Genomic DNA, 278,062 nt, shown 5'->3' on the forward strand with positions numbered 1-278,062 from the left:
CTTTTTGCTCACCTGCTGTGCATCCTTGGTCAAGTCTCTTTGTGTCTCTGAGCTTCCTGATTCCTGCCTGGCTGCCTCTTCTGTTGGGAGTAAGGAATAAAATGCTGGATTTGTGACACCTTCAGTATGTGCCAGACCCTCACTTGGTAATTTGTAACTATTAATTAATTTGATTCTCCACATAACCCATAGAATAATTATTTTGCCCATTTTTTAAAAACATGTTTTATTTTTTAAAAATATTTTATTTATTTATTTATTTGACAGAGAGAGAGAGCACAAACAGAGGGAGCAGCAGGCAGAGGGAGAGGGAGAAGTAGGCTCCCCACAGAGTAGGGAGCCTGACACAGGGCTCAATCCCAGGATCCCGGGATCATGACCTGAGCTGAAGGCAGACACTTAACCATCTGAGCCACTCAGGCACCCAAAAGATTTTTTATTTTTAAATAATCTCTGTACCCAATGTGGGGCTTGAACCTACAACCCTGAGATCAAGGGTCACATGCTGTACTGACTGAGCCAGCCAGGCACTTCAATTTTTCCCAATTTTGAGAGGAGAAACCAAAGGCCCAGGGAGGTGGGATGACTAGCCCAGATGCATACAGCTGGAGTGAGTCAGGATATGAATCCAAGTCAGTCTAAAGTTCTTACACTTTCTACCATATGAAGAAGCTACTTTACATCCCAAGGAGAAGCCAGGCCCACCGCCTCCATCTAAGGGGCTGGGTACCCCATAGATGAAACTTTGGGAGAAGTCTCCCTGGGATTAGCCAGGGATGTTATGACATCACGAGGGTGGGGCTATCACCATGATGTATTGTGAGGCAGCAGCCCTGGCCTCTAGTGGAGTCTGCACCCACCAGATTGAGATGCCGAGGGGTGGGGATGGTGACAGCAAAGTCCCCAAACTGGTCCCTGGGCTCCGGCCTCAGTGAACCGCTGAGCACAGTGGCTTAATTATTCCATCCATAAATGATAAGCCTCGTTCATTTCCAGGCCTTCATGACAAATTTATGTCCTTATTTCATGCGCTTGCTGCTGACCTTCCCGGGGATGGCAGGGAAACTGGTGTGGGGGTAGGGGGGCCTTCCTGAAAGGTGCTGTGGGACACTCTTGCTGTCATAGCTGTGGGGCCTCATGTCCTCTCCTGTCACCCGCAGGAGCAATCGTGGCCTCTGGCCTGTTGCAATTTACAAACCCTTTTCTCTGCTTGGCTACTTCTGGGAGGTGCCGGAGTGTGAGATAAGGGCAGAGCCTCTGGAGTTAGAAAGACCCTAGTTCAAGTCCAAGTCTGCTACTTTTGAGCTATGTGATCTTGAGCATGCGTGTTTCTCTGTCTCTGTCTCTGTCTCTGTCTCCTGGAGGAGGTAAAACACCTGCAAGTGTTCTGCGTGTAGTAAATACTCAATATTGGCTAGTGGTTATTGCTACTCTGGGGTTTTCACATCCGATTTGATTTACGGATTTGTCTTTTGGAGGTCCTGCTTGGGGCCTGGTGATCCTGGAATGGGCCATATCTTAAAGCAGAAGGACATCCAGATTTGGCCGCCAGGCCCTGCTTCTCTCTGAGCAGAGGAAGCTACAGAAACCACTGGTGCATGAGCCCAGCCCTGAGTAATCAAGAGCCTGATTCCGGCATTGGTCCCACCTCCCACTCGGAGCGGGCCTTGGGGACTTCCACCCCTTCTTCGGTTTTCTTATTCATCACAGGGCCTACCAGCATGGCACTCCTAGTTGCCATGGGCCAGATGTTCCAGCATAATCGAGGAATGCCAGAATCATCTTTTGGGGGCCAACTTCTGGAACCTACACAAGGCCCCCCAGCCTAGGCTGGGCTGACAGGCTCTGAGTGGCGAATGGGTACCACTCATGGAAACACAGGACCTTTGAGCAGACCGGCAGCTGAGAGCACCTCCTCCAGCCTCACGCTTCACAGACGACAATGCTCAAAACATGATCGCCATATATGAAGTGCTTACTGTATACCAGGCACCCCGGTCATAGCTTGCCCTCCATTTGTCTCATTCATTGCTCACCACAACCAGATGTGGGCCAGGTGTGACTGACTTCATTTATAAAGGAAGAACACAGAGGCCCAGGGAAGAACAGAGACTCAGGGAAGGCCACACGGCACCACCCGCCTCCAGGTCCAGACCCTTCCCACGTGGATGCACCAAGAGCATTTAGTTGCATGTTCTTGCACGGGCGCATCTTCCCATGTCCATGCGTGTTTGCGTGGATGTGCCGATATAAGGAGGTGGGCATGCCCCTTGCGCGCACACGTAGTGCCTGTGCATGCCATTTCTGGAGCACCTGTCCTGACTCCCTGTCCAGTGCTCTTTCCTCTGACCCTGTGCTATTCAACAAAGAGCTGGCTGGAAACGGAGCCTTTCAGCTTGGGGCGTGCCTGGCTTCCTGGGGTCTAAGGGAATGCGTTTCATTTGCATACTTATTTGCATGCCAGGGCAGTCCCCCCACCCCTCAGCAGGGCCCAGCCTGGGCTGGGAAAACGTGTGCAGGTTCCTACACTGCCTGTAAACTCCATCGTCAGCCATCCATCCAAGGCACGGTTTCTACGAGCTGGTTTCTATCATTCCCTCCACTGTGTAGATCACGGAACTGAGGTTTAGGATTTCTGGGCCAAGGTCATGATGCCAGCAAGTGGCAAAGCAGGGTCTGATGCTTGGTCAGAGAAGCCACATCCAGAGGTCTTTTCCCAATCCCACCCTGCCTGCAGCCTTGAGGTGGACGTGGAGGAGTGAGCCATTGGGAGGGGCTTCAGGGAAAAACCACAGAACCCTGGAAGTATCCCTTTATTCGTGTGTGTTACGAGTGCATGGTTGTAGAAGGGTGTGTTTAATCATCTTTCAACAAAATGACTCAGCCTCTTATGTGACAGGTTCATAAACAACAATAATAATAAATGGCATAACAAACACATAGCCAGTGTGCATCGTGCACCAGGCTGGTGAGTTCTATTAATGTATTTAATCCTCATGACAACCCTGGGAGATGGGAACCTTATCGTTCCCCTTTACATATGGGGAAACAGAAGCACAGAGAGGTGAAGTAATTTGCTCGAGGTCACACAGCCAGTAAATGGCAGAGCTGGGATTCAAACCCAAGCCATTCAGGTCCACGGTTCATGGATCCAGCCATACCACTCTCAAGCTGTGCTGCTCCTAGCATGATAGGACACGTGATGGTGTAGGGGCATGTCTTGGCTGGGGCTGCCACAATAAAATACCATAGAATGGGTGGCTTAAACAAAAGAAATTTCTTTTCTCATGGTTTAGAGTCCAAGAAGTTCAAGTTTGAGGTGCTAGCTGATTCAGTTTCTCTTTTTTTTTTTTTTTAAGATTTTATTTATTTGAGAGAGGGAGGGAAGGAGAGAGAGATGCAGGCTCCCTGCTGAGCAGGGAGCCCAACGCGGGGCTCCATCCCAGGACCCCGGGATCATGACCTGAGCCAGAAGCAGATCCTTAACTGACGGAGCCACCCAGGTGCCCCTAGCTGTCAGTTTCTGGTGAGACCTGTCTTCCTGGCTTATAGACAACTGCCTTCTTGCTGTGGACTCCCGTGGTCTTTTCATGGTTTGCATGCATGGAGAGAGGCAGAGCTCTATCTCTGGTGTCTCTTCTAATAAGGGCATAATCTCTTCATGATGGCCACACTGTCATGACCACAGTTAGCCCTTAATGCCTCCCCAAGGCACCATCTCCAAATACCATCATACTTGGGGTTAGAGCTTCAACATATGGAGTGGGGTGGGAAAGCCGCCAACAGTCTATCACAGTATGTATGCTGTACACATGTGCACACGTACATGCATGAAGATGCATGCACACATGAATGTGTTTGTATTTCCATGTGCATGTTCATATGAAAGTACCTGTGGGTATAGAAGGATGTAGACGTATATTCATGTGTGAGTGTGTGCATGTAGGCGCGTGCCAAGCCTGCACATGTGTACATCTGAGGGTATGTACATGGATCTCTAAGAGGCTGGGGAACTTCATCCCAGTTCAGCCTTTCTGCCCATTAGTCCAATAGCCCCAAGAAAACTGGGGTCACACAGAGGGGGCTTGAGGTTGGGGGGCTTTGGGTAGTTAGAGCCTAAAGCTAGTGCTCCCTGCATCAGCGGGGGAGGGAATCCACCTAGCTGCTCATGCCCGTTGTACTGGCCTCCAGGAGACATTAATAATAGATCAGCAAATTCCAAATGTAAATAGGGCAATCAGGCCCGAAAACACAGACATTCATCACCCAGATACAAATTACGCTGCCGGCCTTGATGTAATTACTGGAGTTCGGCTCGCTGCATCGAGCCACCCCACCCTGTGTCCCAGCACGTTCCTTTGTGCTGGTGGTCTCCCCACCGAGGAGGCTCATCCACCTGACCCCAGAGGGTATCTCTGGTCACAGTCAAAACATCTCTAGTTGTCCTAAGCAGGTATGAAAATAGAAAACCCCTGGGATTCTTGGGCTTTGATGACCGAGCTCCAAAGTTCATGGGGCAGACATTAGACAATGAGTCAGATGCCTGCCTCAATGAGTAGATGTCCTACTCCCCAAGGTGGCTCCTTGTTCTGAAATAACTTGTTGTGTGACCTTGGGCAAGTCACTCACCCTTTCTGAGTCTCAATATCCTCTTCTATCCAAAGAAGCTAACAATACAAGAGCTAACAGTATAAAACAAGAAAATACAGTTTAGGGCTTTGCAGTTAGAAGGATCCGGTTTCAATCCCATCCTGTTGCTCTTGAGCTGGCAGATCTTGGGCAAGTTTCTTCCCTACTTTGAGCCTCAGCTCCTTTACCTGTAAAGTGGGTATAAGGGTGCGTATCGCATAGGATTATTTTGAGGAAAGGATAAAATAAGATTTTTCTTTTCATCGGTGAATTTAACTCATTCACATTTATTGTGATTATAATATCACATATAAAATATATATCAATACATCAAAAAATCTGTATCTATATTTAGTGATTATACAATTACATGTTTTATGGCAGACTTCTTTCTTGCCACATTTGTTTATGTTCCCTATTTATTAGTCTTCCTTATGTTTCATTCTTTACCATGGCTGTTATATTAGTCATCCATTATTCCAAAACGTAGTGGCTTACCATAATAACTGTTTAGAATCTCATAGTTTCTGTGGGTCGGGAACCTGGGAGTGGCCTAACATGGTTCTGGTTCAGGGTCTCTGACAAGAAGTTGCAGCCATGATGTCAGCCAAGGTTGCAGTCTCATCGTAAGCCTTGAATGGACTGGAGATCCTACTCCCCAAAGTGGCTCCTTAATCCCTCCCTGTGTGGATCTTCCGGTGGGGCTGCTTGAGTGTCCTGATGACATGGCAACTGGCTGCCCCTAGAGCAAGAGAGGTAAGAGAGCAAAGCAGAGGTTGTAATGTCTTTAATGACTTGACCCTCATAAGTCACGAGCTTCATGTCTGCAGTGTTGGTCACACAGGTCCTAGTCCCTCCATGTGGGAGAGGACTGCACAGCAGGTGGATACCCGAATGCAGGGATCACTTGGGCTAACTTGGAGCTTGGCTACCACACCTGCCTTGTGTTGGATTGAATGATAGTGTATGCAAAGCTCTCAGCCTGGGTACTGGGAGGAATCCATTAATCTCTGTGACCTCAGTGCCCGGCACAGTGCCTGACACAAGACTAGGAACCAACAAATGACAGGATGGCGAGAGAAGGACTGCAGCAGAATCTGGTAACCTCTCTGCAGAGCCGTTTCCTAGAGACCAGCAGGCTACTTGTACCCACATCCCCCTTCCTTGCCACTGCCCAGGCTTTGCCACGGAAGGCTGGGAGCTCCTGCCTTCTGTGAAGCTGAGAGGAGAGTCTAGACCGAAAGCAGTTTCCAGGCCTGTCTCGTCCCAACTTTACATTGATCAGTAATTAAACACAGCCTCCAATTACTATAACGTTTGGCGAGGCACCAAGCTCGCGTGAAACCTTGCAATAAACATCTGCTTTATAAATTGCCTCTCAGTGGAGCGCACCAGCGGGGTTCTTGGGGGTTGGGGAGAGAGAAAAGCAGGGAGCTGGGGAAGGGAGGAGAGGTGAGGGAGGGAGAGGGACAGACGGAGAGGGGAAGGGGGGCCTTCCAAGTGGTGGGAAGTGAGGCCCATCATTCCTCTACAGAATGCTCCCTCACCACCCTGCGAGGTGGGGGCCCTGAATTTAACCTAGAGCTGGGGAATCCTTGTCTCCCGAGATTGTGTCAAGAGCTGCACACATATCTAATGCAAATTACTTTTCTGTTGCTTTTTCTTTTTTCCCAAACCCATAACATCCCACTCACCTGTCATTTACATTTAGAGAGAGAAACATAAAGATTTATTAGCTACACTAGCAGCCTCTGTTGGGGGTGAGAGAGTCTCTAGGCTGCAGAGGAAGAGGAGGGTTCATGGTTTCTTACCACCGTCTTGGAGCTCCACCCCGCTGGACACACTGTCCGCTGAGCCAGAAATGGGCTGGTATACCCCACTCTGTCTCCTTCAGGCTCTTGCTCACAGAGACCACAAGGAGAAGGGAACCCCAGGATCGGAGGTCTGATGGAACTGGGCAGAGGGTTGGCTCAGCTCACTGAGACTTCAGGCAAGTGATTTGACCCTTTGGGCCTCTATTTCTGCACCTGTGAAACGGACATAAAACCCATGGAGGTGGGACACCTGAGGGGCTCAGCAGTTGAGCATCTGCCTTTGGCTCAGGGCGTGGTTCTGGAGTTCCAGGATGGAGTCCCCACAGCATTGGGCTCCCTGCAGGGAGCCTGCTTCTCCCTCTGCCTATGTCTCTGCCTCTCTCTGTGTCTTTCATGAATATATAAATAAAATCTTAAAAAAAACAAACAAACCCATGGAGGTTTGAGAGGATTAAGCGAGCAGTAGAAGCGAGGTAGTACAGTGGGTGGGGCAGGAGCTCTGAAGCCAGGCAGGCCAGCTCCTTGGACACGTCCTCTTTTTCAGCCCCCTCTGAAAATGGGCAGGTAAGAGTGTCAGCTCACAGAGGTGCTACGAGGTCTCAGCTGGGTGTGCTGCATGGTTGGCACTTAAATACCAGGGAGCTAGGACTCTCCAGGGCCTTCTGGGCTCTACCACCCGGTCTTTCCTCCACCATCTCTTCCCACCACTTGGAGACCATGCTTTACCCCTTGCCTGATGTGCGAGACCTGGGCTCTCCAGGGAAGACACTTTGATTGATCTGCTGTCTCTACCACTGTCCGCTCTCCAGCCAGCCTGTTTGCTCCCTTAAGACTGGAGGAGATCGAGGACTTCTGGCAGGTGGGGATGGGGGTGAAAGGGAGGACTGTCTGAGACCAAGCTGCCAGCCTGGGGAACCCCACAACCGCCCAGCACAGCTGAGATGAAATGAGATATCACATATGTTAATGTCATTATGGTCTGAAACCCCACCTGGGGGGTGTGGGGCGTGTCCTTCTCCCTTCCTCCACCCACCTTGTCCAGGTAAGATGCGAGGCAAGGTGAGTGGGGCCACCGCCCATCTCTACATCCAGGTGAGCTGCCAAGGCTTCAGAGTCCACCATTAAGAACCCATTCCTTGGCATTCGCATTGATGCTTGATCTTTTTTTTTTTTATCTTTTTATTTATAAATGAAAACAGCCCCCAGAAGGCTGCCTGAGGGAATCCCTTCTACCTTTAGCAAGAAATCATTTATGAAAGGACCTAATCTGAGAGTTAGTGGAGGACAGTCATCTTAGAGCCAGGGTCGTGGTAAATATTTGATGAATGAATGCACGAGTGAATGAAGCCTAAACTTTGGCACTGGCATCACTCTTGGGATGTTCACTATACGGGAGTCCAGCCTCACTGCAAACCCTTTTTCCTGACACACGAAGCTCACTGCCTAGAGGGCAGCCTGGTCTGTCTCTAGACAACTCCAGGCATTGAAACATATTGCATATGTTGAGCTCAAACTCACTTCTCCGAAGCTTCTCTAGGGATCGTCTTGCTCCTGCAGCAGGGCTCCGAGGTCAACAATCCTAAATCACAGATAAGCAGTTGCCAATAAGTTTTGTAAAAGCTTGCCCTGCCATGTCAGGTGTTTATCAATGAAACCGACATAGCAGGTGAAGTTTTTATTCTGGTGAAGCTGTCAGCCCAACGCAACACACAGGTGCTCCTGTGAGTGGGAAGGTGGCACAATTGTAACAGGAACTCATCCGAGCCAGGTGCCAGGCACTATTTAAATGCTTGCACATCTACTGCTTCCAGCACCCTGGGGAGTTAGGTGCCAGGAAACCGAGACTCAGAGAGGTCAAGCGACTTGCCCGAGATCCCACAGCTGCAGGGTGATCAGGGCAGAGATCTGAACCAGAGTATCTTGCTTCAGAGTCGGGGCACCCAAGCCTTATACAAAACTCCAGTCGTATTTACTTTTTTTTTTTTTTAAGATTTTGTTTTATTTATTCATGAGAGACACGGAGAGGGAGGCAGAGACACAGGCAGAGGGAGAAGCAGGCTCCATGAGCGGAGCCCGATGCGGGACTTGAGCCTGGGACCCTGGAATCACAACCTGAGCTGAGGGCAGATGCTCGACCACTGAGCCACCCAGGCGTCCCCCAGCCATATTTGCTTGTGGATCAGGATTCTTTTGATACTGGACAACCCAAACCAGATGCAGAAATAAATTTGATGGGGGGCTGAGACAAGACAGCGGTTGTCATACCTAACTCCGGATTTCAAATATTTATGTCTGTCAAAGCAGCCTCGTTGTTCTTCCTAACTGGCTTTATGAATAAATATATGTCATTTAGCCCACTTTTGGTTGTGACAGAAAATCCCACTAGCTGGAGCTTAACAGGTCCGGTAACAAGAGCCGCCAGAGGTGGGGCTGGCTTCAGGCACAGTATGATTCGGGGGCTCAACTTTTTGCCATATCTCAGCCTTTCACAGTATTGGCTTTGTTCTGAGACTGACAGTGAGCTCTGGTGGCTCTAGACTTACATTACCCCCATCCCAGGCTCAATACCAGAAGCAAAAAGACCTTCTTTCCCTCTCCAGTCTGCATGGAAGTCACAAGCCTGACTGGCCCACACTAGTCACAGTCTGATACCTGAATCCTTCCTTGTGGCAGAGAGATAGATGCCTTGGGCATCCATGCCCACCTCTGGTGTGGAGGTTTTGTCCCCAAGAGGGGGGACAAAACAATCCACCCCCCCAAAGGGAGATTGCAGTATTGTCACCAAAGGAAGGAGATAGGATGCTACAAACACGCACTGGGTATAAATGTCACATCTGGAATGCCACTAAAATGTTCTAGTTCCTGTTTTATACAGACTGCGTTTCCATTTAAGATTTTATTTGCCAATGAATTACATACCTAAAGACTGTTTGAAGGACCACTGGCCTATAACATTTTAAATAGCTTCATAGGGTTTGTAACAAGGATGGGCATTAATTCACCAACTGGGGTGGCATGCGAGGTTTGCCATTTCTCCCTAGGATAATAACAATAGCATGATAACGTTACCGTTTGCTGCGTACTTGCTCTGTACATACTATTCATACCCAGTACTGCTGCAGGAAGGTGACACTCAGAGAGGCTGAGTGACTTGCCTAATATCGCTTAGCTGGTAAAGGGAAGGTTGAGAACAAAAGCCAAGTCTGCCTGACATCAAAGCCAATATGTTCTTGGTTTAAAAATGAATAGTTTTGTATGTAGAGATGTAATGGTTGGTTGTTGCAGGAAAATAAAAAACCAATTCAAACAATAGGGAGAGATAAAGGAAAACATTAAAACTACCCCCTTAGGGGCACCTGAGTGGCTCAGTGGTTGAGCATCTGCCTTTGGCTCGGGTCGTGATCCCGGGGTCCTGGGACCGAGTCCCACATAGAGCTCCCTACAGGGAACCTGCTTCTCCCTCTGCCTGTGTCTCTACTTCTCTGTTTCTGTGTCTCTCATGAATAAATAAATAAAATCTTAAAAAAAAAAACCTACCTCCTTACATGGAACATTTTAAAGGATTTTAAACTTTCAAAATTGTAAGAGTCATACTGCACACAGTACAAAGTAAATTAAACTAGCACATAAATATATGAAATGAGACCCAAAAACTGTCTCCATCCCACATCCTTTGGTCTCACTTTTTAGAGAGAATCACTGTGAATAGATGCTTGCTTAGCTCTTTCCATATATTTTTCATGCACATTAAACCCATGTATGCTTTCCTTTAGGTAAATAGTAGCACACTGGAAATTTGGTTTTTTTTTTTCGCTCAGTAATAGCTCGTATACTTCCTCCTCTACTGGTCCACAGAGAACTAGCTCATTCTTTTCCCTAGCTGCATAGTACTCCACGTAAATGAATGCATTATAATTTACATTTAACCAGTCCTCTATCAATGGACACTTAGGTTGTTTCCAGTTTTATGCTTTGGTTGCTAGTTTGTTAAAGATCGACATGAATATCCCTATATTTTCTCTTTGCCTGTTTGGTTGCACAGAGTCTGCTTCTAGGCTGTAACCACCTGCTACCTAGCCCTCAGCTACATGGCCACACTCCCTGTGCCAGGTTTGGCATCCCCACCAACCTCTGCTTGGAGGATCCTGCGGTGTCGGGGGGGGCCTCCTCGTGTTCTAGCCAGTCTCTGCTCTGTCTCCTCTGAAGGTTCGGCTCAGAGCTCTCAATGTCTCTATGATGAGATAATTTACATTTTCTGTTATTTTTCTTTTTCAGCAAAAAGGGGGCACTTAAAGTGAAATATCTCTGGACACACTGTTAACAAGGATCCATAAAAGTGAACTGTTCACCTTGTCTGTTGGCAGGCGGTTATGAAAAATCAATAGTACACAGAGGAACCCTGCCTGTCGCATCTGAGCTGGTCTATTTAGTGGTGTGGACAGGGCGGGAGCTGCCTGGCCTCCTCAAACACACTAGAGGGAGGCTGGGACGTTTGCAGGCGTGGGGCTCCTGGACCCGAGTGACAGCTCAGGTCAACAGTCAATGAAGAAAATGCATCATTTGCCCCACAGTCTTACTACTTTCTTCCCCAATATTACCATGAGACCATGGCTCAAATGCCATGTCTTCTAGAAAACCCTTTACTCATTCACTCACCAAACACACACGGAGGCTCCTGCTATGTGGCAGTCCTGTGCTGGGCACACAGAGGTCCTGAGCCCAGAGGCTCAACATATTTCCTGCTTTCTGCATGATGAAGCCAGGCAGGTAAACAGGAACCCACCACAGGGACAGGGTGACATGTGCTTCTGTAGGGAACACTCAGGACTGTGGGGGCCAGAGGAGGCCCCTGTCCCTGCCTAAGGTGTAGGGTGCTCAGTGGAGGCTCCCTACAGGGCCTGTGTCTGTGCTCAGAGCTCAGGGAGCATGAGGGTGAATCAGACGGAGTATAGGAGGAAATTCTTGTTGAGTAGAAGGAATAGCATATACAAAGGCCCAGAGGCGAGAGGAGGGAGGTCAGGTGGGCCTGGGAGCATTAGAGGTTTGATCTGACTGAAGCACACATGCACAGAGAGCAGATGGGATGGGAAGGTGACCAGTGGCCCGCCACCGAGGGTCCTGCAGACCCAGGTGAGGGCTGACATCTCTGATGGCGGTATTTGGGGGTGAGTTTTAATTTCCCCTTGAAACTGCCTCAAATTTCTTAATTTTTCCATAGTGAATCTGTGTTACCTTTATAATAAGAATTTTTAAATAACAATAAAAATTCTGTAGAAGGAAAAAAAGGAAGAATGATAGTGATAGTGGTAGCACTGGTAATAATAATGGTGGCAGAAACAGGAATCGTGGAAGGAATAGTGGCAGTGGTAATAGTAATAGTAGCAATAATGGAAGGAAAAGTAGTAATAGTGGGAGTAATAGTGATGGTAGTAATAGTAATAGTAAACAGTGGTGGTGGTAATAGTAATAGCAGAAATAGTACTGCTAGCAGGGGTGGTGATAGTGGTAGCGTTAGTAATGGCGGTAAAAGCAATAGCAGCTGTAGTGGTAACAGTGCTAGTGACAGTAGTAATGGTGGCAGCAATAGTAGTATTAGTGGTAACAAAAGTAGCAATAGTGGCAGTACTAGTAGCAACTGTGGTAGTACTAGTAGCAGTGGTGATAGTACTAGTAGCAATAGTGGCAATAGTAGTAGTGATGGTGGTAGTAATAGTAGTAGTAGTTCAGACTCACCTTGTAGGCAGAGGAGGCCACTAAAGGGAAGGGAAAGGATGACAGTTTAAGTTCCAGAAGACTCAGAAAGATGACTAGTGTGGAGGTAGGGCTGAGCTAGCCTGTCCTAGCCCTGTGAGGTGCTGGGTCCCTGTTCCTGACCATCTCCTCTTAGATAATTCACTTGAGTGAAGTGGTCCATTTCCAGAATATCCCACCACACCATCAGCAACTACACTTTGCAGTTAGTCAGATTCAGTCATGGCTGCTGTGTGGATGGAGTAAGGGTCTGGAGACACAGGCCTTGCCAATGCCATTTTTCCAGCATCCAGAACCTTAATTTTCTCTGTCTCTTAGAACCCTCAACAGTCAGAATTATTTTCTTCTTTTTTAAGTATATTTTTAAAGATTTTATTTATTCATTATAGACAGAGAGAGAGAGAGAGAGGCAGAGACACAGGCAGAGGGAGAAGCAGGCTCCATGCCAGGAGCCTGACGTGGGATTCGATCCCAGGTCTCCAGGATCACATCTTGGGACAAAGGCAGGTGCTAAACCGCTGAGCCACCCAGGGATCCTGAATTATTTTCTTCTATCTTTTGTTTTCTCCATCTACTCATCTCCTACCCATCACTCATCTATCTCTCCGTCCGTTCATCCATCCACTCATTTATCCAACCAACCATCCATCCATCCATCACTCATGCATGCATCCATCCATCCATCCATCCATCTATCCACCCATCTCTCGCCCATGCATTCATCACTCACCCATCTATCCATCTGTTTATCTACCCATCCACCCATCCCTCTGTCCATCCATCACTCATCCATCCACCCATCCATCTATCCACTCATCCATCTGTCCATCTGTCCATCCATCCATCCATCCATCCATCCATCCATCCATCCATCCATCCTTCTGTTTCTTTTCTGTAGTAGGAAGATCCCTTGATTAAGGTTCACCATATGTTAATTTTTGGGTAGTGGAAATGTGAGTGATTTTCTTCCTCAATCTTTGAACTTTCCCATATTGTTTGAATTTGTACACCACATATGTTTATATAAAAACAATGTATTTGTAAAAACAAACAAGCGTATCAGTATAAAAAACACAAGCCGACATTTCAGAATGCTCACCTTGGTGCCAGCCAGGCACCTCTACGGAAGTCTGACTTCTCAGAGACCGTCATGCTGCCAAGAAGCCCAAGCTAGTTAGGTGGACAGGCTGCACAGAGAAAAGGGAGATGCCCTGCTAGCTCCGGTTGCCCAGTCATCAGGCCCAGGCAGCAGGTAGGGAGTGAAAGACCATCTTAGACAGACATCTCAGCCCCAGCATATGCAACTTGGAGAACAAAGGAACTCATTGGACAGCCAGAACCGAGACCCCAGACACATTTCTAGTCATTCAAAGACCCCAAATTAGGACCAGTCATCAGTGAGCAGATATAAGCTGTCCTACTGTGCCCTGCCTTGATCAACATACACAAAAATTGTTCACACACACGTGTGAGCACACACACACTCACGTGGTTTGTGTATGATCAGTAAAGTCCCTTTACTTTTCTGGTCTCACTTTCTCTATCACCGGAGCAGGAGTCAGATGGCAGTGTGTGATCACACTGCTGGTTTCCCCCAATCTCCAATCTCTTAGCCACCGTATCTGGAAGGCAATGTCCTGGCAAGTGTAACTTGGGCTTTGGAGTCAAGGTCCCAAGTTTAAGCCTTGGCTGTGGCATCTGTGAGCACATGACCTTGGTTCCCCATGCAATGCTTGGCTTTTTTTTTCTTTTCAGTTTTGCTTTTCTATGTTAATGAACAATACGTGATGTTAGATGTCATTGCAAACGGAACTGTGGCTAGCCCTGCACAGTTTATATTGCTGGTACTCTTGATGGTTAGAACATGTTTCGGCAATAGTAAACATTTTTTTCCTTCTGCGAAGTTGTTGGTGGGGAGCAAACGATGCCTTCCTTGCCTGGAGCCTGGATTCCCAAACTACTCCCTGAGAAGCACACAGACAGAGTGGGCTGGTACAGCCTGGGGCAGCCTCGGCGCCGACCATCCAGCCCCGATCAGGATGGAATGAGGATCTTGGCCAGGGCATCCCTCTGCAGCCCATGAACGCCCCCCCACCCACCCACATACACCACAACTACTCACATCCCTGGTCTGATTAGAGTCAAAAGGGCAAGTAGGGGCCAGATTAAATATGTGTTGATTATTCGAGCCTGCGCTCCTGTTTATTTCTCATAAATAAGACATGAGCCCTGTTTTCCACCCCCCAACACACACACACGAGCACACACATATACACACTTCCTGGGGATGATATTTATTGTATGCAAATCAGAAACTGAACTGGGAGGAGAAGTAATCACCTGTTTATCAGATGGCGTGCGGATGGGGCGGAAAATAAGCTGGGATAATGGTGCTGTATCTATTTGTCAGAAGATTACACAGACCTAGGTCTGGATTTGCCGTGCTCTGGACAAGTCAAGGGCTGGCCCTGCGACCCAGTGTCCCCCTACCTGGTCAGGTCCGCCCAGTGGCGTTTGTATCCAGGAAGCACCAGAGTGAGGACCTGATGTCTGAGCTTGGACAGCTGTTTGCAGGAAAGACCTTGGACCTGCAGGAAAGGCTGACCTGGTTCACATGCAAAGTCTGCTGCTCCTTGATATGTGACCTTGAGCGCGCTGCTGCACTCTCTGGTCTCCATTTCTTCAACTGTTAAATGATGATGATGATACTTCCAGTCTTGTAGGGTGTTGGGAGCATGAGAAGGTGCAGGTGTGTCTGGAGTGAGGCACTTGAGGTCACTCTAGATCTTTCTCTCTAACTCACTTCCCATTTCTTTTTTAAAAGATTTTATTTATTTATTCATGGCAGACACAGAGAGAGAGAGAGGCAGAGACACAGGCAGAGGGAGAAGCAGGCTCCATGCAGGGAGCCCGACATGGGACTCGATCCCGGGTCTCCAGGATCACACCCTGGGCTGAAGGCGGCGCTAAACCTCTGGGCCACTGGGGCTGCCCTCACTTCCCATTTCTGCTTCCTAACTGCTTCCTGCATGTGAGCACTGCCTGGCCCCTGGAAGAGCCTGGCCAATGCCGTCCTTGTTCTGCTATTATTCAGGTCTCATCATGTCTTGCAGATGGCCATCTTGTGGGCTTCACTGTCTTTTCTCTGTCCTCTCCAACCCGTTCCTCACCCTCTGGAGCACAGAGGGGTCTTTCTTTTCTTTTAAGATTTTTATTTGAGAGAGAAAGAGTGAAAGAGAGCACAAGTAGGGTCAGGGGCAGAGGGAAAGGGAGAAGCAGGCGCCCCCTGAGCTAGGAGCCCAAGTTGGGCCTCAATCCCAGGACCCTGCGGTTATGACCTGAGCCAAAGGCAGACACTTAACTGACCGAGCCACCCAGGCACCCTGACAGGGCTCTTTCTAATGTGAAAATCCCACTATCACATACTCTCCTGCTCAAAAGCCTGCTATGGCTTCTCAGTGCTCTCAAGACAAAGAAATCCACACTGCCCCCCGCGTGCCCCATGAGGAGCCCAGGCCCAGACCTCAGCAGCCTGGTGACTGTCTCCTTCACCAGGCTTCAGCTTCTCAGATCTTTATTCAGGTCCTTAAACATGCCAAGTGGTTCCTGCCCCAGGGCCTTTGTCCTTGCTGTGCCCTTTGCCTGGAACCTTCTGCCCCTGGCTCCTTTTCCACGATGCTTCTGAAATGTCACCTCCCCAGGGAAGCCGCTCCATCTAAATTAGGTCCCCTGCCAGCTATTCGTCCTCTCTCAGAATCTTGTCAGTTTTCTTCATGACACTGATCACAATTTGTCCTAATGCTATTTATTTGGGTTTACTGGATTCTGGCTGCATCTCTGGCAGTCTGTGAGCTTTGGAGAGCGGGGCTTGTATCTGCTTTGCTCACCACGGTGGTCCTGATCTGGTGCATCACCGGAGCAGCTGCTTCGCGGACGCCCTTTCAAGGACTGTGGATGTGACCAGAGAGGCAGAGGGGTGCTCTGGGCTGGGGCTGCGTGCCCCAGAGGGGAGGGGGCTGGATGCCTGGTGCCCTGCCAACTCCAGGCTCCCCCACCCTGAGAGATGTTTTCTTGCCTCTCCCTAATGGCCTGACATATAGGGTCCCAGTGATAAACCTCCCTCTGATAAAAGATGCAAAACTAACATCTGGCGGTTAATTAATAAAGAGCAGCAGTGTCTGGCTGGGGCACGTGTGTGCTGATGTTGGCATTTTCTTCGCCCGCCCCAAGAGATGCTGACACCGTGTTCGAAAACGGGGTGGGGTGTGTGTGTGTGTGTAGGGAGATCGATTTGGAACAGGCCCTGCTGACGAGGCTCCCGAGGGGCAGGACACCCCCTCGTCTCTCTAGGGAGCTGATGCCCAGTCCTCTACCAAAGGGTTACGGGTGCTGGGAGGATGAACGTCTTGTATTGAAGACCTATTATGTGCCAGGCTCTGTATCTCATTCGTTCTTCCCAGAAGCCTCAAGAGGTGAATGTCTCTGTTCCCATTTCCACACAAGGAACCCAATTTCCATGCAAGGAAATCCAGGCCCAGCTGCCTGCCCCGGAACCTCGACTCCTCTTACCCACTGAGAATCAGGGGTGCCAGGCAGTGCCAGACAGGGAGTCACTGGGGTGCCTGTCACAAATGCAGACTCCAGGGCCCAGTACCCCCTGGAGTAGGGCTCTGGAGTCTGTATTTGTAACAAGAGCCCCATGTGATTCAGGAGTGGGTAGATTAAGTATCTCACCTTGGAAAACACTGGTCTCTTAGATACTGTCAAATGCTTACTGAGCACCTGCTATAGGCCGGGCCCCAGGCTAATCCCAGTAACACTTAGGCAGTTAGGATGGATGCCTCCGTTTGACAGACAGGGCCCAGAGAGGGAAAGTAACTTGATCAAAGCCACACAGTGAGGCAGGCAGGCTCCAACCCAGATCCTCTGACTGCTCCTGGCCTCAGGGCTTCCCAGCTGTCTCCAGCTCGCCCCCTGGGAAGAGAGAGGACCCGGCTTGCAGCTGGAGGAATCACTTGCCAGAACTGGGCCACTGAAATATTAATAAGGCTGTTCCAATTACTACTTGGGACACTTACTTGGGGCACCTTGGCAGGCCTGGTCCCTAACCTCAGTTGAATGTGAGTACCAGGGGGACTTTGAACAAGAAGTGGTTCTTGTAGTTCAAGAAGCGGCTGGTTCCCCAGGCTTCTTGGACTGGGCAACAAGTAGTTGTACGAAGTCCTGTTTGATGTGACGGAGGAAGTGACAGCTGGATAGCTCTCTGCATTAACCAGGAGGCTGGGGTATGGTGGGGTGGGATGGGAAGGAGGGTGGCCAGCAAGGTGGGCTGGAACATGGCTCTGAGGCTCTGGAGAGGGGAAGACAAAAGGCTCCAGAAGGCTGCAAGAGATTCTTTCCCCCACCAAGATCTTATTTATTTGAGAGAGAGAGAGAGAGAATGAGCGGGGATGAGGAGGTACATAGGGCTCAGAGGGAGAGGTACAAGCAGACTCCCCGCTAAGCGGGGAGTCAGATGAGGGGCTTGATCCCAGGACCCCGAGATCATAACCTAAGCCAAAGGCAGATGCTTAACTGACTGAGCCACCCAGGTGCTCCAGGATGTGAGAGATTGAAATTAGAGCAACCTGTGTCTGAGTCCCAGCTCCCTCTCCAGCTCTCTGTGGTGCTGGGCAGGGTCTCACCTAGAAACCAGGCATCTAAGGGGCCTCCCAAGGCCGTGGTGAGGACAGAACAAGGTACTGGCTGTGCACTAGGGCTTGAGTGCAGCCCAGAGTTACTCTGCGAGGCTGGGGTTTCAGGCAGACAGGTTCAAACCTCAGCTGTGTGAACGAGGCACCTCGCTTGGCCAGGCCTCAGTTTCCCCATCATCCCTACTTACAGGGTCCTTATGACTGTTCCATGATATAAAATGCTTAGCATAGGGCCCACCTTTGGCACAGACACTATGGTGCTGACAGGTGTGTGGTTGTCTTCGTTCTACTGTTCCCACTGTGATATTGGGAGCTAAAGGCCCCTGTTGCATGCCTGGTTCAGGTTTTCCTGTCCCAGCTGAGCCCAGTCCGTGCTCCACGTGGCCCTCCCTGCTCCAGGATTCCCATTCGCTTGTGTCTGAGGGCAGCATGGTCACCCGCCATGGGAGGGGGCGCCAGCCAGCCCAGAATCACTCGGCATAATTGAATTGTTACCGACATGCCCTGGTGACTCTGGCCCACATCCAGGATAACGCTCCCAGGGGCTGAACCGGCTCCCCCCTCGGAGACCTCCTGGCACCCTGGAGGGTGGATCCGTCAGGCCAGGAGTTAGGGGGCCTGTGGCGATTATAGGACACGTGAGTATGTGGGGTCCCTGCTGTGCCACCTTGGCCAAGTCCCTTACCCTCTCTGGGGCTGTCTCTGTCCCTCAAGTCAGCTCCTGTGTCTGTGCCCGAGTCTGGGGCTCATTCGAGGCTCTTCTCCCATCTCCGCCAGCTCTGGCCCACTTCCCTCCCCAACCCTGCCTCCCAGGCTCCCACAGCAGCTAATGCTCACTGCCTGTGAAGTACATCTTGGCATTACCCCCATTTTTCAGCTGGGCAAACTGAGGCTCAGAGAGGTAAGGTCAGTCACATGCCCAAGGCCCACAGCCAGGGAGTTATCAGATCCTGCACTTGCCCCGGGGTCTGATCCCCCCCAGCAAGCCCTCCCGCCCCCCTTTCTGCCCCACCTTCCCCTCTCCTGGACCACGGAGCACCACCTTCCCCCTCCCCCGCCCCCTCCCAGGCCTGCCCTGGGCAATCAGGTTCTTCAGATATGATTTGGGATTCTAATGAACGGAATGATTTGGCATTTAAATAATTATCCACTCTCTAACTGTTAGTGCTGCTGAGTCGGGAGAAATTTCCGCATCTTATTTATGAATATGGTTTTTCCCCCTCATCGGGTGGAGGTTTCCCAGCCACCCCCTCCCAGCACCCCCTCTCTTAAATGCCTTTCCAGCGCGCGCGCCTCCAGTGGAGCTTCCCCCACACGAGCCCCTAAGTGCCTATTAACAACGTCTCGCTTCCGCTATCAGCACCCGTTCACGCCCCTTTTTTATCTTTACATTTCAATATCATTACAAATCCTAGTGTTATTCAAATTGCATCAATTATTCAATTTCTCCTCCCGGAGTGGAGGCAGCGGCTTCCCAGTGGCTGAGCAGGAAAAAGCAAAGGCCTTTCAAGGAGGGCTTGAAATTCACGGGGGATTCAGCCGGCTTCCATTAACCTGGGCTTTTTGGCTCCCACAAACCATGGCATTGATTAAAACACACACACACACACAGTTTCAATTTGGTTTGGGGAGAAAGCCTGCTGCCGAGAAGCACTTGAGGAATGGTTTGGGAGACAAAATGCTTTTGCTGCCGTGGCATCTTCATCCATGGAGCATTTATTGAGCTCCTGCTGTAAGAAGAGCTGCCACCACTTCACCACTTATTGAGCACTTACTGTGTGCCAGGCACACTAGGTCTTTTTTAAAATATATATTTTATTTATTTGACAGAGAAAGAGAGAGAGAGAGAGAGCAGGAGCAGTAGGAGCCCCAGGCAGAGGGAGCTGGAGAAGCAGGCTCCCTGCCCAGCAGAAAGCCTGACCATACAACCGCATACATGGGGCTTGATCCCAGGACCCTGAGATCCTGACCTGGGCTGAAGGCAGATGCTTAATGGACTGAGCCACCCAGGCGCCCCCACCACTAGTTCTGTACAGATCCCTCTGTCTTCAGGACAAGCTAGTGAGGCAGTTTGTATAATAAGACACTGAGGCTCAGAGAGGGGAGGTGTCTCGCCCAAGGCTGGACAATGGTAGAGACTGGCTTTGTCTTCAGGACGTGGCCTCTTAACCGTTACGCTATCAGCTATGGTGGTCGGGTTCCGGGTGACCCCAAGGAATAGGCAGCGAAGGGCTGGAGGGAGTGGAAAGAAGAGAGAGTGAATGCTGCTTCCCCCCCAGGGCCCTTTTCTGAAGAATCACATGAGAAATGTTTCACTTCTCATTACTCACCAAAGCCAGGTTTTCCCCTAAGCACCTGGTAGCTTCTCAGCTTATGGACACTGAGTCACATAGTGGTCCCATTTCTCTCTTTGCTTGGGCTGCCAGGAGACTCAGGCCCACCACTCACAACCATACAGGAACTTGTCCCATCGCCACCCTGGTCCGCTCATCTAGGCCTTTCCTGTTTGCACATGGTGGTGTATGTTTGCAAACCACTTCTGAGCCTTTTGGAAATGAGGCCAGCTATAAGCACTTTTTAAGAAAGGCTTTTAAACATCCATCGTGAAGTGTGGACTTTATACATGTTCTCATTTAACCTTGGCGAGGGGTTTATTGCCACTTCACAGATGATGAAACCGAGGCCCAGAGAGGCTATAAGACTTGCCCAAGGACACACGGTACGTGGCAGAACTAGGACAGGAACAGAGTATGCAGCCCCCAGCACCACCTCCTCCCATGACCCCGGGGGAGACGAAGGCCAGGAGTGTGGTCCTGTCCCGGCTCCAATGTCCCTGCTGTGCTCTTGGTCTGGCAGGAAGGTGTCAAGAGAGAGCATTTGATCACGAGTCAGTGGATGCGGACCCCCACCACCTTGCTGTGTGACTATGGCTCCGGGCCTCAGTTTCTCCCCTGAACACTGTTGGGCTACCCTCCAAGGCTCCACGCAGCTCTAACCTCGTGTCACTGTCTGTGCCTGTTTTACCAGTGCATCCATCGGCATCTAAGCCATGGTCGCCACCCCCTGAGGCAGGTGCAGACCCTGGGGAATTGTGTCACCTGGTTCCCAGGCTTTCCTGACGCCACCAAGAGGAGGGAGCAGCCGTGGTGGTGACAGGGCTGTGACGTGCGCCTCCCACACCAGCCACCTGCGCGCTCCATGATCCTGGGTCTCCTGGCAGGCAGCACCTTCCTAACAAGACAGGAGCTCCCAGGATGGGGACAGAGGTGGGGTGAAGCAGGGAGAGGCTGAGATCTGGGTGGGGTTCATCCCTTCGCCAATTCCAGGGCTCTGGGCCTAGGGTTCCAGGCCCCAGCCTGGCCTTGGAAGGTCTGGGCTCCCAGAAGGCAGTAGCATCCTAGATTGACAGGCGCTCGGGACTGGAGGCGGGGAGCTCCCCTGCAGGCGAAAGGTCCGCATTAATGGAGCACCTACTAAGTGCATTACTTTCCACCAGAGGCTGCAAACTAAGGGTCCACCCATCAAATTCAGGCCACAGATGTGGTTTCTCTAGCTCACGCTGTGCTTTTAAAAGGCTCAATTTCATTTTTTTTTTTTCTGGCACTTACAAATAGAGAAATCCTACATAAAATCAGGATTTAGGTTTCTGTAGGGTAGTCAGACCATCGGGCACTGCTGAGCCCTTTCCCCACAAGATTGCTGGGTGTTTAGGTATAGTTTGGCTTTCCCTGGTCCCACCCTCCCCCCACCCGCTGCCAGTTCCCACCCAGCTCCTTCGTCTCCCTTACATCACCTGCCTGGCCACCGTGGGCACCCCGAGTACTCACCCCCTCTTATAACCATGAATACCTTCTGGAGGGGGGTGTTATTATTCTCATTTTATAGATGAAGAAACAGAGCGCCTCCAGGTTATACCCAACACACCAGATCTCACAACGGGTAAGCACTGGGGGCAGAATTTGACCCCAGCCCTCGGCCCTCCAAATCCCTCTTGCTTCCATGGCGCCCCACTCTCCCCCAACCAGCGAGGCGAGTACAGGCAGCCCCAGCAGCTCCCTTTGCACCCCAGGTCCCTAATCCTTGGTGCCCTCGGGTCAAATGAATGGCCTGGCACATCCTTTCTAATTTTTTTTTTAAGATTTTTATTTATTTATTTATTTATTTATTTATTTATTTATTTATTTATTTATTCATGAGACACACACAGAGAGAGAGGCAGAGACACAGGCAGAGGGAGAAGCAGGCTCCATGCAGGGAGCCTGACGTGGGACTCGATCCCGGGACTCCGGGACTCCAGGACTACGCCCTGGGCCGGGCTGAAGGCAGGCACTAAACTTCTGAGCCACCAGGGATCCCCCTCCTTTCTAGCTTTAATGGGAGGTATGGCGATTGGAATTTGGGCTCCCTGGGGTGGGAACCAGGAATCTAGCCAACCACACTGAGCCAGTGGTCGGGCTCTGCGCTGGCAACCTTGAAATACCATCTCTACATCCTCATGGCTCTGCAAGAGATTTAACAGATCCGAAAACTGAGGCTCTTCCACCACCCTCCACAGCCCCCGCACCTCTGCCTTCCTTTTAGCTGTTTGATGTGTTCTGCCCTCTTCGTACTTCAGGGCCTTTGCTCATGCTGCCCTTCCCCGCCCCCTCCACCCGCAGCTGCCCTACCCCACCTCCCCCGCCACCCTGCAGGAAGCATTTATCATCCTTCAGGTCTTCCTGTCTCTCTGAACAAAGTCTGGCTCCACCTTATTATCTCTTAGGGTTTCCTGTATATTTTGTAGTATTAAGAATGACAGTAGGGACGCCTGGGTGGCTCAGTGTTGAGTGTCTGCCTTCAGCTCAGGTCATGATCCCAAAGTCCTGGGAGTGAGTCCCACGTCGGGCTCCCTGCATGGAGCCTCCTTCTCCCTCTGCCTCTCTCTGTGTCTCTTGTGAATAAATAAATAAAATCTTAAAAAAAAAAATGACAGTAAAGCTAAGACTTACTGAGCACTTTCCACGAGCCAGGCACTGTTTTAAGCAGTTGGATCACATTATCTCACCCTCTGAAGTGGCTGTGATCATTGTCCTCATTTTACAGATGAGGCCATGGAGGCACAGAGGTTAAGTAACTTGCTCAAGGTCACACAGCCAGTGTTGAAATTTTTACCTTATGCTGTGTGACTATTTGACGTCTACAGGGACTCTGCCCTGGGGGACCTGCTTTTGACAAATAAATATGCTTTAAATGCATGAACTCACCAGGATTATGGCTCTGAATTCCATGCCCATAACCACAAGGGTATATGACTTTCACTTCCCTCTCCTGCCAGAGTGTCTCACCCCTGGAGCTGCCCCTGGATCCAAGGAAATGCTAAGTTCGCTGGCCTCTCACCCCCTCACCCCCAGTATCACCAGTGAGAAGTGAGCCAGACAGGGTTCAGTACCTCAGGAGGGGGTCACACCCCTCACCCCACACCCCTGCCTTATAACTAACTATTCCCCCTCCCCTAGGCAGGCTGGGGCCATGGACTGGCCTCTAGGAAATTCCCAAGGAGCCCCTCACTCCCCCCTTGTACCTCTCCTTCCTCACCGCCCTCCCCTGCACCAGTTTACTGCCAATGACAGTCAGATAAATGGCTGCTGTCAGCCAGGCCGGTCCCACGGAAAGGCGTGTCGTGTGATGTATGGCACCATCTTCTAGAACCACAGGACTCACTGCTCAGGGGCTCCGAAGGAGTGTTCCCCCACCCCTGTCAGCCTACGACCCTGGGCCACATCTGGGCTTCGGGGTCCCCCTCCTGTTCAGCCCTGGGGATGAGTCTCCCGTCAGACGCAATTACTGGGGTCTTTAATCACACGCTGCTAAGAGCCTGGCCCACTCCCCTACTCTTTGGGCGGCGGTGCAACCCCAAAGCCAGCCTCTGTTCCTGTCTGCTCTAGGTATGCCCTCCTGGATTATTCTGGGGCTCAGGGGGCTGTGTGAGTAGTGGCTATTGGTCGGACTCTCAGCTTCTGGCCCCAGAGGGAGGAGACCCAGCCAGCCCAGCCCCCAGTAGGGCAGCTAATGAAACTCTGGTTTATGATCGTCTATCCCTTCGGTCAACTCAGCTGACGTGGGGAGATCAGGGCATGTAATGAAGCCGCTGCCCCTTGGGCCCTGCCAGCAGCCCCTGGGGAGGGCTGAGGTATCTGAAGCCACCAGTCCTCATATTTCAGGGGGCACCCAAATGCTCTCTCCTGCCCTTGGACTTCTGCCAGCTGCCAGCAGGTTTGTCATCTTTCAAGTGGGATTAGTGATAATAATAGCTAGCACTTCCAGAGTTCTGGGCAAATGTTTTATATGCAGCAAAACCGCTGCCATAATATTGAAATGTGGGGCTAAAGTATTCAATTGCCTACAGTGCAAAGTCACATGCGGTGCTAACCAAATGCCCAGAGCCCGCCAACAGGAAGACTTGGGGTACAGATCCGAGGCTATTCACACTCATACCATGAGCTTTTACATTTGGTCCCCGAAACTACCACCTGAAACTACCACTGTTACCCCATTTCACAGATGAGGTAGATGGAGGCCCAGAGAGTTTCACAAACCTGCCCGAAGATACACAGCCAGTAGATGCAGGACTGGGATTTGAGTCCCGGAGATGGGGCTCCAGAGTCCCTGCTTTGGCTGCCAACCCAGGCTGCCTTCCAGAGCTAGAGGAAAGACCCAGTGAGAACTAGCAGGTGCAGAGGTCCCTCCGCCCACTCTCCTGCTCTGGGCACCAGTATCCCGGGCAAGCGGGTAGGTAAAGACAAATGCTCTCCTAAATGTTCTTTTTTGTAAATGGTGTATTGAGCACCTACTGTGTGCCTGTACAGTGCGGCAGGGAAGGAGGGAATGCAAACAGTCTGGGGGCTCCCAGGAGCGAGCTGACCATGAGTCTTCATCAGTGCAGGCTGCCATAACCAAATGCTATAGACTGGGGGGTGGGTTAGACAACAGATATTCATTTTCTCATGATTCTGGAGGCTAGAAGTCCAGATCAAAGTGCCAGCATGGCCGGCTTCTGGTGAGAGACGGCTGCCTTCTTGCTGTGTCCTCACACGGCAGAGAGAGAGAGAGAAAGAGAGAGAGAACACACAAGTTCTGGTGTGTCTTCTTAGAAGAGCACTAATTCTGGGGCACCTGGGTGGCTCAGTAGCTGAGCGTCTGCCTTTGGCTCAGGGTGTGATCCTGGGGTCCAGGGATCAAGGTCCGCATTGGGCTCCACACAAGGAGCCTGCTTCACCCTCTGCCTGTGTCTCTGCCTCTGTCTTTCTGTCTCTCATGAATAAATAAATGAAATCTTTAAAAACAAACAAACAAACAAACAAACAAACAAAAAAGAGCACTAATCCCACCACAAGTGCCTTACCCTGATGACCTCAGCTTAAATCTTCCTTCCTCCCAAGGAAGCCACCTCCAAATACCATCCCATTGGGAAGTGGGGCTTCAGCATAGGAATTTGGGGATGATGCATGGGGGGCACATTTCGGCCCACAGCACCATGTGTTGAGGAGACAACTTTCACATGGGGAACTGGGTGGCTAGGTTCCATTCCTGGACTCCTGCTGCCTCACTGGAAACTTGCAGAACCCCCCGTTCCCACATATGAATGTGGCACAATTGTGGGCACCGAAGTTATAGCAAAGAACAAGACAGACGAGGTTCATGCCTACTGTGGAGGGAGAAGGCAGCACACAAGCAAATAGAGAGGTGCCAGTGCAGTGCAGGGAAGAAAATAAAACAGGGGGACAGGACAGAGAGTGGTCAAGTGGTCAGGGAGGGTGGCTGCAAGAGCAGGCCAGGGGGCTGAGACATGAGGATGGGAAGCCAGCCCTGGGAAGATCTGGGGGCTCAGCATTGCAGGTGAGGGGGAACAGCAAAGGCAATGATCCAGAGGTGGGATGGAACTAAAGATGCTTGGGGAATCAAGAGAGGGCTCAGGGTCTGGATCAAGAGCAAGGGACACACATCACTCATTGTCCTTTGTTTTTTTTTTTTTTAAGGTTTTATTTATTTATTCACGAGAGACACAGGGAGAGAGAGAGGCAGAGACACAGGCAGAGGGAGAAGCAGGCTCCCTGTAGGAAGCCCGATGCAGAACTTGATCCCAAGATCCAGGGATCACACCCTGAGCCAAAGGCAAACACTCAACCACTGAGCCACCCAGACGTCCCTACCTGTTGTCCTTTGGACTGACCCTGGACTCTTGGCCAGAAAAGAGGGTGAACAGCCAGCCATTCGATGAGGGGGTGGCTGGTGTGGCCTACTCCACAGGGCCTATAGCAGTCAGCTCAGCTGCTGTAACAAAAGAACCACATGCTGAGGGGCTTACACACAGAAATGTATTCTCTTGCAATCCTGGAGGCTAAAAACCCCAGGTGTCAGCAGGCTTGGTTTTTTGGAACCTTTCTCCTTTGCCTGTAGAGATGGCCTGCTTCTCCTCCCCGTGTCTTCACGTGGATTCCCCGGTGTGTGTCTGTGTCCTAGTCACTTCTTATAAGGACACCAGTCATGTTGGAGCAGGTCCAGCCCACATGACCTCATTTTGCCTTAGTTACCTATGGGAAGGGAGTATCTCCAAATAGAGTCACATATTGAGGTCCTGGGGCTTAGGGCTTGAACATATGAATTTGGGCAGGGGGCAGGTGGGGTGGGACACAGTTCAGCCCCTATTGGTGGCCCACTCATGTCCTCTCACCCTTGTCAATGGGGTGCCCATTGGTCCAGCCTCTAGCTAGCAGCACCTACAATTCTCCACCCAAAGGCTTTCTCTGAGGCCTATGTTGTCACCTGTAAGCCAAGCTGGAAGTGCTGGGGAATTCTCGCTCTCAGGGTCACCCCAGTGGTGATGCGGGTCGATTTACAAATATCTGTAAACTATACGCCCGCTCTGAGTCTGAGCTCCTTGAACACGCTCACAGCCTTGGGAGCCCATGCTGAGCTCCAGAGTCCCCAGGGGGCATCATGCACCCTTTCCTGGCGGCCCGCTCCCCTGACTCGCCTCCCCAGGAAGAAATCCTGGGTAAGCTTCATCTCCAAAACAGACTTGCAGTCACACCCTTGTCTCGGGGTCTGGGGAATCAGCAGTCCAAGTGGATGACTTGTCCCCACCCCCCCCACTCCTCCCCCCGGGCCCCAGGAGCTTGGAGATAGTGAGAGCTGTTGAGGACAGTCCTTGGAAAGTGGCAGGCAGAGCAAACGGGGTCCGGGCCATAAAGCAACAGTCGGAGCCACCATTCATAGCACTGTCTCCTCCTCCCCAGGCATGGTGCCTAGTACTCTAACCAGCCTCCGGACCCACCAGTCAGCTCCACATGGTGCAAATTCTACTCTTAGCCCCCTTTTACAGATGGAGAAAATGAGGCTCAGAGAAGCTATCACGTTCCTGACGATGCAGAGCGAGGTTCTCAACCAACACTATCTACTGCCGTGCAAGGTTAGGACCTCAGACGCCCCGTGTCCCAACTTCCCTGGGGTGGCAGCTGCTCAGGGCCCCCTTGGTGCTCACTGGGCCAGTGACAACTCCTCGCCCCGTGTCCTCCCCCCACCCCCACACAGTCGGGACTGTTATCTGTTTTGTGCACGGCCTGCGCCCGTCAGGGTAATGGACTGTGCTTGTCCTAGCGGAGGTGGCCTCTGGCAGGGATGATGTATGAGGCGCTATTGTTTGATATGAATGCATTAGGCGACATTCCCGATAAAGACTTTACCAGCAGAGCCGTAGGCGCTGGCAGCAGCCCCCGTGGAGGGAGGCGGGCAGAAGCAGAGAAGCCGGAGTCCCCATCAAGCAGGGCTCCCGGGGACCTGGAGGCGGGAACCAGCAGCTTGCAGGGAGGCAGAGACCTGGTCACTTTTGCTTTTAAACTTTTGGATCGTGAGCTGCGTGTCTCACATCCTTGCAGGCAGCAGGGTATAGACAGTGGGTCTCAGATTCACTCAGGACGTCAGAATTGCCCTGGGAGCTGGCTAAAAAGGCAGGGTCCTGGGTCCTGGCCTGGATACACTGAAACGGAATCTCCAGGGTGAGGCCTGGTATTCTTCCTTTTCAAACCAGTTCCCCCATGAATCTAATATAGCTGGGCCAGGACCCTAACATGGTCCAAAAAGTGGTATAGGATGAAGAGAATTTATTTATTTATTTTTAAAGATTTTATTTACTTATTCATGGGAGACACACAGAGAGGCAGAGACATAGGCAGATGAGAAGCAGACTCCCTGCGCGGATCCTGATGTGGGACTCGATCCCAGGACCCCTGGATCACAACCTGAGCCAAAGGCAGCCTGCTCAACCCCTGAGCCACCCAGGTGCCCCAATTATATCTCAATTTTTAAAAATGCTTAAAGTCACAGATTAGGATGGGGGAAGCCAGAATCTAAGGGACAGTGAGCAAGGCCAGAGGGTAGATGTGGCCAGGGCCGGAGGCTCTGAGGGCCACTGGATGGACTCCAGCTTTATTGACGGAGATGGGAGCCAAGGTGGGTTTTGAGCAGAAGAGTGGCATGCTCCCTCATCTCTGGGAAGGCTCCATCTGGCAATTGTGCTGACAGTAGAGTAAGGGGGGCAGGTGGGAGCAGGAAGGCCAGTGACCAGGTGCAAAGGGGCAGGGTTTACAGGTGGATTGGCTATGCAGTGTGAGATAAAGAGGGGAGTCAAGGCTGACACTGAGGTTTGGGCCTCAGAGGATGGCTGCTTCTGGGAAGGATGGAACTGCCACTGACAGGCAGAAAACCATGGAGGGAGCAGAGCAGGGCTTCGAGGCATCCAGAGCTCAGTTGGGAATGCAGTAAGTCTGCAATGCCACAGGAGAGGCGGAGAGAGCGGCTGGACACATGGTCCTGGCACTTGGGGGTGACAGGCGCCAAGCACAAAGATGGTGGTTAAAACATGAAACAGGATGAGATGCCAGGGACCCATCAAGGCAGAGAGAGGGATGGAGAGAGCAACAGCCCAGCCCAGGGTCTTCTGTACATAGCAGGTGACATGTCATCTCTGTATCTCTAGAAAGGGGGAACCCTAGCACTTTTAAAAATGAAAATCTGAGAGGCACCTGGGTAGCTCAGTCAGTGGAGCAGCCAACTCTTGGTTTCAGCTCAGGTCATGATCTCAGGGTCATGAGATCAAGCCCCACGTTGACTCTGCATTGGGCAGGGAGTCTGCTTAGGATTCTCTGTCTCCCTCTGCCCTGTCCCTCCCCACATGCATGTACTCTCTCTCTCTCTCTCTCTCAAAAATAAATAAATAAATAAATAAATAAATAAATAAATAAATATAAGTGAAATGTGAAGGTGCCATGTGTATGAGTTTCCTGTTGCTGCTGTAACGAATGACCACAAACTTAGTGACTTGGAACAACACAGGTTTGTTATCTTATAGTTCTGGAGGCCGGAAGCCCAAAGCGAGTTTTATGGGGCAATAATCAAGGTGCAGAACTGTGTTCTTCTTGGTTGCTCTAGGGAACCATCTACTTCTGTGCCTGTTCCAGTTTCTAGAAGCCACCTGATTTCCTTGGCTTGTGGCCCCCAGTCACTCTGACCACTGCGTCTGTTGTTAACACCTTTCTCTGACACTGTCTCTTTTAGGGACCCTTGTGATGACATTGGGTCCAACCGGATAATCCAGGATAATCTCCCCATCTCAAGGCCCTGTACTTTTTTTTTTTTAAGATTTTATTTTTTTATTCATGAGAGACAAAGAGAGAGAGGAGAGAGGCAGAGACACAGGCAGAGGGAAAAGCAGGCTCCATGCAAGGAGCCCGACATGGGACTCGATCCCAGGACTCCAGGATCACACCCCAGGCTGCAGATGGCGCTAAACCGCTGTGCCACCAGGGCTGCCCAAGGCCCTGGACTTAATCCCACCTTTAAAGTCCCATTTGCCATGTAACATAACACCGTCACAAGTTTGGGGTATTGCAACATGGACATCTTTGGGGGGCCATGTTCCCCCCACACCATTCTTCTGCTTAGAACCCTCCAAGGACTTCTGTTGCTCTCAGGATGACACTGAAGCCTCTCATGTGGTCTCCAGAATGGTTTCCCCTGCTGCCTCAGCCCCATTTCTTGCTTCTCCCCACATCCCCATTGCCATGCAGGCAACACCCCACTGACCTTCATCCAGATCCCGGGTCAGCTTTGGCCATCCCTCTTCCTGGAATGTTCTGGAAGAATCAATTAGATTTTAACCCATAGTCACGTCCTCCCAGAGCCTTCCCTTGCTGCACCTGAAGCAGCTGTCTCCCTACACCCCATTGTCACTTTGATCCTAATAACCCGGGAAGGGGTTCTGCTCTGGTTATGTTTTGGTTTTGGGGAGAGGCTGAAAAGGAAAAATATACACAGAAAAACTTCCACAACTCTGAGAATGGAAAATCCTGACTCCCTTTTAGGTACCAACCACATGTCTCCCAAGTAAAATGCAGCCTGGCCTCACTGTTGCTACATTTCATCAATTCCAGGACAGGCATTTCTTCACATGTGACAGTCTCTGACATCAGGGTGCGTCTCGTAGCAGCGGTGGTGGCACCTGCCTCCTCCCCCAGAGCCAGCAGGGGATCTTCACACCAGAATAGCAAAATGTTGGTAAGTGTTGGTAAGTTAACTGATGGGTTCTTGGGAGTTCATCATTCTATTTACACTTTTTCATGTGTTTAAAGGTTTCCATGGGGCACCTGGCTGACTCAGATGGAACAGCATGTGACTCTTGATGTCGGGTTTGTGAGTTCAAGCCCCACATTGGGTATAGAGATTTCTGAAAGAAAATAAAATCTGAAAAAACCCACAACAAGTTTCCAGGGCGCCTGGGTAGCTCAGTTGCTTAGTGTCTGACTCTTAATTTTGGCTCAGGTCATGATCTCAGGGTTGTGAGATCGAGCCCCACGTCAGGCTCTGCTCTCGGCAAGGAATCTGCTTGAAATTTTCTCCCTCTTCCTCTATTCCTCGTTCTGTGCGCGCCCTCTCCAATAAATAAAAAGTTTCCATAATAAAAAGGAAAGATTTCTCAAAACAAACAAAAATTCCTACAGGTCACTCGAGGCTCTACTTTAGAGTAGGAAACACCGAGGATGAGAGAGGTTAGGGGATCCACCTAGATTTACCCAGCGAGCACCTAAGTGCTAGCCCAGGATTCTCCAGGCCTGTCTGATACTCAGGGATATGCTTTTTCTCCTGGCCGAACCTCCCCGTAAAGCTCTTCCTCCAAATATTCAGGGCTTCCTCTACCTCTGTGTCCCTGGGTCCTCAGCTGGGATGATCATCCTCATACCCAACTCTGCATGTTGAGAACTTGCCCATATTTCAATCAATAGTCATTCAACATGGCTAGTGTGAAAAAGACAAGAAATAACAAGTATTGGTGAGGATGTGGAGCAAAGGAACTCTTCTGTACTATTGGTGGGAATATAAACTGGTGCAGTCACTATGGAAAACAGTATGGAGGCTCCTGAAAAATTAAAAACAGAAGTATCATACAATCCAGCCATTCCACTTCTGGGTATTCATCCAAAGGAAATGAAAGTACTGGGATCCCTGGGTGGCGCAGCGGTTTAGCGCCTGCCTTTGGCCCAGGGCGCGATCCTGGAGACGCAGGATCGAATCCCACGTCGGGCTCCCGGTGCATGGAGCCTGCTTCTCCCTCTGCCTGTGTCTCTGCCTATCTCTCTCTCTCTCTCTTTCTCTCTCTGTGACTATCATAAATAAAAAAAAAAAAAAGGAAATGAAAGTACTAACTCAAAAAGATATATGCATTCCTCTGATCATCACTGTGTTATTTACAATGGAAGATATGTAAGCAACCTAGCTGTCTGCCCATAGATGAACAGATAAAGAAGATTTGGTGTATGTCAATGGAATATATTTTTTAGATTTTGTTTATTTGAGAGAGAGAGAGAGAGAGACTGCACACAAGCAGGGGGAGGGGCAGAGGGAGAGGGAGAAGCAAGGAGTCTGATGTGGGGCTTGATCTCAAGACCCTGGGATTATGACCTGAGCCAACGGCAGAACTCAACTGACTGAGTTCTGTAGGTGCCTCTGTATCAATGGAATATTATTCAGCCTTAAAAAGAAAGGAAACCTTGCCATTTGCAACAACATGGATGGACCTGGAGGGTATTATGCCAAGTGAAATAAGTCAGACAGAGAAAGACAAATGCTATAAGATCTCACTCATATGTGGAATCTAAAAACCAGACCAAACAAACAAAACAAATCAGAAACAGGACTCAGAAATACAGGGAACCAACTGGTGGTTGTCCGAGGGGAGGGTGTAGGGGGGAATGGGCAAAATAAATAGGTGATGGGGCTGAAGAGGTACAAACCTCAGTTGTAAGATAAGTCACAGAGATGAAAAGTACCGCGTGGGGAATATAGTCAATAATATCGTAATAACTTTGTGTAGTGACAGATGGTGACTACACTTGTGGTGAGCCTTTCCTAACACATACAAACATCGAATCATTCTAGTGTACACCTGAAGCTAGTGTGGTTTGGTGTGTCTACTTTGATTAGAAAATCGTCATTCGGGCAGCCCGGGTGGCTCAGTGGTTTGGCGCCGCCTTCAGCCCAGGGCGTGATCCTGGAGACCCGGGATCGAGTCCTGCGTCGGGCTCCCTGCATGGAGCCTGCTTCTCCCTCCGCCTGTGTCTCTGCCTCTCTCTCTGTATCTCTTGTGAATAAATAAATAAAATCTTAAAAAAAAAAAAAGAAAGTCGTCATTCAACAAACGTGTATGGCACAACGGTGGTATGCTTGGCCCTGTGTTGGGGGCTGGGGTTCAGCATGAACCAGACAGACATGATCCCGGTGCCCAGGGAGCAAATTCCCAAATGTCACCTCCCAGAAACCTACCCCCTTAATCTCAGGATGCCTACCCTGCAGTCTGCCACTGAGTTCAGCTACTCCACGGCCGCCTCCCCCACCAGAGGGTGAGCACCTCGGTGTCAGGGGTTGTGTCCCACTCGCCCAGAGTCCCCAGCGCCTGGTGCAGGGCCTGTGAAATTGAGTGGGTGTGTGGCTGCGAGGGTGAGGTGCTGGTCCTATATACAGTAGGTGCTTAATATGGGGTGCCACCCATCCATGGTGGCCCTGCTGCTTGGGTCAGGAGGGGAAGAGGAGGTCCTGGTTCCTAACTCTGACCTGGGGTCAGGGAGAGAGGCCGAGCCCACACATAGTCACACATGCACTCACACAATGACACACACACGTACATGTGCCCTTATACACTTATCCATACACATATGCTCACACATGCACAAGCACATACACAGGTGACACCCTTTCTTGGTCAGGTGCGAGGTGAGACAACGAGGCAGAGGAAGAGTCGAAGCTCTTGGTTCGGGTCCTGGCTCATATACCTCTTAACAGGAGGTCTCAGTTTTTTCATCTGTGAAATGGGGATGACACAAACGCCCCTCACAAGGACGTGGTCAAGATTAGGTAAAGTGACAGGGGTTGATTTATGTAAGAGTCTGGCTGGCTCCATGGTGGCTCCTTGCTCCTCACTCCCCTGCTGGCTCCGGGGCTCCCAACTTGCCGTGGGGGACAGAAGAAGTGTGGAAAAGAGTGTGATGGTGACTGTGGCTCTGGCTCTTGCCTGTGCCCCTCCCCACGTGGTCCTCTTAGCCACGTGGTCAGCTGATGCTGTCCTTCATCCCCAGGAGGTGTCCCCTGCCTACTCTTCCACCTTACAGGGCCTGTCCCTTCTAAGCCCACATCTGTCCCTACCTTGATTCCACAACACAGGAAGAGAATCCTGTGTCCCATGCATCACGAGCACAAATGCACTTTACAGAAGCTTCTATTTTTTTTTAAAAAAGATTTATTTATTTATTCACGAGAGACACAAACTGAGAGAGAGAGGCAGAGACACAGGCAGAGGGAGAAGCAGGCTCCTCGCAGGGAGCCCGATGCAGGACTCGATCCTGGGTCCGGGGATCACGACCTGAGCCAAAGGCAGGCGCTCCACCACTGAGCCACCCAGGCGTCCCTAGCAGAAGCTTCTCAACAGAGTGAAGCTAGCAGTGGGGCTTTCAGGTGTGGATGGGACCAGCTCCTGCCCACCCGCCCGCCCCAGGCCCACCCAGGGTTCGGCAGGAAACAGACTGCAGTGTGGCGGCTGCAGATGTGGTTGTTAGAGGTAATTTATGCTCCGTTTACACAGGCTCCAGATGTCACGGGCTCCTCTGTGGGTTTATCCAAATGCCAGGGAAGGAGGGAAGGGCTGGGGGCCGAGGCTGCAGCCCCCTCCCCTGTCTGCCTCCTCTTTCCTGGTCCTGCTCAGAGGACAGCATTCCAACGAGTGCCCCGACCCCCGGGGAGGGGCTGTCACCTGCCCTACGGAGCCCAGCCCTGCTCCCCGAAGCTTCTGCACGGGTTAGGTCATGGGCTGTGAGCTCTGTGAGATCAGAAGCCGCGTGCCTGGGCCACTCGGGGTCAAGGAGGTCCTTAGCAAGTGCCTCCAGTAATGGGGTGACAGACGGTGTGCCAGTGGCTGTAGTGGGAAGAATTGGATCCTCCACAAAAGATATGTTGAGGTCTGAGTCCCCAGTACGTGTGACTGGGACCATTTTTGGAGAAAGGATCTTGGCAGATGTCAAGAAGTTAATTTGAGGTCATGCTGGATGAGGGTGGGCCCTAACCCCAATGACTGGTGTCCTTGTAAGCTGAGGGAGCTTTGGACACAGAGTAGAGAAAGCCGAGTGTTGGCGGAGGCAGAGCCTGGGGTGACACATCTACAAGCCAAGTGACATGGAGGACGAGCCGCAGCCGCCAGAAGCTAGGAGGAAGGTAGGGAACGGTTTTGACCTCAGCGCCTCCAGACGGAACCCACTTTGCTGATAGCTTGATTTCAGACTCTGGCCTCCAGATCCACAAGCGAACACCCTTCTGTTGTCAGAAGGTATGTGGTTGTGAGGCTCTGTTGCCACAGCGCTAGCGAGCTAACCCAGGGGGAATGAGGGGCAGTTGTGTCACCGGCCAGCCCGGCCAAGGCTTCCTCCTCGGGGGCTCCCGAGCCTCTGCCCTGTGTGGGGCCGTCACCAACCCCCACCTGGAGCACTGCATGGGCACCCCCGAGTCTCCCTGACTCAGGCTCGTCCCCTCCATCCGCTCTCCCCCCGGGGCCTCTTTCCAACTCACAACCCGGGGTCTTCCCTCTGCTTCTACCTTCCACCCACTCCCCAACCATCTGCTCTGGCTCCCATCCCCTGCAAGTGCTCCCCTCAATCCTAGACATGCACCAGGCAACACTCAGAGGGCTCTTTGGGGCATCAGATGCGGTTCTAACCCCTTCCTTGCAACTCTCCCTTTCCTTCGAATCCAGGGTGGCCTCTCCCTTGCTTCCCTCCTGTCTGCTCCGCTTTCTGTAGGTGTGGCCTCCTCTTCTGAATGCAGGTGTTCCTCGGGGCCCTGTCCTACTCCCTCTTTTCTTTTTCCTTTCACACGTGGTGGTAGTGATGGTGGTGAAGGTGGTGGTTGTGATGGCGAGGATAGTGGTGGTAATGAGGGGTGGTCATTACGGTGGCGGTGGTGGTGGTGGCAGTGGTGATAGTGGTCATGACGGTTATGACAGTGATGGTGGTAGTGTTGATGGGGACAGCGCTGCTGCTGCTAAGAGATTTCTCAGCACAGGAAGTATGCTAGGCCAGGCTCTGCCAAAGCTTCCGATTTCCTGGGGCTCTATACTGTGTTTTTGCATGTCCACCTCTCTTCTCTCTTGTCTTTCTTTCTCACACACACTTGCACACGTGCTGTATTCACTTGCTAGGGCTGCCGTAACAGAGTACTCCGCACTGGGTGCCTAAAACAATGGAAGGTATTCTCTTGCAGTTCTGGGGATCAGAAGTACAAAAATCAAGATGTCAGCAGAACCATGCTCCCTCTGAGATGCTGGGTGGAATCCTTCCTTGCCTCTTGCTAGCTTCTGGGGGCGGCCACCAATCCACAGCATCCCTCCGGACTCTGCCTCTGTCACCACATGGTGTTTTTCCCATGTGTCTCTGTGTCTTTTCTCCTCTTCTTAAGCCACATTGGATGAGGGTCACCCTAACATCCTCACCTTAACTTGATGACATTGGCAAAGATCTATTCACAGATACTGGGGGTTAGGGCTTCACATATTTTTTGGAGGACACACTTCGACCCAACACACACACACACACACACACACACACACACACACACACACTTCTTTTCACCTTTCTATCAGGCTTCTATCGTCTTCAGACCCCACCCCATGTGCTATCAAATATCTGCCTTTCTGGTTATCTCTTACCTGTCTGTATGTCCCTCTTCTCTTCCTTATTTCATTCCTTCTTCCCCTCAAGCATTCACTGAGCTTCGCTCTCTCCCAGGCTCTATGCCGGAGAGCTGCAGAGACAGAGGTGACAGGCCTGGGCCCAGTCTTCAAGGAGTTCATCATCACCATAGGGAGTGAGGCCTCATGAGCCACTGAGCAAACCCTCACCAGGGCTTTCTGGGGGCTCAGGAGTCTGCAGGCACATTTGATGCAGCCGAGCCAGCCTGTCCCGGGCACCCTGTGCCCCGCTTCTCTGCCCAGGCCGTCCTGTCTCCCACTCACCTCTCGGGCCCCAACTCCTGAGGCCGCCCTGACACCCACCTGCCTCCTGGACGGCCATCCCCTAGGGCCAGCGAAGGCTTCTGGAGGACGCGCCCCCCATCTGGCACACACGTACCTCTCTGCCTCCCACCCTCCTGCTTCCGGAGCACGTCTCTCTTGAAAGAGGCTGCAGATTGCCCAGCCTGTCTCTGGGCTTCGCATTGAAAGGGCTAAATGATATGCTGACACCTTAATTACGGCCCATTGTCACGGAGCTCTGCGGAAATCGCCGGAGTGATCCCTGGAGAATGGGCGCTAACAGGCCCGTCAGAGCCTTTGATTCCCGTGGCAGATTGGAAGATGACACAAATGGTGGCAGCCCCGGTGTGACACGTGCAGGCAACCCCGGTGTGACACGTACAGACCGCCCCTCTCACACGTCTACCTGTGTGGTCGCCGCAGGCCAGGGGTGCTGAGGCCCAGGAGTGCCAGCGATGCCCCCGCCCCCACCCCACCAACCCGCCTTGCCATCGTGGCCTGGCCAGAGGTTAGCCTGCACTTTCATTTCTGCTACCCCGGCTTCAGTCCAGTAGAGCAACCCCCCAAACATCCCTCCACCTGTCACTTCCCCCCAAACGGTCCTCCACCTGTCACTTGCCACCTCCACCACCACCATCATCATCACCATCATGACCCCCACCACCGTCATCATGACCACTATCATCACTGCCACCATCACCATCAGCACCATAATGACCACCCCTCATTACCACCACTATCATCATTTGCTGAGACCTACTAGTCCTCCCCTAAGCTAGACATTGCGCCTGGAACCCCGACAGATCTTCACCACGACCCAGGCAGTGGGGACGACTATGCTCCCATTTTACAGAGGTAATGGAGGCTCTCGTGTCGAAGCCAACTGCGCCAGGCCACCGGCCTGTGAAGGGCTCCCAGCCTGAGCCTTGGCCGCTGCAGGACACGGCCACTGTACAGATAGTGACTCAAGGCTCAGGGTGGTGGTGATGGTGGTGGTGGTGGTGGTGGTGGTGGTGGTGGTGGTGGTGGTGGGATTTGTCAAGGTCATTCGGGCTACTCTTGGCAGATAGGGGCCAGGACCTCACTCCCAGTCTAGGACTCTCTCTCTGCCAGGCAGCATTTTGCAAAGTGCATCTGTGGAGGATGTTGACAATAATAATAACACAATAACAGCAACGACCTGTCATTGAGGTTGACAAAGCATGGGCTCGGAGTCTTCAGCCCCAGGGGATTTCAGCTCCACAGTCGACTATGCTGCCTTTATGAAGATTATGTGAGCTGCTGCAGGGACAGGAAGTCTGGACCCGGGAGACCTGGTGCCCCCTCCTGTCCCCACCAGCTCACAGCCCGCAGAGGCCAGGGGGCTGATTCCCTGGCAGGGATGGGCAGAGAGAAGCCATGGTCCCTTCTAAGGCAGGCCTCCGACCTTGCCCACCCTGTGGACACCCCTCCCTCTGCTACCCTTTCTGGGTGAGTGAGGGGTGGTTCTGGGCACCTGATAATCCAGACTTGTAAAATCTAGCTGTCGGGGCACCTGGCTGGCTCAGTCAGTAGAGCATGTGACTCTTGATCTCTTTAAGCACATAGATTACTTAAAAAAACAAATCTGACTGTCATAATGGAATCACAGGTGAGAGGACCTGCTGACACCACTAACTGGCCCCATCGGCTGGAAAATTGGCAAGGACACCTCTGTGCAGAAGAGACACTCATTCAGCACCCCCAGGACAGGTGGACCTGTGAGGCCAAGACCCCAGGTAGGTATGCAGGAGCTGATTGACAGCACCCATGCTGGGACAGGAGACAGGGCAGCAGGAGATGTGCCAGGTGCCCTCACAAGCTCTGCTAGGGCAGGACCCGCCCTTGATGGTGACTGTATTTCTGTCTTCTCCCAGGAGTCCCAGCCTCAGGTGGGGGCTGGTGTCCCACGCACGCCCCACACCATCCCTGTGGAGGTTTAGGAAGAGGCAAGAACTCCATCTGCAAAGCTCAGGCCATGTGCCCTGTGCCTCACAAGCCAGGGGTGGCCAGATGCCATTACCATTTCGCAGAGGAGGAAACTAAGTCACTAGGTCATGCATCCTTTTGGCAAAATTACCAAGTGCCTGCTTCGTGCCTGGGCATGGGGCCCCATCAGGGGACAAGACAGGCAGAACGCCAGCCCTCAGGGGACTCATAATACCCACAAATGGGACTCGGCTTCTGGTTGCCTCTCACATGCAACCAGGAGGAGGCAGGACCAGGTTGAGAACAGGTTGAGGGAAGGGACTTAATCCAGCAGACTGCAGCCTGGCTCTGTGACTTCAGCAAGTGATTTCGCTTCCCAAGGCCTCAGTTCCCCATCTGCAAAATGGGCACCATAATGACACCTCCCCCACCCAGGGCAATATAGTCAGGGCCTGTCCCACTCCAGCCCCTGCCGGCAGAAGCACCAGCATTTACAGCTGACACAGCATTTCCAGGACCCTTCCCACACCCAGCAAAAGAGAATGGCTCCCAGCGAGGCTTCCCACTCCAGCCTTGCCATTTCACGTGGCCTCTGCCAGCCCTGGGAGGTGCCGCGATCGTCCTGTTTGGCGGATGGGGAGGCCAAGCCTCCGAGATGGAGTGACTTGCCCGGAGGCCATGGCAGATAGCCCAGAATCTATGATCAAGAGTCACATGCTCTACTGACATGCTCTACTGACAAACTCACATGCTCAGCTCTCCCCGCCACCCCGCCAGCCGTCCTCACCACTCTCAGCCCAGGCTCCTCTCTCCCACCACCCAGGAGAGCTGCCAAAAAGCCATCAGCAAACCCAGTAAGTCCCCTCCTCTGTATCTACCCTGAGAAGTGAAAGCATATGTCCCTGCCAAAACTTGTACATGAATATTCATAGCTGCATTATTCATAACAGCCCCAGAAGAGTCAACCTAAACCTCCCGCCCGAGGAACAGATAACACATCTGTACGGTGGAATATTATGCAGCCCCAAAAAGGAATGTAGCATGAGTACGTGCTACAACATGGATAAAGTCTGAAAACATTATGCCGAGTGAAAGAAACCAGACACGAAAGACTACTTAGTGTGTGATTTACGTTCATATGCCTGGAGTAGGCAAGTCCATGAAACGGAAAGATTAGTGGTTGCCAGGAGCTCTGTGTGTGTGTGTGTGTGTGTGTGTGTCTGGATGCTAATGAGAGTTTTCCTTTTATTTATTTATTTACTTTAAAAGATTTTTATATATAAAAAAAGATTTTATCCATTTATTCATGAGAGACACACAGAGAGAGGCAGAGACACAGGCAGAGGGAGGAGCAGGCTCCCCTCAGGGAGCACGATGTGGGACTTGATCCCAGACCCCAGGATCACGACCTGAGCCGAAGGTAGATGCTCAACTGCTGAGCCACCCAGGCATCCCAGAAGTTTTCCTTTTAGGAGAAATAGTGAAATGTTCTAAAATTGTGGTGCTGGTTACAAAACTCAGATACATTTCAAATGTGTGTGAATTGGGGATCCTTGGGTGGCGCAGCGGTTTGGTGCCTGCCTTTGGCCCAGGGCGCGATCCTGGAGTCCGGGGATCGAGTCCCGCGTGGGGCTCCCGGTGCATGGAGCCTGCTTCTCCCTCTGCCTGTGTCTCTGCCTCTCTCTCTGCCTCTCTCTCTCTGTGTGTGTGACTATCATAAATAAATAAAAATAAAAAAATAAAAAAACAAATGTGTGTGAATTATATCTCACTAAAGCTGCTGCAAAAACCAAAAACCAGTATGCATTAGCAAGTGGATCCCTGGCCGGTCTCTGAGATTCACTGGCTGCGCTGTGCTCAGGGGAGAGCCCACCTAGCACAGCCCAGGAAGTCAGCCAGGGGATCTACTGCCAGAGATCAGTCCTGAACCTGGTCCACTATCCAAAACCCATTCCATGTTCCAGGCCCTGTACTGAGGCTGGGGACTCAGTGGGGAGCAAGGGACGTGCCCTCCCTCCAAGAAGCCTGGGGACAGACCGACAGATGGGCAGTGGTGGGGGGGGGTGCTGACCAGGAGGCAGAAGTGACAGCCCAGTGTGACATTGCCAAACTTGGGGCAAGAACAGAGAAGAGAGGCCCCCTGCCTAACTCAGCCCCGGCCCAGGACAGTCTCCCGAGGAACCAACTTGTAGACAGAGACCCAAAGGAGCGAAGAGAACTCAGGAGTGGAAAAGTATTCCAGGCAGAGGGAACAGCAGGTGTGAAAGCCTAGAGGCTCCCAGAGAGTGTGGCATGTTCAGAAAGGGAGGGATGGAGGGAGGGACTCAGGAGGACCCCTGGCTGAGATGAGAAGCCCGATACCGGGATCTACAGATTCCCTTCCCAGGGCTACAGCCAGCTCCCTGCCCTCTGGGCCCTACTTGGGCCAGGGCACCTGCGACCCACAAGGGAGGGTGTCCGGCCCACCTAGCCAGGGTCCCCCTCACCGCCTCCACTGCCTCCAGGGGCCCCTCCCAGCCGCTGCTCCTGTGCCCTGTGAGTGTTAATCACAGCAGAGAAGAGTGAAACTAAATTTTAATAAGACATCTCTGGGATGTCTTAAGCTGCATTTAAAAGCCCCTAAGCCTCCCTCCACGGGGGCGGCGGGGGGCTGGGGGGGGGGGGGAACCCACTTTAGGCAAGGTAAATATTTATGGCTCCACCTGAAAAGCCAGGCCCATCTTTCATGCAGGATTTTAACAATATAGATCACGCTGAGAGAGAGACCCAGAGGAAGATGGAACCTTGGGCAGCCACAGCGCCAGGGCCCTGAATTATGGACACCAACCTGTCCCCAACTTCTTGTTTTTAATTAAAAAGCCCTTTTCAGTAATTCCATTAAGAGGCAGCTGTGGTTCGAGAGTTTCCCTGCTCGTTCTCTTTAAATTATAAAATGTCCCGAAGGCTCCTTCCAGTTTCAGGGGCCGGGCAGCAGGGTTAGGGGAGTGTCAGGATTCAGGAGGCTCTGGGCGCCACCCCCCCCCCCCAGCCCCTCAGCCCCTCACCGCCAGCCGCTTCTCCCCCACCCCCAAGGCACTAGGACTCTCCCAGTGCGGCTCAGCGCCGCTGGGTGCTTCCCTCCCCACCGCCCCTCTCCCTCCCCACAGCTGCAGCGCAGGTCAGAATGCAGAGGCCTTGTTGGAGAGTGGAGGAAACTGAGTCTCAGAGAGGAGAGGGAACAGGCCTAAAGTCACACAGCCAGGACATGGTGGGGCGGGAACTCAGCCCCAGGGCCACCTGACTCCAAGTCCCCTATCTTTGATGCCTCCTCTGAGGATGACAGGGAGGGCTGGGTGAGGGATGGAACACCCCAGGGCCTGGATCAGCACAGATCTGGGTTCCAGGGAGAAGGGCCCTACCTTGGATTGCCGGTAGCACAGCACGCATTAATTCAATAAAGGATCATGCATTAATTCAATAAAGGCCAGGAGCTGGGATTCGGAGCTGAGAGATGAACATTGCCTGTCCTTGAGGGGCATGCAGCACCCTCCCTTCTGCTTATGTGTAGTTTGCCTCCTCCTGGAAGATTTCCCTGACTACCTCAGGTACCATTCCTCCTTCCTCTGGTACTCAGACCTGGACCTCACATTCATTCACCTCCCTGCCTCTGCCATCCATCCTTCCACTCAACTATTCTCCCACCCATCCCATCCATCCTTGCAATCATCTATTCTCTCCTCCATCCAACCATTCACCCTGACATCCACCCCCCACCCTTTCACACTCATCTACTCACCTATCCACTCATCCACCCATCCATCTTTCCACTTATCTATTGTTCCTTCCTTCCTTCCATCCATCTGTCCATCCTTCCATCTGTCCATCCATCCATCCTTCCTTCCATCCATCCTTCTGTCTGTCCATCCATCCATCCATCCATCCACCCACCCATCTATCTACCCACCCACTTATTTACCCATGTATCTACCCACCCCCCTTCCTTCCACCCACCATGTATCCACGATGAAAAGCAACAGGCATGGGATCCCTGGGTGGCGCAGCGGTTTGGCGCCTGCCTTTGGCCCAGGGCGCGATCCTGGAGATCCGGGATCGAATCCCACATCGGGCTCCCGGTGCATGGAGCCTGCTTCTCCCTCTGCCTGTGTCTCTGCGCCTCTCTCTCTCTCTCTCTCTCTCTGTGACTATCATAAATAAATAAAAATTAAAAAAAAAAAAAAGCAACAGGCACCTCTCAAGCCCCCACTATGTATCACCCAATATGTCTCCCTCCTCTGATTCTCACAGCGCCTCTGCCAAATAAAGTCCATCATCTTCATTTTACAGGTGAAATGGAGAAACCGAGGCTCTGAGATATTTATGTTGCTTGTCCGAAGGCAAGGGAATGGAGAGCTGGTTATCTCCTTTTAAGCATGATGACCAGCCACTTACAGTGGGGTGTTTGGTCCAGGAAGAGAGGCCTGCCAAGTCCCAGCAGGTGGGTGGGCTGCCCGGCTCCTCTCTCCCAGCACCACCGCGTGGGTGCCGCTCTGCCTCTCTCCCCTTGCTCCTGGGTGGGGCGCTGGCTGCTAGGGCCATCTCTCATCCCCAGAGTGGTGCAGGGCCCCAAACACAGGGTGCCCATTGTACCCCTCCCGGGAGCACAGGCTCCCCATTGTCTGGAGGAAGCTGCAGGTGGGTTCCAAGCTGCTCCTGAAGCCCAGCGTCTATCATTTGGCTTTGATTGTCACCATTGTGCAGCCACAGCGGCCCTTTGTCTCTGACACAATGTCTCTCTTTGCCTGCCCAACGCCCCCCCACCCCAGCCACGACAATGTGCACCCGGGAGATAGAGAGAGACTGGGGAGGGGTGGGGGAGAACAGAGCCTGGGAGTCCAGAGACCCCAGAATGTAACATCCCCTCTCTGAGACTCAGTTTCCCCCATCTGTAAGACAGTCATTCCTGCCACGCCTCATTCATATGGGAGACAATGGTAGGGGATGGAGGGGCTGGTCTGAGCTCAGATTTGGTCCAACTCTGTTAAGCTCTTGCTGTGTGGCCTTGGGCAAGCCATTTGCCCTCTCTGAGCCTATTTCCATGTCAGCAAAGGGAGAACCGAGAGGACCTTAGTGTGAACAAAGAGGGCCCACTCCTGTGAGACGCAGCCTGCAACTGCTGGCCCAGGGCCAGGGCTGAGGCAGAAGCTGCCATCCCCACCGTTGTCATCAGTGGTGGCAGCGGCAGCCCTCAGACCCTGCAGAGCTCTGTGCCATGCAGGGCATTCTGCTGTTTCTGCCCCACTTCCAAACTGTCAAGCCCTCTCTTAGGCTATCTCATGTCTCAGCACAGAGAAGTTAAGTGATATATCTAACGTCACACAGCGAGAGGTCATCCAGCATCAGTCCGGCTCACAGGTCCTGTCCCGAGCTCCTTTTCCCCCAGTACAGGAGGCCTGAGCCATGCTGTGGGGCAGGGGCCAGGGCTGCAGGGTTCTGCAGCCAAGGATGGCCTGACAGGTGTCTCCCTGGCCTCATCTGGTTGAGTCCCCTGAGGCCTGGAACAGGGGATGGATGGATGGAGGGTCCCGGGAGCCCCACAGAGGCACTAGAAATAGCTAGGCGCAGGGTGCCTGGGTGGCTTAGGGGTTGAGCCTCCGCCTTTGGCTCGGGTCATGATTCTGGGGTCCTGGGATCGAGTCCTGAATCAGTCTCCGAGCAGGGAGCCTGCTTCTCCCTCTGCCTATGTCTCTGTCTCTCTGTGTCTCTCATGAATAAAGAAATAAAATCTTTAAAGAAAAGAAAAGAAATAGCTGGGCTGGGGTCCAGGATGCAGGACCCTGCTGCCCCTGAGGACGAGGAGGTGTTGGGGAGACACGTCCCCCTGTGTGGAGGCATGACAAAGTGACCGGGAGTCAGCCCAGCTCTGTTCTGCGTGGGCAAGGACCGTGGCGTCCTTGGCATCTTGCCTCACGCCGGGGCTCAGGTCTGGGCGCGGCTGGGCAGCTGGGCAGGGTGGCCGGGGCCACAGACGCGGGTCCAGCAGTCCCCCAGCTCTGCCAGCACCCAGTGCCCAGCACGCATCCTCAAGTCTGAGAATGCATAGTCACAGCCCCTCCTGGGGGACAGCCCTGCCTGGACACAACAAGCTCACCCCCATGTCACCAGACACAGATAGAGGGTGTCACACAGGCATGTCCTAGAGGCACGGATAAACGGTGTAACTGCAACCATGTCATCCCTGTCGACGCAGCGCCTGTGACCTCCACTGGCATGATGTGCAGACACAGTAGCATACACAGCGCGGGTCATACCCCATTCGTCACACGAGAACATGTGCAGCTACGACCACACGCACATAGTCACACCGCGTGTCCAGAGCCAGGAGGCCAGGACTTCCCCAGAGGAATGCGGAGGAATGCAGGGTTTAATCCTGGCCCCGTCCCTCCCTTTGTGTGCCCCCATCCCAGTTTGGGTCTCTATCTCCTCCTCTGGAAAAGGGAGAGAGAACACTACCCACCAAGTTACCCTGAAGCTTGAGGGAAAAAATAAAGTGTGCACAGGGTCTGGCAGAGGGCTGGCATACAGCAGGTGCTCAATAAAGGTCTGTACCTCCGGTGTGATGAGAGCTGTGGAAGGCCCAGCCTCAGAGGAGGTGTGCGAGCCATGGTTCTCTGGTTCTCTGCGGCAGGCCACAGACGTGCGGTGCTTCCGTCGTCTCTGCGGGATGGGAGCCCCTCAGGATTTCAGGGGCTGCCTCAGACGGAGGAGGGGCACAGACAGAGGGCCCCTCCACCCCTCCCCCACCACGAGCAAGGCTGGCTGATGGCAGCACCACCTTGGATGGGCTCACGCTCTTAGAGGGGCCGACCACCCCTCCTCCCCCAGGATGAGGCATCTGTGGGCCAAGGGGACATGCCCACCGGGAGCTTATGCCCCTGCTGACCACACTCAGGAGGCTAGGACCCTCCCGAGGGCCTCTTCTCACTGCTCATCTGAGGTCCACACTCCCAAGACAAACCTACCACCAATGTGGGCACCCTCAGGCCCAAAGGGTGGCCTGGGTATGGCCATTTTAGGTGGTCAGCGTGGACACAGCCTGCTGGTGTCTATATGTGTGTGAGTGCGGCCCTTCCAGCTCTGGATGCAGCCCACATTGGGAAGAGCAGGCGGGGGAGCTGGTGCTGGGGCCCCACTTGCACACTTATCCAGACCCCAGCGAGTGTCACAGGCAGGCCTGGTGGGGAGCTGGGCCCAGGACTGGACATGGCAGCTCTCAAGCACTCTGTCTCTCAAAGACAGCAAGCAGCTTGCTTGTTGGGTGCAACCTCCTGCACCCAACAAGTGACATCTGGGCGTGGAACTCTATCCAACCTCAAATCCCATTAGGCTCATGGCATCCCAGTCCTGCCATGGGATCCCCACCCCCACCCCCATGACTAGGGATTCTGAGCCAGAGCCCTGGAGCCTGCTGGCCAACCCAAACATGGGTACACAGAAGATGTGTCCAGGAGCCCTGTGCCATTGCCACATTGAGTAGATGACGCCACCCGGCCCGAGGCTCAAGCTCACAGGATTGAGCTCCCCAGGAACAGCAATATGAGACTCAAATTCTTTTTTTAAAAAAAATATATATTTTATTTATTTATTTGGGGGAGAGAGAGTGTGCGCACAAGCTGGGGTCAGGGAAAGGCAGAGGGAAAAGGAAAAGCAGACTTCCCGCTGAGCAGGGAGCCCTACAAGGGGCTCCATCCCAGAACCCTGGGATCATGACCTTAGCCAAAGGCAGACACTTAACCGACTGAGCCACCCAGGTGCCTCGAGACTTAGAAATTCTGGCAGGACTGGGTTCAAATCCTGACTCCATTCGGTACTGGGTGTGCAGCATCCAGAAATCTAAAATGAACCTCTCTGAGTTCCCAATCTGTCGGTAAACCGGAGATACAACCTGCCTCCCAGGGATATTGTTGGGATCAAATGTAATCATGGCTTTGACTTCTCTCTGTCCCCAAAGCCTGCACAGACGTCCTTGGCCAGTCCGGGGGAAGTGTGTGTTGAATGAATGATTTTGAAAGACAATCTGAAAAGTGGGACAGAAGGAAGCCATGGATCTCCGCCCAGCCCCCAGCCCCCAGCCCCCAGCCCCTGAATCCCTCCCTCTGCACAGCTGCAGCCCCTGCCTGGGGTGGGGGCACCCCCAGCCCCCACTCGGAGCCCCTCCCCAAGCCGCAGGAGGCCCAGACACATGTTCGGAGGGGGCATTATCTGTGCTCAGTTGACTGTAAACGTTTAAGCGGAATTGACTGTGTACTCAGCCACTTTCAAACACAACTAATCTTCATCGGGGCGACGGGAAGTGAAATATGTTATTGTCGGCAGCAGTAAATTACCCGTGCCAGCGCTGGCTCGGGAGGCATTAGGGGCCGTGGCCGGCGCACTCCTTCACCCCGCCGCCGCCCGCCCGCAATCCATTACCGCAAACGGCCCTGGTCACCTCCTCCCGGGCCCCAGGGACGTGGGGCCAGCTGCCAGCTGCCCAGCCTGGTTCCCGCCCACCCGGGGCTGCAGGATGAGAAGCGGGGGCGATGCCCGGCCAGGAGCCCTAGGAAGACCCACCCCAACAGATTCTCCGCAGCTGCCGACCAGAATGGGGGATCCAGGCCCAGACAGGGGAAGGGATTCGGTTCAAGGCCTTCTGAACTCAGTTTCTGCGTCTGTAAAATGGGGATCCATTCGTTGTGTGTAGTTTGTTTTTTTTTTTTTTTTTTTTTCTTCTTCATGTATTTGCAAATGTCTTTAAAGTCTGGCTTTAACAGAAAACAGCTGGATTCTCACATCTGCTTCTGCACTCCATCTGTTGCAACGTGGTGTTCCGGTTGACGCATATGCAGAACATGAGGCCTCACACGGATATGTAGGTTCAAAATCGATCTCAGATAATGAAGGATACTCTTTGGTACGAAAACACAATTCCACCTGAGGTAGTCTGCTGAGGGTTAGGTGGGACACAGTACCTGAAAGCGCCTCCGTGAACCTTCACCCCCTGTAAAATTAAAACCCCTTGGTCTCTTTTGAGCTTCGAACGGATCTTTTGCTCATCTCATAATATCACGTGTCGGCCACTGGGAAAATCGTGGTTTCCTGACTTACGCAGCTTTTCCAAATGTTGACATATTTCATTATACAATAAAAAAAAAAAAAAAGAAAGAAAAGTCGCATTCTCTCCAGGAAAGACTTTAAGTAGGAAAGCTGTCAAACTCGCAGCGGCAGATACAAGTTCTCCAAAAATTCTAATTTTTGCTTGAAAGTCAAATTTTATCCTTGGCAACAAATCAGTTGACAGGCAACTTTGTTCATTTTTGAGAAAATATCTGCCAAAGAGCCAAGCCGGAAAGGCCCTCTCTTTGTCAGTCGGTCATTATTTCACATGACATTGGTGTTCCGTGACAAAAGTGGCCGGGGCAGTACGAGACTCATCTCACAGTGCTTTTCTGGAGCAACTAATAGTATGGCAGAGGGCCTCGATGGGAGTGCTTCCTTTTCTGTCACATTGGATATTTAAAAGATGTATACTCAAAGGTTGAGATTTTGTAAAAAAAAAAAATTAATAACTTTTACTTTTCCTCAGGAGCATGCTTAAGTGAAACGGGTTTTTCAGTTTTTAACTGAAAGACTGGGGATAAAGAACGCAACGATCTCTATTATAGTTTTATATTTGGTGCCAAGGCTATGATTCATGCTTTGAGGCCAGCAGTTTATCCACCCATTATTTTTATGGCATTAGTGCAAATGCTAACACAGTGAAAATGGCTAATAATGTCTTAGTATTATTACAAACATAGTCTTGATCTCATGATCAAGATCCTGTCACTCTGAGAGGGTCTTGGGGACTCCCAGAGGTCTGTGGAGCACACTTTGAGGAGCACTGATCCGGGGTGGTCAGCCCCAAGGCTGCCAACGGTGCTGGAAGATGTGGCTGAAAAGACCTTAATGAAATGCCCTACCTCGTCGGGTACCACCCTTCCTGCCTACCCTCTGGGGCCACCTCCCCATTCTGAGGCAGGTGCCCCCAACCCCATGCCCTAGCTCCTCCTCCCTCAGTCCCAATTCCAAGGCTGCTAGTGAAAACCCATTGGTGAGGTGCCTGGGTGGCTCAATCCGTTGGGCAGCTGCCTTCGACTCAGGTCATGATCCCAGCGTCCTGGGACCGAGCGCCATGTCAGGCTCCCTGCCCAGTGAGGAGTCTTCTTCTCCCTCTCCCTCTGCTGATCACCCTGCTTGTGCTCTCTCTCTCTCTCAAATAAATAAAATCTTAGAAAAAAAAAAAAAAGAAAACAGAAAACGCATTGCTTTTTCAAAACCCTCCTCTAAGTCAAGGTCTTCCTAACGCCTTCCTGAATATAAGCCCTCGGCGAGGATCATGTGTCCTTCCTCTGAACATCACTGAATGTCCACTCAATATCTACCCCCCAGCCTCACTTTGTTCCCTGAATTTTGCCTCAGACATAGTCAGTCCTTGACAGACCCAGGTCGATCCAAAGGAATGAGCTGGAAGGCAGGGCTCTGCCGCAGCCCATTAGTGACTCTGGCAAACAGGGGTTAGCAAGCCAGAGGATTCTGGGAGATCCTGCTATGAACCCCCGAACACAGGCATACCCCGAAGAGCTGAGCACCAGCGACCAACACCCTGGGGGGACCAGGACGGGTACGGCCTAGAGAAGAGGAAGGGGTTATATGTTCTCTGATGACCAGCCTAGACAAAACTGTGACCTTAACGAAAATTACATTTAGGGTGCTTCTTGCTGTGTGACCTTTGGCAAACCACTTAACCTCTCTGGACCTCATTTTGCTCATCTATCAGATGAGGAGCTCCTAAGACTCCTTAGAGCTCCCAAATTTTATAGGTCAATGATATTCATGGGCTAACAGGCTAATGATGTCAATACTTCAACTTTGTTTTTGTTGCTGTTTAAAGATTTATTTATTTATTCATGAGAGACAGAGACAGAGAGAGAGAGAGAGGCAGAGACATAGGCAGAGGGAGAAGCAGGCTCCTTGCAGGAAGCCCGATGTGGGACTTGATCCTAGATCCTGGGATCACACCCTGAGCCAAAGGCAGATGCTTGACCGCTGAGCCACCCAGGCGCCCCAATACTTCAACTGAAGGAGAGAAACATTCAAGATTTCTGGGCCACTGACGTTTGAACATAGCATGATATTAACATTTAGGTGTTCTGTAACATCATCCAATGCTATTGACATCAAATGGTCTCTAACACTAGCATGTGAAAAGGCCCATTACACTAACATCCTATGCTCTACGACAGCAGGATTGAGTGCCAGCTGTATACCGGTCATGCCGACAGCCCTGGACTCCATAAACTGTCCCTTCTCAGAACTTTTCTCTCCAGGGAGCTAGATCCCCATGGCAGAACCAGACGGTGGCTTCCGAAGACTTTACCTGTCCCTGTCCCCCAGAGCCCCACCAGTCTCTTATCTGAAGGACAGAGGTGGTCTCAGCATAAGACAAATGCAACTTTAACACAGGACCTGGGTCCACCCCCAAAAATCCAAAGCCGTCAAAACCGTAGCCCCGGTTCGGCAAGATTTCCCTGCTTCCCCCTCTCCACCCAGGGTTTTGCCAGCTGGAACATGCTGGGAGGGGTGGGAGGGCATCAAGCAGCGATCAAGGCTCAGGGCCGGACCCCCAGGGGGAGGTGAGAGGCGCCCCTGGGACTGCGGCTCGGCTGCCTTGTCCTTCCGCTGAGGCTGAGGCCTGGGCTTGGGGGCCTCCAGGGGCGGGGAGGCAGTCGTCCCGGGACACCCGCTCCACCTGCCCTGGGCGGCAGTGAGACAAAGCCCCGGCCTGGCTTCGCCTCTCCTGCTTCTCTTAAAAAGACAGAGGAAGAGAGAGAAGGAAAGAAAGAAAGAAAAGGAATTCCTGCAAGTTGAACAATCCCTGTGCTGGATTTGGGAGATGTTATTCCGAGTGACAGACAAGGGCAATTATCTGCAATCCGCCAGCAGTTTTAGCCTAATTTCATTACTGCTGTGCGATTCTCCCTGAGATGCTAGTCTATCAATGTCTTGCAGAACGGATTAGCGGGCACTTTCTTCATCTTCAAATGAATTTTAGCTGTCATGCCCTTGATGAATAGAGCAGGGACAGGCGGCTGACCTGGACCAGGGAGTGGCCGGGGCGGCGGGCAGGCGGCCTTGGGGCGGAAGGAGGTGAGGCAGAGGGGGCGGGGGGGGGCACAGACACCTGAGTGAGCCATGCAGCCTTCGGCGGGGGCGGGGGGGGGGCCTCCATGCCCGGCCACCCCCTGGGGCTTTGCTCACTGTGCCCGCCATCCAGGGACAGCTCCCCAGCTCACGGGGTGGGGGCTCTTTCCTAGGTGTGTACTGCGGACCCATGCCAGGGCCCCCACCCCGCAGCCCTCTGGGCCGCCCCCGACACAGCACCCGGACTCCAGAAACTCCAGCGTGGGGGTCTGCCTCCCCGAGACCTCGCAGACCTCACAGGAGCAGAGTCCAGCGCTGTCTTGTCACCGCTGCGTCCCCAGAGCCGAGCGCGTAGGAGATGCTCTGTCAGTTTTCATTGCAGGACAAATGATTCTCAGGTTCTCTGCAGCCCGGGTCGGGGCCTGGCGGAGGCTGGCACGTGGCAGGAGCCCGGGCGCTGTTATGCGAACCCGTGACGCCACAGAGGCTTATTGGAAGGAGGGCGGAGGGGGGGGAAGCAGATGGGCTACGGAGCACCCACTACGCGTCGAGCACTGTGCTTTGTGCTTGGACTCTGCCGACGGGGCCTCTTCGACCTCAGAGAGGCGAAGCTGCTAAGGCCAGGACACGAGTCAGTTGGGAACTGGTGAACCCGAGCCTGTCTGGCCATCCTCTCCAACTCCCTAGGAGCACTGTTTTGGGAGCACTAGATGTGAAGTGAGATTCTTACGGGCAGGGTGAGGCCCTGTGGAGAGGAGGGAGGAGTCCTGGGGGAAGGGCATGTGGGACTCAGTATCAGGACCATGGGGCGAAGACCATGCCCGCTTAGGACTCCCTTGTCCCCACTCCCAAATGGAAGCCTCCAAAACTCTTCCAAATTCCTGGGATGAGGGCTGTGGCAGGTTTTTCCTTTTCCACCTGTCCACCTTCCACCTGTCCGCCACTTTCTTCTCCGCTCCCTGGGAGGCTGACCTCCACGGGCTTCCCCCCGACTCCAGCTTCCAGGAGGGATCACCCCATGGGAGGCTGGGAGAAGCGGGGAAGGATGCTGGGGGCACCTCTGCCCTGCTTGGCAGTGTGGCACTCGTTGGCAGAGGCTGTGTCCCTTGGAGCTCCTGCCTCCTACTTGCAGAGGCACCTCAGCTACTGGGCTCCCATAGCTCCATTTCTGTCCCTTCAGGTCTAGGGGTCCCTGCTGTTCCCAAGCCCCTGAGGGTCTGCACCTTTACTACACAGACCTCACTTTACTTCAGTCTCTTCACCTGTGTCCTCCGAGTGACTTGTCACGTCCTGCCTGGATGCTCACAGATGCGGGAGGCATGAAAATTTGGTCCTGTGTCCCAGGAGCTTGCGTTCACCCCACACCTGCTCTGGGCCGGGCACTGGGCTGGGCTGGGCATCCACTGGCTCACTGGAAACTCTCAACCACTGGATCTCCGAGGAAACTTCCAAGGCCCAGAGAGGCCAGGAGTCTGTGAGGGGCCCTGAATGGGGAGGGTGGCAGTCAGGATCTGAAAGGAGTCCCCCTGACTCAGATCCTGCTCTCCTAACCCCAATGCAGCACATGCTTAGTTTCACCCCAACCAGAAACTGGAACCAGCAGACAGCTCCATGGAGCTGTACCCTCATGGTTCTTCAGAAAGACCAGATGTTCTCTGTCCCCTTCGAAAGGCAGCCTGTGGTGGATCCTTTCTGCTTCCTTGGCCCCCAGTGGGCTGCCATGTCAACAAAGAGAAGTGGAGCCCAAGAGAAGAGGCCGCTCCACTGGCCCCCCCTTCCCAGAATCTACGGGAACAGAAGGAAGATCCTTGGGGCACCTGGGTGGCTCAGCGGTTGAGCATCTGCCTTTGGCCCAGGGTGTGATCCTGGGGTCCCAGGATCGAGTCCCACATCAGGCTCCCTGCATGGAATCTGCTTCTCCCTCTGCCTGTGTCTCTGCCTCTCTCTGTGTGTGTCTCTCATGAATAAATAAATAGAATCTTAAAAAAAAAAAAAAAGAAAAAGAGAAAAAGGAGATCCTTGGCTCAGGGCAACCCAGCACCCATTTTACACATGGAGAAACTGAGGCTCAGAGAGGCAAAGGGACTTATTTGCTTAAAACCAATAGGATGTCAACACAGAGCCAGGCCCCGACCCAGGAAGCTCAGCAGCCTTCCCCAGGGCTGGAAAACAAGGCTCAGCCCTGTCAAAGCCAGGCTTCCCTCCCCACTTTCAAGCCCTGGTCCTCTCTCCAGGCACCTGGGAGACTCTCCCGAGCTTATCGATCGCCAGGACAGCCTCGCGTCAATATGGTACATTTTGCTAATTAATCTTTTCCAGATAATTGCAGAAAATTATTGGTTCGTGTGAAGCGGGAGTAGAGAGGCAGCCGCTGTCCCCCCAACCTGCCCAGAGTGGCTTCTGGCAAAGCCCAGGACGCTGGCCTGAACCCTCTGCCCTGCCTCCTACCCCCACTCGCCTTTCCCTGCCTCGAATCTGGGGCAGGGAGCCCTGTTCCCTCCTGCCTCCCGCCCAGCCCCCTTCCAGAATCTTCACCCCTAGGCCAGCTCTCTCAGCACTGCTCTGGGATGCAGGGGAAAACCCTGGGAGCAGAGATGGTCCTAGGTTCAAATCCCAGCTCCACAATGACTGGCTGTGCAACCTTTGACGAGTTCTTTGACGTCTTTGAGCCTCCGCTGAAAAGCAAAAAAGAATGTATCATTTCTGCATCCCCGGCTGCTTCTAAAGACAAAACAAAAGAAGGCCTTTTAATACTGATCTACCATGACTTCTGCAACCAATAGCAACCCCGACCAGCAACAGCCAATGCTGACCACAGGCTTTGCCACATTCCAAGCAGTGTTCAGAGTGTCTGACAGGTGCTGTCATCATCCCCACTTTATAGAAAGGGAGACTGAGGCCCTAAAGTTGCTCAGACAGTGAGAGGCCAAGACTGAGATCCTGCTCAGTACCTGGGATGCCAATCTCTGCCTTATTCGGTGTCACTAAGCCCGGAAGAGTGCCGGGCATGGAGACGTGTTGCCACGAACAAGCCCTCCACATCATCTCCAATGCCAGGGGATACCAGCCCCGGGTGGGAAGGAGATGGGGTGGGATGCCAAGGGTGGCACAGGCCTCAGAGGCGCCCACGGTTTCCTATTCCAAGCCTCCACGTCCCCAAACCCTGAGCCCACCTCGAAGGGCCCCAGGGAGTCATCAGTGGGCAGGGGTAGACACAGGGCCCTCCCCCTTGCCCCATGGTCCTTGGTCTAAAGCGGACCCCTGGATAAAGTTCCCTATCCCTTTGGGGTTTCTCTCTTTCTCCCAAATATCATTGACTACCTCACCTCGCTCGCTGGGCTGTATATACCTGTTCCTAATAAACCTCTAAGACTTTAATGAACTAAATAGCAAATTACTTTTTTATTCAAGAATGAAATTTCATCATATTCATAATTCATATTTTATTTCAGACATCTGCTGCTGATTACATTACATTTAACTAAAATTAGATGATGCTCAGAATGCAATTAAGGCTTTGCTAAATTCTCCGGCCCACCAATGCCGGCGGAGCTCAGCGGGGGCCGCTAGGAGCCTAATATGTAATTAGGAGCTATTTTCTAGCTGTTTTTAAAGTCTGAAAATTAGCTGCCTTTATTAATCACACAGACAAATATAAAGTGGAACCAACGCTCGCTGAAATTTCTAAAAGGGATTTTTTGTTTAATTATACACCACAGAGCGCTGTGACTCGTTCTGCATGTTGATTTGTTGTGCACTGACATTTTGACAACTGGTTCTCAATTTGTCTGTCGTAGTTAGGCAACAACAAAGCCGACAGTAATACTTTAACTTTCAAAACCTTCAGTGTGCCGGGGAGAGGGATTTTGGCACTCCTGGCTGCGGGCCCCGCGGCTCGGGCTCTGGAAGCAGCGGGAGCCAGGGACCCGGGGAGGAGGGCAGGCCAGGGCCGGGAGGGGCTCCGCTGAGAAGCCGGGGGGCGCTGGGGGGGGAGGTGGACAGGAGTCTGGAGGTCCAGAAGCAAGCCCCAGCTCTGCAGGGTGGCTCAGTGCCCTCCTGTGCACCCGGACCGGCTGGGAGCCTGAGATCCAGAAGGAGTCTCCATGAGCTAAGACTGGGTCTCCTTTCTGCCGTGTGCCAGACCTTGCACTAAGGGGTGCTGTGCATCATCCAGGCCTTGCCCCTCCGAGGGGCGCTTCTGTTATCTCAGCGCACAGGGCATGCAGCTGAGGCTCGGTGACTCGTGGCCGGCCGGCAGCGACCACGCCACAACTCAGCTCCAGTTGGCTCCAGTATCCGTTGTTTTAACTACTGGATTCACCTGCCTGGTCTGGCGCCCCGAGCAGGGGCGGCTCTCTGAGCCTCGCTGCCCATCTGTGTGGCTCAGATACGGTGGAGCAGCTTTGCCAGGCCCGCGTCTGACGCTGTAGCCAGCTGCCCCCTCGGTAGCCGACTGTCCTACCTGCAGCTCTGCTGGGGGCCAAGGAAGGGGTACGCAGTGGGGTACAACTCCTGGATGGGTCCTCAGCCCCAGTGCAACTCCTGAGCACTCTCCATGCCCCGTCCTGGGCCAGCACCACCCAGTGATGTCTGGAGTCCCAGGGACAGAGTGGCTGCCAAGGGGCCAATGCCACCCATGCTAACGCCAACAACAACGGTAGGAATGGCAGACAGCTTTTTCGGGTGTGCTAGCGGCGTGTCACTTTGCTGTCTGTATTCTCCCACAAATCGTATGAGGTGGGATCACAGCTGAGCTGGGCATCTCAAAGCCTGGGTTCAAACCGCTCTTGCCACTTCCCAGCTGGGATGGCCATTGGGCAGGGTGTCTCGCCTCTCTGCATCATTAAAGTGAGGATCCTGATGGCACCCAGCTCTCTGGGTTCTGGTGAGGACCCGAACCGGATATTGGGTACTTGGTGCAGATGAAGCCTCAGCCAATGGAAGCTACCTGTTACTACCCCCATTTAACAGACAGGGCCACTGAGGATCTGTAGGGTGAAGTACTGGCCCTAAAGTACGTATCGTTGAGCTGAGAACGGCACCCAGGTGGTCTGATCCTGCACGCTCTCACCCCAGCACGCGGATGCCTCCCTATTACCCACCAGGGTAGGAGAGGGGCCTAAAGATGGGGGTGCCTGGGTGGCTCAGTCAGTTGAGCATCTGCCTTCAGCTCAGGTCTGATCTCAGGGTCCTGGGATGGAGCCCCACATCGGGCTCCCTGCTCCAAGGGGAATCTGCTTCTACCTCTGCCCCTCCCCCTCTGCTCACACTTGCTCTCTCTCTCTCCTCTTTCTCAAATAAAAAAATAGAACAAAACAAAACAAAACAAAAAAAGACCCACCATGAGGTCTGGGCTGTCCCATCTGGCCACCGTGGCTACTTCTGGGGGCCCCCAGGCTCTCATCTCCTTCCTGTCCCCCAGAGGGGGTACAAGCAGTCTTTGGCTGGAGCCAAGGCAAGGTGGTGCCCACCATGGGGTCTTCTGCCCCTCCTGATCCCAGGCCAGGGGAACCAGCACCCACCACCTGCCAAAACCTGTTTTCAGGAGTCAGCCCCACGTCCTCCTCCTGCCCCCAGAATCACCTGATGAAAATGCCAACGGAGAAAAGGAGGTTTTTTTGGGTGACAATGAAACTGTCAATAAAATCTCAAACGCAGGGATAGGCAATGACTATTTCACTTACTCTGACAGTTGAGATTTTGCTGGGGAAGGAAAGTGACAGGCATCTGCTGACATCAACACCACTTCTTTCGGAGAACAACCCACGGGAAAGGCGGCCCCAGAGACCTGTCTCACCCAGACGCCGGCTGGGCCGGGGCTGCTGCAGTTGTCAGAGGAGCGGGGGTCAGCATGGAGGAGCGGCTGGACGCCCTGACTCCATCAGCTCATTGTTTATCCCATGACCCCCCTTGGAGCGCTGACATGCACCAGGCTCTGTGCTGGGGCTGGCCAGAGACGAAGAGAAGCAGAATTCCTGCCCTTAAGCGTATTATGAATTCTGTTGTGTTTCCCCCCAAAAGACACCGTGAAGCCCTAAACCCTGGTACCTGTGGATGTGACCTTACATGGAAATAGGATCTTAGTAGATGTCATCGAGTTGGGGCCAATAGGGTGGGCCCTAATCCCAAGTGACTGGTGTCCTGATAAGAAGGAGAAAGGCAGGCAGCCCCAGTGGCCCAGCGGTTTAGTGCCGCCTTCAGCCCTGGAGACCCGAGATCGAGTCCCATGTCAGGCTCCCTGCATGGAGCCTACTTCTCCCTCTGCCTGTGTCTCTGCCTTTCTCTCTCTGTGTCTGTCATGAATAAATAATAAAATAAAATAAAATAAAATAAAATAAAATAAAATAAAAAAGAAGGGGAAAGGCCACATGAGATAAAGACACAGAAGAAGCCACATGGAGAAGCCACCATGGGGCTACAGAGGCAGAGAGCAGAGGGATGTGGCTGCGAGCCGAGGGATGCAAGGAATGAGGCCACCACCAGAGCTGGAAGAGGCAGGGAAGGATTCCACCCAGAGTCTTGGAGGGAGCCTGGCCCTACGGACACCTTGCTCTCAGACTTCTGGCCTCCAGAACCATGCAAGAATACATTTGTGTTGTTTCCAGCCTCCCAGTCTGTGGCACTTTGTTGTGACAACCCCAGGGCACTAAGATAAAAGGCACCCCTGCAACTAGGGAATCAGCTGAGGCCTACCCCTGGCAGGAAACCATCAAAAAAGGAGTGTACCTCCTCCCTGAACAGAGGAGAGAAATTGGAGCCCCAAACCAAGGCCCCACCTTGGTTATCTTCCCATTAATCACCTCCTCTCCACTTGTCCCTGATGCCACCTGCCCCTTCTAGACATTGCTGCTGTCTCTCACTCCCCACTCCCCTTCTCCGTCCATCATGCCACAGCCAGAGGACTTTCAAAAGTACAGCTGTGACCTGCCCTCCTAAGCCTAATTCCCACCCTGGCTCCCCAGGGTCTTCAAGGTAAACGTTGCCTCATGTTGGCCCTGGCGCCATCTGAATGCCAAACCACCTGTGGCTTCTCTGCATGCTCCAGCTCAGCTCAACTCAGTGCCTTTGCTGCCAGGAACGCCCTCCCTCACCTTCCAGCTCAGCCAAAATTCTGCCCAGGCATCTCCTCCTCTAGGAAGCTTTCCCTGATCCCCTTCCCACACACCAGGTGGGATGTGTACCCCCCCTTCCTGGGCTCCCATGATAACTCAGAACCTGCTCCTCTTTACTATCATTGCCAGTTTGCTTATCTGGTTCTGCCCTGTGTGCCCTGGAAGGCAGGGATGGGTCTCATTCACCCCAGGGACCCCAGCGCACAGCACATAGTTTGAGGTTAGGTAGGATGTCCACGGGCTTCCTTGACCAAGAAGCTCACTCTGGGAAGCAACACTGGCCCAGCCATTTAGACCTGGGCCAGGTGGCCTCCTGCCTGTGACATCCTGTGAGATTGCCCAGGGTTGAGGGAAAGAAAGTGGCTTTGGGGTCAGAGGATCTGGGCAGGCTGGCTGGGCACAAATAAAATATGATTTTATTTTTTATTCATAGACACACAGAGAGAGAGGCAGAGACACAGACAGAGGGAGAAGCAGGCTCCATGCAGGGAGCCTGATGTGGGACTTGATCCCTGGTCTCCAGGATCACACCCCAGGCTGCAGGCGGCACCAAACCGCTGTGCCACTGGGGCTGCCCGAACCTCAGCATCTTTATCTGTGAAATGAGAACAGTAAGACCTATAACTTGGGGCCTAATTGTGATTATTAATGGTTATTGTCCTTATAATGATGGTTGACTCATTGTCATTCTTAGATATCATGTGGACTTCCATTTCCAAAATCCATTTGCCCTTCAGGATGAGCTTTCCTGACCCATTCCTCAGAATTGTGAATCATACATGCATCATTATGAGAGTGTCCAAAGTTTCTATTTTTCATTTAATTCTTGTAACTCTTTACATATGAATATGTTGCCTTCCCAACTGGATGGCATCTTCCTTACCAGCATGGACTGTGCCATACTTCAGTGGCTCTTGAATGACTCAGCAACTGCTGCTCCATTGATTTGAAACCCTCATTGCCCACTCAGGGCCTAATACAAATCTGAAACAATCTGAGCACCTGATCTGAGGAGGAAAGTGCAGGGCAGAGACTACAAACTGGATTTGGGGTCAGGTGGACCTGTTTCCACCTGGTTCTGCCTGGAACAGGCTGTGTGGCCAAGGACCAGTCTTTTCACCTCTCTGAGCCTTAGTTCTCCCTTTTGCAGAATGGGGGATAGAGTACCCACTCTTCAGTACATCAGGAGTCAGCGTACACAAAGGTGCCTGGTACACTGCGGATGCTACATGGACGAGCAGGTGTCTGGCCTCGGTCTTGGACTCCACCCCAGCTCCCATCCTTCCCAGCTGGGTTGCGGGACATACCCCAACACAACTCGGAACCTCAGCGTTCTGCTCTGGAGAATGGGGACAATGCCCACCCCAGAGAACCGTGTTGAGAATGAAAAGCAGTTGTGCATGTCAAGCCTGACATGGAGACCATGTGCAGGAAGCGGTGGCTGTTATTGTATTGCCATGCATTTTTAAAAATTTATTTATTCATGAGAGACACGGAGAGAGAGAGAGGCAGACACACAGGCAGAGGGAGAAGCAGACGCAGGACTCAATCCCGGGACTCCAGGATCTCGCCCAGAGTCAAAGGCAGATGCTCAACCACCAAGTCATCCAGGTGCCCCTATTGCCCCACATTTGATAAAAGGTCAGACCTGTGCTGCTCTAGGGCCAGGGCCCCCCAGAATCTGGTAAACAGAGTGAGGAAGGGGGTGTAGACAGTGCTGGCAGCATCACGCCCTTCCCCAACAATGAGGACATCTCCTACCCTGGGGCCCATCCAGCCCAGCACTTCAAAGGACTTTAGAAATGCTTTTTGTCTCACCAGTGCCCCGGCAGGGAGAGGGAGGGTCTGTGGAGGCCCTTTTGGCCTCTGAGGGAAGAAAAGATAAGAAAGGAGGTGCCCTAGCCCTCTCCCACCAGGATCCCAACCCCCACCCACTCCCAAATCCAGCAAACCCCTTTGGAGGCCAGGCCAGCCAGGTCCCCTGAGCAGAGGAAGGTATCCACCCATCCTGCAGGCAAGAGGGCCCATTCCCCTCTACTTTCCTTCTCCTCCTCCATTCGTTCATTCATAAGACCTCAAGCTCTCATGTGCCAGGCACTGTGCTAGACTCAGTGAGACGGCAGTGAGCTAGAAGCCGTGCTATCTGCCGCCAGGGAGCTGGCTGTTTACCGGGGTGCCAGGTGAGGTACCAACAAATAACTGCACGGTTAGGAAATAAATCAAAGGCAGAGATGGGAGGGGACAGGGGCATTCCACGCAGAGTAAACAGCAGGGGCAAAGGCCCTGGGGTGGCATTTAATTCTGCCATCATCATCGTTGTTGTCGTCGCCACCTCTGCTGTCATCTGCCCGGCACTCCCCCTGTGAACTCATGCAGCGCCGTGAATCTCCGTATTTCCCATCTCCTACGCTGGAATCTAAGCTTCCTGAGGGTGGGCACGGGGTCCGCTCGGCCCAGTACGGCTTCCCTGGTGACTCAGACCGGCGCGCGGCACAGGGTTGTCCCTCAATCCCGTTTGTTGAGTGAAGTGCAGAGTGAACAGGCACGCCCCGTGCTAAGGGCCCTACACCTGCTACCCGGTTTAATCCCCACAAATCAGCAGATGAGCTGGTTGTCGGTGAAGACACCGCAGCTCAGAGAAGGGTGTTTGCCCAAGGCCACGCAGCCAGCAAGTGACAGAGTGGATTCAGACCCAGTTCTCTCTGGGCTCTTTCTCTCCACTGCCCAGGCCTAGGGTGTGTGTGTGGGGGGGGGGGGGGGGGAAACGGGCAAGGCTGGGGGCGGCGGGCTGTGCAGCAGACAGCAGGGCCCCCAGCCACCTCCCCTTGAAAGGAAGCAGGTCTAAGAGGGATGGTCCGGCGGGCTCCATAAATAACCCAGGTCCCTGGGCCCTGCCGGAGGTTTAGCGGCCGAGAGTGAGTGTGTAATACAAACAGCTCTAATCCCCTGTCAGTTAAACTGGATATCAGAGGAGACAAGCTTCCGAGCGGGGAGGCCTAATTGAATCGAATTGAAAAGGCGGAATGGGCAGCGGGGCCAGGAGGCGGGATGCGGCCGAGCGGGAGCAGGAGCGCAGCTGGCCGGGCCTCCCCGGCTCTGGCGGCGGGACTCCAGCCCCCACTGCAGGGAGGGGGTGGGGGGGGTCCCCAGCCAGGGCACTCCGCCCCCTCCGGCCTCCCCTTTATCTGCTGGCTCTGCCATCTTCTCTGCATTTCTGACCCTTTCTCTGTTCCCTCTGTTATCTCGAATAATGTCACTGCCTCTTTAGAATCTATTCATCAGAGCAGAAAGAAGCCAATGCTGACTCTGATAAAAAAAAAAAAAAATACCATCTGTGCCTCCCGGGGAAGAGCTCTGCACCCAACCTCTGGCGCCCCCGCCCGCCCCCGCCCCCGCCCGCCTGCCATTTCGCGGGGCGCCTGAGGGGTAATCGGATTCCACCGGAGGCAGGGTGCCCTCCCACAGGTGGTGCCCTCACTCCCCTCGCTCGCCCAAGCCAGGGGGAGATGGGCTCTGAAAGAGGTCTCAACCCCGGGTGGCTCTCCGTCTGCACAAGAGCCTGATTTGGCCATTTGAGCTTTTCTTTTAGTTGGTTGGACAGTATTTTAAAAACAGGGTTATTTCATCCCCAAATCTAGATTCTGAATTCTCTTTGAAAACTGGATAGGAAGGTTGGACGACCGTGGGTCCACCTCCCATAGACAACACATGGCTGGAGCTTGGGGTGGGGGCGCGACATCCTTCCCCCAGCCTGATCCCACCAACTGTGTCACCTGCCCAGCCCCTGGAGGTTTGCAGGGGTGAGACCTCCGAGTCCGGTGGGGGCGGGGTTGTCCCTCGGAGTGGTGGTGGTGGTGGTGTTGGGGGGGGGGTGGAAACCTTCAGGGCACTTTTCTTGGGGCTGGAAATATCTTCAGGGATGATAGGAAACCAAGGCCCAGACAGGGGAAGCCATTTGTCATCACACAGCATTTCAGACATCTCCCAACTTAGGGATGCCCGGGTGGCTCAGTGGATGAGCATCTGCCCTCCGCTCAGGTTGTGATCCCGGGGTCCTGGGATCGAGTCCCGCATTGGGCTCCCCGCAGGGAGCCTGCTTGTCCTTCTGCCCATGTCTCTGCCTCTCTCTGTGTCTCTCATGAGTAGATAAATAAAATCTTAGAAAAAAAAAATCTCCCAACTTGTGGACAGTGTGTTCCTCAACCACATGAGGCAGATGGGGCAGAGGCGGTCCTGACCCTGGCCCACCATGCCTCACTCCTTGCTCCCCATCAAAGCCTGGTAGGACTCCCGTATCTGTGCATGCACTGCCAGCCCTCCCGGGAGCAGGCTCCACTAGCAGGGGTGCCAGTGTCTCCCAGGGCAAGCAGGGACACATCGCAGCCCTGGCCACTGGAATGCCCCATCTCAACCCAGAGCCCTGAGATGGTCATGCGGCCTGGGTTCAGATCCCAGCTCTGCCACAAACACACTGCGTGACCATGGGTGGGTCACGGTTCTTCTGTGTCTCCGTTTCCCCATCTACAGGGTTTATAGGTCCTTCAGCTCTATCAGGGAATGCCACCTGTCTCAAATGGTGGATCTGCCTCTCTGGGGCAGGTGGTAGGACCTGGGAATCTGGGGGTGAGAGCCCTTCCAGTCGATGCCCACCCACAAGGCCACCCACATGCACAACGGTGCCAGTGTGGGCCTTAGAGGGCCATTACATGTGCTCCCCTCCCCCAGCCTGGCTGTGGCTAGGAGCCCCCCCCCCCCCATGAAAGTCAAAGGGCATGCAGAGCAGACTGGATGCTATCTTGGTAACAGAAGGCAGGTGCTCAGTCTGAGGGGAGCCTCTTCCCTCAGAGTCACATCCCCAACTCCCAGACCCACGATGCTCACTGGTCTTGGCGACCACAGGTGTGGGGCAGCTCCACCAAAGCCACCTCCTCACCCGGAGTCCCGCCAACCTTCTCCCTCTGGAAGCAGGACGAGTCCAGAAAACCTAGCCTTGCCCAACAAGGACAGTGCGGGGAGCCTGGGCTTTGCAGCCAGATGCTACTGGGCTCCAGTTCCCGCTTGGCCACCTCCGGGCGGTCATGTCACAACTCTGAGGCTCAGTTTCCCCCATCTCAGATGATAAGAGCATCTCCCACTTGCTGGAAGCCCACACCACGCACCAGCTCCAGGCTCTGTGTGATGTGCAATGCTGCCGGCATTTCCACTCTGCGGACAAGGAACCCGGGGCTCAGAGAGGGGATGTGGCCAGCCCCAGTCCCTCAGCTACAGGTGATCGGCCGCAGAACAAGGCCAGACCTGCCTGACCCCAGAGCCACAAAATAGTGATCCCTGGCAAGAGGAAACAGGGACATGAGGTCAAAGCTCCTGACGCAGGAGGGCACTATTATCTCAATGGACGGGGTAACCGAGGCCCAGAGAGGGCGAGATACCGGCATAAGATCCCACAGCAAGCCGCCTTCCGGTTTTCTCCTCACAGCCGGGGGGTCACCCAGAGACCCATCAGGCATAGCTTCTGACCCTGCTGACTTCCTGGCTTGGAGCAGGAGCCCTCTCCCAACCCCAGCCTCAGGTTCCTGTAAAACCCCCACTTTCCTCACAGGCATGCTGTGGGTACAGGTGGAGGGTGCGGGTGTGAAGGCACCCAGAGCCACAGGCCGGCGCACCCAGGGGTCCCCTAGGCAGCCCCACCAGCAGCCTGGCTTCCCCAAAGCTCTGCCCAGTTCCTGGCATACAGTAGGTACACATTTAGTATTTGCTGATTGAGAGCGTCCAGGAGCTCCGACCCGTGGGGGCGGAGGGCAGGGAGGATGCCCAGGGGGCCCGAGAGGCCAGGTTCAAGCCAGGTGCCCCCATCAGCATTCAGGTGATACCACGGCCTCAGCCAGTACATTATGCAAATGCCTCGAAATGGATGTTTTCGTTATCAGATTTAAAACATTGTATGAGAACAGACTCAGTTAATCTCCTGAGCCAGGGAGGGGTTTGGCAGGAGAGCCTGTAAAAAAAAAAAAAAAAAAAAAAAAAAAAAAGTCCAATTCCCGTCTCTTCCCCTGTGTAATTAGGCTGCTCCCCGCTCTGTTAGCCCATGAGGGTGGTGAGCACGGGGGCATTCGGGCCTCCCCTGACTCTCCCCCCTGCTGGGAGGGGGTGGGGATGGCCCAGGAGGACAGGAAGGGCCTTGCTCTCTCCTTCGGGCTGTGGCTCCCCAATTCCTGCCCCACCTCGGTTTATAGGAAGGAGCAGACCCCCCGCCCCGCCGAGCCCCACGCTGGCCCGTTTTCCTGCAGCCTGGTTTGTCACATTACAAACTTTACATGGAAAAAAGTAAAACTGATTGATCTGATTTTTTTTAAAGATTTTATTTATTTATTCATGAGAGACACAGAGAGAGAGAGAGGCAGAGACACAGGCAGAGGGAGAAGCAGGCTCCATGCAGGGGGCCCGACGTGGGACTCGATCCCAGGTCTCCAGGATCATGCCCTGGGCCGAAGGCAGGCGCTAAACCACTGAGCCACCCAGGGATCCCCTCTGATCTGATTTACTAGCTTGAGCCAGTGTACCTGGGGCCCTTGTCTGCCTCTGTTTTGACAAGTCACGGGGTGTGGCGCTTGTTCAACCCACCACCTGGGTTTAAATGGGGTGGCGGCTCCGGGTGGTGCTGAGAGGAGAACCCACTGTGTGCTTCAGCAGCTTGGGCACTTGGCCTGTTGCTGTGTTGGCAGGACTACAGGGGGTCCAGGGTGTGGGCGGCAAGGATGGCCGAGGGGCGGAAGAGGTGAGCTGAGCTGGTGCCTCTGGGGTGGAAGCAACATTTTGGCCATGACGATTAGGCAGGGATTGGAGAGGGGGCTTTGGGACGTCCCTGGTCATCTCCTGGAGAACAGTGCAGAAGAGTGGCCAAGAACAAGGCTCTGAAGTCACACACACCTGGGTTCAAATTCCACTCTGTCGCTTGCTTGCCTTGTGATCCAGGGGCAAGTCACTTCCCTTCCCTGGCCTCGGTTTACTCATCAACAGAATGGGGAGAAGGAGGACACCTATCTCATTGAACTGAGCGGATTCACAGGGTGAGGCATACAGAGCAGTAGGCAGCATGCAGGGTGTGCACAGGTGTTCAGGAGGGTTGGCTGTGAGCAACTCGGGGGCTGACAAAGCCACCAGGAGGGGCTGGACTCTGAACGATGAATGCAGCTGATGGGACGTTCTGCAAGCTAACTGGCCAGGTCTCTTGAGTAAGCTGTGTCATGGAGAAATAAGGTGTGCAAACACGTGTAGGGCTGCTGTGTGGACTAAAAGAGAACTTAGGGCTGTAACAGCCAGATGTGTGGTCCTGGACAGGATTCTGGGTTTTGGGGGGACAACTAGGCAGAGATGTAACTGTGGCCTGGGAATTAAGGGGCAAACATATTCTAGGCATGTTGCTTAACCCCTCTGCCTTACTGCCTGGCACACGGTGGGGCAAAGGCACTGGCCCAAACATACCGGGATGGCAGGGCGGGCCAGACCTTGCGTGCTGACCTGCAGCCAGCTCCCCTAACTCCACAGGCTGCCAGCTGCCAGTCCGTGGGGGGAGCAAACCGTTCCCGACAGAGAGAGCACGGGTGCAAATCACAGTAGCTACTGTCTGCCGTGAGTCACAATATTTGCTGCCTGTCTCCCGACGTGAGACCTCTGCCAGCCTGGAGGAACTGTGAGCTTGAGGCTGTGAGGGTGGGTGTTAAATCTACCATAGGCTGCAGAGGCTGGGAGCGGCTCCAAATGCTGACTTGAGAGATTGTTCTTCTCCAGTTGGCAAAGTGGGCACTGGCTATGTGACCACCTCTTCGGGGAGGGAGCCAGGAGGGAGGTTGGAGAGGCAGTGGGCACTGGCTGTTTCTCTCCAGCAGTGATCCCCGGGGTCTCAACCTAGGGGGCTTGGACAACCAGGGCTGGGTGCTTCTAGCCAACTCTGCACCGCTCTGAAATTCCTGAGCTCTGAGAGACACTCAGTCTCTCAGCACAGGACAGTTACGGTGATGAGCATCCGCGAGCACCTCCTGTGTGCCAGGCACGGTGCCATAGGCTTCGCGTGCACTTTCTCACGCACTCTTCACAAAACCTCTCTCAGGGGGGTATTACTAGTTTTTCCACCTTCCAGAAGAGGAGTCTGTGGCTTCCCGAAGTGGATGGGCTTGCCTGAGGTCATGTAGCCAGTGGGTGGTAGAGGTGAATGGAAGCCCAGGCAGAGCTTAGTTGACCTCTGGGGTCATCTAACTCAGTGTCCTCAGCCTTGACTCTGCATTAGAAGAATCACCTGGGAGCTTCTGAAAACTATCCAGGGCTGTATCTTGGTGAGATTAGTTATATCAGGGATGCCTGGGTGGCTCAGCAGTTTGGAGCCTGCCTTCAGCCCAGTGTGTGATCCTGGAGTCCTGGGATCAAGTCCCGCATCAGGCTCCCTGCATGGAGCCTGCTTCTCCCTCTGCCTGTGTCTCTGCCTCTCTCTCTGTGTCTCTCATGAATAAATAAATAAAATATTAAAAAAAAAAGATTAGTTATATCAGAACACTGGGGGTGAGGCAGGCATTCCAGGGTAGTTTTGATGTGCAGCTGGGAGTGAGAACCCCAGGCAAGAAGGGGGGTGCTCCCTGCAAATGCAAACTATCTACAAATGCAATGGAAGAGATCAGTGGCCAGGAGTAGGCACCACTGAGGCTGGGGGTGATGGCTGGGGTGAGGCGGTACCGGCCAAGGCATGCAGGTGCTGCTTTGCTCAGGCATGAGTAATGGGTTGGCCTCTGCTCCTGGAGAGACACAGGGTCCCCAGGGAGTGAGGAAGAGGGAGGGTCTCAAGGAGGAAGTAGATTCTGGGGGCCTCAGCCTCTCTGGACACCTGGTACGGGCATCTCTGATAAAAATACCCAGACCCTGGGCCCACTCTGACCAAGTACAACAGAATCCAGAAGAAATAAGGAGCCCAAGTGTGGAAAGCAGCAAGAATCGCACCAACCTGTGTCCAGGCGGAAGCACGCAGGGGTTGAGGACAGGTGCTGTAGTCAAGCTACCTGGGCGGGAATCCTACCTCTGATGCGGATTAGCTGTGTGGCCTTGGCTGAATTACTCAACCTCTCTGAGCTTCCGTTTCCCCGATCTTTAAAATGGGGCTGAGACTAGCAATTATGCTCCAAGCCTGAGGTAGATGAAAAGAGATGATGTATCTACAGCGCTTAGAACAGCATCCTGCACATGGTTAAGTGTTCAGTATTAACATTATTGTTTTATGCATTATTTGTGTTTCAAAGGGAACCAGGCAACCCCCATCAGTGATGCCAGGACAGGCAACCTCCGTATTGCCCTCATGTCCCTGGCAGGGAGCCCAGGCGCAGCCCAGGAGGCCTGGCATGGCAGGGAGGGTGGTGGGGGCGGTGGGGCTTAGAGCTCAGATCCGGCTCCGCAGGCCCGCTCCCATTCACCCTCCCTGGGAAAGGCACCCGCTGCCCCCTAGTGGCCAAGGGCAGCAGCGCAGGGCCTTTTTCAGCACGCCCTGAACTCCCTGCCCAGCCCCCACCTCCTTGTGTGCCTCACCAAGGCCCAGGGTGGCTGGAGCTCCCCACGGGAGGGCTTTTTGATGGATTCTCCGGTTTCAGAAGGAGCTTTGAGTAGTAATATCCAGTTCAAATAGGGCCAGGTAGGTGCCAGGCACTGGGCGACTAGCACTTGAATATTTTTTCCCCCACCCAGGCAATTTCAGGAAAAAAAAAAAAAAGATTCCAGAACCTACAGGTTTTTGTTTTCAAGTCTGTGAATGTTTTTTTTTATTTTTTTAAAGATTTTATTTATTTTTTCATGAGAGGCAGAGACAGAGAGAGAGGCAGAGACACAGGCAGAGGGAGAGCAGACTTCATGCAGGGAGCCTGATACGGGATTTGATCCCGGGCATCCAGGATCATGCCTTGAGCAGAAGGCAGGCGCTAAACTGCTGAGCCACCCAGGGATCCCGAAGTCTGTGATTTTGTGAGTGCTCACGACTCCAGGGGCCAGGAAACTTAAAACTCCCCTTCCTGGAAAAGCAGACAGAATTGTGCCAGAGGGCTGATGGCCCCAAGACACACAACAGAGTGACCCAAAGCCCTTCTTCTTCTTCTTTTTTTTTTCAATATTTTATTTATTAGAAACAGAGAGAGAGGCAGAGACACAGGCAGAGGGAGAAACAGACTCCATGCAGAGAGTCTGACATGGGACTTGATCACGGACCTCCAGGATCATGCCCTGGGCTGAAGGCGGCACTAAACCGCTAAGCCATCGGGGCCACCCCACCCAAAGCCCTTCTTTCCTTCAACTCCTTAAGAGCTCTATGGAGACAGTGACCAGAGAAGGGACAGGACAGAGGAGGCAGGCATGGACGTGAAGGAGACGGTACCAGATGGTCATCCTTCTTTCTAGACACTGAGTAAAGCACTGGTTTACTCAAGAGCTTTTTATTTCCTCTCTGCTGTGTTTTCTGCAAATCCCATGGGTACAGACTGGAAGAAACCGGGTACATCCACCATGCCTTTGGCCAGCTCTCAAACGGGAGGGCGGAAGGCAAAGACCACCACCCAGACCACCCCTAGGAAGCCCACAGTCTCGCCGGAGAGCAGACCACACAAAGTGCTGAACGGTTCAAACAGACGGGATGTACAGGAGGAAGGTGGGACTAGGGTCACCTCCCTGCCAGGGGTCAGCGAAAGCTTCCTGGAGGAGGTGGGAGGGGCCAGGCCCTCAAGACAGGTAAAGAGCAGAGGCGCGGGAGGGAGAAGGCACACTGCTCCAGAAGCCAGACAACTGCATCGGAGCCGCCAGCCCAGTGGGCAGAGGGTGTCAGAAGGCGACAGAGGCCCAAAGCAGATGGGTGTGTGGGAGCTTCGGGGAGGATAGGAAGCTCCTCACATCTCACAGGACCCCACATGGTCCCACTGCCCGGTGGCTCAAGAGAAGGCAGATCACAGACGGGGTCTTCCAGGGCACCCCTGCCCACTGTAGGTTCCGCGTTGCACTGCTGGGCCTGGAGGGGTGCGGCTGCTGGGAAGGCCGTCACGCAGGGCTGCGGCCCGTGGCCAGCAGAGGTGGACTCTGGCACCCGGAATACTCCAGGAGGGGCTTCTTGGTGGGGCTGCAGTGGGCGGGCTCATCTCAGAGGCCATCCAGGGCTCGCTGCACCTGCGTGTCCAGGGAGGCAGCCGAGTGGATGGAGATGCCGGGGGCCCCGATCCTGGTCTCCCAGCAGTCAAACCCGCAGCTGGTCAGAGCCTGCTTCATGGCCTCTACCTTCGGCTGCTCCAGATCTGGGCGGAGGGAAAGTGGAAAGCGGCAGGTCACCCCACAATCGTCTGTGCCCTTAGAGACTGTTCAGCCAGGAAGAGGCCTGGGACCAACCAACCAGGTCTTCCTGTGGGAATGTCGAGCTCTGCACCCTCTTGGTGGTGGGGGGCACTGGGGTGTTGGGTACAGAGCAACCGTTAAAATCACGAGTCACATGGACCTGGCCTTGTCATGGATCAGTCCTGGGGCCTCAGACAAGTGACTTCCCTTCTCTGAGCCTCAGTCTCCTCATCTGGGAATGAGGCTAAGAATCTGTACCCCTCACAGGTCCCTGTGAGGCTCACACGGGAGAATGCAGGCAAGCCGCCTGGCACAGCGGACATGCCCCAGGAGCCTTCTCTCTCATCACCGTCAGTGGCCATGAACTAGGAGCCCACGGTCAAGGTCGGCCGCTGGCTGTGCCGACCTCTTGACACCTGGGAGCGCACAGAGAGCCGTGGAAGGGGCTGAGGCCACAGTGGGCTCACTGCAAAGCCACAGTGAAAGGTGGGAATGGGAAGACGAAGGAGGCAAAGGTAAAGAAGGGGAGAGAAAGCCCTTTGTTTTGTATTGTAGCAAGGTCAGTCCCTGTCCTGGCCACATCACGAGGTGACAGCAAGGGAGAGGGGTAAGGTTGACACGAAAGATGACAAAGTCCTGGTTATTTCTCAAGCTCGTGGGAGACTTGGCCAGTAAGGAGGTGGTAGGGACAGCCACCACAATAAGAGCCCCTACCACAGCCCAGCCCTGTGCCAGGCTTTCTACATGTATTTTTCTCCTGGAATCCAGACAGCAATCCCCTAAAGAGAGGTCGGCATCCTCATTTTACCACTGCAGCAACAGAGGCCCAGAGAGGTTAATTAACTTGACCAAGGACACACAGCAGAAGGGGGACTGTCCTCCAGCTTCTTCTTCCTCCCAAGGCAACTGCCCAGGTAGGACCTCTGCATGAGCCCCGGGTGGCGACTGTGCCCCGCCCCCAAGTACCTGGCCTGAGGAGCGTAATGCCACAGCCACCGCCGCCCGCACCAGTGAGCTTGCTGTGCAGTCCATGGGCCATGGTCACCTGGCACAGCTGGTCCAGCGAGGCATGGCCCACGCCGAGGGCATTCAGATGGTGCTGGTTGATGTCGATGAGCTCCTGGAGGAGAAGGTTCAATCTGTTCCCACTTGACATGCCTGAAACCAAGGTCTTGTGCCCACCCCATCCATGTGATAGCCGCTGGTTCGGGACAGCGAATGGCTTACGCAAGCCAGCACTGTGTCCCTCTCCACTGATGAAAGAACCTCTCCTTCCTGCAGGACTCCTGTGGGACTGGGATGGAGCTGGTGGTAAATACATGTTCCAGGCCTGGCCAAAGAAGCCTCTGACCATGGTGATTGGTCAGGGATGGGCCTGTGACCATAGCCCTCCCAGGGTTTTCTCTGCCTCTGCCCTGGAGCTGCTAAAATTGGTTGACTTCAGAGGTAAGCTGCCAGACTTATCTGCCCTGCACATGGTCAGAGATCATATGCAAGATGGAGACTTCGGACTGAGTTGTTTGGCCCCTGGATCCAGCTATGCCTGAAGTTGTTCTTGCCAGTCTTCATAGTTTTGAGCCCATAAATACCTTTTCCGCTAACGCCTGATGGAAATGGATTTCTATCATCTGCAGGAATCTGAAGTAATATGCCATCCTACAGCTGCCTCAGGTGCCCATTTTCAGAATAAGAACTGGTTTTTGGTTCTAACAGGGTCACAAAGTAGGGGAAAGAGCTGTTTTTCAGGTTTCTTTGATCCTGCATAAAATTCCTGTTCTTCTGAGGCTCAAACAAGATGCAGGTTGATGAAATACCAAAACTGACAGTTAACACAGCCCAGGTGCCCCCGACTACATTTATTATACCAGTGTTTGCCAAACACTGTGCTAGATGCTGGGGCTCTAAGAAGAGCATCCAGCTATAGTCCCCGCCAGGCAAGTTAAGAATGTGGGATCTGGAGTCAGGGGGGCCTGGGTTTGAGTCCCAGCTCTGTGACTTCTTGGTCCTGGGGCGAGGTCTTCCATGCTGTGCCTCAGTTTCCCCACCTATAAAACTGGCATTATAAGATGCTCTGTCTCATCACTGTGGGGATGAAATGAGGTGAGTTTTCACATGATGCCTGGCCTGAGATTAGGGCCTCTGGAAAGTCTGCTGCTATCAGTACTCTTATGGTCACATCACCATCATCGCCATTTTAGGGGACGCTAAGGCTCAAGGAGGAAAGTGACTTGCCTAAGGTCACTGAGCTGGTAAGGTCCTGGGCCAGCACCGGCAGCTGGGTCTGCCTGATGCAAAGCTCATGTCTACCCTGCCTCCAGGAGCGCCCTTGGCATTCCGGCTGCCACCTACTTCTCATGGTGTGTGGCTTGACAGCACACAGCTCTGCTCTAGGGAACAAGGAGTGCCGGCGTGCCGCGAGGGTTGCCAATCACCGAGCTGTCTGCTGAGGCCCACCTGGTTCTCCTGCCCCAGGCTGTCGGGCAGGCTCGGGTCAGCCCTCCCCTGCAGCCCGCCTCACACACCCCAGCACTTCTGACAAATGAGCAGACAGGCGTGATGGCCTGGTGGCAGCCCTGGGTGCCTTTCCCCAGCCCCAAGGGCTGGATGGGAGGGAAAACTTCTGGGGGCTGCTCTCTATGCCTGAGCGCCAGGTGTCACGTTGCCGAGGCAGGTTTCAGACACCTGTCACATTCTGATCCAAAATCTGTCAAGGATCAGATGACAGGTTGTGACACAGGAGAACAGCTCGCTGGTTTGAGCACAAAGCTGTCCAGGAGCCGAGCTGCACATTTCAGCGGCTGCCACAGCCAAAAATATACACAATGTATAATCAACGTGCTGTTCTGTGGCATTCTCTAGGGGCTCAACAGGGTATATTTTAGGCAGTACTCTATCATTATTAATTTCCTACTCAGGAGGACTGTGTTCCCTCCTTTGTACATGAAAGGAATTGAAGCCAGCCATGCAAATGCTGGGGGACTGGAGGCAGACAGCTATGGAAATGGGGAGGTAAAGCACAGAAATGAGAGAGGGTCACTGCCCTGGCCCGGGTGGGTGGGTGCTCATTAAAGATCTGTTGGCCTAAGAGACAAGCAAGTCATTCAGTTTGATGCCTGGCATGTCAACCTACTAGTTGGTGAACCTTGGAGAAAGTTGCTCCTTAGGCCTCAGTTTTTATATCTGTAAAATGGGGACAGCATACCTACTTCCCAGGGAGGTAATTATAGAGATTAAGAGAGAAATCACTTGTAAGAAGGCTTAGCCTAGGAGCTGCTCTTTAACGTCGACCCATATTTGCCAGCCACCAGGACTGTGGGGATAAGCCTGCGCCCTCTGGCTTACTGTGCTGGTGGTTCATCAGGAATGATGGCTGCACGTCACCTCCCAGGCCTTGCTGTGTTAAGACGCTCCAGTGAGACCAGCAGGAGTGAGCCTGGGATCAGATCGTGACCTGATCTAAACCCAAGGTCTCAGCCTCTATACGAGAATTATGCAAAGAGTGGTGGCTCAGGGAACAATCAGGAAAGAATTGTGTTAGAGTATATCTGAGCTGCGGTGCCTGGGTGGCTCCGTTGGTGAAATGTCCCGACTCGTGATTTTGGCTCAGGTCGTGATCCCAGGGTCATGGGATCAAACCTCATGTCAGGCTCTGTGCTCAGTGCAGAGTGTGCATGTCCCCCCTTCCTCTGCACCTTCCCCACTCCTAAGATAAATACATAAAATCTTTAAAAAAAAAAAGGGGGGGGGGACAGATGTAGTCAGCAAGGACAGCAGGAAAAGAGGTGGCCATGCAAGAAATTGCCCCTGGGCCAACAGAAGATGGTGTCAGCACTAGCCCGGTGCTCCTTACAGGCATGAACCCAAACCTGGCCCCTAGCACGCGCCAGGCCCTGCCCTCGGTGCTTTGCATGTCCTGGCTCAATGGCTTTGAAACATCTATGAAAAGGCCTAAGAAGGAGGCAGGCTGCTGGCCTTTGTGTGTACAGGAGCCCAGGCTTAGGCCCGGCCTCTGTGCTTCAGCTCGGGGGATCCCAAGGTCAGATGAGCACCCGTCCCAGACAGTGGTGTGGGCGAGACCCTGAATCCTGCAGAAGGGTTCTTACTTCCAGCACGAGGTAGTGCTCTGGGGCTGGGGCCGAAGCCATCTCCTCCAGTGTCCGCTCGCATTCCAGGGAAATAGCGTTTATAGATGTCAGCAGGGGGGCCACGATCTCAGGGAACTGGAGGGAGAGGAAGCAATGGCCAGTGAGGTCTGGGGTTGGGCAGACACCGGACAGCTGCCGGGCACCAGGAGGAGAGAGGTGTCCCCCCAGGCCCCCACTCTGAGGAAACCGCCTCCCCTACCCTCTGGGTATCTGCCTTGCCTGGCCCCCTGACGTAAGTGGGGGATTCTCATTGCCAAGCCAAGGGGTGGGGGGCACACAGCACCTCTCTGCCTGCCAAAACCACCTCCCTCCCCCGGTCCCCATCACCCATCTCGCCCCCCCACGAAGCCCTGGGGCAGAGGGAGAGCTTGAGCTCCCAGACCTGGCTGGCCTGGCCCGGTGAGAACCCCGCCAGTGGTGGCACGGGATGTACCTTAAGTAGCCTGCTCCTGACGCTGGCCACGAGAGCCTTGGTGCTGCGAGGGACTTTGGTGTTGGTCAGCAGGATCTTCAGAGCCGGCAGCCTACAGGGCGAAGCGGGGCCACGGTGCGCTCAGGGCGGAGGCCCGATCCCAAGTGTCACCCCACCCTGACCCTGAGGAGAGAGCGGAGGCCCAGGGAAAGGACATCGGGGGCCAGAGGGATAGTGAGGGGAGCAGGGGGCTCCTGCTGCCAATCGTAGCCGCATCTCCGCTCCAGCCCTCAGGCAGATGGACACTGTTTTCTGGCTCGCCACCCACCCACCTGATTGCAGTTGGGCACCTACTATGCGCTGGGGACACGCGAGGGGGGCCTGGCTTAGCCTGGAGCTGCCAGAAGACGCCAGGTTCACGGGGTTGGAGTTCAAAGGCACGACAGCCAAGAGTATAAGAAGGGGTGGAGGCTCCGTCACATGGACCACCTTGGCGTGCTGGAGTGGAAGGTTCCAGGGATTTAGGAAGAAAAGCGAGCGGGATGTAGGGCAGAATCTGGCAGAGGGGGTGCTCGCAGGGAGGGAGGATACCGCGTTAGTGGGTACCGGGGAGGGCGGGCTCGTGCAGGCGTCGGGATCCCAGCACGTGGAGCCCATCATGCCCTGCCCAGACCAGCTGCCCTGGCACAGCCAGATGTGGTCAGAGGGAGTCGGTCGTCCCTGCTCAGCTGCCCCAGGTAAGCTGGCTCTGCGGCATGACCCTGCTGCCCTCACCAGCCCTCTGAGCTTTCGGATACCTCCTAAGGTCACAATCCCAATTGTCCCATGGCTAGTGGCCTTTGGAGGCTCGGGGCACCGTTTCTGGTCATCCCCAAGCTGCCTGTCAGAGCGCTGTGGGCCGGGGATGGAGGCTGGAGCATCTGGACGAGGTCTGGCCCGAGACAGCTGGAGACAGCAGACCCCCTGATACCTTTATCCGTTTTTCTTTTCACAACCCAAGACTGTAAAATCCAATAGGGCTGAGAAAGGCTGCCAGAAACCTGCTTGATCTCACCGCCCATAAGCCCATGAAATTAATATCGATTCTCAGCCTTGGAGGCTGGCTTTCTTTTTTTTTTTTTTAACTTTACAAAAGATGAACATTCTATTTGGCTTTTCTTTTCCCCTTAAAGACAAGCTGTTCTTCAAAAGGGCAGCGTTCTGGGAGGCCGCATCTTGATCCACTTCGCAAACAATGCATTTTTTTTTAATGGAGAAGCACCATACGTCGTTGGGGGGGGCGGGGGGGAAGGGTTCCTCTTGAAGCCATTGGTGGGATTAATGTGGAGTCTGGCCTCCCGGCTTCTCAGAGAATCTGCCATCTGCTCGCCGTGGCGCCCTGCAGCCAGCACTGAAGGTCGGTCTGCTGTGTTCCCATTCATCCGGGCGGGAGGAGTTGGAATATTGGGTCTTCATCTTCCTTAGATAAGTCCTCTGCGAGCAGGCTTGCTGCCAGCCCCACCGGTCCCACAAACCCCCATGGCTCCTAGGGCATCTAGAGACTACCACCCAGGCTATGCCCTGTTAAGTGCTTGTGCCTGCTAGGCCTGGCTAACTCTCCCATTTTAGGTCCTTTCTGCCCTCCCCGGGTGTTCACTCTGGCCATCCTGGCTTCCTATTTGCTGTTCAACATGCCAGGGACGCCCCTGCCTCAGGGCCTTTGCACTTGCATTTCCTCTGCCAGGGACCTAGCACTGTCCTCAACAGCTCCAGGACTCACTCTAGGGTTTCATCCAGGTCCCTGCTCAGATGTCATTTCATTGGAGGCTTCCCTGGTCATCCATTTGACTGCCTGACAGGCTCTTACAGAGCCATTTGTTGGCTGTCTTCTCCCACAAAATATTAGTTTCATGAAGGCAGGACTTACTCTTCCCTGCTCAGGCCCCAGCACCAAGGATGCGGTATTTGTGGAATTAAATATGGTCAGCAAAGGGCAGAGCACCCTACAGATACTGTTTCTGATTCCATGCGCAGGATTCTCATAATATAAACCAGGAGACATCTGCCTCAGGAAAAGTGACTCACTCAAGAGCACCTGGCTCATGAGTGGCAGAGCTGGGCTCAAAGAAAGGCCAACAGACCCCAGAGCCTCCGTCTATCACACCACCACCAGCTGGCCTTGGGGCCTCTCCTCCTGCCTCCCACCATCTGGAAAAGCCTGTATCACTCATCTCTCTCAATTCCCCTCCAGTAGAATGTACCTATGTGCCCACACCATGTTTTAGCTGGTCTTCTATCCCTGGGGCCTACTGCAGTGCTCAGGATACAACTACCTCTCAGGAAACACTGAACGAGATGCCATTGCCCCCATGAAGGACCCCCACATCTGTCGCTGAACTTCTGACACCTCTCACTGCCATCCACAGCAGCTTCAGTACTTCCTGGATGGCTTCGCTCTGAAGATGAGTGACTGCCTTCTTGGACGGACTGTGAGCCCCGTGGGCAAGCCCAGGTCTGACATCTGAGTCCTGACCTTGACTCCTGATGTCACTGCATGGGGCGTCAGTCTACCTGGCAGAGGTGCCCCCCTGGGCCCCGAGCTCCACTGCCCTGCATGCACAGCAGCCAGAGCAAGCTGGTTCTACTCTCCCCAACAGCTCTGCTTCCTCCTCTGTGCAGAGTGGAGGTTGTCATCCAGGGGAGATCTTGGCCCTTTAGGAGACATGTGGCAATGTCTGGAGACAATTCCGGTTGCCACAACTGGGAGATGGGGGAGGTGCTACTGGCATCTTGTGGGTAGAGATCAGGGATGCTTCTAAATATCCTAAACATGCTGCATAAGGCAGCCGCCCATCATAAGGAACTATCCAGTTCACGATGTCAATGGTACCAAGGTTAAGAAAAAAAAAACCCTAATGTAGAGGCTCAGAAAGGCAGGCTTGGCTCATGGAAGCCAACAGAGCTGAGGCAGGAAGATCTCAGAGGTGCAGGTGGAAGCAAGAGTACAGCACCACTATGTCACGCCAGCTCATAGAGCCACTGACAGAGCAGCCCAGTTGGTGAGGGCAGCGGGCTAGAAGCCCATCCACAGTGAAGAGGACTCTCATCACCATGGAAAGGCCACCAGGGTGGGGCAAAGCGCCCTGGGACAAACACTACCACTCAACTTGATCGAGGGCTCAAGGAACTACCAAAAAACACCCACTCCTGGGATCCCTGGGTGCTCAGTAATTGAGCATCTGCCTTTGGCTCAGGTCATGATCCCGGGGTCCTAGAATTGAGTCCCACACCAGGCTCCCCGCAGGGAGCCTGCTTCTTCCTCTGCCTGTGTCTCTGCCTCTCTCTGTGTGTCTTTCATGAATAAATAAAATCTTAAAAAAACACCTGCTCCTGCTTGCAGAAGCACATGAATATGCTTCATTCCCCACATCCGGCATTTGCACTCCGAGTTCAAAGAGAAATGTTCTATTTTAACATGCACGTTTGTAAGTGCGATTCCTCTGGAGGGAGGGGGTCAAGGAACATGTGAAACAGGCTGAGAGGTCATCACAGGTCGCCCCCGCTTGAGGCTTCTCACAAGCTCTGGAGCCCAGGCTCTGCCCTGAGGGTCTCACTGTGGCAACTCTCATGTTTCCCCACAGGGGCTCTGTGCGAATGTCTGTCGGCCTTCCCCTACTCCACCCCTACTTCCACGTCCCACCCTGCCGAAACTGTGGCTGAGACTCATTTTTATAGCCGTAGACCCTAAGACAGTGTCGTTAGGAACACAGGAAGACATCAGTTCTTGTTTGCTAAATGACTACATGATCAAATGAATTAAATGAATGAGAAACCAGGGGTCTGGTGGGGATAGTCATGCTCTGGAAGGTGAACGGCATGGCCACGCACGACCTCTCCCTCTAAGCTCTTGGCAATTTAAGGGCCATAGCACAGAAGGTAAGAACAGGGTGCCCTCCTGGCCCATGGCCTGTGAGGGCCTCATGGGGGAGAGGATGGAAAGCCTGGGGACACCAGGCCCACACATTCCCTCCCCTAGAGGTACAGCCCCCCGCCCAATGGACGTGTTGATGCAGCCAGGAGCCAGGAGATGCTGCGCCACCCCACAATTACCTCTTTATGGATGAGATCTTTCCTTGTTGGTATCGGAGTGCTCCTCCTAAAGAGAAAAGGCAGTGGGTTGGGGCTATAGAAAAAGCTATGTAACTTTGCCTCCTGATGGAGAAACCAGGCTGGAGGTGGGGTGAAGGTGTTGGCCCATCCAGTGAACAGACTGAACCCCACCACCAGTCATCCCAGTTTCAGTTACAACAAGATCCAGGAAGGTACAAAGGAACTCCATGCTCTGCCAGGGAGCCTGCCCTCCCCCCAGGCTGCCCAGCTTCACCCACAGGCCACGTGGGGAAGGTGAGCCTGGGACTGTGGCCAGGTCCCCTAAGCCAGTGTCCTTACTGGAGGGTGGCCAAGCTCGTGTGGCTACCAAACACTCCAGCAATGAGTGGCTCTGCAACTTTATCCCAGAGATCCTTGTAAGGTCCCTGAAACTGTGGCTTCCCAGACCCTACCCCAACCCCCCAGAAATGCCCCCAGAGATTCGGGGTCAGGAGGGGTGAGGCAGGGCCCTGTAATTTCTCCCACCCCTCGTCCACCCCAAACAAGAAAATATTATGTTCTTCAGAATTTGCTGATTTCATTCACCCAAACCAACAGCCTGAGCATCTACAATGATCCTAAGAATTTCTAAAATAATAAAAATAAAGAAAACAAGCCTGAGGCAGCCCCTACCCCAAGTGCTGATGGTGTTGTCCACTCCAGAGGGGTTCCCATGAATCATTCTCTCCCCTTGGAAGGCCCACTTGTTAATTAATTCCAAATCCTCCATGGTCCACCTAAAGAAGACACAGAAGTTCATCTGGACCTCGGTGGAGAGTAAGGGGCCAGGGCCGCTGGCGGTAGCAGGGGGAAGGATCCACCGGTGGAGATCAAAAAAGTCAAAGGGGCTTGGGCACTTGAACTCAGAAACAGAAAAACACCAGAATCTCTCCACTACCGAATGTGCTGGACCTTCCCTTCCCTCTAAAACCCTCCCACCCGGCACAGTGGAAGGAGACCAGGCTTTGGATGCACACAGTCCTAGCAGCTGAGGGACTCTGGGCCCGTTACCTAAACTAAGCCCCATTGTCCTCATCTGTAGAATGGTCACGCCTGTCGAAGGCTAGTTCCAAGTGTATCCAGGGCCAGCGAGGTGGTCCGCAAGCAGTGGGCAGTGTTACTACTGTAACAGACCCCTACATAAGCTCCTGTTCTGGAACATAGCCTCCTATGAGGAAGAGTGAGCAGAGGCGTGACTTTTCCCAAAGCCCGACTGTTAGGAACGTGGATTCCAGGTGCCCCAGACACTGTTGATGGGTCAAGTGTGCACTGACCACCTCCGGATCTTTCCTGAGCACATGGCCATGCTGCCTTCCTCGGGAGAGGACAGCTTGAGTGAGCAGACCCCAAGCCCATGAGTATCGAACAAGGATACATGGTCAGCCCCTCCCCTGCCCCTGTCTCTCAGCTTTCATTTCCTTTCTGAGGACCGCTTGCCCCCAGGAAACAGGGTGCTGTGGCCCCAAGAATGCCAGGCCCCAGGGCAGAGCTATGCAGCAAGCAGGGACCCAGCCTGCCCCTGACTCTCTGGGCATTCCTGAGCAACGGCGTCACATCCGACCCCATTTTCTGATCTGTAAAACATGGGTAATCATGTCTCCCTCATTGAGGATGTCTGAGATAGTAACACACCAAGTGCTTTGTAAAAACGCAGGGGAAACAGTATGGGCTCTGGAAGAAGGCCACCTGGAATCGCAGCTCCTGGATTCACCCCAAGCCCAGTGCAATGCTCATTTGCTGTGAGGCCTTGGGCACAGCCACCACCCCCTCTGAGCCTCTTTCCTCACTGGGCAAAAGAGAATTTGATGGCCTCGCCACTCAAGTGGTGGCTGAGAGGCTAAACACCATCACCAGGTGCCAAGCACTGTGCTTTTCTCAAATGGCCTGTCTCTGTAATCTGCAAAAAACCCTACAGGGAAGGTACGGTTACTCTCCCTCTCCTACAGAAGAGGAAACTGAGGCTCAGGTGAGTAAAGCAGATCCCAGTGTTATTGACTGCTACATTAGGACCACATCTGTAGGCTGGAGCCCAAGCTCTCAACCACTGAGCTTTATGGTACCAACGAGACTCCCTCAATTGTCCACTATTTACTGAGCATCTACTACATGCCTGTGACTAAGCTCACAGCAGGGAAGGAACCAGACATGGCCCCCAATAGCTTGAGGCTTGGTGTCTTATAGAGAGTGGATGCCTAGAAGCAATCAGCACTTAACGACCAACCTCCAGGAGATGGGTGCGATGCAGGGTGGATGGAGTGCACCCCATCTGGATTGCGGACAGCCTGAGGGACAAAAGGGGGTGGTCAGCAAGGCAAGACATGTGAGGGAGCACTCTAGACTGAGGCAGTACAGCATCTGGAACTGGACAGGAGCTGACCTTCACTGGGAACTGAAAAGTGAATGAGCAGCAGGGCAAAGGGGCAGCTGGACCCAGCCCAGGACCTGGCCTTCTCCAAGGAGAGTCTCCCTCCCCTTCTGTATACTGTTCATCCTTTGGAGGCTCAGATTTCTAACCCTGTCTTCACGGGAGACCAGATTCCAATTCTGTATGATTTGGAAATGCTGGGGCCAGGGAAGGGGCTGGGGCCTGCTCCCATCAAAGGTCAGGGGAAGGAATGACTGACTGGGCCTTCAGGGGAGGCGAGGAACTGGTTATAAGGAAGCAGCGGGGGAAAAACCGCACACACACGTGCACACACACTCACATGTGCACACGTGCACAAGTCACTTGCATCTTCTGAATGGCACAGCTAGTTTTCTGGCCCATATATACAAGTCTATTTGGGGGACCCCAGGCATGCAGGCCTTCACCGATGTAGGTTACAATCAGTGATCCGCACACATTAACAAACACCGTTGTCTCTCAGGATCACTAAGTGTCAAGGTTGGAGGGCCCCCCAAAGGGCCATCAGGTGCAGTCCCTCGTTTCCAGATGAGGAAACAGAGCCCAGAGAGACAAAGGGGTGGCCCAGTGGCTTACAGCGAGTTAACAGACAAACCTCACTGAAATTCCTGAAAACTGTCACCTTGCACTAGCTGCAGGTGCGTCACTCATTACCTTCTGGATTCTTGCCCTGACAGAAGCCGCCTCTACCCTCACCCCTGCTGCTTCCCTCGTGCACAGGAACTATCCAAAGCGAGCCTGAGGAATGCTGACAGACGCATCACACCGAGAACCCTCAGATCCGCTGTGGCCACGAGGATCAAAGGGACCTTCAGGCTTAGTCTGAATTCAACTGTATTTTAACCTCCGTGTCTCAGAAGAGAAATCATTGGTCCTGACAGGGTGCCCAGAAGGGCCTGGGCTATCTGAAAACCACAGCACTTTCAGGGCAGAGGAGGGAAACCTCAATTCAAAAGCAAGTTCGGAAAGAGGAATGAGGTCACGAGCTACAGCTTGTGCAACATGTCCTTTGGATCTTGTTTCAGTGCGTGCCCGTCTCGGGCGTGGAGGGCTCTGGGAGGAAACACTCAGCCACATCCAACCTGGCACCCAGCACTGCCTGAGTGGCTTTCTCCTTTGCTGGCTACACAGGGAGGTGGACGAGGCCAGCAGCGCCCCGCTCCTGATGCAGCACGTAGTGGCTACTGACAGCTCCCCAGTGGGAGGGCTCCCCTTAGCCCTAGCAGGGCCCAGGAACAGGCCTCACCGAGAAGCTGCCAGGCTGGATTTTGGACTTGGGGCGGGGCCCGGGACAAACTGCATAACCTCCAATCCTGGGGTGGCTTCTCGAGGTGCGTTCCCCAAGCCACAGAAATGGATGCCGACAACACTGTCCCAGTGAGCCTCACTGACTCCTGGTGGGGATGGCAGAGGCGATACCCCCTCCCGGAGTGAGGCTGAGGGCTGCTACGAAGGGAGATGCCTTAATCTAATAAATACCCTGTGTTGATTTCTTGGCACACTTTACTTTTTCTCCTTCTTTTTTGCATAACCGTCTGGTAGGACCTGTTACAGAGAAGGACACTGGGGTCCCAGGAGGTACAGCGGCATGGCCAAGGTCCCACAGGGAGTTGATGGGAGAAGTGGGCCCCATGGCTTCCTACGTCTGGGCTCAGGTTCTTTCTCCCACACCACAGATACCTGAACCCAAAAGAGGCAAGGTGGGGGTGAGGAGTGGGGGAGAAGTGGCTTAGCAAAGGGGCAAAGGGGTCGGGCTCTGGGTCCAGGCCACCTGGGTGGCAAGTCTCGTCCTGCCGTCACTAGCTACATAGCCCGGGCCCACGCTCTGCCTCGGCTTCCTCATCTGTACAATGGCCACGTGACACCTCTCACCTCACAGGGTGGCAGGGAGTCCTCAGCGAGGGAACACACGCTCGGGTCGTGGCGCCCAGGGAGGACTATGACCAAGACAAAGGCAGTGATTACCTGCTAGCGGACTCGCCATTGTTCTGCGGGTTTGGAATCGCCTCGCACGCGGTCAGGAGAGCAGCTGCCAGACACACAGAGTAGGCGGCGCTGGAGCCCAGGCCAGCCCCCGTGGGCAGCTCTGACCACACCGTGATATCCAGGCTGGGCAGGGTCCTGAAACACAGTGGGGCACAGAGCATGGCTCCCTTGAAGGGTGGCGAGGTGCCAGCGTCAAACTGGCAGTCATGGTCCAGGACTGGACATTGGCAGGGTCTGACCCCAAGCCTTTGCCCTAGGTATCTGAACTTGGGGACACTTGTCGACCCCAAAAGTGGCCCTATGGGATAGCAGGAAGTCATGGTGAATCAGCTTGGAAACAGGTACCAGAATCACTTTTTTTTTTTTTTTTAATTTTTGATACCAGAATCATTTAAAGCATGATGTTCTCTTGTGAACCACCAATCATTTCTCTAAACCCCATCCTGTTCCCTGCAAGAGTGAGTGAGACCCTTCTGTGGCCCTGCTCTGTATCCCCGCCTGGGAAAGCTCTGTACCGCTTTTTCCCCCAGGCAAATTCCTTCCCATCCTGCAAAACGCCTCTCAAATGCTCCTTCCAGGGATCCCTGGGTGGCGCAGCGGTTTAGCGCCTGCCTTTGGCCCAGGGCGCGATCCTGGAGACCCGGGATCGAATCCCACGTCGGGCTCCCAGTGCATGGAGCCTGCTTCTCCCTCTGCCTGTGTCTCTGCCTCTCTCTCTCTCTGTGACTATCATAAATAAGTAAAAATTAAAAAAAAAAAATTTCAAATGCTCCTTCCACTATGAAGCTTCCCCTGGCCACCCACAGGAGCCATGCCTAGCAACCCTCAACGACCCCCTTTCTCTATTGCTGCCTTATCTGGGCGATGCGTTCTATCAGGCCTCCTTTCTATCACTAGAAAGTTCAGAATCACGGCATCTTGCATGTATTTCTCCCAAGCGAAGACTGTCAAACTTTGTATTCTGTATTTTCTATTAAGCAATGCTGCTGTCTTCCAAAATGTAGAATGATAATGCCTAATCTGCTTTTCAAACTGCACCCACCCGCCCCACTCAGATCAGGAGGTTCTGAAAGGTGCATCCCTTCCCGGAAGGCGACATGCCCCACTCAAGTTGAAATCCTCTGGTGGGGCAGCCGGGGTGGCTCAGTGGTTTAGCGCTGCCTTCGGCCCAGGGCGTGATCCTGGAGTCCTGGGATGGAGTCCCACATAGGGCTCCCTGCATGGAGCCTGCTTCTCCCTCTGTCTGTGTCTCCCATAAATAAATAAATAAAATCTTAAAAAGAAAAAAAAAGAAAAAAGAAAATCCCCCGGTGGACAGCAACAGTTGAGACATTTATGAATGTGTCTTCTGCACTGTGCCTGGCCCAGGGCCTGCTCAATGCATCTGCTGTCTGAGTAAAGGGGTGCCCCCTGAGGCTTTCCCTTTGGGTCTGGGACCAAAAAAAAAAAAAAAAAAAATCACAGTGAAAAATCTCTATGGGCTAGTTATAGAGCTAGGCCCATTTTATATATAATATTTCTAACCCTCCAATAGTTTTCTGATGAGAATAACCTAACAATATCTCGTATTTCTCAGGCAGTGTGCCAGACACAGCACTTTAGATAAATTAACTCACTAACCCTCACAAGAAGCCTAAGAGGTAGGTACTATTACCACCCCCATTTTACAGATGAGGAGACTGAGGCCCAGGAAGGGTAAAAACCTCAAGGAAGGTGGTAGGCAGCCGTTGTGGAGTCTGACCCAACCTGACCCAACTCTCCATCACCATGTGACGCTGCCTCAACAGCACTGCCATCCTCTGGGAGCTGGCCTCCCCGAGGGCAGACAGCCCAGATCCTATCTTAAGGGGTGGAGTGGACGCATGCTTCACTTGGCGAATTACAGGGTTTCCCTGGAGCCCGCAGGCCATGGAACAGGGCTGCCTCTGTGGACACGGCATGGGAAAAGCCGTGTGATAGATTCAGGAATCTGGCTTTGGGTCTAGGCCACGCACACACCTCTGCTTCCGGCAGATGGACAGGTACAGGTAAAGGAAAGCCAGCACAGCCAGACACTCGGGGTCGGCGCCATCCTTGGGGATGCCTGCCACCTCCTTCAGCTTCTCCACTTGCTCTGAGGTGGGCGCTGCGGCGTCCCCCGTGGCGTTCCCTGGCTCTGTCACAAACAACACGTGAGGCTGGGTGAGAGGGGTTCAGGCGCTTTCATAGACCACACAACACAGAAAACTGAGCAGTAGTGAGAATCAGAATCTGATGGACATGGATTCATGGCCTGAGCACCAGGACCGCATCTGCTGTTGGTCTTCCAGCTTTGCAGGCACACAGACTTGGGTGTGGGTCCCAACTGTCCCATCTATCGGTGCTCTGGCCTTGAGCACATGCCTTACCCTCTCTGAACCCCAGTTTCCCTCATTGGTAAGCAGGAATACCTCCTCTAAGATAAACTGAAATAAAGGATGCAAGACCCTCGGCGTACCTCCTAGTGTGTAATACATGCTCAATTAACGGTAGTCTTGAAACACAGATGCACACAAAGCGAATGCTAGCTCGACTACCCAAAGGTCTGCATTTGACGCCCACAGTACAAAACCAAAATGAAAGGAAGCATTAAATTATTCCCTGGGCACCTGGGTGGCTCAGTGGTTGAGCGTCTGCCTGTGGCTCAGGTGGTGATCCTGGGGTCCTGGGATCAAGTCCCACACTGAGCTCCTCACAGGGAGCCTGCTTCTCTCTCTGCCTGTGTCTCTGCCTTTCTGTCTGTGTCTCTCATCAATGAATAAATAAAATCTTTAAAAATATAAAATTATTCCCCAAATGTGTCCCTCTTCTCAAAACTATTCGTGAGGATGGGACACTCACAACCAGAGAACGGGAAGTGCTGAGATTTGCTTGGACCTCGGGGAGAAACCCGGGAGCAGTTTCTCTTCCAGTGCACAGAGGAAGCTGGACCACTGTCCCCCAAGAGCCTGACGAGGCCAAGCAAGCCCGACCAGCTCATCTTTACAAATAGCTCCCTGAGTCCTGGGTCCAGCTGTGAAGGGGACAGAACACTGGGCTTGCTGTACTTATGCTGGGAAACACTAGGGTGGGGACACACGAAACGCTAGGTGTTCCCTGAAATTAGGACACACTAAAAGTGGCCAAGCCAGTTAGCAGACATTTCAGGGCCCTACAGGGGAAATAGAATGACTCACTGAGACTCTGGAGAGTTTAGAAAGATCTGGTTCTGAATCCTTTCTGCATCACTGACAATGCTGTGGGACCTGAACCGCTTCACCCCTGAACCTCGATTTTCTCATCCATAAAATGGGGATGGGGGGGTGCCTGGGTGGCTCAGTCAGTTAAGCATCTGCCTGTGGCTCAGGTCATGATCCTAGGGTCCTGGGATAGAGCTCCGCATCAGGCTCCCTGCTCAGTGGAGAGTCTGCTTCTCCCTTTCCCTCTGTCCCTCCACTTGCTTGTGCTTTCTGTCAAATAAGTAAATAAATAATCTTAAAAAAAAAAAAAGCAACAACAGTGATGGCTACCACCATCTATGTCCAAGGCGGGCTGGAGAATTCTGAGAATGCCAATGTACATGAGACACTAGTCCAGTGCCTGGCACACATAAAGATGCCCAATGAGACATTCATGGTGGTTGTAACTATTAGGAGGCAACCAAACAACACTGGAAGAAAAAGATGGAAGAGCCTGGCAACCTAGTAGAAAACATGTCTCTGAAAGGCTCGTGTTCCATACTCCTTTTCCCCTTGGGGAAATCACTCCCAAGCCCTCACTCATGTCCTGCACTCTGCCAGGCCCGGCCCACCTCCCAGCTGGCTGGGTCCTCACAGCAACCCTCCCAGGCAACAGGACTCTGCTCAAGGAGGCTCAGGGGGTTAAGTGATCCGTCCAAGCTCACACATGCAGGCGGAGGGGTCTGGGACATGTGCCATGCCACCTGCCTGCTCCCACCAGTGCTACTGACACACGAAAGCAGCAGCCAGCCTCGAGGGGAGGCCCTGTGCACCATGGAAAGCAAGGTCTGGATTGCTCTGGATGGCCATTTTCTGAGGCCTGCTCCAAAGCAGTACGGGCTCTTCATGGAGGATATTTCTGGAATCATCCAGGGAACTTCTTTCAAAATACACCTGCCTGGGGGTGCCTGGGTGGCTCAGTGGTTGAGCGCCTGCCTTCGGCTCAGGGTGTGATCCCAGGGTCCTGGGATCGAGTTCTACACCAGGCTCCCCACGGGGAGCCTGCTTCTCCCTCTACCTGTGTCTCTGCCTCTCTCTCTCTCTGTCTCTCATGAACAAATAATCTTAAAAAAAAAAATACACCTATCTGGTCCGGTTTCACCACAACCCCCATTCTTTTATTTATTTATTTATTTGTTTGTTTATTTATTTATTTTTATTTTTAACTTGATTTTATTATTTTTTAAATATTTTATTTATTTATTCATAAGAGACACAGAAAGAGAGGCACAAACACAGGCAGAGGGAGAAGCAGGTTCCATGCAGGGAGCCTGGAGTGGGACTCCATCCTGGGTCTCCAGGATCACGCCCTGGGCTGAAGGCAGTGCTAAACTGCTGAGCCACCTGGGCTGTTTTTTTTGTTTTGTTTTGTTTTGTTTTTTAGAGATTAACAATTAACAAGTATGTTGCTTTTATTTTTAATGATTTTGAATGATACCCAACACCAAACGATATCTTCTTCTCGTCAAAACCATATTCCAGAAGGAAGGCTCCCTTTGTCCACTCAGACCTTAGGACCCTCTCAGAGGTAACTAATCACCACTGTGTGTACATATGTACTGATACTAAAGCTGGGCCTTTTCTCAGATACACACTATTTGCATCTTGTGGCTTTTCACCCAACAATGGGCCTTGAGGATCAGTCCACCACAGCCCACAGAGACCTAGTGCATCATTTGACACTCATTTAAAAAAATAGGTAAGTAAAGGTAACTTTACAGGGTCAAGAGAGAAAACACTCCTGGAGTGGCTGGTCTCTAGCCCCCTCAGGGATGGCTGAGGATAACTACCCAGCTCTCCCCTTCCCCGTCTGGTCAGAGCCCAGGCTCTTGAACACCTGGTTCCTTCTCACTGCACTTACCCAGAAAGCTTGTGTCCTGCAGCTGAAGCCTGGCCACATCCCAGGCCCGCTTGACGCCAATGTTCGGCAAGTTGAGGCACATTTTCCCATTGCTGTGGGGCTGAAGCCGGAGGAATGTTCTCAAGTTCAAGGCCACAGCCAGGGCTATCTGTAGAATAAATGGCAAAAGCAATGAGCCTGAGCATGGGGTAGGGGTGGGGTTGCAAAGACTTTGGCTCCAGTCTTAAAAACAGGGGTTAATGTCAATGTGCTGAGGAGAGAGACCACATACTAGTATACAGGGCATGCCCACCTATGCCCTTGGCAGATGCCTCTGATCAACCTTGGCATGCCCTCTTCCTATGTGGCACAGATGCTTCCTATCAGTTAGGATAGTTAATATCTTATATTTTCCCTCCCCATGCAAAACCTCAGAGGTCCTCAAAACCAAGGAATGGCTTCCCTACAATCACCACGTTAGCAAGGATAAATATAAGTTAAGAACATAAAGCATGACAGAGCAGAGGAGCGGAAAAAGCATGAGCAACGTGTTCAGACTCAGGTTCATTCCCAGTTCTGCCAAGGTGCAGAGGACCCTGGTCAAGTTACCAATCCTCTCCTAAGCCTCTGCTTCCACATGTGCAAAATGGGATAATCAAAGTTTAACTTCAGGGGGGCCCTCTTAAGAGTTAAATGAGATAATGCATATCTCAGATTCCTTTGCTGGATCCTACTCATCTTCTCCATTTCTGAATGTTGGGGTGCCCTAGAGCTCAGTGCTCCCATTGAAGCCCACCTTCCAGGTTGACTCATCCCACTGACACAGCTTTTTTTTTTAAATTCATAAATCTTTTTCTTTTAAAGATTTTATTTATTTATTTTTAAAGATTTATTTATTTATGATAGACATAGAGAGAGAGAGGCAGAGACACAGGCGGAGGGAGAAGCAGGCCCATGCCGGGAGCCCGACGTGGGACTCGATCCCGGGATTCCAGGATCGCGCCCTGGGCCAAAGGCAGACGCTAAACTGCTGAGCCACCCAGGGATTCCTGACACAGCTTTACATTTCAGCTTTGTGCTCTTACTGGGTGAGACCAGAGAAGCACTTTGGTGGGTGTAAGACCCATCTCTTCCCTGCTGTGTTGCAGAGAAACTGGTCTTCTCTCTTATGTATTCCCAGGCGATGCCTTCAGGCTTCCTTTTAGCTTAGGGTCAGAGAGAAAGGGTGCCCAGTTCTCAGAGGCTCTGGGGGGGGGGGGGGGGCTTTACCTTGCCATGGACCACAGCATGCTCTCCATGAAGGATGACTTTCCCTGGGGCGGACACCAGCAGGACTTCTGACAGCATGGCTCCGGAGAACCCTGAAACACAGAGCCAGAGAGGGGATGAAAGGACCCAGATCTTAGAGATATTAGAGATGCCCGTTCAAACTTCTCATCTAACAAAAAAGGCAGCTACCATTCAGCACATGCCATGCGCCCCAAAGACTGTGCAGTGCAGCAGCACATTAAACACATCAGGAAGACTCAGGTTCAAACCCCAGCTCTTCCACTCCCCAGTGAGGTCTTCTTCACGAACTCACTCAAACGCTAGGCAACTTGATTTCCTCAGGTTACAGGAGAAGTAGAACTGTACTTACCTCGATGGGGTTTGGAAAGGTTACATGAAACAAAGCAAGCGGAACACCTGGCAGCTCTGGCATATGATCATTCCACTACGGATAGCTATTTATTGCTGGCTCTGTTCTTGGTTCCAGCTTTTATCATCGCTACTGCCGAAGGTGGAAAGTTAAGTGAAATCAGGAGCCAGAAGGAACGCCTCCCTGGACTCTTAGGCCGTTTCCCATGCCTCACGATGCTTTACCATGGGCTGCACAAACAGCTGTCGAGCCCCCTCCTGCGCGCCCACGCCAGCATCTCTGCATCACAGAGTCCCAGAAAGTGACTCGCTCGGTCTACAAGTGTTGTAGATTTTTACACATCAGGCAGAATTACCATCCGTTCAAGGCCTCACGTGCACTACCTTAACACGGTAAGGCCCGAGCCGCACTGTGAGCCGAGTACTATCGTGATTCCCCCGTTTCTTAGCGGGGGAAACTGAGGCAAGGCGCCAGGAAATCCATCCACTTGCTTGCCCAAAGCTCCGGATCACTTCAGACTCGAGCTCGCCCGGCGCTCGGGACGGACTCCCAGAGTCGGGGAAACTGAGCCAGAGGAGCCAGAAGCGCGGCCCGAGGTCGCGCTGGGGCTCAGCCTCCAACCTCGCGCCGCCGGCCGCGCGAGCCCACGTCCTCACCTGGCCTCAGGTGGTCCTGGGACCCCAAGCCCGGGCGGCTCTGGATTTAGTCCCCGAGCACCGCCCCCGTCCGGGGAAATCGTCCTATCCCTCCGCCAATCAGAGCGCTCGAGCCGTTAAGCAATTGGCTTGGCCATTGGCCAATAGATTGCTCGACCAAGCTGTCACGGGGTTCCCCGCCCCTGCCGCAAGCCAATGGGAAGCAAGCCCCTGGGCTTGTCCCGCCCCGGGTCGAGAGCCGCGAGCCAATAGAAAACGGCTGCGGAACGGTGGCGCGGCCAGCGGTAGGTGGAGTCGCCCGCGGTGCCCGGAACGGGAGCCTGGCTGGGTCAGCCCCCGACGAGCAGCCGCGCGCATGGCTGTGTGGGGCCTGGGAGGCCGCGTGGGCCTGCGCGGGGGCGTCGGCGCCCGTGGGCTACTGTGTCCCCGTTTCCAGAGCCGCCGCTCCCAGGGCGTGGAAGACGGGGACGGGTGAGTGCCTGGCTGGGAGGGTACCTGGACACCTGCCGTGGATTGCGGTGTCGTCGCCGTGGTGACGTCACACCGCTGTGAGAGCCGCTCTTGGTCGTGACGTCACCGCGGCCACGTGGGCGCCGTGGAGGCCAGACACCGAGGGTTTCTTTGTACAAATGAGAAGGAACCTCGGCCCTCATCATCAGGCAGGGCAGGCACATCCACGGGGGCCAGTTAGGCCTCCTTGCCCGGCCTCACGCTCAGGTGGGGTCTCCATTCAGAGTTTGACCTGCCTCCGAGGCACCTCATACCTCAAGACTCAGAGGCGCGCCAACACGATCCGGAGAGGCCGTCATCGTAGACCTTGAAGCTTGCACCCCCATTCCTGGGCCTCAGGACCTGCAGAGTAGCATGAATGAGTAACTGGGTCAGTGTACGTCATAGATCCAGTGACAGGACGTTTCCAATGAGCTTGTGATGCCACGTTTTAGTGTTGAAGCCCGTATTCAAGGTGTTCCCTTGCTACTTGAAAATGCCGGAACCCGACCCTGTTGTGGCAGTTCTTCATTCCTGGGTCTACTTGGAGCTTCATAGGATGGAAGTGGCCCAGATTGCCTTCTCTGCAAGAAGCCCTGGCGTGGCGGACTAGAGGCCAAGAGTTTGGGCTGGTACAAGTCAGCGTGGAAGTAAGAGAGTTTGGGTGAAGTAAGGTAGTCTTGGGCATGAATCCCAACCTTATGGTTTCCTTCCTGGGTGACCTGGGAAGGCAAGTCATCCCATGAGCTCCAGTTTTCTCAACAGTAAAATGAACGTCGTAGGTAGTTCCCACCTTCTGGGGCTGTGGGAAGATTCCAGAGATGATTCCAGGAGATGAATGCCAGCAATCCAGTTAGAACAGTGCAGAGGTTATGGAAAGGGGTCAATAAACTCTTTCCATGTTTATTAAGCATGAGCTACTCTGCAGATACATATACGGGCAAGACACAGAGCTTGTCCACAAAGGACTTAACTAGGAAGAAAGGAGGGGAATGATGTCAACAGAGATCCAAGCAGAGGAGGGGTAAGTGCCGCCTCAGGCCATAAGCAGCAAGCTGTGACCCACTGAGGGAGGTGTCGCCCTGGGCAAGCCATCCCCACTCACCACATCTTGATGTCTGTTTCTCATCAGGCCACAGTCTTCCTCAAAGACACCCAGGATCCCCAAGATATACACCAAAACAGGAGACAAAGGTAGGGGGGCAGGTGAAACATGCAAAAAAAAAGGTTAACCACCTTTTTAACGCTATTTTAAAGTTCTGCGAAATCATTCACAATCATTAAAAATTATGTAATGGATCTCACTAAATATCATCAAGTGGGGTGTGATATTTAAAAGATGCCAAAGATACCGGGAGAGAAGTGAGGATAGTGGTTACCCTTAGGATTGCAACTGAAGGGGGTTGTATGGGGGCTTCAGGGGTGCTGAGCATATTCTATTTCTTGATCTGGGTGCTGGTCACAGAGATGTGTTCAGGTAGTAGCAATTCATCAACTTGTACATTTATTTTTTTTTAAGATTTTATTTATTTATTTGAGAGAGAGAGAAAGAGCATGAGGAGGGAGAGAGGGAGAGGGAGAAGCAGGCTCCCTGCTGAGCAGGGAGCCCCACGCAGGGCTCAATCCCTGGACATCATGACCTGAGCCGAAGGCAGACACTTAAGTGACTGACTGAGCCACCAAGCGCCCCCAACTTGTATGTTTATGGTTTGAGCACTTTCCTGTTATATGTCAGGTGGAAAGTTTTTTAAAAAGAGCATATCAGGACCACCAAAAAATCTTAATTTGGGTGGCTAAACATTTTTTCACAGGGTTTTCTAACACTTTCACTGGAGAAAGGAGACCTAAAGATGACCAAGTGTTTGAAGCCGTGGGAACTACAGATGAATTAAGTTCAGCTATTGGGTAAGGCAGACAGCATTGGCCTCGAGGTTGGGTTTGAATTGGCATCAGTGTAATTCACGTGGAGCTCTTGAGAGTGCTGGCTGGTCCCCGGGGGGCTGCCAACCCTCGATGAGCGTGCCTCAGCATGGCAGCACAGGCACATGGGGTCAGTGCCACAAGGCTCCCGGGCTGCAGGCACCTTTGCCTCCCAGCACCGCCTGCTCCTGCCTGGCATCTGTCCCACGCCACGCGAAGCTGCCTCACCCCTCCATCCCTGGCTCCCCCACCCTTCAGGTGCACGTGCATGGCCGCGGCTTCTCAATGCTGCATCTGACTAGGTGAGATACTCAGGGCAGATAATGAATGACAGGTGCAGAGGTCCTGGCAGCAGAGTAGAGAAGGCCGACTTGTGGGTGTGTGTGTGAAGGTAGGGGTCGGGGGCAGAACAAGGTAAAGTGGGCAGGGGGAAATGAAGGTGCATTCTAGCATCAGCTGTTTAGAATTAGCCCATCGGCAAGCTACCCCCCCCCATCTTTGTGGGCAGGAGATCGGGGACACCAAGCTGTGGACTCTTTGTCAGATAGTGAGCGAACATCTCCATGTGCCAGGCACCACTAAGCAGAGCACCTCAGCCCACAGGCTTCGCAGAGTGCACAGTCCAAGGGGGCTGCGGTTGGGGGGCAGACAGACCTCAGAGGGGCTCCTACAGGTGGTGGGGGCCCACACGTGGCCCGCGTCATGTGGATGCCCTCAGTGAGGTTGCCCCTGAGTGCCTGCTTTGTGCCAGGCAGGAGGATACTGCTGTGCTCAAGGCAGACTGGCCTACAGACTCGTTCCCTGCCATCCGAAGGGGGAGACCCACACTAGATGACAGACACGTTTGTCTGTTTAGTCCTGACTGTAGGATGGGCTAAGAAGGTGCACTGGGAGTTCTTCATAGGCCCTTTGAGGCCATTCTCCCTTGTCTTTGCTGGTGTGCCCAGGAGGTGACCTTCATCACGTGGTGACCCTTTGACACACACACACACACACACACACACACACACCCAGTCCCCTCTCCCTCTGGCTTCCAGGTGGGTCCAGCCAGTGGGAGGCACCAGCAGGAGATGGGACGGTGATGGGGACAGGTGTGGGAGCATTCTGTCCCCCATTCCCCAGTGACTCTCATGCAGCCAGCTGCATGGCTCCTGGCGGTGGCCCCACTGAGAATCCAGCTCTCCTGGGTCGGTAGCGCCGTTGACCCTCCCTTGCCTCTTCAAACCCCTATTTTTGCTTATCTTCGCCATCTGTTGTCAGTTTCCATAACTTCCCACACCCTGTTCATAGTCCCTTCACCGACCTTTCCTCAAGGAACCCTGCGAATGCACCTGCCAGGCCCTGAATAGTACAGAGAGAGGGAGCAGAGTTTGGAGAGAGGCAGAAGCTGGGGTCCTTCCTGCGCCTGGGGTGCTTAACGTTTCTCGTCCCACCTGCCTTCCCAGGGAACTCCTACTCAGCCTTCAAAGTCCCACCTCCAACACTGCTTCTTCCAGGAAGCCCTCCCTGAACCCCAGCCAAGGCCAAGGTTCCCAGGACTAGGACTCTGGCCCTTCCCTCCGGAGCACTAAGGATAGTTTGCGACTTCACATTGAGTCCTGTGATACCCGGTGCACATCTCCATCTCCTGCTAAACAGAGCCTGTGTTACATGTGCTCACACTGGGTTGCCTAGATCGGGCCAGAGTAGGCCCTGAAAAGGGAAGTGTTCATTGGACGAGTAACGAGTATAGAAAAAGGCATTTGAGCAACAGACACCCCCCACCCAAATGAAAGTTTATGACGTTCTTCCTGTCAGCAAGAAAGGTAACAGTGTGTGTGTTAGAGCTATGTTAGCTAGGGGACCTACCACCTGAGAACTTGCTGCCTTATGTAAGGCAGGGTCCAGGGACGTTATATTAGAGGCACATTCTTTTCTTTTTCCTCATAGATTTGCTTTGGAATTCATCACAGAAAAAGGCCACCCCTTTGCTGAAGAGCTTCAGAAAGTGAGTAGCAATGTGTCGCCTCACGTTGGGATATTCATCTGTGTGGCCGGGTGGCCATGCCTGGGTCTGCCGTCTGACCATGTCTTCCTCTCTCTGCCACCTGGGGCTCATCACTCTTTCTCTGGGAGCCTCAGTTTCTCCACCTGTGAAATGGGGATGCAGATCATCCTCCCTCCCAGTGCTGAGGACAGCACCGGGAGTACTGAGGACAGCACCGGGAGGGGGACGTGTAAAGCAGTGGATTTGATCCAGAGCGATTCTGTCCCCCAGTGGAGGTGGGGCGTCACTGGCATCTAGTTGGTAGAGGCCAGGGAGGCAGCTAACTTCCTGGCAGGCATAGGGGTGCCCCTACGGCAGAGAATGCCTTGGTCCCGGACATAGGCAGCCTGGAGGTGGAGAAAGCCGGGAAGGCCTGTGTCACCTAGCCCTCAGCCGGGGGAATTTATGGCCGTTAGTCTCCGTGTTCTGCTCCTTAGGAAGCATGGAGGCTCCAAGCCATGGACAGCACTTCAACAGTGGAGGCAAGCACACTGCCCTAGAATGCACAGGAGCAGACAGAGGGCCATGAGGGGGCTGCAGAAGGACAGGAGGCTTCAGTTGCTGGAACGTTCTGTGAATGAGGCACCTTCTGTGCACTGGAGGCTGGTTTGCAGCCTCATGATGGAAAATTGTTCACATCCACCGTGGTTATTTCTAGACGTCGTGCTCATCTCTGAGCAGAGTTTGCAGAGGGAAAAGGCTGGCAGCGATGTGACGAACCTACCTGTGCTTTAGGCCTCTGTACTCTGGGTCACAGCTTCAACATCACCTGTTCTGGGGCCTTGGCTGGCTACCCGGCCTCTAGCTGGGTTAGGCACCCCTGCTGGTCTCCACAGCTCCTGCCCTTCCGTATCTGACAGCAGGCACCACAGAGGGTGTCACATGTCTGATCCATCTGTCTCCCTACTGACCTGGGCCCCCTGAGGGTGCAGACTGTGGCTTCTTCACCTGGGAGTCCCACCAGGGCCTGCTTGCAGGGCCTATGGAAGAGTGCCGGGCAGCCCACACACTGCTCTCCCCACAGAAGCCCGTAAGCTGGAGGTTAACGTCCACATTGCGTGGGCAACACAGAGACTCTGAAAGGGCCACTTGCCCCAGGCTCCCCGGCTGGGAATCAGCAAAACTGCGATCCGATTCCCAAACTGGTGCCAGCTCCCTCCTGTCCTGGGGGTAAACGCTGCAGTTGGCCAACCAGTGGGGTAGTAAGTATTGTTGTTCTGCCTCTCACCAGAAGCCCCAGAGACACCAGGTGCTCAAGAAACTCACCCAAGTGGCAGCCCAAGGAGGGTTCCAGTCCACTGCGGGCAGGCAGTGTCTGATCTCATCCCCTATGTCCCGCTCCTGGCCTGCTGTCATAGGGGTGGTCTTAGCAGGTGTCACGGACCTCCGCCCACCCCACAGCCCCCCATACAGCTCAAGTGGACTTTGGCAAGGCACAAAGTCAGGGGCAGTGTTTGAAGGTGTCCCTGGCACAGGCTCCTGTGGGCCATTAGTCACATGGGGGCTGACCACATTCTCAGATACTTGTCCTTTATAATTCAGAAAGCACTATCACATTTGGTGACTTGGCCCAGCTGTTACAGGTCAGATAAACCAAAGCCATCAGTTTGGAGAAAAGGGGTCACAGGGTCCAAGCAAAAGGGAGACGAGGACAGAGTGAAGGTACTCATCACTGGGCTATCAGTGGGCCCATTGTTGCTCATTGTGTACCCCAGGTGTTCCCAAGGGACCTAGGGATGCTCAGAACCACCATCCAAGGTTCGGATGCAGAAGGTTCGGAAGGACTTTTTAAAATTCGTTAGCCTTCAAATGCCGGCTAATGGAAAGTTCAGATAATCCCCATCAGGTCAGCCCCTGCTCGTCTTGCTGGTGTCAGGAGGCACCTCTGCATATGCAGTCAGGTCATCTCTGCTTGGCCCGCTGGGAATGGATCTTCATTCTCACCTTCTCTTGCTTCCCCAGATCCAGTGCTCGCTGCAGGACGTCGGCTCTGCCCTGGCGACACCGCACTCTTCGGCCAGGGAGGCTCACTTAAGTAATCTTCTCTCTGAACCTATGGCGTGTGTTAGAGGGCCCTGGAGGGGCCTCGGCCTGAGGGGGTGGGGCTCTGTCCTGGGTGTCACCTGGGACCCCTGGCAGCCTGGCCCTTAGACCTCAAGAAGGAAGGACTTCCTGAGCCAGTGGGAGTGGTTTGCAGAGCATCTGGGCAAAAGACATAGGGTGGTTTCCTTGGTCTGGCGGACGATGGACCTCATGGCTGTGTCCTTCTGCTTCTCAACTCCTCAGGACATGCTACATTTGAGGCAGGGCCCATCCTGGAGCTGGAGCAGTGGATTGACAAATATTCCAACCAGCTCCCACCACTCACGGCTTTTATTCTGCCGGTAGGTACCAAGTGGTCTCAACCAGGGGATGGCTACAGGCCAAGTGTATTCACAGAAACACAGAGGCATTGAATAAGTCCCCTTTTTAATTTTTGCCAGCAACAGGAGGTGTCCACCAGCCTCCCAAGTGCCCTCCAGACCCTTACCAGCCTCTCCCCCCCCCTGCTTGCTTTGGCTTCGGGGGGGTCACACAGCAGGTGTGCAGGGCCCCCTCGAAGCATAATGCTGCCCATTTGGGGGGGGGGCAGGGCCCTATGTATCTGTTGGTCCAGCTGTCCAAGGGGCTCCCTGTCTGCCCTGGACACACCTGCACCCCCACGCTTCCCTCCTTCCCCCCACCCCACTCCAGCCAATACCCACTTTCTACAGTCAGGGGGCAAGAGCAGCTGTGCACTGCACTTCTGTCGGGCTGTGTGCCGCCGAGCAGAGAGACGGTAAGGGGGCCGAGGGAGAGGGTGAGGGCGGGGTGGGGAGGGCGGGTCAGTAGCAGGCAGGCCTGGGGGGTCAGCTCTGTGCCATCCAGCTGCCCACTGACGGACTTCAGCTGCCACCGTCACCATACCAGGCTCTGTCCTCAGAGCCCTGCAGAACGGAAGGGAGTCAGTGATCCAGGGGCAGATGAGTGACAGATGATGTCACCACATCAAGATCTGAGCTTCCGGAGAAACAAGAGGTTACAGGTGAACAGGGTAGGAGTTGAGGAGGGGGCCTTGGCGGGTTTAGCTGGTTATTTATAATTCTATACTCGTGTGGTATGAAAGTCCAGAGGATCCGGGTGAGACTCCTTGTTCCTGGGGGTTAATGTAAGTGGGGCAGTGGCAGCCGGGCTGAGGTGAGGGGAGAACCCCACACCAGGGGTGGTGCAGTGGGCACAGGAGGGCCTCTCCCAGGCACACTGTGTCAGCCAGGAGTGGAAGGAGTAGGGGCAGGGGGAATGGTGTGCAGGGCGAGGGCACAGCAGGGGCAGAGGCAACATCCGTACTGAATAGACACAGAGGAGGCCGGATGTCGGGATCCAGAGTGAGAGGGAATGTGGGGCACGATGAGGCCAGAGGCCTAGCAGAGCCTCGTAGGTGCAGAGGGGTCTGCACCATCCCCTGAGAGCAACAGGAAGCCATTGATGGGTTTTAGGCCATAGAGTAGAGAAGGGCCCAGAGGAGCCCACATGGCTCTGGGGGGCCCAGGGGGGTAGCTGTGAACAGAGCAGCCCAGCACTGTGCCCACACCCTTGACTGAGTCAGGGAGAGGAGGGGCCCCCAAAAGCTACCGACGGGCTTTTCAGAGAAACTTTAAAAGAGCTCCCTGCAAAGTGTCCATTCGTACCACTCCTAGGCCAGCTGGCACCCAGCTTTACAGAGAAATGGAAGTAAAGCACCGCCCTGACACAGTAGGCAGGGCTATGCTGGGCACTTCTGTGCATCATTTCATCGAGGCCTCACAATAACCTTGGCAGAGAGTTGGTAACAGCACCCAGGACACAGGAGTCAGGATATTGGAGCGCAGAGAGGTGACATCATGGCCAGGGCGGTCCCCCAGCTGGTCCTAAGCAGAGTCCAGATTTGAGCCCAGGTCCATCTGGTCCAAACCTGAGCTCTGTCCACAGCCCTACATCATGAAGGTCTCACCTCTCATGAAACGCTCTTGGGCCCCTATGGTCCCCAAATGGATCATGGGTAACAGAGCTCCAGCCTCAAAAGAAGAAACAGTCATTTGTACAAAACCATCCACCTCAGCAATGCTCATCATAGCAAAAAACCCAAAGGCCCAGCAGTGGGGTCAGTCGAGTGGAGGAAGGGTCCTGAGTACCCCAGGCAGGGAGATGGAGGTGTGCCTATGGGATGAAAAAACCCCTGTGGCAGGGGCCACGAGCCCAGAGCCCTGGTTTGGGGGAGCGTACCTCCTCGCCAGAGTTCTGTGGCAGAGGTGACACACGTGGTAGGTGTGAGGGCCCTAGGAAGGACCCACCACATCGCTGGTGCTCAACAGAAAGTAGGCCACCGTGTGGGACGTCTGTACCCAGACTGGCGAGGACACCTGGGAGGCTGCTGTGAGCTCTGGAGGTGCTGCTGTGAAAGCAGCCCGGGGGGGCCCCGGGACATCAATCCCGTAACGTACGAGAGACCTACGTTGTTTCATCTTCCAGCGTGGTGCCGCTTGTCCAGATGGGTGAGACCGACGCTAATGTGGCCAAGTTCTTAAACAGGTACTTAGCTGGGGTTCAGAGGGTCTCACACCTTTGAAAAATGAGGCCCCTTGTGGGAAGTAACCACAGGCCTGGGGCCCCACACACTTCTTCATTCCTCTCATATCCTCTGAGGACCTGCGATGTCCCAGGTGCTGTGCTGGCCACAGGGTTGCTGCTGAGAACAAGGCAGGTACCATCTCTGTCCCTGGGGAGGTAAAGGTCTCACTGGGAGACCTACTATAAAAACCAACAACACAAAACAGAACAAAGGGACAATGTATAGCTAGGGACCCCACTTTCAGGACCAGGGAGCTCAGGCAGGAATCTCTCAGCCCTTCCCTGCAAATCCCCGGGGCTATGTGAACTGAGAAGAAATGGCCAGGCCAAGCCAGTTCAGTGCCCTCTGAGCTGGACTGGCCCAGGGAGGGCTTCAGTGGATTCTGTTCCAGCCTTGGCTCATGCAGTTCCAGTGTGGGCCAGGTCAGGGCCCAAGGGCAGGCTGAGAACCCAGGGGCCCCTGAGAGCTGTCCTGGGTGTCCAGAGACTTCACAGTCAGGGTCTGGCCCCTCACTGTGGTTGCTCCTCCCACTGGGATGTGACCTGACCAGCTCCGTTCTTCCTGGGAGGTGGGTGGGCCCCAGAGGAGCGAGGAAGCTTCCAATCATCATCACAGCAGTGACCTTTGGGGAACATATGGTCTCTGAGTGTTGTGTGGGTTGAGCCAGTTCATTTCCTCAGCAAGGAAGGCCTCACTGAGCAGATGAGAAACAAGTATGTCACCACCACCACCCCCAGGAGCGAGAGACACCAAGAGCAGAATCTCTTGTACTGCTCCCTCCAACCCCTGCCTCCAGAGAGACAGCCAGGCATTGCTGGGGAGGCTCGATCCCGGGGAGGGTGTGGGTCAGGGAAGGTTCCAGCCAGACTGGGCATGGCACTGGCCTCAGAATAGGATTGGGGCCAGGAGAGGTGGAGGAGGGTGGTGACAAGGAAAAGTGGGGGACAGTTGAGAGGTGGGTGGCTTCCTGAACTCACTGCAGGCTCCCTAAGGGCAGGCTGGATGTCTCCATTTGGGGTGTCTCCATCCTGGTCCCTGGAAGGTGCAGAAACCAGCCTGGGGAGGGGCCTGACTGGCAGGAACCACCCCAGCCCTGGCACTAGAGTCACAGAAGCTGGCCTGGAGGGCCATCCATCAAGGCCAAGTTGGCTGAGCACCCGCCATCCCGCCTGATGCTCCTAGGGCTGGTGATTTATATTTCCTCCTTGAAGGCTAATATGGGAAGGACCTGGTTAGCATTGACCTCTCATTTCAAATCCTCCCGTTTGCTTCTCTCTGCCCTTCCAGACTCAGCGACTATCTCTTCACATTAGCCAGATATGTGGCCATGAAAGAGGGGAATCAGGAAAAAATATACAAGAAAAATGACCCGTCGGCCTGAGCCTGCGGCACTTGGAAGTAGTGCAGAAGGGGAGATGTGCAGCCCCCTCGGAGGTGAAAACTTTGTCCTTCCTGTCCTGATCCCTGCAGATCTCCGCCAGGGGCGCTGGACGAGACTCCTGCCCACTCCCCTAGGCTCTCCTGGGTGGGAATGAATGAGTTCAGTACTGCAGAAAAAGAAGGTAAAGTGACTGCTGCAAGGAAGAGCCACGTAGAAAAAAATAAAAGTGGGAAAAGCTTGAGCTGTGTGCACACGTGCGTGCATGCGTGTGCGTGTGTTGAGAGAGCCCTGCTGCTACCAGCTCAGGTGCCATGAGGATTTGGAACGGTGCCAGAGGCCCTTGGACACGTAATTGTGATTTAGCTGTGCCAAGGGGGATTTAAATGTCACATTTATAAAGGTGAAGGGAGACAGGATTTGGAGGTTCGGGCCGCTTGGAGCCACCAGCCCCACCTCTGTAGGGGATGGACAGCTGGGTGCATGGCAGGAGTACAGCCCAGAGAGCCCCCTCCTGGAGGGGAGCCTCCCTCCCTAGGGGTGCTGAGGGGAGAGGGACAGCATCGCTCAGAGGAGGACTTCTGTCTGCTGGTTTAGGCCTCTCAGATCCGTGCCTCCGCTGTATTTTATTTCTCTTGTCACCACTCCCCACCCCCAACCACGAAAACGACACTGCCAGTGCCAGCTGTGTCCTTGGGAAGGGGATATTTATGCAGGGCAAGGAGGTGGCCCGGAGAATGTGAAGGCTGCACGCTGCTAATTGCAGGAAATGACTCCAAAAGGGCAGGCTCTTGCGAAGTGCTGGGGCCGAGCCGCCTGGTGAACTCAGTTCAGCAGTCATTCCCTCAGCGAGCCCCTGCTCGGCCCGGGGAGCCGTGTCACTCTGGCTGCCGCCTTGCCAGCCGGTCCGTGGACGGTAAAACAATCAGAGCCTGCTGTGGCTCTCATTCTTACCACCGTGTCTGTTAGTTTTGCTGCAGGAACAGGTGCCCCTGACTGATCCTGCTGGGTCCCCGGGGTTTCCCAAGCCAAGAGTGGGCGAAGGTGAGGTCCCTCCAGGGCCTCCCCAGCCCCGCCCAGCGGTCAGCGCCAGCTCAGGTACACAGCAGGTGCTCAGAGCTGGTGAGCAGGGCCCAAAGCGTTGAAAGCACCCACACTTCAGGAGAGACTGAGGTGACGAGCTGCCCTTCCGACACGCAGGCTGGCCCAGGGGGCAGCTTGCTCAGGAGCTTACTGGCGCCCGCTCCACTCCGTTCTGCCCCTCCTCCTCCAGATCTTCCTGGAAGGAGCAAGACGTATATGCTGAAACGACAACTCCACCCTCCTTCCTAGCCACGGTCAGACACCCTACAAAGGACCAGAGAAGCATCAAGTGAGGCTTCGAAACAAAGCAGCTGGCCTGTTGCCAAATCCTGGCTCCACAAGCCCTTGCTGGGACGGGCTGGGGCGGGCCTGAAGTTCACTCCACGTTCCCAGGCCCTGCCTCAGCCTCCTCGCTTTGGCCGGCAGACATGCCCCCAGAAACGGGCCAGGTGCAGGGCAGGCGTCGCAGCTCTGGAGGGGCCTCCCTGTGTGGCCAGCCCAGGAAACACAGAAGTGGCCTACTCTGGGCACCCAGGGACGGACTGGTGTGAAACGTTCGCTGCTCTGCAGTGCCGTACAAAGCCGCTGTGGAGCCAGAAGCAAAAGGAAGATGCACACCCCTGTGTGCGCTCACCAGAATCCCTCCCGTGCCTGAAACATTAACACCAAGCTCCACAGTAAAAACACACAACTAAGTACAAAGCCCGTGTTGCCCAATCTGTCTACGCTCACAAGGGATAGTCCCCCTTGCACACAAGTGCAGGGTTGGGAAAGAAACAGTGAAAAAAAAAAAAAGTGAGCTGCTTTTACGTAAAATTGTGATGCCTCAGGGCACGTGGCTGGCTCAGTCGGAGGAGCCTGTGACTTTTGATCATGGAGTTGTAAGTTCAAGCCCCATGTTGAGCATAGAGATGACTTTAAAAAAATTGGTGATTCCTCATTGATCCTAAGTCTTTTGCATAATTTTGATTTTTTAAAAAAAATACTGCATGAAAATTGTATTTACCTTGATTCCCGGGGGTTTGGGCACTCCCCGACACTGGCACCCAGTAAAGTGCCTCGCCTGCCTACCCCTAGCCCAGGCTGGGTTCTCAGGACGTGTTTAGTACCCTTGCAGAGAGCAGGTGGTGGTTGGGCGGTGTGTCAGAGAGAACCGCACGTAATCATCATGCCGGCCAGCAGTGGGGACGGCCTGCCCTGTGCTGGGCCACAATCTGGGGGCACCACAGACTTCATGCCCCTCCAGACCTCACAGCAGCCCCGGAACAGGCACACCCTGCGGTGGATAAAGCCGGCTCGGGGAGGGGAAGCCTCTTGTCTCAAGGAGTCTGCACCAAGGTGTGGGTCCTGGGTGGGGGGCCCCGCGACTCCCCCTCCACCGCCCCTTGACAGCCGTTTTAATCATGACCTGGGCCGCCGAGAACAATGTCACACGTTAATAGATTCTGCTGTCTCATTTCTCAACCTAGTTTCCCTTAACTGATATCTCCTGGCTATTGTTAATGTGCATTTTTCACCGAGTAATTTTCTCAGCCCGAACTTGTAACACATCCCCGTGACAAACGTCCCGGATCTGAATACCCCGTCAGCTGCAATGTCACCCTTGCCTCCTCCCCGACACCTTCCTCCGACAGCCCATCCAGTTTTATGATCGCTCTGTCCCAGTCATCACTACTGAACCTTTAAGAATCCAGACGCACTTCAAGTTTAATTGCATAAAATTCATTGTATAATAAATTCCGCACACACGCTACATACCTCAGTACCTAGAACCATTCATGGCTCATCCCTCCCTTCCTTCCCCCTGGGCTCACGAGCCTCTCCGGTGATGCTGGACCTGAGCTGGCCCAGTCTTGCTTATTTGAGAGGACTCACCTCTGCAGCCCACTGGACGTGTAGTCCCCCTCTCTGAGAGTCCCTCGTGGAAGGCCAGGCTTGGGCCCGAGGCAGGGAACAGCCAGGTTGGGGACATCGGAGGCCTCGGGGATGGTCCTTGTGTTCCCTTGCATGCCACAGAATCAGACACTTTTTTTTTTTTTCAAGATTTTATTTATTCATGAGAGAGAGAGGCAGAGACACAGGCAGAGGGAGAAGCCGGCTCCCTGTGGGGACCCTGGGATCACGACCTGAACCGAAGGCAGATGCTCAGCCGCCCCTGAATCAGACACTTCTGATGGAAGGTACGTGCACACTCTCCCGAGACACGTGTGCACACATGTTCACAGTGTGCATACAACTTGAGGAGTTCCTCGGAAGCCCTGCTTTAAAATAACCAGTGCTGCCCGCTGTGCAGGAGCCCACCCGATTCTCAGGCTGCCTGCTCCTGCAGCCTTTTCTGGGGTTTGCGGAGCTCCGGCGTCCGGTACGAGCAGCTGCACTCGGGGCTGGCCGGGGAGGCTGCCCAGTGGCCTCCGACGCTTGTGAGACTGGAGGGCAGCGAACACCAGTCAAATGTACGGCTGGACATCAGCCTGGGCAGACTCGGTCTAAGACCAGCTCTGAAACCTCAGCTTCATGATTCTGGGTGGGTTGTTCCGTCTTTCTCAGACTTGCTTCTTCATCTGTGAAATGGGAGTGACAAGAATACCTACCCCATAGAGGCCACCAAGCTCAATAAAGCAGTATTTAAAAGGAGTTGGGGCCCCTGGGAGGCACAGCCAGTTAAGTGTTCAACTTGGCTCAGATTGTGATCTCAGGGTTGTGGGATCGAGCCCCTCATTGGGGTCCATGCTGAGCTCAGGCTCTGCTGGAGATCCTCTCCTTCTCCCTCTACTCCTCCCTCCATTCTCTCTTTCAAATAAATCCTCAAAAAAGGGGGTGCTTAGCACATCCTCTCAGCAAGTTAGCTGTTTTCATAGCTGTTACGATTTGAATTCAAGTTCCAGCTCTGCCGCTTGCTGGCTGAGCCACCTCAGTCAATTATTTGACTTCACTCAGCCTCTGTCTTCATCTTTTATGACTGGGGATGATTCAGCTTCCAGGTGTTTGGGGAATAAGCTCGGTTTGGCACCTGGTAGCAGCTCAAAAAAAAAAAAAAGTAGATATTGTTGAGTTGTGTCTTCTCTTTTACAAAGGAACTTTCAAGTAGCTCAGGCCTGGGTGAGGTGCAGAGGTTTGGAACTGCTGAGGCTGAGACAGGTGGGGGGGGCGTGGTGAGGGGGTGGGAGCCCAGTCAGACCAGGGGCCCTGGCTCCAGGGACACCATGCCTCAATACTCAGTGACAGAGCAACGAGAACCAGAAGGGATCTCAGAGATCAGTGCTCCATTTTACAGATGGGAAAACTAAGGCCAAAAGAGAATTTAGCAAGTAAACATTAATAATGACCACAAATTGAGTAGTAATTGTGTCCAGTCATCTTGCTAAGCACCTTACATGCAATAGTTCATTTAATTCTTCTTTTTTTTTTTTTAAGATTTCATTTATTTATTCTTGAGACACACACACACACACACACACAGAGAGAGAGAGAGAGAGAGAGAGAGAGGCAGAGACACAGGCAGAGGGAGAAGCAGGCTCCATGCAGGGAGCCCGAAGTGGGACTCCATCCCGGGTCTCCGGGATCACACCCTGAGCCAAAGGCAGGCACTCAACCACTGAGCCACTCAGGCGTCCCCATTTAATTCTTCTAATAGCCCATGAAAGTGGTCCTAGTAACATCTCTGTTGTCTCTGAATTACAGGTGAAAGCCAGCCCGGAGCAGAGAAATGGCTTTCTCAAGGTCACACGGCTCTAGGAGGCGGAGCTGGGCTTAGAATCAGGGCTCTACACCCTCAACACCACGACTAACATTTACTCAGCACTCGGCCACATGCTCAGGTGTGCCCCGATGCCATAGTTAACGCGTCTGACTTCTCAGAACCCGCTGAAGTCTGTGCACATATTCTCCGTTTCTCAGGTAAGGACAGTGAGGCTCAGAGAGGTGGGGTCACTTGCTCAGAATGACACAGGATCTGCTGGGCAGATGTGATGGGAGGAATACTCTATTGAGCAATAGGAGAGAAACTTCCGTGTGCACTAAGCACGTACTACTCCTCCCCCTCAACGGGCCCCTTGGGTAGATACTAGTAGCTTTGTTTCAGGTGCAGACACAGAAACTGAGGCACAGGGAGAGAGCCCTTTGGCCAGTGTCCTGCAGCAAACAAGAGGCCAAACTCAGATTTGAACTTGGATCTGCCTCCAGCATGTTCTTACCTCTCCACAGTGACTCACGCTGCCTGGGGGTCTGTCTGTGGACAGCAGCAGAGCTGAGACAAGAGCCCCAGTCTCCGAGTTCCTGTGGAGGGGGGGGCGTGATTGACAGTGAAGTAGGGGTGGAGATGAGAGAGGGTACCCTAAACCTCAGGGGAAGGGACCCTACTGGCCCTGCTGCAAGCTACCTCTCTGGGGAAGGGTGAGAAGCAGGCACCGGTTCAGGGGGCAGAGGGGCAAAAGTGGCCTAGAGAAATGATTGAATAAATGGCAGAAAGGCGTCCAGCTGCCTCAGGACCTAGGGGTGATGGGGTGACCTGTCCCCCACCAGATGCTCCCAAGGCACAGATCCTTCAGCCCTCATCACTGGCCATCTGCAGCACCCACGTCCCTCCCCCCGCAAGCAGGGGCCTTTATTTACGATCACCTTGGAAGGGTCGAGCAGACATATGTTGCTAAGGGTCGTTTATTCTTGTTTATAAAATTTATGGCTTCACCTCGATTACACACTGTCAGAACGGGAAGGATTGGACCCAAAGTCTCTTGCCGCATGACTGCCTCAGACGTGCGTACATCTGTTAACTCCGTAGGAGCTGTAGAGGGAAATAAGGTGGGTGATAGCTCAAAAGCTCGCTGTCCCGTCACAAGGTGTGGGCAGCCCGCCTCCAGAAAAGGCATCCGGGCACATACGTGGGAAGGAGGGGGTCAGGGTCTGCGATGGCTGCGCCAGGTGGCACCAGGACCCTGCCCCCTCCTGGCCATGGCCTGTCTCAGGTGCTCCGGGTTGCCTAGGGGGAGAGGAAGGGCTTGATCCTGAGGACCCCCGGGTCCGGCTGCAGGGCCTGGCAGCTGGAGAGATTTCTCAGCCTGTGACTCTCTCCACCTCCAGGCTTCAGCGGGGAGAGAGAGACACGGTCTCTCCACCGCTGGGGGATCAGAGACAGGTACGACTTTTCGGGAGAGCAATAGGGCAGTGCCTACGAAGCCCTAGAAATGTGCGTCATCATGGCCTGGCCAGTCCGTGTCCGAGAATTTTTCCAAAGGCAACAGATACATCGGTGGAACCAGCAGGATTTTTTCACACCAGTGCTGCTCATTACCATGAAAAACTGGAAAAGGTGTCCAACAATAGGGAGTAAATTGTCAAATAAGGAAAATGTTTAACAATAAGGGGCTGTAAGAAACACAAAACTACTGAAATTGATGGTGTCTGTGTATTTATGACTATGGAAAACTGTTCAACATCTCTTAAGTGAAAAAAAAAGTTATAAAATGGTATAGTATAGAATGACCTAATTCCTGAAAAAGAAATGTGTGGTGTATATACACCATGGGAAAAAATATGCAAGGATCTGTTCCATGTGTTAAAAATACCTCTAGGGGCACCTGGTTGAGCATCTGCCTTTGGCTCAGGGCGTGATCCTGGGGTCCCGGGTTCAAGTCCCACATCAAGCTCCCCACAGAGAGCCTGCTTCTCCCTCTGCCTGTGTCTCTGCCTCTCTCTGTGTGTCTCTCATGAATAAATAAAATCTTTTTTTAAAAAAAAACCCTCTAAATCATGGGATTATGGGTGATTTTAACTTTCACTTTCATTTGTTTTGTTTTGTTTTTTTTTTTTTGACAACATATTTGGGTTGGATTTGACAGAGGCTTACTTGTGTAACAAACATGAGTGCAAAAGAGAAGAGAAACTGACAATTGCTTGCCAGGCCTGTCATAAATCATCTACCTCTCTTGGGGTGTTTGGAGCCAGGGGAGGCTGCCAGAGCCATGGGGCCCCTCCAAAGTCTAGAAGCCTGCAGGACATGCCCCTGGTTGTTATCTAAGCCAGATGGCTATCTGGAGTGCAGCTCCTGTGCAGTCTGAACGTGGATGCTTGGCTTCCGTTCTAGGGCAAGAGAGGAGGGAAGAAAACTGACCCTGGCCCCACTGAGGACTGGGTCCGGGGTTGGGGGGAGATAGTCATGCCAGCTTTTCACAGGATGCTCGGGATGCCGGCGTCCTTCTTTCTCCTCTGTTGGTTGCTGCATCTTTAACTTGTATGGGGTTTGAGAATAGACAGAGGACATTGACATCTATTTCGTTATATGGATCTTCACCATGGATTATCACCCCACCTTCACTGGGACAGACTGGCACCCTATCTGGTAAAGTGATGGAGTCCAGCGTGCCACGATCAGCAGGTGGCAAAACCAGCACTTATCCCGGGCCTTCTGTCTCCAAGTCCAGCTTCCTTTCCCGACTATGTTCTGCAGGGACAGTGGGAGGGCTTATCCCAGGGAGAGAAGCACCAATGCTGGGTGATTGGAAGGGGCTGCCTGGAAGGAGCTGGAGGCTGGGTCCAGATCCAGCAGAGGGTGTTGGTAATCCATTAGTGATGCCTAGCATGGTTTCCGATGGAAGTAGTGGAACAAAGGGTGTGTAATGGACATTTTGGGATTCCTGGGCCAAGGCCCTCACAGATTTCAAAGAGTAGGGACTCTAGAGGCAGGTATATAGTCTCCAAGCTGTCTGAGCGTGGTCAGACCGTCCCTCCAAGCCGGCTCTAAAAGTGGCTCTCTCAACCCCACGGTCCCTCAAGAGGGCCAACTGGCAGGACAGATTTCCCAGAGCTTTGAGGTGACGCATCAGGGTCATAGATCTCTGAGAACCAAATACTTATAAATCTGACTAATTGATGAGTCAGCCCTGATGAGCTCGCCACCATAATTCAGAATCTGTAATTACATTTCACATTAAAGCATGCAAGGGTGGTTCAGATTAAAGCTGGTGAGAAATAGTGTGACACCTCTCATTTCCAGCCCACCCCAGCCTCTGGCACTATCGTCCCCCCTACCTCCTCCTGCCAGCAGGCAGCTGTCCTACGGCCAGGGGCTGTCATTCTAGAAGCCACATCTTCTCTCAGTCCTCTCTGGCGGTGCTTCCTTCCTGCTATGCTAGGCACCAGGTCCAGTTCTCCCTGCACCTGCTGCATTTGGTGGAAGCAAACACTTCATTTAGGGCAACATTTTGAGTTTATGGTTTGCAATGCCCTCCCACCAAAGACCGCTAAGAACGCACCCATAGTTGAACAATGTCAGACTGTTGTTGCAAGGAGAGAGCACACACACCCAGGGAAATGTGGGGGTGTTTCAGGAGGAGGATTTTTCTTTTTTTAAAGATCTTATTTATTTATTCATGAGAGACAGAGAGAGAGAGAGGCAGAGACACAGGCAGAGGGAGAAGCAGGCTCCCTGTGGGGAGCCTGATGCAGGACTCGATTCCAGGACCCAGGGATCACGCCCTGAGCCAAAGGCAGATGCTCAACCAGATGCCCCTAGAGGAGGATTTCTTTAGCTTGTATTGGGTGCTTTGGGGGGTGGTTCAAGGAAGCAGGGGCAGTTCTCAGGCAGTTAGGCTACCTTAATAAATCTTATCTAGAAGGAGGAAGGAATAAATCACGTTAAAGCTGTAATGGCTGGGCTCAGTCGGTAGAGCATGTGACTCGTGATTTGATCTCAGGGTTATAGGTTCAAAATCCACTTGGGTGTAGCAATTACTGAAAAGAAAAAAAATCTAAACTCAACAATCTACCTTAAAAAATAATAAAGCTGGGGTTGCCTGGGTGGCTTAGTCTGACTCTTGATTTCGGCTCAGGTCCTGATCTCAGGGTCATGTGATTGAGTCGCCTTCAGGGCTCCCTGCTCAGTGGGAAGTCTGCTTGAGATTCTCTCTCTCTCTCCCTCTGCTCCTCCCCCTGCTTACATGCTCTCTCTTCCTCTCTCAAATAAATAAACAAATCTTAAAAAAAAATAAAGCTGTGATGGACATGTTGGAGGCTCAGCAGGCATAGCCCCCAACCTCAAGGACCTGGCTTGGCCACCCACCTTGCACACTCACATCCCCGTACTCCATACCCAGGGCATGACTGAGTATTTGGTCTGGGAAGTAAATGGAGTATTCATTATATGCCAGGCATGGGACATGCCTGAATTCATTTGACCTCACAGGCAACCCAACATGAGAAGAATTATCATTGCTTTGCAAGCTTGCAAAAGTTAGGCGACTTGCCCCATAGGGCAAGTCATACCATAGGGGCCATGGTAAGGAAGTAGCTGGGACCAGATACGAAGTCTAGTCTACTTCCAGACCCTGAGTCCTTGCCACTGCCCTGGGTACCTGAGCAGGCTTTTGAAGTCCTAAAAATGGCAGGAACCATCTCGTGGATATTCGCTATGTTTGGGGACCCCTCATCCGGTCTCTTCTCTTCATAGCCGTGCCTCAATTCCCTTTGGGGTTTACTTTTCCCAGTGGGATACAATCTCCACGGGGGTCGCTGTCTTGTTTTCAACACACTGGAAATGATCTGATGGGTTTCCTATTAGTGCCTGTCTCTCCCAAAGCCGACCGTATCCTAGTGCTTGGTTAGTACTTGGCACACAGCAGGTGCCTGACAACATTTACTGAATGAGTACATGAAAGAATGACATCTGCGCCTTGCTCAATCTTTTTTCTTTCCCTGAAGAATGCTGGCATGATTGGAGCAAGGATGGGCTCCTGACTGGGGCCGAGCCATTCCTGCCGCGCGTCCCGAAGAGGCTCAGCTGAGGTCTGCTCTCTCTGACTCAGAACTGCCCTGGCTCCCGCTCTGGCTCAGCTCTGGTTCTTCCATCCTCAAAACCTACCAGTAAATCCCTTCTCAGTCTACATAAGGCAGAGCCTGGCTTCTGTTGCCTGCAGCTCAAGAACCCTCGCTGATAGGAAAGCTCCTGATGGCAGCTGGAGGTGGGCAGTTCCCAACTCCCAGTGTCATGGTGTGAATCTGTGGGACAAGACACCAGCTTGTTCACCGGGGGCCATGGTTACAGCCAACCCAGAAGGAAGACCAAGGAACTCTGGCCATTGCTGCGGAAGCAGTGGCAAGCTCACTGTCCTTATTAAGCTGGTTTGAGGGCTGAGGGGCAAGGCCTTCATAGACACCCCAGTCCCAAATGGAAGGGCACTGACCACATCCTCCCTGGGTCTCTGGCCCAACTGGTGAGGACAGGGGCCCAGCTTGTTGGGAGAGGAGCAATGAACTAAGGAAGTGGTGGGGCTCCTGAAACTCCCACAGTCTGCCCCCAGAGCGGGTCACCTTTCGCCCAGGTATACTCTCAACCCAACTCAGCTTTTTACCTGTGTAGCTGGGGACAGTGCTGTTCTGCAGACTCACCTGTCCCAGTTTTGCCAGGACGCAGGGAGACTAGAGCTCTGGGATCCTCAGTGAGTCCTTAAAGATGTTATAGGGCCTTATCTGCAAAGGGGTGCAATTCTGTTTTCAGCAGTGCCCTCAAGGGTAGATGGGACAGGGATGAGCATCAGATGCAGGAGGGACAGAACGGCCCCGGGGCTTTGCTCAATCTTGAGCCCGTTGTGTAGAAGGCTCTCCCACTCCTCTTCTGTCTGCTTACACTTTGCTTAAGCGCTTTGGAGTGCGGCAAATCAGGGTTCGAATCTTGGGTCTGCCACTTACGGACTCTAGGGCCTAGGACAAGTCTCGTCGTCTCCGAATCTGTTTGTCCAGCTGTGAAGTGGGCACCCTAACAGTGCTGCACCGCGGGAGTGGAGCCATCACAGTACATGCTCAGATATCTCTTCCTTGGTTTAGATATGCCTCTTCCCCCAACCGGATCGTGAGCTCTGTAGGGCAACGGGGGCCGCATTCTTCCCGGCTAGGCCTCCAGCACCCGGCACAGCCTGTGGGTCTACTTGTGGGTGGACAGAAGCAGGCCTGAACACCCTGACAACCTGGCTACCTGGGCTGGCTCCCGGCTGCAACACCCACCAACTCCCAGGCCCATCGGGGGTCACGTGTGCTGGTGACAACCGCCCCACCCTGGGGGACGCTTCCTTCCTGGCAGAGTCCCTGGGGGGACACAAGGTTGGGGGCCAGCCTCTGTGGGGAGAGGGTCATGGAGCCCAATATCTGGTACAGGTGCCCAGAGCGGGCACCATATCAATAGGACAAAGTGTCACTCTGTCATGTGCCAGTCCCCACCCCCATCACCTTTAGGCTCAGTGGTGTGGAAGGCTGGGCGCCGTGCTCTGCTTGTGGCCAATGAGCAGCTACGCCACTCCCAGCCGTGGTGGGACAGCCTCATTCCTGTCCTTAGTGGGCGACGTGATGGGACTCCCACTGCTTAGCACCTCACCCTACGCCTGGCTGCCTCTTCCATCCCAGATGCCTCCCTGCCATCTCGGAAGTGCAAACCCTCTTTCCAGGCGAAAATAAAGGAACGCATTCTTATGGCCCCCTCCCCCTAAACATGGATGACCCCTCTTATGACCCCCAAGTAATGCTTGTCCCATTACCAGAGACGCTTTTTAGGGTGGGACTTACGCCCAGTTTTCAGACGACAGCGAGGCTGGGAGGGTTGAAGCCCCCTCGGCCAGTGGAAGGTGGGGCTAGGCTTGGTGCCCAGGTCCGTGTGACCGCACAGCCCCAAGCTGTCTGTGAGGTAATCAGGAGGGTCATGAATACTGGGAGTATTCTCACTGATGAGGAAAGAAGGCTCCAGGAGTTGGAAACTTGCCTAGAGTCACTCAGCTGACTCGAACCAGTTTTTGATGCCAGGCTCAGGGTCTTACCCCACCTGCCTGAACACCGGGCCCTGGCAGACGACGTGCTCCAACCTTTGCTCCTAAGTGCGGTCTCTGTTGTAGTGCAAAGCTGTCAGGGATGCAGGGCCCTGGGCACCCCTGGACCTGCTGAATCAGGATCTTCCTGGTGACTCGTGGGCATGCGGATGTTTGGGAAGCTTGGATTTTGATTTCCTCTGCAGGCCTCCTTAGGGTCAGAGAAGCAGGGCACATCTTGTGGGATTCCTCCTGCTGTCACTGGGTTTTCTGTCATGCTCTCTTGGTGGAGGGTCTGTAAGACAACACAGGTCCCATCCTGGTCCACCCAAGTCTTTGAGTCTCCCTATGGCTCAGAGACCACCTAACTGCCAAGGGCTGGGAAAACAACAAAAGGAATGTGGGTGCTGGTCCCAGGTGCAGGGAGAGACTGGGCAAAGTGTGTGATGGGAGCTCAGGACATGGCGAGGACCCAGGCGAGGGAGCCAACAACCCAGGGCAGAGGGTGAAGCCCAGCAGGCGGCCTTCAGGATGTCCTGCTAACACCTATGGATGCCTCCTTGCAAGGACTCTGAAAAACAAAAATAATTCCAGAGAGGACATTGGCTAGGTCTCCAGGAAAAAATATGACAACAGTTACACCAGCCACGAATCACTGTCCACAGAGGGCCCGGCAAAGGCTGGGGTGCTCCAGGCCACGCTGCATCGTGGCAACTGCTACTCCTAATGTACAGAAGAGGGAAGGGCAGCTCAGAGATGCCAAGGGCCTTATTGCCGGCCTCACGGCGAGTGAGCGGCAGTGCTGGGGTGCGAACCCAGTTCCAGAGGCTCCATGTCTGCACTGTTCCGTGCCCTCAAAGCCCTGAGGGCTTAGGCTCCAGAACCAGTTGCCATGAGAGCATGAGCTTGCAACAAATATTAGCTCTCATGATCATAACGAGCAAGCGACTTCACTCTGACTCTGAAGATAAGAGAGGCCCAAGGATCCCGTCTAGGGCTCGTGAGTGTGTGTGTGTGTGTGTGAGGTGGCTGGAGGGCACGTGAGCCTGGAAATGTTCCGGCCAATTCCCCACTGGCAGCGTGGAGGAGGGAGTGTGCCTTTCCTGCCATCCTGCAGAAGTTCCAGAGGGAGATCTTGGAGAGACTTCTCCATGGGATTTCTCGCCGCCCTGCTGGGACTGTGGGTGGCAGAAGCTACTGGAGGTTAGGCCAGGGCCTGATTTTTTTTAACTTTAAAATTTATTTTTTATTTTTAAAATATTTTATTTATTCATGAGACAGAGAGAGAGGAGGGGGAGAGAGAGAGAGAGAGAGAAGAGAAGAGACACAGGCAGAGGGAGAAGCAGGCTCCATGCAGGGAGCTCGATGTGGGACTCGATCCTGGGTCTCCAGGATGACACCCCGGGCTGCAGGTGGCACAAAACTGCTGTGCCACCAGGGCTGCCCCAGGTCAGGGCCTGACTGATGGGCCACGGTCAGCTCCGTCTTCTTCTAGTGCAGGGTGAGCAGATGTGGGAAAAGGACTGACCTGGTGCCAGGAACTGAGTAGGGTGCATGTCACACATCGTTCCACTTAATCCCCGCACCCCCTGAAGTGGGCACTGAGGTTCTCAGGAGGCACATGCAGAGGCCGACCCCGGGACTGAGCCAGAAAGTGAGGGTTTGGGTGTGTCCCTGTGGTCCTGAGCTCTTGCTCGGCTTCTTGAAAAAGTGCACCAAACGAACCACTTTTCAGGTCTTTAACTATTCTTATGGATCCAGGAAATAAGCCTAAGGCCTAAGGAGTCCTGGCTCTACTGCAGGTTAGCTAACCTTAGAGATAACCCATCTGCCCATAACCCTGCCACACACTTTTAGCAGCGCGACATTTGCTAAGTCAATAGGACAGATGGGCTGGTAACTTGGCTGCAGTCAGAGACATGGTGGGGACCAGTCTTCCTCCAACTATGATCCACCTCAATATTCCTAGGCACTTGCTAGTTCTGTCAGTGTACTAAAATTGTCTTCATTTAAATAATTTTTAAATTATTTAAAAATTTAAATTATTAAAACCACTTGTTTTCCCTGGTTATAAAAACTTTCTCTTTGCTGTGATAACTTGTAAAGGCCAAAATGTCACAGAAAGAGGCTTTAGATTTTTTTTTTTTTTTTTTTAATTTTTATTCACTTACGATAGTCACAGAGAGAGAGAGGCAGAGACATAGGCAGAGGGAGAAGCAGGCTCCATGCACCGAGAGCCCGATGTGGGATTCGATCCCGGGTCTCCAGGATCGCGCCCTGGGCCAAAGGCAGGCGCCAAACCGCTGCGCCACCCAGGGATCCCAGGCTTTAGATTTTATAGGTGGGAGTGTCTCACTGGACACTACCAAAATATTTGGGGGAGGTTGACAGTATTCTTCCCATTTGGTGGTATAAACGCTCCGTGTGGGAAGACCCAGCACCCACGAATTCCCCAGATGCCCAGGCATTTTGACTCGTATAAAAGGGCTGTCAGGTTTTTAAGACTTCTTTGCCGAGTCCCAGGATTTCAGTAGGCCAGCCTTCTCCTTCTCCAACCCTCCGGGGACTCCAAGCCAGAGGAAGAGGAAGCAGGGGTGAGAACTCATAGGAGGATGAGGGGAAAAGCTACCTGAGGTGAAGCTGGAAAAACAAGCCAGTTTGAGATGGGTTTTCTACTGAGCATAAGTGTGGGCTGCAGAGAATGACACAGGGCTATGATCCACAGTGATGAAGCAAAGCCCAAGAGACTCCGAAGTGGCTGTAAAATCTGCCTTTGTCTGCTTGAGTCGTGGATGGTTTTCAATGAACACACATCTATTGGCTGTACCCATGACTGTAAAACACAAATCTGGGCTGCCGCTGGGAAGGAGGTGAGAAGGACAAGGGCCTGCCTGGGTGGTGCTGGAGAGGACCTTAGCTTTATCTGAAACGTGTTACCTCTCAAAGCAGAATTGGAAGCAAACAGAACATTGTCGACAGTTACTAACCCTGCTTCGCCGGCGAGACTCAGGTATCTGCTATGTTATCCTTTGCATCTTCTTTCCACCTTGGAAGCCTACATGCCCCATGAGCTCCAAGCAGGTGGCCCCTCATGAGCAACCCAGGCACATGGTCGTAAAGCGCTCCTTCTCCGGATAAAAAGCAAAACACAGCCATCATGTGCTGAAGTACAAATTTAATAAAGCCGTTGATCACGTTTTAATCCCTAGGTTATCTATGAACAAAAACAAAACAAAAACCACCCCACAACTTTTTAGAGCCATCAAGAGCCATCAAGGTGTCAATGAACACCAACCATAAAGTACAGATTCAGTGTTTTAGTGCAATATTTCCAGCTGAAGAGAAAAATTTAAAGAAATTACAAACCACACCTCTCCTTGTTGAAAGAACAAATAAAGTTGATGTCAGAACTTAGCAACCGCTCTCTCCATAGCCCCACACTGGCGGATCCTCAGGTCATCAGGGTCAAGACAGAAGCAAATGTCTTTGTGCAGGCTGACAGTCATCTGGGCCCCAGCACAAATGTACAAACCTGCTCAGTGCGTGCATGAGCACACACACATGCTCAGAGGAGGTCCTCAGAGGAGGTCTTCAAAGGAGTCGAGTATTTAAAGTGGCAAATTCATAGAATCAGAGGCTGCTGACAAATTTTAAATAACAAATTCCTGTCTGTCTTTAAATTCCGTGTCATCTTTCCATCAAAGTAAAACATAAACTCTGTTTTCCAGAAGCCTGGGGACCCTACTAGAGCCAGGCTGCGACCTGGGCAGGACATGGCACCCAGCTGCAACCCTCTGATGGGAAGCCATGGAGATCAGTTTCACCCACTTTGCCACCAACATGAAGATTTTTGCCGGAGGGTGCTTTGCTGCTCGGTAGAAAGCTGCACACACCCCCAGCCGGCTCCACAGAACAGAGGAGGGACCAGGTACTCCTGGCTTTGATCTTGGGGATGCAGGAGGAACTTGATGGGAGGGCGAGGGGTGATGGCTGTCAACATAGACCACAGACACGGCCTCTGTCTCAATTCCCTGGATCTAGGATAATGTTCTCATGATAAGGGGGAAAAATGAGGGCAAAGGAGCACAATGGGTTGGAAGAGAAAATGAAGTAAAAAAAACCAAAACCCCAAAAAACCTAACCCAGAGTCTCCTCGGCCCTTTGAGCTTCTGTAAGTATGAAGGGCTCCTGGTGCCCCATGCTGAGGAAAAATGAGTGGCAAGACCCAAGTTTCTCAGGATTTTCCCATCAACAGAGGAAAGCCAATGCCCGGCCGGGCTGGGTGACTCGGCTAGTGTTTGTTCCTTACTAAACAATGAGCAGGGCAAACAAGCAGGGGAGGAAGGCAGCTGCCCCCTTAGGAATCAGCAGGCTTTAGGGAAGAGCCAGCACCCACTGGAAACGGACCTGCTTTTAAGGGCCAGTGGGTTTTTTTTTTTTCCCCAAAGCCAGAGTGCCAATGTGAACAGACGAGACGGGATCAAGCCAGTGGAGGCCTCCTGGCAGCTCAGCCTGCTGAGGACTCAGAGCTTCTGAGGTGAGACGGGAGGAGACACTGCCAAGTGTGGAATGCGTGGTTTCAAGGTGGGGGCAGTGCCCCAAACTTCCTGGGCTCCACAGGCTTCCTGGCAGGCACCTCTGCTTCCCTGGGGAGCAGGTGAGCCTGACTATGTGGAGAGAGGCCGCTGCAGACGGGACAGAGGCAGAGACTTTGTCGAGTGCATAGAGGCTTGGCCAGCCCTTACCTGAGTAAAGAGTTTTCAGAGACGGAAGGAGAGCATCTCGCCCGTAGTGGGCTTTGTGCATTTAGGACCGAATCATGAAAACTGCTCTGGACCCTTGGAGTTCCTGGGACTTGTTCACGCACAGCTCATTCAGAAAGTTAAGGAAAGAAAAGACTCACCAGAAAACCAAACTATCAAGAGGAGAAGGCTCTCTGTGGTCACTGGCCTGGGCTTTAGGCCCCAGAAAGCAGGAGAAAAGGACCAGCGCTGGTGAAACCTGGAGGTTTATTCTCAACACCCTTCCCATCAGTGTCACCTGGAGAATGCTATGTAGTCGTCACGTGCGTCCCAAGTTGTTGAGGCCACAGGGGAGTCTCATGGCTATAGAGAGTAAGAGGTCACCTGGCTTGTTGGTCACCCACTCCCAGGGCGACGCTGTCCCCCTGGAGCTGAAGGTTCCTGGGCTCCCAGGAGCCAGCCAGGGAAGGTGATGGGAGTGAGGGCTAGGAGAGTTCGAAGCCCGTGTTCATGCTGATGGCGTACCTCAACTTCTCCCGGAGAACGCTCTTCTTGCTGTAGTTGGGCAGCTTGAGCAGGTTGAAGCAGGTGGAGGAGGTGGGCAGCCGGCCACCTGGCTCCCGCTTGCGGATGGTGAAGAAGCCCCGGAGGACACTGCCCAGGGTGTCCCCAGTGTCCTGTAAGCACACACCACAGCCTTGGTTGGGAGGCACCTGGCTTGGGAGGCACCTGGCTTGGGAGCCAAAGTGGGCGACCCAGGGGAGGACCTGGCTAGCCTTCGGGGCTGAGCAGAACACCGGGCCGGTGAGTGTGCCCCTAGCTGCCTGAGGCCAGCCCACAAAGGGAAGACAACTGGTCTTGAGTGGTGAGTGCACAGAAGCAGCCCCAGCGGCCCAGGCCTGCATGGGGGACTGCTGTGTTAGCTAAGTGCTCAGAAAGGGGGCCTTCTGGATAACTGCCAGTTATTGGTTAACCAATTTTCAAAGAGCCAGACTACTGCAAACATACTTTAGGTACAAAAACACATCTAAATGCAGCCTCCCATTGCCTCTTGCAAATGCCGTAGCCCACAGCAGACTATAATATGGGGCAGCCTTCCTTAAGTAAGGGGGCTGAGGGTTATCCAGAGTCACATCAGGGACCCTGGAGCCCAGGCTGCAGCATCCTGAAAGGCAGCTAGGCTCAGAGGCTGCTGGGTTTTTGCAGGAGGGGGAGAGGGGCTGAGACATTTTTAACAATGGCTACTATTCGAGCACCCCTTCCACAACGTATGATAACCCGAGCCATTTGTTCTCCCTTACAGGTGAGGAAATGAAGTGGCTGGCCAGACATGAAGGAGCAGCAGGTGAGGGCTGGCACTCAAGCTTTGCACCTGCCCCACTCCTGAGCCAGTGTCCGTATCACTCTCCCACACAGCCTCTCAGACCTGGAGCCCAGGCCAGCCCATCAGCTACTAAAACCACCCCAGGTACCTTTCCTGAGGGAGTCAAGAGAAAGGGCCTTCTGAGAGGACTGAGGCCCCCGAGTAGCCCGGGTCATCCTCTACGGGACCAACTGTTCCCCTGGCTGGAGGACTGTGGAACCTTCTCGCCTAGAAGGTGCCCCACCCTGCCCTGTGGACACAGACTGGGTGAAGGCTCCAGCCAGGGGGCACAGCAAACCAGCCCCAAGAGCAGCTGATGTCCCCCAGTAGTGGCAGTACCTGATCATCTGACACTTCGACACAGCGGATGGAGAAAGGAGGCTTGAGGTAGGCAAATCCCAGGAGCGGGGGCCTGGAGCAGCTGGTCACAAACTGCAACGCAAAGCAGGTAGGGGGACAGAGTGGGGGTCTCGTTCCCTCAGCAACAGGCTCCTTGCAGGCGAGCCACATTTTCTTTTGCTTTCTCCAGTCACGGTATGACAGGAGGGTGACAACTGGTACACATCTCACGTCTCTCTTAAGGGCATGGCTCTTGAAGGTTAAAACCCATGAAAACCCCACCAGTGGATGTGACCAGTCACTGGTGTGTGTGGAGAAGGTGCAGCTGAAGAGGTCCAGGGAACTGATCTCCTGTGGGACTGGCATGCAGGTCCCTGCTTAGAGAGATACCATGCACGCAAGCACTGGGGGTAGGGAGACTTGGCACAGGAGAGAGGGTGTGCAGGTGCATTCCCCTGACCTGGCCTGCCAGCTTCACAGAGCAGTTTCTGTGAACCTGGCTCCTGGGGCCTCAGCATGTGGACAACAACCCAGTCTCCAGCGCCTGCAAGGCTGAGGGGCACACCAACACACCCAGCACCCGGAATAGGGCCTGTGGGCAGCCAGCCATGCTCCCTTGCTAGACTCTTGGGATGCCTTGCACCTTTCAGATGGCAGCATCTGTTATTTCCTCACACATGATAGCTCATGTCTGCATAGAGCAATCGGAACAATTTAGAAATCCAAGTGATAAACCATTTACTTTTTAGAACTGAACATCAGCTGAAAAAGGCTATCCCTTTTCCAAGGGATGCATGGACCCACTACTCACACTAGGCTGTGCTTCAAAATTCCACGGCAAGCTGAGTGTTTGGGTCTTAACATAAATACTACCATTTAAACTGTGTTCTAAATGGCAGTGAGAATCCTGAGGGCATCCAAATAGGTTTCAAAAACCACTTTTATACAAAGTATTGATGTTACTATCTAGTACATTTTATCTCCCACCAGCCAAAGCACAGCAGCAGCTCCTATTAAGAAGGCAGGGCTGAGCACTGTGCTGAGTGTTCTGGGACCTGGCCTCATCTAATTACTCCAGGGAAGCGTGTGATTCGTTTTTTTTTTTTTTTTTTTTTTAAGATTTTATTTATTATTCATGAGAGACACACAGAGACAGAGAGGCAGAAACACAGGCAGAGGGAGAAGCAGGCTCCATGCAGGGAGCCTGATGTGGGACTCGATCTCCGGTCTCCAGGATCACAACCTGGAGCTGAGCTCCAGGCTGAAGACAGTGCTAAACCATTGAGCCACCCGGGCTGCCCGATACGCTCTATTTTAAGGATGACAGAGCCAGCAGAGCCAGTGCCTATCCCAATTGAGGCTGCTCAGACCTACTGCATGCCACAAGCCACAGCTGGTCAATGGAAGGAGTAGTGCTTTCACTCTCCTGGGACAGGAAGAACAGAGGGCATAGGAAGCTGCCATCTGCTATTGTTACATCTAAAGAATGCATAGTCAGGCCCACTCCTGTATAAAACTTGTGTCTTCCACCTGACGCTGGGGCCTGTCTGAAGGAACCGCAGGTCTGGCTACCAGCTATCCAGAGACACAAACATGCCTGCTGTGTGGGAAAGACGGTACACAGGAGACACTGGCTCTCTCTTCTTTCTAGGAGGGGCAGGGTGAGTGCAGTTTTACAGGCTGCAGGGAGGGTTTTGCCTATACAAGAGGCACTGCTGGAAAAATGGAATTGATTCTCTTAAGAATCAATTTCTGGAATTACGTCCACCTGCCTACCCCAAGTCCTTTAAAACCTGTAGGGATGACCCAGGAATTGCTGCATCTGTGAGTGGGGGGCCTCCTTGATGGGAATGACCTCTCCTCAGAATGAAAATCCAAAGAGAAACAAAACCTACTGCCATTTCAACTGGTGGTGATATTGTTTGTGTTGTTTTAACAACCAAGGTCACTGAAGACCATTCTAGAAACCCAAATGTCCAAAGGAAAATATTTCAAGGCACTTAAATTTACTCCCAGAATATGGTGACACATTCATGATAAAATACCAAATAGAAGAGCAGGTGGCCAAGTGATGATTCCATCTTTATAAAAATACACAGGTAGGTAACACATACACAGACAAGTATATATGTCATCCAGGGTCCTGTAAGATGTTTTGTCAATGTCAGGCATGGGCACCAACACGGTGGCATTGGTGAAATGTTTTGAACTTTTACAACCTTAAAGACACTGGTATGAAGGAACTGGTTAACTGGTTAACAGAGTGGCTGCACTCTGTTTGCAAAAATACACATTGCTATCAGCCTACTCAATCATGCATGTTTTCTTGGCACATTGTATGTGTTCATGCTTCACACTACTGAGGAAAGGGGTACACAAAGGCAGTCCCTGGAAGGTAGGAATGGAGACTGTGCAAAAGTTTGCTTGTCTGGGGGCACCTGGCTGGCTCAGTCAGTGGAGCATGTGACTCCTGATCTCGGGGTTATAAGTTTGAGCCCCATGTTAGGTGTAGAGATTACTTAAAACAAAACAAAACAAAACAAAACAAAACAAAAACCTTAAAAAAATTCTGCTTGTCTGTGTTTCGAGGTAATGAACACCATTTACTTCTGTCAGGAAGGAAAAAATGGGATATGAGCAAGGCTGGCATCAGTGAAGGGGAAAGCAGAGTGCTGAGCTCAATGGACTCAGGCCCATGCAGGCTAGTTTCTGCAGAGGGCTACACAGCAGCCTCCTGCTGCACCTTGAGCCTGTCTGTTTGCTGCATGACCTACCAGGTAGGGTGGCCTCTGGGAAAGTATATGCTGATGATATGAGGTCCTCTTGATCATTTTGTTTTTCCCCCCAATGTAAATGCTTACATCAAGTGGCCTCTAGGTTTAGGAGAACATCTATGAACACACATATAGGTAACATAAAATACCTTCAGAAACATTGCTCTCTCATCAGGTGTGAAGTCGGAGGCCAGAATATCCCAGAGCCAGATGATGACTCTGTGACTTCCGTGAAATCCACCGTAGTACACCGTGTGCTTCCTGAAAACAGTGCAGACGAGGGGCTCAGTCACACATTCCAATGAGTGCTCACAGAACCAGGCAGCAACGGAATTGAGACAAGTGGCACAGCGAACCCTGGCAGGCAAGGGTGATTTCTGACTTCTCTTAAAGACACAAGGTCATGCCTTCATAACCCACATCCCTGGAAGCTACGTGAGTGGGGAGCTCAAGAACTGACCCTGCTATTCCCGAGTAGGAGCCAACAGGAGCTCCTATGCTGCCATTTCCCGGAACTCTGGAGAGCCCAGCACTCCTTGAGACCTGCTTAGTCTCTACTTCTATGTCTCTCAGGAAATAAGTGGTTGAGTTTTTATTCCAGAGCAATTCACCTGGTGATCTGGGAGGAATACACTTGGGGGTGGGCTCCTGAAACAAAAGGAGCCCAGCAAAGGAACAGTTTGCTTTCCAGGAGACTCAAGATTTCACCTCCCCACCTCCCACCTCACTGGCTTCTTACTTTAAATCTTCCAGATCAATCTCGGCATTGTCACCGGAGATGAGACGCTGTAGCTCAGGGGTTGAGAACATCCGGGTCCACTCGGGCTTGATAATGGAGCGGAATCCACTAATGAGGGCAGCTGTCTGGTTTTTTATTTGAGTGTGCATCCGAAAATGTGCCATCAGATGGATGTAGCTAATCCTGTTGCCGACAGGAGAAAACAATGGGAATTAACAGGTCAGGCTGGGCTGTTACCAGCGGCTGAAAGAGGAGTCCAGTCATTTCTGGACCACTTCACAAAAACACAAGTGGTACTAGGGTGTTTCACCAGAGCTATGATGCTGATGATGATGGTGATGCTAGCTAACCTTTCTGAATGGCATGCTGGGTGCCACTGTGGTATGCACCATGCATTCAACGGCATTACTTCATTCACTCTTCCCCTAAAACCGGTGGGTCAGACATCAGGGAATAATCCACTGTACCAAGAACCCAACTGAGATATTCTCCAGGTAAAGAGAAGGTTTTTCTTCAGTACAAAGGGTGCTTTTTGGACTTTTATTTAATTTCATCTGATTAAGAGAGAATTCAGTCCTCCAATAAGTTTTAAAGTGGAAAAAAACTGATTTCATGATGAAACCTCAATCAAAGCCTTGCTAATATGGACCAAGATTCCAAGCCATGAAAAGCCTGCTGGAAGTTGTGACCAAATGCAGCTGGCTTACATTTAGGTTCAATGGGGAAGTCAAGAGTGCTAACACTGGTTCCGAGCAGATGATCCTTCTTTCCTGAGCACCAAAACCTCATCTACAACTGTATAATACAATGCAAACCTTTCAAACACGTTAAAGCCAGCCTTTACCCAGGCTAGTATTGCTGATTTCTTAGCAAAGAACCTGAGCCCAGCCCAGGTATAACTCCCCAAATCCCAAATTAGCAGAGTCCAAATAAAAATTTTACCCCACAATGCTCAGATCTGAGTTACTGACCTTGAAAATGTGCCTATTTAAAAAAATGATTCGGCAGCAGACTCGCACACTGAAATGCTTAAATAGGATTCTCTCTCCATTATTGCTACTCCTGTCATGTACGCTTTGAAGCAGGTTGCTGATACTGTTGCATTTTATTAAAACCTTCCCCACTTAATGGCCCCCAGAAAGTGCAGATCAAATATCACCCCTAGGGCAGCCTGGGTGGCTCAGCAGGTTAGTGCTGCCTTCAGCCCAGGGCATGATCCTGGAGACCTGGGATCTAGTCCCACGTCGGGCTCCCTGCATGGAGCCTGCTTCTCCCTCTGCCTGTGTCTCTCCCTTTCTCTCTCATTCTCTGTGTCTTTCATGAATAACTAAATAAAATCTTTAAAAATATATATATATCACCCCTAAAGAGGGCAGAACTGGCATTTCAAGGCCTTTTAAGTCCATCTGTCCAACTGAATCCCCTTGCTCTTATGCTAAGCTTTTTGTTGAGAATGTTTAAGAGTTTGTGAAGCAGCTTTCCAGACAGGTCTCCTGGCAGGACAGGAGTCTCACTCCAGCACAGGCTGCAATGACCTGCTGCCTCCGGCTGTGATCTTTGCCCCTTCTACTATCACCCTCAGGCCATCATGCCTAGCAAAAACACAGCCCATCTGGGGGTGGCAGGCTCTATGTGACATGTCACATATCTGACACTGGTGACGTTCACTGTTCTCATCTATTAATACCCCCTTCTTTGGGCCAGACATCCTGAAAGGTATTTTACATGCAAGACCTTATAGAAGCTCTCCGAAGGGATGGTTCTAGGCACACGGCAGGCAGCAACAGGATACGCCCCTCCTCTGACACCCCCAGGCAGCACCTCCCAACCTGAGCTCCCGGCTCTTTTCTCAGTTGTCCAACTAATGCCGTGTAGCCAGGAGTCAAAACTGGTGTCTTTCATCCAAGAGGAGAATCTGGCCTATTCTTTGGACCACAGTGACAGTCTAAATAAAAGCTCCACAAGCATGCAGGCTGACCCAACCACCTGAGCCGAGAGGGGTAGGATGTTCAGGAACACCAGGCTGCAACGTGCATCTGATCCAAATGACTCACCAGGTGGGATTGAGCACTCACTTGTCACTGGGAGAGTGATGCTCAGATTAACAGTTCAGATGCTCAGCTGAGCCTGGCGGCAGGAGAAGATTGATAGATTGACAAAAGGGCCAAGATCTACTCCTCATGCCAGGTTCTACTGTTTTAATTAGGTGAGAATAGTGCAGGTGGAGACAGTGCATTGAGGAGTTTTGCTTCTCGGGACCAAAGAGGTTGACATTTATGATAGATTTCTAAAAGCCTGTTATCTGTGACAATGGCTGCCGGGCCTCAGAGTCTCCCCACGTCTAAGGACCTGTCTGTGGCATTTGAATTCATCACTGTGTCTTCTCAAGAACAGTGTTTTATACAACTGCCACATGCTATCATTCCAGAATGATCTGCCCCTCCAAGGTATCTTTCCGCCTCTGTGCCCTCTGGGTTCAGGACTACGTGCTTGAGCGGCTCAGAATCCATTTGTCTGCATCTCAAGCCGTCATTAAATCCCTAGGAACACCGTGGCCTGGGTGCCTCTGACCTTAGATGTGCTGCTGCAAAAAATAAATTGTCAATTCTTATTTTGCAAATCGAATTTAATACAATTTTGGCCTATGAACTGTAACCAGTAAATTCCATTATGATATTTATGGCCTCTTTCTACTTCAATCTATCTTAATAAATTCTCAAAGTAAGACCAGAGAACCAGAATGAAGTCTTTTCAAGTGCTGACCTTAAAAATCTAATTGCTATACTCACTTATTTTCATTCGTAACAGGAATGGTCTTCCCTCCAGGAATCAGTTCATGGCAAACAAGCTGGGGGAGAAGACGGGGACCAATTACTCGAGAGAATTCTAATGGGGAAATAAGGCTTCCTGAAGATGAAAGGGCCTGATGCCAACGTCCATAATAACTACAGAATGAAGACGGAACATGTTTGGGAATAATCATTTTCACAAGAAGCCAGGGCTTAAATATCAACAAGCAGACCTAGCACAATCAATATGGAAGGTTTTTTTCTCATTTGATTCTCATTGAGACATTTGTACTGAGGCTTCAAGATGCTGTGGAAGGGACCATATTAGCATTTATGAGCACAGTATGACGGTTAAATAAATGTTGGTACAATCGTACCCTGGAATGTTGTACAGCTATTACAAAAATATGATGAAAATGTGTATTTGCTGAGAAGGTGAGGAAAAAAAGATTATATAATAACATTAATGGTATGATATGATTTCTGGAAAAAAAAAATTATGTACAAGCCCAGGGAGAAAAGTCTGAAGAAAAACAAACCACATATTAACAGTGGTGTTCTCCTGGCACTGCCACTGAAATGGGTTTCTTCATCTTTGTGCTCATCTTATAGCTGAATCTGTGATTATTTAGCAGTTTACATTTTTATTGTCAAAAGAGAAAATTATCAGGAGGAAGGTTCAAAACCTGATTAAAAATTTGAAAACCATAGAATCAAGCATTTTCCCTCAACTTCAGGACTTTCTGGGGGTCACCTAAAAATCAAAGAATGAAAAATTTTAAAGCTTATTTTAACAGAAATTCTATTAATAGAATATCCTGGGTCTCTAATGATGAAGAAAGGAGTGATCATGGCCTCTAGTCCCACCGCTGGCAACACCTTGGGGCAACTGGAGGATTTTAAAGCTGGAAGGGCATTTGGCAAGCCCCCTACTTGGTGTTTCCTGCAAAGGGCTCCAGGGAGTGCCTTGTCCATGTCCTATTACTTGGAGAAGTGTACTGGGGGAAGGTGGAGGTCAGCACAGCTACACTACATTCCTCCCTCACAGGCTCCTCCTCAGAGTGTTCACACACCAGTGTGCTAGGGGCTCTCTGGAGAGTGGGGCCTGCAGGCATTCATAGAGTCACACTGGTACTTTTGTACCAGTCACACAAGGTACATTTGTGAAACAAGAGAATTGGGGCTCGGGGAGACTGAGTGACCTCTCAGAAGTGATGCAGGCTTGGCTCCAAGAAGCCAGTTCTGCACTACGAAGCTCCAGGTTGGGTTTCTCCCAGTCTTCAGGCTACAGAAGCACGGAGGCTCAGGCAGGTGTTTGCTGGGACATAACTGGAGGGTGCTGAGGGCACTTTGGGGAAGAGCCAAGACAAAAACTATGGGAGGAGACTTCTCTGCTACCACAGTGTCCAGGATCTTTTCTTCCTGCCCCGCTCTTTATGATAAGCAAGAGCAAGGACTGGTTTCTGTTCGAGGCACTTGTCGGGTGGCTTCTTCCCCTCTCCAAGTCACAAGCCTTGGTGTGTGACAGCTAATCCTCACCATGGCAACGAAAAGCAATGTTACAAATGGGGAATTAGAGCTTCCATCAGGAATGACCTAAAGTGCGATCTAAGCAAAGCAGGGTCTCTGTGGGGAGCTCTCCAAGGGCCAAGCAGGCAAAGGCCAGGTCAATTGGGAACAGAAGGGGGAACGCCCCCTGCCCCCCTTGCTGGGGAGGTAGGAGTAGGGGGATGGACGAGGGAGCCAGACACAAAAGGACCGCCAGCCTCGGTTTGCAGACCTTCCGGGGAAAACACCAAGAGTGGGGCAGGTACCAGGAAGCCAGTGGAGGGCAGCAAAAAATTGCTCTGCCATAGAGGCCAACCTACCTGACCCATAACGTCCTCGTCATATGACAGAGTCAGGCCCAGGTCAGCGATGTCCCCGTCGTACCGCTAATGCAACAGAGAAGAGGCAAGTGTTGGGACCCAGGAAGGCCATATCCTTGAAAGCTTTAACACTTCCTGTCCTACACAGTGCTGCATGGGCAGGACCGCTATGGCTGCCACCCAGCCTGAAGCAAAGGGAAAGGCCACTCGTCACCATGAAGAAGTAGGAATGCCCAGAAGGGGACATAGGGGCCTATAGTGGCTACAGAGCAGCCCCTGTGGCATAGCAGGAGATTACCTTCTAGAACGCAAGAACCCTGAGGCCTTCACTTCACTGAGTTTACGCCAACCTGCAGCTAAGCCCTCTGCCATGCCACACTCACCTTAATGGACGTGAGGTTTTTATAGAACTCGGAGTCCAGTGAAGGAAGCTCATCCACAGAGCTATAGAAGATACTGTGGTGGTGCCCGAGCAGCTGGCTCAGGAAGAAGGATGCGAAGGGCACGTCTACCACAATTCCCTGTGAGAGGAGACACAGAAGCTGGCTGTCTGCCACACAGGACCCCATCTCAGTGTCCTCGTTGGTGTGGCTTAGGCTGCAGAGGGGATCCGAGGGCACCAATGACACATCTCTAGGGGCTTCCTAAACTTTCCATGTGGAGACCAGGACCTCCCGCCACTTACTCAAGTACCTCCACAGCACACCACAGCACAGCAGTTAAGGGCACAGGCTTTGGAGTTGCACAGCTCAGAGATCAAATCCCAGCTGCGCTGCTGCCTGGCTGCAGGATGTCAGCTCTCTCCTCTGCAAATGGGGACCAGCATGGCTATCCAGTTTTAAGGATTTAATGAGCAGGATGGAGAGGAACACAAAGCATAGGATCTCACATGAAGACAGAGCAGGAGGAAGCCTCCAGGAGAAAGACCGATCTAAGCTAGACGTAAGGAGTACAAGCTCTCTCGTGCAAGGTCCATGGGCATGCCCCAGGGAGGGAACACAGAGCTTTCTAGCCATAGCACAGTGTGCAAGGAATGAGGCCAAAGAGTCAGGTAGGGCCAGATCAGGAGGGGCCTCCTGAGCCTCCTAGAGTCTGAACTGTATCTGGAGGGCAGTGGAGAGCCCTAAGAGGGCTCTAGGCAGGGAAATGCCAGGTTTGTATTTGACATGGAGAATGGACTGGAGAAGAAAGACAGAAAGCAGAAATACAGCAAGAAACCACTGCGTAACACTGGGGAGAATGGACAGATTGTTCTAGGTGGGGACAAGTATGCAAGTCAGAGAGATTTAGAAGGGACAGGAGCTCAGGCTCGATGATGGCCTGTCTCAGAGGATCACAAGGGTTACATGAGTTAATGCATGCTCCTCTTCACTCTGGGCCCAGCATGTCCTAATTTCTCTCTGTGCTGTTACTGCTGGAGAGGGAGGAGACAGACACCGGGTCCAGGAAATGTGGAGCACATTCACAGAAGCCATGAAGTCAGGCTTCCTTGCTGGCCCAACTCTTCTGGGTATATCACAGCTACATGTTTAAAAGAGAAATATGGCATATGGCCAGGTAGATACTCATGGGAATTTTTTTTAAAAGTGGGAATCAATTGAGAAATGGTTTCCATTTTGCAGATGCGGAAAGCAAAGCACAGCAAAGGAGTCCAGGACCCCCAACCAGTCCAGGGCAGGAGGCAGCCTGAGAGACCCTGGGCAGGGATACAGATGGGGAACCTGACTGCACCCTGGCCAGGGTCTGAGGCCATGGTTAGAGGATGTTTATTCAGAGAGAATGAGTATGCTTGCCCCACATGGCCTCTCTCCCTGTCTCCTTCCCTCCCTCCATTTGCCCCCCAACCCCTGCCTCTGCCTGCCTTCCCCAGAGCTTGTGATAGGTGGGAGGTGAGTGCTGCTCAGGTAGTTCTGGAGCTGTGAAGATCCCAAGCTCCTGCTGCAGCTTTACTTCTTGCCTGGGAAGCAGGACCCTTAGAGCAGGGACCAAGTGCTACCAGGTGGGAGTTCCATCAGCTCGGCTTGTAGTGGACATGGACCAAGAGCTGTGTGGGCATTACCCGGAGCCTACACAAGTCCATGCCACCCTGACCGCGTGAGACTGAGGTCAGGAGGTCTGACCACAAGATACACCACAGGAGGTGTCTTACCAGTATTAGCTCACGCATTATCTAGAGCAACGTAATAATGTAGCTTTTATGATCCCTAATTTCTCTGAGGAGAACAAGTGCCTACAGAAATAAAAGCAACCTGAGTGCACAGTCACACAGCTAGCCGAGAAAGACCAGTCTCGACCAGGAGCTGGGGGCTCTGTCCTACTGTCCTATTCTGGCTCGTAGGCAACACCCTGACACCGTGGCTTGCTCTGAGGCACTCATACCAATAACAAAAGATTTAAAAACATTTCTAACAACTATTGCACCCCACAAAATGCTGTCCTCCTACAACTGGACCATGCTGGCCCGGGTTTGAAGGTGGGGTCTACTGCTTCACTAGCACTGAGGCTCTGGCCAAGTGACCTCTCTTGAAGCCTCAGTTCTGTTACACACAGGTAAATGGGACTGCAGCCAGGCCACAGGACTGGCAAGAGGATGAGATGACATACCACATGGGAAGCCCCCAGTATTTCTGTCCAGTAATCTTGGGTACTGGTCTCTCTCTTGGGCTCCATCCTAATGATAGGTCTTCTACATGGCTGGGCCTGGCCATGACAACATGCACGAAGTAACAGGGATTTCTAACACCTTGTTTTCCCTTCCAGGGTGACGCTTGAACATGCCTACCTCATATACGGCCTTTCCCAGCATCTTGCCCACAAATTCGAAGAGCTGCAGGTAGTTCTCATGAATGTAGGACGTGGGAGAGGGGTAGAGCCTCTCGTCCCCGCTGGTTGTCTGCAAGGAAGAATGGACAGAGGTGGGGAGGTTAAATGTCTTATAATGAGCAAGCCCAGCCCTTTGCTTCTCATTTGTCACTGAGAATTTGCCTGCAGTCAGCCCTACTCCTGCTCCCCGTAAATACCTTGAACAGATTGAGTGCTGGGTCGAATACCCTCTTGATGATTTCCTCCAAGAACTCCTTGAAAACACCATCCTGGTCAATGCCTGCCTCGTCCACCCCAAGGTCGTTGACGAACTTCACTCGGATCACGCCCTTCATGGCATGCTGGGAGAGCTGCCGAAGTTGCTCATAGCCGTCCTGTTGAGGGCAGAATGGCAGCCCGTTAGGAGCAGGAGGTCTTCTGCAAAACTCACAGCTGCCTCTCCAAGGCTCCAGCTCCCCTGTGAAGCCTTCCTGGCGTAATTACTAAACACGCAAGTCAGGATGTGGGGCGCAGGGATGGGCAGTTTTCACTTGCTTTTAAATGAGCCTGTTAAAAGGAGAACTCATTTTGGGGATGTGACTCCACTGCTCTGCTGCAAGGGGAGGCTTCCCTCGAGACGATGCAGAGCACTGAGACAGGGAAACCAGATAAGATGTGTTGTGACAAGCTTTTGGTCATTAGACAAAGGATAGAAGTAACTGGGACAAGACCCCACCCTCTCTGCTTTAATGCAAAGAATAGCTTATTTAGCTCATGGTAAAAATCAGACCACTGGGAGATGAAAAATAAAAGTACCCCTCATGCCTCAACTCCTGGTATCTTTCCCCAGATCACAAAAGGCCTGGGTGAGTCAGGCTAAGGAATTTAGGGTCCTAAATTCCTTAGCCTGACTAAGGAATTCCCTAAACCTGAGGGCAGTAGGGAACCACAGAAGAGTCCAGATAGGGAGAGACCTGACTGGCTCTCAGAAAGATCTTTGTTGGCAGCAGAGCAAATGGATGGCAGGGACAAGGGTGCAGGAGTGATGATGGGCTCGCACGAGGCAGGGGCAGTGGGGAGAAGCCCAGCACATACCCTGTCCCCAGCTAGCAGCCGGCAGCCAACCTTCGAGGTACACAACCATCTAGCACCTCTCCCCGTCGTCGCTCCCCCCATGCAGAACTGGAGGATGTGACTTTAAGAGTTCTTATACTCAATCATCTTGTTTAGTCTGCCTCTCGATTCTAATCTGTTGAGGTCTTCAGGCACCTGTCTCTGTTACCTAACATGTTCCTGGCATGTGGATGCTGGTAAGAAAGCTGCTCAGGTTTTTGTTTTTAAAGATTTTATTCATCTATTCATGAGAGACACAGAGAGAGAGAGAGGCAGAGACACAGGCAGAGGGAGAAGCAGGCTCCATGGAGGGAGCCCGATGTGAGACTTGATTCCGGGACTCCAGGATCACACCCTGAGCCGAAGGCAGATGCCCAACTGCTGAGCCACTCAGGCATCCCAGGTTTTTGAGGAATGACTGTAAGAAGCAGGGCTAAACAAGACAGCTGCCAGCGAGGGATCTTCTGGTCCAACAGAAAAGGCCCCATCATGGCAGGGGCAACCTAGCTCCTTAGATGCTGTCATGTAAGTTGCAAATCAACTGCAATATCCTACTAAGGCCGCCTGCAGGTCTGCCTCCTAGTCACAACTGTGGTACCGTCAGACATTCCACTAACACGAGACAGACCATCTCCAGGGCAGGCAGGTGGCTGCTTTCTCACAAAGCACACGGGGCCAGCATGGCAAAATCTGCTTTGGAGAAACTCTTGACCATCTTCTTGCTGATCACACTACCCCAGTGATGCCAAGGACTGTCCCCCAGTGGCTCCTAACTTCATTCTGGGGTTAAGCTCCCAAGTTAGTGAGCTAGTAACGATCTCTGGAAGGCAGAGGACCATGATTTTGGGCGTGTGGGCCTGAGAAGTGCTCTTTAAGCAGGTGGAAGTTTGAGAACACCGAGGAGATGGAAGAAGGGGAACACAGGAAGTCAGCATGCAGCTGCAGCAGAATGGTTAAACCATTCTACCTGCATTTACAGTAATTATCTTGGCACAGAGTCAGGGACGGGTGGAGAATTCTTAGCACCCTCTTGCTTGCCTGCAGGATTTCCTCCATTCTGCTTTGAAATGATACCTCCCTAAGCCGACTTCACATTGGTAGGGGTGCCAGGATCACACAGATTAAATGAGATGGTGTTATGTGCAGGCACTTAGCATGCAACCACACACATGGCAGGTACTTAAGGAATGTTAGCTGGAGTCGAATCTCACTTTCTATCAGCCCCACATCGGCCTTTTCTTTGAAGAGCTGTAGAAAGGAATCTGCCAGTTGCCTCCTCTGACTTAATTGTCTGTTGCGCCCTCTGGGCACAGGCATCATTATATAAGAACTTGACTGTTTGAGGAACCTCCACACAGTTTTCCAGAGTGGCTGCACCAGTTCACATTCCCACCAGCAGTGTAAGAGGGTTCCCTTTTCTCCGCATCCTCTCCAACATTTGTTGTTTCCTGCCTTGTTAATTTTCCCCATTCTCACTGGTGTGAGGTGGTATCTCATTGTAGTTTTGATTTGTATTTCCCTGATGGCAAGTGATGCAGAGCATTTTCTCATATGCATGTTGGCCACGTCTATGTCTTCCTCTGTGAGATTTCTGTTCATGTCTTTTGCCCATTTCATGATTGGATTGTTTGTTTCTTTGGTGTTGAGTTTAAGAAGTTCTTTATAGATCTTGGAAACTAGCCCTTTATCTGATATGTCATTTGCAAATATCTTCTCCCATTCTGTAGGTTGTCTTTGAGTTTTGTTGACTGTATCCTTTGCTGTGCAAAAGCTTCTTATCTTGATGAAGTCCCAATAGTTCATTTTTGCTTTTGTTTCTTTTGCCTTTGTGGATGTATCTTGCAAGAAGTTACTATGGCCGAGTTCAAAAAGGGTGTTGCCTGTGTTCTTCTCTAGGATTTTGATGGAATCTTGTCTCACATTTAGATCTTTCATCCATTTTGAGTTTAGCTTTGTGTATGGTGAAAGAGAGTGGTCTAGTTTCATTCTTCTGCATGTGGATGTCCAATTTTCCCAGCACCATTTATTGAAGAGACTGTCTTTCTTCCAATGGATAGTCTTTCCTCCTTTATCGAATATTAGTTGCCCATAAAGTTCAGGGTCCACTTCTGGATTCTCTATTCTGTTCCACTGATCTATGTGTCTGTTTTTGTGCCAGTACCACACTGTCTTGATGACCACAGCTTTGTAGTACAACCTGAAATCTGGCATTGTGATGCCCCCAGATATGGTTTTCTTTTTTAAAATTCCCCTGGCTATTCGGGGTCTTTTCTGATTCCACACAAATCTTAAAATAATTTGTTCTAACTCTCTGAAGAAAGTCCATGGTATTTTGATAGGGATTGCATTAAACGTGTATATTGCCCTGGGTAACATTGACAATATACCTGCCCTACGACCCAGCAATTGCACTGTTGGGGATTTACCCCAAAGATACAAATGCAATGAAACGCCGGGACACCTGCACCCCGATGTTTCTAGCAGCAATGGCCACTATAGCCAAACTGTGGAAGGAGCCTCGGTGTCCAACGAAAGATGAATGGATAAAGAAGATGTGGTTTATGTATACAATGGAATATTACTCAGCTATTAGAAATGACAAATACCCACCATTTGCTTCAACGTGGATGGAACTGGAGGGTATTATGCTGAGTGAAGTAAGTCAGTCGGAGAAGGACAAACATTATATGTTCTCATTCATTTGGGGAATATAAATAATAGTGAAAGGGAAAATAAGGGAAGGGAGAAGAAATGTGTGGGAAATATCAGAAAGGGAGACAGAACGTAAAGACTGCTAACTCTGGGAAATGAACTAGGGGTGGTAGAAGGGGAGGAGGGCGGGGGGTGGGAGTGAATGGGTGACGGGCACTGGGTGTTATTCTGTATGTTAGTAAATTGAACACCAATAAAAATAAAAAAAAATAAAAAAAAAAAAAAAAAAAAAAAAAAAAGAACTTGATCTGTGTCCTTCCTTGTGGAAGGTAAGTGGGAAGATGGCATTCCTCTTCCCTCCTGCATCTCAAAGAGCAGATGCAGAGGACCCTAACCTGGGGATAAGAGCTGGCTCCCACACCCAGCTCTCCCCCTGAGACCTGAGTGAACGTGACTATGAATCTTAACTTCTCTGGCCTTAGCTCCACCTCAGAGTGAGGGGACAGGGCTCGGCAGAGAGGTCTTATGGTTCCTCCCGACTCTGAGATGCTAGGGGAAGCCTTCCCGTAAGACTTCAGACTAACACGTGCATGTGAAATACTGAAGCGCCACTTTCAATAAACCCACAGAAAAGGAGACTGAATAAAAGACCAGGATAGCACATGAGTGGCTAATACCAGCTTTTGATGCCCCCTTGTGTCCAAAGCAAGCAAATACTACTGGGCTTTCCTACTCTAACAACCAAACCAGCAGATAATCAGAAACTAGGGTAAGGGAAGAGTGACCTTCTCTCTTTCCTAACGCAAAATGAACAACAGTATGTATCATGACGAGAAAACTCCAGCGGAACATAAAAAGGAAAGTGGACTTGGCCTAAAACCTGAGACAGACACCCCTCCTGTGCCACCCCTGAGAGCTGTGTTTGAGAAAACAGGCCCCTCTGGTGCATCTTCCATAAGCAATGACACTAGAAAGAGCCGGGGATTCAGTCACTCTCAGGACACACACCAGTCTCCACCACTGCAGCCTTCCTATTGGTACTGGCCATGTCTTGAGAGGGACTGAGGACAGTAAGCAACAGGGGAGCATCCAGGTCTGAGGAGGAAGGTGCAGGAGAAGGGAGTTTCCAAACACAATTGGGCTTTTTCCTCTTTGAGTCAAAGCAAAGCTTGCAGACTGGTGGCCCACGGGTAGATTCGCTGCATTATCTAACCTTCCAGATGCTTTACAAAATTCTATTCATTCACAACATAAAAGCTCTGGGGATCTGATGCAAAATTCTGCATTGTGGCCTTCTCTTAAAAAAACCCCAGAGCATAACGGAGCCTGAATCTCCTCACAGAAGTAGTCAGGTGGGACGTGCAAGGTGGTCTCTTTGATGGAGGCACATATTCCCTACCTGCCCACCCCTCTCTACTGCTTGCCAGCCCTGAGGCTGGATGTCAGGTGTTATCTGTCCACTCACAAGTGGGACTCTTTCTCTTCAGTAGTTATCTAAACTGAGGGCTGTGTTTCAAGAAGAGTAGGAGGGAGCAGTGGAAGTGAAGAATATTCCTATTGTTTAGCGTGCAAACGAGATGCTCCTACACAGATGCACTCAACCAGCTTGACCCATTCCCATGACCAGCAGGGTCCCTGTAGGCACTTAAGTTTCTTATCTCTACTTTTAAGAATGTCAAAAACATCATCTGGTTACCACATGCTGCCTCTCCCCAGGAGACCCCCATGTCAATTGCCAGTGTTCAGAGGAACTAAAAGCAGCTCTCCAGGAAGGAGAGTGAATGTCCCAAGGGGAAAAATGAAAAAGTAGGGTGGGGGTGGGGTGGGGGTGGTGTATGGAGAGAAAGGGCTGCTGCCAGTGCCATTTGCTGGTGGCTGGCTATGTGGCCATGTGTTGTCCTGGAATCCCATGATGGGCCATATGCCACAGAACGTGCTAATGAGGGGCTGTGGCTGGAGCCAGATAGAAGGTCTAAAGAGCAAGCAGGGCAACTACATCAAGCCTAGCCTCGCCTGGGAATGTGGACTTGGGGGCTCAGTCACCAATTCGACCACTGGTAGGCTCGGCACATTTGGTCAGGCTCCACACTGCACAACCCTGGGGGAGGGCACGGGACACATACACACAGTGACCTCACAGGCACGAACATTTCCTGTAACAACCTTCCAGGAGATGGTAGTGTTTTTCCAACAATATCAATGTTATTATAATTTTCTGACACACAGAGGTAAAGTGTCCTGAGGACAGGTACCTATTTCTAATTCACATGAAGCTGCCACAGAGCAGTCACCCTGGACACTGAGTTTGGCTGAGGTGGGCCACTTCATGGTTTCTTGTAAGTTCCTGTTAGGAGAACCTCTAGCTCTGTAATAAATGCACTTCCCAATATGGCTAGGTAAACTTACTACCTACACTCCAGCCTCCAGACTCACACTTGGGAGTCTGAGCAAAATGTCTACCCAGGCAAAGGGAGTTTGCACAGACATAAAAATGGCTGCATGTGGCACTTCTGTCCTCACTGCAAAGCACACAAAGTGTCTGATGTTCCAGCCCTGAGGCTCTGGTAGGGAAGAGATAGGGAAATATTGCACTATGGGTCCTCAGTGCGGAGGTCATGCTTAATCAAGCAGTTCTCTGAAGCACACGACAGGATGAACGGCCCCATTCCCACCCCAAGCCTTGATTTCAGTGCCATTAGATCAAGGAATGACAAGAGACATCTGGAAGCAACGTATCACCCACTAAAAACCCAGCACTTCATGGAGTACACCTCTTTGTGATGGGCTTCTCACCTCAAGCATCCGGGACCGTCGGATGGTAATATGAGTGACGTGGGGAGAGGCTGAGCTGGTCTCCACAAGCCCCAGTTTCTCCTTCTCCTTGGTGACCATGTTTCGGAACAGGAGAACTCTCTGAAATGAGCAAAGGTAAGACCAGAAACTGGGTCAACAACCAAAGATTCCTGAAGACACACCATACAAGATTAATGAAGTGAGTCACGTGAGAGGCAAGCAGGGAGCAGAACGGGACACTCTGATATACGCTACAGCCACTAAGTGTCTTGGAAGAATAGTAAACATTCCCCAAAACAACCTCAGGAGTTATAAACACAGCTGAGTACATGCCAAGGATGAAAGGTTCCAGAAAGAGAGGAACCCCCAGAAAGAGTAGCCAGAGACCGGTTAAGGATGGTCTCGGAGAGGGACGCCTGGCTGGCTCAGCGTTTGAGCGTCCGCCTTCGGCCCAGGGCATGATCCTGGGATCCGGGATCGAGTCCTGCACTGGGCCTGTGGGGAGCCTGTTTATCCCTCTGCCTGTGTCTCTGCCTCTCTCTGTGTGTCTCTCATGAATAAATAAATACATCTTAAAAAAAAAAAAAAAAAAGGATGGTCTCGGAGAAAATCGGTTCTTCTTCAATCAGTAGGCTACTATAAAAACCTGGCAGCAGGACCGGTTATAGAGGTTGCTTTATATAGCAGTGCCTGCTTTAAAGAAAATCAGTGTTATGAATTAAAAAACAAACATTTCAAAGATATTTTTTTTCACTGTCAGAAATTTTTAAAAAATTATCCCACAGAATAAAGGTCCCTGAACCTTTTATCTATCTCTTCTGTGTCCTCAAGTACATCATAACCACCCATCCCAAGTAACATTTCTCAATTACTATTAGAGAAGAAACCTCTCTCTCGCCATGGTCAAGATTCTGAGAGCTCCTTTACGAGAGCACAACCCTTCACTCCATCCTGGGTTTAAGAATCACTGCTATAAAAGCACTCAGATAATGTCAGCTGATGAAGAAATAAATCCAAACACCACTGTTTTGTTTTGTTTTTTAAGTGGCAATCTCCTAAGTCAAAAGCTTTGTCACATACAAACAAGGTCAGAAGGATAACAACAATGGTAATAAGAGTTAAGTATACACAGGGGAGGCTAGTGTGTTTACATTTGATCGTTTAATTGGCTATGAAGTAAATATGCTGTAGCGGGAAAAGCGACTGCCTACGGCCTCCCAAGGAGGAGGAATGTATTTGGCAGAAGGGTTTCTTCTCAGCAGAGCAGCTTGATGTGGCTGGTCTGCGAATCTAGAAACAAGGACTGAAGTGCTCTGAGTAGTATCAGAAGCTCTGGGGGTTTAAGGAGAACATGGAAGGGAAGAACAGACCAAGCAACAGTGAGGGAGGCTGTGATGGGGAGGGGGGAGTGAAGGGCACCATCGCCTAACAGGTCTGTGCAGGTGGGGCAGGGGGACCTGCAGACTTCCAATTTAACTTGTGTGGGCTGTGGGGCACAACTGCTTCTTCTGCCCTCAAATCTTTAGCATGAACATGAGGCAGAAGAGCCTTCCATAGGGGTAAATCCTGTATGGGGCAGAGACCACATACACAGAAGCAGAAGCGCAGAGGTGGGCGGCTGAGAGAACACCTGCCTCCCAAGATTCTCAGGATGAGGCCCTGATTTCCATGGGGCAAGGAGGAAGGTATGGGACAACTGTAAGCACCCTGCACGGGGCTGAGAGACCTCAGCAACTACAGCAGATATCTGGGAAAGGATCCTTGTCTCTACTTTGCAGATGAAGAAAGTGACTTACCCAAGGTCACACAGCTGGTGGACAGAGGGGTCACATTCAAACCCAGGACCCATGCACAGACCACCACACCATAGAGCCCCTGCCCTCCCCGTGGGGCACTAGGCCTTCCACACCCAAACGAGAGAGAAAGTCCTCAAGTCCCAGTTGGGAGATGTATCTCAGATAGATGTGTAAAAGCAATGTAAAACAGCACAGAGGATGAAGTGTGTGTGTGAACCAGGCAGAGTTGAGGCCTTCTTCCTAGTAAAGGAAGAATGGTGTTGTGAGTCACTCACTTGAGTGAGTCAAGAACAGGAAGAGTTCTGGCATTTATGCCATATGTGACAGACGCAGGGGAGCAGACAGGATTGCAGAGACCCTATTAGCTCCCTGTGCATTCCAGCAGGATGTGTCAGCAGGGGACACAGCCCTCATAACCCCAATACACTGAGCTTAGATGCCCTCTTGGAACTGCCAGGGCCATCACAAGATCAGAGCAGGGGTCAGGAGACGAGGAAGGGTCCTCAAGACACAGCAAAGAGCAAGTTCATTAACTATGCACAAAAAGCCTTGATGACAATCTTCAGCAAAATGCCCCAAAGAAAAACACACCAGGGATTATACCACAGCCCCCAAGTCATGCCAACTAATCTCAGAGGTTTCCAGACTTCTTGTTCGCAGCATCCCTGACGGCTCACTGGTGACTTTCACAGCACTCCTAGGTCAAAAGTAATACAGTACCATTTATGAGATGGCTAGTATCCTAAACTACTTAGTATTTATATGCTAAAGGCTTAATAGCTGTATTTTAAAAATGCACGTACATTGAAATAAAAAATAATTCAGTTTCATTTTTAAAACCCAGCTTAGCAAATAGGACATCCTCGACAGGAATGCTGACATTGTAAGCTTGAGCTAGTACTTCACAGTGTCCAACAGATTTCACTGTGCTCCTCTGAAAAACTTAAAATATCCTGTGACAACCCAGAGCCACCAAGGCATGCCAGGTGTGAACTGCAGATACCCGGAACGGAGATCCCAGGCTGCATGATACGGGAATGCTATGGTCCAGGGCTGACTTCACAAACACATGGGTCCAGGGTGCGGTGCTTGGTTTGCAGTCAGACTGCACCACCCTGGACAAGGCCCTGGAGATGAAGGCCTGGAAGCCACTTCCACACGGAGCAGTTGCAGAAGGGAAAGATGCCACCCTTGGAATACAGAAGGCCCATAAGGCAGATAAGAACTGTCTGCACATCTCAGAAGATTTAGATTCCACTTTCAGTGGTTATTCAAGGACCAAAGGGTGGAAGTTACAGAGAATTAATTTAGCTTTGGGTGAGGAAGAATGTTTCATCATCGGGCAGAGTAAAGCAATAGAATGGCTGGCTTTGCCAGGCTGCAGGTCCTCTATGTGAGGTAAGGTAAGGGATATTGTTGGAGGGGCTCCCTCCAGGGCGGGGGCATGTTTCACTAAGTCATCTCCTGAGGTCCCTTCATTTCTGAGAGGCACTGCTGTCAAGTGCAGTAAGAATTTAAACAGCCACATCCACTACTTGAAGGTGAAGAATGGCAATCCTGAGTATTAAAGTCAAGGTCACAGCAATATCAGAGAGCAATGAGGGGTGCTTATCTCTGAAAAATAAGGTTCAATTTACAAAAATGTGACTTGTGCTCTTTTCTAAAAATATCTTTTGTCAAAAAAAGGAGGAAAGGAAAGAAAGGCACACAAAGACCCGTTAGAGCCTCTTCTGAAGGAGCCCGATGTTGCTGTGGCTCCAAGCAGACATTCCTGGAGCGCCCACCACAGACATTGCCTCCTGTGAAGCAATGGGATGTGGCTGTGCCTTCCTGTGCTTCCTGACACTCTCACCACAGTACCCGATCCTTCCCAAGTCTATCATGTCCCTCAGTTGATGGTTTCCTTGCTCTGATTAGCCCTCTCCTCGCACCGGCCCTCTAAAGGACAGGTCCCTTGTCATCTTACTCCTTGTCCATGGCGATGGGTGCAGCCAGATTTGGGGGGTGTCCACACGTACAGTCTCTCTCCAGCCCTGCTGTTCAATGGCCTCGAGGGGTCACGGACACTTCACCTGTTGCCTGCTCAAAGCTGATCTTACCAGCACTTCCCAGAGCTGCTCTTGCCTCTGGCTCCTACCCTAGGAATGACTCCTGCAAGCATCCAGGAGTCTGAGCCAGAAACATGCCCACTACCTGAAATCCATCTTTCCTTCTCTTCCGAACATCTTTGTTCTTATGATTTCATTACCCTCTTTCTACGCTCATAACATCTCTGCCTCTAGCCAGTCTTCTAACCCATGGCCAGAAGGATCTCTCTAAAGCACAGCTCTGACCAGGGGCCCTTGAAGCTGCAAACACTCCAATGGCTCCAGGAAGTTCACACTCCTGGCCCTGGTACAAAAGGCCCTTCTGGCTCCAACTCCTACAAACCTTCTCAGCTTCCTGGCTCCCCTTTATATTCTCCACAGCCAGAAGTAAACATCTAGCCATCCCTGGAGCACCACGCTCTCAATCACCCCAGGCCTTTAACTACTGTTCCCTTCCTTTAACTACTGTTCCCTTCTGCCAATGGAAGCTTTTCCTGACTCCATTCCCCCTGTTCCCAGCTGGGTCAGGTCCCCTGGTCTGGGATCCCACAACATCCATCCCTATAACATGCACCTCACCTGCCAGAACTGCCCGTTCACACTGTCTTCCATCTCTCTACTTGGCTTAATACCTGCTACGGAGTGAGATCCAATCACCATTTGCATCTGTTGAGAGAGTGAGCTCATTTCTTTCTTTCCAACTGCTACAGCTAAGAGGGCAAGGCAGGTACCATGTGGTAGAAGAGAAAGATGCACAGGAGCCCAGTTCTGAGAGCAACTCACGTTTTTGTGAGGGATGACATGAGGGATGTACTGCAGGATCAGCTGGGCCCGCTTCCTGTCCTTGTCCAGTTCTTGGAAGAGCACACTAGGTTTGAGATCCCTTCAGAAGAAGAAAAGCACGGGTTTGGGTTATTAGAACAGTAAAACCATTCTCTAGTTGCAGGGGTGGCCAACTGCAGCCTGCTGCCATTTCTGTATATAAATTTCCATGGAACACAATAACTACATACTGTCTCAGGCTGCTTTCACATTACAACAGCACAGCACAGTGGGATACTTGCAAAAGATATCATCTGGTCTGCAAAGCCTAAAATATTTGCTGTCTGGCCCTTTACTGAAAGTGTCTGTCAGACCCCACTCTAGTGCCACAACCTAAGAGCTGACATGTCACTGGTAAAAAAAATCACAGACCTCTTATGTTTAGTTGTTGCAAGAGGATTTCCCCACCCCACCCTTGAAAAACCTAGCTGTAGTTTCTGTCCTGCCCATTCTGCTGAAAAAACCACCACTGAGCTATCGTAACCTGCTGCTCAGTCCAGCTAGAAGAACTTGCTTCCCATTTGCTAAATGTGACCTGGCTCTGTCACTGTTAATGAGCTCTAATCACTCTCTGTCTACACATCCTCACAAATTGCCAACTGCCTGGCGGTCTGTCCTCCCAGGAGGACAGGGGACAAAGGAGGGATGAACACCTCTTGGCTTCAGAGTGTGAGTGCAGAGCATGATGGAGGAGACCCCCTTTCCCCACCCCACTCCTCACTTTCGCAGCCAGTGGTCTTCAGGAGCAAAGCGCCGCCGGCAGTCCCGCTCATACAGCACCATCAGCCACCCGTGGACAGACTGGAATAGCTCTAACGTCTCACCCTTGGCGTTCTCTATGGGGCACACAAATAGGAGAGCCGCACACACAGAAATGGTCAGAGCTGGCAGGGAGCCAGGAGGATAGCTCCTTGTCTCTGCCTGTCACCAGGCCCCACCAACATCCTTAGTCTCCCTCACTCTGGATTTTACGCAGAACCAACAGAATTAAAAGACTCCCTGGGTATGTTCTAAGCATTGGCAGGACCTGGGTGTCTCAGACACAATCACTCCAGCTGCCTCCCAAAGCAGGTGATCCAAAAGACCTTTTTAATTTAAGGAGTTTTGTACAACTGCTTCAGGAGGTAAGCTCGGATTTGAAGTGTGCCCTGACATGTTTTCTTTTCATGGAAATCAACTCAAAGAAGTGAAAGGAGTTTCAGGGCAAAATCATCATTAATAATCCTTCACATGTATGTGTACATCCTGAAGGAAAGGCTAAGACTTCCATAACCACACTACTACCTTGAGAGGCTGTGTATATAGCAAAGAAGTACAACTTCCAATTATGTGAATAAATGTGCCCTTCCAATTAGCCATGATGAGCAATAAAGCTAAGAATTAGCTGGTGTTACAGACCGTGGCCTCCCTGTGCAGCATCAATAAATTGACGGCTGGCAGGACGCCTGGGTGTCTCAGTGGTTGAGCCTCTGCCTTTGGCTCAGGGCATGATCCTCGGGTTCTGGGATCAAGTCTCACATCAGGCTCCCCACAGGGAGCCGGTTTCTCCCTCTGCCTATGTCTCTGCCTCTCTCTGTGTCTGTCTCTCATGAGTAAATAAATAAATAAAATCTAATTAATCAATCAATTAATTGACAGCTAGCATCTTCACCTTACCTACGATTCCATCCCAGATCATCTTAAACACAAAGGAGTTCAGGAAAGAGGAGATAGTAACCAGTTCTTCCAGTTTGAATGAAATTTGTTCTTCATATACTTCAATGTCATCAAGGATCCTAAATCAGATAGAAAATCAGTCACAATTTCCCACTGAGAAAAGCAGGAAAAATAGGAGATCTATACCTCTTACGAGACAAAACAAGCTCAAGAAACAAGCTTCATCTTTCAGATAAAAATTTACAGTTAACACAATATGATGTACAGGATCTGCTTCAGGATAACCTGGAAGGGAGAGCTTGTGGGGGTGGAAGTAAAGCAGCGGTGGCTGCATCCTGACCACTATGGAAGTTGCTGGCGGGCATGTGGGGGATTCCTTGTACTATTCTCCCCACTTTCTATTTATTTGAAATTGTCCATGGTAACAATGTTAAAACTACAACTGAGAGAAGAAAAAAATAAGAAGCTGCCCTGTGTATTTTTCTTATTCATAAGGATCCGACTGTGATGCTCTTACTTCCTGCCTGAACTCATGCCTGACTATCAAGGAATCTTGACTGAGAGTGTGTCCACTGAGGAGAGCCACGGAATCTTCCTCTGCAACTACGACAGCCACTAGTGGTGCTTGGTAGGTACCTGCTTAATATTTATGTGGGAATGAACACATGCCTGAAAGAATGTGCGAGTAAATGAATCATTTAAGATACAGCTCTATATGAAAATTTCCTAAGATTGCTCCATTCGCTTTAGGGCGCAACTCGCTCTCAGGTCACCCCAAACCCAGCCATTCACTGTGTCTTCACCAATGGCCACAGACCCCCGGCTCTTGCCTCTAACTGCTCCTCAGACCCCTCTCTCCATGATTCCTACCCAGTCACCACCTATGTCTTCCTTACTCCCTCCTACCAATGTCGTCTATCCCAAACATAACTGTCTGTCCCTCTCTCTTATAATTCTTTACCAACTTTGGAAAAATGTGGAATTAAAAAAAATATCAAAACTACAACTAGACACATAAGCTTAAAAAACAAAAGAACTGAATGGGACTCACATTTGCTAATTCCCCATTCCCTTTTTTCTGCATTACCTCCTTCAATCCTTACCACAGGGCCAAGAGGTGTGTGCTACTGTGATTCCCATCTACAGATGAGAAAAGAGAGGTTTAGAGAGGCAAGGCCTCCCTGTCCAGGGTGCCTCAGGAAGTGGCCAACCCAGGATTTGCCTCCCACTCCTCAGCTCTGGATTCTTCCGGGTAACTATCTAACCCAGTGAGTAAATGGTGGAGGTGGGATTTGAACCCAGCTCTGGGAGACCCCAAAGCCCACACTCAAGGGTACTGACCCAGCTTCCCAGAAGAATGGGAACTAAGAATAGCCGAGCCCTGACTACACGCCACCCACCTTGTACTGTAAATGTTTTCTGATTTTCCTAATGACCCTGCCACACCAGTCTGAACAGTGGTGGTAATCACATCAGCAATGGCTTCCTTATGGACACTGTGACTTGGCTTCTCCATATTCTAGGAAAGGAATGGAGCCCCACAGCAGTCAACCTACGTGATGAGGTGCCGGGAGCAGTCACAGAACAGCATCAGCATGGCCAAGAGCTGCTTGGACTCTTCAGTGTCATTGTTGAGGCATTCCAAGAAGAGCTTTAACCCTCCATGGGGCCCGAGCTCACAGATAAACGCCCACAGTTTGGGGAGCAGGTCATCAAGGTAAGTGAGACCTGGAAAAGGATAGAGAAACCCAAGCTTCAGGTGGGGATTCCATCTGGTCCACGGTTTCTCCTACCCACTGGGGGGAACAAAATGCTTATACTTCTTTGTGGACATTTAATGTGTATGAAAAGAAGGTGCAATCACTAAGAAAATCATTATGACCCCAAGAGTAATGATCACAGTAACTGCTAACATTTCATGAATGCTTTCTATGTTTCAGATGTCGATCTAAGTACTCTGCACGTGTTATTTCCCATCTTGTGAAACCTAATGTTACCTCCATTTTATAAGAGGAAAAAAATTAAAGTAATTAGCCTCAAATCACCCACCAATAAGTATCAGAGCTAAGAAGAGAACCCACGTCTGTTTGACTCACTGTTTATATTTTAAATCAGGGATCAACAAATTTTTCCTGGAAAGAGATAGAGCCTAAGTATTTTTAGGCTGTGTGGGCCTGGCCCAGAAGGACCCTGTCACACTATTGTAGTACAAAAGCAGCCATAGACTACATGTATATGAGTGGATGGCACTGTATTCCAATAAAAACTTTATTTACAAAACCAAATGGTGGGCTGCATTTGGCTCACAGGTTGTAGTTCGATGATCCCTGCTTTCAACCACCTTTCAGGCTCACCTACATTTGGCAAAGCTTTCCTCTCCTCTACTTCTACTATTCTATCTCTGCTAAAAATGGGAAAGCAATGAATGATTGTAGCAGAGATCCTGTGAAGTGTCACACAAACATTTAAACTTGGATGAAGCAGAAGACATTTTAGGTCTGCTTTCTGATGGCCACAAGGCCTCAGACACATAAGCTACATCACTGCTACATTTTAAGTCTATTAATACAGCTATTGATTCAGAGAACCTGGCTCTGAAGTTCCATGTGTCTCTGAACATACAGCAAGGTGTGTGCCTCAAATTATTCTTCATATTTCACTTTATATTTGAGTCCTTATAATACCTCTCATTTTACAGGGCACTTTAAATTACTTAATTTGAACAAAGAACTGCTTGCGGAAGATAGATTTGCCTGGAGCAGGGGCAGAATGACAGACTCAATCAATACTGCTAGAAATGCTTAGACTAGAGTGGCCCGAAGGGACTGTAGAAGAGGCAAAGAAACAGAGGCCCACTTAGTTATTATCCCTAAAGGTTTGAGCTCACATTTTCAAGGTAGCAGAATGTGGTTAGAGAATGCAGAAACCAAAAAAGGAAAGAAGAATGTGTAACTTTCACAATTTAAAAATAGCTTACAAGAGAAACAGAGTGAGTAGTTAAACTGTGGAGACCACAAATATACTCCCACAGGACAATCAGGAAGAGCAACTACTCTCATGTTATGTGAATAGTCCTCATGGTGTGGACAAAAATACCCATTTCCAGCCTCAGACACGGATTCAACCAGGGCTGCCTCTGGAGCAACTTGGAGAGAAATGAAGATGCGGCGCTCTGGAGAGCTATGCCAGAGGGCAGCACGGGGCTCTGGGCCACCCAGTGCACGTGAGGAGCATGAGCAAAGAAGCATATTATCTTCTACTATCTACTTTGCATGTAGCTCAACAGACAGAACATTCAACAAACACTTCAGGCTAGTTTATCTCATTCTTCAAAGGAACTATTTTCAAGTTAGCCAAGAAAACTTCTTTCTGGGTTCTCTCACTGAGACAAGCAGGGGATGCCTGAATTTGTGGTCTCTTTAAAAAGCTTTAGCACCGACACAGGACCTCAAAATCGTGTCACTTACAATGCTTCTCAAACCTTCACACTGGGTGCTGGGGTGCCAGGCTTGATCCAGGTCCCTCTTCATCCTCTTTTGAGCTTTCCTAATGGAGCCTACCCTGGGCCTAAGGCTTTACATAACACTCCTCTCCTTGTTTCCCCACAGTATACTCATGTGCCTGCTTGGTACCTCACACTTGTCACACCCCAAATAGAACTCTTCATTCCCCACAAGCCCCATCCCTCGCTGGTTGTCCCCAGCTCAGCAAATGATACCACCATCCACATAGGCTGCTTGGGCCAACAGTCTGGCCTCACCTTTGAAGCCTTTGGCCTTCACTCTTCCAAATCCAATGTATCTATTAGACCTGTAGACATGACCTCTAAAACCTATCCAAAGGCCCCTGCCTCCAACCCTGTTGTCACACCAGTCCCATGCTGTTCAATCAGGGACCATGCTGCCCCCTAGGCAGCATCTGGCAGTGCCTGGAGACATGAAGGGTTGGCATAGCTGGAGAGGAAGAAGTACTACTGGTATCTATGGGAAGGGGCCAGGGGCTGCTAAACATCCTACAACAGACAAGACGGCTTCCACAAAAGGAACTATAGGGCCTGAGATGTTAGCAGTGCTGAGGCTGGGGAAGCCCGCTCCAGTCCAAGCCCATACTGTCTCATTTCCTCTGCGGTCACAGCACCCATTAGGACAGTAAATACTTTTCTCCCTTGCCTACTGCTTGTCTCCTCACTCTTAGAATCCTCTTAGGAAAGGGACCCTTGGCTATCTTAGTCACCTTTTCACCCTCAGTGCCTGGCACACAGATGTTCTACTAATGCCTGAAGATGAATAAAGTAAGTGTGAAAGAGAGAAAGAAGCAATGGTAATTCAGGATAAAAAAAAAATGTAAACGTGATGTGACAGGCACTCGGTGTCATAGTATATGTTGGCAAATTGAATTAAAATTTTAAAAAAATGTAAAATGAAACAGAAAAGTTCTTGACCCCTTACGTAGTCAATAGTTTCATGGCTTATAGACTTTCAGTCCTCATAATACTAATTCATATGAACAAGTACTGCATGGCAGTAGAAAGCCCCCAGTGCCCAAACTGTGTTCATGGGGGAATGGGGGAAGGGGACACATGGACACGATTTTCTTCCTTGCTTGGCTAAGAAGGAAAACATCAGGCATATCCACGTGATGAGATACTATGCAGCCAATAAAAATGAAATTTTGGAAGAACTGTTGACAGTGATAAAATGCTTCTAAAGTGATGAATGGAGGTGTCTGGGTGGCTTCAGTCGGTTAAGTGTCTGCTCTTCAGCTAAGGTCATGATCTTGGGGTTCAGCCCCACATCAGGCTACCTGGTCAGTGGGAAGCCTGCTTCTCCCTCTCCCTCTGTCCACTGTTTCCCGTTTGTGCTTGTATCAAATAAATACAATCGTAAAAAAAAGTTTCTGAGATCATACGAGATCAGGCATGTTCAGGGTGGTATGGCCATAGACCAAAGGAAAAAAAAGTGATGAATGCAAAGGGAAGGGTAAAACTACGTTATTTCAACTTAAACATCATATACATCTGTGGTACAGGTGGTTATCCTTGGACTATCGGATTAAATATGGCCTTGCTTTTTTCTTTTCTAATTTTCTAGTCAGAAAAAAATAGTAACTTTTGAAAGCAAATTGCACTCCATAATGAAAAAAAGAGCCAGGTCTCAGGAACGAACTGGCAGCACTGGGACTGAGGTCAGTGTGAGCCATTTAACTGAGGTGCAGCAATCTCTAAGAACAGCTCAAAAATATCCTTCCTTCAAAACCTATCTCCTGAGCCAGAAGAAATTCAACTTTTTCTAAGAAAAATCCTTTGCCAAATGTTGGAGATGGAAGAAGGCACCTCAGGACTCCCAAACCTGTGAGTATCTGCAGCCGGATCTGGGTCAGAGTCGTCAGTGAGGTCTGGTAGAGGACACAGATGTTGCAGACCTTCTGGACCTCCACAGAGTCCACACGCTTACCCCCAACAGGCCTGAGGATATTCCGAACGGATGCAGACTTCTGAAATGCACGCTTCAGGAGATCTGGCACGGAGGGAAGGAATATGTGAGCAGACGTTCAGCCATCTGCCAGCTTTCACTCCATAAAGAGCATCTCAGTAAAGTGCCCGGTTTACAACCAGGTCTGGACAATGGGGCAGCTGCCTTGACTCAAGTCATCTCTTTGGGATAAATTAGAAAAGCATTCACAATAGGCTTTTAGGCGGCACCCAGAGACCTCTTCAGAACATCAGAAAATATCTCAGACCAAGCCAGACATATTCGACTGCTACAGGGGATTCTTTTACTGGGCCATGGGAACCTACAGGTAAAAATCCAGCAGACTATATTAGGGAAAGATGGGTGAAGGCGGAGGGCCTGGGTGACTCATGGTTCTCTGTGCTTTAAGAGGGAAGCAGCATCAACCTTGAGTACTGATACTCGGTTTGGGTACTGATACTTGACTTTAGCTTTAAACTTTCCCATTTACGTTTACATCCTGCTGAAGGGAGACTGAGCCCCTGCCCACGGACAGCCACATGATGGAGACTGTCTGAGCCACACTGGATGGCAGAAGAAAAGTCACCCTGAACCTGGAAATCTGCCACGGGCAGGTGACTCCACTGAATTCTGTGTTAGTAGCATTTCCTGAACTTTCCTCAGAGAAGGCACCAAGAAACCTTCCCACAGAACCTATGACTAAGCCAAAGAGGCAATATGGGGGTGGCCCAGTCAGTGACCCATACAGGTCCAAATGCAAAGGACCTTTATGATTAGGGGCTCAGAAAGGCTCTACTTCCCCTAAGAAATGGGCCTTCCTTCTTCTTGTTTTAATGAGTAAGAGAAGATCCACAAACCCCTTTTCATTCTAGCTACTACTAGAAATTCAGAGCCAAATGGAAGTTCAGAGATCCCCACCGTACTCCTTGTGGAATATCCCCTAACTGTGGACACTTTTCTCTACACCTGACCTTGGTCTTATTCACTTATTTGTTTCCCTGGTCCTTGTTTTCTATCCCCTAAGGGTTTTCTGTTGATCTGCTAAATGTGAACTTGGTTGAAGCAATCTTAAAACCTTTGTGGGAGAAGTCCGAGTGTCCCAGAAATGGAGGGGAGCGGGCACACAGGGACAGTAGGAACTGCACTTGAGCCAAGCAGAGCCCCAGGCTCGGCCTGCCCCAGCCACTCACTCTTTACAGGAAGCACATTCTGGGGTGATGCTGGCTGCACATGGGCTGGTTCCTGGTTCTCCACCAGCTTCTTGCTCAGGATGTCACTGAAGAAGATCCGGATCAGAGGCACCCCCCACAGGAACTGCAGCTGCTTAGTGATCAAGGGCATTGACTCGTTAAGGCTAGGAGAGAGCAGGAGACCCAGTGGGTCAGTCCCACCTGACGCTGGCCATGGAGAGCCCACTCAGCTCCCCACTAGGCCTTCCACTTGGAGAGGTGGCAAGGGCCTGCCACTCAACATGGCAGATAAGAGGGCAAAAAAGAGAAAGTGGGATCCACAAATACCACTGAGGGCCTAGGTGCACAGAGTAATGACCTCTTTGTCTTCTCTACAGCATTCCTACCCACCCCAGGGCCCCAGGCTCCCATGTCACAGTCCTCCCGGGTGCACAGTCCTCTCCTGTCTCTGTTCTTCATCCTGACCCCACCCCATTTACCACTCAGGCGACAAAAGCTAAATGATACCTGCTTACTGTCCTCTTCTTCACACTAGGCTGCAGGCCCAGCCTGCAAGTTTCCATGACCCCTAACTTTCTAATAGTCTCCGTGCCTTCAAGTGCTCCATTCCCCACTGCACGTGGCACTCGAAGCATCAGACTCACTCTTAAAATCTGCCTTCATCACCTCCTTGCTCTATATCCTGTAAAAGCTCCCAGCATCACAGTAGAAACAGCTACCACCCACAACCATGGGGCAGGCCTAGAGGCAGGCCCTTGACATACTTTATCTCATTCGATCTTCTGAAACAACAGTATCTGAGGGACGGGGAAAATCGTCCTTGTGTTTCAGGAGAGGAAAGCAGGGTAAAATGGCTTGTCCAGAGCCCCCCAGAGCAGATCAGGCTGCACAATGCTATGTTCCCCTGCCCCTCCTGCCTCCCACAACATCTCTCCTGAGTCCCAATCACACATGCTCCATCCTTTTCAGGCTAGGGTGTCACACAGGGGCCTGTTGTCAGCTGGCAATTTGTCTTTTCAACTGATGACACTCAGGTACGATGAGGAAAAGGGAGACAATCTAGGGATTTCTTTTCCTGGCCCACATTCTTTGCCTCAAGGGTAGCTGCCGGGGACACAAATATCTAATAGGAAAACAGCTGGGAGCCACAGCCGCCTTTGCTCCTGAGACCTGAGACATCTCAGTCAAGAGTATAGGTTTCATTTTCAAACTTGTGATGCAATGCCGCCTTACTTAATTTCTCTCTTCTTGCCTAGGATTTTTTTTTTAAGATTTTATTTATTTATGATAGACATAGAGAGAGAAGCAGAGACACAGGCAGAGGGAGAGACAGGCTCCATGCCAGGAGCCTGACGTGGGACTCGATCCCAGGGCTCCAGGATCGCGCCCTGGGCCAAAGGCAGGCGCTAAACCACTGAGCCACCCAGGGATCCCCTCGCCTAGGATTTTTAATGTTTGAGTTTTGTAACTAAAAAATTTTAAGTTAATATTCCATCTCTTGAAAGGGATGAGGTTACTTTTATCTCTTTTCAATCATGTGTCTCATTTTATTTTATTATTATTTTTTTAAAGATTTTATTTATTTATGACAGACACAGAGAGAGAAAGAGGCAGGGGCACAGGCAGAGGGAGAAGCAGGCTCCATGCAGGGAGCCTGACATGGGACTCGATCCTGGGTCTCTAGGATCATAACCTGGACTAAAGGCGGTGCTAAACCGCTGAGCCACTGGGGCTGCCCGTGTCTCATGTTAGTATTTCCAAAATATGGCAGTTTAGGGAGTCAGAAAAAGCGATATTGAGAAAGAAAAAAATAATAGTGCTAGATATGGTTCATAATTTACTACGGAATGAAATTCAAAATAAAAGGACTTAAAAAATTGCTATTTACAGGGGAAAAAAAGAAACTGAAGGGACATTCACGCAGGTTGTCTCTGGATAGTAGCTTAATGCGTTTTTATTCTCTTTTGGTCTTATCCAGATTTTATTCAGCGAAAATACATTACTCTTGTAACAAACGAAACACAAGCTGGAAGGAAGAAAGAAGGAAGAATGAGGAGGTGATGAGAGACAGGCAGGGGACAAAAGAGATGGCCATTTGCCTCTAGGACTTACCCATAGTCCACAGATTGGGAGAACCAGCCAAGGACGGGGTGCCAGTGTGTCAGGTTGGATTTCTTCTGGGACACGTACTTCTGACAGTAGCACAGCATCTGGGTGAGTAAACTCACGAACCCGTCTGTCTCCTCCTCTAACACTTTGGGGCTGAGGGAGCCCAAGTGTAGGAGGTTGCCTACAAAGAGAGGAAGCTGAGTGCAATGGGCCCAGGTGGCCTGCTGTGTCACTGTCACGACTGTCGCCTTGGCCTCCCACAGCCATGTCCACAAGCAGGAAGAAAGTCCTTGTGGAGAGGCACCTGGCAGTCCCAGGGCTGCAATGTTATATACCTGGCTTCAAATCCTGGCCCTGCCACAGAGGAACTATGTGCCCCTCAACTTACCTCACCATTTTGTTATAAAGATGGCAATAAGGATCCCCACTCTTGATGTGAGGGTTATAATGAAGTAACATATAACGTCAGGCAGGTAGAGGTGTGTGATCTTTAGTGAGCACAACACTGTATTTTATTGATTGATTGATTGATTATTATGGTTAAGAATTTTATTATCAAAATTATTATCTCTTGTGAAAGTTCAAATGTTACAGCAAGGTATAAACACTCCCCTTGAGAAAGAAGTGATATTTCTTCCCTTCCAAGAGTTCCCCCCACCCCCCGCCGCCACCACCCCCACCCCTAGAGGTCTGGTCTTGACAGCACCCTGCCCACACAGAGTGGCTGGGGTCTCTGCACGTGCCAGGCAGGGTGAGGGCCGCCTGCCCGCTGGCCTCTCCCCCTGGTTAAAGCCAAAGGGAGAAGAGCACAACACTTTAATAGTACACTGATATTTGAAAATCAAGAGTCAATATAAGAACAACCTTTGGAAGGACATCTGAACATTCTGGGAAATCATCGTTGTTCAATGTTCACCCAAGTTATTTAATATGCCTTGGTGAGGACTCTCACCATAACCTCTCTTAAGATTTTGCCCCCAGAACCTTTTTCTATATAAATTTCCAAGTGATGAGAATTACATACCACTGCTAATTTCAAATGCTTCTATTTGCTCCTGTCTTTTATTCATGTACAAAAAACCATAAAACAGATGATGCAGACCCCACTCATAAAAACACCATCCAACCACACCTGCCCTTCTCTCTGGAGATGAGAATTATCCAGGCAATTCCTTGCATCTTCATTTTTCCCTTGGCTGTCAGGAAGCTGAGGGCAGAAATTTAACATTCATATACACTCACTCAACTAGGTTGCCAGATTGATAGATTTTCCATTGGTTTTCAATTTTGCATGTTTATTTTCTATCTGATTACATGTCTTTTAAGTACTTCTAAGGGTTACCAAAAACAACTCATGATTTCCAGAACAGCAAAAAACAAAACAAAAACAAAAACAAAAAAACTGGGCTTTTTCCTGACACCCAGAACACAAATTCCAGACACAGGTACTCACCCATCAGACAGAGTGTATGGCATCCTTCTAAGCTTTCACATACATCACGGCATCGATCTTCATTTCTTAAAAATGTGATGAATTTACGAAGCATGTCATGAGATTCTAAAACAGTGAGGCGCTGCAAACAATTGCAGACTGTTAGGGTGGGAGCTGACAGGAAGAATTTCCCACCAGAGCATGAACTTGATGGCTTGCAGATCAACACTTGGATGCCAAACGTGCTCTCAATGGCCAGGAAGAAAATGAACAAAGATGAGAACCTGGCTCTCTGGCCTGCTAACATGAGTGTGCCTATGGTGGTTACCTTGCTTAGAAGAACTATCAGGAGAAGAAGTGGAAATTAACAGAGAAAATATCTTACTAATTTCTAAGAAGAAAGGGAAAAACGGACTAAGGGGAGAATCACAGAGCCACTTACCTCAGGGGTCACTGTGCTGAGATGAGTCACAAGAGCAGGCACAGACATGATGTGGATGAGGAATGGCCGAATCAGATTGTCTGAAAATTGTGCGGCAATCACAGGGCTAGACACAGACAGATCACCTTATTCACACAGGTTTGCGCGTCACCCCAGAGCCAAAGAGCCACTCTGCCAATGCCCCCAACTCCCCTGGAATTATGCTTCACAGGACTTCTAGGAAAACTAAAGGCTGAAAATGGGGACACCCCAAGGTGAGTGGCTGAGTCAGTGAAAGTACAGCTGCAGGATGCAACTACGAGAAATCCATTTTGAAGTTTTACTGACATGAGAGAATATTCACGCTGTAATAAACTTTAAAGAAAACAGAATAAGAAACTATGTCTAAGGGAGGTGAGGGGGGAGGTAGTGGCTGAGAGGAAAGAAAAGAGCTTCTGGAATGCTGGCACTGTTCTATTTCTCAAGGGGAGTGGTACTTATGCAGCCATGTTTACTATGTGATAACTCACCAACAATTCACACTTCAATTAAGCAATTTATTCTAAGTATGCATTATGACAATAATACTTAGATATGTTTACATATAGATAAGCTCGTAAGTATACATAAGTGAAAAAAACCAAGAAGGACAGATTTAAAAAGAATGTTAACAATGTATATCTGGGTTGTAGAATCATGAGGGACATTTTTTCTTCCTTATGCTTTTTTGTTTCACCCAGGCTTTCTACAATAAGCACACAATCTTCCATAATCAGAAAAAAAGATAATTGTTATTAAAATAAGATAATGACCCCTACCTGCCTTACACCGAATATAAAAATTAACTCAAAATGGATTATATGCCTAAATGCTAGTTTTATAACCAAAATTATAAAACTCTTAGAAAAAACATAGGAATAAATCTTTGTAGCCTTGGGTTTGACAAAGATTTCTTAGATAGGACATAAATATCACAAAATTTAAAACTTTGTGCTTCGAAGGACACCATCAAGAAAGCAGACAACTCACAGAAAGGAAAGAAACATTTGCAAATTATCTCCTGATAAGGGGACTTTTATTTGGGACATATAAAGTACTCCTACAACTCAACAACAAAGGACAAATAACCCAATTAATCAACAGGCAAAGGATCAAAATCGACATTTCTCCAAAGAAAGAGATACATATGGTTAGTAAACACATGAGAAGATGGTTAAGATCACTGGCTGTCAGGGAACTGCATATCAAAACAACAGGGAGGGATCACCTCACATCCATGAAGAGAACTATGATAAATAAGATAACAAGGGTTGGCAGGAACATGGAGAAACTGTAACCTCATTCATTACTAGTGGAAATGTAAGATGCTGAGGCTACTTTGGAAAAGTGTGGCAGTTCCTCAAAAAGTTAAGCACAGAGTTACCACATGGTCCAGCAATTCCACTCCTAGGAATATATGCAAGAGAAATGAAAAATACTTCCACACTAACAACTTACAAATGTTAATGGTAGCACCATTTATGGGCCCTTATAGAAACAACCCAAATGTGGCAGTCATACCACAGAATATTACTCAGCCATGAAAAAGAACCAAGACCTGATACATTCTACAACTTGGATGAACTCACTATGCAAAGTGAAAGAAGCCAAGCACAGAAGCCATACATTGCAGGATTCCATTCATGTGAAATATCCAGAACAGGCAAATCCCAAGGGAGAGAATGCAGACTAGTTGTTGCTGGAAGCGCTGGTTGGGTGATTGGGGGTGGTGATGGTGACTACTGATGGGTATGGGATTTATTTCTGGAGTAATTGACACATTCTAGAATCAGACAGTGGTGATGGTTACATGACTCCGTGAATGTACTAACCACCAGTGAACTGAGTTTACTTTAAATGAGTGAAAGGTAGGATATGTGAATTATAGTTCAACAATAAAGTTATTTTTTAAAAAAAGTAAACACCAGAGGTCATGCAGGAAAAAGAAAAGTCGAACTTACAGGAGGAGATTGATATCTTCTAGCTAATATACTCCAGTGGCAATGACCAAGTATGTTACCAGTATTTAGACTATCAGAACCTGTATTATTAACTTTACCACTTTCAAGGGTACCATTTTTGGGAAAAGAAAGCTGCATAAGGCTGAAATGATCAAAATATTAGTGTCTATGTAAACCACCCCGTCTATAGAAGGCTGACCAACCAAGCTAAACTCACTGAGCTGAGCTGGAAAAAGAGAGGTTCACCGCACAGTCCCCGTCAACAGAGAGTTCACACTGCAACCAAGGAGCTGGACGGGCACATAGGAAAAACAGAAACTGAGCCTGGACAAACCAGAGGCCTGGTTCATAAACGGAACAGGGAGAATTTTAGAACGTTTCCACATGCCACAAGTTCAATATATATTGTTCCTGGAATATAAAACTGTGTCCAATACATGAGGCAAGTGTACAGAATGAGGAGTAAAGAGTATGGGCTCTGAAGTCAGACAGCCTGGGTTTAATTGAGACCAGGGTTACGTGGCTTAACCTCTCTGGGCCTTACCTTCTTCCTCTATAAAACTGAGATTAAAGAGTGTGGTGAGGAGTCAATTCATGAGGGTAGGAATCTTAAAACAATTGTATGGCCCATGAACATTAGCTGTTTGCATAAGATTTGGTGATCATGCCTAAACATATGATCTATAATTTTACAGACTTTCAGTACCATATCCCAGTATGACAAAACCACTAGACACCTTGTTTTAAAAGGCCCTGGCCATTTTCAATTACATACAGATATTCAGAGGGGGGAAAAGGTACACTATTTAAGAAAAAGACTTTAGAGCAGCCCAGCCTTCACAAGTGAGCCAATGGACTTGAACACAGAGTGAAAAAGTCTAAAATGATGGATGCTTCCATATTCTTAATGGAGAAGAATGTGCTGGAATGGCCAGATGTGACCCTCTTGGTGAATCACACTCTGACGACCATCCCAGGACAGAGGACGGACACTGGAACAGAAGGAAAGATTTGTATTCTCAGCAGAGGACGAGGCAGAGCTGTTGCTGTGCCCCTGAGCTCAGGCATCTGTGTACCAACTCTTTGCTGCCCCTGCCAGAGGAGAGGGTGGGCAATGCTGGAATGAGCCATCCCAGAAGGTGATCAGGAAAAGAAGTTGCCGGAAACCTCCTGCTGGAAAACCTGTTTGTACTTACATCTCATGATTCATGAAATACAACTCCTCTCAAGGTCTGCAAGGAAGGTATCATTGTTTACTAGATAATCTGGTCTACTTCTGAAACTAATTATAGCATCATTGGTTGATTCCTGCCCCTTTGTCTTAAGGATCTTGCTTCTAGAAACTTGTTGTCCAACGCAATAGCCACTGGCCACGTGTGGCTCCCAAGCACTTAAAATATGGTTAGTTAAGTGGCAGCTTTAAGTATAAAATACACCCCAGGTTTTTAAGACTCAGTATGAAAAGAAAAAAATTATTAACTACAAGAAGTGATTTAAAAATACTGACTTCATGTACAAATGATTATATTTTAGATATACTGGTTTAAATAAAATAGACCATTAAACTTAATTTCCCCTTTCTTTGGTAAGATTTCATTTATTTGAGAGAGAGAGAGAGAGAGAGAAAGCACGAGTGGGGTGAGGGGCAGAGGGAGAAGCAGACTCCCTGCTGAGCAGGGAGCCCAATGTGGAGCTCGATCTTGGGACTCCAGGATCATGACCTGAGCTGAAGACAGATGCTTCACTGACTGAGCCACACAGGCACTCCTCCTTTGGGCTTTTTTAATGTTCTCATTGTATTTCTATTAGACAGGGCTGCTCTAGACCAGCCTTGTCCAATACAGTTTTCTGTGATGACAGAAATATCTATTTGTGCGGTCTAGTAAGGTCATCATTGCTCAGGCATACATGGCCCCAAAGCACCTGAAACATGGCTAACATAACTGAGAGACTGAATTCTTAATTTTAATGTATTTCTATTTAAACAGTCCCATGGGGCTAAGTCTTTAGTAGAAAGCACCATCCAGACCAGGAGTAGCAAAATATGACTCACAGGCCAATTCTACCCATGGCCTATTTTTCTAAATACAGTTTTATTGAAACACAGCCTTTCTTGCTTATGTATGTATTGTTTATGGCCACTTTGTGCTAGGATAGCAGGGTAGTTATAAGAGACAATGTGTGGCCCACAGCACTGAGAATATGTACTAGCTGGCCCCTTACAGAAAAAGTTGTCCAATACTCTAGATCATCATGTTCCAAAATAGTATTCCAAAGAAAAGGACTCCATGGGGCATTAGTAGACATGCTCCACCACTGAAAATTAGGCAAGGGTATTTCGCATTCAGATATGTTCAAGCCAACAATCAGATTAAACAAGCCCAAAGGTTCCTATACCACGGGACTTGTCAAGAGCTCCCTGAAGTAAGGTGCCCTGTGGATTAGCAAAGGGGGCAGAGCAGAGAGCTCCACCAATCTGACTGGACCACAATACTCTCTCTGTCCCAAGTTATTATTATCTTGGGGATTAAGATTATCTGGTTACCTTATTAACATCTCTCCCAAGTTAGTGCTCCTGTCAACAGTTTAAGAATATTCTGGATCAGTTAACAGACACAGCTTTGTGTATCTGGTGATTCTCAGAATTGTAGGCATAATTTCCATACAGAAATATTTAGCTTCTTATGTATTTTGTATTGCCTAAGTGAAGGCAAATAGCAAATCTTCTCTGAGCCTCCAGATTTGAACATTTTAAACCTGTGTTCACAACACTACTCCCTAAATCCTCTACCATGGCCACCACTGGGCCTCCTCCAGCTCTCAGGTTCTCTATATCGATTAAAAGCTCAAAAAGGAAGATGCTTGTATCTTGGGCCCTTGGTACAATGAAAGCAATTCACTTGGAAAAGCTTCCTTCAAATCATGATGCAAAAAATTCAGGGGCACAGATAGAAGAGCTGCCGCGCCAAGAGATGCATGATGATTGGAAGAACACTTCCTGTGAATTCCAACTAAGTGGGCAAGCCCACACATAAGGAACATAAGAACATAACATAAGGAACAGGAGGAAAGAAGAGTGAGAAGAGGAAGCCTCTCGAAGCACGACAACCCCTCATCTGGAGTTTACTACTTACCGCAACGCTAGAGAAAAGGTTGCAGTTAAAGTGCCTTTGGACAAACAAGGCCGGGGTCTTGCCAGGCCACGGGTTAACAAGATCTGAAAAACAATGTTTTATTTTTATTTATTTTTAAAAAATATCTTATTTATTCATGAATGACAAACAGAGAGAAGCAGACACGCAGGCAGAGGGAGAAGCAGGCTCCCTGCAGGGGAGTCCCTGATATGGGACTCGATCCCAGGACCCCGGCATCATGACCTGAGCCGATGGTAGACACTCAACCACTGAGCCACCTAGATGCCCCTGAAAAAGAACATTTTAACTGGTCAGCAGATAGTGCTGACTTTATATTCACTTGGACGTAAAGCAGCAGCATGGAAGTAAAATGAAGGCTTCAGATAAAAAACTATATTGGAATGGATTTCAGAAAAAAGGAGAGCAAAGTAAGGGTTATCTCCTTCATTATGCTACTCTGTCTCTCAGTATCGTATTTAAAGTAAGAAATAGCTAAAAAAGTTTACAGCCAGTGAAAAGGATACCAGACTTAAAATTTCACATGTATGTGTTCCCCCCTGTATTCTGGTATCCAGCAAGCTTCCTCACTGAAAAGAACAGCTGATTCCACTACTGTTGGCCATCATGCCACCTCACAGGGTTTGTGTGAGGAGAAAAGGAAACCTGATCAGGAAGGGGCCCATCTCAGTCCCAGGCAGTAGGAAGGGCTAAATCAATGCTACTTGTTAAGCTCAAGAATTCCAAAGTGCTTTTATACAATGATTAGAGTTCTTGACAGTGCCCAGGGTGTGTGAGCTGGCACAATGAGGGGCTATGTGGACAGAAGGTGTTTGAGGACAGAGCAAGAAAAGTAATTCCAGATACCATCCAAGAAGGAACCCGAGGGAGCCAGGCCCTGAGGCCTCCTTCCTGACTTTAAATGTCAAGTGACAGGGTTTTTCCTGTAGCCAAAGATAAAGGGATCCTAGCGCCACTGTCCTCCCTTGACGCAAACCACAAGTGACTCAAGTAGGGAAAGGGACAGGATAAACTCCTCCTACAAAAAGGTTTCTGTGGGGAGTGCATCAGATGTGCCAAAATCAGCTGTAAAAATCCAAGTTCAGGTAAGGAAGAATGAGGTCCCACATTAGGGGATGGGGTCACAAACCTGCAGCACAGAGTAAAATCCATGTTGGTTGAGATGTCCCATGATGTTTGCACAAATGTGGTTCATGGCTGGTCGAAGAGTCTCCCCTAAATGAAGAAAAAAGGCTCTGGTCTTACTGTGAACTATTTATACGTGGGACAGCACATCAAGCCCCAGGCTCAAGTCCATAAAAAAAAAGTAGATTTTCTCTGGCTTGCCTTTCTACTCCCCTTTGGTTTGGTACCAGACACAGGGAGAGGCTGATCTCCAGAATTCTTTCTCCCAGAAGGTCCAGCCCAAGTGTCACCTTTTAGGTGATGGGTCCTATCACTTCCCAAGCCAGAAGTTATGTCTCGGCCTGAGTGCCCACAGCACCTTTCCTAATTCCCTGTGAGGGTCTTGTACTTTCAGCTCTCTGCAGCTGCCTCCTCTCCCCACTGGAATACAAGCTCCCTGGAACTCAAGGCCAGAATTCACCAAGTTTTAAACTACCCCCCAACAACCAGGCCTTAAAATCACCTTCTCCTCTCTGGCCGGAAGCCTTTGCACAGATAGTTGCCTCTGCTCTCAAAGTGTTGTCCCTCTTCTTGGCTCTGTAAATGCCAACTGTCCCTCAGGCCCTTAGCTCAGATATCACTTCTGCAGGATAGCCTGAGCCCCCAACACAGTGATGCAGGTCCTCTTTTAGCCACTCAACACTCTCATTTCTCTTGTATGCCTCCTCCCGTGCACACATTTGCCACACTGCTGTCATGATATGTGTTTGTGTGTACATTTTGCCTATATTCATACACAGCCACAGAAACAGGACTTCCCTTTAGTGGCTGTCTCCCTCACTGGACTCCCTGGTTCTCTAAGGAAGGGCGGGCACAAAGCAGTTGTCCAGCACCCAGAGCCCCTTCAGGGCAGTGACCTCTGTATCTCCAGCCCCTGCACAGTATCTGGCATGGAGAAGGCTATTTGCTGAGCGGATGGAGAAAGTGAACAGATGAAACACATAATGCTCAGTGCACTATCTGGGGAAGGAGGCAGCTTCACAATACAAATTTTATGAGCAAAATAGAATTATTTGCTGCTCAATGATTCTGACAAGAATGACAAGGCTTGAGGGAATATTATCGCTTGGAGGCTGAGGTGCTATGGGAGTTTAAAAAAATTAGATCAGAGGGACTGTGCCTTTAAACATAAATGCAAAGAGAGATTAGAACACACAAGACTGAACATATCCTAGATACTACATATGCTATCCGATGGAAGTAAGTGCATCTTCATTTGTATGGCTTCAGGTCCCTCCCTGAGGCTTATGGTGGCAAATATGCTTCTTAAAAAGGTGAAAAGGTCTCCAAGCTCCCTATGCAAACTTGGGAAAGGGTTTTTTTTTTTTTTTTTTTTTTTCAACTTCTTATTTTTATTTTTTGGAAAGGGTTTTTTTTTAAAAATATTTTATTTATTTATTCATGAGAGACACACACAGAGAGAGAGGCAGAGACACAGGCAGAGGGAGAAGCAGTCTCCATGCAAGGAGCTCAATGTGGGACTCGATCCTGGGTCTCCAGGATCACACCCCAGGCTGCAAGCAGCGCTAAACCGCTGTGCCACCGGGGCTGCCCTTGGGAAAGGTTTAGAAGCAAGTCCCACAGACCTTTCCCACGGAGAATTTTCCACGTTGAAGTGTCTGTGAAGGTGACAAGCATCGTGAGGTACAGCGTGATAAGTCTGGAATCCTGTAAAATTTCAGGCTGGAAACAATAAAGAGACTAAGAGTAAGACATATGCCCTGCAGTCTCCAACAGTGAAGCATCCATTTACAACGTGCTTGGATGCACCTGGCTTCTGGTAGGTGAGTCGGTACTGTTGGGGTTTATTCTTTTTCTCTTAGGGAATGACCACTTTGGGAGTAAAAGAACAGCAATTTTGGCACACTAGTGCTCAAGCATGGAATCTGAAACGCTCTTGAGAATTGAGAATTCTTGGAAAGCAAGCTGACTGGAGCTATCTTGCTCTGTGTGTGTGTGGGGGGGAGTATGCATGCATGTTCACTGAAGCAGGGGAGCAGAAATGCAATTGAACATAACAGGGACTCTGAGCTTAGACTCCTGGCTTTACCACTTCCTAGCTGTGTGATTTAGGGCAAATTGCTTAGCCTCTGTACCCATTTCCTCAGCTGTTGACTAGACGTAGGATCATTGCTTTCTTCATAGGCTTGTTGTTAGAAATGAATGGATTAATGTATATAAAGCACTAAGAACAGTGCGTGGCACGTAGAGAACTCTATGTAATACTGGCTAATATCATAATCATAATTCATGATTGCTGCCAGGTCAAGGCCAAGTGAGTCATTCATAAGTGCCTTAAGGGAGATGACTAGGAATAGATCACTGGGGTCTCTGGGGACATTTGCTCCATCACTCAGCTACTACCCAAGTCATTGCCAAGCCTCTGCCCCTGAAACCTCTCCCCACATCATGCAAAATGAAAATGACTCACACCCCTGCCCACCTTCTCTTAACACAAGAGTGAACACAGGATTAGGAAAGGACAGTGGCAGTGTCCTCTTGCCACTGTGAGCAGCTCAAGGTTGAGACCAGGATCCCACTGGGCCTTTATGAGTCCTCTCAGATTTCTAAACTAGTTGGGGAGGCCTCTCTTTTCTCTTTGGTCAAAATAAGGTAAGGATGTGAGGCCAGAACTACTGGCTACTATGATTTCGCAGGAGAGAACTCCCTTCATTCCAAAAGGGGGAAGGGATGAGAGAAAGGGACAAGAAGTAGAATCCTAGAAGTTCCTGGCTCTGGTAATCCCTGGCTGCCATGTTACAGACACTATTCTATGAAAGATAATCTCTTTCTTGCTTAACTTGTATGTATTATTAGCTGCACTCATGCTGGGTTTTGGTACTTTTAACAAGAGGCCTGACAAGTATAATAATATAAATAATAAATTATATCAAAGAAATGGAAAGAAAATCAACAGATTCACAGGCATCGAGACTATAGTAAATATAGGCCAACGTTAAAAATATCATATGTGAAAGAAGGGCTCATTCTGATAACAGTATCTAACTTGCTCTCTTAGACTGGGGCTCTAATAATTTCTTGCTAGACTCTGGCAAACTTCCAAAGGAATAACCTATGAAGGAATCATGAAGACTCTCAAAATATACTCTAAAGGCCTCCAATGAGAAGGATATATTTATGGGTGTCTTGTTTTACCTTGAGCTGCTCAAGAAACTCACAGCAATACCAAAGAACATGTTTGATCTGTTTAATCCACAGGAGAGTGAGATCCTTGGAAAGAGCCAGGGACACATACCACACCTATAAGCAGGAAAGAGAGAAACGTAATGGGCAGGTACAGGGACCAAATCACATATGTTATAGCTCCTGGAACGGGACCAATTCACTAGGCCCAGTGCCAGAGAAGCCCACGGAGATGAACCAGTGAATAAGCAGTGAGTAGGATTTCTTTTAAGGTTAAACCCAGAGATAAAATAGCCTACTAAGGGAATTTATCTTCCTGAGTAAGAGGTAGGAGCAGACCATAACTCTTAGATAATGAAGAAACTAAGAAAATCAGTTGTACTTTGTTAATGTTTTGATCCATTACTTACACACGGAAGAGGGGGTGTACATATGCAGAGTCATACTGAAAAAAATCATAATGTTCAGCAGGGACTTTCAGAGTTCAAGACACTGACCTGAGAGTTTGTGGGAAACTTCCCAGCCCCCACCCCACTTACCTTGGGTTCATTCTCAGCCTCCATGCTGCTCAGGATACAGCGACACAACTTCTCAAATCTCTGCAAAGAGGCAGAGTGGTGGTTATAAATTCCCACAACCAATGTTGAAACGGGAAAGAAGTGTCCTCTGGGCACCTGGCACTTGCAGAGACTCAGATGATGCCAGATGACTCACATATGTGACCGTATTTAATTCTCTCTCATAGATACAGAAACTGAGGATCAGAGAGGCTAACGAAAGGCTCTTGAACTGGTGGCCGATGGGCTGGATGAGCTCTACATGTGTGTTTTGGATGGGGGCTCCTTTGGAAAAATGAAATTAATCTGGCAATCTGGGCCTGCACTCCTGCAGGACAGCAGCTGTCCCCTGAATTGTGTTCTCCTGTTGGCCATTCCCTAAGGACCACCAACACAGACTTTTGCCTCACAAACTATCATATCATCACTTTTCTCTTGAAATGAAAAAGGAAAGAAAGTGGAAACTAGAAACCAAGTCACACTGTCTACACCAACTCTGGATCCACCCTCAAAAGTGCTATAGCCCCAGGCAGCCAACTCATTTTTCTAAACTATAGTTTCCAAAAGGGATCACCTCACTGTACCTGCCTATCCTCATCTACATGACTGTGTGTCCACCAACAGTGTAGTTCTGCCTTTCTGGGCTACAGGCTCCACAGGGCTAGAGACCTTGCCCATCTTGTTTCCTTCTGAGGCCCCAGTGCCTAGAGGAGGGTCTGGCACAATGGGATGCTTAACAGTATCGAATGCCTAACCTCTGGGACACAGAGGCACTCCTCAATGGTACTATTTCAGCCAACTCACTGTTTCCCTGGAATTATTTCTAGGCTGATCGTTCTACTCCCAAATGTGCAACCAGCATGTCTTCCTTGGTTTATAGGATTTGAAATAAATTTCAAATTAGCTACCAATTTTTACAAATGTGCACAGGATCTCCAGCACCTCCTTTAAATATCAGAGTTGCAGTCCACCACTGGCTAGAGCCCAAGAGTGGCTGCCTACCCTGAGTGGGCCTGCCACAGACTCCATCACTCCCTCTGATGTCCTCATCATCCTCCATCACAACCACCTCCCATCGAGTTACTGCTCATTATGATTTCTCTTATGTTTTGTACTATAAATGACTTCTTTTACTTATTTGCCTAATCTGCCTGGCTCCTGTTTGCATCTGAGTCCAAGTGTTTATCATAGTCTATGTAAAAAGAACCATGATGATTCTCAGAAGCACAGGGCATAATGCCTAAAAAACACATCCCAAGAAAAAAAGGGGCAGGATGTCACAGTCACAGAGTCTATCTTGTAGGCTCACTGTGAGCCTACAATTCACTGTGTGAATTAGTATTTAGAAGATACTTTAAAAAGACCTGGCCAATGGGAAGCAGAGTGTCCACCATTATTTTACCTCATTATCCTCTTTAATTCTGAACAGGAACAGCAGTTTCCTGGCAATCTTAAAAATACAAAGTGCACTTCTTTTACTGGCCTCAGCATCATCTGCTTTAAAAAACTCATCGATCTCTCTCCTGGGTAGGGCAGGGCAAGGAAAAAAAAAAGATATTTTAAATTAGGAGCTCACAGCAGCTGGAAGGCTTTTTAAGAACTGTAGAAGAAAACACCATCTTTCCTTGCTATTAATTGGGAGTAAAGGAACATGTGCTGAGTCCCTGGTGCCCACCTGATTTCTCTTTGCAGCCGACTCCGACACAGGAAACTCCGAACATGGGCCTGAATCTCGACAGCTGCCCGCTCCCGTTCCTTCTGCACAAGCCTTTCCTCTCGAGCTTGACGGGCCCTATCGATGAACCATGCTCTCGAGGTCTGAGAAACGGTGAACATGTTTGCAAACTTGCACGAACCCTGTAGGGAAAGTGGCAAGCGGCCTCTGTAGGTTGTTACAGGAAAAACACACACAGGAAGGGGCTCAGGAGCCAAGGGTGGGCAGGCACTCGGGCAGCAGAGAGCTACTCAGGGCCCTTCTGTACCTTCCAAAAGGACTAATAGCTCTCCTGGCACAAGTCCCAACTTCCAATTGGCTCCTTTTATGCAACTCATCCAGAGCAGCAATGCTCTTTCCTGTATTAGATAATTACATTTTAAGAGAAAGAACACAGCATCTGCCATAGGATATGGGCTCTGTAATCCTTAAACAGATGAACAAAGCATGAACTGATTCCATCCCTAAAGCTCTAATGCAAACCAGGCATCCTCCAGGTCAAAGGTTCCTAGATATCTGAATTTTCTGGAACAGTCTAACAATGAGCAGTCACATTTATTTTGCCAAGTCAAGACTTGAAGGGAAAAATAATCAACCATAATTATTTACTGTCATCATTATTTCAGCCATTCACTTGACAAATATTTACTGGCATCTACTTTGTGCTCAGCATAAAAGAAACCCTTAATTTTTTTTTTTTTTTGAAAAAGGGCCATTTTAACACTAAAAAATCCAAATGTGTGTGATTCCAGAATGCAAGACACACTGTTAAATTGACTGGTTTTATGTATAACTTACTCTGCCATCCTTACTGATCCCATCCTGCCAAAGGCCAATGAGGAGTTTGGAGCAGAACTCTGCCATCCACTGACTGGCATATTTTGGACAGAGGTTCTAAATTATCCATTACATACATTTTTACCTAAATCACTAGTACCTGTCTTTTCCCAAAGAGGTGGCTTTGGCTATCAGCCTAGAGCACACAACACTGGTCCATGGAGCCTCCCACTCTGAGATGATTTCTTTGGATGCTTGAAAACTGTCATTCTATCCCAAATATATAATCAGCCCAGCTCACAAAATTACTGAAATTGATTACTCAGAAATCCAGGTTTCTGGAAAACAATCTCTTTACCGTGTTACCTCCCTCAAAGCAGTGCCCATGTGAAAACACCATCAAAAAATAAAAAGGCACCTGGGTGGCTCAGTGGTTGAGTGTCTGTCTTTGGCTCAGGGCATGATCCCGGGGTCCTGGATTCAAGTACTGCATTTGGCTCTCTCTGGGGTGTAGGCTTCTCCCTCTGCCTATGTCTCTGCCTCTCTCTTTGTGTCTCTCATGAATAAATAAAATCTTTAAAAATAAAAGAATAAAAAGCTCATTCAGAGCTCCTCCTATGTCAACATACTGAGGTCTGTGGTCCCTCCCTTTTCAACACTGATTCACATCTGTTAAACAACAAGGCTTTCCCATGGGTCTCTCGTTGTTAATTGTCAAAACAAATGAACAAAGTCCCACATGATCACAGGAGGGAGGGTAAGAAGACAGGGTGGGAAAAGATAGCAGTCTCCTGAATCACTTGCTCTGCCCAACAGAATAGAGCTCACCTGAGGACCTGCCTGTGACACAGAAATGCCAGGTAATCATTAGTGATGTTCTAGAGGGCTCACAGCTCAGGGCAGCTACTCACTTCAGAGGCGCTGGTCTTCTCTGGCAGAAGCAGAAGGGAAAAAAAAAAAATCAGATTCAGGGTTAAGTTTTATAGGTAGGACATCCTCTATCTTCCTCAGTGAATAAAAGTAACAAAAAGTGCCTCTGGTTTAAAACAACACTAGTGGGGCACCTGGGTGTCTCAGCTGGTTAAGTGTCTGCCTTTGGCTCAGGGTCATGATCCCAGGGTCCTGGGATAAAGCCCCATGTCTAGCTCTCTGCTCAGTGGAGAGCCTGCTCCTCCTCCTCCCTCTGCCTGCCTGCTGCTCCTCCTGCTTGTGCTCTGTCGAATATATATTAAAAATTTTTAATTAAAAAAAATAAAACACTAATGTCCTTTTTAGTTAACATCTGATCTAAATGTTACACCAGATCTCCCCAGGCCTTCAGTTTAAAGGGAACAGACTGAAAACCATCCCAGAGAAGATGAATTAAAGCTGTACATGCAATAAATAAATAATAATAATAATAATAATAATTAATAATAATACTGTACACACTTTAGGATAGTAAGCAACAACAAAGGGGATGGAATGTTAAAAAACCACAGAAAATTATGTTTGATGTTTTTTAATGTATGATAAATGTTTATTCTGGAGAAATGAAGAAAGAGTTGGCAGTGAACCAATATGATCCCAATTAAGAAGAAAAATGCATGTGCACAGAGACACAAAGCCGGGGAGAAAAAAACAAGTGTTGAGGGTAGCTGTTTTGAGGTGGAGGGATTATGGGAAGTTCTGCATCCCTGAACTGGTCTGTTTTATAAATTTTCTGCAGAAAGCACATGGTGAGGCAGCATGGTACTAAGAGGCACACATGCTGTGGAGTCACACAGAGCTGGAGCAGGTCCCCAGCTCTGCCAAGTACTGCAGAGAGATGCCTCAGAGGCTTTCTGTGTTCACGTCTTCGTTGGCAGAGGCTGAGGAGGACCAAGTGAGATGGTGTACGTCAAATACCTATCAAGGTGGCTGATAGATTGCAGTCAATAAGTCTAATCAATGAATTATTTTTTAGACTTTCTTAAAAACTCTTCAGTAGAGGCTCTCATCTGCACAGTCACTCAGGTTCTTCGGGTAGGAAATAATGCTGCAACCGTTACATTCCTCACCCATTAAATTTTGTCCTATCCTTGGGTGCACTAAGATTCACCAATCCTGTCACTTGGGCTATGACCCTGTTTAGATTGGGTAACAGCTTCGAGCTCCTGAGAGCTGCAAAAGAGAGGGCCCAAGCTGTGAGCACTATGGTATGATAGTTCCTTAACATGTAGACAGTCCCTCATTGTGGTGGAAGAGGAGGAGCGCTGTGTGAGGGGTGAGGAGAGGGAGCTCTTCTCAGTGGAAAAACAGGAGGTTGCATAGGCAAACTGCGACAAAGTAGCTGTAAGACTATCTCAAAACTTTCACTTCTCCCAGGGGGCCTTGCAGGAGAAGATCTCTTCCTTGAGATTACCATCCCCTCAGGAGGCTGTATGTTGGTTTCTGTTTACACCATGTAATAGCCTATATACTATGCAGTTTTTCTAATTCCTTCTTATTCACCTATCTGCCTAGAATCCACTAGTTTACCAAACAAAACATATTTTGAAGTCTTAAAGTATGTATCCAAAGTAACTGTAATGAAGGATTACACAAACTTTGACATAATCAAACAAAAGGCTGTATGTAGTAGAAAAAGCCTTGCATCAGACAAAGTACCCTTGGTTCTTTTTAGTTCTGGTTCTACTTCATTTGGTCAAATTGCTTATCCTCTCTAGGCTTCAGCTTCTTTATCTATAAATTGAGGATAATAGTACCTACCTCCTAGGGGTGCTAAAAGAATTGAAACATTTACACTTCTATTCTGACTTAGTCATCATGACACTGTGATTACGATTAAGTGGAAAAACATTAACAAGGAGTATCTCAAAGCAGATAGCATGTAACTGAGCTTTGCTATATATAGCACCTAGACTTTAAAAACAAAACAAAACCCAAATTAAGGAATTAACCCAATTTAGGAAACAATGATATATGTGGAAAAATTAGAAACACAAGAGGGCAGTGATAAACCAGGATTATTTATAAAGGAAAATAAATTAAGTATCCACTACGTGTCCCGTCCTTCTACATAGTAAGACCAGCAACCCTGTAACATCATTTAGTTACATCCCATAGTCCACCTTAGACCATTTAGTAAGGAGCAGAGCCAAGATTTTAATACTAAGAGACAGGCCTCAGATGCTTTTCTATGTCTACAGTCCCATGGTAGCTGCTCAAAATCAGTCTTCCCTGGATGAGGTCAGCTTCATGCAGAATTATGAAAGAGTCCAGAGGGCATCACTCACAGTGAAGCATCCTAAGTATCAACTGCTGTCTGAGCCCAAGAGGATTTTCCCCCTATGGACTAGCTGGGCAGCCAGGTTTAGTGACCACCACCAATCTGTTAAGGGCAGATCATGTTTCAGACACTGTACAGATATTTAACCAATTTTGTCTTTCCAACAGCTCTTGAAGGTCTCAGTGGCCCAATTTTTAAAGAACAGGCAAGGGGAGGGGGGGCAGCCTGGGTGTCTCAGGGGTTTAGCGCCGCCTTCTGCCCAGGGCCTGATCTGGAGACCAGGGATCGAGTCCCACGAGTCCCCGGTCCGGCTCCCTGCATGGGGCCTGCTTCTCCCTCTGCCTGTGTCTCTGCCCCTCCCCCCCATGAAAACATAAAATCTTTTAAAAATTTGTTTAAAAAAATAAAGAACAGGCAACAGGACTTAGGCCATTAATAACAGCATTTACTGAAGGCTACAGCCCATCTAGGAGCATGTTACGGATCCCACCTTCACACGGAGAAAATGAAATGTAGAGGGAGCACGACTCAGGAGAGGTCACTCGTCTCCCGAATTTGAAGCCGCGTCTAACTCCAAATCAGTTAAGTGAAACAAGTAAGACCCAAGGGACTCGGCCACTCCCAGGACAGCGAAGAAAAGCTGAGAACGCAAGGCTGCCTGTAGGGCTGAGCAGAGTCCGAATAGACCAAGTTTTTCCTATTGAAACCATTAACACCAGCTGCCTACCGAGCGCCGAGTGGCAGACGCTAAAACTTGCATTACACAAACTCCTATGCGAAACGAGCTGATCGCTCCATTTTACAGAGCAAGAAACCGAGGCTCCGAGAGGTGAGGGAGCTCACCCAAGGTCACACCGCGAGTCAGCGGGGCCTGAACTCCGGTCTGGGGGCTCCTGGGCCCAGCATCTCTCCTCGGCATCGACAACCACCATAACAAACCTTCACCCAGCACCGGTCTGTCTATAAAAGCCTATTCTCCCCACAGATGAATAGGGGTGGAAAGACGACGAAGGGGACACCCCCGCCGCCCCGAAAGCCAGCCCCTATAGCACCTGCCCTTCGACTTGGGGAGGCAGGGACCCCGCCAAAGGGCCCCTTCCCTCAGAGTCCCCGCCGTCACCTCCACCCGGACACCCCAAGACCCCGTTTCCACTCGCTACCCGCAGGCCGTAGATCTTTACCCGCTCCAGGCCCCCCGCGCTCGGGGTCGGGGCCGCAGCTCCCGCCGCCTCAGCCCAATACCCTCGAGCTCTGCCAGACCCGGGGCAGCGGTCGAGGCCCGACCGCCATCTTGCCCCGGGGTGTCCACTCTGAGAGCTCCGCTGGGAACCAATTATCCAGTTCCGGGAAACGACAGTTCCGCAGAGCGTCTGCCCTCGGGAAGGACGACCTCCTTGCATCTTGCCCTCTTCTCTGGAAGGTGGGGGGGGAAAATGGACCCCTCATCAGGCTAATGCCTGATCCAGCTCAGAAGTGATGCCACCTACTCCAGCCGCAGAGGCTGGAAGGAACGCGGCCGACGTGTAGGTTTACGACGGACCCTTTACGAAGGCGCGCTCTGCGGGGCGGAAGCGCGCTGGCGCAGCGGAAGTTCCCGCCCCGGGCCCGCCTCTGCCCCCCGCTTGCGCGAGCTGGGTGTTTCCTGCCTCTCAGTCCGAGTTTGGAGACTCCTGCGTCCTCCGACTTTTCATGGTAGGGAGGGCGGTGCCCACTAACGGGGGGCTCTGGGCGGCCGCGAGAGCCCGGCAGCAGCAGAGCGGAGAGGGAAGGAGCCAAGGAGGGGTGGGTCGCGAGGAGGGGCCGTCGCGAAAAGGGAGAGGCCGATGGGGGGGGGGGGGGGGGCGGGGGGGGGGAAGGGCTGTGGTGAGTGACGGGGGCGGTGCCCCTGGCTGTTGGGGCTCGGGATAGAGCATCTGGGCTTGGGGGAGTAGATACGTGTGGGTGAGCTGGGGGGGTCTCTCGAGTCTTGAGGACCCGTTGGGTCGGTGAATGTGGAGAGAACAAAGAGGGGTTGTCGAAGATGGACTCTGGGGTGGAAAGTGAGGGTGGGAGGGCGCTGCGCAAGAGAACGGTTAGGTTTAGAGAGCGGCGTGGGATTCCTTGGGGCGAAGCGTTGGGGGGGGGGGTCTTTGGAAGTTGTGGCTGCAGCCTCTCGGTTCCGGGGAAACTGGAGAAGGAGCTTCCAGGTGCTTCTGAACACGAGGGCGTGTTTGGGGGAGAGCAGGGAAGAGATAGAGGGGAGGGATGGCGGGGGCCTGAGCTCCAGGGACCTTGGCCTCGGAGGCCAGCGCCTTCAGCCCGCGCCTTGGTCCCTCTCCAGTCACTTCCGTCCGAGCCCGAAGCGGCCACACCTAAGGAGTTCAGAACGGATCTCCGGCTGTCACCAGCGGTCGGAAGGGTTCTGCAGGCGTGTGATCCTTGAAGGGTCTGTTCCCGAAATGGCTCTTTGGCCCTGGCTGGGAATGACCAAAGTCTAGCCTAGCTCTCTTACTCCTTTGCCTCTTGGAACACTGCCGAAGACGACTTAGCCAACCTGTATCTGATTTTGCTGCATCTTATGCAAAATAAGGACCACCTGCAGGGAAGGAGGCATTAAACCAGCAGTTCTTAAACTGACCTCCAGACTGGCAGTAGCAGCTGCAGAATCACCTGGCAACTCGTTAGAAACGGCCAAATCTCCTGCCTGCCTGCCTGCCTGCCTGCCTGCCTTCTTTCCTTCCTTCCATCCATCCATTCATCCAGTTATTCATGAGAGACACAGGCAGAGGGAGAAGCTGGCTCCTCTTAGGGGAGCCACAGATCAACACAACCAGGCAGACGCTCAACCACTGAGTCACCCACGTGTCCTAGAAATGACCAGATTTTTCAAGCCTTATCACTGACCACTGAATCAGTCTGGGGGTTGGACCCCTCAATCTGTTTTAACACGCCCTGTTAATGGGAGATTAATGATTTCTTGATTTGGGCTATGTAATGAAGGGAGCCTGAGTCAGAGAAACCTTGTAGTTCTGATTCTTCATTTTTCTCCCCTAAAAAGTGGGATTGGTGACGTCTTCCTCGCTGGATCCCCTGGGAGAAATAGGCCAATAGTTTGCATGATACACAGAGGGAGGGAAAGTAATTTAGCAGAACAATTGGAAATAGCAGTAGTGGCCCCGTAAACAAATTTTGGATGCAAAATAATGCCACGGTTATGTGGCTGATTTAATGCAGTTTGGTTGAAGTGGAACAGCAGATTTTCCTGAGTTGTGGAAATGCCCTTAGTTTGGGGAAGTTTTATAATTAGCTAAAAGGCAGTGACTCTTAGATCAAGCTGGTTAAAGGAGCACCTTAGCTCTGTGACTCTTAGCTGGGACCACATCTTAGATCACCTGAAGAGCTGCCTTTTTTTTTTTTCCTTTTTTTTTTTTTTTTTAAGATTTTGTCTATTAATGAGAGACACACAGAGGGAGAAGCAGACTCTATATTGGGAGACTGACATGGGACTCCCATGTCACAACCTGAACCAAAGGCAGATGCTCAACCACTGGGCCACCCATGTGCCCCCATGAACTTCTTAAATACAGCTGAGCTGCTCCCTCCCCCTCTGATTCTGATTAATTAGCCTGGGGTGAAGCCCAGGCATTGGTACTTTTACATGCATCCAGGTGACTGTAATACAGCCAGGCTGGGACCTCTGGTCTTAAGTTTGAGGGACAGAGGGGAAACTGCACTAAGGGCCAGGTACCAAGTATTCAAACATTCATTCCCTGAAGGTTCTTATGAAGATTATGGCTTTACCTTCGTTTCACAAGGTAGGAAACAGAGACTCAAAACACTTGTTTGAACCTCACACAGGAAGTGGTGGAACTGAGACTAGCCTAGGTTCTTCAGACTTCTGATCCAACCTTCCATACACACGTCTCCCCCAACACACAATGGAGACAGTTTCCACAGAGAGCTGTATGGAAAACACCCAAGGGTGAGGGGAGTGGTGTCTTTTTCTCCTATTATACTTGCCTGAGCCTCTTTTCAAGTCAACACTTTTCTTCCTTGGGCTGATTTTTATTTTTTAAGCATGTATACAGTTGTTTCCTGTCTGTGGCTCTGAGGCTGTGAAATAGGGGCTGGCTTTTATTTATGATGCTCTGGTTTAGTTTTATGTGTGGTCAGGAATTCACTGGGCCAATAGAACAGGAGGTTGGGGGAGCTTCTTCAAGATGATGAAGTGAATAGGTGTACAGAACTATTTACAGTGGTGGGCTGCAATTTTGGCTGCATGTTGGAATCACCTAGGGGAGTTAAAAAAATTTCTGTTGCTCAAGCCATACCCCTAGATTAGCTAACATCAGAATTTACGTGAATAGGACTCTGATGTCAGGTTTTTTTGTTTTTAAGGGGAGAGCCACTGTTTAGAGTCAGCAATAGGATACTCAGGGGAGATCTAACTGGATTAAAATTTTCAGATTGAATAGAATCCATAACCAATACCTCAAGTATTAATTTTATCTTTGTTTTTTGTAACCAGTTTTGCTCTCTCCTGCCTCACCTCCCCAACCCCATTAATGATGAAATCAAAACTTTGAAACAAGTGAAAAAAAAGCAGGATCCTGGTAGCAGTGGCTGAGGAGTCTTCTGTAGAGAGATGTGCTGGGGAGACTTAGTGTCTGCTGCTTTGTGTCCTTAGCTCAGTGCAATACGGGCTCAGAGACATGAACAGTCAGACTACCTTTCAACCAAAGACCATTCCCAGTATTGACCTTTAGAAGGGTGGGCTCCAGAAAGGTTCAGAGCTTTCTTTGCCTATTCTGGAGTCTCAAGCTAGATCAAGATGGTTTCTGCTTTATCTCTTAGCGATTCTGGTGGGTGTCTGTAGAGTTGGAAATGGTCTTCAGAGAAAAGATAATTGGAGACTTTGAGAGCATTCTTGAATAATCATAACGTGAGTCTTTGCTGCTGTAAGCCAGAAGCCATGCTGAGTACTCTGTGGCATCCCTCAGAGCAGTCCTGAGAGGGAGACACTGCTGTTGTCCCCCTAGACAGGGCTAGACTCAGATGATTTGCCTAGATTCCCACAACTGGTCAGTCAATGGCAGGACTGGGCACTTAAACTCAGATCTGACTTGCAAACCTAAACTCTTAGCCACACATTGCTGCCCATCTCTTTTCAAAGCTTGTTTTGTACTTGATGAAGAAGGAGGGATGGGGCACTCCTTTCTCAATTTATGTATTCCAGCTCTGTATATCTCAAGTACGAATGTTGGGAAAATGATGGGCTCAAGCCCAGACAGGACCTGCCCATGTCCTTGCTCTGTCACTGACCCACCTCCAGTGCCAGTGCACTTTGGGAACAACTCTGGGATGTGCTATCCAAATCTACAAGCCAGGGACGCCTGGGTAGCTTAGTGGTTTGGCACCTGCCTCCGGCCCAGGGTGTAATCCTGGAGACCCGGGATCGAGTCCTGCATTGGGCTCCTGCGTAGAGCCTGCTTCTCTCTCTATGTCTCTGCCTCTCTCTCTCTCTCTCTCTCTCTCTCTCTCTCTCTCTGTCTCTCATGAGTAAATAAATAAAAATCTTTTAAAAAACAACAACAACAAAAAACCCACAAATCTACAAGCTGGAAATAACGATGGCGGTGTTCTAGCATTGTTTGGATTTTAAATGTTGTATGTGGTCGTAGAGATGATGGTGCCTTCTGTGAAGAGGGCATCCAGGGGCTTTCTGGAACCATGAAAATGTTCTCTATTTTGATTAGAGTGGTGGTTACACGGATGCATATACTGGCCAAAACTCCTCAAATTGTGCACTTTGTGCATATACTCTGTTGCATGCAAGTTAACTTTAAAAAGGTATTGGAAAGTAAAAGTACATTGGAGTATACTTCATGCCTTTTTTGTTTCATAGGTGCCTTACAAAATGCTAGACCATTTCCCAAAACACGTATTTTTGTGTAAATTTAGATCTGAAAGGGTGCTTTAAAAAGTATTTACATTTTGGAGCAGTTTTCCCTAACTGAAAAACCCCCAAGCCTCACACCTGTAAGCCTTCACGTTCCTCCCCTTCCCTAGGTATTTAAAGTTTTGAGAAACTCTTTCTTCTCTCCAGCTACTTCTGTCATCCCATGGACAGAGTATTTCTGGGGCAGGGGGATGATTGGTGATAATCATTAGTGCAGGGTTTCTGGGGACTGATTTCAAAGGAACACTGGAAGGGAGGGGGCACTGCTTTTTTATTACACCTTCTATTTCTGGCATTCGGTCACAGCCCAGGTGAGTTAAGCTTGAGCTTTTGAAAAATGTACCTTCTTGGGATATAGTCACTTGATGAAGCAAGAACACTGTTTTGAGAAAATACTTTTCTTTCCAGGAGCCCATTCTTCCTGTGCCATCCTGCAGGGCCCTGACATGAGTCCCCTAGTGGATGATTTCCAGGCGGCTCTTTTGGGTGGATGAAGATCGAGAGGAGGGTTGGCTCTTGCCTCTATTACCGAACGATGGACAGCATTAGTCCCTTCGCCCATTGAAAAATAACTTTTGTGTTTACCCGTTATAAATGTAATACATATTAATTGTGGGATATCCAAGCAAGATAGGCGTAGAGAATTTAAAAAACAATCCTTGGGGTGCCTGTATGGCTCAGGTGATTGGGTGTCTGCCCTAGGCTCCTCCAGAGCCCATGTTGCCCTCCCTGCTCAGTGGGGAGCCTGCTATTCCCTCTCCCTCTGCTCTATCCCTCGCTCGTGCTCTCTCTTGCTGTCTCAGATAAATTTTTAAAAATATTTTTAAAAAAATCTTTAAAAAAGAAATCCTTTCTCAGGGTCAGGGTATAGTTTTTTAAAGTTGTGTGCTGTCAAAACCTGCAGGAGCATGCTGATAGTCAAAGTTGGGTTTATTTCCTTGTGACAATGAGGGAGAACCCTGGGGGATCTCAGAGGGATTGGGGCTTGCCTTGTATGATTTTGGGGAGGATTCAGGGAAGTGAGGTTTTGCACTGTACTGAATGCTGTCAGGAAGAAGGGTTAATTCTGTGATTGGGTCTCGTAATTCCTATGTTGAAAGTGGGGAGAATGGAATGGGGCTAAAGCTCTAACTTAAAGAAGCGACAGTGAGTCAAATTGGTCAGGATATGGTGATGTTTGGGCAATGTTCTTGTTTTAGTCTGTACTCAGACATAATTATGGAGTAGTCCTGTTTATGTCTTGATCCATCAGGCACTGAGTAGCCTTGGCAGATGGTGACGTGCTATATGAATCGTCTGTGTTCAGTGGTAAACATACAGCCCCGAAAAGAGTGCCAGGCCACGTCCCTAGCTGTCAGGGGGCTGCTACCTCTGTACAACTCTGCCTGAGTTGTAAAGAATCAGCCCACTTCTGGGACATCTTCTCCAGCCATAGAATTTTACCTATAAAAGAAACATTCTCTTTGAGTACATAGGTACCAGCTACCAATCTCCTTTCCTAAGCCTGCTTAAGTCAGATAATATGTCCATTGCTTTGTGATGGACACAGAACTGGCAGTGCCATTAAGGAGACTGTCCTCAGATCTTGCTGTTTTGGGTGGCACTAGTACAGGAAGTCTATAATTTTGCAGTAAATTGCTTCCAAGGGTTTTTAATGTCTGTCATGTAGTCCTGAGAAACCTCCCCCTACCCCTACAGGAAGGATTAGGAGTGGTAGTTGGGATCCCACTCAATTTATATAAAAGTTTATTTCATCTGGAATTCAGCTGGTGAGTGGTGCATGACAAGGAAACTGAGAGAGACCCGGGCAGTGCTTTAAGCTGCTTTAGGATGCATCCAGGTGTTCGCTTATGTGTGGAACATGCAGAAGGGAAGTCCTCACAGCACAAGAGTTAGTGGTAAACTTGTGCTTGCAGGGTCAGCAGGTGAGGTCAGCATATGAGGCTATCTGGGTGGGTTTGGGGCAGCCAATACCCAGTTCCCACCAGTTGTGGGCACCCTGGTGGCCTAGTTGACCTCTGATGTTCAGAGAAGCCAGGTTTTGGGCTTTTGTTTTGTTTTGTTTTTTGGGGGTTTTGTGTGTGTGTGAACTCTTCTTGTGTTGTCAACCTTGGCAGCCATCTATAAGTTTTAAATGCGGTATATACTTGTGCCAGGCAAAACACATCTGGAGGCCAGATTCAGCCCACAGGCTAAAAGGTAAAGCAGGCCTGGTGCTGTGACCCTGGTGACCCTGTGTCTTCTCCACTGGCAGGAAGAGATGTCAGGAGAAAGTGTGGTGAGCTCAGCGGTGCCAGCGGCTGCTACCCGCACCACTTCCTTCAAGGGCACGAGTCCCAGCTCCAAGTACGTAAAGCTGAATGTGGGCGGGGCCCTCTACTACACCACCATGCAGACACTGACCAAGCAGGACACCATGCTGAAAGCCATGTTCAGCGGGCGCATGGAAGTACTCACTGACAGTGAAGGTAAGGTTACCCTCCAGGCTCTGAGGATGCGTTTGTGGTTGAGGACTTCCTTCTAGTTCCAGAAGGCCAACATTACATGAGCAATTGTCCACATACGTACAGATTTCCTGAGAAAATGTGCTCTCAGGGAGCCTTCAGAGTGAGGAACTGGGATACCAGATCCAAATGAGGGGATATCGTAAAGGAGGGTTTCCCTGATAGAGTGACATAAAGGCCGAGACGTGAAGAGGAGTTGAAGTTACCTGGGTGGGGACTCATAGTCTTGACTTATTTATTATTTTTTTAAAGATAGATAGATAGATTTATAGATTTATTGATTTATTTATTATCGACATAGAGAGGCAGAGACACAGGCAGAGGGAGAAGCAGGCTCCATGCCAGGAGCCCGACGTGGGACTCCAGGATCGCGCCCTGGGCCAAAGGCAGGCGCTAAAGCGCTGAGCCACCCAGGGATCCCCTCATAGTCTTGACTTAGTTGTCAATTTGCCCTGGGACTTTGAGGAAGTCACTTGCCCATTCCTCTGGGCCTCAGCTCTGTGAAGTGGTGGCTGGACTAGCTGCCCTGGTTGGTCTCCTGCCAGTTCTCAGTGATGGTTCTGTGACTTTGGAGTGAAATAAGAGAGAGAAACAGACAGACAGACATGAATGTTTTCTCTTGTCCTCTCGGGATGGTGACCTGACAAAAGCTCACAGAGCTGGACTTAAGTCTCAACTTCCTGTGTGGTAGCTGGTGCTCCTAATGAGGTGAGATTGGTACAGGGATACCCACCTCATGGGGCTGTTAGTGTAGGATTCGATACACGTACATTTAGTGCATGTTTCTTTCCGTTTTCTTCTGGGAAGTCACGTTTGTGAAAGGCAAAGAATTTTTTTAAATGATCTTACCGTAACTGCTTTCTACCCACCTGGAATAATCTGAGAGCACTTGGCAAGGGGGACATTCTTGCCTGGCTGGGTTGACAGGGCAGGTCATGTGAGGTTTAAAGATGGCACCATCCTTTACTACTTTGGCCTGCGATTGCTTAAGACCTGGCCAGATCACAGCCTGGCTGCACCCTGCCTTACCTGTTTCTGAGGTTGACTGTCGTGCTAATGCCTCTGCCTTCCATGTGACGTTGGTTCCTGGAAAGGTGGGCGAGTTTTGACACAAGCAGGTGGGATTGCAGACCTAAAGCCTGAGCTGTGCACTAGTTAGGGTGTTTCCCTCGGCGTCCTTGACAAGACCTGGCTGTGGGGCTTGAGGTTCTGCTTCCCTGGGCTTCCTGAGAACTTGGATTTCTGGCCAAACATCAGATAAATGAGGTTTGTGCCCCAGCGCTTCCTTCTGTGTGTCTCACCCAGAAAGCAGAGTGTTTTATGAGTGGGAGGATCCCCGTTGCAGAGCCACACCCAGCATAGCTGAGGAGTATTTGTAGAGACGGAGACAATAGTGCCCCAGATGCAGAAGGAAACAGACCTTATCTGAGAACCCAGGATTGTTGTAGCTTTTCTTCAGCCCTACCCAGTCTCTGGTGGGGCTTAGGAAAAGCGGCGGAGTCCCTTTGGAAGCAAAGTTGGAGCCTCATCTCCTTGAAGCCCTTGCTGGCTTGATGCCATACCGAGGAAGAGCTGGTCCTCAATCTCTTCCGCCCCCTAGTGGAAGGACACAGGGATGGTACCAGGGGTCCTGCTTGGGCTTCTGAACAGCTACTGGAGGTTGTCCTGTTCCCAGTGGTGCCGCCAGGACCCCTGGACCCCTGGTACCGCCAGGGAAGAAAGGCTGTCTTTGGCACTCTGACCTTGGCCGTTTTCACAGGGCTCCGCTAGAGCCCCAGCCTGTCGTGAAAAGCTCACCATGCTGCATTTTATGAGTGGTTTTTACCCTTCATTTTGACCCTACTAGGGGTGGTACTGTTGCTACCTTTCAGTAAGTGAAAGATCCTTTTTGAAAGCTGGTGGGGGATGGGGGGAAGCAGCTACTGAGCCCAGGGCTTAGTGGCTCTTACTCTGGGCAGGCCTTGGTTCTCCAAGGGCTCAGCCCCCAGGTCATGTTGCCTGAGTGCATCAGCCTTATGGGTCAACTGCCAGCTTTGTGTCTGGTCTTCCAGCCCATACTGTGCCAGGCAGCCCGATCCCATTGGCCCATGGTGAGTATGCCGCACAGCCTGACCTGGTGGCCTGAGTGCTCTCTCACATACACCCTCAGATCTACAAATTAGTGTAAATGTCCTGCTTGTCACAGCTGCACCCTGGGCTTTACTGTGCTCTGCAGTGATGTTTGCCACAAACGGGCCAGAATAGCAAGTGCACCTCCACGAGGCAAGCGGATACAGCAATGGGAGAACCTGGCTTGGGGGCTGAGCTCTTGGAGAACCAAGGCTCCTGTCCCATTACCAGTAAGTGATAAATGAGTCTAAATTAAATGCCACATACTCTTAGCTGTAACTATTACCCTGGGCCAGAGCCGGGGCCCCAAACCCACTTACTGTCAACTTCCCTGCTCACAGATTGGACACACACAGTACAAAAGGCAAACAGGCAGGAGGGCATGGAGCAGAAGAGAATCTGCCACCCACCCTGGGCCCCAGACCTCACCCCAGAAGCAGTGGATTTCTCGGGCATCCTTCAGGGATTTCTAACAGCTCAGTTTATCACTGTTCTTAATGGGAGTGCCTGGCAGTTAGAAGACTTGGGAGACTTCGGTCTGTGGGGACTGCTCACTCCTGCTGCGGCCTGTCTGGTGGAGTGTCAAGGTGGAGGGAGGGGCGCTATGGGGGTGCTGGAGAAGCAAGCAGATCTTAGCAGTGTCTTGGGGAGAAGTGGCCCATTTGGCCTTGGGGATGAGTCTCTACACTTGTACCTTACTCCTGAAGGATGACTTTTCTAGGGAGTCCTTTCGTGGACTTCCCCACCCCGCCGCCCCCCGAAAGGTGCAGTCCCTATAATACTGGAATTTTTGCCTGATTCCTTGTCGCATGGATTGAGGAGGCACCTTCCCTAATAAGAGTTTTGCCTCAGTACTCACCTGTAGTTGCCTGTTTCATCCCTACTCTTTGGTACAGTGCTTTTCCACCCCCCACTCTCCGTTTCTGGTCTCTTGCTAATGTTTCTGGAATGAGGGAGTATGAGTGAACCAGATTAAAGAAGAGAGTCACTGATCTTATTATCAGCACACATTCCCTTGAAATCCAGTGGGGAAGTCAGTGTAGTATGTGAGAAACTGTAGTACCTGGTGGTTTCCCCAAGATCTCCATACTTCCTGCTTAAATCGGAATGCACTCTTCTGTAAAATTCTGAATACATTGGGAGCTTTTAAAATGTGATGAATAAAACAAACTCCCTTGTGCCCCTGTTGTGAAATGTTGGGGCTGGGAGCGAATGGTCAAAAAGAATTCTTGGGGCATCTTTGGTGCAAAAAAGGTGGCTTTTTTTTTTTTTTTTTTAATGATAGTCACAGAGAGAGAGAGAGAGGCAGAGACATAGGCAGAGGGAGAAGCAGGCTCCATGTACCGGGAGCCCGACGTGGGATTCGATCCCGGGTCTCCAGGATCGCACCCTGGGCCAAAGGCAGGTGCCAAACCGCTGCGCCACCCAGGGATCCCAAGGTGGCTTTTATTAAAGCCACAGGGACAGGACCCCAGGGGCAGAAAGAGCTGCTCCAGGGTTGTGAGGAGTAGCTGGTTATCTACTTTCAAGTTTGGAGGGGTTAGGGGTAGCAGAAGTCTCTAAGGAATTTGGAAGCAAGATTTCCAGGACCTTGAGGAGCTAGCTGCTGTTAAGGTCATTTACTACTATCTGCTTAACCCTTAGTCATGAGACTCTTCAGGTATCTTTCAGTGGGCCTTATGTTTGGAGGATGACTGCCCACATATAATGGGGGAGGGGGAAGGAAGGAGAGGGGTAGAGATAAAGCAACTTTCCAAAGGGATTTTTATATGTTAAAGATGATCCTGGAGGTCAGGCTAATGTCAAGTTGCTTATTGTCCCTAGCAAAGTATTAATAGAGAAGCAGTTGAGTTCCTGGAGGAAGGTCACTGCCTGTCTCAGGTCAGCTTGTCAATGAGTTGAAAGTTGTAAAGAGATTTCATTTTTTTCTGCATTTCTTTTGCCTTTGTTCTCCACATCACCCCCACTCAGACAAGGAATAAAATGCTACCTGGGCTGATGGCGCCTCTCTTTACATTCTTTGCCTCTCTCCCTTCCAGAAGTTAACCACTTGCCTGACCTTGGGGGTCACCAAGTGAATTTCAATGTCCATGGTGTAATGACTCAGTTGGAATTTCAAGATTGATGCCTGGCTTCTCCCCAACACTCTCACCTCCCAGAAAGCTAGCTCTAAGGGGCATTAGGACTTTCAGGAGCTCTGCAGGAGACTCTAATGTGTGTCCAGTGGTGAAAACCGCTGATTTGAATCTGCCAGTGAATTACTTTTGCTATACTGTTTCTGCCCCTAAACAATGTGTCATTGGTGTGTTTTCCAACATTGTGTAAATGATGTAACATTGTCATCTCTTTGCTTTCACAGCTTTATGCTTGTGAGATGGAATCATCTAGGTCAAACATTCCTGCTAAGTGTTCCATTCTGGGAATATACTGTAGTTTATGGATCTATATTCTGGTGATGGTTGTTTAGATTGCTTCCAGTGTTCACTGTTTGGAATATTACCTTTCTTGAGCACTCTCCGGGATATATGAGCTTCTCTATGGCAGAGAGTCTGGGAGTCTGGGAGTTATTCCCAGGAGAGGATTCCAGGATGACATCCGTGGCTTGGTTAGTATTAGCTGTTGTCCCTGTTTATGCTCCCCACATGGTCTGAATTTGTGCCAACACTGGGCACTGACAAACTTTCTGATTATTGCCAATCTGATGGTTATGATCTAGTACTCTGTGGTTTTATTTAACATTTCCTAATTTCTAGTGTGTTAAGTATCTTCTTGTCATTTGTGTTTCATCATAGAGCTGCGTGATTGCATCTTATTTACACATTTTCCTGTTTTCCTTTATCATCTTCTTGCTTTATAAAAGTATATATTCTGGATCCATTTCTTGTGATTTTATGTTGTAAATATTTTCTCCCAGTCTGACTTGTTAAAGCTTTTTTAATGGTATTTTTTTAATACCTTAAAGTTTTTACATTGTTTATTTTTTACATTTAGGTCTTTGATCTACCTCATTGGTGCTCAACCAGGGATGATTTTGACCTCCAGGAGACGTTTGGCAATGTCCAGAGACATTTCTGGTTGTCACGGTTTGGGGGTGGGAATGCTGCAGGCCCCTAGTGGGTAGTGGCCAGGGATGCTGCTAAATACCACACAATGCACTGGATAGGCCCTACGTAACAAAGAATGATCTGGTTCAAAATGTCAGTAGTGCCGAGGCTGAGAAGCCCTGCCCCAGAGATTCTGATTCTCTGGAATCAAAATGAGGCAGTTTCCTAGAATTGAATTTGTAACAAGCACCTCTGGTGACTTACGAACAGAAATAGAGGATAAAAATCTTGGGATGCTAAAGAGAGGTCCATGAAGCCCCTGCTGCCCTGTCCATGGAAGTGGAGGCAGGGAAAGGGGCTGGGAGAGGGCAAGCCTTGTGGCCCAGTCCCCTGTCCCTGAGAGAAGCCTTCTCTGGGGTACCCTGAAAGCCACTCAGGCTCTCCTGAGGGCTGGAATGTGCCCCTTCTGGACACTGCCGCCACTCTGTTCTCCACTGATGATGAAGAGATGTGGGAAGGGCTCATTATCAAAGACCTCATTTGAGTGCTGCCAATAAACCTTAGGAGTTATGCTGTGTGTCCCGTACATTCTCTCATCATGCCTTTGTGCCAGCCCTCAGGGGTATGAGTTTTAGGAGAGGAAACTGGTGGACAGAGAGGTTTGGTGCAGCACCCATGTCATCCAGCAAGAAAGCAGCAGAACTGGATTTCTAATATAGGCCCTTGCTCTTAACCACTGGGTTGTGTGGCACCTCCCAGACCATTCCAGAGCCTCCAGGGCTGTGCCTGCCTCTTATGCTCTTCAGCCTTGCCAATGGGCCACCAGACACCAGGCTGCCCTGACTTGTGTAGACTTCTGAAAAAGCCTGCATGCTCCGTGGCAGTGGGACAGGCTCTCCACAAGCAAGGAGCGGCTTAACTTCCATTTGCTTTCCTACATGCTAGGCGTTTGAGCTGTTTCAAAGGGGTCGATTCCGGCTTTGAAAGCAACTGAAATATTTTAAAATCAGAATGCTAATTGAAACCTCCTGGCGAGCCCGCCGGCTCCTTTGCCCTTATTTGTCTAAAATATGATTCCTTCACCGCAAGCATTTCCTGACAGCATTCTTGAGCTGGAGCCCAATGTCACGGTCTGCCTATTCGTTTATGGAAACTCTGGACTGTCACTTGGATAATTGATTTCAGGGGCTCCTGCTCTTTCTGAGCAGCTAATTTATCCATGCATCAAAGGTGGAACATGGACATTTTCTTCCCCGGGTTGCTGAGTTAAATTAAGGTTGCCATTCCTCTGAAGACTGAGGCTCTACTCGTCTTCTCAGTTCTGGTGGAAGGAGCTTTCCTGTGAATTTCTTACTTGCTTTTTGTGGTCCAGTTCTGCCTTTCCAACTTTCCAGGTTCAGTGGTCCCTGAACCTCTCTGAGGCTCTGTTATCTGTGGACGGTGCAGGGGACTGAGCCTCCTTCTAAAAGAATAGTTGGGAAGATATTATGGTCCTTCCACACCTTGTCCACTCATTGGAAGAAAAGTACTTGATCCAGGGTAGCAGAAAGGTCGCAAAATGCTGGTCTGTATGCCCAGGGTGCCCTGCAGATGGGTTTTCTTTGGCCTAGAATGGATTGATGACCTCTTGGTTTACCACTGTTTAAAAATCAGGAGGTTTCCCGGAGAAATCTGCATTTCTGGCTTCTCTTTGGAATATCAAAATCTCATGCAGCCCTAGGCCCACATTCCTGCCCAGCAGTTCTTGGCTGAATTGAGAAGAGCCTCTCCATCTCCTATCTCCCAGGAGCAGGGCACGTGCTCTCTCTAGTCAGCCTCTGGGCCCAGACCCATCTATACTCATTTATGTTGCTTGCTAAGGACCCCTTTGGGCATCTGAGCTACATGACAGATACTCCATCCATACTTGATTATCTCAAATGTAGAAAAAAGCAGTGGGATAAGGTCCAGCAGTCACTGTCAGGGTGGTGTGATTTACCATGGTTGTGAAGGCCTCTTCCTTCCTTGAAACCAGAGTTTGACTTCAGGCCACGCATTTGCATTGTGTTTGCCACACTGGGAATTACTCTTCCCACTGTACTCAGGAAGCCATAGCACTGTGGAAGTACCAAGTGAAAGCCTCTGGAGAGACAAGCCCAGACATTTAACCAATGGTCCAGGAGCCATGGGCTGAGGAGTTTGTAGGATGGGAGTATCGAAATGGCCTCACAAAACTCCTAGTGATTGTTGTAAATACCAAATAAATATATTGCCCTATAACCCTGAGAACATCTTGTCAAGGCTGGATTGGGGAAGGGGGCAGTGGATGGCCTTGTGACTCTGGATATGAAAGAGGTGTCTTTGCTGCTCTCGGGTTTTGTGTCTGAGCCAGAGTCTGGGATTCTGCGGAGGACTTGGGGCAGAACATCATGGTGTTAAAAGTGTAAGTGTGGGCCCCTTCTCCCAAACTGAGCAATGGACAAGGAAAGAGGGAATAAAATTACGGATTCCTGTTTAAACCTAAATGCACTGTGCCTTCGTATCCTCTCACCTGACCCCAGGGGACAGGAGACCTGGGGAAGCCCCTCGCTGGGGTTGCCCTACTGGCCTGGGGGAGGGGGTACTTCTCTACAACCTGGCTTCTTTCTGAAGCCTCCTGTCATCTCAAGACATACCAGGTCTTTGCCTCATCCCTACCTCTCCTTTTATGTCCCTCCACTTCTCAGGCTCTAGTATTGTTTCCTCCTACAAGTAACACCCCCCCCCCCCATAATATTGGCATTTCTGAAGAGGAATTGTAAAAACTTGGAGATCCCTAGTGGAGGTATAGCAGCCCAGTCCCCCCAGATGGAGAGGTCATCAAGAAGCTAAAGGGCTCAGCAGTTGACACATTTTCCCATAGTTAATGAAAACAAATTCCATCTCCCCATGCTAAACTGAACTGCCTAGGACAAGTTCTTTCTGGTTTACCGTCTTCTCTCCAGTGGCTGTCACTAGCCAGTAAGTACTTATTTGGGGGAGTTAAAGATGGAACATCCTGGGGTGGTATTGGTGAGTGTCAGGGATCCCCCTTGGGAGCCAGAGGTTGCAGTCTTCTGCCTCCTTAGAAGTGGCTCTGTTATTTGGAAATCTAAATAAAGCACTGTAGAAAGAGGGAGAGTAGATATTTTTACCTCAAGCTTTTCCCCTACCATTGAGTTGTGTGGTCATTTGGACCCATTTTATCCAAGTGTAGTGTACTTTTGGGATGTCTAAGGGATTTTTGAGGATATTTTAGAAACACACTTTTAGGCCTCAGAGGTTCTGGCATCCAAAAGAGCCTGAGACCAACCGAGTCTGTGGTTGTGGCCTGGAGACCATTGCAGTGCTTCCCAGGCAGGGCTTAGTCAGCCTTTTGCTGATGGCTGGGCAGGTGGTGCTGCTCCCCACTCTGTGGTCCTGCTCTTCCCTGGGAGGTGGAGGGGGCCAAGAGACACCCCATTTGTCCTCAGCACCTTCCAAGAGAGGAGTGCCTATGTGACTAGGCCCCCCTTTCTCCTCCCACTACAGGCTGGATCCTTATTGACCGGTGTGGGAAACACTTTGGTACAATACTCAACTACCTTCGTGACGGGGCGGTCCCCTTGCCTGAGAGCCGCCGGGAGATTGAGGAGCTGCTGGCAGAAGCCAAGTACTACCTGGTCCAGGGCCTGGTGGAAGAATGCCAGGCAGCCTTACAAGTAGGTATCACCCTTTTTTCCCTGTAAGAGTTGGGAGGTATCAGGCCCAATTGCTCTCCTCATTTTCTTCCTCTACAAAATGGGGGCAGTTCCTACTTTATTGAGATGTAAGAGTTCACAAGTAACCCTGGAGCTTCTGTCTTCTCTGGTCAGTGACTCTTTAGAGGCTTCCCTGTAATGCTTAGGCCACTCTGGCTTTCAGTCGCTGTCATGTTGGGCCATTATATTGTATATCGAAACTCTTCAGTATGGGGTATAAAACCTAATCAGTTTTCTGGACACATCTCAGGACTTACTCTTACCCAACCAGTTGTCATTGGGAGCCTCATATAATCTCTGTAGAATCAGACACCCCTCACTCCTCAGGTGGACCTCGGGAAGGACCATTGGGATCAAGTCATGATAGTAAAATCCCTGTAAAACCAAAATGCTTCTGGATATAGCCAGCAGCCATTTATTTCAAGCCAAGTTCTAACATGGCAGAGAATCAGAAGAGTCCCTTCAGGTTGTCATAGGAATTGGATCTGTATACCTGAGGCTCTTATGTCAGGCCACATGTCTGGCCCTCCACTGGAGCAGTACCCATACTGCCTACCTCCTTGAGGAGCTATTGTTTACACATACCACCTCTACCCTGAGAGTCTACAGCCTTTAGGTTAGTATTTTTAATTCATTTTTGTTTGTTGAGGAAATGTATACACATCATACTTTTTTGCTCCATTAATTTTTTTTTTGAAGATTTTATTTATTATTTATTTGAGGGGGCAGGTAAGGGATGGGGAGAATCTCTAGCAGCCTCCACGCCAAATGCAGAGCCCGATGTAGGGCTCAGTCTCACAACCCTGAGATCATGATCTGAGCCAAAATCAGGAGTTGGACGCTTAGTCAACTGAGCCATCCAGGCGCTCCTTCTCTGTTAATTCTTTCAACAGTTCTGTTTACTTTCGTATTTCTTACGCTATTCATTTCAGTTTTCAATATTATCTACTGGTGTACAGAGAATTAAAATTTAGCTCATGTACTACCACCACCCCCAGTCACTACAAATCTTTTATGTACGCATATTCCTTCTTCTCTTTTCCCAATATAGAGTTTATCACAGCTTTGGTTAAGTCAGTATTCAGAGTTTACTTTGGGATCTCTAAATATTGTTAACAGTTAAGCCACAGAGTATGCAGTGAAAAATGTCTTTATTATGCAACTTTCAGTTTGCCAGGGTTAGTGATTGCCTCATTGTTTTGTCTGCTTAGTTTTCTAAGTACATATTCCTGATTCATCCCTAAATGGTCAGAAAGGTCAGTCTCCTATTGGTGTGTTCAGACACACCAGTGAATCTGTTCTCCTTCGTCTTAGAGACAAGCTCTCTGGGTTTCCTTTCTGTGTTTTCTATTAGTCTAAGGTTGAACCTCCAGGACTACCCCCTCTCAGTTTCTGTTGCTTTTATCTTCCTGTTCTACATTCTCATAGGTTTTCTTCAGCTTTATCTTTTCAACCCTTCTTTTGAACTTTGCATTTCTAAAGTTCTCATATTTCTAACTTCCAAGAGCTTTTTCATGTTCTCTGAGTGTTCTTTTTTAAATATAGAACACTGCACTTTGTTTCATAGGATTCATATCTGTTTTCCTCTGTCTTGGAGTTTTCTTTCTGCTGCCCTCATCATGACTCCTTCCCTTTTCCTCTTTATTTTGGTTTCAGTCTCACGATTGAGAGACTTTCCACATATAATCTGATGATCTTTGGTCTGTTAAAATTTAAGAGTAAGGTTCTGAAAAGCTGTGTGTGGGTGGGTGGGCTTTTTTGTCCAGTGGGCTTTAGTGTGGGTGATAAGGCTCTTTCAGCAGGGACTCCCAGTGTCAGAATCTGTAAGCCTTTTCCTGAACTGATCAGATCCCCATGGGGGAATGTTCCACTCTCTTGCCTGGGTATAAGCCTGACTGGCTGCCTTTAAGATCTGAATAGGAGGGGATCCCTGGGTGGCGCAGCGGTTTGGCGCCGGCCTTTGGCCCAGGGCGCGATCCTGGAGACCCGGGATCGAATCCCACGTCGGGCTCCCGGTGCATGGAGCCTGCTTCTCCCTCTGCCTGTGTCTCTGCCTCTCTCTCTCTCTCTCTCTTTCTGTGTGACTATCATAAATAAACAAAAATTTAAAAAAAAATCTGAATAGGAGAAGGGGCTGGGAGCTGGAGCCCACCATTTAGTTTGTGGACCATTCACTTAATCCCCCCTGTTTTCGGAAGAACAGCTCAACCCTGTCCTCATCTCTACAAACCACTCCAGAAGAGTAGACATTTCTTTTGCTGTTGGTAGCGGCGATAGCTACAATGGTGGTAACGGTGGTGGTGGGGTCTCACTGGTGCTTCTGCTGACGGGCTGGCTATTCCCTGCTCTTGCCCTCTGCCCACCAGCAGTCAGAACTGTTGTTTGAAAAACTTCAAGTTCTTTCCCATCTGGTAACTTATGTTTCGGCTTTCTCTTTCCCCTCAGTATTCCTCATCTGCTTCCCATCCTCAGATTTTCAACATCGTTTGTCTGCAGACTTACCCTCTCCCGATCTTTTTCTCCATATAAGCTTAGACTGTTGAAATTCTTCTACAGTTTTGCAGTGGAGTGCTTTAACGGCTGATATTATATTTCATCTGTTGTGTTTAGAGTTTATTTTTAAGTGACTCCCTGGGCTGTGTAAATGTGTCTCACCATCATTAGGATTTACTGAGCGCCCTGGCCAAAGAGCAGACGTCTACTGGAGAACTCGACTCTTGGCCGTCCCCCACCCTAACTCCTTTCTTCCCAGCGCTGGCAGTCCCATCTTCCCTTGCCAGAGCCTGTCTTTGCCTGGCAGGCCAGCTAAATAATCTGATGTTGGGCAGGCCTCCTAGGCTGAAAGCATGTTTTGTTCCAGCAGAACAAAGATACTTACGAGCCTTTCTGCAAAGTTCCTGTTATCACCTCATCCAAGGAAGAGCAGAAACTTATCGCGACTTCAAATAAGGTATGTTGGAGGCACCCTTGTGGCCGCTTTTTTTTAGCTATTGAAATCATGAATGAGGTTTGAAATAGAAACCTGTAGACGTGCCTGAGCAAGGCTGAGGAGGGATGAAGAATGGGCACCTGCAGTTCATCTTGTGTTGCGTCTTCCCCCCTCCTCCCAATTGTGAGTCCTACAGTCTCCCTCTCTGTCCTCCCACACCATCCCCCAGTCTGCCAGCTATGCTTAGCTGCCTCCTTGACTTGATGGTAGGGTCCAGCCCTGTGGGAAGCCCATAGTCCACAGTACCTCCACTCCAAGTGACTCTTATCTTTCTTTTTTATAACTGCCTTCAGCCAGCCGTGAAGCTGCTCTACAACAGAAGTAACAACAAATACTCATATACCAGGTAAGGTGTCAGTGAGAAAAACTACCCACATTGGCTAGGAAAGTTTCTGCTCACACAGGCCAGGCCCAGGTCCTCCTGTTATCTTCCAGGGAGGGTAGCCCTCTGTACCTCAAGGATGCCCAGGGGAGGCAGATGACAGATACTAGATTGAATTCACACATATCATAAAGGCTGCCCTTTTAAAGTATATAGTAGTTTGGTGGTTTTTAGTATATTTACAGAGTTCAGCCATTACCATGTGCCTACTTTGTGAACATTTTCATCATCTAAAAGAGACCACTAGTCACTCTTCTCCCCACCCCCTGGCAAACGCTGCTCTCTGTTCTGTGGATTTGTCTACTGGACACTTCATATAAATGGAATCCTACAGTACATTGCCTTTTGTGATTAGCTGGCTTCTTTCACTTAGCATCACGTTGTCGAAGGTTCATCTTTGTTGTGGCAAGTGTATCAATACCTCATCCTTTTTATGGTGGAATAATATCCCATCATATGGATATTAACTGCATTTTGTGGATCCATTCATCAGTGCACAATCAGGGTGGTTTCCACCTTGGGGCTATCGTGAATATTGCTACAAACATTCACGTACACGTTTCCGTGTACATGAAGGTTTTTATTTCTCTTGAGCATATCTGAGAGTGGAATTTCTGGGTCCTGCGGTAACTCTAGGGTTAGTCATTTCGGGACCTGCCAAACTGTTTTTCCAAAGCAGCTGCACCATTTTATGTTTCCACTAGCAACATACATGAGTTTCTAGAATGCCTTACGGCTCTTGGGACCATGTGGTCTCAGCTGCAGAGGGCTTAGTGAGGTGACTCAAGACCCATAAATGGACCCAAGATGAGAGCCTTCCTCGAGCAGTTGCATTCTGCCACTCCTGGGGCTCCCTCCACACTCCGCACCTGGTGCCTGTGCTCACAGGCCCCAAGTTGTCCACATTTCCTCCTGGCTACAGCAGAGTACTGGCAGAGAGGTGACCTTAGAATGGGATGTAGAGACACTCAACTGCACCTAGTAGCAGCCTGCACTCACCTTCTCAAATGCTCTCTTGCAGCAATTCTGACGACAATATGTTGAAAAACATTGAGCTCTTTGATAAGCTTTCTCTGCGCTTTAATGGAAGGGTCCTGTTCATAAAGGACGTCATTGGGGATGAGATCTGCTGCTGGTCCTTCTATGGGCAGGGCCGCAAGATTGCTGAGGTCTGCTGCACCTCCATTGTCTATGCCACTGAGAAGAAGCAGACCAAGGTAAGTGCTCTGAGGGGGTGGCTCTGGGTGACTAGTCTGAAATACTACTTGTACAGTTTCCCTTTCCCCGGAACAAAAAAACTTAAGGAGAGTTTTTAAAAAGGCTTTCCTTGACACATCATTGCTCATTGTGAAAATACTCAGCTTTTTGGGGCCCCGGACAGAGTTACATGCAGGCCTTGGAGAAACAGAATGGTATTTCCTTCCTCTGACGATTGGCAGACAGGGACAGTCCTACTGCAGTCCAGTCTTTTTGCCATAAACATGGATTCAGAGCGGTGCTAGGCCAGCTCAGTCAGTGGAGTAAGCAAATCTCGATCTTAGGGTTGTGAGTTCGAGCCCTACTTTGGGTATAAAGGTTACTTAAAAACAAAACCTTAAAAAAAGTCAATTCAGATGTATCCTTTTACCGCTGTCACCAGGCCAGCATGGTCTCCTGTCAGTGACGGTACACTGCCTGTGCTGTTTCTCACCCTCCGTGTACCACCATTTCCTGCCAGCATAGCTCCCTCCCATCTCAATCATCAGAGGAGCCGTGCTATCTTTAAGAGCTTGGCCTTGGCCTTCTAGTCATGACCTACGATTTACTGCTGTCTGTCTGTCATCTGACCCCCTGACCTAGAGTGGCCCTCCAGCCTCACAGGCCTGCTGGGGGTTCTGTAGCTCCCAGGCTTGTTGGCTTCCATCCGAGCACACAACTGCCTAACAGATCTGGACTCTGGATCCACTGTGTCATCCTCTCCCAAACCGACGGACTTGATCTCTGTCACTGTGCCATCCTACAAAGCTACATCATGCCACAGTGTGCTGTTGGAGATCTGATCCTCTGTGAATTGAACTTCATCTCCTTCAGGTCTTCTGCTTGCTTACCCTTCTTGGGCTGTGCAACTTGGTATTCTTTCTTTTTTCAAAAAAAAACCCTACAGTGTACTCTGTCACTTCTTCTGAACCTTTCTAAGGGAACCCTGATCAGGGACTTGCGGTGGGTCTGCTGGGCAGGTTTTCATGCACAGATCTGTAGACCACCCTGTCAGGCTCCCATCATCACTGCAGCTCCAGGGGTACACAGTTCTCTGATTCTAGAGCTGGCCTCAGGAGAAAAGACGAATGAGAGAGTGAGACCACAAAGTAGACACCAAAGCTCTAAGCATTTTTAAACTTTTAAAACATCGTATCATCAGTATTTAGAATATATCCCAAAAGATACTTATTGATTTAAGAGAGCCAGGAAGGGAAAAGCACTGAGGCTCCCTCTTTTTTTTTTTTTTTAAGATTTTATTTATTCATGAGAGACATAGGCAGAGGGAGAAGCAGGCTCCATGTAGACTCCATCCCGGGACTCTGGGATCACATGCTGAGCTGAAGGCAAACGGTCAACTGCTGGGCCACCCAGGCATCCCGAGGCTCCTTTTTCTTTCAAAAGATCCCAGGGAGACCAGAATTGCTTGCTTCTCTTTACCGCATTAGCCACCCACACCTCTTTTCTCCTGTGAACTTTTTTAGGGCTGTGAATTCTACTGGTAACTAATTTCCCTTTCTTGCCAGTTAAGTTTTGTTATATACACGGGCTGCTTTTGTCCTTGGATATTAACAGGATAGTCATTGCATTGATTAAACTTTAAAATACTGATTTTACATTTTCAGAGTTTGACAGGGAGGAAAGAATTCAGAGACCACACGATCTGATCCCAGTCTTTTGTAGATGAGCCGACAGGTTCCAGAGCAGCCCTGTGCTTGTGTTTTTGAAATAGGCTAGAGGCAGGGCCCAGGATGGCAGGCCAGGGCCCCTAGCCACAGCTCCCTTTGCTCTGCCATCCTGTCCCCAGGGGCTTCTTCCTTTCTCTGGAGGAAGCTTGTGACTGGCTTTCTAAGGGGTTCATGTTGGGGAATGGCTGCCCCATAGGGGTGCCTCCTTCTGCCCCATACCTCCAAAGCTGAACTTTGGAGCCAATACATGTTCTCTTGTTTCAAGTAATTGGGCGGATGTTCCTTTTGGGGTTTTTTTGAATTGCTATTTTTTTCCTGGTACAACCTTCAGGTGCTCTGCTAATTTATTTATTTATTTATTTACTTATTTATTTAAAGATTTTACTTGTTTATTCTTGAGAGACACAGTGAGAGAGGCAGAGATGTAGGCAGAGGGAGAAGCAGGCTCCATGCAGGGAGCCTGATATGGGGCTTGATCCCAGGATCACGCCTTGAGCCAAAAGCAGATGCTCAACCGCTGAGCCACCCAGGTGCCCCTCTTTTAATTATTTAAATGTCTTCTCTGGTTCAGCTGGAAAGGCTGTGGCTTGCTGAAAGTATGCTTTAAGTAGATCTGTAATACATGTCATCCTATTTGGTTCTGGATTCTGACTTATTGGGGACTCAGTGGTAGTACAGCACAGAACCCACCCTCTATTGGTCTGTTTTGTTCTGTTGTTCAGATGGTATCACTTCTTTTGTTCTTCTGTCTTCAAGTTCACAGACTCTCCTCAGTCATCTCCACACTGCTGGTGAATTGGGGCTTTTTTTTTTTTTGGTTTCTGTTTTTGTGTTTATCTTGGTTACTGTATTTTTTTTTTTTTTTTGGTTACTGTTTTTTTTTTTAATTGTACAATTTTTATTTCTTTCTTTGTTCTCTTTGCTGAAACTTCGTATGTCTGCATTTGCTTTAAGAAAGTTTGCCCTTGGGATGCCTGGGTGGCTCAGTGGTTGAGCATCTGTCTTCGGCTCAGGGCCTGATCCCAGAGTACTGGGATCAAGTCCCACATTGGGCTCCCCCAGGGAGCCTGCTTCTCCCTCTGTCTTTCTCTGTGTTTCTCTTGAATAAATAAATAAAATCTTTAAAAAATTAAATTTAAAAAATGTTTGACCTTCCTTGTCGGGACATTTTTATAATATCTGCTTTCAACTCTGTCAGATAATTCCAGCATCTTGTGTCATCTTGGACTTGGCATCGGCATCTGTTGATTATGTTTTCCCTCAGGAGTTGAGATTTTTCTGGTTCTTCATTATGCCAGGAACTTTCGAATTGTATTCTGAATGTTACAGGGCTCTAGGCCTTTTTTAAATTCTAACAAGCACATTGATTTTGTTTGTTTTAGTGGGCATTTGGCCCACAGGTTCCAACCAGCTGTGGTTTGCAGTGCCAGTGACAGCCCTGTTTCCAAAGCCTTCAGGCCTGGGCTGCACCGAGGGCTAGGCTGTGTCCTGGGCAATGATCTCCCCCATGGCTCAGTTCTGGGTGTGCTGTTGAGGGACAGATGGACAGCTGGGCTCAATCCCAGGAGTTCATGCAAAACCTCAAGACACTGCTTTCCCAGGCACCCCTCCTTCACCATCTTTTAGTGCTTCCCGCTTCCCTGGGGCTCCCCTTGTTCAGTCATCTGGCTGGAAAGGTGGGGCTTCAGTTCCCCAATCTGCCTCACACTGCCTGGGACCTGATCTGGCCCTGGAGCCAAGCGGCATAAAGAAGCAAGAGAAAAACAGAGATTTGCTCCATCCTGATGAGACCACAGCTCTCCTAATCAGTAAGGAAGGTTCCCCTTCAGAGTTAGGACTCCCCCAGGCTCTGGCCATTGCTGCCGCAAGATTTTAGGGGGAACAGATAGGGGTGCAAGAAAAAGGAAAGGAAAACCGGGAACACTCTCTAGGTGTTGGGAGGTTCTGGTGGCCCCCCTGGAGCTCTCTATGCTGATGACCATTGCGGGGTTGCAGGCTGCATTAACATCCCTCTGGGCAGTAAACTCACTGCTGGCCAGGCATTATTCCAAACTCTGGCCTCTCCGCTGACCCCCGCTCTGTCTGCTGTGATTTCTGTGTCTCAGTCCTCAGCCACTGCACTCTTTCTCCTGGTTTTGTGGCCTCAGTAGAAAAGACAGAGTAGAGCGTGTTCTCTCCATTTCTCTTCGAACCTCAGAACCCTGCCTTGAGAGCAGAGGGTGTCCACCCTGTGAGTCAAGTGCCCAGGGCCCATTTGGGCAGCCCCGTCTGATTCACAGAACCTAAACCCCGAAGGGCAAGCAGCAGACATGCAGCTTTGCCAAGCAAGAGGCGTCATGTCCTTTTCAGCCAGTCCCTGTTCAAAACATGGGGCTGCACTAAAGGCTGCCTGAAGGTGTGGAGCAGCTCCAAGTGTGCAGATCTGTAATTAATAGAAACCTGTTGGAAACTACCTAATTGGTTAATTTCATTGTTACGTTGTTGTAATTCTGTGCTATGGAAGGATTTCCTAAGTTAGGGGAAAACAAAAGGTACAGAGGAGTGTGTGATGGGCCACCTTTTGTGTGTTTTAAAGTGCGTGAATATTCATGTGTATAAATGTACATTTGGATGTACTGTTTCCCTTTTGTTTCTTGTGTAAGCACTGTGTGTAAGTATTGCCTCTTGAAAACAAAAATTACTATAAAACTAATAATGGCAGTGTTAAGAGGAATCCCAGGGGCCTGCATGAGCCAGCGGCCCTTCTTGGAAGTACCAGGTGGCAGTAGAGGTAGTGGGGTATGTGTTTGTGATGCTAACTTACCTGCCTTGTGTTTTGTGGGAATGCAGGTGGAGTTCCCAGAGGCCCGGATTTATGAGGAGACCCTCAATATTTTGTTGTACGAGGCCCAGGACGGCCGAGGACCTGACAACGCGCTCCTGGAAGCCACAGGTGGGGCAGCTGGTCGCTCTCACCACCTGGATGAAGACGAGGAGCGAGAGCGGATCGAGCGTGTGCGGCGGATCCACATCAAGCGCCCGGATGACCGGGCCCACCTCCACCAGTGAGCAAGCAAGCAAGCGAGCCACCCTCCTCCTCCCTCCTCCCCTGTCATTCACTCCAATTCCTGCAGGCTCTTGGGCACCTTCCACTTCCCCTGGAGTCTGAAGATACTTTTGTAACAAGCCAGATGATTATTTTGATATTTCTCGACCAGGTGACTGTCTTTCCCCCAGATGAATGCACCCCGTTCTTGACCAAGCTATGTCCAAGGTCTCCCCCTTCCATGGGGATCTGAGAATCTTTGGAGCCAGGCTTTCTTGGTTCTCGGAGAAAAGTATGAATGGGTATGAAGTGGATGTGAGAAATTTTATTTGCAGTATTTATTTTTGTGGGTGTTGACTATGATTTGGGCTTTGGGGCGGCATGCCCCTGGGGTTCAGTCTGACAGCTCTGGGAGGGATCCTGCGGTTGGTGGCCACCAGAGGATTCTCTGAGCTCTCTATTTCCTAATCCTCCAGCCCAGCATGCTGGCTGCTAGTTTCTGTGCCCTAGGTCGGGCTGGCTCCAGGGCTTTGCCGGAAGTCCTTCTGCCCCAGGACTTTGCACCTCTAGCTCATGTGGGTAGATGATTACAGTTTGTGGCACGGAAGATAGGACTGATGAGCTTCGTGCCTCTGATTGTTCTAGTATAGCTCTGGGTGTCCGGCTCTATTGAGGGACAGGCCTATTAGGACCTCACGTGGCTAAGGCAGAGCTGGCCCTGGCAGGGAGTGCACGGCTCTGTTCCTGGCTCCCCCTGCCCCTGCATCTGTTCTCCTTGTTGGCCAACTCCCTTCTAGAAGGCCTTGTGGCCTGTTTAACAAGTGGAGCTCGTATACTGTCACTTCTTGGGCTCTATTCTTTCTTCCTCAGCCTTCTTCCCTGTTAGGCTGGGCTTCCTATCTCCAGGAGAAGCCCTGCCTTTTGCTTAGAAAGTGGAGGTGGCCCGGCCTCTGTCCACCAAGCCTGGCATCCAGGCAGGAAACCCATTCACACCAGCAGTCTCAGGGCAGCTCCCCTGCTGTAGATGCAGCCATCACCCGGAGATCCCCTTTTTGTCTTTGCCTCTGATTTTTACACAGTATGGAGTAGCCACAGCGAGCAGAGTTAGAGGATGTGCAGACCCTTTGAGGTCCAATAAAGTGTTCGTGTTCATGTTTAAGGGACGTGTGCGACTATGGATGGGGATGTGTGCTTGTGGGGCGCAGGGGGCCTGCACTGGAGCCCGGCCGTCCACATGGTGCTCGTGTAGGACGGACGTTCTCGGTTACCTACCTCCCAGTCTCCTCTGCGCCTGTGAAGGGACAGAAGTGAGTGGTGACTGACGTGGCTGGTTGCAACTAGACTACGTAGAGTAGTTACAAGGAGATGTGAACGTGTGTAAGGTAATGGATGGGATTTGTCTGCTTTTCAAGGGAAACATTACTGTTTTATACCAAAGGTATTAATATGGGCAGCCTTTGACACAGTGTATTCCAAAAAACGAGTTTATATTTTGAAATGGTTTTTACAGCTTAGGCTTTGTACACACTGCCCTTCTTGGGACAGTTGCATGCCTTTATTTGTATCCAGCAGCAAAGCCTACAATAAAACTTTAAAACAATCTTGACTGAACTTAAAAAAAAAAAAAAATCATGTTTCGGGGTCGATGCCTTTTAAACTGTTGTGTGGGAAACTTTCATATTAGGCCATTCGAGTTTTATTAAGTGCTAAGGAAAGGGGGGGGCTTATACTGTTTCGTAAATATTTTATATACCGTTTCAGTTTTAAACACCAACCCTAGCGTTTGGGTTGAACTTTTTTAGAGAGTTAAAGTGAATGTCAGTTCTGATGTTTTCTGTAGGAATGGAAAAGCCATCATATGAATTGTTTTTTAACATATTTCTGTGAAGAGTAAGTTTGTGGAACAATCGGATTCGTTTGGGCTTCCACACCATATGAGCTAATGTCTCTGGCAGTCTTTACACTTTTCCTTAACTTTGCACTTGTAGTTTTGAGTCTCTGCTTTCCTGGGATCTGAACAGATTCCTGAAACATTCCGTGGTGAATGATACACCGTTAGCTGCATAGTCTTGAGCTGACAGCAGTGTTGGCTGGTCCAAGCTCTGTTAGCAAATGTATTCTACAAGGAACTGAATTTTATGATAGCATGAAGGGCAAACAAAGGTCAATATTTGTACTTAAGAGCCATGTAAGTAAAACACTGGCCTAAGATTTGGTAAAGAGTTAAGTTTTATTACATTGTAAGAGCTTACAGTTGGAGAACAGCTTTTGGTCCCTTGTCAAGCTGTTTTTTCAAAGAGGTCCTTGTTTGTGGTGACTGGGGGCCTGTGCCCAAGACAATCCTGGAGTAGCCTCTTCTATCGTCGTCCCCTCCCCCCCTATGATAGGTTGCAGATGAGCTGCCTGGCTGAGGTGCAGGGACCCCACCCTTTGCTTCGGTGGGATCGCCTGCACCTCCCAGCAGGTGCTCAGGACCCAAATGTCAACAACACTCAGCCCTCCTCTGCAAAGTGGGCTCCTGAGGGCTCCACCCAGCATCACTGTAGCACACCTGTGTGTCACTAACCTTTCTTTTTGTGCTATGGAAAAAAATGCTATAAACGTTAGAAGTAGTCACTGTATGTTGTACAAGCATTTGTGGACGTGTAAAATAAAAGTTACATATAATGCTTCTGTTTAAATGTTTTCTGGGTCTTTTCAGAAACCTAGCACAATCCAGCCAGTGCGATGGGGGTTCATGGCAAAGAGGATGGCATCTGTCCTCCATTTGTTCTGCTTCATTGCCTTGATGTTGCTGGGGAAGGTGGAGGTCATTATTCTGTAGTGTTTGGATTTAATCACTGCAAGGAAATCTTAGGTGGAAAGCAGAGTGAATCAGCTGGAGTTGCTACCGCCTTAATATGAGGGAGGGAGGCAGGGCCTGGGGAGATGGAAACACACCTAAGACCTTAACATTTCCACTACAGCTCCCCATTCTAGAACCCAAAGTGTCTCAGTTCCATTTAATTAAAACAAAATTCAAAATTTGCAGCTTTATCAAATTGTATGGGATCCCTCTCAGACTGTATATACTCCTTAATTGTTCTTCGGTGCCAGCTTGACAAAGGTAGAGGATCTGTTGCCCAGCCTATAATGACTTGTTCAAGTCCCCGTTGAGTGAAGGACCTGGTCGGGACACAGACCCATCCCCGCAGGTGACGTGAGGTTGGGCGCCTGAACAGGACCTTCTCATATAGTGCTCCAGGGCAGCCAAGAGCCAGGAAGTGGCATATGCCACTCAGTTTCTTCAGGTGTGCTCCTTTTCCTAGAGCTGCTGGGAACTTCCCTTGAAGGTGTAGCTACCTGGACAGCCTCTCGCTTCCTGGGGGCTTTCCTCAGCTGGAGCAGAGACGGCCATGGGAGAGGTCAGGAGGACTTCATGCCGACCGACACCTTGGGGGAGTGCCCACACTTAGGTTAGAGACCCCTTATGAGCCAGCAGCCACGTGGACGAGCTTCTAGAAGCCAGCCCCACCCACCAGCCACTTAGCATTTTCAGCCTGAGCCAGTCCAGCCCATGAGCTGTGTGACTCCCAAGACAAATTCCTTCTTAAAGGTTATACCCCTAAGACAGTGTGTAAGCTGAAAAAAATGACGTGTTACATTCAAAATGATACTTAAAAGATTTTAACTGATCCCCAGGAGTTTAGAGGCAGTTATGTTAGAAAAGCCTTTTGGGTCGGGTACTACTTACACTCAGAAAAAGTTTCCTAGTTAAGGGGATGCAAATGTAAATATGTACGTACAAGATACTTTATTAACAAACCGTTTGCTCATTCATTTGTATCGAATAATACTGGGTGCATCTACAAATACAGCTGAAAGGTTCAGCCCACTATTTTAATCTGTCATTTCCCAGCAAAATGGGATCAAATTAAGCCCTGTGAGCTGCTTGCCAGTGAGGACTGTTGGGATGCCCGACCTAGCACCGGTGGGACCGGCAGGGAGGACAGAGCACCGGGCACCCAGCCTGGACTCCTGCCAGACAGCAGTCAGCTCTGCTCTTTAGCCCCGAGCTCGTGCCCATTCCAAAGCCCAGGCTGCACCCCTGCCTGTTGCATCACAGCGCCCAGGGCTGACACTCAGGCACGGGCATTTTCCGAAGATCTCCAGGAGTTTCCAATGTCAGAGACAGGATAAGGCATAAGGCCTCTGCCATCCAGCGGAAAGTTGGCTTCGACATTTAAAACTGAGGATTTAACATCACCTTCCTGTTCACTAACCAGAAATAGGAGGTAAACCCATTTGCTTTCTTCAAGCCCTTTCATTCAGTGTGTGAATCTATACCTCTGGCATCAATACCTTCCTGTCCTTTTGATGTAGAATCAGGAATAAAGGGGAAAATGAACAGTCTATATATAGGAAGCTGAAATTGGTCAAATCTTTATATTCTCATGTAAAACTCACTTCCTGCCACAGCCACTCACCACGGTTAACTGTCCGTTTTTATTTTTATAGATTTGTTCTTCTGGTCCTGTGTCGAAAACTATTGTGCCTTCTTTTCCAGGACCGATATAAAACTGTAAACTGGAAAACACACAGAGTAATCAATTACTGACATTCTTAATTTTCACCTTCTGTCTGCAAAAGAAATTCACTTATGAAGATTTACTAGTTTAGAGAGCGAATTCCCATTTTATTACAGTTGTATTGTGTATTTGATAATCAAACGACGACCCTTGCCACAAGTAGGAAACTTACCACGTGTTTCTGGGGTTATTTCCAAATCAATTTAACACGTTCAGTTCTTCAAGGGGCCAGCCTGCTGTCTGAAGAACCACCTACATAGCATCCTGCTGAAACTCTCACGGGGTGGCCAGGTCTCCCCTCAGAGATCCCACAGAACACTCCTCACTCTCCCTCCCTCTTGCCCGTATGAATTTGCTCCTCAGGCTGCACTGGCCTGAGACCCATTAGCAGCAGCAGGGGGGCAGCCTGCTTGCATGGAGGCTCTAGGCGGCACGGCACCTGATTTTAGCCTGAGAACAAGAATCCAGTGTGGCCTCAAACTACCCCCTACCGTCCCTGACCAGCCAGCTGACACCAGGCTGGCTGCTTAGCCACCTTGTGCCACATAGTTCTATGTCCTAAAGAAATTTTAACGCTGCTGTCCTCTCATCAGTTGTAAGCAGCCTACAAAGCTGCAGCCCCTGTGCTCAGCCAAACATCCCAGACAACAGGCCTCCACAGGACAGGTGTGGCCGGCTCCTGCACTGGCCCAGAGGTCCACCTTTCACCTGGTGATGACTTCCCCCAGGAATGGAAAGGCCCTCGCTTTGAGAACTGGGCCCTAATACTCTGGCTGCCTTGGTGAACAAGTGATGGTGGAAAAAACCCCTACCTTCCCTGGACAACATCTACAATGTTCCCCCTCTTCACCAGCATGACGAGCTTCGTGACTGCTTCGAAGATGTGTTGACACTGGAGGATGGCATCCCCCTGACGAGGAGAGGACACAGCAGTTCTAGTAGCAGTGGCTCCAGAGGAAAGCACTCTTCCATACTGAGGCTGCAAGGCAGGCAGCTCAGTAGCGTGGCAGGGTTTCCCTCCTCTGGCAGACACTGGGGGCCGTCACTTACCTTTTGTTTGTGGTCCTCCGGCGAAACATGAATGACTAAGATTCCATCGCTGAGGACTGCTAGTAGAGACACCTGAGGAGTAAAGACACAGATCCAGAGTCAGAAACCAGGAACTGGACAACTTGGCATTCATACAGAAAAAACGAGGTGGTGTATCTAGGAACACCCCCACCCCACACTTTGTCCCTCCTCACTGGGCCCCCGAGGATGAAGGGCACAGCCCAGCAATCAGCAGGCCCTGAGGCTGGGAGGGCAGTGCTCAGAATAAAACAGGTCATCGGAGAAGCTGTTGTCCTGGCCAGGATACCTGGATGAAGGGGTGGCCTCTGACATTTACTCCAGAAAAAAGGCACAGGCCAGACCCGGGCAGGCCCCAGGCTTTACAGGCACCCTACGCTTCTGACTTCCAGTGGAGGGTGTCTTCCTTACCGATGTTCGCCCAGGACCTAAGTCAACCCAGTGAATGGTCTGAAGATGGCCCATGTCTTACCTTTGAGTGTTGAGTATTCCATTTTCTGCTTGATTTTGGCAAGCTCCACCACATAAGCTGCATTCTGAGTAAGGAGGAGTTGGCGCTGCCGGGCCTTGAACCCTTTCCTGTCATATTTGATGACTGGGATGCCATACTGAAAGGAGAACACGGTGACTCCATGGGAAGAGGGGGTGGAGTACAGAACTCCTTATTACACCAGACTCTGGTAAGACTAGTTCCTTTAAGCACTCAGAGAGGCTCAAACGTCCTGCCACACAGCGCTTTCCACCCTTGACCCCTTGGGCCTCTCAATACCCCTGTCCTCCCCACTCACAGAAGGGTGGAGGCAGCAAGAGCTTAAGGAACCTGCCCAGATTGTGTACAGCTAAGTTACGAAGCCGCTGGCACCCTGCCACACTTCTTCGAATAGGGGATATTCAGCGATTAAGTTCATGACTGTTTTGCTCAATTTCATTGAAAACCAAACCCATGGGGTACCCCGGTGGCTCTGTAGGTTGGGTGTCTGCCTTCAGCTCAGGTCATTATCCCAAGGGTCCAGAGATTGAGCCCGGCATCGGGCTCCCTGCTTAGCAAGGAGTCTGCTTTTCCCTCTCCCTCTGTCCCTTCCCCTACCCTATTTGTGCTCTCTCTCAAATAAATAAATAAAATCAAAAGAAAAAGAGAGAACCAAACCTAGTTCCTAGGGTGACAGATAAGGACCATAAGAACAGCAACAGGTACCTAGTGGTCACATGGGCCCCACAGTCTTCATTAATACCCAGAACATTACAGTTGAGAGCCCAGCCCACCCTCCCAGCCCCCTGCATGTCAACAGCACTTCCAGACGCTCTTCATACAGAAAACAGACCCTGTTAAGGGAATCCGGTTTGACCCAAGGACACCCATTTCCTTACCTGGATTTTCTCATTGCTAATGAGTTGAAGCACTTTGGGATTAATGTCTCCTTCGTCTGGGGAGGGAACCAGAACACAGTGAATCAGCACTAAATACCATCTTGGTGCAAAAGCCACTGGTATCTGCTGGGTTTATGTCCCTCTGACAGAGACCTCACCTATGGTCAGGAAATGCTACGAAGTCAGGCATCTTCTTTTGACTCTTTAAAACAGGAGAAGCAAGAGCACAGATGGAAGAATGTACTCACCAATCCGACTGTTGGCAAAGGGCTGGTTTAAGACTTCTGCATAACCTTCTTTCTTTCCCCTGAAGAGTTCACTTGTAACCACCTTTTGCTGCATCTGGTTAAACAGAATTGGAAGTAAAACAGTGGTAGCCTGAGGATCCCTGGAACAGAGGCCCCTTAGGTCCATGGGGTGGTTTACTTTCCTTGATAAGCTGTAGAAGCCTTGTCCTGATTTGGCACAGAAATCACAACATGTTCTAGGCTTTGGCCAAGGTGCCCTAAAAATGACGCCGGCAGAGACCAGAGCAGGCACTTAATGCTGGTCTCTTGCATGCTCTTCCCAGAAGTGGAGTTTTCAGAATTTTCAGAGAGCACTTCTTTTCTTCTGGGTCAGAGATCTATCTATAAACTACAACCTGAGGGCCAAATCCACCCTGCTGCCTGTTTTTTGTAAGTTTTTTTTTGGGGGCGGGGGGATGGTTATTTTGTTTGTTTTGGCAGCATGGCTCTGCCATCCATTTATATGTTGTCTCTGGCAGTTTTTGTGCTCCGCTGGCAAAGCTGAGTGATTGTAACAGAAATCATGTGGCCAGCAAACCCCAAGATATTACTCTTTAGTGCTTTACAGAAAAAGTCTGCTCACCTGCAGATAAGCATGAACAAAACCCTCTGGCAGAAAAGGGGTCCTGCATTCTGTGCAGTACAGGGACCACCTGGGTTGTGTTCCCATGGCAACAGTGTGAGCGGCACCCCCCCCCCCTTAACAGCTGCCCGCGAACGAGGGTTCTGTGCTAAGTGGCCTGGGTGTGTTTAATCCTCAACACACGTATGAGGCAGGGGCCCAGGACGACCCTTGGCTCCCAGGTGAGACAGCGGGCAAGTGCCGCGAGTCCTGGCCCCTCCACCACCTTGCCACCTGCCCATGTTCCCTGTCCCTACCAGTGCTTTCCTCTCGGCCTGTGATCCCGCGACAGTACTTCCGGACCAGGTTCCTTATGCACATTTTCCTGAGCAGGTCCGATGCCTGTGGGGAGAAGACATTTCTGTTCCATGTACCTCACTCATACCGAATCTTGGGTGGTGGCCACAAGACAGAAGCTTTGAAAGTACAGTGGAATCCAGTCTCATATAAATGACAGCGTTGGTATTTTAAACTCCAAGAAGGCAGTGAATTTGCTAATCTTGCACTACCTTTTCACTGTTGCTAGACCACTGGTTCTTTTTTTTGTTTTTAAAGATTTATTTACTTATTTATCCATGAGAGACACACAGAAAGAGGCAGAGACATAGAGAGAGGCAGAGACATAGGCAGAGGGAGAAGTAGGCTCCCTGCAGGGAGCCCAATGCAGGACTCGATCCCAGGACCCCAGGATCACGACCTGAGCCAAAGGCAGATGTTCAACCACCCAAGTACCCCTAACCTATTGGTTCTTAAACATGAATATGTCTGAGTCATCTGAGAACTAGCAAGAAAAAAAAAAAAGAAAAAATAAAGGACTCCTAGAGATGCTCAGTAGACCCAGGCTGGGACCCAAGATCTTACTTACATGACCCCCACTGCTCTCTAAGACCCTTGGGCCCTTGGGCCCTTGGACCATCTTTTGAGAAACATCTAGGTGACAGTCATTAAAAGCTATTAGGAAGGGGGTACTTGGGTGACGCAGGCAACTGAGCCTCCAACTCTTGACTATCATGAGATCGAGCCCCATGTTGGGCTCCTGGCTCAGCACAGAGTCGGCTTCTCTCCCTCTCTCTCTCTGCCCCTTTCTCTACTCCTTCTCAATCTCAAACAAATCTTTAAAAAAATCTTGGGGTACCTGGTGGCTCAGTGGTTGAGCATCTACCTTTGGCTCAGGTCGTGATCTCAGGGTTCTGGGATCGAGTCCAACATTGGGCTCCCCATGGGAAACCTGCTTCTCCCTCTGCCTGTGTCTCTGTCTCTCTCTCTCTCTCTCTGTGTCTCTCATGAATAAATAAAATCTTAAAAAAAAAGAAATTAATCATAAATGCTCTGTGCAAACAGACCTCTGTTGGCTTTAGCGTACGAATTTAGAGGAGTGCCATTTCTTGTGTAACAACCTTGCCAAGAAGCATTTCGCTAAGGCAGCCCTTTTGAGCCAAGGGAGGCCGTACAAGTACATATAGAAACTGAGCCCCATCAATGCCCAAGTCACTTGCAACAGGTGTCCCTGTTCAGTCCTCACATTTTCCAAGATGCCAGGAGGCCTCAGCCAGCTCTTGTCCAAGACATTCTTTGGGACATGGTAGCGAAGATTCAAGATGTAATTCTTACGCACGAACACGATAAACTCCTCATTGTCAGGGCAGAGGGGCTTGTTGCGGTTGATGAATCCCTTTATGAACCTATAGGGGCAAATGTTTCGTTAGCTTTCTGGCCCATTTCTTTACTGAGACTCTCTCCACTTGTTTGATTTCAAAGGCCAAAATGGTAGCAACCGCTCCAGTCGCCATGCAGGGTGACACTCATGTAGCCTGTAGGTCAAGTCTGCCCCCAAAGATATGTTCTATTTCACCCACACCATGCTCTGTTTTGTGTTGTGTTGAGTAGATTGAATTAGTTGCTAACAACAAACGGCATAGGAAGGCAGTTGTCCTTGTGACTTTTGAACTAATCAACATCATGAATTATGATGACTGGCAAATCAGGGAGCTCAGAGGACAGCAATGGAGCTGAATCCCTAAGGCCTGACATCCTGAAGGAAAGACTGGCTATCTGCACAAAGCCAAATAAGTCAACCAAGTCCACGGTCACCTTCTGTAGAGAACTCACTTTCTCACGGTCCGCACAGCCCACTTTCTCCTTTTGGCCACCTTCCGAGCCAGGGCCCCACGCCAGTGGGCTTCAAGTCTGATGGCTGAAAGAGTTCACTGCAGGCATTAGAAGGTGAGCACAATCACATTTAAATACAAAGGGCTTTCTTCAGAATCATTCACACACCGCCCCCCCTTTCCCCAAACATCCGGATGCCCACCACAGCTGTCAGCCGGCCCCAGAGATGGAAAATTGATGTGTTCCAAGTTCCTCTCTGGGGGTGCTCAGACCACTGAACCAGAGCGACAGGAACACCAACAGTGCTGTGGGAAGCTTTTAGGAGAGTCCCAAAATTACTGGAAGGGGTCCAAGCTTCCCCAGGTCTTCCTGAGGGGCACGTTAATTATGGGGCTGCGTTTGGTTTGTCTCATCCAGTGTGTGCTTTAGTTGTCTACACTTAAGAATTGAGATGCATCAATTGGGACACACAGAGATTCCTGGCTTGCTTCCCAATTTTTAAATGCTTTTCATATTTTGTTCAGTTATTCAGATTTTTAAAAAATGTTTTCTGGGGCACTTGGGTGGCTCAGTCTGGTTAAGCATCCATCTCTTGGTTTCAGCTCAGGTCATGATCTCATGGGTTGTGGGATCAAGCCCTGCGTCAGGCTCTGCACTCAGTGAAGAGTCTGACTGAGATTCTCTCTCTTTCTGAGTCTCAAATAAATGGATGAATAAAATCCTCTTAAAAAATGCTTTCTTTCATTCCTCATAGCAGCACTGTTTGTTACAAAACAAACAACGGCAACAAGCCACACGTCCATCAACAGAACAGCTAGATTATGGTATATGGTATATGGTATATGGATTATGTGCTATATGAATAGCACAGGGGTCTGCAAACTATGGCCCTTGGGCCAGCCACCTGTTTTTGTAAATAAAGTTTTTTTTTTAATTTTTATTTATTTATGATAGTCACAGAGAGAGAGAGAGGCGCAGAGACACAGGCAGAGGGAGAAGCAGGCTCCATGCACCGGGAGCCCGATGTGGGATTCGATCCTGGGTCTCCAGGATCGCGCCCTGGGCCAAAGGCAGGCACCAAACCGCTGCGCCACCCAGGGATCCCTGTAAATAAAGTTTTATTGCAACAGAACCATGCCCATTTATTTATGCATTGCCTATAGTACCTTTGTGCTACAACGCTGAGTAGCTATTGGCAGAGGCCAGATGACCCATAAATCTAAAGTACCATCTGGCCTTTAAGAAAAAGTCTGCCAACATCTGACATAGTACAATCCTGTGCAGCTATGAAAATAAACAACCAATAATACACAGGCTGACTGGTTGAATTTTTTGCTCATTGCAAACGGGCAAGTTTTTGTTGAATTCTTACCTGCTTGTCTTTTTTTCACATACACTCTCCTTTCTAGGCAGGCTTTGTATGTGGCTTGGATCCTCGCAACTTAAAATAAAACAAAAGTTTTGGTGAAAAGGCTTTTGGTTGTGCAACCCTGTAGTTGTGCTCTTGGAGGGCAGGTCGGAAGTGGCCTCAGGGTGTACAGCACAGAGCAGAGGGACCAGTGCAGCGGGGCAGGAGGGGAGGGGGGTGGGGTTCATGAAGCCTGGCTGCCAGAAGCTTCTGGCTCCCCTGTCCCTCTCCTTCCCTGAGAGTAAAGAACAGACTCAGTGGTAAGAGCCTCCCCACCCCCACCCTGTCTAGTGAGGTTCCAAGCAAGGCACTGTTTCATCCTCACACCACCCCTAGATGCAGGTGCCAAGCACAAGCCACAAATGGGTGTGCAGGCTCAGGCAGTGGAAACCTGAGTATGAGCAGTGCAGCTACTGTGGAGTGTGAACCCAGGCATGTGGGACCACATGCATGCTCGCCCTGGAGCTTCTCTATCCACGTCTCTCCACCTGGTGACTGAGTTCCCATGACAGGCCAAGCTCATCGGGCTCCCCATGCCCCCACAGACCAGTAGCAGCCCATCCCTTGGGGACTGATTAGAAACACTGTCTGAGCACCCCTACCCCTGCCCCACCTACAGCCAGCACCTGCCCAGAAACCAGGTCCTAGGATCAGTGCTTGCTGCTGTCAGGGTCAAAACATGAGATCCTCAAGCACAGTGGTTACAAGCCCAGATCCTGAAGCCAGAGAGACCCATGTTCAAACCCCGGCTCTGTCGCTTACTGGCTGTGCAGCCTTCAGCAAGTTCCAACATCTTAGAGCTCAGGTTCCCGGAATATAAAGTGGAGATAAGAGGGGCACAAAGGTTTGTTCTAAGAACACAATGAGGTCCTGAGCACAGAGGATATCATATGCAGCCAGCACACAGCAAGCATTCAGATTACTCCACAGGGCACGTCTCAACAGAGCAGTTGAGATTTCAAGGAAGAAGTCCCATCCCACTGCAGTAGTTTTTAAATTTGGTTGCTCTCCCCCACCCCCACCACCCCATAACTTTCCTTATTCACCATGCACAAACCCCCTCCACCCTGGCTGCAGGCTTTGAAACGACACCTTCCAACATCAGATACAGATATGAATGAAGTTTTCAAAGCTTCATTTGAGATTTAGGCCCTGGCATAGCACAAGATTTGGGTCCTGGGTGCCTGGGTGGCTCAGTCAGTTGAACATCTGCCTTCACCTTGAGTCATGATCCTGGGGTCCTGGGGTTGAGTTCTACATCAGGCTCAGTGGAGCCTGATGCTCAGCGGAGAGCCTACTTCTTCCTCTACCTCTGCCCCTCCCCACTGCTTGTGTTCTCTCTCTCAAATAGATAAATAAAATATTAAAAAAAAAAAGAGTTGGGTCTTAACTAGAACTGGGACAGCAATCCAGTGTTTAACTTTCCTTTTTTTTTTTTAAAGATGTTATTCTATTTATTCATGAGAGACAGAGAGAGAGCCAGAGAGAGAGAGAGAGAGGCAGAGACACAGGCCGAGGGAGAAGCAGGCTTCCCACAGGGAGCCCAATGCAGGACTCAATCCCAGGACCCCAGGATCATGACCCAAGCCAAAGGCAGATGATCAATCACAGAGCCACCCAGGCGTCCTGGGTTTAACTTTCCATATATATCCATGACTGCCCTCTGAACACACATTAGGGCATAAATCCATGTGTGTCTTATCACAACCCCCAATTTTCAGAGCCAACGCTTCTGATGCTTATATCAAACAGCAGATGTAAGGTGTATCCCAAGCTAAGCTGGGTTCATTTCACATTCTACTGAAATCAGGACAGAGAAACATTACCTAATTGATGTTTACTAAATTCAAAGGCATCTTCAGTAGCAAACAGAGTTCTGGGGAAACGAATAAATATTTTGGTTCTAGAAGTGAAAAGAGAGATGGTTGTAATGGTTAGTTGGTCAGTTACCATCTGCACTGGCTTGAATAGCAGTGTCTCCCCCAGAGCCTCAGAATGTGATCTTATCTGGAAATAGGGTCTTTGCAGACATCATCAAGGTAGGGATTGAGAGGAGATCATAGAGAATGATGGGTGACCTAAATCCAGTGAGTGTGTGCTTATAAGGGACAGAAGAGGACACACACACACACACACACACACACACACACACAGATAGGGAAGTTCATGTGAAAACGGGCAGAGACTGGAGGGATGGGACCACGAGCCAAGGAATGTCAGGGGCCACCAGAAGCTGGGAGAAGCAAGGAAGTCTCTCTCGCAAAGCCCGCTGACACCTTAATTTTGGACTTTGAGCCTTGAGAACTGTGAGAGAGTACTTTCCTGTTGCTTTAAGCCAGCCAGTCTGTGGTCATTCATTTATCCAGTCTCAGGAAACTACGACACCAATTCAACCTGAAGTTACTTCTTGGGTTTTGAAAACTGATGACAAGGAATAGGAGTCTAAGTTTAAGAGAAGATCCCATCGACCAAAAAAGATAAATCATCAATGTCCATCATCGCTTCCTGCCTGCCCTACCCAGCTTGTGAGGGAAACTTCCCAGGGCAGCCACTGGAGGAAGCAGTGCCTCATGTCCCGTGATCCCAGGTCCCCATCCCACACAGATCCCACCGGTGACCTCCATGGTCTGCCTCACTCAGGATGGGCTAAGCCCCATTCCCCTCAGGGATCTGGCTTGGAGATGTAATGAAGTCTTGAAGCAGGGCCCAGGACAGAAGCATAAGGATGGAGAGGGACCAGGGTGACCACAGAGGGCTAGGGGATTGGCGGGCAAAGTTCATGGATAGATACGAAGGCAGAAATTCTCTGCAGCCTGGGAATGCCCATCTACATCCTTGGGCACTGTTCCTTACCACCACACACCAACCCTGACCAAAATGACTCTAAGGACAGACCAAAATCTTCCTGGTTCACCACACTGAGTTTGCCTCAATACTATCAATGGGTATGAAAGTTCTACTGATCCTGGACAATTAGAGCGATAGCAATGTGCTCAGAGTTCTAGAACACCACCTTCTGGAATGCCACAGGAGCTTTCACATTATGAAATCCCTAATAGCCTCCTCTGAGAAATCCTGCATGCATTTGAACAATAAAAAGTCCATGCAAACTCATTTTGCAGGCAAAGAGGTGCCACGGAGCTCTAAGTCAGGTTTAGAACACAGGGCTTCCAACTTAATCTCCTCAACAGGCAGTAATAGAGCCCTTCCAACCACCTGGAACCTGTGATACTGTGATTTGTAATAGGAAATACATATTTGGTCATAGTTCCCCAAACCCTTATAATTAGAGCAAAAGGGACATCTTTTGTTATGATATTTGGATTTTGTTCCTGAGATGGTTTCAAAGTGATAAAAGTGAAATGGATGTCTTGCTGTTTATAATAGATCCCTTCCGGCCACACCACACCTGAATTTATGCCAAGGAGATGATGTTCGCAAAGCCCCCTGGATAACCTCAAGATGATGGCTCATTGCTGGCGGAACCAATCTTGAGATGAGAAGCTCAAAACTCTCAGCCCACATCCAGGTAGGGGAGAGGGGCTAGGGATTGAAGTGATGACCAACAGCCAATGATTTTATCAATCATGCCTGTGTAATGAAGCTTCCATAAAACCCCAAAAGGACATGGTTTTGATGTTCTGGGTGGGTACACCTGGAGAGGGCATGGAAGCTCCATCCTTTTTCCCCAACCCACCCTATGCATCTCTTTCATCTGGCTCTTCCTGAGTTCTATCCTTTTGTAGTAAGCCAATAACCCAGGAAGTAAAATGTTTTCTGAGTTCTGTGAGCCACTCTAGCAAATCAAACCTAAAGAGGGCGTCCTAGGAACCTCCAATAGATATCCAGTCAGTTGTCAGAAGCACAGGTGACATAGAGACTTGCAATTGGCATCTGAAGTGGGGGGTGGACAGTCTTACAGGACTGAGTCCTTATCTTGGGGATCTGACACTACTCGAGGTAGACAGTGTCAGCATTGAGTTGAAGTGTAGGACACCCCAGCGACTTTCAGAAGTACTGTGGAATGTTCTGAGTATGAGCCAAGTACTGAGAGCAGACACACACAGGAGTTTTGTCTTTACAGAGCTGCATTGAAATGGAGTGGATAGAAGTATCTGTTTGTACCTCTACATAAATTCCTTAAAAAATTCATCTCCAGGCTCTAGATGCTTATGGATCAATGCAGAAAACTTTCTAACGGGCATTTCTTGGCCGCTTACCTCCCTAACTTGTACTCTTCCGGTGTGTAGCCAATGTACTTGATCAGCCGTTCTACGCCCTCTGCTGGAGGCCCATGCCAGTATGGCCAGGTGTCTGGGCACAGAGACTTGTACCTGGGGAGAGGAACAGCCCTTCCAGAAAGCCATTGGACTTTACACTCACCCACCGAACCCTCCACCAGAGGTCAGCTTTGCTCAGCTGTGACATGCCAGCCACTCAGCACAACCTAGCGGACTCATCACACCAAACTTCCTTGAATTCAACAAGTGTTACATACACTTGGCAAGAAAGATAAAAGAGAGAAGCTTTCAGTAGGGTGGGTCTGACCTGTCTTCATGAAACAATGACATCATCAGATAATCCACCCAAGCAACTCCATTCCACTTCTAAGTATATACATGGAGACATGAAAATATGGGTCCACACACAGGCTCATACATGAACGTTCACCATGTCATACTGTCATTATTTATCATAGACAAAAGATAGAAAACACCTAAATGTCTGTCTACTGATGAATGAGTGAATAAACATGGGCCAGCACAGGAGGACAAGGTACCATGCCTGGTAAGTAATGTGGGACTTGGACCCAATAATGACTAAGATCCTGATTTCAGCATACATTTCTAGTATGTGGTCACTATAAAAAGAACCATGTGGTCTGTAACATAATGAAATAAGCCAATGCAGAATTCAAAGTGCCTATGGACTAAGGCTAGAAGCTATACAACCGGAGCTGCTAGACCAGGACCACACTGCCTGGGTTCAGGTCCAGCTCAGGAGCTGGACAAGTCACTTTGCCCCCTCACCTCTGCAATGTGAACAATTAACAAGACCTTCCTCGTGGGGGCATCACAAGGTCGAAGTGAGATAATCCATGGAAGATATTGGGCACAGTCCAAGACTTCAAAAACTGTTAGCTATGGTGATCCTATTATGCTTCTTACCCTTAATATTGTGAGATACGGTTTGTACTATTTTAAAATCACATTAAACTGTTAAAAAAACATATTTATTTTCCTGGAACTATACTTTATGAAAAAGTCCATTAAGGGCATTGCCATGGAATGAATGTCTATGTCGTCCCCTCATCTTGAATTCACGGGCTGAAATCCTAACCCACAATGTGATGGTGTTAGGAGGTGAGGGCCTTCAGGGAGGTGATGAGGTCATCATGAATGGGATCAGTGCCTTTATAAGAGAGACCCGAGAGCTCCCTCACCCTCTTTCTACCATGAGAGGACACAAGAGAATGGCACTCTGCATGCAACCCCAAGAAAATTCTCCCCGGAATATGACCATGCTGGTGTCTTGATCTCAGATTTCCAGCCTCCAAAACCATGAGAAGTAATTCTCTGTTGTTTATAAGCCACCCAGTCTATGGTAGTTTGTTATAGCAGCCCAAACTAAGACAAATATTAAGTGTCACATGTTCTTCCCCGATTATCTCTCTAAGTCTAGCCACACACACAAAGGCGCAGGTGCATTACTACCCCAGAGAATGCCATTGAGCCTCAGGCCTTGCTCCCACCTGCCCAAACCACACCCATCACTAGCACATGCCATCAAAGCAGTCCAAACATGGGACAGACAAAGTCGGGGATGGGGAGATGTCTTAAACACCTGCAGAGTGGAGGGACTAGGAACTTCAGTCTTTTTCAACTCTGAGATGCAATTGCTTCCTGATCAAGGGAAGTGGTGCCAGGCAGGGTACACATATATTTGATCATTTTCGGCCCCTCCCCAGGGCCACTGATCTGCAGCCATCTGGCCCTCCCAAATGGTCCTCCAACCTTCCCATTTCTTCCAGGCTCTCCTGCCTGGATTGTTATCCCCAGATAGCCTCATGGTTCCCTCCCTCCTTTGCAAAGGCCCTCCCAGACCACCTTACCTAAAGAGGTAAGGCCTTCTATCTTTCCACCCTCTTTTTCCCTTACCTGCATTCATTTTCCTTCAAAGATACATTCCCACCTGACCTCGTATATCCTCTTTATCACTAGCAGACTCCCCCAATGGGAAGTAAGCCCCACGCAGGGGTGGGGGGTATGTGGTCTGTCCTGTCCCCTGTTGTTACACAGCACTTAGGACAGCACTGGTGCACAGCAGGTGCTCACTAGTATTTATGCAGAGTAACTGAGCCTCAGATGACAACAAGATATAAAAAAGATGTATGAAGAGCAAAAACTGCAGAAAAATGGTAACATCAAGTGCACGTGTGTTTGGGGGTGGGGTGGGGCAGGCAGCGGCTGCTGATTCTGGCCATCTCCAGCAAAGATGGAGATTCAGAAAAAGATGAATCAGTTAAAAAATGAACAAGTTGCTGATGAGCAAGAACAGCATACAAAGGAGATATGTTTTTAAAAGTGGGGGGAATAGGCTGGTAGTTCCTCAACCAATTAACTCAGTAGTGACTGATTACCATGACGTAGTAATCTACTCCTAGGTACACACACCCCCCAAATAAAAACACATGTCCACATAAAAACCTGTACGTGTATGTTCCTAGCAGCATTATTCATAATAACCTGAGAAACAACCCAAATGCCCATCAGCTGATAAGTAAAATGTAGTCTATCCATACAATGGAGTATGGTTCCTCACTACAAAGAAATGAAGCACTGATGCTATGACAAGGATGAGCCTTGAAAACACTGTGTGAGGTGAGAGAAATCAGTCATGAAAGGCCACCTACTGCATAATTCTATGCGTATGAAATGTCCAACAGGGAAATCTATAGAGACAGGAAGCAGGTTAGTGGTTGCTTAGGGCTAGGGCTGGGGTGATAAGGAGATTATAGCTAAAGGATATCAGCAGGTATATAAATCATTAACATAACAGTGATACTGGAGAACAGTATGGAGATTCCTCAAAAAGTTAAAAATAGAGCTACCCAAAGATCCAGCAATCACACTTCTAGGTGTTTGCCCAAAGGAGACGGAAATACACATTCAAAGACGTGTATAGCAGCATTATCAACGATAGCCAAACTATGAAAAGAGCCCACATGTCCACTCACCGACGAGTGGATAAAGAAGATGGAGTGTATATATACAATGGAATATTACTCGGCCGTCAAAAAGCATGAAATCTTGCCATTTGCAACAACATGGCTGGAACTAGAGGGTATTATGGAGAGTGAAAGAAGTCAGACAAATACTGCATAATCTCACTTTTATGGGGAATTTAAAAAACTAAACAGGTAAATATATGGGAAGGGGGAAGGAAAAAAAGGAGGGAGGGAAAAAGCATTAAGAGATTCTTAATGACAGAGAACTAAGGGTTGATGGAAGAAAGTGAGTGGGGGATGGGCTAGATGGGTGATGGGCATAAAGGAGGGCATTTGTGATGAGCACTGGGTGTAAGTGTATGAATGTAAGTGATGAATCACTGAACTCTACTCTGGAAACCAATATTGCGCTGTATGTTAACTAACTAGAATTTAAATAAAAATAGCAGCGAGGAAATGGATTATTACTTAGTAAGTGCATATAAGGAGATAGCACTTACCAAGACATGAGATTCATGGGAGGAAAAGCAGCATGATCCCTGGTAGAGAGAGATCTGCGATCACTAAGTCAGGGGTTAAAAATAAGAGCTGCTAGGAAATGCTCAATTTTCAAAAGGCAGAATCTTGACACAAGTTGCAAAATAAATACAAGAAATTAGAGGAAAAAATTATAAGCTCATGTACACTTTAATAAAGTTGTAGTTCAAAAGAAGCCTAGTATCAGATTGCAATTTGAAATTACCAATCTTCAACCATGTTGACCTACAAAAATAACCATTATGCTTCCCTTGAGAGTATGAGAATATGTTGATTTTTTTTTTTTTTTTTTTGGTAGCAGAAATTCACACACAGCCCACCACCAATGAAGTATTGGTGCACAAATGATTTAGGTGGTGGTGAATTTATCGTTAAATCCTGATAAACTCTCAGAGATCAGACAATTTAATCTCTATGTTACCTATAAGGAAAGAGGATCATGGCTAGAAGAGACAGGACAGGGATCCCCACCCAGCTTTGTGTGACTTCAATGTCCATGTTCCCATCATTACACTTGCTTCTCCTGATAGCCCACGATGCCAAGGGGATTGCTCTTAGATTGACTAAACGAGCACTTACAGTCACCTTGGGGAGGGGCTTCCCCAACTACAGACAGACTCAAGTGGCACCCTGCCCATGTCTGTCCCCTAGTGGCACGTCTATGCATCAGTCTTGAGCTTCCTGGACTCCCAAGAAGTCACAGGCTTAGGGAAAGGAAGGGAAGAAGGTAAACTGATTTAGCTTTTATTCTCCAAAATGTTAGTGTTAATCATAGTTATGGCTACAGTAGAAGTAGTTCTGAGTTCCTGGGGGGATGGCCTTTTATTCATCATCACACCCAGAGACTCCCCACACAGTAGGTTTTTGACTGTACTGGCTTCAGATCAACAAAACAAACTTTACCTTTGCAAGAAATGCTCGTATTTCCGCCGGTATGCAAAGCCGGCCCGTCTCACCCGCAGATGCTCCATCAGCCCCAGGTACTTGATCTGATGCCTTACGAGCAAGTCATCAAACTTGTCTTTGGAAACACAGAAGGGAGAGTGACAGTAAAGGGCCCCATGGCTGTGTTTCAACTAAGACCACAGGCTGCAAGCTGACAATCCATGGGCTAGATCTGGCCACAGACTTATTTTGTCAGGTCCTAATTTGTGTGTGTGTGTGTGTGTTAATGGGGGAATTTTATAGGAAAATCTGGATTTCTGGCTTCTTTTTAAAAAACTATGGTGTCCAGCTGGGATGCCTGGGTGGCTCAGCATTTGAGCGCCTGCCTTAGGCTCAGGGTGTGATCCCAGGGTCCCAGGATTGAGTCTCACATCAGGCTCCCTGCATAGAGCCTGCTTCTCGCTCTGCCTGTGTCTCTGCCCCTCTCTCTGTCTCATGAATAAATAAATAAAATCTTAAAAAAAACAAACTATGATATCCAGCCATTTGGGGGTAAACTCCCACATGGCAATAACTTGTTGGAAGGGAATAGGACTGCCCTTTTGGATAGCATGTGCCCTTTGCAGTGTTCCACAGTCCCCTTCACTCCCTACTGCTTTACAACCAATCTGCTTCACTCATTTGTTCTTTCCACCTGCCTTCTGTACAACTGTGTTACCGACCATGGCAGGTGCTTGGAAGATACCTAAGTCATAAACCATTTTGGAAGACTGTTCCCTGGCTAGAGAGAAACAACACTGTTTTCCTCACCTGTGACATCTGTCTGGCTCAGCTGTGTTGTTCCTGAAACTGGTCAGGATCTAAGCAATGCTCACTCAGGATCGCAAAAAACAAAACAAAACAAAACAAAACAAAAACCCTTTCCCTCCCTATTCATTTGCCTTCTGGTCATTTAAAAATGAAAAGAATTGGGATCCCTGGGTGGCTCAGCGGTTTGGTGCCTGCCTTTGGCCCAGGACGCAGTCCTGGAGTCCCGGGATCGAGTCCCGCATCGGGCTCCCGGTGTGGAGCCTGCTTCTCCCTCCTGTGTCTCTGCCTCTCTCTCTGTGTCTATCATAAATAAATAAATCTTTAAAAAAAAATGAAAAGAATTCATGTGTAAAGGACAAGGCACAAGCCTGTAGGGATTTTTAGGATTTTAACCCACTGCCATCTTGGCTTTCCTCTCAGATTTATTTTCCTGAGCTCAGTGTTCAGAACGATTCATGACTCACTGGGTTCTTTCCTCTCATTGGGTTTGATGCAACGGATGTATGAAGGTTCCTTAGAGATGAGGATTTCCAGAAGGCTGCTCAGGCTGTTTTTAAACTGAGTCCCCACCTTCAGAGAGAAAGAAAGAGAGAGAATGAACTAAGTAGATATTGCTTCTCTCAGTCAATACAGAGATCAGCTAGGGCACAAGACTCCAGCTCTTTAGATCCCAGCTCCTGATAGATTGCCCTACCTGTTACCATCTTGCCCCCTAAGCAAAGGTTTTGGGTGTCCTGGCCTGAGAAGTCCAAGCTCAGACTGGTTAAGCAGAGAGGCTAGATGCTTTCTTCATTTAGCACTTATGTGGTGCACGCTTCATAGGAACTCGTATCACCATTGAGACAGTCATCTCCAACACACACCCATTTCCTTGTTACCAAGCTTCCTTTATGACACCTGCACTACTATACATTCTTTCTTTTTTTGGATGGTATTTTTCCTATTCTTTCCCACTAGATACAGGGACCTTGTTTTTTTTCTTGCTAAATTTCGTGCCCCCCACACAGTGCCTGACACACAGTAGGCACTCAGTGAGTGGTTACTACTACACTTGGAAAGTATATATTTAGTAGTACATGTTAGAGAGTGATGCTTTCAGGAAAGTGGAGGACAGTTTTTTAAAAATATTTTATTTATTTATTCCAAAGAGAAAGAGAGAGAATACAAGAGGGGGAAGGGGCAAAGGGAGAGGGAGAAGTAGATGCCCCCTCTGAGCAGGGAGTCTGACTCAGGGACTCTGGGATCATGACCTGAGCCAAAGGCAGATGCTTAACCAATTTAGTCACCCAGGCGCCCCAAGGGAGGACAGTTTAAAATGTACAGGTGATTGAGAATAAGTGCACTCTCTGGCTGATTTTTACAACCTTCTAATTCTGCACAGGCATTTTTCCCCCCACTCACCGTTGGCGGCCTCCTCCGGTTTTCTAACTCAGCCACTAGGAAGCATTCCTTTAGGATACGGTTTTTGGACCTGCATAGCACCTGCAAGTAAAGGAAATGAGCTCCACATTCACTACTTCAGAAGTCACTAAGGAGACTTCAGGAAAGCTTGCATAAGTGTGCACGACAGCCCAGAGCCATTTGCTTTAGGAGTGCTTGAAGAAAATGGGGAAAAAATACAAACATGGAGGGAAATGTTTAAATACTGTATCTACTGCACTTGCTACATGGTAAGGCTATCTGAATGGTTTTCTTCTGACACGGTAAAGCAATCACTTGTTCCCAGTCCAGCCGCTACAGAGAATGAACCAGTTCTTTAAGAATCATCTCCAAGATGGTGTCAAGTGAAAAGAGCAAGACGAGGATCACATGTACAGTGTGGGATTATTGTGTGAAGAGAAAGGAAAAAGAGGGAGATACATACACCCCTTGGTTGTACTATCCCAAAAGAATACACAGTCAAATGGCTAGAACAGTTGGCTCTCAGGAGAGAGAGTTAATGACATGGGGTCAAGGACACCAGATTTTATAGTTTGATTTTTCCCCTTATGCACACATTTTCAAAATAATATGTATTATCAAAAATCTTTAATTTTGTTTATATTTTTTAAAGATTTATTATGGAGGGGGAGAGAGCAGAAGGAGAGGGAAGGAGAGAATCTTAAGCAGTTTCCACACCCAGCACGGAGTCCGATGTGGGGCTTGATCTCACAACCCTAAGATCATAACCTGAGCTGAAATCAAAAGTCAGATGCTCAACCGACTGAGCCACACAGGTGCTCCAAAAAGCTTTAATTAAAAAAAAATTAATTTGACACTAAAATTATTTTCCTTGTATCCACACAATGAATTAGAATTATTATTTGGCCTTTAAAACAGAAGGAAATTGTGACACGTGTGAGAACATGAATGAAACTGAGGACATTATGATAAGGGGAAAAAATTAGACACAGGACAGATACTATATGACTCCCACTTCCATGAGGTTCCTAGAGGAGTCACATTCAGAGACAGGAAGTACAGTGCTGGCTACAGGGGCTGAGGGAGGCAGAACAGGGGAGTTAGTATTCTAACAGGGCAGAGTTTCAGTTCTGCTAGATGGAAAGGATTCTGAAGATTGGCTGTGCAACGATATTATGGTGCTTAACGCTACTAAGCTGCACCCTTAAAAATGGTTGAGATGATAAATTTTATGTTATGTGTATTTTGCCACAATTCGATGATTCTTAAATTGAAATTTTTTTTAAATTTAATCCACTCTGATTCTGCACTGACAATGGCATGAAAAAGCAATTTGAAGGCAGGCGTGAACACATTAGAAATAACCCATCTTGGGGCACCTGGGTGGCTCAGTGGTTGAGCATCTGCCTTTGGCTCACGGTGTGATCCTGGGGTCCTGGGATCAAGGCCTAGCATCAGGCTCCCCATGGGGCCTACTTCTCTCTCTGCCTCTCTCTCTGTGTCTCTCATAAAATCTTTAAAAAGAAAAGAATGCATCTTGAAGTTAAAAGGAAGTCCAAGAACCTTCATCCCTGGCTGGTAAAGTGGAGGACTCTGAGATTTTTCCATGGGAAGCACACTCCGTGGATGGGTTTGAGAAGGGTGTGGGCATGGCGGGCAGAGGCATAGCCAGGAGAGGAGTACTATGTTCCCTGTGTCAGCTGGGGCCCTTTCACTCCTATGTCATTTACAGTGACTTGAGGATGGAGGCCCCACCAGATCCATCCCACCAGTGGGGATATTTGCTAGACACCCCCAGTTGGGAAGAGGTGGGGCTAACACTCAGCCTCAGAGAGCACCTGCATGGAGCAGAGATCCAAAGTTAGGCATAGTTCTCTCTCCTGAACCTCAGAGGTTGGAACAAGTGGTCCTAGGAGTGGCAGAGAAAAGATCAGAAAGGCCAGAAGGTACTCCGGAAATGAACAGTCTGTGTGTTTACTTGAAAATGTCTTCCTACATTTATGCTTTTTTGTAAACCAAGCTAATTAAATAAAATCCAGTTTTTAATAAAACAGTTAACTGTTTCAATATAAAGTAAGGCTTTAAAACACAAGGTTAAAAAAAAATAAAAATAAAAATAAATAAAACACAAGGTTTTTCTGATCAGTGAGGTATATGAAAGGACACTGGGACTTGTACCAACAGCCACAGAGGCTAATCTCAGTTCCACCTCATGATGTGACCTTGAGCAAGTTGAGACTTCTCTGAGTCTCAGTTTTCTTGTCTTCTATTCATACTACCCTGGTATATTCTCACTGCAACAAAATCTCTGCTCCTGCCTGGACACCTCACCCTGCAGGGCTCAGTCCCCTTTCCTAACATCATACCACTCCCTGAACACACAGTGAACTCTTCTGAGCCTTAGGGCCTTTGTACATGCTGGCCCCTCAGCCTGGAGTAACCCCGATCTTTCCACAGCCAACAGCATTCTCACTCAGGTTTCAGCCCAAAGTCACCCCCACAGAGGTGTTTTCTCTGATCTCTTAAACTAAATTGAAAATGTCCTTCTTGGCTACCTGGGTGGCTCAGTAGTTGAGCATCTGCCTTTGGCTCAGGGTGTGATCTTGGGGTCCTGGGACTGAGTCCCACATCAGGCTCCCCACAGGGAGCCTGCTTTTCCCTCTGCCTGTGTCTCTGCCTCTGTGTGTCTGTCATGAATAAATAAATAAAATCTTTTAAAAAATGTCCCTCTCAACCATGTTGCCTTATTTTCTTCAGAGCACTTGTTATGGATGGATAACTTATTCATATGCAGTTGACCCTTGAAGAATATGGGCTTGAACTGTGTGGATCCACTTATATGCAGATTTTTTTTACAGTATCAGGACTGTAAATATATTTTCCTTAGGACACTCTTAATACTATTCTCTTTTCTCTAGTTTACTTCCGTTGTAAGAATATAGTATATAATATATATAATATGTGTTAATTGACTGTTTATGTATAAGTAAGGCTTCTGGCAACAGTAAGCTATTCGTAGTTAAGTTTTTAGGAGAGTCAAAAGTTATAAGTGGATTTTTGACTGCATAGGAGATTAGCAGGGTCATGTTGCTCAAGGATCAACTGTATATATTTATTCTTGGCCACTCTCCAGACCCATGGCAAACTCCATGAGAACGAGGACTGGCCAGAGTTAGCATGGTTCCTGGCACACAGCAGGGCCAACATATATTCTTGAATCAAGGACATATCATCATACAGATGATCTTGAATATATATTCTGGCCATGACATGCTGGAGTTCTAACATAATGCATTGAAGAAAAATCCAGAAGGCCAAATCTACCCCAAAATCAGTGTCATGGGTGATATACCTAATAACCATCAGAAATACGTATAGTTAAGTTCCAGACTTACTTCTTTCAGATGTCTGTAGAGGAGATCATTGTTTTTTTCTAAGAATCCTATAAAACATTGAAAAATTTTTGAATCAATGGTTTGCCTAAAAATGCAGTTCTATCCCAAATGACTGCAAAGGGAAATCCTGAAAATAATCTCATAGGCTCAGATCAGTTTCTCGACCTTGACGCTATTGACATTGGGGCTGGAGAATTCTTTATCGTGGAGACTGTCTTATGAATTGTAAGATGGTTACCAGCATCCCTGCCCTCTACCCACTCGATGCCAGCAGCACCTTCCCCAGTTTGTCTCTAGACATTGCCAGATGTTCCTGGAAGTGTAATCCCAATGCTGGTTGGGAATGAGGTTCTCAGAATTGAATCTATCTCTCTCTCTCTCTCTCTCTCTCACACACACACACACACACACACACACACTACTCTAAACTCTCACCAGTATCACACTAATGTAGAGCCTTTATGCTAAACATTATACACATATCCTAGTCCAGTAGCAATGAGTTATGCATAAAAGGAATGACATCTAGGCGCACCTGGATCACTGAATCGATTGAGCATCCAACTCTTGGTTTCAGCTCACATCATGATCTCAAAGTCATGGGATTAAGCCCTGTGTTGTGCTCTGTGCTCAGCTCAGAGTCTGCTTGTCCCTCTCTCTCTGCTCCTCTCCCCACTCACACGCTATCTCTAAAATAAAGAAATAAATAAGATGTGGAGGGAAAAAAAAGGAATAACATTGAAACAATGGAGCAGCAGCAGTTGAGCATCTGCCTTTGGCTCAGGGCGTGATCTGGGATTCCTGGGAGTCCTGGGATTGGGCTTCCTGCAGGGATCCTGTTTCTCCCTCTGCCTATGTCTCTGCCTCTCTCCCTGTGTCTCTCATGAATAAATAAATAAAATCTTAAAACAAAACAAAACAACAACAACAACAAAAACAATGGAGTGGCCAGGTGAAGCCTGGTGAGAAAATCTTTCCCACCACTGAGGAAAGTACCAGGACTAGAGGTATCCAACAGTATCTTCATACAGAGGAGGACGTGCCATTTCCGATTTTAACTTCGTTTTTAAGCACCCACTTAAAACCTAATCAGTTACTAATAATTAGATTAGTAGCTAAATGACATTATAAAATTGGCACCAGGGGTGCCTGGCTGGCTCAGTTGGTTTAATGTCTGACTCTTGATCTCAGCTCAGGTCTTGATCTCAGGGTTGTGAGTTCAAGCCCCATGTTGGGCTCCATGTCAGGCTTGGAGCCTACTTAAAAAAAAAAAAAATCAAAATAGCTAAAAAAAACATGTCTAAGATAAAAAACATCTAAGATACAATCTTTTTAGAAAACTATTTGGAGTTACCAAAACTAACATTTTTATTATGGGAAAATATACATAACATAAATTTTAGCATTTTAACTATTTTTAAGTGTTCAGTGGCATTAAGCATGGTTGCATTTTTGTGCAACTATCACCACCATCCATCTCCAGAATGCATTTTCTCAAACTGAAAATCTGACCCCATTAAACACTACTTCCTCATTCCCCCTCCTCAGCCCCTGATAACCACTATTCTACTTTCTGTCTCAATAAGTTTGACAACTCTAGGTACCTTGTAATTGGAATCATATAGGTTTTGTGTGACTGGCTTCTTTCACTTAGCATAAGGTTTTCAAGGTTCATCCATGTGGTATGAGAGATCAGAGGATCTCTAGGACTGAATAATGCTCTGCTGTTTATGGTATAGCATATTGTGTCAATCCATGCATCCATTGATAGACATTTGGGTTGTTTCCACCTTTTGGCTATTGTGAATAATGTTGTAATGAATGTGGGTGTACAAATATCTATGCAAGTCCCTGCTTTCAATTCTTTTGGGTATACACCCAAAAGAGGTCCAGACTAACTTGTTTTTTTAAAGATTTTATTTATTTATTCATGAGAGACACACAGAGAGAAGCAGAGACATATGCAGAGGAAGAACCAGGCTCCCCACAGGGAGCCCCATGTGGGGTCCCAATTCCCAGGACCCTGGGATCACAACCTGAGCCAAAGGCAGGCACTCAACCACTGAGCCACCCAGGAGTCCCTGTATAAGATATTTCTATTTTCCTGAAAAGATACAAGAAACTATTGGTTCTTGTGTTTACCTCAGGGAGAAGCTAGGAGTAAAGGAGGCTTTTAGTTTCTTTTTTGGACTTTTCTGTATGGACAACAACTTCTATACATGTAATATGCATAGCCTTACATGTTTATTATTTTTTAAACAAAAATCAATTGATTACCTGCACAGAGAGTAATCCTATTTTAAAATGTTTTCTATTTTTATACCACTGGGAATTTAAAAGACAAAATGTATTAAAGATTCTTAAAGAAATAAACTTATTTAGAAGGGAAAATAATTCAGGGGTGCCTGGCTATCTCAGGTGGTAGAGCATGTGACTCTTGATTTCAGTGTTGTGAGTTCAAGCCCCAAGTTGAGCACAGAGCCTACTTAAAAAGAAAAAAACAGTAAAAATAATTTTTTAAACAAAGAAGCGAAAATAATTTAGAACCTAAAGCAGAAATAACCAACAAAAATATTTTTTAAATGTTTTGAAAGAAAATGCACATAGGAGAATTATTAGTAATAGCTCAAAAGTGTAAACAAACCCAAATGCCTATCAACTGATGTATGGATAAACAAAATGCATTCTATCCATAGAATGGCATATTATTTAGCCATACAAATAACAACAAGGGTGAACCTTGAAAACATGATGCTAGGTGGAAGAAGCCAGACACAAAAGACCATATATTGTGTGATTCCACAATATTGTGTGATTCCATCTACATGAAATACTCAGAACAGGCAAATATGCAGAAACAGAAAATAAAAAAAATAAAAAAAAAGAAACAGAAAATAGATCAGTTTATAGCCTAGGACTGTGGGGGATGGGGCTGCGGAAGATAGAATGGTTGCTAATGCATACAGGGTTTCTTTTTGGGGTGAGGTGTTTTAAAATGCACTGTGTTGATGGTTGCATAACTCTCACATGAATATAGTAAAACTAATATACTTTATGCTTTAAGTAGGTGAAATAAAGTGGATATGCATAATAAAATCATGAATGAAATAACTTCAAATGGCATGCTTGCAAGCAGGGCTAGCGAACGTTTGGGATGGACGTGCAGCCATTTCTCCACTGGACACAGGCGCACCTCATGGCTTGACCTGCACACCCTGGACACTCGCCTTTGGTGCAGTAGGTGACCTCTCCCGCGTAGTGGAAAAGCCGAAACTCCATCCAGCCAATCCTCTTCCGGCCCTTGGGCCCTGCCAGCTTCCGGCTGCAGCAAGACAGAAATAGACTTGCACTGAAACTTTCTAGTTCCCGGCAACAAAATGCACCAATATATAAAGCAAAGAGCAAAAGAGAAGTCCTGACAAGCGGGTTAAGAACATGACAATGGGTGGAAGCCCAGCATTGGAAGCCAAACACACATGGCAGCCCTAGTTCATCTGACTACAGACCAAGGTCTCCCTCATGTTAGACCCTTCCCTGTGCAGAAAGGGGAACCCTCGTGCACTGGTGATGGGAATGCAAACTGGTGCAGCCACTGTGGAAAATCAGTATGGAGGGGCCTCAAAAAGTTAAAATAGAGCTACCCTATGACCCCGTAATCGTACCACTAGGTATTTACCCAAAGAATACAAAAACGCTGATTCAAAGGGACATATGCAACTAATGTTTAAAGCAGAATTATCTACAATAGACAAGATATGGAAGCAGCCCAACTGTCCATCAATTAATGAATGGACAAGGAAGTTGTGAGATTTTATATCCATCTATCTATATCTATATATAAATCTCACATCTTGGGCAGTCCTGGTGGCTCAGTGGTTTAGCACCGCCTGCAGCCTGGGGTGTGATCCTGGAGACCTGGGATCGAGTCCCACATCAGGCTTCCTGCATGGAGCCTGCTTCTTCCTCTGCCTGTGTCTCTGCCTCTCTCTCTCTCTCTCTGAATAAATAAATAAATCTTTTAAAAAAATAAATCTCACATCTTCTTTGTAATATATATATATATATATGTGTAGATGTATACATAGATATAGATATGTATCTATATGTAGATATAGATATATGTAATAGAATATTATTTGGCAATAAAAAAGAAAAAATTTGCCATTAGCAACAACCATTTGGATGGAACTAAGGAGGATAATACTAAGTGAAGTCAGAAAAATACAATGCCATATGATTTCACTCATATGTAGAATTTAAGAAATAAATGAACAAAGGGGAAAAAGAGACAGAAAGACAAATCAAGAAACAGACTCTTAACTATAGAGAACACACAGATAGTGACCAGAGGGGAGGTTAGTAAGGGGATCGGGGAAATAGGTGTTGGGGATGAAGGAGTGCACTTGTGATGTACAGAAGTGTGGAATCACTATATTGTACACCTGAAACTAATATTATACTGTATGTTAACTAACTGGAATTGAAATAAAAACTTAAGAGTAAAATTAGATCCTTCTCCTAAGCACTGAGGAATGAAAAAACATGTGAACCACGGAAACACTTATACAATTAAATAAATTCTATTTTTTTCAGGTGATAACTAAGAAATAATTTTACTATCCTACATTTTTGTGATATTGACTGACTAAAATACTCATGAAACATAATTTTTCAGATCTGGTAATTCCAAATTTTTAACAACAATACTCATGAAACATAATTTTTCAGATCTGGTAATTCCAAATTTTTAACAACCTTTTCCTGAAATGTATATACATATATACTGACAGTGCAGATATCCTAAGTGTACAGTTCAGTGAATTTTCCACAAGAAACACATCCATATAACCAGAACCCAGGTCAAGAAACAGAACATTACCAGTTCCCTGAGAACCAAACCCCCACCACCTTGAACTCTTTCCAGTTATGACCTGACATCTAACATAACAGGTTGGTTTTTATCTGGTTTTGTGCTTTATGGAAAGGGAATTGTATAGCATATACTCTTTTGTGTCTGATTTCTTTTGTTAACGTGTTCTGTGATTTACCTACATGACTGCACGTAGTTATAGATTGTGCATTCTCATGGCTGTATGTTATTCCATCTGTGAATATACCACAATTTATTTTTCCATTATTGATTCATTTACTTATCATTGCAATATTTAACAAAAGTCTGATAAGGCCACTACCATTTACTGAGTCTTTGCCATGGCTAGAAATTGCACTAGGTGATTGATGTAGTCATTCACAGCGCTACCCACTAGGTATAGTAATAAGACACATGTCTTATAAGGGGCTGATCCAGTATTCAAAACCAGGGCTTTAGGACTCCAGTGCATGAGATATTCAATTCTCTTCCTTGTCTCAAAGACTAAGTTAAATTTCTAGTCGATTTTCTGGGATGCTATAAATGCTCTATATTTTGACCTGGTGGTGGTGATGTGGGTATACACAAATATGAAGATATGCTGGCTGTACGCTTCAGATATACACATATCACTGTATGTATATTATATTTTTAAACCTAACTTTAAAAGAAGACTATTTCATGCATGTGATCCTATCCAATATGTAACAATCATAGACACATTTTGGATAGGGTCACATGCATGAAATAGTCTTAGAACATTTTGCCTGAGATTCATTTGAATTTTATTGCTACTAACAAAAGGTATGCATGTATATGAGTTGGTGTATCATTATGGTACATCATGTTTCAACATATGAAGGAGTGGCTGTACTCTTGAGGTCCACTGCCCACCCAAGAAAGTGGATATATGATGACCTTCCCCATGCAACAGCTTGTCAAGCGAGATACATACGTTTGGAAGTGTGCATGTTTGCCTACTTTCTCTTCCAATTTCTCCAGGAAACTCAAGTCTGTAGCAGGACCAGGACGGATACATTCTTCATCCTTCCAGAGAAAAAGAGAAGCCTCAATGCTATGGATTGAGGTGAAGTTTAAATGCCTTCACCACTTGTGTCATCTAACACAAGTTCAGGTGAACACTGGGGGTGGGAGTGCAATGATCCGTTACAGGTGCTTAGTTGTCTCAGAAGGGCTGGAAATTCTTTGAAAAGTCAACTCTTCCACCCATCTAGGCCCATATATGGCCTAGAACATATATTCCCTTTTACTAGAAGCAAAATCCTCATGGAAAGAAAGCTATAAAACATGTGCATCTAATTTTTCACATTTCTCCAACTATGTCTATTTCCTATCTCAAATCCTTAACAGTGTTAGGATGTTAACATTTAACTGACCATCTTAACAAGTGAATCAACCCTCCAGCTTTTATTAAAATAGCAAGAAAAAAAAAAAAAAACAAGGTTCAGGTTGGTGAGACAACCCTCTTGAAGTAGTATCTCTGTTTCCTGATTCCATTAATGGAAAACCACATAGAAGCAAGTATTTATTACTAAAATATTTAAAAATGCTAGTCCAGCCATTCATATGAGCATTGAGTACACATAGAATAACCTATGCCAGTCTGTGCTTCCTGGAACATGCTTCCCCAGAAGTCTATACAATCCTTCCCAGACCATCACACCTAAAATTGAATCATCCTCCCCAGCACATCTAATCCTTTCTGTTTTTTTTTTTTCATCATTGTACAACGTACTTATTTTACCCATTAACCTGTTTGTTGTCAGTGTCTGTGCTAAGATTTAAAGCCTCGTGAGTGTAGTGGTATTGATCTATTTTGTCCACTGCTGTGTCCCAAAGCACAGGGCACAATCATGGCACCAAGTAAGCACTGCTAAGTATTTGTTGAATGAATTGAGTGTGCATGCTTACCACACAATAGCATAATTCTGAGCCCTGTGCATATACAATCTCAACCTATCCTTACACTTCCTCTTAAGATAAGTGCCAGTATCATTGCACTCATTTAAAGACAAGGAGATTGGAGCTCAGAGAGATTAGAACACCCACCTAAGTTTACACAGCTAGTAAGGAATGGGGCTGGGATCTGAATCCAGGTGGTACCCATGTTCCTGGCAACTATAGTCACCACCCATTAATGTCCTGCTGGGCTTTAGAATCTTGTTCACACAACAGTTAGATGGAGGAGGAGGCAAGAGGAGAAAAGGGACTTGTAATTTTTGTTAGAAGGGAGATGATCGCGAATGAAAAGGCAAAGAAATAATTTCTCATTGGCTTTTAGATTTAAAAAATAATGTTTAAATTGGAACAACTGTGGATTGGCAGCCATGGATGTTCTCAGAAGGTGCAACTGTTCAAGATAAAGTCACAGGTGCATCCTGAGGAGTCTCAACTCAGGATCACCTGACATTCTTTGTAAAGCCTTCCTTTATGTTTTCTGGCTTTCTGCTCATGCTAAGCAACCAACCCTCTTGAAGCCTGGGAGAAAAAGTCTTCTGCGTGTTGGCAACACTGTTTGAAGACTCTAAGCCAACATTAATTTTCTCACCAGAATGGAAATGATTCCTTTGTGTCTCTCTTCCACCAAATCACAGATGATCTTGTTGTTGAAATACTGAATTGGTTCCCACTAGAATGACAAAGAAAATAATTCTCTGAGGAGGATTTAGATGAACATGAAAGAGTGAAAAATAATTCTGAGTACTAATGAGGATAAAATCTCCAGTGAAATACTATTGCTTGAGTGAGTCTCTTTCACTAGATTAAGAAATTAAAATGTTTTACCTCTATGCCTTCCATTTCATATTCTGCTTGTTCCGCTTTTAGGGTTCTCTCTATTAACAGTTGCTGGAGTTTCTCATTGCAGTAATTGATGCAGAACTGCTCAAAACTAGAGATGCAAAAATTTAAATAACTAAAGCTACACGAGTAGGCCAATTAAAAATTGTATTTACTTATTTTAAAAAAATTTTTTTAAATACAGAGAAAGTAAAGTCCTTATTCATCACATCATTTACTAAATAGATCAGAAGAGTCAAGCTAAAAGATGATTTTTTATGGTTATTCCAATTCTGGACCAGTCTATGAATTTGCCGGCTATGGAAATCCAGAGAATTTCTGAGGATGGGAAAACCACTTCCAATAACACTAGAGATGGCTTAAACCAGACTCAGATCCTAAAGAAGAACAGAGGACCAATAAGTAATGACAAACTCACCCATTCTTGTCGAAGACCTCAAACCCATAGATATCCAGCAATCCAATCACGGTTTTCCCGGTGAAATCCTAGTCAAAGAACACACATTGCTTAGTGAGGTCTTTTACTTAATGACTCTTAAAAGCTGCCCCAAAGCTGGGACTTGGTTCTAAAGCTCACACCTTCTCTCTTTCCAACACTGGATCACAGAAGTCTTATAGGGTGGAAACAAATCTCCCAGCCTGCTCGTTTGGCCTGAAGCCTGCCAGAATCCCACGGCAGCTTCCACGTCTACCACCCAAGAAGCGAGACCTTCCCCTTCTGATTCACCCCCTTGCTTCCTCTTGGTCTCCTGAGACCACACTGAAACTCTCTATAGAGAGTAGCAAAGATATTTATCCAGGAGAGAGGACAGTGGTTTGAATTTTAACAGAGGACCTCATTTTATTTTTTTATTTTTATTTTTTTTAAATTTTTATTTATTTATGATAGTCACAGAGAGAGAGAGAGAGAGAGAGAGAGAGAGAGGCAGAGACATAGGCAGAGGGAGAAGCAGGCTCCATGCACCGGGAGCCCGATGTGGGATTCGATCCCGGGTCTCCAGGATCGCGCCCTGGGCCAAAGGCAGGCGCTAAACCACTGCGCCACCCAGGGATCCCGAGGACCTCATTTTAAACAGAGGACCAAGCGCATCAGACAGTATGGCTATTTAAAGAAATTATGACCATTTTTTTTGAAAAGGCCACAATTTACATCTATGGCCTCCTAAGCCGATGCCTTCCAAATCTGTCCTTTACATACTCCCACCTTGAGTTTTACATGTATGTACTACTCTGTGCCCAATATCCTTTCCTAAATTTCTAGCTTTGAATAAACTCCTCTTATTACTTAAGTAATTCCACTGAGGGTGAGTTTGAAGGTTTATATTTTTTTCTTACACATGTTAAAATATACTACCACTGAAGTTAAAAGTTTATGTCTACACTAGAAGCCATCTGGTGTGCTGCAAAGACTGTGCATCCCACACTTTGGGACACACTGCAAAAATCATTCAGTGGGCATTTTTGTGAGCCTACTGTGTGCCAGAAATGTAGACTTGGAAGGACACTGTCCCTGCTCTTTAGGAGCCAGGAGTCGATGCTCACAAATTCTTTAGAGTGACTGTGTCAGTGATAAAGCATCACCACGTTAGTGCATCATACAAAAATGTGTGGACTAACCTTGTTCACTAAGGAGGAATTGATTTTGTTGACCAGCCAAGTAAATGTTCGTCCATAAACGGCCTTTGCCATTGCATCTCTAGCATAGACAGAGAGTTCCAGTGTCAATGGGCATATTACCTGAGAACAACAACAGATGTATCATTAGAGAGGTTAAGAAAAAAAAAAAGCCCACCCCCCTCCTGAGTTTTCAAATTAGACTTTAATGATGGCCACTGAAGGATGTGTGCTGGGAGAAGATGCCACCCCCACCTGCACATGCTCAGGGAGTAGCCATTTCTTGAGTGCCCACTACATGCCAGGCATGGAGCTGCTGAGATACAGCCATGACCAAGATAAACAGTTCCAGCCTCTGCAGGCTCACAGTTGGGGGACAGGACATTGACACATCACACACAATCATGTTGCAAGATGAGAACAACGTGAGGAGATATGTATGATGCTTTAGGACAGGGGTGGGATGATCAGGAAGGCTCTTTTAGGATGTGACCCCAGGAACTGAAGGATGAGAAGGTGTTAATTAGAGAAGCACAGGGAACAGCGTTCCAACAGAGGGGACAGCATGGGCAAAGACATCATGGAGGAAAGGCATGGCAAAAGGGAAGCATGGCAAGCTTGGTGTAATGGTTGGAGATGGGGAGGTTGAGGCAGGAGATCCCTGAAGGGGCTGGAAGGCTGGGGTCCAGCCTCCTCTAGGACCACATCCTGCTCTTACATGAGGCAGGCAGCAGCAGTAGCAGGGAGAACAGGTACATTTCCACCTAGAGACATTTTTACCTCCTCAGTTTTGGCTTCAATCTTTCTATGGGTGAGAGCTTCCAGAAGGATTGATGGTTGGACCCCCAGAAGCTGAGAAAATGGAAACCGAAACGCCATTCAGTGATTAGATTTTTGCCAAAACAGATCACATTCCCTGTTCTGACTAGCTGGCCTTTACCCACGTCCCTCATCTGCTCCCACACTCTTTAAATATCCTAGCCAGTATCAGCCAGAAGAACACTGTGTTACCCACTTGGGGACCTGGGCATCCAGCTGCCTCAAGCTCCCCTCTCCTGCCCCTCCACCTCAGAAAAGGGCCGGGTCTTCCCTGTGCTCTTCAAAAGTGGAACATCACCTTGGCGATCCATTTGATCTCATGGATATCTGGTATGGTGGCACAGCCTTGGTCGTTCTCTTCAAAACAAATGTTCCCCAGGTGTAAGACACTGGCAATAATTCCAAAGAGATTCTAGGAATGTGGGAAAAGGCAAGAATAACAAGGAGAGAAGAGCGGCTGCCTAACTGATGAATGTCATCACAGAAGATCCCCCAAGGAAAACTGCCCCCTTCCCCATTCCAGCCCTGAGCTTTAGCTTGATTTCCTCCTTCCCCAGAAATCAGCCTCTTACCCACTTCAGACATTAAGGGAAGTAGGATAAAGAACCTCAGCCCAGGGTACTGAGGATGCCTCCCCTAATCTCCAGCACCGGACACTCTTGTTTTTTATATCTTCCCCACCCCCTTCCCACCAATAAACCATTTTATAAGCAAATGCCATGATCTATATATCATGATCGCATGATATATAGATAGATATAGATATTTACCCACACACATATATAAATATATTTTAAATTAATTCTCATCTTTGAAAGAACAGTAGTTTTAATCATCAAAAAAGGACATAAAAACACAATGTTTATAAATCCTACAATTTGCTCCCGTTCAAAAATAGAAGAGTAAATAAGTGGTAATCCTATAGTTCCAGGGCATCTAAATATTTGAGATTGGATTTGAGAGGAAGAAGAAACATGATCTCCTCCTTGCACACAGCACTGGGAAATGTTAGAGTTGCCAGATGAAAGGGAGAATGCACAGTTAGCATCTGAATTTCAGCTAAGCCATGAATAATTTTGGTCCTACATGGTGCCCCCAAATAATGATGCCCATTAAAATGTAACTAGGCATCCTATATTTTTATTGGCTGAATCTGGCGACCCTACTAAGCGGTCACCAGGACATCAGGATTGTTTCATCAATCCCAGACCATACAGGCAGTTCCATCCTCAGGGATCATACCTCAAGGTCACCTTCAGTAAAATCGATGACAGAAAAAGCACTGGAAACGGTTTTCCAGTCGTTCTTGTCATTGATAGAGGACTCTTTGGCACAATGACCCTGTGGACAGAGAATTGGGTTGCTTTAAGTCATTTTTATAAGGACAGTTAGACATGCCCATACCTAGTTTTGAATAAAAATGGTTTTCTCTATAAGCAGGTAAGAGCTAGTTCTACAATGTTCTGAATTGTAAACAGGTAGGTTTAACTGATTGTCTAGCACAGGATGATTCAAAACTGCTGCTTTTTTCAAACGCATTTAGAATTTTATCTCTGTTCTGGGAAAACTTTCAAAGGTACACATTAGTGGTTTATCTCTTTGAATGTGTATTTTTTAAAAATAGTTTTCCTTGTCATATTTGCCAGATAAATTGAAGATGTCTGTCTCAATAAACATCTGCTAAAATATGCAGGGAGAGGACAGCACTGAAATTGAGAAGGCAATCTTTCTTTAAAAAATATTTTATTTATTTATTCATAAGAGACAAGGATAGAGAGGCAGAGAGAGAAGCAGACTCCTCATGGAGCAAGGAGCACAATGTGGGACTCAATCCCTGGACCCCAAGATCATGACCTGAGCCGAAGGTAGATGCTTAACCACCTGAGTCAGCCAGGCACCCCAGAAAGGAGTCTTGATGCTTTACAACCTCCAACAGAAACAGCAGTGCAGGACCAGGTAGAAGGAGACCCTTACTCAAGAAAATAAAAGTTTGGCATTTAGAGAAATGCAGGCTATATAGACATGATCAACAGTGGAGATGTGATGACACTTCCACTACTTTAGAAGTTGTCTGTTTTCTATTCTTTTTTAAAAGATTTATTTATTTGAGAGAGTGAGCAAGAGAGAGAACACAAGCCAAAGAGAGAGGCAGAGGGAGAAGCAGACTCCCCACTGAGCAGGGAGCCCAATATGGGGCTCGATCCCAGGGCCCTGGGATCATGACCTGAGCTGAAGGCAGACACAAGAGTCCCTAGAAGTTGTCCTTTAGATAAGACACACACCACCAAATGTCACAATTTAAAGGGAAGATGTTCTAGATAAGGGTTTTTTAAATTTTGCTTTTGTAGTACAGGGTGTTCTTGGATTCCTGGCTATTTGAAGATTTGTCATCTTAAAGATTTCCTTGTTGCAAGGGGAAACCAGAGGTGCCATACTATGGATATATTCACCAGTCAACTGGACGTTGTTAAATCTTCAGCCTCCCAAATATCCCTCCCCGTTCAACCAGCAGCATCTGCTCCCACCACCAACAGGGTGGGGCCAGCTTAGGTCAGTCCTTGGAAGATACCTAAAGGTTTGGAAGCATTGTGGATATACTGCAAAGTAAAGCCACAAGGTTTGTAAAAGTTATGGGAGAACACAAAGTTGAACAAAATAATTCTGGCAAATTGCCTGAAACATTTACAAAGCCTCTGTGGCATGAAGATCTGGCCAAATTAATCAGGCTAGAAAAAAATCTGCAAGTATAAAGACAAGATACGTTCTAAAAGGGAATGATTTGAATATCAAAAGGGTTAGTTGAAGCCCTTGGGAAAAGGAATGAACCCCTCAGATACTTTTATAAATTGACCCTCTCTGATCATGTTACAAAAGTATGTGATGCTATCATATACTTTGCTTTGTTAAAAAAAAAAAAATTAGTCCTTCAAAAAAAAAATCAGATTTGAATTACTCTTCATTCTAACAATTAGTACAAAGCTTGTAAAGGGGGTTATGAGATTCTTTTATTACGTAGCTTTATTTTTCAAGATAAATTTCAGTCATTCCCACTTTTCCTCCATGACTTACTATATATGTTGGTCCTTATTTTATCAGATTCACTTCATAAAAACTTGTTCTCTTTCTCAAATGATGTCCTCACTTGTACTTTGCCAGGTGACCTCCATTTGAAGCCAGACCCAGGAAAAAGGAAAAAAGTCCAAAAAATCTTGGAGCAAAAAGATGCCAGTGACATCAAATACTGTCAAATACTGACATCAATACACTAGTGCTGGCTGCACAAAGACTAACGGTGGGGAGTTACACTCTAAAAGTCCATTTTACAGCACTGGATCCTAGGACTGTTTATGGGAATGGCCTGAACTCTTTCCTTACTCCTGAACATAAGGAAGTACGTTCATTTTGCCAACAATTCTCAGAATGGGAGGCGAGAAGGTGGAGAGTCTTTTCCTAACTAGTATTGAAAGCAGAAGGAGGCAGCACAGGTTGTTAACATGGATGGACAATGAGGTACCCTCACACCTAGACCAACATTTCTCACTTCTGCTGTGCTTTAGAATCACCAGGGATTCATTTAATTATACTGAACCACAGGGGAGTATTTAACACAGCCCTGATGTCTAAGTCCCCACCCCAGACCAATTAGATCTGAATATCTGGAGGGTTGGGTGTGTGTGCACGTGTGTGTGTGTGTGTGTGTGTGTGTGTGTGTGTTGAAAAACCTCTTCAAGTGATTTGAATTTCAGCCAATGCTGAGATCCACTCACCTAGATGATCTACCTGCCAGGCATAAACAGAGAGGTTATGATAAGTGTCAAGAAACCAGTCCATAGGATTACCAAAATGGTAATGAGAAAGTTCTTGACCATCCTACAGAAGCCCCCACTAACCCTTGCTCCCTGCCATCAAAGGGTCACCCAAGCCAGGTGCTGGTCCTTCCAACCTGTGAGAGGTATTTATACAGCTGGGGGTCCCGCTCCAGTCCCAGATAAGCAAGGAGCTCCTCTTCGCCACCCTCCAGCAGCTGGTAGAAGATGTGGAAGTTCCTCTCCCCCTGGTTTTGATAGACGACTCGAGACTTTTCTATCAGGTAACTGATGATATGCCCGCCTACTGGAATGCCCTTCAGAACAGAACAAAAAATGCACTATGACAACAATAAGTAAGCCACTCTCTTATTAGTGTCTTCCGAGGAACGGAAATTCCGAATTCAAATGATGATTCTTCTAAGCCTAGTGTTTTCTGGGCTCTTTTCAAAAACTATTTTTTGCCTACCCTGAGATCATGAGAGATATTTTCTATACTTCTATCTAGAAGTGTGATTATTTTACCATTCACATTTAGGACCACAATTAAAATTTTGTTATGGAGTGAGGTAGAGGGTCAAAGGTCTTTTTATTCACATGGATTTCCACTTGATAGCACCATTTATTGGATAGGCAATCCTATCTATTCAATCACAGTGGTGCTTTTGTCATAAGCCAGGTGACCATATCAAACATGGATGCCTTTGTAGACTCCATTCTGGTCCACTGGCCTTGCACCACTATATATCCTTGTGCCAATATTACAATGTTTTATTTTTAAGATTTTATTTATTTATTTGAGAGAGAGAGAGAGAGCACAGGCAGGGGAGTGGCAGAGGGAGAGGGAGAAACAGACTCCCTGCTGAGTAAGGAGCCTGACAACTCAGGGCTCCATCCCAAGACCATGGGATCATGACCTAAGCCAAAGGCAGATGCTTCACTGACCAAGCCCCCCATGCCCCTCATACCATCTTATTTTTAAGAATATTCCAATAAAGGATTTGCATTCCAGAACATATATAGAATTCCTGCAAATCAATGAGAAAAACCACCTATTTAAAAGAGGGCAAAAGGCTTTAACACAAAATTTTTAATTGGCCAGTTATCAAGACTTCATTTGTAATCAGGGAAATACAAACAAATCACAGTGGGAAACCACTATACTCCACCAGAATGTCTCAAACCAAAAGGACTGGTGATACCAAGTGTAGACAAGGGTGTAGAGAACCCTGCTGGCAACTGGAACTGTCATTAACTGTCCTAACATTGTTGGAAAGAACCCAGCAACACCACTTCTGGGTGTACGGCCAACATGAGTGAGTACTAATAACATCTACTCAAAGACATGTGCAAGCACATTCATAGCACTATTTACAATAGCTCCAAATTGGAAAACCCAAATGTCCATCAACAGGAGAACAGATTAAGCATAAGGAGGTCACATAAGCCAAAAATGGCTAACTGCTACAGGAAGTGACACAAATGAACCTGATAGAATGTTGACTGAAAGGAGCCAGACACAAAATAGAACATACTGTATAATTCCATTTACATGAGGCTCAAGGAACAGCAAAATTAATCTGATTATAGAGGTCAGAAGAGTTGGTAACCTTTGGGAAGGCAGGTACTATCAGAGAAGGGCAGGAGAATCTTCTAGGCACTAGAAATGTTTATGTCTTGATCTGAGTGCTGGTTATCACAGGCAGATACATGGATGTAAAATCCATCAAGCCATACTCATGACTTATGTCCTTTTCAGTATGTATGTTGAATATCAATAAGTTTTATTTTAAAATTTCTTTAAAGATTTCATTTATATATTCATGAGAGACAGAGAGGCAGAGATATAGGCAGAGAGAGAAGCAGGCTCCCCATGGGGATCCCAGTGTGGGACTCAATCACAGGACCCCAGGATCATGCCCTGAGCCGAAGGCTGAAGCTCACCCACTGAGCCACACAAGGCGTCCCAATAAGAAGTTTTAAGACAGACATAACTACTCTTTTTTTTTTCAAAGTCTAGGCACGCTTCTCCAGAAGTCCATATACCAGCTTCTAGAAAACCCTGAGCCAGTCTGACATCACTACACTTAATGCTCAGCCAGTGACTGTTCTCCAGTCTAAGTGATACTTTGTCAACTGGGATTCTGTGTCCTTGAGAACTCTCTCAATCCTTCCCACCTGCATCAGCCCCATTTACATTTTGTGCAACATACAACCATACTCTTTCATTATGTATGGTCTCTGGTTGCTTCCATGCCACAGAAGCAGAGCCGAATAGCTGTGACCAAAACCATATGGTCTACAAAGTCTAAAATATTGACTATCTGGCCCTATCCGAAAACATTTGCCAACATATGCCGTATAATTATGTATGCCTAAACAATACATTGTTTAACGTGGGATTGTTCTGGGGCATTGTAAGAAATGGCATTACACTGACACCCAGGACATTCCTAAGACTTGACCGTGTTATGTGTAGCTGCCATTCATTTGTTCTCACTGCTATGTGACACTTCAATGGGTGGACATCCCACCATTTAGCCATTCTGTCACTGGACCCTCAGTCTTCCAGATGTGTTGGTTGTTTCCAGTGTGCTTGTGAATCTATAGGAGTATCTCCAGGAACAGAATGACTCTACCTTAGATTGATTATGTGGTTTCAACTTCCACAGGATAATATACTGTTTTCCAAATGGGTTGCACCAATGTACACCCCCGGCCCCGGCAATGTGTTAGAGTCCCTAGTTAGCTACATATTCACTAATGGCTGGTATCATCAAATTTCTTAATTTTTGGCCCCCTAGAAAGTATGAAATGGTAGCTCATTGTGGTCTTTATTTGCATTTCCCAAAATAGTACTGACCCTGGATTTTTCAATTATTTGAGCCAATAAAGCCCTTCTTCCCTTAGGGTACCTTGGGTCAGGTTGCTGGCATTGGCCAGTTAAGGGATCCCCATGAACCAGTAATAGGAACTTCAGGATACCTTATAGTCAAACTGTATGTCCATGTATTTTCCAAATCTGCTGGAGTTGTCATTCCGGAGTGTTTTGGCATTTCCAAAAGCCTTGGAATACAAAGTGAGGGAGACAGGGACAGGCTGAGCCAAACTGTCATGCATGGTCATTTAAGCTCTTTGTGCTTGTCAACTTCCCAACCCCAAATACCACGACTATGAGAATGGAGGAGAGAGGGGAGCCAGGGATGAAAGCCATACTTTATCTTCTAAGAAGGAACCACCAAGTACAGAGGATGTGATGCCAAATACTAGGGATGGAGTTGCAGAAAACGGAAAAGTAGCTTCTCTCTAGCATCCAGTCTAGGGAGGACTAAGGAGAGGTATGGAAGACCCAAGGCCCTTGCTGTTCTAGAAGACACAGTTAATGGCTCCCATTACCAGACCCCTTTTCATATCAAAGAGGTAAATCATTCAACTCATAGGTCTAGTGGGAAGATTCTTTCAACCACAAACATATTTAACGTGAAGGGCAACAAAAAATACAGGAAAAAAAATAACTTGTTTGAAATCACCCAGCAAGGCAGCCAATGGCAATAGGAGAATTATCAAAATTATTCCAATTAAATAAGAAAAAAATATGAATAATAGAGCATGACTTTAGAGCTTACTAATTAATTCTGCCCTGTGCTTTTTAATTGCATTCATCTTGTTTTATTCTCAAAAATCTCCTACGTGGTAGAAACTATGAATAGACCCATTCCACAGATAGGGAAACAGGATCCGGGATCTGGAGTGATTTGCTGAAGCTTGCTGGCATGTGGCTGCCCTGGGATTAGCATCCATGCCTGCTGAACTTCAAAGTTACACCCTTAACCACAGTACTGCCCTTGAGACCCTGCTGCTTAATAGCCAGATGGTGACCTGCCCATTCTGATCAACTTGCCGGGGCAGAGAATTCTTCTTAGTGACCTCCCTAGTACTCCCCTCCCACAGGTTCTCAAAGATTACTTACCTCCAGCACTGGGTTGGAGAGCAATAGTCTGTCACGGGCTATTTGTAGTGACTCAGTCATTGGGCAGGTCACAGCAAAATACTGGAGAATCTTCTTGGAGGCCTCTGTTTTCCCTGCACCACTCTCTCCAGAAATTAGGATGAAGTGGTTATTTAGCTCAGAACACATCATGCGGTAAGCGTTGTCAGCTATGGCATAGCTGGAGAAGGAGTGGGGCAGAAATGGAAGGGGTGGGAAGTGGCTATAATGCTATTTCCCTCAGCTGTGACACCACCAGAGCGGAAGGACAAAGTACCCTGTCTCCAGGAAGCCACATCCAGACAAGTGGTACAAGAACACTGAGCTCAGATATCAAACTCCCACCGCAATCCATTGACTGATCACATACAAAGTGTTCTAGAAATCAAAACTCCAACGGTTGAGTTAAAATAGAGAACTTGAGCAATAATGGACATTTTTGATGTAACGAATTTATTTTGAAAAATCCAACATTTCTTAGAATAGGCCAGATACTAAATTATATCCCCAGGAGACGTTCTATTAACTGTAGGTGGAAATAACATCTCATCTAAATATTTTAAACACTCAGTGGATACGCCAAGATCTCATGTTTCTTCTTTCCCTCAAAACCTAGTGTATTAAGAGTACAGAGACAGAAAACCGAAAATTTCTTAAAAGCTCTGTGATATCTATAGGACAAGAGAGAAAATTATTATAAAGGCTTTAATCTTCAAGATCAGAAACCAAAGCATAAAAATCTCTCAGGACACTAATCTTCCCATATGGCTGACTTTGAAAGCTGGCTATTTTGAAAATTATTGGTGGTAGTGGTGCAGAAAGGTTTATAAATGCCTTAGGAGGTGAATAGATGAGTCACCAAGACAAATGGAGGAAGAGCCCTAAATATTAGTCTAGAAGTCAACCAGGGAGAACTCAGAAATTCAGCAAACCCTGAATCACATATAGATCAGACACGAAATTGCTTGTCCTAAGGATCTGAAATCCTGCTACCAACAGGGATGCTCCTTAGCCGCCATGATACTCAGACACCAGTAGATGGCACTACAGCAAACCTCTTTACAGAAAAGACACCTAGACAGGTGTCACACTCTTGGATCTCTCAGCAGTTACGAAAGATTCCACCTCTCATGATATTTAAGCTGAGACTCAACAATGATCTGATGTTTTCTTTTGCACTGAAAGACGTTTCACAAGAAGGCAGCTGCTTAATGACATCCAGAATCCAATGAGCATGCATCAAAGATTTAGATGGATGGGTAGATGGGTGGGTGAATAGGTGGATGGATGGATAGGTGAATAGGAAGGAAGGAGAGAAAATAGATAAAGAAGAAGGAGAGAGATAGGAAAATACTATGGATGAACTCCATACATGCTACTTACACATGTGGTGGCAGTTCAAAGAAATTGACCCCTTGATAAAGTTCCATCTGGCTCACAGTGTAGATTCCAAGCTCCTGGTATGGATTCACAGACACAAGGAGGGTCCCAATATAGGTCTAGGGGAACAGACCAAACACTAGTGAGGAACCCTGGGGTACAAATGGCTACAGCAAAAGACCATCATATGGTATGATCCCCAGGTGTTCGTTCCATGCTCAAGATATAAAACAATAAATAAAGCAGTGTCTCTTCTGTCATGGAGTTTCCATGTGGGTGCATGGGACAGGGGACCACTGACCAAGGGATCAAGACTGCTTCCATTAGAATGGTAAGAAAGGTGTACCTAGGGCACTGGGAGAGGGAACGACCAAGGAAGTCCACCTTAGCTCTTGGACTTGGGGAAATCTTCTTTAAGGAGATGACTGAGCTGAGACTTGAAGGATGAGCCAGTCATGAAAAAAGGAAGCAGAAGAGGGCCAACTGCCCTCCTGGAGGGCTGAAGGGACGAATGTGGCAAGCTGACTGCCCTGGAGGGCAGTGGGGGAGGGGAGAACAGAAATAGTAAGACACGATGTCCGAGATGGAGCAAGTTCAGATCACACAGGGCATGAAGAATGGGGGATGTATTCCAACTGCAATGCATAGTGGAGACACTTTCCCTGCTGATATGAAATACTTGGCTTAAATTGTTATGTCAAATGGATAGCTTTAAGAAGGGAGCACAACAATCTGATTTATATTTATGTTTCACAGAGGTCTCTCTGGCCACTGGGTGAAAGGGGTATGCATCCCAGCTGTCTCCAGCTGGGCAAGCATTCCCACTGTTGGTATCTATTTTCCTGGATTTCAATGTTGGATTCTATGATGAGTCAAGTTTTCCAAGTGCTTCTGGTTGAAGTAGAACCACTAATGTAAAAGCTCCTTGGAATACAGTTATGAATAAACAAAACTTTAACCTCTTAAATAAAAAAAATAAATATTTGGGCTCCTTTAAAAATACATCTGGAGGTTTCAGATTCTGTTTGTAATTGGTTTTCATTTCAGCATCTCGATATTGGAGGTTCCCAAGGGTATGCTAAATTACACCTAAAATCATTCTCATGAATGTTTCTAATCTCCAGGACAAAGTCACACAGACAACTAGAACAGATAAGAGCATTCTATTTTGACTAAAATTCTGCAGTCCTTCAATCAGTAGAAATCTTCCAGAATAGAATATAGTTTCTGAAGTCTATCTGTTCAAACTGGAAATGATTTATTATGATGATCTTATCATCCCACTTATACTTCTCCAAACCATGCTCTTTCTCCTTTGCTTATGCGTAACATCCCTTTCCACAACTAAAAATATATACCATGAGAAGCCCTTTGGTTCTTTTTCCTAGTAACCTTGGTCCCAACATGCAGACCAACTCATAGTCACCATTAAACACAATATAGCTGCAAGACAAATATTTTTAGATTGCTTTTGTCTAAATTTACTCTTAACAAAAGCTAATAAGATCTCAGTAAAGTTAATCAAATGTAATAAAACCCCACCACACACACTGAGACACTGTGCAGTTTACCCTAAAGAAATTTACCTGGAAACTGACCAATCAGATCAAGGTGGGGACTGACCACCGCTAGAAGCAACCAGGTCAAGCTAAGAACAGCTCTGGTAAAGTGCTGCAGCCTTGACCCTAGAAGACTCATGGGATGCGGTGGACAACTCTTATGTTTGCCTCTCTGATATCTAGACCTCTTTCTTCCAGCAGATTCCTTTGAGGTACCTTCTCCAGGCTTACCCTAAAGGATAAGGCACACACTGGCCTCACCCCTCACCTGCAGGGCTGGGCCTAGGTAAATAGCCTGGCCAGTCAGAATAGTCCTCATTCTAGCTATGGGGATTGGTTCAGAGGTAGGCACATGACCCAAGATGGGCCAATCAGAGCCAACCAGTGTGTGTGTGTGTGTGTGTGTGTGTGTGTGTGTGTGTGTCTCCGGGAGGACTTACAATAGTCTATCTTGACATCAGTTTTGTCCTGCTGGTACCAACTTGTAGAGAGTCTGCCCTAGAAAACGACCATTGCAAAAGAGAGCAGAGAAGTGGGAAAGGGTCCTCCAGATGGAGAAGAACCCTCAAGGCTTCAAGACTCATCACCCTAGACCCTAAATCTATTTCTGATCCCTAAAGTGACATAGGTCAACAGATTACGTCTTGGGGGTTAGGCCTGTTTAAACTGGGTCTCTGTCACTGGCAGCCATAAAGGCCTCAACACAAGGATCAGGGCACATCTGGCAGTGGTGCCTTCACACCTCCCTTTAAGGGCTAACCTATAGGGGGTAGTATTTGCTATCATCAAGGCTGTGAAAACAGGCAGGGTTGGGCGGGGGTACCTCCAGTCTAGGAAAACAGTTGAGAAATGGGTTACGTTACATAGATGAGGTTCTCGCTGAAACGCTTGCGAAGATTGTCCAGAAAAGCAGATTCGCTGGTGTAGGCGTCCAACAGCACAAAATCCTGCACCCCGACCCTGTCCCTGGCGGTCAGCGCGCTTTCCATGTGCAGGCGAATGTGCTTCCTCCTCACTTCTTCTTTCTGCAGCAAACAGAACATTTCTCATCAGCTTCCTTATTCTGTAGTTCCTACTGCTCATCTAATATGGAAATAGCAGGATACCCAACCCTGGGGGCAGTGTAGCCCTGACATTAGGTTATGCTCTCTGCTTAGAATTCATGGGCTGGTTAGGGTTACAAGGGGATGGCAATAAAAGCATTAATAGTGGGACGCCTGGGTGGCTCAGTGGTTGAGCATCTGCCTTTGGCTCAGGGCCTGATCCCAGGATCTGAGATGGAGTCCCACATCAGGCTCCCTGGGAGGAGCCTGCTTCTCCCCCTGCTTGTGTTTCTGCTTCTCTCTGTGTGTCTCTCGTGAAATAAGTAAAATATTTTTTTTAAAGCATTAGTGGTAATAGTAGCAGCTGACAGGCACTGAGCAGTTACCTGTTAGGCGGTACACTAAATACTTGACTTGGATTATCTTCTTTAACCCTCGTTCTGACCCTACAAAGTAAGTGCCATCACCGTGCTCATTTAACAGAGGCGGAAACTGAGGACAGAGCCACTACAAAACATGTATACACCCTGCCAAAAGGGAGAGCCAGGATACGAATCTTTTTTTTTTTTTTAAGATTTTATTTATTTATTTATGAGAGAGAGAGAGGCAGAGACACAGGTAGAGGGAGAAGCAGGCTCCCTGCAGGGAGTCCCACATGGGACTCGATCCCCGATCCCTGGTCTCTGGGATCACGCCATGGACCAAAGGTGACGCCAAACCGCTAAGCCACCAGAGCTGCCCCCAGGATAGGAATCTAGACAGCCCGGCCCCAGAGCCTACCTTCCTGACCATCACTTACTCAACTAGATGTTTGTTGCCCAAATTTGGTATGTAATTCCGACATGAGTGATGAGGAGTTTGGTTGGGATGGGAATTCCTTGTTACAGAGGAATACTCAGTGAAGGACAAACCTGGAAGGTCCTCTCCCCAAGACTGGGCTTCAGACCTCCCTGGAAAAGGAGAGGTTGCAGGCCCACAGGATGGTGGAGAATCTGTGTTACTAGGGGGCCGAGCTGGTCCACTGTCACCAGGCAGCTGAACGACCCTCCCGGGCATAGCTGAGCAAAGGGAGTCAGATCAGCACTGGGCAGGAGACCAGATGCTACACTGCTGTCAGGAGGGCTGTGGGAAACAGCTCCGCAGGTCTCTGGCAAGCTGGGGCTGGAGAGTGTGCAGAGAGTGGGGGCACGTCTGCAGGAGGTGGCCTGGGAGTGTGAGGTCTGTGTTGCGCAAGGTGCTCACATGGCCCAGGCTGCAAGGGCACTGAGGGACTGTGCTCTGGGCACACACAGTCTTTGCATGTCCCCCACCCATGTACCACCACGCTGGTGGCTGTGCAGCCAAGAAGAACAAGCAAAACAGCAAAGGGAGCCAAACCTCTGGCTGTCCCTCTAGCGCTCTCTAGTGACAAAATTAATATGCTCCCTTCAAGGAGAAATGCTTAAGGGGGTCAGTTTGTTATCATAGAGCAAGGACTGAAGGATAAATCTGGATCTGAGAGACAGGCAATTGACACCTGCTGTCTTTGGATATGCAGAGGCTCTAGAATAGCTGAAGCAGCCTTGAAAAAGGAAAACAAATCCCTAGATCCCAAAGTGTTGTTAAGATTTAGTGGATGTTAGATGCAGCCCAGGTGGCTCAGCGATTTAGCATCGCCTTTGGCCCAGGGCATGATCCTGGAGACCAGGGATCAAGTCCCACATCAGGCTCCCTGCATGGAGCCTGTGTCTCTGCCTCTCTCTCTCTCTCTCTCTCTCTGTCTCTAATAAATAAATAAAATCTTAAGAAAAAAAACAGTGGATGTGGGACACCTGGGTGGCTCAGTGGTTGAGGATTGGCCTTGGGCTCAGGTCGCAATCCGGGGTCTTGGGATTGAGTTCTGCATTGGGCTCCCTGCAGGAGGCCTCCTTTTCCCTCTGCCTATGTCTCTGCTTCTCTGTGTCTCTCATGAATAAACAAAATCTTTAACAAGGGTACCAAAACAATTCAGTGCAGCAAAGGAAAATCTTTTTAATAGTGCAGGAATAACTAGATATCGTAATGAAATAAATTTCATTTCAACCTTATAAATATATTTTATTATAAAACCTCATAATATATTTTTATTATAAAATATGTTATAAAATAATGCATTTTAATAACATACCTTAGAAAATATATGTTCATTATTTAATAAATGTATATATTATATAAACTTCTATATATAAAACTACATATAGAATTTTTATATACTATATACTGTATAAACTGATACATGAAACTAGAGAAAACCATTATTGTGTATAAACTTTATATATAAACAACTATTTCATAATATATGAAGATATAAATTTATAAAAACATGCATATGTTACACATATTATAACATTTTATTTGGATATATAAAAACTTGAGATGACTCTTAGACCTAAATGTAAATGCATAATCTGTAAAGCTCCAGGGAGAAAACAGGGGAATACCTCTGCAACCAGAGGAAGGTAAAGTTTTCTTATGACATAGGAAGAAATAACTATAAAAGAAAAAAATAAGAAATCTGACTTTATCAAATATGAAACTTCTCCCAGAAGACACCATTAAGAAAACAAATAGGCAAACACGGACTGACAGAAAGGGGTCACAAAATATAAACCTGTGAAGGATTTGTATCCAGAATAAAAGACTCCTATGTCTTAATACAAAGTCAAATCCAGTAAAAATTGGGCAGAAGACTTGAATGGACACTTCACAATGGAAGATAGATAAATAGTAAATAAGCACATAGGAAAATGCTAAACATCATTAGTCATCAGGCAAATATGAGTTAGAACCACAGTAATATAGCCCTAGAATAGTTCAGATGGAAAAGACTGACATCAACCATGAGTGAGGACGTGGAACAGATGGAATGCTCCTACATTGCTGCTAGGAAGGCAAAATGATAGAATCACTTCGGGAAAAGGTCTGGCAGTTTCTAATAAAGTTAACTGTGCCTCCATCCTTTGATCCAGCAGTTCCCCTCCTAAATATTTACATAAGGGAAATGTAAACATATAGTCACAAAAAGACTTGAACATAAAGGTTTACAGCCACTTGATTCATAATGGCCCCAAACTGGAAACAATCCAAATTTCCATCAACTGGAGAATGGATGTGGAATCTATACAATAGAATGGGTACAGCGCTAAAAGAGAAACGACTGGTACGCACGACACGGATGACTCTCGCAGACATGCGGAGTGAAAGAGCTCAGACACAAAAGAGTGCATGCCCTATGATTCCATTTATATGAAATTCTAGAAGCAAAACTAATCTGCAGTGAACAATTGTTGCCTGGTTAGCAGGATTGTCTGACAAAGGACAGTTTTGGAGTGATGGAAACATTCTCTGTCTTGATAGTGCTGTGAGTTAGTTACATGGGTGTGTCTCTTTGTCAACATACCTTATTAAGATTTTGTGTATTTTCACATATGTAAATTTTATTCGAAAAAGAACCACAAAAGATAAGTGGGGAGGGGATGGAAAAATGGAAACAGAGTGGAAAAAAGATAATAACTGTTGAAGCGAGGTGATGGGTATGAGGGGGATTTATTATACTACTCTGTTTACTTTGCATGTATTTGAAATTTTGCATAATAAAAAGTCTAAAAAAACCAGAATGGCCACCAGGTGTCTCTCTACTCTAGTCAAATGGAGCTGGAACTGCTCTCTAAGGATGAAAACCATGCATTTCGATCAAAGAGTATCTTGGTGATACCAAATATCCCCATCTTAAAGTGTTTATGTGTGTATAATAGAGGCAGTATAGCATCATGATTAGACACAAGGACTCTGGAACATGAGCCTGCCTCCGTTTAAATCCTGCCTCTATGGCTTCCCGGTGGTACAACCTTGGGAAAGTCTCTCTCTCCAAGGCCCTGTCTGTTTCATGTCTGTAAAATGGAAACATAATTGTACCTACTTCACAGGGTTGTTGGTTTGAACAGACCATGGAAAGCACTTGGAACAGGGCCAGACACAATGTCAGCTCTGTGAGCACTTGCTTCTATCCTCATTAGTATTGCTAATACGATTATTAGAAACAAGAAAATAAAGCGAAAAATGGGCTGGCTAGTAGTTGGTGAGCCCCTATTCAATTGGGAGTGGGCTGGAGTCTGAAATCATGTCTGGAGCTGTGCCCACAAATATCTCTGCAGTCTGATCTCTGCAGGTGGTGGGTGCGGAAATTAAAATGCTTTCTTATTCTGGTCCTAGAGATAGGTGTGTGCTTACCAGAGTGGGCCCTGCAATCAGTACCTAGGGCTTTATGTGACTTGCAGCCCAAAAAGATTTGACAAAACCTCAAAGATTAAGGAATGGGACAGTGATTTGAACTTCGCAAGGGCCAAAGCATACTTTATCCACTTCAGACTGGACTTTTGTTTGCTGCAACATTTCAATTCCTATCTGGGTTCTTTTTATCTAGTTCATTGAAAGGGCATGAGGAAACTAGAGTGGCCTAGTAAGACAGGGACAAAGGAATGAATATTGGGACAGAAGGGATAGGGTAATAAAGAAATTTGAGTGGTTCAGCTTTGACCAAAAAGAAGATGACTAAAAGATTTTATCATGAAGAGAATATTAAATTCAGAAATGACCAAATAAGAGAGAAGAAATTCAAGAGCGATATTTTTATGACATCTAAGAATGAACACCTTTGGGGTGCTGAAACTTTGTAGAGGATGCTGTTGTGCAAACTCACAGATCAGAGCTCACAGACTCTGCTGCCTACAGGGTCCTGGGCGAGTTCTAGGATTGAATTAAACTGCTGCTGGTGAGGATTCACTTAGACTAGGGAATGAATAGGCATCTAGGCTGTGTAGCCACTGCTTGGCTCCACTAGGTGACACCAGGTGCGAATGTATGGCCTGTGTTGCCAGGCCTTCCAATTATTCAAGAACAGTCAGAAATTTAGAATTTTATGTGAAATCCTGTTGTATATATTTAGCACAGTGGGAGACTGGTCAAAAGCAAGCTAGCCACCCTTTGTCCTGGATGGTTTAGATAATTCACTTATCTGTAGGTGGGAGATTCAAATAGATCCTTCCATCAGGACCATTACTTTGGAAGCATTATATACTCAAGGGTGACCTGACTGTATCACCTTCTACATGATCTAGCGCTTGACCCAGTGTGTGTGTGGGTGGGTGAAAGGGGGTGCAGTGTGTGTCAGATGGCTGAATGCTATGACAGAGACCAAAATGCCTGCCATATATTCCGTGCATTTCCCAATATTTCCTCCTGCAGTTAGGTACCATTTTTGGCCAACAGGTAGTGAATAGAAGTGACATTTGTGCTAGCTCCTTTGTTGGGTTATCTGGACTCCTTCAAGGCTACAGTGACTTAGAATTTCTCTTGGAATACCTGGATGGCTCAGTGGTTGAGCATCTGCCTTTAGCTCAGGGCATGATTCTGGGGTCCTGGGATTGGGCCCCATATCAGGCTCCCCATAGGGAGCCTGCTCCTCCCTCTGCCTATATCTCTGCCTCTCTCTGTGTCTCTCATGAATAAATAAATACAATCTTTTTTTAAAAAAGAATTTCTCTTGTTGAATGGACAAACCACAAAATCAATATAGCTTAGATCCTGGAGTCATCACATGGAAGAGAGATCTTCTAAAGGTTCAAGACCCAGGGGCACCTGGGTGGCTCAGCTGGCTAAGTGCTCTACTCTTGATTTCAGTTCAGGTCATGATCTCAGGGTGTTGAGGTCGAGCTCTGTGGTGGGTTTCTGTGCTTAGTGTGGAGCCTGGTTGGGATTGTCTTTCTGCCTCTTTCCCTGTGCCACCCCCAATGCTTGCTCATTCACTCTCTTTCTCTCTCTTTCTCTCTCTCTCTCAAAAAAAAAAAAATCATCAAGACCCACAGTAGGCTTTGTGTAAGCAAGAAATAAACTCCTGTTATGGCAAACTTCTGAGAATTGGGGGCTGTTTGTTATTGCATTTGATGGCTGCTTATCCTGACTCACATATATGCAGAAAAGGGTTTTTCCACTGGGACAACAGCCCTTTGACTGGGAGTCACAGCTCTTGCACATTCAACTCTACCAACTGTTCTGGCTACTACTCTAAAGTCAGGAATATAAGAAAGGGACATTTTCTTAAGGGGAGAAGATAAGCCCTAGAGTTGTAGCTTTTGAAATTTTATGCATCAGGACCCTTTTTTCAAATGAAGTCATAAGAAATCTCAATATGTAAAATTAAGGAAAGCAAAGCCTTTTTGGTTAAAGGGGAAAGTCTCACTGGGTTACTCACAGATGTGTGGGAGGGAGCCTGGGAACCCCCAGGGCAGAAGAGACTTGGCAAACCTCTCCACAGCTCCTGAATCAGGTACCCTGGCTTCGCATAGTACTTCCTTCACTCCTTCACATTTATAGGCATACGTGTGCACCACCAGTATTATTCTTTTATCTCATAATTTCTTTAGTTTTTTTTCCTGTAAATATATACAGTCATAACTTTTATTATGAAAAATGTTCATGGGATCCCCAGGTAGCTCAGCGGTTTAGCACCTGACATTGGCCCAGGGCGTGATCTTGGAGACCCAGGATTGAGTCCCGCATCGGGCTCCCTGTGGGGAGCCTGCTTCTCCCTCTGCCTGTGTCTCTGCCTCTCTCTCTCTCTCTCTCTCTGTGTGTGTGCCTCTCATGAATAAACAAACAAACAAATAAATAAAATCTTAAAAAAAAAAGAAAAATGTTCACACACAGAAGTAAAGTCTCAAAAGCACAACAAACCCAATGTACCCATTACTCAGCTTCAGTAAATACCAACCTATGGCCTTTGTTATTTCAGCTATGTCCCATCTCTCTTCCCAACAACAGATCCGTTCAAAGTCACAAACCTCACATCACTTTATAAATATTTCACTAGGTATCTCTAAAAGATAAGAGTTCTTTCAAAATATATATACCAACACCACTGCCATACATAAAGGACTTCGAATTACTTTTTTATTTTGTATTTTTTGTTTTGTTTAAAGATTTATTTAGTTTAAAGAGCAAGCAAGCATGTGGCAGGAGAGGGAGAGAGAAAATATCCAGCAGACTTCCCACTGAGCATGGAGCCTGATGCAGGGCTTGATCCCATGCCCTGAGATCATGACCTAAGCCAAAATCAAGAGTCGGACACTCAAATGACTGAGGCACCCAGGCGTTGCAATAATTTCTTAATGTTATCATACCCAATGTTCAAGTTTCTCTATTTTTTTTTTTTTTTTACTGTTGGCTTGTTCAAATCAGTATCCAAACAAAGTCCACATATTGTCTTTAGTTGATATATCTCCCAACTTTCTTATTCTACAGGGTTCCCCCCTCTTTATTTTCTTACAACTTGAAGAAATTGGACAATTTGTCCACACTCTGGATTTTGTTGATTGAATTCTTCTGAGTTCATTTAAACAAAATAAGGCATATTCAAAGGACTAACTCCTATTACTGTCCCTTCAGCACTTTTCCCTTCCATCTTCTGTAAGTAACCATTTAAAAATTGTTAAAATGCTAAATTTTTTTCTTAAATATTAGCAAGCACATGTAGATTTGTTTCCCTCCTTTCTTAGGCATATATTTGCAAATTCTACATTCTATTTTTCCAATTTGTCTTTCACTGGAAAACCTCCTGGTGATCACTTCAAAGTTGTTAGTAATGACATTCCTCCTTCCTTTGTAGAGTTGCAAAGTACTCCAAGGCATATATGCACTGTACTGTAGTTTATTCAAATAGTCCCACAGAGGAAGATCTTAAATAACTTTCTCAGAAACTGACAGGAAACAATGGCAAAAAAAGTCAGTAGGACACAGAAAATCTGAACAACCGAATTAAGTATTACAAGTATAACACTGCATCTGACCATTGCAGAGTATATATTTGTTTCAAAAGCACATAGAATATATTTGATTTTTTTACTTAATTTTTATTTAAATTCAATTTGCCAATATATAACACCCAGTGTTCATCCCATCAAGTGCCCTCCTCAGTACCCCTCACCCACTTACCCCATCCACCCACCCACCTCCCCTTCCACAACCCTTTGTTTCCAAGAGTTAGGAGTCTCTCATGATTTGTCTCCCTCTCTAATTTTTCACACTCAGTTCCCCTTCTTTCCCTTATAATCCCTTTAACTATTTCTTATATTCCATGTAACCATATGATGATTGTCCTTCTCCGATTGACTTATTTCACTCAGCATAATACCCTCCAGTTCCATCCACATCAAAGCAAATGGTGGGTATTCGTCTTTTCTGATGGCTGAGTAATATTCCATTGTATATATGTAGGCCACATCTTCTTTATCCATTCATCTGTTGAAGGACATCGTAGCTCCTTCCACAGTTTGACTATTGTGGACATTGCTGCTATGAACATTGGGGTGCAGGTGTCCCGATGTTTCACTACATCAGTGTCTTTGAGGTAAATACCCAGTAGTCCAATTGAAAAGCACATAGAGTACTAACCAAAGTTGACCACAGCCTGGGCCATAAGGCAAATATCAAAAGATTCATGTCATACAAAGCAGAGTCTGACCAAGGATCTAGGTCAACACTCCCAATATAATGCTCTGACATGATAGGAATGTTCTATAGTTTCACTGTCCAATATAGCAGCCACTACCCACACATGGCCTGGGTGGCTTAGGCAGTTAAGTGTCTGCTTTTGGCTCAGGTCACAATCTGGTCCTGGGATCCAGCCTGGTGTCATTGGGCTCCCTGCTCAGCGGGGGTCTGCTTCTCCCTCTCTCTCTGCTCCTTCCCCTATTCATGCTCTATCTCTCTCAAATAAATAAATAAATAAATCTTTTTTTTAAAAAAAGAAATATGATGAATGAGACGAGGAATTGAAATTTAATTTCAATTAACTTAAATAGCACAGGTCAAGACCTAACTTCCCATCGGAAGGATAACAAAGAATGAGAAACACTTTAGGCAATGTTACAAGTGAACAATCACCTCAATCCAGACTGGAAAATTCTACAGAACAAGCGATCCAGTTTCACCATTTTCTCAAGAAAAGCACAAAGAAACCTGGGTATTAAGAGAGATGAAAGAGAGGAGATGAGGGGATGGGCAAAATGGGGGAAGGGGAGTGGGAAGTACAGTCATGGGGATGAAAGGTACAGCACAGGGAATATAGAAAATGGCATTGGGATCCCTGGGTGGCACAGCGGTTTGGCGCCTGCCTTTGGCCCAGGGCGCGATCCTGGAGACCCGGGATCGAATCCCAAGTTGGGCTCCCGGTGCATGGAGCCTGCTTCTCCCTCTGCCTGTGTCTCTGCCTCTCTCTCTCTCTCTCTCTCTCTGTGACTATTATAAATAAATAAAAATTAAAAAAAAAAAAAGAAAATGGCATTGCAATAGCAATGTATGGTGATAGCTACACTTGAGCAGAGTGCAATGTAGAGTTGTTGAATCACTATGTTGTACATCTGGAAGTAGTATAACACTATGTATCAACTATATGTCAATTAAAAAATTAAATAGAAGAGGTGAATGAGGAAAATCAAAACCACAATGAGATACCACTTCAAGCCCACCCAGATGGATACAATTAAAATGTCAGATAAAAATGAGCATTGGTGAGGAAATGGGAAAATTGGAATCCTCACCTGCTGTTGACAGGGATGTAAACTGGCACAGCTACTTTGCAAAACAGTCTGACAGTTCCTCAAAAGGACATGGAGCAAGAGCAACTTCCACACTCTGTGGACAGGACTGTAAATTGGCACAACTACTTTGGAAAAACAATTTAGCATAACCAGGTAAGGTTGAAGATGTATCTCCCGTGACCAAGCAACTTCATTCCTCGTGTGTATGTGTTATGGGGGATAAGCACAAGAAGATAAGCACGGCAGCATTTGTTGGTTGATTTTTTATAAAGATTTTATTTATTTATTTGAGAAGAAGATAGAGAGAGAGAGCACGACCAGGCAGAGGGGCAGAGGGAGAACAGACTCTCCGCTGAGCAGGGAGCCCAAGATGATGCACGCTCAATCCTGGGACTCCGGGATCATGATCTGAGCCAAAAGCAGATGCTTAACGGATGAGCCACCCAAGAGTCCTGCACAGCATCCCCAATTTGTAACATCCCCAATTTAACAGAATACATTGCTATTGTCTAGTGGTGGCATCGGACCACTGACAGTTATACCAAGTTACAATGCACCAGGCACTGTCTCAAGTGCTTTTCATAAATGAGTTCATTTGAAACTTTTCAACAAACTTAGGAGGTAATAGGTACTTTAGCTCTCATTTTATAGGTGGGGAAACTGAGGCACAGGGAGATCAAATAACTTGCCACATAGCTAGTATATGTCAACCGAGATTCAAACCTAAACAGCCAGACTCCAGAATCCATGCTGTTTTTAACACACTCCAGAAGGACACAAAAGAAGACTTTTTTTTTTTTTTTTTTTTTTTTTTTTTTAAAAAGAAGACTTTACGAAACAGAAATACATGCCAAATCCTGGGTAGTAAGAGTCAACAAAGATGTTTAATTCAACCATTATGCTGTGCACAGTTGTGAAAGTGAATGAATCACCATGCTCATCAGCATGGTTTAATCTCAAAACAAGTCTGTTCAAAGAAAGGAAGTCATATAAGAACATTTACATGGTTTGATTCTATTTTAACAAATGTCCCAAATAAGCAAAATCAAGCAATGTATTGCTTGAGGATACAGGCCAGGTGATAAAACTACCAGGAAAACCAAGGATTGTGTTTCATATCTTACACTGGGTGGAAGCATACAGGTGTTTAGTATTGTTTAAGTTATACATACATATACTCTTCTCCGTGAATATTTTCTAATGAAAATATAAAAGAAATTAGACCAACTTCACTTAGGTATATCAATACTAAGTTCCTCGATAAATGATTAGCAAACCAAATATAGTAAAATAATCAAGAAATAGGGGTGACTGGTTGGCTCAGTTGGTTAAGCATCTGACTCTTGGTTTTGGCTAGTCATGATTTCAGGGTCATGAGATCAATCCCTGGAGTGGTGCTCTGCTCTCGGAGCTCCACGCTCTGCCCCTCCCCTCAGCCTCTCCTCTTGCTTGTGAAAATAGAATATTTTTTAAAAAAAATTTGGGCACCTGGGTGGCTCAGTGGTTGAGCATCTATCTTTGGCTCAGGGCGTGATCCCGGGGTCCTGGGATCAAGTCCCGCATCAGGCTCCCCACAAGGAGCCTATTTCTCTCTCTATGTCTCTGCCCCCGCCCCTCTCTCTGTTTCTATGTGTGTGTGTGTCTCAGATTTTATTCATTTATGAGAGAGAGAGAGAGAGAGAGAGAGAGAGAGAGAGAGAGGCAGAGACACAGGCAGAGGGAGAAGCAGGCTCCATGCAGGGAGCCCAACTCGGGACTCGATCCTAGGTCTCCAGGATCACCCCCTACGCTGAAGGCGGCGTTAAACCGCTGAGCCCCCCGGGCTGCCCTGAATAAAATCTTTTGAAAAAAATTTAAAAAGAAAAAAGAATGACATTCTTTAAAAATAACAATAAAAGAGTAGTCAAACATGCCCAAGTTGGATTTATTTCTATGTTAATAAAATTCAGTGTTAATAAAATCAATTACCTTAAGAATTCAATATTGGAAAATCTATTTAAAAATAAGCAATAGATTAATAAATAATTATAGAGAAATTAGATTAAAATAGACACATAATAGATTTACTGTATCAGTAGATTAAGAGTGAAAGATTATACCTATCCATTGATTTTGAAAAGGCACTTGATGGGGATTTCTGGGTGGCTCAGCAGTTTTGCACCTGCCTTCAGCCCAGGGCGTGACTCTGGAAACCCTGGATTGAGTCCCACATCCAGCACCCTGCAAGGAGCCTGTTTCTCCCTCTGTCTGTGTCTCTGCCTCTCTCTCTCTCTGTGTCTCTCATGAATAAATAAATTAAATCTTTAAAAAAAGAAAGGGCACTTGATAAAATTCAGCCTTTGTTCTTGAAAACTATGTTTATCAAAAACAATAGATACTTAATGTTTTTTTAAAAAGCTAACACCATACTTGATAGTAAATATAGAAGCATACCTAGTAGTAAACACAGGAGCATACCTATTAAAATAAGGAACAAGACATGGATATCCTTTATCATCCTATTTAACATTGTTCTGGAAGTATTAGCCAGTGCAATTACATGCCAGAAAGAAATAAATAGAAATATTGGGAAAAAAATAAAAGTATTTGCAGATTGTCTGAGTGCTTATATGGAAAATCCAAGAAAATCAACCAAAAATTATACATGATTTATAAGTTCAGGCCAAATACAAAGTTAATCCTCAGAAATAAATAGTTTCAGCATAACCAGATAATTATTAGTTTGTAGATGTAATGGACAAAGAACAAGAGAGATGAAATACAGAAATAATCTTACCAACAAATGTGTCAGGTTTATGTAAAAATAATTTTAACACCCTCTTGAGGACTATAATAGATTTACAAAAGGAGAAACACATCATGTTGTAGAGGAAGATTCAACATCACACAGATACCAGTTTCACTAAGTTCATCTATAAAATAAATAAAACCCACTTAAATTACTACCAAGAGGGTGGCCTGGCTGGCTCAGTCAGTAGAGCATGTGACTCTCAGGGTACTCAGTTTAAGTAAGACATGTTCTTCTTCCTTTTTTTTTTTTTTAATATTTTATTTATTTGACAGAGAAAAAGAGAGCACAAGCAGGAGGAGCAGCAGCAGGAGAGTGAGAAGATGAGCAGGGAGCCCAATGCAGGGCTCAATCCCAGGACCTTGGGATCATGACCTGAGCTAAAGGCAGACGCTTAACCAACTGAGCCACCTAGTCTCCCCATAGAAATATTCTCCTAAGTATGATAAAAAAAATTAAGGAAGACACATGCACAAAGAAAAAAATTTATCAGTTCAACTACATAGAAAAAATTTGCAAAAATGTAAGCATAGTCAAACGACAAAAGGAATTTTGGAAAAAATGTTTGCAGCTCACATTCTAGGCAAGTGACTAGATTCCTTAATATATGAAGATAAAAAGCTTCCATAAATCAATAAGAAAAGTCCAAGATCTCCTAAACACACACATACACACCAAAAATAGACCAAGGATAGACAATTGACATCAAAGAAAATGAAGGTTTGTCTCTCAAACACAAGAAAAAAAATATTTAACTTCAAAGGAAAATGCTATTAAAGTGCATTGAGCTATCATTTTTTGTTTTTGGCAATCTAATAGGCCATGGCTTGAGAATACACTCTTGGTGATAGTATGGCAAAGAAGTACTGGCATTGATTACACATGAGATGGTCTATGTATTACAGAGCCTCTATGAAGTATAATTTGATAATATATTTAAAAATTATTCTTTGAGGCAGTAATTTCATTTCTAGATATTTATCCTATAGATAGGCTCTCTAACCTTTTCATTAGACAAAAATCTAAATACCCATTAATAAGGTACAATTAAATTATGGTACAGAAAATACAATGGAATAGTACATAGGTAATGAATCCCCTGAATGGATTGCTATAATTTTTAAGACATATACATGCACATACATATACTGGCATGTGTGTGTATATATATATATGTCTTATATATATCTTATATATATGTCTTATATATATATGCTTATATATATATGCACATATATATATATGCTTACAAATTCATGACATCTCCCTAGAAGAGATTGGCAACACTGGTTCCCTTTGGAGACAGAGGCTTAAGTCTCCTTGTATACTTGTTTGTGCCTTTTGAATTTTGTATGTTGTATCTGTATTATCTATTCAAAAACAAAAATTAGGGGCGCCTGGGCAGCTAGTGTTTGAGTGTCTGTCTTTGGCTCAGGTCGTGATCCTGGGGTCCTGGGATCAAGTTCCACATCAGGCTCCCCACAGGGAGTCTGCTTCTCCTTCTGCTTATGACTCTGCCTCTTTCTTTCTATGTCTCTCATGAATATATATATAATAAAATCTTTAAAGCAAAAACAAAAATTATAAATAAGTAAATGTCTCTAATATTCAAGATCTTTGTACCGCATTTTTATAGGACTTTATACAACTTGCTGTTAATTCCATCATTTCTCAATCTTAGGCTGACCCTTTCTAGAAGCCTCTCAAGAGTAAATCTTATTCATTGTTGTATCCCCAGCTACTAGTTCTATTCTTGCCACATAAGAGGCACCCAGTAAATTAGTTGAGTGAATTAAAATTTTATGCCAATCCTGTACCTTATATAGATTGGAAACAATCTAGAGAAATCAAAGAGGAGGCATTGTGGTTAAAGCCATTGGTCTGGGAGATATCACAGTTTATGGAAAGATAATCAACACTGGTTTAACCCAAATGTATTCCTCCTGCCAATAAAACATAATATTGATGAGGGTAATAGTGCTTTCTATTTACTGAGCATGTACTTTGCACAGTGCATGGTAACTGGACTGTTTATAAATAACTATCTCATGCAATATCCATGACCATTCACCCCATAGAAGGTATTTTCCTCCCTTGGTGAAAGTAGAAACAGAAGTTTAGTGACAGGATGCAGAAAGGACTGAGGCTTCGGATCACTGCTGTGTAGCTATGTGACTGTGGCCATGTCATCGCCCCCTCTGAACCTCAGCATGGTACAGCCGACAGGAACTGCCTCCCCGCCTACACTCTTCCAGAGGAATCTGCTCCCTTCCCAATCCTGCTGAAGAGGTGAGTTGAACTGGTCACAGATGGGCCAGGGCATGGCTCTTCTCTGGAAAAGGGGAAAAGACGTAAATAAGGAAGCAGAATGCAGCCGGGGGTATCTAAGATTATTTTTATCACGGAGGTGTAAAAAGTGCAAGGTTATGAACACAGTGATGCCGGCCGTGCTGGCCCACACAGATGCAAAGACATGCACTGGCAGCCCTAGAGATGGATACATACTAATTGTTCATAACTTCTTTGTTCCGTCGGATCTGGCCATACTTCCTACAACACGTCATGCATGAGCATGGAGGAGGGGGAAACTTTCATAAATCACTATATCTGTACAATTTTTAAAAAGATGTCTTTTTTATTTGAGAGAGCGAGCAAGCATGTGCCAGTGGGGTGAGGAGCAGAGGGAGAGGGAGAGAGAGAATCTCGAGCAGATACCCCACTGAGTGTGGAGCCCGATGTGGGGCTCAGTCTCACAACCCTGAGATCATGGCAGGAGCAGAAATCAGGAGTCACTCAATTTTGAAATGTCAAACAGTCTCCCCCAAATAAATAAGATTTTCTCATCTTTTTAAACCTCAATTCCTCTTCCCAAAGGTTTACATTTACACATCTATAACAGTATTCCATTTATACAGACAGAACCTTGTACTACATGGCATACTGCTGCTTGCTTTTTTTCTTTTAAAAATACTATGTAGATTTATTAAGATTTTATTTATTTCAGAGGGAGAGAGAGAGAGAGAGAGCACAAGTGGGGGTGAGAGACAGAGGGAGAGGGAGAAGCAGACTCCCTGCTGAGCAGGGAGCCTGGCATAGGGCTTGATCCCAGGACCCTGGAGCCAAAGGCAGATGCTTAACTGACTGAGCCACCCACATACCCCTCTGGATAGCTTTTAATATTAGCAAAAATGATCTTTCTTTCTTTCTTTCTTTCTTTCTTTCTTTCTTTCTTTCTTTCTTTCTTTTCTTTTTTTAGTGACTGCATACTCATTGTATACTACCTTTAATTATCCACCAACATTTATGGAGCTTTTTTTTTTTTTTTTTTTTTTTATGTGTCAAGTTCTGTTCTAGATGCTTCACTTGGGATACATCAATGAACAGGCCAGAAAAATAGCCTTGTCCTTGACAAGCTGACATTCCTACAGATGGACATTAGGTTATTTTTAGTTTTTGGTGTCACGGACCATTTGTAATGGGCATCCTGCCAGTAGGAACTTGGCATTTTTTTGGCAAGAGAACCAATAGGGAGCCTTTACAGTGGAGGAACTGCTGCATCGAAAGACAATTTGGAGAGCCAACTTAGCAAACATGCATCAAAGATCACTCCAACTTCCCCTGCAACAAAGTGGGTATGAAAATGCAGTTTTCCCCCTAAGTCTCTTTTTGGATCTTTTTCATTGTCACCACATAACTGGAGGTGGGAGTATTTTGTGAATTGAAAGCAGGCGGGAGCATCTTTTTTGCAGGTTTATTGGGCTTTTGTATTTCTTTTTCTATCACCTGCCCACTCATATCCTTCCTTTATTTATTTATTCATGAGAGACACACAGAGAGAGGCAGAGAGAGAAAAGCAGGCTCCCTGCACAGAGCCCAGTGGGGGGCAGGGGGGACTCAGTACCAGGACTCGGAGATCACAACCTGAGGCGAAGGCAGTCGCTCAGCCACTGAGCCACCCACCCTTAGCTTTGAACTAAATTGTAGCACTTAACTGGGCTGATGAGGGGCACCAGGCTCATCGGTTGAGCATCTGCCTTTGGCTCAGGTTGTGATCCTGGGGTTCTGGGTTCAAGTCCTGCATCGGGCTCCCTGCATGGAGCCTGCTTCTCCCTCTGCCTATGTCTCTGCCTCTCTCTCTCTCTCTCTGTCTCTCTATGAATAAATAATAAAATCTTTTTAAAAACAAAGAAGGCAAATAAATAAATAAATAAATAAATAAATAAATAAATAAAACAAAAACAAAGAAGGCTGATGAGGCAGTTTTAAAACGTTTTGGCAAAAGAAATAAATTGAAAAGAAAAAGCATGACAAGTTCTAGGAAGGCATGTCTGGGTGATGGGGAGCCCCACAGAAGCAGCTCATCACCCTCCCATCATGGCTGATTGGCCACAAATATTCCCCACGTGTTGGCACTGGGCACATAGCCTCAATGATGTTGATTGTCTCATCTCCTTTAATCCTCACAAAGCTCACTCCTGTGAGATGAGTGCTAGTACCTCGATTTTACAAAAAGGGAAAACTTGTATTAAGTGATCCAAGACCCAGAGGAGGTAAGCAAGGGAGCCAAGATTCATACCACCCGCTTGACTCTGGACCCCCCTGCACCCAGCTCCAAGCTCACCATCTCTAGGGAGGCTCCAGACACCCCAGGAAAGGAAGAGCACTCAGAAGAACATCTCAGAGCCATTTTTTCTAGACAGAAGCCTGATCTACCTTTGTTTTGCCTGGATACCATCATCTGCCTGAGAAATATTTTCAGTTTTGCAACAGAATTAGAATAAGGAAGCTTGCCCCATGTTGAGTTGTATTATTACTTTGGCCATTTCAGTTCCTGTCACGCTGGCCAAAGATTGCCTTTTGGTCCTCAGCATCAGTAGCAATTAAATTCATACACAGAGGAAAACTGCAATAGCACCATGTTATTATCATAAAATGGCAAGGGAAATACTACACAATACCACTCTAGGCTTCAGCTCGGGTCATAATCTCACTCAGGGTCCCGGGATAGAGCCCCAATTTGGGCTCCAGCCTCAGCGAGAGGTCTGCTTGCGGAGTCTCCCTCTCCCGTTGCCCCTCCCTCCACTGGTAGGTACATTGTCTCTCTAGTAAATAAATAAACCTTAAAAAAACAGCAACAACAAAGCTGCATGCTGCACATTGATATAGCCAATTTTTTAAAAGACTTTATTCATGAGAAACAGAGAGAGAGAGGCAGGGAGAGAAGCAGGCCCCATGCAGGGAGCCCAATGTGGGGCTCCAGGATCACGCCCTGGGCCGAAGGCAGACGCACAACCACTGAGCCACTCAGGTGTCCCTGGATAGAGCCACTTTTAAAGATGCATACCAAATACACTGGACCTGGGGAGTCCCTAAATGGGGAGGTGAATAAAGCAAAACAAATCAGTGGAGAGGCTTTACAAAGACCATAGTGACTGTGTGATGTGAACTGGGGACATACCATCTTCACTGCCTACATCTAAGGTCAAAAGAAAAAATTTCCTTTTCAGAATAAAGGAGGGTTGTTTCTATTGCTTGTAACCAATGAAACCAAGCAACATAATAGATAGAGGTTTTGGGGTTTTTTTGTTTTTGTTTTTTTAAATAATAGCATTTAAATTCAGAAGTAAAAAAGAGGATGTTTTGACTCAGACTGGAGCTCAGACTGCAAATCTAAACGTTGAATACAGGGATATGCCTGTTCAGTAAATCTCAGTCAGTGGAGCCCCGCCCGCCCTCAGTGAAATAACCAAGGACCCGAGGCTTACCCTGGTATCGCCCAATGGCTATTTGGTGACTTGTAGTATAGGGGTAAAAGCTCTCAATTTTGCGGACAGAATTACAAAGCCTTTAGTAGCTGAGCAATAAATACTACTGGATGTCTGCTTTCTCTTTCCAGACTCAAACAGAAAGCAATCCACTCCCCTCCACCAAAAATACCACACACAAAAAAACCCAATTATTAATGAATCCTGTACACTTCAGTTTGGATTTGTGTGTGTGTGCGCATGCACTGAGGCAGGATTAACGACAGGCTCTGCTTTTATCTTGTCCTAAGTAATAGTATCTAAGCAGTGATGCATTGGGTTTGCTATTTTTCACAATGCACATTAAGACACAACAGTGATGTTCATTTCTGTGCCAGCTAGCCTCATTTAGAGGCTTCCACTTTGTGAAAAAAGTCTGATTTTTTTCAAAGCTATAAATTTTGTTTGCCAGTGCTTAGCAAATGATTAAAAAAACGGATCATGAACATTCCAATAGTGGTTATCTTTAAGTGGGTATGAAGGAAATTGAATGAAAGAGGTACATGAAGGGTTTCTGGAGTGCTAGCATGTTCTAGGTCTTGCCGCAGATGGTGGTTACCTAGGTGTGTACCTTATAGTAATTAAGCTGCACAGTTATTTTATATACTTTTCAGCATGTGGGTTGTGGGTTATATCCCACAATAAAAAGCCTTTTAAAAACATCACGTCCTAATTCTATTGTGTTTCCTCTAAAGGAAAAGAATATGACACAGCATTCCCTGTGATGAATTCCGTGCTTTCATTTTTCACTTATTCTTTATAAAATCGTAGGTGGGGAAGCCAGATTGCTAAAAGGTCTTATTTCATGTGGAAATTCAGTTAAGCCTATAGAGATGGCAGGTAAAAAGGATAAACCAAAAGAGAACATCTCTGCAGACAGAAACTATGTCTGCGTATGGGAAAGGCCACTATATCAATTCTCTGCGGTATCTTCCAGAAGTGTTGGTTTTGTTTCTATTTCTCCTCCAACATGGAACCCTGTGTTAGTCTCATGTCTAGAGCTTAAAAATCAATGAGGATTTGAGGCAGAGTCTTGCAATCAAGACCTCTTTCTGTTGACATCTCTAATTCCCAAAAGTGGAATGCTTATTGGTTTCTTTCCTCCGATGATACTTCATTATGATCGTGCTTGTGGCGAAAAGCTACACAGTGGATGTTTTCTGTTACGTGTCACACTTCCTCCATCAGGGCCAAGGTGGCTTTTTCTGGGAAACAAACACACTTACCTTCTCTCCTAGGAAGACAGATAACCAAAGAGTTGGAAAACTAGACCTTTCCCAGAAGTTGTCGACCAGTATCAACAAACCACAGCTGTTCTACCTCTAGCTCCCTACTAGTAAGGTGACAGAGACAGAGACAGGGAGAGACAAGACCCTTACCATGGTGGTTGGCTAACTGGCAACCAAATAGCACTGAAATTCTGAAACTGACATCACATTGATGGAAGAGGCACAGAAATTCCCATTAGTTTTGTTATAAACCAATCACGGCTGGTGCACAAACCCAGGGGTTCTCTGTCCTTAGACACTGAAGAGCTGCTCAAATCCCAATAGCCTTCCCAGTGAAACCCACCAGGAACTTACTAAGTTCAGGACAAGGTGTCATTTGAAATTCCCTGCAATCTCACATTTACCCACACACATCCAGAAGAAGAAGAAGGAGGAGGAGGAAAAAAAAATGAAGCTAAGCCACAGAAAAAGCGTCCACCACCCATTCCCGGGACCCCTTGCTTGTCTCTAAGAAATAGGCTCCAAGAATCTTGTAAAGGCTGACCATTCGGCCGCCAGAACAGGACAGAGGTCGGGGGGAGCTGCTTCACTTTCTCAAATCAAAAGGGGGGAAAGTAAGTGAGAAAATCTCCCGAGTTCAAACATTCCTTTAAAACCCGCAACTTTAAATACTAACTGTGTTTCATGGCTGCCATCTTGAAAAACATGAGTTTGCCAAAGGCGCCTTTGATTCCCATTTGGGATGGAAACGCTTGCAGATAATCCATTGAAACAGGTCCCGTCACAAAGGCCTTTTTGCAACAATCATGGTGCTTGTGAAGGACAACATTTTTGTGCGCAAAATAAAACATTTTAATGCGCTACAATCCATTACACATATAGTCCTCCATTTCCTTTCAGGAATTATTCATTAGAAAACATTTAACGTCACTGTGGATTTCACACTGGGCAGTCTGGACACAAAGAACAAGAGATGGCCCATTTATAAGGGGCTGGGGCCTTCTTTTCTAATCTGAGAAACTCCAAGGAGGTGGGGCCCGCAGGACACAACAGGCCGGCTAAATTGTGCGGTTAACGGTCAAAGCCCCCCTGCCTACTTTGACACTCATTTAAAGATGACAGGGAACAAAAGAGATTTGTTCTGTGCAACCCTTTCTTGTTACACAGTCTACATCGGCTCCACACATGAAACCATCCGATATTTTATTCCACCTGCCATCCCACTCCCGCCTTCACCGGCTCTCCACTCTGTTCCTTTGCTTGTTCCCACTTTAACACAAAGAGACAGGTAAAGAATATCGTTAAAAGCAGTCCATTCAGCACGTCAGCTTTCATAATACAATTGCCTGTCAGGTTCCCCATGAGCTATGAAGCGCTCTAACGTCTGGGTTCAGGCCAGAAATCCGGCCCACAGTTGGGTTAGCCAGCAGGGCAGCTCCCCAGCCTCCTCCCACCCTCCCGTAGTGAAGGGCCACCTCTCAAGCGGACACCAAAACCCATCTCTAATAACCTCAGTTTGAAACATTTGCTGCATCAGGAAGGGACCTCATGCTGACCCCCGAAGGGCCTGTAATGTAATGTCTACATTTAAAGATTTAATGAAAAACTCAGACCAAAAGACCTAGAAGCCTGTTAGGAGAAAAGGCTGGGAAATACTTATAGCCATTTTCTTAGATGTTCTCAACAGGGAAAAATAGTTTAACACCAGAGGACCCTATGCTAAAATGGAGGGGGCGGGAGAAAATCTATCTTGCAAGTCTCATCAGATTAATGGATGCAGCTAAATATACAGGGTTATGTACAGACCCAAACACTGTTAGGATCATTTCTACCTTGCATACTGCAGGGTATACACCACCTACTGATGTTTTCACAAAGAAGCGTGTATACCACCTATTAGTGTTCTTGTTGTCGGTTTTCATAAGAAACCAGCAGGCATAAACAGGCATTGGCTTTCCTAGATCATAAAAAATGACTCATGTCACTGTATTGTTCTTTATCCTATCATGGCAATCCTGAGGTTTGAACATTACACTTGTTTCTAATTATTATGATGTGCAATGGAAAACTGCTTCTGGCCACAGTCCAATAGCAGAAACATGATGGATATTATCAGTGGAGATTTATGGAGAAAGCAAATTCATATTTTTGTAGAAGCTTGGCCAGTGGCAAAGGAAATTCTAAAAACAAAATGGTTTTGATCCTCCATCCAAAGACTAGAGAACTATGTCCTGCAGGCCAAACCCAAACAGCTGCCTGTTTTTGCTACAAGCTATGGATGATTTCTACATTTTTATTTTATTTTTTAAAGATTTTATTTATTTATTCATGAGAGACACAAACAGAGAGGCAGAGACACAGGCAGAGGGAGAAGCAGGCTCCCTAAGAGGAGTCTGATGTGGGGCTCGATCCCGGCACTCCGGGATCATGCCCTGAGCTGAAGGCAGACGCTCAACCGCTGAGCCACCCAGGCGTCCCAGTTTATACATTTTTAAATGATCAGGGAACAGGGTGATGGGTAATCAAGAGAATAATGTCTCATGACATGAGAAAATTATATGAAAATCCAATTTCAGGGTCATTTATGGGAACACAGCCACACTCACTGTTTATGTAGGTCTGTGGCTGCTTTTATACCACAGCAGGGATGAATAGTTGCAGCAGAAGCTGTGTGGCCTCCAAAACTTGAAATATTTACTATCTGGACCTTTATGGCACAAGTTTGCTGATCCCTGCTATGTATCTTGGTTTAGCGCACATTTGTTTTTTCCTTAGGAACCAGACTTCTGAGTCAATAGTAGTAAAAAGAGAGAAAGAGAGAGAGAGAGAGAAAAGAAAAAAAAAAAAAAAAACAAACAACTGCACATACAAAGAGACTCAAAGTGGAATTTCAAATGGCATGCTTTCCAAATAAGAGTTCAATGGTTTGTTGACACGTGTCTCAAATTTGGAGGTGTGATACCTCCTAATTAAGATTTTCTGTACTCCCAGCAGCTCTACTTTCGCAGCGCCTAACAATCTTGACAAATAAGGTCATTTAGAACTTGATTGGAGATGATACCTTCCCAAACCCATTGTTTTCTTGCTTGCCCGATCACAAACCAGAAATTCACTGCAAGCAGCAGGTAGCAGTTTCAAGCACAGAGCTCACTGAGTGTCTGCTCCCTGAACGGACAGACTTGTCTAGCTCTCAAAAGAAACTCTTCTCGAGGTGCTGTCCCCAATTCTGAATGACCATCCTCAGCGGCAGCTAAAATTTAAATCAAACACCCATTAAGAAAGCATGGTCCAATATTTTGATTCAAGAGGTCTTAGCTGTGGGATTGACAAGGATCAAACTTGAGTAATAAAAGCATTATAATACCACAAGTTTTTATGTATCTGATTTGCTCAACAGTGACAGCTCAACAGTTGAAATGAGGGACTATTTTTTCATCTCACGACAAGAGGACTGTTGGTGTTTTATTATCCAACTGCAGCCTCTTAATCACTAGTGAATGAATATAATTATGAATATCAGCAAACAGAACAGTGCTCCTAAATTACCTTAGGGATTAGATGGTCTCCTCATAAAAAAAAAAAAAATAGAGCAGTTCATGGGTTCTTAATCTCCCCATGGGAGTTGCAGGTGGAGAAAACATTTGCAGTTATAGTAAAATGGCCATATTTTTCAGCCTAAGCAAGGACTTTAAAAATACCCAAGGCAAGACCTAGATGTTGCTCACTAAACTCCCAACCATAAATAAATACATTAGAAAAAAGTTCTTAGAAAATACATAGCAGTGTTTTTCCTTCCTACACATTTTTTTAATTGAGCTGTAATGGACATATATTAATCTCAGATGTTCAACATAGTTCAATATTTGTATCAACTATCAAAGGATCACAGAAAAGTCTAGTCAACATCTATCACCACAGTTACAAAATTCTTTTTTTGTGATGAGAACTTTCAAAGATTTACTCTCTTAACAACTTTCAAATATGCGGTGCAATATTATTAACTATAGTCACTGTGCTGTATATTACTTCCGCAGGATTTATTTATTTTACCACTGGAAATTTGTACCTTTTGACCCCCTTCACCCATTTTGCCCAGCCCCCACCTCTGGCAACCAACAATCTGTTCTCTGTATCTATATGCTTGTTTTTTTTTTTTTTATATATATGCTTGGTTTTTGTTGTTGTTTTAAGAGCAGGCATATGAATGATATTCTACAATATTTGTCTTTATCTGATTTGTTTCACTTAGCATAATGCCATTAATGTTGTCACAAATGGTAAAATCTCCTTACGGTTGAATAATAATACACACACACACACACACACACACACACACACACGCTTCCTTTATCCATTCATCATCAATCAACACCTGGATTACTTCATGTTTTTAAGATTTTATTTATTTGAGAGAAAGAGAATGAGTGAGAGAGCACGAGCAGGGGGAGGGGCAGAGGGAAAAGCAGGCTCCCCAAGGGGCAGGGAGACCTACTCTGGGCTGGATCCTAGGACTCTGGACTCCGGGACCATGACCTGAGCTGGAGGCAGACACTTAACTGACTGAGCCACTCAGCCACCCCTGTTTTGGCTGTTGTTAATAATGCTATAATGCATATGGATGGGGGTGCAATATAGCAGTTTTATGTGAAGGATGAGTTACATTTTGCCTTTCCTGAAGTCCATGGAAATCTTGGTTCCCATAAATAAATAAATAAATAAATAAATAAATAAATAAATAAATAAATAAATAAATAAATAAATCTTGGTTCCCTGAGTTTATAGATGAAATTGTACAAGAGGCATTTTCTTGCCTTAGGAGGATCTTCCTGGCATCCTCAGCATTTCCCTGGAACAAAGGATATTTCATGGTCTGGGAGCCTTACAAACACTCAGAGGAAATTGGATATTGACCATGGATTACACTAAGACCAATTTGGAGGGATCCCTGGGTGGCGCAGCGGTTTGGTGCCTGCCTTTGGCCCAGGGCGCGATCCTGGAGACCTGGAATCGAATCCCACGTCGGGCTCCCGATGCATGGAGCCTGCTTCTCCCTCTGCCTCTGTCTCTGCCTCTCTCTCTCTTTCTTTGTGTGTGACTATCATAAAATAAATAAAAATTAAAAAAAATAAGAGATGTTTGGCAAATCCGATAAAAGGAAAAAAGTTTCGCAAACACACATATGACAACAGTAATGAAAAATTAAATATAACTACAGATGGGGAAGACACTATCTTTAATAACATAATGCTACTTACAACCTTACACCAATAATGTGAAAGCCAAAAAAAAAAAAAAAAAAAAGACCAATTTGGATCAACGAATGTAAAAGTGTGGCTTGAAGTTTTCCCAGGATCTTTTTTCCCTCTATCTTGGTCCACATCCCTTTGAGGACAATGAGGAAATTAACAGATGTCCCACAGTAGACAACTTTCTACGTGGCTTTTTAAAGAGTCCCCATTTGGACATCTGTAACACTCTGGTAAAAATAGCTAGGACTTCCAGCAGGTTTAGAAATCACTGAAACTGGAAACTGTGGTTCTCAAACGTGAATATGGCAGAGGATTACCTGGCAAAACCTGGGGAAATGCAGAGTATGAACCCAGGAATCTGGATGGGTTAACAGGTGCCCTAGGCCATCCCAGAGAATAAGTCCAGGTAGCCCAGGACCGTACTTAGAGTCCCGTTTCTTTTTTTCTTTGTTAAAAAGATGTAATTATTTATTCATGAGTGATACACAGAGAGAGGCAGAGACATAGGCAGAGGGAGAAGCAGGCTCCCCACGGGGAGCCTGATGTGGGACTCAATCCCAGGACCCAGGGATCACAACCTGAGCCAAAGGTAGATGCTCGAGCACTGAGCCACCCAGGAATCCCTAGAGCTCCATGTCTGTAGACCCACAGTATCAACATCACCGGAGCAGCTTACAGCTTAAGCTGCAGTTTACGGTGCAAGTTGAACTGTTTTTCTTTTCCCATGATGAGAATTCATTAGAGATTTCTTCCATGTCCAATGCCAGTCAGGTTATTTCCCTTTTGTGATATTGGACTTGCCAGGCAGGACAGACCCTCTTCCCCTCTTCTCACTTTTTTTTTTTCTTCTGGGGAGGTAGGCCAAAAAGGACTCATCTCACATCTATAGAAGTAAAGGGTAGGTAGACACCAAAATCAAAATGACACTGCCAGTCTTTCAGATTCCTCTTTCTGAAGAAACATACATTTTCTGCCCCAAATTTTTAATAATAATAATACAGTATGTGTAAGCTCTTTAGCCATGGCTGGATAAACTTACTAGACACATTCATTCCACAACGGGTAGAATTTTGTGCACATACCCCAGCAAGTTGTACCATGGGTGTCTTCGGCTGGGATTTCTAGGGCTTCTTATAGGAAAGGAGGAGAAAGACCGCATGCAATAGGCTCCCCTTAGAGACAAATATGCATGAAATAAAGACACTTATGTATGGTTTTTTAAAATTCACTTTTCTGGGGGAGATACGGGCTCCTATTTATGGAATGAATGTTACAGGGATAAAAGGCACGACATAAGGAAGAGAGTCAATGGTATTGTGATAGGAATGTATGGAGACAGAGGTAGCTGCACCTGTGGTGATAGCATAACGAATGCACTTGTCAAACCATGATGTCCTACACATGAAATTAATGTAACACTGTGCCTCAACTAAAGAGAAAAAAAGACTTTTCCAGATTTTGATGACACTGGTTTGTGATGAGATTAAATAGGGAAAGGAGAATCAGAAGTATACTTATCACATAAACACCTATTAAAAGCCCCCATGGATATAGCTCTTTAAAATGGTATCTTCTCTGATTATAAAAGAAGTACAGGGCAGCCTGAGTGGCCCAGCGGTTTAGCACCGCCTTCAGCCCAGGGCCTGATCCTAGAGACCCCAGATCGAGTCCCGCATTGGGTTCCCTGCATGGAGCCTGTTTCTCCCTCTGCCTCTCTGTGTGTCTCTCATGAATAAATAAATAAATAATTTTAAAAAGGCGGCAGTACATACTCATTTTAGATATTCTGGAAAGATACAATAAAGAGAATAAAAATCATCACTATTCAGAAATTACCATCGTTTTCATTTTGGAATATTCCTTTCTAGTCTTCCTCACCCTGGGCATGTGTGTATGTAAAAATACTGGGATAATATTTTATATACATGGTTTTTTGTCTTTTAAAAATAACATGATTGAGATGCCTGGGTGGCTCAGTCGGTTAAGCGTCTGACTCTTGATCTTGGCTTAGGTCATGATCTCAGGGTCCTGGAATTGAGCCCCTGGGTGGGCAAGGTCTGTTTGAGATTCTTTCCCCTCCCTCCCCCTCTGCTCTTCCACTGCTCTCTCTTAAATAAAAATCTTTTTAAAAAATAATATGATTAATCCTCATAAATTGAGGATGATACTTTAAAACATCACATAGTGTGAAGTGATCTGGATTTGAAGCAATCAGAATGACTTTAGAATAAAAAATTCAGGCAACAGTTAATTTCCCGATATGTTCTATGGAGCACAATCGTAGTATTCAGGAGTCTTCTGGTCAAGTGCGCCTGGTTAAAGTATTAGTACTAGGGACCAGAATTATTCTCATCAATAAATATCATCTTTGGAGGGCGCCTGGGTGGCTCAGCCAGCTAGGCATCTTCCTTTGGCCCAGGTCATAATCCCAGAGTCCTGGGATGGAGCCCCCCCTCCTTCGCGCCCCCCATGGAATCCGGCTCCCTGCTCAGCAAGGAGCCTGCTTCTCCCTCTCCCTCTGCCACTTCCTCTGCTTGTGCCCACTCACTCTATCCAATTAATGGGTAAAATCCTTTTTAAAAACCCCACAATCATAGGACAGTGAGGACAACCCTGGACTCCATGCCTAAACTCTTAATGGCTCTTATTCAGATGCCAATAATGGTTAATTAGGAAATTACTTAAAATAGTGTAAGTTCCTGCTGTCAAACTGTGTGAGTTTGCTTTTCTTTAACATTTCAATATAAAACGTTTACTTTGTTAGTCAAAAGATAGGATAGTGGTAGGGAAGCAAGTGTTCAAAAGAATTCTTATAGGAATAATACAAACACACACACATCCCACACCAGCCTGTTTAGATCAAGTTTTTCTTTAAAAATAAGCCATACCAAATGGATTGCAAAATTTTAAATGAAGTCATCAGACATCAGAAATAAGAGCCAATAGCTTATTGAACCCAACTATCCTCTGAATCCAATGTATTACTTGGATATTACTTTACCTGTCTTTTAGTGAAACTGCCTTCTACCCAGACAGGAAAATGAGTCTACCAAAGGCATAAGGAGCTTAGTGAATTAGCACTTACAATAACGAGGGTGAAAAAAATTACTCTTAATTGTGGCAGTTGCTCTACAGATCTATAGATGTGCTAAAATGGTGTGTCACTGCTCACACATATTAAACCAACATCATTTGTCCTGGTTTAAATATTGGACGATAGTTATGTAAGATGAACCATGGAGAGACACTGGATAAAGTATACATGGGACCACTCTGTGCTATTTTTGCAACTTTGTGAGTCTATATTTGAAAATAAAGTTGTTTTTCTTAAAGATTTTATTTGATAGAGAGCATTCAAGCAGGGAGAGGGACAGAGGGAGAGGGAGAGGGAGAGGGAGGCTCCCTGCTGAGCAGAGAGCCCGATATGGAGCTCCATCCTAGGACCCTGAGATCATGATCTGAGCTGAAGGCAGACACTTAACCAACTGAGCCACTCAGGTGCCCTAAAATAAAGTTAAAAAAAAAAACTGCATTTGACTCTGATGTGTTATAAAGTCATAAAAATATATACTTACAAAAATATATTTGAATTATGGTAAAGTACTTATTATTTGAAACATGGTGTGTTGAAAGAGACACAGAAAGGCAATATATAATCATAAAGGGGACAGCCCAATAAGAAGATTCCACAACTTTAAATAGTTATGCACCTAACATGGGAGCACCCAAATATATAAAGTAACAAACATAAAGAACTAACCGATAATAACACATTAATAGTAGGGAATTTTACATTCCATTTACATCAATGGACAGATCATTTAAACAGAAAATCAACAAGGAAACAATGGTTTTGAATGGCACACTGGACCAGATGGACCTAGCAGATATATTCAGAACATTCCATCATAAAACAGCAGAAGAGATACCAAAAGTGACAAGGACAAGAAAGGATCAGAGAATATCTCCAGAAACAATGACAAAACGAGTAATAAAATAGCAAGAAATATATATCAAATTTTTTTTTTTTTAGAGAGAGAAAGAGCACATGCGAGGAGTATAGGGAGGCATGGGGGGTTGGTGGAGAGGGAGCAAGAGAGCCCCTTATGAGACTCCATGCTCAGCAGAGTCCAACACAGGGCTCAATCTCATGACCCTGAGATCTTGACCTGAGCCAAAAATCAAGAGTCAGATGCTTAAATGACTAAGCCACCCAGGTGCCCCTCTATCAGTAATTACTTTGAATGTAAATGGACTAAATGCTCCAATCAAAAGACATAAGGTCTCAGAATGGGTAAACAACAATAACAAACAAGACCTGTCTATATGCTGCCTACAAGAGACTCATTTTAGACCTAGGGACACCTGCAGATGGAAAGTGAGAGGGATGGTGAAACATTTATGGATGGATGCCAAAAGAAAACCAGAGTAGCAATACTTATGTTCTAGAAACCAGACCTTAAAACCAAGACTGTAAAAAGAAAGAAAGAAACATGATGAAAGCCATTCTGTACAGACATTGAACATGGCTATAAGTCATGAGTCGCTTCCTCATTATCCCACAGGGGAGCTTCCTGATTTCTGACCAAACGCAAGTTCCTACAATTTAACTAACTTGGAGGAAAGAGGCGACTGCCCAGATGATTTGCACAAAGTGAGCTTTTGAATAAATTACTAAACTTGAACTAAAACATGAACTAAAAATGCCAACATGTGGATGATGGACACTTGGCATGAACCAAGTGCTCAGTTTATGTTAGCATCTTTATTCATTTTGTCCTGTTCATCAAGCCCAACTCCTTCAGAGGTCATTTCTAATGGCTCCATTGCTAATATTTCCAAATAAGACTTTAAGAAATATTTTTATCTTGAAATAATTATAAACTCACAAGAAATAGTACAGAAGGGTCCCACATATCCTTCATCCAGCCTCCCCCAAAGTTAATAACTATAGTACCAGGAAATCAACACTTTGATAATCTTCAGACTTTATTCAGATTTCATTAATTTTTATATGCAGTCATGTTGTATGCTTCTATATAATTTTATTCCATGTGTGTATTCATGTAACCACCATGACAATCAAAATACAGAACTGCTCCATCATTTCCTAAAGTCATACCAACCAGTTTCTCTACCTCCTGGCCACCCACATTCCAGTCTTCAGTTCTATAATCATATTATTTCAAGAAGAATATGTAAATAGAGTCACAGAGTACATAACCTTTTGAAGTTATCTTTTTTTTCCACTGAACATAATGCCTTTGATATCCATCCAAGATGCTGGATATATCAATAGTTGGCTTGTTTTTATGATGAAGTAGTATTTCTATTGAAACGTTTACCAAAGAAATTTGAGAATTAATTCACAGGTTAAGAAAGGATGACTTTCCTTCATTTTTTAGAAAATATAACCAGATATAGATGAATCTGCAATGTGTACTTCTACGTGGATTTCATATAACCATGATAATAGAAAAAGCCATATGACACCTTGCTTGAGGATAGTCCTACCTGTTACATTTTCTCTGCAAAGCCTGCTCCACAGTGAATACTCCTCTCCAAGGAACCAAATTATTTCTCCCTGTGAATCATGCTTCCTAGAGTTACTATTCTAAGACATGGTCTTAGAATATGCAGGAATGGTCGGTGAAACCAAGACCTCTGGGGGTTCAAGTACATTTTCAGCCAAGGACAGTGCCATTTGGAGTTAACCAGTTGCCAAGGTGACGGTATTAGGTGCTATATAAATGGATCATTGACTGAATGGATCTGTGACAGGCTGTAGCTAGAGTTTCTTTACTGTGTGTGAGAAGTCAGTGGCTGGCTACTAAATTATTCTAGCTACATACATCAACGCTTTTGTAACCTTTTCTGTCTTTCTAGAGAAGGAAAAATTATCTTTCAGAAGATAGTGTTTTCCAAATAGACAAACAGAGATGGTCACGCAAAGGAAAAAAAAAAGAAAAGAAAAAAAGAGGTCAGGAAAAAAATTATCCTTTACATCTTTAAGCTTTTAATGAACTCCTGGAAAAAGCTAGTAGGCTTGACACTCAAATTCTGTGTAATGTAATTCTTCCATTACCCCCAGGAGAATTATTGTCATTGTCTACTTGCCTAGGAAAATAGCTCAGTTTAGGCTTCTCAGGGTGATCTTTCCCTGGGACAATTTGGGGTTAGTGCATCTAAAAGTAAACACAATGTATCTGGGATCGGTTTGCAAACAGTCTCACATATGAGGGTAATTACTACTCATGATTTTCTTCAAAAATCATAGGTGCCTACCTATTATTTAAGGTTCTCCTTATACTGTCCAACACAGCAGCCACTAGCTGCATGTGGCTCTCCAAACTAATTAAAATTAAGTGAAATTTAAAATTCCGTTCCCCAGGCATACTAGCCACATTCCAGGCACTCAGAAGTCACATATGGCCAGCAGCTACTGCATTGGACCTCGAGAATATAGATGATTTTCATAATCACAGAAAGGTTGATTAACAGCACTGCCTAGGGCAATCCGAAATGAATTGGTAACACCTCACACACTTCCATCCTAAGGGATCACGCACCACTGTCCCAACCAATAAAAGAGGGATGTCTACCAATCATCTCAAAATGTCCACCAAATAAATTCAGAATCTTAACCGTGATCCTAGTTCTGGCTCCAACCCAGCTGAAGGCCCAGCTGTCACTGTTGTTTCAACAGCTCTTGATACAAGAGAAGGTGTCAGAGGGAGGCCACTTTCCACACACATTACCTTGGATGCCATCCTGCAAGGAGAGAGAGAGCATGGGTTGTTAAGAGTTATTGTGCTTGAGCCATTCAAAGCTTCCTCCCCGCTGGCTTAGGATCCTGCTATGCATAGCAGCAAGGTATGATGCGATTCTAGCTCACTGGGCGGGGCGGTATTAATAATTTATCCTGGGAGGTGGTGACTGCACCCTATGGCCGCCCACTTGCGGCCTGGAGCCGCTTGCAAGCGATAAGAACTGGAAACCGGACCTCCCTCAAGATTACGTTACAGCCACTGCTGATCTTTGATTAGTCACCTACATTTCTGACCAGTCACAGAACATTGAAGTCAGGACTCTCAGTGAGGCGTGCTGAAGAAAAGTCAAGATGCTTTTGACTTCTCAGCCAAGATCCAGGTAGGTCTCTCAATGCACAGTTCTCACCAGAGTCTCACCAGACTAGCTCCCATCTCACCCCTTAGTTTCCCAGGCCTCTTGATACACAGCCATTTGAATGACTTCTTCTGCCATTCTGCAGAGTTATTCCATGCTGAAGTATGGTTGTAGATGGAAGTGCATACCTCACTTAAAATGCTCGCAACTGGGAGCATACAGTGTATGCACCCTGTATTCCTTGCTTTTGAGGCTTCCCTTACCCCCTCTTGATGAGCATCCCGTGGTGTTAATACACTTCCAGAGACATACTGGTGGGGGACTGGGGATAGCAGGAGTGCCCCGGGGTCTGTAGAGAATTTACAAATCATAATAAAACCAACTAACTGTCAATCAGTTCTTTTATATTGTCACCAGGCACCAGCAATTCTAGGCAGTGTCAGGGATTAAATATTCCATCACCAAAAGTATCTCTTGTTCCTCTAAGTTGTAAATGATTATAGCTCAATCATTTCTGTTGAGTTTCAATAATGTAGTTGTAAGCTCCAAATGAGCACACTTGTGGACTATCCTTTAAAAGGCATTGAATTCTACATAGCATTGGGAGATTTCCTAGTTACCTGGTCATCCTCTGACACACAGACTCAGCCACATATGTTCCTTTTTTTTTTTTTAAGGTTTTATTTATTTATTCATGAGACACACACAGAGAGAGGCAGAGACACAGGCAGAGAGAGAAGCGGGCTCCATGCAGGGAGCCTGACACGGGACTCGATCTTGGGACTCCAGGATCACGCTCTGGGCCGAAGGCAGGTGTTCAACCACTGAGCCACCCAGGTGTCCCACCACATGTGTTCCTATTCAGAGTATCATCATATTGAATTATAATTGTTTGTACTCACTTTGGGCACTGGTCTGTCTGTCCAGGCTCTGTTGTATCATCCATTTGTGAACTTAAACAATGGATTAGAAATAATGATAGCTATCTACGTCTTTTTTTCTTTTCGGAGTTCTTTTTCTCATGTGCAGTTTTAAGTGAAGTTCATCAATCATAAAAAAACATTTGTCTAGAGGCAGAATTAGCCTTTAGAATGGTACCCTGAAGATCCTCACCGAGAAAACTGTGTGAAAGCTACTGTGGCTTAGCAAGGGAGAAAGTCAATAACTATGCAACAACAAAATGTAAGGAAGTGGATACATATATAGGAAAGAAAAAAAAAGCAAGTTTCAAAGAAGAATAGCAAGAGAAATGGTAGAAGATCCTGGTTTTACTGGTAGAAATGAAAATGACAGCATTTAAATGTCTCCATTTTCACCAACTTGAGGCTTGTTCTAAAGCAAAGAATGTCATAATGTTAATATTATGAGCCTGGCTACACAAAAGGACAATGACCAGCCCGTATATACAAACAGAAGCCTGGCCCACAGCCCTGCAGCAATCACCCCAAGAAACCCAACCCATTACATATAACAAACAGCCTGGGAAGCCAGCCTGCCAGGTGAGACTTGCCAGGAGCCAGACTGCCGCTATCTCTAACAATCCAGGAAAACCAAGAAATAGCCCGGATCACCATCAGCTCAAAATGGCCAGGACTTGATTAATAATTGCCAACCCTCCCCGCCTTTTTGTTCCCACTTCCAACTGAGGACCAACCAGGGACAGTCAGATAAGCTCCCTAATTGCTCACATAGAATGCCCGGTTTCTAGTTAGTCTCTGCTTTCAGCTTCCTGAGCCAACAGCCTCCGCTCAGAGCTAACCTAAAGCCTTCCTCTCTCCCCACTCATAAAGCTTCCCCATTTCTCTGCCTGCCTTAGATTCTCTATCAAAACGCAAGCGATGGTGGCCGAGTCCCTTGTTACAGCAAGCTCTGAATAAACAGCCTTTGATTAGAAATAAACAAAGACCAACCAAATGAAAGCAATCAGCCATGAGCTGATTTTTATAGAAGGAAAACTTCAGAAATTTTTATCAAGTGTAATGAACTCTCTAGTGAATTGTTTTGGTGGAAATTTTCAACTATGGAGACATCCGAAAGCTGCAAGAATTGATCTGAAGATACAAAGACATGGATAATACTGCCATTTCTGGAAATGTATTGTGAAAAGGAATTTTTGTGAATCTCTACCAAATTTATCCTTTTAAGACTTTTCCCTCTTGGGTGTGCCTGGCTGGCTCAGCCAGTGGAGTGTGTGACCCTTGATCTCAGGGTTGTGAGTTTGAGCCCCATGTTAGATATAGAGATTACTCAAAAATAAAATCTTAGGGCAGCCCTGGTGGCCTAGCGGTTTAGTGCCGCCTTCAGCCCGCGGTGTGATTCTGGAGTCCTAGGATTGAGTCCCATGTCGGGCTCCCTGCATGGAGCCTGCTTCTCCCTCTGCCTGTGTCTCTGCCTCTGTCTCTCTCATGAATAAATAAATAAAATCTTTAAAAAATAAATAAATAAAATCTTAAAAAAAAAAATAAAAGACTTTTCCTGCTTGTGTATCTGTTGCTTCATATCCATTGAACATGCATATGCAAAAAAAAATCACTATTAAAGTCATTGATAATTCTGCAGAAAGCCTAAAAACATAACATAAAGTTATTTATTATTCATTATTGTGACAGACAAATGGTGCAGGTAGAAATTTTTCCCCCTTCGGTCAAAAGACATATTACTGTGATTATAAAGTACCAATCCATTACTTGTTTTCCTATTTTGGACTGTAATATTTTAATTGGAAATGTTTTACTGGCATGATTTATATATACAAAGTTCAATGAAGCAAATTGTACTCCATTTATTTTCTGACAATTCTATAATTTGTTCCATTTAATAATTATTAAGGAAAATAATTTTGTTGTGGAGAAAAGGAGGATATTAAAAGTGACCGCTGCAGGGGCCAGATTTTCCAGGTATGCAGTTGTAATGTCCTTTTTCATGGCCACATGAGTTACTGTTGTGTTGAGTCACCAAAAAATATTGACCCACTGGCACCTGGGTAGCTGAGTCAGTTGAGGGCCACACTTTTGATTTCAGCTCAGATCATGACCTCAGGGTCCTGAGATGGGGCCCTGTACCCAGCTCCATGCTCAGGAGGGTGTTGGCCTGAGAATTCTCTCATCTTCTCCCCCAGCTTCCGTGCATTCTCTCTCTAAAGTAAATTTTAAAATCTTAAAAAATAAAATAAAATAAAGATAAAATATTGACTCAGAACCCAGAGGAGAGTATTTAGAATGTTCTAAGGTTTTTGCTACTATAAATAATTCCATACATCTGACTTTGAGGCACAAATATACCAGAAACTGCAGGATACTGATTTCCCAATTGAAATTGCTAAATCAAGGTTTATTTCATTAATATTTTGCTCAACATTGCCACACTGCCCTGCATCAAGTATGCATGAATTTACATTCCCAGCAGGGCCCAAAGATGCTTGTTCTTTCCATCACAGCATGGCTTGGTATGTATTACCAAAAG

The 278,062-nt window shown here is 48.3% G+C and overlaps 5 protein-coding genes and 4 long non-coding RNA genes across 15 annotated transcripts; 3 read left to right on the top strand and 6 right to left on the bottom strand.

The window, feature by feature from the left end:
* Positions 1-5,014: 5,014 nt before the first annotated feature.
* On the bottom strand, positions 5,015-13,805 carry LOC119866094. Its single transcript, XR_005379007.1, has 3 exons — positions 13,683-13,805; positions 13,294-13,381; positions 5,015-5,371 (listed from the first exon to the last, which is right to left on the bottom strand). It is a non-coding gene; the product is annotated as an uncharacterized LOC119866094 (long non-coding RNA).
* A 36,945-nt stretch (positions 13,806-50,750) lies between these two features.
* Positions 50,751-56,519, bottom strand: LOC106557805. Its single transcript, XR_005379008.1, has 3 exons — positions 56,318-56,519; positions 53,169-53,308; positions 50,751-52,117 (listed from the first exon to the last, which is right to left on the bottom strand). It is a non-coding gene; the product is annotated as an uncharacterized LOC106557805 (long non-coding RNA).
* An 11,667-nt stretch (positions 56,520-68,186) lies between these two features.
* MVK (mevalonate kinase) lies at positions 68,187-89,685 on the bottom strand. Of its 2 annotated transcripts, none has more exons than XM_038575395.1 (11): positions 89,532-89,685; positions 88,506-88,597; positions 87,258-87,405; positions 84,159-84,315; positions 82,140-82,295; positions 78,404-78,507; positions 77,732-77,777; positions 73,664-73,754; positions 73,189-73,305; positions 70,052-70,205; positions 68,187-69,048 (listed from the first exon to the last, which is right to left on the bottom strand). In XM_038575395.1, the coding sequence occupies exons 2-11, from the start codon at positions 88,581-88,583 to the stop codon at positions 68,897-68,899; spliced, it is 1,203 nt and encodes a 400-aa protein (XP_038431323.1). In that variant the 5' UTR covers positions 88,584-88,597; positions 89,532-89,685; the 3' UTR covers positions 68,187-68,896. The 2 variants fall into 2 exon arrangements, with proteins under 2 accessions (XP_038431323.1, XP_038431324.1); XM_038575396.1 differs by lacking the exon at positions 89,532-89,685 and adding an exon at positions 88,876-89,525.
* Positions 89,686-89,818: 133 nt separating this feature from the next.
* MMAB (metabolism of cobalamin associated B) lies at positions 89,819-101,864 on the top strand. The gene is made up of 9 exons (XM_038575401.1): positions 89,819-90,002; positions 91,153-91,214; positions 91,832-91,925; positions 93,870-93,927; positions 95,929-96,001; positions 96,253-96,350; positions 96,720-96,784; positions 98,494-98,553; positions 99,881-101,864. Exons 1-9 carry the CDS (start codon positions 89,887-89,889, stop codon positions 99,972-99,974), a joined length of 720 nt encoding a protein of 239 aa, XP_038431329.1. The 5' UTR covers positions 89,819-89,886; the 3' UTR covers positions 99,975-101,864.
* Positions 101,865-105,696: 3,832 nt separating this feature from the next.
* Positions 105,697-108,898, bottom strand: LOC111092706. Its single transcript, XR_005379285.1, has 3 exons — positions 108,081-108,898; positions 106,974-107,132; positions 105,697-105,837 (listed from the first exon to the last, which is right to left on the bottom strand). It is a non-coding gene; the product is annotated as an uncharacterized LOC111092706 (long non-coding RNA).
* A 6,097-nt stretch (positions 108,899-114,995) lies between these two features.
* Positions 114,996-169,892, bottom strand: UBE3B (ubiquitin protein ligase E3B). 3 transcript variants are annotated; one of them, XM_038575391.1, is made up of 28 exons: positions 169,736-169,892; positions 166,133-166,235; positions 164,489-164,670; positions 164,216-164,336; positions 162,796-162,855; positions 162,269-162,373; positions 160,699-160,795; positions 159,078-159,163; positions 157,931-158,013; positions 152,818-152,923; positions 152,397-152,517; positions 150,947-151,124; positions 148,835-148,998; positions 147,522-147,689; positions 143,730-143,901; positions 142,174-142,292; positions 141,239-141,353; positions 140,479-140,578; positions 135,813-135,932; positions 129,473-129,649; positions 129,235-129,345; positions 126,836-126,973; positions 126,453-126,518; positions 124,585-124,643; positions 121,796-121,978; positions 121,206-121,317; positions 118,283-118,375; positions 114,996-117,257 (listed from the first exon to the last, which is right to left on the bottom strand). In XM_038575391.1, the coding sequence occupies exons 3-28, from the start codon at positions 164,647-164,649 to the stop codon at positions 117,066-117,068; spliced, it is 3,207 nt and encodes a 1,068-aa protein (XP_038431319.1). In that variant the 5' UTR covers positions 164,650-164,670; positions 166,133-166,235; positions 169,736-169,892; the 3' UTR covers positions 114,996-117,065. The 3 variants fall into 3 exon arrangements, with proteins under 3 accessions (XP_038431319.1, XP_038431320.1, XP_038431321.1); XM_038575392.1 differs by lacking the exon at positions 169,736-169,892 and adding an exon at positions 169,715-169,733; XM_038575393.1 differs by lacking the exons at positions 166,133-166,235; positions 169,736-169,892 and adding an exon at positions 165,723-165,835.
* On the top strand, positions 134,882-146,554 carry LOC111092705. The gene is made up of 4 exons (XR_005379284.1): positions 134,882-135,947; positions 142,669-142,801; positions 143,282-143,425; positions 143,697-146,554. It is a non-coding gene; the product is annotated as an uncharacterized LOC111092705 (long non-coding RNA).
* Positions 169,893-170,101: 209 nt separating the features above from the next.
* On the top strand, positions 170,102-197,875 carry KCTD10 (potassium channel tetramerization domain containing 10). Of its 4 annotated transcripts, none has more exons than XM_038575400.1 (7): positions 170,102-170,336; positions 176,747-176,960; positions 185,678-185,847; positions 188,747-188,836; positions 189,169-189,221; positions 190,279-190,474; positions 195,011-197,875. In XM_038575400.1, the coding sequence occupies exons 1-7, from the start codon at positions 170,244-170,246 to the stop codon at positions 195,227-195,229; spliced, it is 1,035 nt and encodes a 344-aa protein (XP_038431328.1). In that variant the 5' UTR covers positions 170,102-170,243; the 3' UTR covers positions 195,230-197,875. The 4 variants fall into 4 exon arrangements, with proteins under 4 accessions (XP_038431328.1, XP_038431326.1, XP_038431327.1 ...); XM_038575398.1 differs by having other exon boundaries at positions 170,107-170,246; XM_038575399.1 differs by having other exon boundaries at positions 170,108-170,246; positions 188,750-188,836.
* Positions 197,515-242,767, bottom strand: MYO1H (myosin IH). Its single transcript, XM_038575394.1, is given in 33 exon segments — positions 197,515-198,638; positions 199,673-199,772; positions 200,587-200,684; positions 200,825-200,878; positions 200,880-200,896; positions 201,315-201,450; positions 202,211-202,266; positions 202,459-202,552; positions 203,377-203,394; positions 203,396-203,461; positions 204,642-204,801; positions 205,229-205,313; positions 206,601-206,669; positions 208,463-208,539; positions 210,857-210,970; positions 215,305-215,422; positions 216,561-216,666; positions 217,498-217,578; positions 220,893-220,939; positions 224,120-224,214; positions 226,718-226,809; positions 228,332-228,412; positions 228,568-228,673; positions 229,001-229,068; positions 230,200-230,319; positions 230,977-231,048; positions 231,314-231,427; positions 232,258-232,356; positions 234,959-235,138; positions 237,807-237,887; positions 238,792-238,990; positions 240,193-240,308; positions 242,612-242,767. Coding segments are annotated over 33 exon segments (3,072 nt in total). The 5' UTR covers positions 242,738-242,767; the 3' UTR covers positions 197,515-198,611.
* Between the last annotated feature and the right edge of the window lie 35,295 nt (positions 242,768-278,062).

Source organism: Canis lupus, chromosome 26 (genome assembly GCF_011100685.1).
Source record: "Canis lupus familiaris isolate Mischka breed German Shepherd chromosome 26, alternate assembly UU_Cfam_GSD_1.0, whole genome shotgun sequence".
NCBI classification, from domain to species: domain Eukaryota; kingdom Metazoa; phylum Chordata; class Mammalia; order Carnivora; family Canidae; genus Canis; species Canis lupus.

Coding starts and splice junctions, on each gene's coding strand:
- KCTD10 (XM_038575400.1), top strand. CDS start 170,244: ATGGTAGGGAGGGCGGTGCCCACTAACGGGGGGCTCTGGGCGGCCGCG. Junction 170,337..176,746: donor AGGGAAGGAGCCAAGGAGGG/GTGGGTCGCGAG, acceptor CTCCACTGGCAG/GAAGAGATGTCAGGAGAAAG. Junction 188,837..189,168: donor TTATCGCGACTTCAAATAAG/GTATGTTGGAGG, acceptor AACTGCCTTCAG/CCAGCCGTGAAGCTGCTCTA.
- MMAB (XM_038575401.1), top strand. CDS start 89,887: ATGGCTGTGTGGGGCCTGGGAGGCCGCGTGGGCCTGCGCGGGGGCGTC. Junction 90,003..91,152: donor GGCGTGGAAGACGGGGACGG/GTGAGTGCCTGG, acceptor GTTTCTCATCAG/GCCACAGTCTTCCTCAAAGA. Junction 98,554..99,880: donor GTGGCCAAGTTCTTAAACAG/GTACTTAGCTGG, acceptor CTGCCCTTCCAG/ACTCAGCGACTATCTCTTCA.
- MVK (XM_038575395.1), bottom strand. CDS start 88,583: ATGCTGTCAGAAGTCCTGCTGGTGTCCGCCCCAGGGAAAGTCATCCTT. Junction 73,755..77,731: donor AAGATCTCATCCATAAAGAG/GTAATTGTGGGG, acceptor TTCGCCCTGTAG/GCTGCCGGCTCTGAAGATCC. Junction 69,049..70,051: donor CATTACGCTCCTCAGGCCAG/GTACTTGGGGGC, acceptor CCCTCCGCCCAG/ATCTGGAGCAGCCGAAGGTA.
- UBE3B (XM_038575391.1), bottom strand. CDS start 164,649: ATGTTCACCGTTTCTCAGACCTCGAGAGCATGGTTCATCGATAGGGCC. Junction 152,924..157,930: donor ACCTTTTCTCTAGCGTTGCG/GTAAGTAGTAAA, acceptor GTCTGTGTCTAG/CCCTGTGATTGCCGCACAAT. Junction 121,979..124,584: donor CCTGTTACGAATGAAAATAA/GTGAGTATAGCA, acceptor TGTCGGCAACAG/GATTAGCTACATCCATCTGA.